This window comes from Microcebus murinus, chromosome 2 (assembly GCF_040939455.1).
Source record: "Microcebus murinus isolate Inina chromosome 2, M.murinus_Inina_mat1.0, whole genome shotgun sequence".
NCBI classification, from domain to species: domain Eukaryota; kingdom Metazoa; phylum Chordata; class Mammalia; order Primates; family Cheirogaleidae; genus Microcebus; species Microcebus murinus.
In genome coordinates this window covers 63,251,593-63,539,950 of record NC_134105.1, presented here as the reverse complement: position 1 = coordinate 63,539,950, position 288,358 = coordinate 63,251,593, and the positions used below count along the sequence as shown (strand labels likewise).

At 33.6% G+C, this 288,358-nt stretch overlaps 1 pseudogene; it reads right to left on the bottom strand.

Moving 5' to 3' along the window:
- Positions 1 to 134,202: 134,202 nt before the first annotated feature.
- On the bottom strand, positions 134,203 to 243,774 carry LOC105884001 (glycylpeptide N-tetradecanoyltransferase 2 pseudogene; annotated as a pseudogene).
- Between the last annotated feature and the right edge of the window lie 44,584 nt (positions 243,775 to 288,358).

Here is a 288,358-nt window from a genome sequence, read left to right as displayed (position 1 = left end):
TAGATCATATGCAGCTTTGGATGTGTAAAAAGCAGCATAGTGTTTTGCCACTGAGTGATAATAAAAGGTCATATTGACTATTTCTTTTCCTCTTTTAAAATACATAGTCATAACTGCTTGAATCTTGTGAGAGAAAGATTGTTTTCCCTAGGGTGCCAGGTAAAATAGAGAATGCTCAGTTTAATTTGAATTTCAGATAAACAGCCACTATTTTTTTTTAAATGTAAGTATCCAAATGGAACTGGGTAGTCTATATTTTATTTGCTAAATTAGACAGCAAGTTTTAGGGGCAGTTTCATGAGTAAGGGTGATCTCTTCTTGAGTTTCTATTTCTATTACACATGTAAATTCACTTTGGTAGAGTCCCATGCCAGTGAACCTAACAACAAAGTTCGCATTTCATAAAATATTGAGAGTGAAGTTCATATACAACCCTTTACCTGGCCTGTGAGTTCATTTATTTTTGAAAAAAAAAAAAATGTACTTCATGTCTTTGAATTCCAGTAGCGATGTTGAAAAGTGGCCAAAAGATATGCTTAATGGAGATAAGGGGCAAAGAAAAGAAGGAAAGGTAGAAAGAAAAGGAAAAGGAGATAAATGTACATTTTTGGTGTTTAAATGTATGAGTTTGAATACTAGTTTTGCCAAATTACCTATCCATGTAACTATTGGCTAATTATGTATTAAATTAAACACCATATGACAATTATTAAGGACAGTATTTGACACATAATAGGTATAAAAAATATTATTTTGTCTTCTCAATGATTTTACAGCAACTAATATTGGAAGCTTGAGACTTAAATCCAGATCTTGTTCGAAGACCAAAGCTCAAAATACTAATGTTTTCAACTAATATTACAAAAAAGATATTTGATAGTAATGCCAGAAAGGAATCAAGGTACAAAATATAATTTAAAAATTAAATAGACTGCTGATGTTCTCCTCTTTTAGAAAATGCTTAATCAAAAGGCAATTTTACCCAGTTGCTTGAGGATATTTGACTTCCAAGGATAATTGCCCAATGTAAACTCAGAGGACACATATTTATAGTCGGCAGCTTTGAAAAACACTACCACAGAGTAGTAGCATCTTCCTTGTGATATCCATCCTCTTCACGTTTAGTGTAGTGAGTATAAAAGACTACTTGGCTCAGAAGATTAAATCTATGAAGTTATTAATTACAATACTTGACCATAGCTATATGAAAAAGTATTTCCTGATATGATTATTATACATTTCTGGAAAAGATAGATCTTAAGTATCTGATTTTAGTTGGGTCTAAAAATATTTTTTAAGTAAATGTTTCTATTTTATACATTGCTTCCACTAGATTATGAACACATTAGGGTGAGGGTCTGTGTATATTTTATTTATATGTTATCGGGGCCTTTAAATGGTATATGATGAGAACACATTACAAAAGTATTAAATTGAGAAAAATAAAAATTAATAAAATCATTAAGGATGCAATAAAGAAAAGCTAATTTTTAACACTGAGTAGAGTAAAATACACATAGCTTATAAAAATTGTGTGAACTGGCTCAGCTAAGATTACTGAGGTGTCTCCTCTACTTGCCTTGAAAACTGTTAGTCACAATATTTCTGAAAAGTTCTGAAGAAGCTGATGATCTTTTTGTGATAACACTTGTCTGAAAAAATTCATAATACCAATAGGAGACTAAATATATTGAATAATTAAGTGAAGGAGAGAAATTGGACTTTTGATTCCTATCATCAATTTAGTAAGTATACCTTTTCTGAAATAATGAGCCAGTTTGTAACAGCTAAAATATATACTTTTAGGAGTCAGTGGCTTACAACATTTCTTACATAGTTGAAATATTTATCCTGAAATTGTAATGTTGTGGGTAAAAGAGTATATTATTTTCCAATATGTACAATAAGTATAATAATATTTACTCCTCAGCATGGAAGGAATTTATATACAAAGCACTTAGAAGAGGTCTGTTCCATCCAGGCATGCTAAGCACATTGTTATTGTTATAGTGGCTTTTATTATCATGTTAAACAAATCAATCCTCTTGACTGACTATACATGAAAAAGGATTAGTGTTGTAATCAGAAAAAAAATTCCAGAAAGGTTGATAGTAGCCATAAATTTCCATTGAGGTCCATAATAATTAAATTATTTCTGAAGTTTTTTTCATTTGCTTGTTTCAAACCAAATATTTCTTAGGACAGCCAAGAAAACAAAAATAGGAACAACAAAAAACAGAAAGTTGTCTTCAAGCCATATCCAAAGACAACACCATTAAAATTTGCCAAGCAACAATATGTATTCTTGTGACATGATGTATCTAGAAGTTCTCAGGCCTACATGTTTTATACTATCCTAAGCCTTTCTACCCTTAGTAATATTTACTGTGAGCTCAAAATAAGAAACTGGTTGGAAAGTCAGAAGGCAGTGTCCATTCCTTCAAATTCTATCATCTAAAAATAATGGGAACTAAAATTATGCGCTCCTTCCCCTGACTTCACTAGGTCAATCTCTGTATCTGTATTGTCATACTGTCTAATACAGTAACCACTAACTACATGTGGTTATTTAAATTGTAAAATGCTAAAATTAAATACAATTAAAAATGTATGTCCTTATTTATAATAACTATATGTCAAGTGCTAAATGTTCTCTTGGACAGCACATAGCCTTCAAAGAGGCTTGGGATCACATCCCTTCATATTCTTCTTCTAGTAAGTAAAAAGAAGGCTCCATGAATGTGGTCTGATTCTCCCTCATTCTATCTCTTCCTTTGTTGTTAAAGTGTGAATCCTAGGTTAAATTGACAGTACAAAATGTAACTTCTTCACATTGCCTGAAATCAAAGCTCAGTCAGAGAGCAAGTGATCCTGGATAGGTCAAAATGAATGTGCACAAAGAAAGAGTTGGTGGTAGGGTATATTGTCAGTTTATCTACTTAGGATGATTCATCTATTTAGATTATTTTCTGCCTAAATCACCAACAATGAAAAAGCATCTAATAGTGGAAGGAGAGTTGACATTGGTGGTGGTGAAGAAGAGAGGTGGGTTTATTATGAAAAGAGAAGGAACGGGAGGTAAAAGACACCAGGAAATATAATGGGAATTGAGAGAGAAAAGAGAAACAGAAACTACTATAAAATTTTGACAAAAGCAGACTGTTTGGTTAATAATAACAAGCAAGAGAAAAGCAGATTTTTAACAAAAGGGCTTTATGTGGACAAAATCTACTGAGCTAAGTGTACCTCAAATCTCCCCAGCACAAAAGCTCAAAGAGCAAACATTTAATTCTGACTCTTCAAGTGTATACAATACTTTCCTTCATGCAGAAGCCAAGCACATTTGTAATAATTTAGCTCTTGTCAATGTGCTTCACCCCTGTATCATTATGCCTTGATTAGCAAAGTGAGATCCAGGCAGATCAGGCTGGGAGCAGGGTGCCAGTTCTGTGAAAATGTACACTGAAATACAGACGCTTGGAGGATATTATCACGGGGTCAAACTGCAACAAAAAGTAGGTTTATGCCGGATTTTTTTTCCCTTTCTTGGAATTTAGAAACTGAGTGATAAGAGAAAGTGAGTGATTGGATGGCAATACTTACCAGGACATGGTCATTATAGTTATCAGCACCATATGACAATCAGAACTTCAGGAAATACAGAGTGGTTCAAAGTTTGTAAATGCGGAAATGACACAATGTTTTAGAAAGTTGAATTTAGTTTTCATAGTGCTGAACAAAACAAATTGTCATGGCATGGGGGAGACCCACGACATAAGATAAATGCATAATATATTTGAAGTACTGATAGTAAGTGCTATGTTGATAAGTTAAAGTGGAATGAGGGATAAAAACTAAATGATGGTGCCTGAGAATTTAGATAGGATAGAGAGGAAGGATCTTTTTCCTTGAGACATAGGAGAAAAGACCTGAATGGAATAAAATGGGGCAAGCCATAAGACTCCCTGGGAGCCCAGTATCCAAAAAGAGAAAAGATCAAACTCAAAAAGTTTGAAACAGCCAAATGATCTAGAAAGTTTGTGGAATAACAAGGTGTCCAGTATGGATGGTTCAAATCAGGCAAGGAAAAAAGTGTGCGAAAATGACATTAGGGTCACTGTCAGGGACCTAATGATAAAGGTAGGGTATTTTTTAAAGTATATAATTAGAAACTGGTCATTTCTCAACATCATTACTGACCCCAAACAGGATCATGACACCAACCTCACTTGACTGAAATTATTTCAACAACCATATAACTGCTTCTAACTTGCTGCTTTAAAATCCTTCTCCCAAAAATATGTATTTACTCATCAACCAGAGTGATAATTTTTTATGAAATAATCAGGACGCAACACTGCTTAAGACCTAAATTCAGAAGAAGTGAAGTTTTTATCCTAAGTATTCTCATTCTAGTCTGCAGACTGTGGCTACCATTTCTCTTTCCTCTGTTGAACCCTGCTGTATCTCCTTTGCTCCAAACCTACTAGCTTCTTTGCTGTCCCTCAAAAATGTTAATATATGTAACCCTAACAATATTTGTACCCCCAAAATATGATAAAAAATGCCAAGCATGGTCCCACACGAGGTCTTGGCACTTACCATTGAAACAAGCTCTCCTCAGATATCCCAAATAAAAGACTCCTCCTTTCCATTCAAGTCTCTGCTCTCATTTTACCTCCTTAGAGAGCATTTCTCCTGCAAACTACCACCTCTTCCTGTCAGTTTCTAGCTATTTATACCACTTAATTTTTCTCCTTTCATTAGAATTTATTCACACTTGACACACTTTCTTTTTTTCTTCCATTTTATTTTTCTTATCAGCATATTATGGGGGTACCAATGTTAAGGTTACATATATTGCCCTTCCCCACTCCCCCCTTGAGTCAGAGATTCAAGCATGTCTATCCCTCAGATGGTGCGCATTACACTCAGTATGTGTGTATATACCCATCCCCTTCCCCCCACCTGCCCGACACCGGATAAATGTTATTCCTATATGTCCACTTAGGTGTTGATCAGTAAAATCAATAGGTGTTGATCAGTAAAACCAATTTTCTGGTGAGTGCATGTGGTGCTTATTTTTCCATTCTTGGGATACTTCACTTAGTAGAATGGGTTCCAGCTCTATCCATGAAAATACGAGAGGTGGCAATATCACTGTTGTTTCTTATAGCTGAATAATATTCCATATATATATATATATATATATACACATACCATACATACATATATATACATACCACATTTTATTAACATACTTTTAATATCAGTGCTTGATTTGGTTATTGTTTCTTTTCTTTCTCCCTGTACCAGAATATAATTTTCCTGAGAGCAAGGATTTTATTTTGTTTACTGTTTATTCATAAAACCGAGAACTGTGTCTGGCATATAGAAGTTGGCCAGTAACTACCATTTTTAAATAAACAAGTGAGAAAAATGAAGATAGCAGTAACACAACGTGCTGATGAATTGAAAGTCAAATGTGAGAAAAACAGAGGCATCTGCAATGACACCAAGGTTTTTATCTTTGAAAATGGTTGAATGGTGCCTCCATAAACAGATAAAGACAGGGAGAGAGGAGGACGTTGGAGAAAAAATCAGATGCTCTGTCTGGACATGTTAACTTCCATTGTTTGAGTTTAGTTTAGTTTGGACTGCTAAGGGTAACTAAAGCAGAAGAGTCAATCGTAAGTATTGTTTCTTCTAATTTTTATTTTATTTTATTTTTTTATTTCAGCATGTCATAGGGGTTTAGGTTACATATATTGCCTTTGCCCCGTTCGAGTCAGAGCTTCAAGCGTGTCCATCCCCAGGCGGTGCTCACTGCACCCATTAGGTGTGTACATACCCATCCTCTCCTCCCCCTCCCACCTGTCCTATACCCGACGAATGTTACTACTATAAGTGCACATAAGGGTTGTTCAGTTAAGTATTTTTTACTTTACCTTGAAGATGGTTTAAAATAGGTTTTGTAATATAACATCTAAGTGTATAATGGTTCTGACCAAATATATTTGATAACAGAATACTGTACATAAAAAAACTTTAGAAATTAGGGGTTCCTTGGAGTTCCCTAAGGAGTACATAAGGTACCAAGCCTGTGAGGAGCGCCCCCTACCGCCACCCCACAAGTCTACTTTCACCAAAGTAATTCGCCTTTAACGAGATAAAAGGAATGTTTTAAATAAAAAAAGTTTTCCATGGTTACAAATTTTTGAAGCTAGGGACTTCAACTTTGTTATTTAACAGAAATTGGAGCCAGAGAGTGGACATAATTTGCTGTTGATCACAAAGTCGGCTGGTGGTGGGGCCAGGTTCATGTCAAGTGTGCTAGTCCCAGGGTCTTTTCTCCACATTATACACTAACACAAAACATCTATCTTGGAGACAACTATCACATAGCGAAAGGAGTCAGGGTCTGTAAACAGGCCTGTGCATAATGGTGGTCTGCAGCCAGTTTGTATCAGTTCCTGAGAGCAGATTCTTAAATTTTTAGGGGTTTTTAGTTGGTTGTTAAACACACTCATAATTAAAAATTAAACGATATAAATTTAAATTAAATATTAGAAACAAAGGTAACAAATGCTCCAAACTCATCACTTTTTAATTTTTTTTCCTTCCCTTTATTTCACCATATTATGGGGGGGGGGAATATTGTTAGGGTTACAAATATTGCCCCTGCCTCCCCACCCTCCCCCCGACGTGCCAGAGATTCAAGCGTGTCCAATCCCCGGGTGGTGCGCACCGCACACGTTATGTAAGTACACACCCCTCTCCTCCTCCCCCCTCCCGCCCGCCCACCACCAGATAAAAAGGTTTTTTTTTTCTTTTCTTTTCTCTTTTCTTTTTTTTTTTTTTTTTTTGACATTTTGGTTACATTGCATATCTTTGCCTCTCCCTAAGAAGGGTTAGAGTTATGCCCTTCCCTTCCAACTTTTTAATTTTTGCTACATTTTACTGCTTTCTATATTTTTGATGCCATTGATGTCTATTGTAGCTTTCTGCTATAAATACTGCGATACTGCACCATTCTTCTGAAGTCCGCATTCAATGACATCATATATACAGCTCCATACCTGACATGGTGGGAGTATTTATATGGTGAAAATTGTCAAATTCTGTAAATCAGCTCTCTTCTCTCAGCCCTCCCAGTGCCCATGGCCAGAGTTGGTTATTAATCTTATACCAATTGTACACCATTGCCTGAAACTAAATATTACACTATTGTCATCTTTTCTGGGATATTGGGTAAAGCATTTAACTCCTCTTGTAATTTGGTCTAAAAATTAGATATAGTAATAACACCCTCATTTTGTAATTGTATTGATTAAATGAGATAATATATATGAATCTTCACAAAGATAGCGCTATACACAGAACTACTAGCCCTTATGGCATATTTTTGCAAATAGAGAAAAAAGCTTAAATGTCCTCAAGACATTTATTTGTCATATTATTGTAATAAGTTGATTCTTACTAAAAGAAAATACAACTTACATCTATCAGAAAAGTATCAAAAATGTACTCACATGACACTTGCTTTGAAAAATTGATATAAAACTCTTTGTATGTCCAAGCAACCTCCAAAGTTATTTTTTTCCTTGACCTCGATATATAAAGCCTCTGCCTCAAGAGTTCAGTCACTTCCTGCCTTTTGTACAGCTCTCTTCAAAGTCCATTTCTTTGTTTTTGCTTGTTTGTTGTTTGTTTTGAGGTTTTGTTGGTGTCAAATACATAACAAATATCTGTGTGATTTTTTATTTTTCTGTATAGCAGTTTCAAGGAAAACTCTCAGGAATACCTTCCACCTGGTATCTAAAACTTCCCAGCAACACCCAGTCATGATTCTGCTTTACCTGGGAAATATTAATAGATGAAATTAATTGACTGTACCTATTGTTCTGACACTAAATGTGCTAAATGTCTAAGACTCTCCCAAAATATTGGATACACAGTGTTCAGATGAGCCTAGAAGAATATGTCACCCTGATAGCCCTCATGTTAAAAATCAGTTTTGCTTTATAAATCATACTTGCTAGCTATGGTGTGAGGTTTATAAGAAAATTCAAGGAATTACTTATTCATAACTGTGACAAATAAGGTAATAGGAGATTGAGTTTGAGTGCCATTAGTTGGCTTTAAAGTTGTGTCATAATATTTCCCTGTCTCTGACCAACCCCTGGTCATGTTGTAGGGTGTTCGCTGCATAGAGTGGGAAAATGCCCTGCTGCCTACTCCTGCTACCAAGAGAGTTCCACTTCCCCATGGATGATCAGATGACTAGACTCTGCACTACCATATTCATTTCAACATTATTTACAATAGCCAAGATTGGGAAACAACCTAAATTCCCTTTGATGGATGAATGAATAAAGAAAATGTGGTATGTATACATATAAATGTACACATAATGGAATATCATCCATCCTTATAAAAAAGGAAATCCTGACATTTGTGACAACACGGATAAACCTAGAGGACATTATTTAAGTAAAATAAGCCAGACACAGAAAGACAAATGTTGCATGGTCTCACTTATATGTGGAATCTAAAATAGTTAAACTCTTATAAACTAAGAGCAGAATGGTGGGTACCAGGGGCTGGGGGAAGAGAGAAACTGGGAGATGTTGGTTCAGGAGTTCAAAGCTTCAATTGCACAAGATGAATAAGTTCTGGAGTTCTAATATACAACAGTGTGAATGATAGTCAGCAATACTGTCTTGTATACTTGAAATTTGCTAAGATGTAGAACTCAAGTGTTCTCACCACAAAAAGAAAAAAAAGAAAATGGTATCTGCATAAGGTAATGCTTATGTTAATTGGCTTTATTGTGGTGAATATTTCATAATGCATAGGTATATCAAATCATCAAATTGCACACCTTAAATATATATCATTTTTAATGATAAATATATATCATTTTTAATTGATTTTGTAAATAAATAAAAACAATGATGGCTTTAAAAGAAAAATAAATCTAATTCTCAGTCTTCTCATGATCAGAATAGAGCAATGAGATAGAGAAAAAAAAAGCTCAGGAATGAAACTTTCCTAAAATAGTTTGTATCTATAAGTGGAAAGAACATAAAATATTCTAATTTCTTAGGAAAATCAAATACAGAATTATGATAACGGAAGTGAGGAGAGGGAAGAAGGGTCTAAATACTAATTTTGTCATCCTTTATACCAGAATAAAAATAAATATGGTATAAGAGTAAAATGCTTGCTTTAAAAACATGATCACCATATTCAGTATTTTAATAATTATTCTTTTTATCACATGGATCATATGATATCCTCTCTTGTCTTTAACAAATTTTGTCTAATGTTTAGCTATATCCGTAGGTTTATATCAATGCATTTTACTATGTTTACATGCCAAATGTAAACTTAATGTATTTTACTTAAATTAACTATATTTTAAGATATTAGTTTTGTTTACTTGTTAATCTACCATATATAGACAGAAAAATATATAAAATGATGTGTAGCAATTGTTAATAATTGCTGCTTGTGTGTAGTAGGTCTTATGTTTATTTCTCCTCTAATTATTTTCTTTCTGTTTAATTTTGGCAAAATTTTAAAAATGTGAAAGAATACAAAAGAAAAAGATATATGTTCATCTTTCACCAGAGGTTTAAAAATAGTATCAGTTATTTCAGATATTAAAAACAAAGGGAAATACAATCAGAGTGAATAATTTAATTCAATTAAGTTTTCTGTTTTAATTTTATTTTATTGTTCACAAAAGCAATGAGGAATTTCAAACACAAAATTCAGGATTAAGGCTAATTCTGAGATAGGAAAACTAAGATATTTGCAAAAATTTGGTAATGTTCTAATTGATCTGAGTGGTGGCTTTATCATAGTAATTTTATAGCATCTATTTACATTAAATATAATATTCTGCACATATAGAATACTATATTACAACAATAAAGAAGATTAAAAGAATCAAATTATAACCACAATTTTTACAGGCACTGGAGTTAGAAAACTTTCAAAGCCTATAGCTAACTTGAACCTTCATTGCACATATAATAGGGAGGTGTCATCTTTTGCTCTGGCTTCTCCAAAGAATTTAACACTTTGCTTATTGTGAATGCATTTCAAATGACAAGGATATTATAATAATTGTGAATAAGTAATCATGAAATTCATATCTTTTTCAGACAGTAAAATTAAGGGATTTAAAACATGCTTTATGTTAAATAAAAATGGCTTATTTGAAATAAGTATATTCAACTTAGGTAATACATGTTATTTCTTCCTTAATTGAGAAGTGTCCTTGGGCACTGAATACTCATAAACTGTTGCACATATGGGGTGAATTTTTAGAGAGAAAATCACTAGCACCTGGATTGCAGTAACATTCCAAATGTCTTCTGTGTGTTTCCAGCTTGCAATATTTCTGCTCATAGTGAATATAGGCTTATAAGTTAAAGTTCTACTATGATTTAAACTTTTAAAACACTTTCAGGAGACTAAAAGATTCTGAGCTCTCTTTATAAATTCTATGAACAAATAATTAATCCAATGAGCTTATTTTTTTATTCATTCAGGATTCATTTCCAGAAAAGTGAAATAAGTTGTTGGATTCTTAGGGCCTGGAATAGATGAAAGCTCAGTCTATTAATAATATTCCTAGAACATAATCGTATTTCTCTTGTTAGGTTTCCTGGTATTGATCACGTCTGCCGTACATTTTCTTCATTTGCTTTCTAAACTAATGGTATATTTTTTTCTTTTTTCTTTCTCTCTTTTAAAAAGGAAAAAGAATGATTATTTTTAGGCAGATTCCCTCTTAACTCTAATTCATATTTGCTTAACTATTTACCTTGCAATTTACCATTATCATTACTACTCGCTCCCTAAAAATGTGTTCCCATATCAATTTAATAAAGATATTAAGGACTTTTGTTTCTATAATCATTAAAATAATTTTCATGATGATACACTCGATAGACACAATTTCTCCAATAGCTTGTATAAATTAACAACCACAAAAGCCCCTTCTGGTGCTGCGTGGCATCTGTGTTAACATGGACCCTGTGGAGATAGAGGGAAAAACCAAAGGCTAAGGGCAGGGAATGAGCAATTCTCCTGTTCCTTCTCAAACCTTTACATTAATAATGATTTCTGTGTAGATTAAGAGCAAAATGATGCAGCAGAACCAGCAGTATTCACACTGTAATACACCATGATAATTCAAATGTGCGATTCTGAAAAAGGGCAGAAGGAAAAGTTCACAGCACATCCTCCAGAGTGTGATTTCTAAAAAATCTGCAGAAATCCTAGGGACATGCATGACCTTTATCTTATTACCTTGTCTCACAAACACTGCAATGTTTAAAGTCAATGAATGGTCAGGAAGAAACTTTTTCCTTTTCAAGCAACAGCACTAAGCATTCCCTCTCTTCTCCCTGCAGAACTCTTTGAAGGGCTTTTCCTCTCTTTGTTTGCCTTTGCCTGAATTTTCTAGTTGTCTGTTAGAAGACAATGTTTTACATCTTGGGAGAAACATAATGCCTCAGGTTCAGTCATACACACTCAAAACACATGCTATTAACTTTATGGCAAGTCATTTAATCATTTAACATTTAAATTATCCAGTAATTAGAAATTTAGTACAGAATTGTTTCAGCATAAGTCATCATATAATACTTGGAATTTATTGTAAAGAAACATCTTTAAACTCATTTTGTGAGGGAAAAAAATCTATCTGCCATTTGTTGAAAGTAGAAAACACACACACACACAAAACTTAATAGCATTTTTTCCATCTCTACATAAAAGAGAATTTTTTGCCCCAAAGCGGTTCCTGTCCATTAGAGATATTTGCCAGATGACATAAGATATTCTACACTGGCAGATTCAGTGGCTATTTGGAAAGCTTCACAGCCACCTGCAGCTGCACCTGCTGTGAGATTTTACTTGTAGATTCCTTGGTGAGTACAAAATCTATTGCCTAGATTAGTAAAATGAACCTAATCCTAGAAGCAATTTTCTAACGTAACTAAGAAGTTTCCCTGGGTAGGAATGGACTATACAGATATGTTCTCCCTTGAAATTTAATATAAACTAATGGAAGCATAAACAATGAATAAATAGTGTGTTGGAATGTAATTTTCTTCACTAACATTACTATACGGAAATTGCCTAGGTCGGAATTCACCATAGAGTTAGTCTTCAGATAACTAGTTAAAAAAAAAAAAAGAAAAAGAAAAAGAAGAAAAGGATTCTCTGGAATCCTCTACTTTTTCTATTTAGTAATTTCATCTGTTGCTTGCAGAAACTTTTAAAAAGTATTTATATCTTGCGTTTTCTATTTTCTTTTTCTCAAAATAGGTAAACTTTGACGTCTCAAAGTGGAAAAGAAGAATCCAAGTTTGGCACCATGTTCTTGAAGACACTGGTCCATATACCGTGTTTTCTTGAAAATAAGACCTAGTGATGGGCGTGGCTATGCAGCGTATCTGCACAACCCACGCATTTCATCGCAGATCGGTAAAGAAGACGAGCAGCCCTTCTCATCTGCCCCATGAGACTCTATTGCTCAACATGAGAGATTGAGGCCAATGGTTCTAAAGGAAATAGAGTCGCAAGAAATTCAGGGTGGAATTCAGGGTTTGGAGAGTTATGATGATGTTCCAGAAGAAGACCACTTAACTATATTTGAATAAATGTAGATTGTTGTACCATATTTAAAAAAAAAAATAACACATCCCCTGAAAATAAGCACTACAGTGTCTTCTTGAGGAAAAATAAATATAAGACCCTGTCTTATTTTCAGGAAACACGGTAGTATCAAGTTATAGCTCTGGTCTCAACTCCTACCACTTTCCCCAATTCATACTAGTCTCCAGTTAATTTTAGTCTAACCACTCTGGCATCTCTTGAGGATCTTCAAATATGCTATGAATACCCTTGCCTAGAGAATTTAACCATGCTCTTCCCTTGGTCTGAGACACTTGTTCTCCAGCTACCTGCATAGCTGGGCTCCTTCACTTCATTTAAGTGTCTACTATAATGTCACATGGGCAGGGAAGCCTACCCTAAACACTCTTAGATATAGCAGTGCCTTTTGGACATAACCATTCATTTTATGTTATTCTGGTTCATTATTCTTCTATATCCCACAGCCATAAGATATGTTTTAGACTTATTTGCATATCTTTTTATTATCTGTTACCTCCCAAACAGTATAATGTCCACAAGAACAAGGACTCTGCTTATTTTTTTTTTACATGGTAAGTCACCTTGTTTATGGTGGATATTCCACAGATATGTGTTCAATAAATTCATGAATGGGTGATACATTAGACTCTGGTGTAGTTTACAAGGCCATTTTTCTTAGTTTGTTTTAAAGAATAGTACAATTGTGATAGTTTTCACAAAATAAAGGACAAAAGTGGACTGTTTTCTTGTTATGAAATTGACATTTTCAGGAATTATCTAAGTAGTAAACTGAACTTTACTTGATAGTCTAATGGTTTTAAAAGTATGCTAGAGTGAGGGGACATATTTTGGTAAAGATTTAGTGTCACTTTTTTATTCATAGTCTTATTTATATACTAAGTTTAAGTCAGGACCTTGCATCTAGTGGTAGGAGCTCTGCTGAAGTATCAAATAAACCCCAGAAGATTTAAGTGAGATGGAAAAACTCTCAAAGTCTCCTAAACTCAACTAACATGTTTCCTTCTCTTTTTAAATGAGAATTGGATTACTTGAATTTAAGAATGTATTCCAATTAAGGTGCCAACAAATGGTTCCATCATTATTAATTGGAAAAGTCTGTTTCTACTCATGATGTCAGAAAACTTGTTTGATTGAAAAATAAATTGTTTTTCCTGCTAATAAAAACCTCATCATGTTTCTCAAAAATAAACAAATATGTAAGGATAATCCAAAGAAATTAAATGACAGTTTTCTTCATAGAGACTGAGTTTAAAAACAACTATGTTATTTTTGTTGAGATTTTCTGGGCATTGTTTTGAAATAAAATTTTTATTCATTCCACAATCTCAATGAAGACTTGGCAGAGTTTTCATTCACAATATTCTTTGCCAGAATAACCAAAACAATTTAGAGACCCCACACCATTTTCAATAGCCATGCTATCTTTTTGAAACAAAAGAATTATCATGTGAAAAAATTCTTTGTATTTTTAATTATATCCCTTCAAAAGATATCTATGAAGTCAGTAATGTAGCCAGATTTAATAAATTTAATATTTTAGATCTTATTATAAGAAAAAATAAATTGTCATGAATACTGAGAGATACAGAGTCAAAAGATGGATGGAATAATTGAAATGCACTAAAATGTCTTTGCGTTGCTTAATACACACACTTGCTCATGCATAATTTTCTAGTAGGTGTGTATACGGTTGATCAATTGTCCTCATTTCTGAATTTACAAAGTGCTAGATCAGTGCTATTTTAATGTTTATTTTCAGCATCATTATTGTGCTTTGGATCTCCTACAGCAAATGCAATCTACTTTATTTTAATAGTGTTGCATATCGGATACCTTTTTCTAGTTGAAAATAGTTTTATCCATAGTTTAGCTATACTATGCTAAATTTTTCAGATGCTATACATTATTAGTATAAACTCTGCCTCTATGTGTCATACTGTAAATTATTCTCAGGATTTTACTCTCTTTTCTGAAAAGTAAATAATTTATATAAATCAATAGATATCACTTAATTAACTCCAGTGAGAATGGCTTTTACCAAAAAGTCCCAAAACAATAAATGTTGGTATGGATGCAGAGAGATAGGAACACTCATACACAGCTGGTAGGACTGCAAACTAGTACAACCTCTGTGGAAATTAATATGGAGATACCTCAAAGAGCTAAAAGTAGAGCTTCCATTTGATCCAGTAAACCCATTACTAGGCATCTACCCAAAGGAAAAAAAAAAAAAAAGACATCTGCACTAGAATGTTTATAGCAGCACAATGCACAATTGCAAAGATGTAGAAACAATCCAAGTGTCCATTAATACATGAATGGATTAATAAAATGAGGTATATGTATACCATGGAGTACTACTCAGCCACAAAAAACAATGGTGAACTAGCATCTCTCGTATTATCCTGGATGGAGCTGGAGCCCATTCTACTAAGTGAAGTATTACAAGAATGGAAAAAGAAGCACCAAATATACACAACATCAAATCGCTACTCATTGATCCACACTTATGCACACTGCACATATAATAGCAACATTCATTAGGTGTTGGGAAGGTGGGGGGGGGAAGATTGGAGGGGTTTATTCACACCTAATGGGTGCCGTGCGCACCGTCTGTGGGATGGACATGCTTGAAGCTCTGACTCAGATGGGGCAAAGACAATATATGTAATCTAAACATTTGTACCCCCATAACATGCTGAAACAAAAATATTTAAAAAAAAATCATACTTTAAAAAATCAGTAGAAAGGTAACTGGTTATGATTTTTAAAATATTTGTTCAGTACATTGGCAAAAAAATATATAAATATATCCAATTTTGGAAGAAGCAAGTTACAGTTTATTCAAAATTACCTTATTGTTGTCATCAAAGAAAAATATTTTTGAGATTCTTAAAGATAAAATAATGTAATTCAACTTATTCAAATGAGCATTGTATATACTATAGACCAAGTATAAAAGTTTAATATTTGTTCATTTATTCCTTCAAACACATTAAGGGTTCGCTCAGTCCTAGTCACAGAAATGTTATCGCTTAAGAAGTTGCAGTCTAGGGACAAACAATAGGTTATATATGATTAAGGTATTGCATGGAATCCAAGAGAGCAATGAATGTTCAGCTATAAGCAACAGAAAATTGAGCTTACTGTAATAACAACAATCTTTTTTCTCATATAACAAGAATTCTGACTGAGGGTGAATGTTAGTGTAGGTTTAGTGATTCAATAATGTTAGGATCCCAAAGAATATTTGGCATATTTCTGGCCTTCCCTTCATTGTTGTAACAGTACTAAAGCTTTGGGCAACTACTGCTCTTCCAAGCAGGATGAATAAAGAATAGAAATTCGCAGTAAAGCAAAACTTCCCCAGCCACCCCAAGAAATCATCCACATATTTTATTCATGGGTGTCATATTTAGAACTCCTAGCCAGCTGGAAAAGTGGATATTTAACTTTTCCAGCTTCTTTAGTGATGGGAACAAAGAAAAAAGTGGCTGACCTCACCGTGCAACATGTAAATCAGAATGGGAGGCACAGGAATGGGTTCCCAGGGGAGTAATTTGTAAGCTTAGTTCTGAAGGAAAAGCAGGAATTAGCTAGTTGTATAAGGAGTAAAGAATATTCCAGACAAAAGCATTCCCTTGGCAGAGTCACAAATTCATCAATCACAGAGATCGGATTTATCAGAGGAACTACAAATAATTCAGTTTGGCTACAGAAAAGTGGATGTGAGAAGTAGCAGAACATGAAGCTATGGATAGCAATTGGCCAGCAGGGGAAAAGTCTTAACAGCTATAACAAGGACTTAGAACTCTAATCTAAAATGTGCAAGAATCTGTTAAAGATTTCAATAAGAGATGGAACTTTAATAATTTTAATAAGAGATGGAACTTGACCAAATTTGCATTTTAGAATCATCTTCATGGTGATGTTTTAGAGAATGGATTGAGAATTGAAAAGCAAATCAGAAAAAGGAAAATCAATTAGGAGCCAACTATCCAAGCAAGAAATAATTTGTGTGGAGAAAATGGTAGCAGGAATGGAGAGAAAAACAAAAAATCAGTCAAAATATTTTTTAAAAGAATAGAGAAATTCAGTCCTCATTATATTAAATTTAAAGAGAGATCAACACAATCACCTAGCCTTCAGTGTACCTAATGAATTACTTCTACCAAACTTGCTCTTCAACCTCATTAAATCACTCATATTTACCCATCTACTTTTTGTTTCTTACTGAAAGGCACCCTTTAGCTCCAAGTAAAATCACCCCAATTCAAACAATTGCTTTTAAATCCATTAGGTGAATGAATAGTGGCATTTTACATTTGTATAGTATGAAAAAACATGATTATTACTTTTATACTTTTAGTTGCAGTGAAAAAAAGGTTACTGTAAAATGGAAAGATTAGGCTGCCATCACTCTAAAACAATAGTCAATCTTAGCATCACTCATGGTGGGTCAACCAAATATTATAGAACCTCAGATGTGATATCACTTGGGGTTTGCATCATCTATCTTATATTCGAGCCAAAAAATGTTTAATTTCTATTCATCAGTCCTTTTAGATATAAATTACAGATATCTGCATATTTATCTATCATCTATCCTAAAGTAATAGGCAAATACCACCATGAAGAAGCAATAAGAAAGCAATCTATAATGAAAAATACTCTTCAAAACAGAGGGCATAGTTTCTTCAATGAGCTGATATTAAAGAAAAGGTATTCATGCTAAATGAAAAAGGACTTAAAAAACATAACAGTAAGTTATAACATATGAGTTTTAAAAATACTAATTTTTAAAACATCAGCTGTAAATAACATTTTTGAAATAGGGGAATTCAAATGTAATCTAGGTACTAGATGATAGAAAAATTTACTCAACTAAATTGGTGGTGATTATTTACTAAAAAAATTTGTGATAAGATGCATAGAATAAGATCTAATTTTGGTTATATGTATATACACACATTATTATGGTACATTCACACTTATTCATTAAAGATTCACATATTAAAAGATCCAGAAGCACATAATTAAGGATACAATTGTGGTAACCTCAAGAGGGTGGGAAATGATGTTCTTATTTCCTCACTTTCGCTTGTCTATATTTTCTAATATTTTCATATCCATTGCTCCTCATTAAAAGTAATGTGAAAGGATAGAAAGAGATAGAGAGATGGGAGGGAGAGAGAAAGAGGGAAAGAGAAGAAGAGAGGAAGAAAGAGAGAGGGAGATAGAAATGGAAAGGGACAAAGAGAGAAGGGGATGAGAGAGAGAGATGTATATTTTACTCTACAACTCTTGAAATAGGTCTTTTATAAATGTGATTTTATTACTGATTTTATATATCATCAGATTTTTCTGTTTCTCTTTGTTTTTTATTCATGGGATATATAAAACTTAAGGATATATATTATTAAAAATTAAAACTCTTTAGTAAGTTATAGGTAGAAAAGTCTACTCTTCATTACTGTCCCTGCGATATACATTTCTTTTCCTTCCCTTATTTTTATTATTATCTTTATGCATGTTTGCATATGAATATGTTGTCAGTTTAAACAAAGCAACAGATGTATTATTTTTTTCTCTTAACTTATTAAAAGTTAGTACATTAGGCACAATATTTTGTACTTTGCTTTTTTAAGTGAGCAATATAAACTGGGGTTCTCTTCATTTTAGTACATTATTTTTAAGGTTTCATAGTTGTAGCCCATTTTATATATATAGCTAGGTAAATCAACCAGTCTCCACTTCTGGCTATGTGGGCTGTTTCTAATGATTTGCTAGTATAAAAAAATCCATAATAAATAATCTCACATATAGACCATTTTATATTTCTTTGGGTATATGCATATATTCCAATTAGATTCCTCAAATTGGGATTGTTGTGTCAAAGGGTATGTGTGTTTGTAATTCTAATAGCTATTCCATATAGTTTTATAGCACCTTCCTTCTTGAAAAAACAAGAATGTATGGAAATGTGTTCTCACAGCTTTGCTAACAAATATGTGAATTTTAGTTAATTTGGTATGTGCAAGAAATGTTATCTCAGTTTAGTTTTAATTTGCATTTCTTTTATAAGAAAAATGTTGAGCATCTTTTCATACATTGAAAGATCCTTTAAATACCTTTATTTTCCATTTGTAAATTCAGAATTAATTTAATTATTTATTTATTTTTTATTTTGAAATATTAATTAAAGGAGTACAAGTGCTTTTATTACATGGATAGCTTATATGATGTTTAAGTTGGGGCTTTTGGTGCGCTCATGATCATATTACATTCATTGCACCCAAAAGGTAAGTTTTTATCCCATACTCACCCTCCTACCCACAGCCCTTCTTGGTTTCTCATGTCCTTTATGGTGCTTTGTGCCCATATGTGCCCATCTGTTAGCTTCCACTTATTAAAGAGAACATATAAGGTTTGGTTATCCATTCCAGAGATGCTTCACTTAGGATAATGGTCTACAGTTTCATCTATGCTGTTGCAAATGACGTTATTTCATTCTTATTTATAGCTGATTAGTACTCCATGGTGTGTGTGTGTGTGTGTGTGTGTGTGTGTGTGTGTATCACATTTTCCTTATCCACCCATGAATTGAAGGGCTCTTAGGTTGATTGCACATATCTGCAATTGTGAATTGTGGTGTGATAAACATTCAAGTACAAGTGTCTTTTTTATAAAATAACTTCATTACCTTTGGGAAGATAGCTAGTAGTGGGATTGCTGGGTTGAATGGTCTACAATTCTTTCTTTTAGGAATTTTCATACTGTTTTCCAAAGAGGTTATACTTCAACCTCACCAACAGTGTATAAATATTGCTTTCTCTCTGCATCCACATCAGAATCTATTGTTTTTGGACTTTTTAATAATGGCCATACTGATAGGGGTAAGGTGATATCTTATTTTGGTTTTAATTTTCATTTTCCTGATGATTAGTAACATTGAGCATTGTTCATATGTTGGCCATTTGTCTATCTTCTTTCAATAACCTTCTATTCATGTCTTTTGCCCATTTTAAAGGAGCTTTTGTTTTGTTTTGTTTTGTTTTTTTCTTGTTCATTTGTTTGAATTCTTTGTAGATTCTAGCTATCTGTCTTTTGGCAGATGTATAGTTTCTGATTATTTTCTCCCTTACTGTAGGTTGTCTATTCAGTCTTGATAATTTCCTTTGCTGTGCAGAAGCTTTTTTTAAATTTAAGTCCCATTTATTTATTTTTGTTGTTGCTATATTTATTTTAGTCATAAATTCTTTGCCTAGGCTAATGTTTAAAAATGTTTTCCTATATTATCTTCTAGAAGTTTTACAGTTTCATGCCTTACATTTAAGTCTTTAATCCGTCTTGAATTAATTGTTGTAAATGGTGAGGTATAGAGATACTGTTTCATTCTTATGCATCTGGCTAGCTAATTTTCCCACGACCATTTATTTAATAGGGAATCCCTTTCCCTGGTGTATATGTTGTCTGCTTTGTTGAAGATCAGTTGGTTGTCGGTAGTTTTATTTTTGGGTTCTCTATACTGTTCCATTGGTCTATGTCTCTACTTTATACTAGCCCCATGTTGTTTTGGTTATTATAGCCTTGTAGTATAATTTGAAGTGGGGTAATATGATGCCTCCAGAATTGTGTGTTTTACATAAGATTTCTTTTGCTATTTGGGCTTTTTTTTTGTTTATTTTAAAATGAAGCTTAGGATTAATTTTTCTAGATCTGCAAAATATGACACTGATATTTTGATGATTGTGCTGAATCTGTAAATCACTCTGGGCAGTATGGACATTTTAATGATGTTCACTCTAGCAATTCACAAGCATGGGATATTTTTCCATTTGTTTGTGTCATCTGCAATTTTGTTCATCACTGTTTTGTAGAGCTCCTTGTAGAGGTCTTTAACTTCCTTTATTAAGTATATTCCTAGTTATTTAATTTTCTTACTCACTATTAATATTGTGAATGGTAGTAAGCCCTTCATTTGACTCTGCTTGACTGTTATTCGTATATCAAAAGGCTACAGATTTGCGTACATTAATCTGGTAACCTGAGACTTTTCTGAATTTATTTATCAATTCCAGGAGTCTCTTGATGGAGTCCTTGAGGTTTTCCAAATACAACATCATATTGTTGGCAAAAAGCAATAGTTTGACCTTCTGTTTTCCAATTTGGATACCATTTATTTCTATCTCTTGCTTCATTGCACTAGTAAGAACTTCCGGCATTATGTTGAATGACAGTGGGCACCCTTGTCTTTTTCCAGTTCTTAGGGAGAATGCTTTCAACTTTTCCCCATTCAGTATAATGTTTGCTATGGGTTTGTCATATACAGCTTTTATAATTTTGAGTATATTCTTTTTATGCATATTTAGTTAAGGGTTTTTATCATGAAAGGGTGCTGGATTTTATCAAATGCTTTTTCTGCATCTATTGACATGACCATATGGTCTTTGTTTTTGTTTCTGTTTAGGTAGTGAATCACAATTATTGATTTGCATATGTTAAACCATCCTTCTATGCCCGGGATGAAACCCTTTTGATCATGGTAGATTATCTCTTTGAGGTGCTGCTGAATTCAGTTTATTAATTTATTGCTGAAGATTTTTAAATTTATGTTCATAAAGGATATTGGTATATAGCTTTATTTTTTTGTTTGTTTGTTTGTTTTGTCCTTTCCTGGCTTTGGTATCAGGGTAATATTGGCTTCCTAGGATGAGTTTGGGGAAAGTCCCTCATTCTCAACATTATGGAATAGTTTCTGTAGGATAGGTACCAGTTCTTCTTGCAGGTCTGGTAGAATTCGGTCTGTACTTCCAATAATGACTCCACTTCTTCTAGGGTTTTTTGTTGTTGTTGTTTGTATAGAGATGTTTGCAATATTCATGGATAATATTTTATATTTCTATGGTGTCAATTATAATGTCTACTTTTAGTTTCTTATTGAAGTTATTTGAGTAATTTCTATTTTTGGTCAATCTGGCTAGAGGTATAGCGATTTTGTTTATGTGTTCAAAGAAACAACTTTTTGCTTCATTGATCCTTTGTATTTTTTTTTTTTTTTTTGGTTTCTATTTCATTCAAATGTTCTCTGAGTTTTGTTAGTTCTTTTCTTCTGATGGCTTTGGATTGTTTTGTTCATCTTTTTCTAGTTCCTTGAGATATGACATTAAGTTGTTATTTTGTCATCTTTCTGTCTTTTTGATGTAGGCATTTAAGGCTATGAACTTCCCATTTAGGGCTGCTTTTGTTGTATGTCATAGATTTTTAAAATTTGTGTCGCCTTGTGTCATTCAGTTCAAGGAGTCTTTTGATTTCCATCTTAATTTTATCACTGGCCCAAGGATCACTCAGCAGCAGTATAATTTTCATGACTGTGTGTGTATTTGAGTGTTTCTCTTAGAATCTAATTCTACTTTTATTCCACTGTAGTCTGAGAAAAAACATGGTATGATTTCAATTTTTATGAATTTGATAAGTCTTGTTTTGTGGTCTAATACTGTGGTACCCAACCCCCAGGCCATGGACCAGTACCAGTCTCTGGCTTGTTAGAAACTGGGCCATAGGATTAACCTTCCCCACCCCTACCTCCAGTCCATGTAAAAATTATCTTCCATGAAACTTAGGATCTGGAGGCAGGGGAAGCACACAGCAGTAGGTGAGTGGTGGGCAAGCAAGCAAAGCTTCATCTCTATTTACAGTCATTCCCCATCACTTATTACTCACATCACTGTCTGAGCTCCAGTTCCCACCTCACTCCCATCCCTGGTCCATGTAAAAATTGCCTTCTATCAAACCAGTCACTGATGCATAAAAGACTGGTGACTGCTGGCCTAAGATATGATCAATCTTGGAAAATGTCCCATGTACTGATGAGAAAAATGTGTATTCAGTAGTTTTGGGGTAAAATGTTGTGTAAATATCTGTTAGGTCCATTTGTTCTGTAGTCCCATTTAAATCCAGTATTTCCTTATTCATTTTCTGCTTTGGTAATCCATCCAGTTCTGTCAGTGGAGTTTTTAAAGTCCTTGATTATTAAGATGCTACTATATTTCTTTGCTTAGTCCTATAATAATTTGCTTTATGAAATTGGGAGCTCCTATGTTAGGTGCATATATATTTAGGATTGTTATGTCTTCTTATTGAATTTTCTCTTTACCATTACATAGTGGTAATCTTCATCTTTTTTTACCACTGTTAATTTAAAGTCAATTTTATTCACATAAGAATGGCTGCATCCATTCACTTCTGGTTTCCATTTCCATGAAATAGTTTTTCCATCCAATTACCTTGAGTTTGTGTGAACCTTTGTGGTTTAGGTGTCTTTCATGGATACCACAAATACTTCGGTTGTGTTTTTTTAATTCATTCAGCCAGTCTATGTCTTTTAAGTGCTGTATTTATAATGTTCTCATTGACTGTTAGTACTGATATGTGGATGCTGTTCTGTTCACCTTGTTGGATGATACTCCATTGTTTTTTTTCCCCTTCTTGTGCTATCACTTTGGGGTGTATTTGCACTGGTTAGTATGTATTGTGTTCTTGAATCTGTAATGCACTTTTGAGCATTTCTTAAAGGGAGGCTCTAGTAGTGACAAATTTCCTTAGTGTTTTCATTGTATGGAAAATACTTTATTTCTCTATCATTTATGAAACTTAGTTTAGCAGGATACAAAATTCTTGGCTGAAAGTTATTCTTTTTAAGAAGATTAAAGGTAGTACCCCATTCCTTTCTGGCATCTAAGGCTTCTTTTGAGAAGTCTTCTGTTAGCCTGATGGATTTTCCTTTGTAAATTACTTCATTTTTTCTCCTCATAGCTTGTAGGAGTTCCTCCTTTAATTGATGTTAGCCATTCTGATGACTATATGTCTTGGTGATTCATTTTCTCCAATGCCTCTTCCAGATGTTTGTTGAAATTCTTGAATCTGGATGTTTAAATCTCTAGAAAGACCAGGAAAGTTTTAACTAATCCCTCAAATAGGTTTTCCAGGCATTGTGCTTTTTTCCCCCTTCACCCTCAGGTATGCCTATCATTCTTATATTTTTCCATTCTACATAATCCCATATTTCTTCTGGGCTTTGCTCATTCCTCTTAATTTGCTGTTCTTAATTTTTGACTGAGTTAATTCAAAAGAGTTGTCTTTAAGCTCTGAGATGCTTTCTTATTCTTGATCTAGTCTATTATTAAAACTTTCCACCATATTTCATATTTCCCTAAATAAAGTTTTCATTTCTTGAACCTCTATTTGTTTTTGTTTTTTATATCTATCTTTTTAGTAAATGTTTAATTTATTTTCTGAGTTTTTGTTTTTCTGGTTTCTTTCAGTTGGTTTTCTATTTTCTCTTATATTTCACTGACCTTTTTTACATTCCATATTTGGAATTCTTTATCTGTAATTTCAATAATTTCATTTTGGTTGGGAACCAGCTATTGTTAGACACCTGGTGCACTCCTTTGGGGGTGTCTTTTCACTCTGATTTTTCATACTTCCAGAGTACTTGTGCTGATTCTTCTCATCTAGAGAGTTCTTGCACTGATTATTTCTCATGTTTTGCTTCTTGTTTCTGGATTGTTTTTTTGCTTATATGGGGCTTTATTTCCACCCTCACTCTTGAGGGTATGTCTGGAGCATATGTTGGGTAAAGACCTTTGGCTTCACTTGTGGATACTTTGATTGGAGTCTAGGTTCTGGATGAATACTTTGGTCATAGACATCTTTAGTGTGGTTGTTTTCTCAGTGGCTGATTATTTGTAGGCTGTAGCCATGGTGTACTATGTGTGTGGGCAGATTCTCTATCTCTTGTTGACAAGGGAATATGGAGGTCCTTAAAATTCTTTCTCTTTTCCTAGCACTATGGTCTTCTTAACAGTGTGAATTATACTGGGATGCCTAGTTTAATCTCTGAGAGAGTAGGTGATGCTTGTGGGAGTCAGTCATGTCCTGCATGATTGAGTCAATAAAACAATTGACAATTATAGTCAATGCTGTAATGGGTTGTACTAGTTGTCCTACCTGCCAGTAGGTGGCACTTGCAGGAAAGAGCCATCTGCAATGGTTTTTAGGGGCCCTATGACCCACACTAGTATATCAAGAGAAGCACTCAGATGCCCCAGGCTGTAGCAGGACACTCGAGCTCCCAGGGAACTCCTTGTTCTCCACCACAGCAAAGGATGGCAGAGGAGTGAGGCTGGGCAGGGCTAAATTACAAAAGCCTGTGTTCATGTTCAACAAAGGACTATCATCAGGATAGAGGGTCCATTCCAAGGCTACTGGGGAAAGCCACCAGGGAGGGGCTGCAGTGCACAGCCCCCACCCAAAGCCAGAATATCTGCTCATGGGGGAAGTGCTGTCTGGGAGTCACAGAGTGACAGGAGTGGGTTTTGCACTTTTCTCCCCCCCCCCCGTCCTGTGGGTCTCCTTCCTGCATTCTGCCACAAGCAGCAGCCAAACTAGCTAAATGCACTAACAATGGCACCCCAGACTGGGAGCTTTCCTGCCCAGGATTCCACCCCAGTCTGAAAGCATAGCCTTTTGTGTGTGTGTGTGTGGGGGGGTACTACATGAGTGTGCTACAGCTCAGACTCATATTACACCCTGTTTCCTGTTCTGTGAGCTCCCTCACCTTCCAAGATTAGTTCACAAATCTCCCTTTTGTGCCCTTGGGCAACACAATCAAGTACGGGATCTGGCCCGCAAGGCTATCTTTTGGCTCCCTAGGTTCAATCCCTGACCCTGCCAAGGAGAAGCATGCTAGTCCTAAATTGCCCATGGAATGCTCAAGTAGACTTAATGTCCCTCCACTTCAGGGTATGCCCTGCTCTGCTGGAGCAGCCAGGCAAGCAGCACTAGGGAGGGCTGGAGGCAGGGAGGTCAGAATCTCAGTACCCCTTGATCTGTTGCAGATCTTTTAAAGGAAAGGTTTCAACCCACTCTCTGTGGAAGCTGAGGGGAAGCAGCTACTCCTAAGAGCCCTGACTCAATCATCCCTTGGAGCACTCATGCCATTTGTCAGCAGTGAGTGGGAAGGGGAGGGGGAAAAAAAGAGTGTGAATGGAGTAGAGCTATCTCTCTGGTCCTTTTTGTGCCTCTCCCCAGCAGGCAGCCCACTGAGAATGTCCAAGCTCTGGAATCACACAGTTCCCCCGAGACCTATGCCCCCATGGCCACTGCAGTCTAGGCAGGAGTTGGGAAATGTTTATATGGGGACCAATGACAGAAAAACCAAAGGGCTAAAGTTCCCTGGTGAGGCCAGAAGCACACAGTGGGTGGAGAAGCAGTATGGCACTGGCCATCTCAACTCAGGTCTGTGGTGACAGGGAGTGATACTGAGGGGACTGGCAGCCCAGTGATTGGTTTTCAAGAAGCTCCCAGTTCATTGGCAGCCGTAGCTTTGGGGCACATGAGAGTAGAGCAGCTCTCCAGCAGCTCAGGAACCTGCTAACTACCAGATGTGTGAGGGAAAGTGAAAAAAAAATCCCTCAGCTAACTTTTTCATAGGACTCCAAGTTTCTTGGGGGTTGATCTCTGCTGATGATATCTTGCTCCTTCTTGTTCTGCTCTGCAACTTTTTCCATGGAATCTCTGGCACCTTTCCTTCTGAATTACACCTGAGCTATGTGGGGTTGTTTTGTTTTGTTTTGTTTTGTTTTAATCTAAAACTTTTCCTTCTTTCTGAGACAATCTGGCAATTGATGTCACTAGTCAGCCATTTAGCCCCACCCTCTAATCAATTACTAGAAAGCTCTTTATTAAGGATATTAACCCTGTGTGATATAGGTGCCAAATATCTTTTCTTAATTGGATATTTTCATTTTAATTTTTACTTTCTTTATGATTTTGATTTTCCATGAAGCAATTTTTAATTTTTAATGTACTCACATCTGACAGTCTCTATTTTTTACCCCAAACAATCTGAATTAAAAATTCACTTTGGTGGATTTACATATGTGCCATAGCCAAAACATTAAAGTAACTAATGAAAATTGGTTAGAGAATGTAGGATGCCCTGCAGTCATGTCTCGGCCGTTGTCCCTGTGGCATCTCACCTCCTGCCAGAGATATTTATATGTTCTAACTCTCACTAACCTTTACCCACCACCACGGCAACAGTGCATGTTGATGTGATGTTTTCTTTCTATGAAATCTTACTCAAGCAGTTTTTCAAGTGGTAAACAACCATGATTTTAAAATTGCCTTTTTTGTTTATTTTGCTAAATGTTATTTGTAATTTTTAAGTGATTGTAACAAAATATTTAATGAGGTTATTTACATTACAGCTTATGTGCGATGCAGTGGAGAAATAAAGCACAATTTGTATTGAGTATTACAGAATATCATTCCATAATGAACACAAACATGCAAACTAAACTAATGAGTTCATTAAGTGGTAAATTATTAGATAATTGATGTTTAAATGTTTTTTGTTATGCAAAAGTCCTCGGTTATTGCTTTTTTAGAGTGTTTATTGACATTTGGGGAAATTGATTGAAGGTTTTGGATGGGTCAATTGTATTACTGTTTTAGATTCTGACTGGTTACTTGTATGGTTTCCTTTTTCTTTTTCTTTTTTTTTTCACATTTAGATTTTTGATATACTTGGAATTTGTTCTCGTGTTTGGAGTGATCTCCAGGTCCATTTTTTTTCTTCTGTCCATATAGCTACTCAGCTATTTCAATTCCATTTATTAATGGAGTCCATTTTTACTCATCTACTTTGAGATGGTATCTCATAAGCTATATTTATCCAAGTACTTGTATCTGCCCATCTCCTAAGTATCATCCTTCTTTAGGGCTCTGTGTAGGCTTTCTTAACCTTCTCATTCTCTATACTACCCTTAAGAAATCTTGATCATTCTTAGAACTTTATTTTCTACATGCTGGTGATTCTCAAATATAAATGTTCAGCCCAGTTCTCTCCCTCAAGCATTATGTCTATCTGATTGCTTTCTTGTCCTACAGGGATGTTAGCCTCAAAATGTCCATAACTTACCCAAGTTTATTCCCCATGCATGTCCAATATCTAAGGTCCTGTATCTTGGCTAACGACGCCTCTTGCATTCATTTTAGTTCATGGGTACTACAGTCTTTCAACCATCCAAAGGTTCTAACTCCCAAGCACTACCAATTGATCCCCAAGGGATTTTGAAAATTTCACCTTTTGCCACCCATATGCCTGTGACTCTGGGAAACCACACTTAAGCACCATTGAGAGGGCCATACTACTGTCAGTGCACCAAGGCTTCTGTTGTCTAATCTCTGCCTCCATTTCTTAACACTCCAGTAGCTAGCACAGGACCCAACAGAAAAGATAGAGTTCCCTGGACACAGCACTGGCATATTAGCAGGCAAATGGTCGATTCCTCTCTCCATATAAGGCTGTGCTTACTAGCTTGCAAATGCTCCCTCAGATTCACCCTCTTGTGGTTGCTAGTGAAAATTGTTGGATGAAAATGATCTCGTAGAGAAGGAACCAATAATGATGTAAGAACACCCCCACCCCCAAAGAAAAGAAAAAGTTGCTAGAGAGGTTCTTTGAATGGATTTCAGGGAATGTGACTTCACATACAAGTACAGGATCTGGCTTTTGATATAATAGTGGTTCATTCAAAGTAGCAAGAATGGGGCAGTGGGCATGTGTACAGATAATGGTAGAGAGTAGATGTGAATATAGAAGCCCTGATTTTTTTTTTCTATTTTCCAGTAAAATAAGGAGCATGTCATAAAGTGAGAGTGAGTATGGTGGACAGTAGAGACTCCCTACTTCATACTAAACACCCTTGCTACATATTCCCTTACCACCCTTTACTTCCTGTTTCCTAATCATCACCATATTTGTCATTTCTTATGAGACATATGTATAGACTGTAAGTTCTACTGCTTTTCTGGCACAGTGTATCCACACAATAAATATTGATTGAATTGAACTAAAATAAATTATAAGATAGGGATTAAAAGAAAAATAATGGCATGGGATAGAGTGGAACAGTATGAAATAATTTCCAGTTTGGATGACTCAGTGGCTATTAACAACAACAACAGTTCTAGTAAAAGAAGAATGTTGATGAGAAATGATAAATTTGGTTTTGAATATGTCGATTTTCATGATGCTGGAATCCATCCAAATAGAGAGCTCATATAGGAAGCAGGATACGCAAGTGGAGAGATTAGGAGTGAGATTCAGGCCACATACATAGGTTACATCAGCCTGTAAGAGTATAGGTACTAGTTCAAGCTGTGTGTGTTTGTGTGTTTTGTCATCTAAGAATGTGTTGCAATTAGAAGCCAAAAATTTAAAAATAAAGCCTGATATTACACCAACATTTGGGTGAAAATTCTAAAAGAGGTATATTTGTTGGAAAATTTAAGGATACTTGTGTGCTGTTTGAAAGATAACATACATACCTCCTCATTCTGGAAGACAAGGTTGTCATGGGTCTTGATCAATTTTTACTTCTTTGTCTTAATAATAGTTATCCACAGTTTAACTAAAATGTCTATATTCTAATACTCATTGTGCCATGTTTTTTGAGTTACCACGCCTCTTCTTTTTTATGATTTTCCACCAATAAATTTCTAATCTACCAAAGAAGAAGATAGCAAATCTCTCACTAGGGACTTGAGGAAGAACCAGATCTCCAGTGGCAACTGTAAACAGGAAATATTTTTGAAATCTGACTATTTATTTTAAAATGCATGTGAATGTTGTGTTATTCTTCATCTCCCTCCAAGCCCACCTCAAGTGTCAAATCCATATTTTTTTCCAATAACCCAGACCTTAGTAACCTGTTCCACTTTAATAAATTGCATTTTGCACTTACATTTCCTGTTTTGGTTAGATTTTAAGCTCCTGGAAGGCAACATTTGTGGCTTCCTTTTTCTTTTTTCTTTCCTTTCCTTTCCTTTTTTTCCCTTTTCCCTTTTCCTCTTTCTCCTTCCTTCCTTCCTTTCTTTTTCTTTTTCTTTTTTTTTCTTTTGACAGAGTCTTGCTCTGTTGCCCAGGCTGAAGTACAGTGGCACTATTATAGCTCACCACAGCATCAAACTCCAGGGCTCAAGTGATCCTGCCACCTCAGCCTCCCAAGTAGCTGGGACTATAGGTACAAGCCACCAAGCCCAGTGAATTATTTTTATAATACTACTTGCTGTAAAGACAGAGGTCTCACTATATTGCCCAGCCTGGTCTCAAACCCCTGGCCTTAAGTAGTCCATCTGCCTGGATCTCCCAAAATTGTGGGATTACCGGCATGAGTCACTATGCCTGGCCTTGTGGCTTTTGTTTCCTAAACCCAAATTATTGATCACACTTAGTTTGATAACCATTTACCACTTGCTTATCTAGCTATGCTGGTATTGGTAAAGGATATTAACCTAATGTCTAAATTTAGAAAATTCCTTTTTGAAGCTAACTCCAATAATATAACATAGTGGAAAACAAGGTAAGTAAATAAATAAATGACAAACAAGCATCGGCAGCTAAATAATTTTGCAACAATTTAGATTCTAAGGTAAGTTTACATTTCTTTCTCTTATCTACTATCATCTGTGATCCTTAATTATTCAAGGCCCCTTATGTAATAGCCCATTACATTTCCGCTTATAAAAACTACCATAATCCTATCTTTTATAAAATAAATAAAGCATGATTTGAGATATAGGGACTAGCACTGAGAGCATCATAGTTTCTTTTCCATTATGAGCATGAAAATGGGGATAAAAACTAATGTTGCTAACATGCAAAGATAATGAATCCTACTGAAGACCTTTTTCAACATACACAATCAAATGCACATGTGTGAAAAAGAAAAGCTGACACCACAGGGTCCAAAGGATCTTTGCATTCTCTGGTGGCAATTTATCATGGCAGTAAAGAGCTTTCAATAAAGCTAAGTTTTATTAATGAGGTAAGAATTCTTTTTTTCTCTATTCATCAAATGCTTGGAAACATCGTGAGTGTTGGGAAAGAGCCAGATGCTAGTGGACTCAGAAAACAGTTCTATTGCTGTGCTTTTTTTTATTTAAAATAATGTTATACTAAAATTAGAATCATAGAAATACTATGACCTATTTTTATAGCATCAAGAATTTTGGTGTAAAATATTATGAATTCATATTCTTTTATTCATATGTTAGCCCAAAGCTACTAGAAATCATGAGAAGAATCCAGATTGTTAGGATTCATTTACAAACTGATAGATTTTTTTGTGACTGTTGGCTTTTAAGCCTATCCCTAGATAGACTCTCTACTCAAATCTCTTTCCAGACATGCTCTTCTCACCATACCTTTGCTCCTGTGTTTCCCCTTATATCTAAGATCCACTGCTTATCATTGTCCCAGAAGAGCTGACTTAACTGATTCACTGTCTCTGTGTAGACACAGTTTGTTTACTTCACTGTGTATTGTACTGACTTACTGATGCCCGAGGGTTAGAGTAAGTAAGTATGACTACAAGGAGAGAAAACGGTATTCAAAAATATGAGAGAGAACATTACAATGCAAATTGATGATTTGAACAACAATGCTGTAAATAATGCACCCAGAAAGTGAAAAAAATAAATACAGTACTCTGAAATTGCTACAATCACTATGCCTGATCTTGCATGCTGTTCAGCAACTTTGAACATTTTGAGGGACAAAACGAAGAACAAAAGATTTGGAACACTCCAACAAGCAAATCCTTGCCTGGCTTGTCAAATTGTACATACTTACTTTACAATTTATCACAGCTGGTATTCCTGACCTGACTCCAGGCAAAGAAATTCAAGACCAGCATGTTCCTATACCTTAGCATACTCACCTATAGAGATATTTTGATAGCTTCCTTGGAAAAGTGTATTGTGCTCAAAGACAAAATATCTCGGAGGATTTGACATCATAAGTGATTAAACATAATTTATTTCTTTACTTTTTAAATTTTTGATAATTTGTTTTGTACCACATGTGGCTTTATTTTTGGCTCAGCCAGATTATAAACTCCTATAGGATATAGATTTAATTTACAGTGTCTAGCAAAGAACCATCTACCAAATGCTACCGTATGTAACCATGAAATGTTAAAGATGTGGGAAGGGGGACTCATTCATTTACGGATAAATTCAACAATCATGTATTATCCACTGATATTATGCTCTGGCCTAGAGAGGCAAATGTGATGAAAAAATCTCCAGTCCATGGGAATTTCTTCTTTTGTTTCTCTAAAGATTTTTAACATATGAAAGGAACTGAAAGTTGAGTGGAGAATAAGACAGACATTATTTCTATCCTTGTGAATCTTGTATTCTAGTTGGTATAAATTATAGGTTTTTAATTTTACTTACAATTGGACTGTGCTACAAAAAATATATAAGGCACAATGACTGTGTACTGGGGAAAAAGGACCTAGTCTAGAGGGTTAGATCATAAAGTTGTTTTTGAGGAAGTGACATTTGAGCTGAGCTTTAAAGAATGAAAGAATGAATAGGTTATAGAAAAAAAAAATGCCAAACACAAGTATAGTAAATGCAAAGATCCTAAAGAAGAAATGAGATGAAGAACAGAGGGACTGAAAAGAAAAATATCTCACACTGAGAGCTTCAAGAGATAGGTGGCGGAAAGTAATGTCATCACCATTACAAATGCTGACAAAGATTTTTTTTAAAACCTATCATTTAAATCAAATAAGTAATAATTTTGTTTTAATCATTCTGCCAACATGATTATGAGCCAGTGCTGTCATATATTCTTCCATGCTATTAGCTTTCTGCCATTGTTATGAAAATATTTAAATCACACAAGAATAGACATCATGCAAAATGGGTAAGAACTCTTCAGGTCCCCTCTATAAATTCTCACTTGTTGGACTAGCTCACCCTTACACAAACACATGTATGCCTCATGTACCCCAATGTCACATTCTGTTTCTGTCTCAGGCCCACTGAAGTATGTGTCATGCTGACTCCTGCTCAGCTTCCTTTGACTTCCATGACAGACACTGTCTTCTCAAATCCCTTCTGATCCCTCTCTAATTATTGATTCTCTGGGCCTCCTTTCCTCTCCATTTAGATAAAACTGGGTGTCTCTAGATTTCTACCTTGTCTCTCTTAACTTTTCTCTCTATACTTTCATCTTTAAAAATGTTCTAAAAACTTGGAACACGGTAGCAGTGATTGCATTCACAATAAAACTAAACTTTAGTTCAGACTACTAATAGACATTGTAGTAAGCGATCTTTTCTTTATTTTTTTTTAATTTTTAATAAGATGCATCATTGTAATTAACCCTTAAAGCAACCCACTTTTCTCTCTGCTGCCTCTTTCATCCTTGGAATACAGTGCAGGACACAGATGACTGCACAGGGGAATATTATTAATATTTATATTTTACAGACAAAAATTACATTCTTTAGGAGAGTGAAGCAATTTGACTAAGATCACATTCCAAACAGCAGCAGATCCGGGATTCAAACTAGACAAGCCGACTCAAGATCATAAGCCTTAATCAAAACATTGCCTCATTAAAGACTGATCACAGTAAGTAGAATCAACCCCACAACAGATGGTATGTGATAATTGCATAAGTGTAAGAATTATTAAGGCATATTTTTAAATCCTCACTTCATCAGTTATTAGCTCTATGACTCTGAGTAAATTAACGAACAACTCTGATCTTTGTTATTATTTATCTATAAATTAAAATTTGAGCTATTACAATGACAGTTTTGTTATAAATATAATATGAATACAAGCATTTAGTATTTTGTCCAGCACATAGTTAGCATTTAAAACTATTATGATTCTGTCTTCTTTAGAAAAGTTTCTGTTCATGTCCTTTGCCCACTTTTTGATAGGGTTGTTTGATTTTTTCTTGCTGATTTTCGTGACAAAACAATAGATGTTGGTGTGAATGCGGAGAGATAGGAACACTCCTACACTGCTGGTGGGACTGCAAACTAGTCCAACCTCTACGGAAAGCAATATAGAGATACCTTAAAGTGATACAAGTAGATCTACCATTTGATCCAGCAATCCCATTACTGGGCATCTACCCAAAAGATCCAATGACACTCTACAAAAAAGACACCTGCATTTAAATGTTTATAGCAGCACAATTCACAATTGTTAAGCTATGGAAACAACCCAAGTGCCCATCAATTCATGAGTGGATTGATAAAATGTGGTATATGTATACCATGGAGTACTAATCAGCTCTAAGAAACAATGGTGATATAGCACATCTTGTATTTTCTTGGATAGAGCTGGAACCCATACTACTAAGTGAAGTATCCCAAGAATGGAAAAACAAGCAGCAGCAAACTTGTATTAACTGAGCAGCACCTAAGTGGACACATAGGAACTACATTAATTGGGTATTGGGCAGGTGGGAGTGGGGAGGAGGGGGCAGGTATATACAAACACAATGAGTGAGATGTGCACCATCTGGGGGATGGTCACGCTTGAAGCTCAGACTTGTGGGGGGAGAGGGGACAAGGGCATTATTTGAAACCTTAAAATTTGCATCCTCATAATATGCTGAAATAAAAAAATAAAAGAAAATAAAACATGAGTTTTTGGTAGTCTCCAACATAAATATAATTCTTTAGTTTTTAGTAGATTCACTGTTCAATATCTGTTGTTATATTGAGTTAGTAAATAAAAGTTTATTAAAATTTTCTTTGAAGATATAGGTGAATGTTTTTCATAATTATTTCTGGCTATCAAGATAGAAAATATGAACTCCCTTGGAGTAAACCTGTTACAGGTGTGGTGCCTGCATACGACAATTATATCTATTGTGTTGTTATATCAACACCTATGGTCCATTTTAGAACACTTTTTTCCCAATTGATTGAACCATTAGTATAGTTGTTTGGATTTTAGTCATTAGGATAGATTTTAGAATGAATCCCCTTTTACTTAGTCTTATGTATTTAATTGTTTTCACTTTGTTTCACTTATATACATCTAAGTACTTATTTATTATACTTATCTCCTCTAAATTGAAATAACTTTAAAAATGTTTTCCTTTTAAAAATTTAATTAAAAATGTCCTTTATTGTTTACTTTTCTATACTAGATTTCTTTTAAAACATTTAGCTTCCTAATGTTCAAAACAATACTTTATTCTGCATATATTTATTATGAGTTGCATAAAAATATCATTCTTTTAAGGGCTTCAGCAAAGTCATAAAGGAGCTTGGCTTCATCCTCTGACTTAAAGATCTTACTATTCAAAGAATAGAATGAGCACCACCCCCCCAATCCAGTTCTCTTAATACACCAGCATCAGCTAGCTTAAAAAATATATACAGGTTGAATATACTTTATCTGAAATGCTTGTGCTGAGAAGTGTTTCAGATTTTGGATTTTTTCAGATTTTGAAATATCTGCATATACACAATGAGATATCTTTGGGATAAAACCTACGTCTACACATGAAATTTATTTATATTTTATATACACCTTGTACACATAGCCTGAAGGTAATTTTATACAATGTTTTTAATATTTTTTGCACAAAACAAAGTTTGCGTATATTGAACCATCAGACAGCAAAGGTGTCGCTATCTCAGCCACCACGTGGACAATCTGTAGTTGGCTGGCATGACCATCATTCCTGACTCTGAATTCATATGCTACCAATAAGCAATCATTTTTTTACATGTATGCAGAAATAAGTACTTACCAGTAAAAAGGTAGCAGGGTATTAATGCAGTTAAATATGAATGTGCTCCAGGTAACCATGCAGCACAATAGCAGCTACAGAATACCTGCATCAGTTAAAGCAACAGCAACAGCAAACAGTAGACTTTCAGAGTCTACCTATGATGTATTTTGATTAAAAGGTTACCATACACTGTATTTTATTTTTGAAAATGAAAGAAGAACATCAGAAACAGTTGAAGGACTAGGGAGGAGTTCTTGTAGGGATGGGATGAGGAGGCATTCCACTGGATGGCTTTTTTAAATGTTTCCTCCAGAGTCATCTGCCTTGTTAATAATAGTTCTTGTCTTAGAAGTCTCTCTTTGATTTTATAAACTGACATGATTTCTTGCTCTGTTAAGAATGTTTACTGCTTGAGTCCTTCAATAGGCCCATCACACATTTTCAGCATGGCATCTATAATCAATTTTTCTGCCTTTCAACAGCATCATCTTCACCCTCACTATTACCACAATCATCTTGATTTTAGAAGCATTTTGGCTATTTCACCATTGGTCAAGGAGTGAACTACTAGAGCCTCATTATCAATATTGAAAAATTCTTCAATATGCACTCCTTACAGCTCACCAGTGGACTCTAAAGGTATATTTTTTGCATATTCAAGAAGGTCAGATATCACTCTTTTCTCCTTTAACATGGAGTCTGTCAAAGTCACCATGTTGTTTATTATCATCACTGAACCTAGGCCAGAGGTTGTGCAAGCATGCACAACTTTATCTTTACTAAGTTACAAGTGTTGGCAACAACATATATAGCATCCTTCATGCTAAATTCTTTTTGACAACCTTCCACACCCATGCCTCTGTTCACTGCTGCCAACATGCTGTTCAAGAAAGTATATTAGTTGCGTTTTTTTCTTCATTGATTTAAGAATACTCTGGTCACATGACTGAATTAATGAAGTCATGTTTAGGGAAAAGCACATGACATGAACATATTTTGGATCAGAATTTCAGCTGGAAGATGAGCAGACCACTTGTCAAGGAATAACAAAACCCCGAAGTTGTCATCTAGTCCAGCTTCCCTGTGGTCAGCACGAGTCGATAGTATAAAATGTTTATGAAACTAATCAGAAAAGATGTTCCAGGTAACTCAGGCCTTTTTGTTCATGTAGTAATGGACTAGTAAGAAAGTCACTTTTTGAGAACAGTGAGGACACAAACCATTGACTATCACAGGAAATTTACACTTAGACATGCCTGCCGCATTAGCATATTCCAGCGTTGATATTCTGTTCTTGGGAGCCTCCATTCCTATAAAGGCCATCCCATCAGCTGTACTCAGTGTCTTCATGAGGCAGCGATGCCAAAACAGTGATGTTTTATCAGCATAACAGACTTATTCTGGCATCAGATTTTCCTTAGGAATGACCTTGGCAAACTTGTCAATTTTTTCCACTGCTTTGTGATCAACAGATGCTTTATCAGCAAAAATCTTTAAAAATGTAATGTGGTGTTTTTTCTCAAATTTCTGCAAGCCTGTTGACTATTTTCAGTTTCCTTCAATTTTCAATTCATTGTAATAGATTTTTGCTAGTTTCAAGATCAGGACACCGTTAAGTGGTATGTATTCACTGGAACGCTGATGGATCTACTCTTTCAAGACATAGTTGAAATCTCCATTTTTAGTTCCATGGAATTTTTTCTATTTTCATTAACTTCTGTCCATCATTTTCAGCATATAACTCCAACAGTTTATCCTTCTTTTTTCTCAATTCCTATATAGTGGTCATTCCAACATCATACTCTTCTGAAAGACTTCACACTATACTGCCATCTAATTTCTTCAACATCTTTACTTTCTGGGCCATATATATAAATGCTTCCTCTTTTCTCTTTGTATTATCACTGTTACCCACAGGGATATCTGCAAGCCTCTGTGACATCTTCAATAATGTCTTTACACCACAGGGCAGATAATAAGCAAAAAAAAACCCCACAAAAACCTAGTGAATGATGCAAGTAGGTCTTGGTCCCATGCAACACATTGTGAGGAACCTGTCTTGAGTATGTTAACCTACACACATGCCATTTCATTACCCTGTATGGGTATGCTTGTGTAGAGAATTTGGGCATGTGCAGGTATATAAGGTTTTTATATTTTCCAAGTGTTTTTGCAATTAGCATGATATTAAATTTTCACAAGAATAATTTGAAAAGTTCTCTCTTGAAGAGATTAGGAATTTTAACCTCTCTGGGCTTTGGTAATTTAACCAGATATTAGTGTTAGTATCCGAAAGAGGAAAATATCTCAACACATTTTCTTGGATTCATCTTTTTATTCCTGCAAAACAGGAAGGATTATAAACTGAACGATCATGATTAAAGACAGTAACTTAAATGGACACAAAAAATTAATTCCCTCGTTTATTTCTCTCACTTCTGAATAGCAAGGGCCATTACCTATGCCTACAAGGAATGATCATCTCTCACTCTCCCCTTGCCCCCACCCATATACACACAGCATGCACATTAAATTGTTCCATAACTCAGCCTTTTGAGGGGAAAATGCAGTTTTGCTCTCTCTTTCTTGTTCTTACCAGGGTCACCAGTATATCTGAAGTCAACATCACAGATCAGAAGAGACCCTTAGTGAAAAAATAATTTTCAGGTTTCAGAATTTTTGATACTTTAGGAACAATATATTGCATATACTGAGGTGTTTGAGTCACTACCCCTTACAAAGATAACAAGTACAAATAATGTAGAGATTGACCAGTGACCCTTAATTTGATACATTATCATTTCTTTACTAAGACTTATATTTATACTGTGTCAGTTTTTGACAGCGTATGAGTTTGCCATAAACATTGGAAAATGTTTGTGGTTACTAATAGTTTTCTTGGTGTAGGAACTATTGAGGTATTGTAGTCCTATAATACATTCAACCAGGGTTAAGATGGAGAGAGACTGACATAGACAGTGGGCAACTTTGATCTGAAGCTTAACCTGGTGGTCTACTCCAGCTTCCTGGATACAGCAAACCACATTCAGAAATGCCTTGTCACTTTCATTTCCATTACTTTAAATCTTTCATATGGAGAGAGATGCCAAGAGTTTGAGAAGGATTCCTGTTTTTCCAGTTTCATAGAACAAAATAGCATGAAATCGTTTTTCTCAAAAATTACTTTTCTTTGCCATTTAATTAGAGAGTTAGGAAGATAATTTAACTGACTCTTAGTGTAAACTTTCTTCTACTTTAATTTAGCCACCATCATATTAATAGATTATATAATTTCTCTCATACTTACATTTAGTAAACAGTTTCCATTCCATGCTTGGGTAAATAGATTTTTGATAACAACTTTTAATTAAACTTCCCTCCTTATTTATTTTTTTAAAACTTTACTCAGCAAAATTTGACCCTTTTGACTACCTCATCCATAATTAACTTTATATTTGGCTTCCCTGCTACTATACATTGTGAACTCTTTTATTAAAAATTTGTTTAGCAAACATTTATTTGTAGCTAGCATGAATTATATAAGTTCGCATTGTAACATCTCACAGCACCCTACACTTGATTCCTTTCTTTTTCATTCTCCTCCTCCTCTCTCTCCCCCTTTCTCTCCTCCTTCTCCTCCTCCTCTTCCTCCCTCTCATTCCTCTTCTTCCTCTTCATCTTTTTTTTTTTTTTGTAATTTGTGAATTCTACTTAGATACAAAGTGGCCTTCTTCATCAATGAAGCATAAAGACAGGGCTCTACTTGTTCACCTTGGTGTATCCAGTTTTTAAAACAGTTTCTAGAATATAATAGACACTCAATAAATATTTAATAAGTCAGGAGACTTACATTTACTGAGCACCTACTATATGCAAAACTCTGTAAGTGTTTTACAGATGGCATTTTATTTAACACATTTACTGATACCCACACACAAAATCCCTGAAACTTTTCCTTCAGGCCATAGTGTTTTATTACAAAATAGAATAAAAACTTCCAAGTGTAATTTAAAGGTAAACATAAATAGAAAAACAAAATTTATTGACTTGTATTCATTTAATCCACAGTTTTAGAATTAACTTGTTAATATTAATTGTAACAATAAAAAAATCAACAAGATTTTATATATGCTTCACATAGCCCTGTAGTAAAAACTAGACTGAGTTAAATACAAGTCTCATGGCAATTAATGTGTTAATTCTCAGAAGAATTTAGATCCCATCATGTGCTATCTATATTTGGCATTGTTTATAAAAAATCTAGTTTTGTTATTTATTGAAATATTGAAATATTTTGTGTGTGCTTATGTGTGTGTGTCCTCTCCTGGGTTTGGTGTCAAACTGATACTGGCTTTGTAGAATGAGTTGGAGAGGGTTACTGCTTTCTCGATGTTACAGAATTAATTTTTTCAGTATAGATACCAGATCTTCTTTTTACCAGGTCTGGTAAAATTTGGCTGTGCATCCATCTGGTCCAGGAAGGACCTGGAAGAATTTTTATTATTGCTTCAATCTCATTGCTTGGAAGAATTTCAGTCTCATTGTTGGAATCTCACTGTTGCTTCAATCTCATTGTTGGAAGAATTTTTATTATTGCTTCCATTTTTATTATTGCTAAGAATTTTATTATTGCTAAGAATTTTTATTATTGCTTCAATCTCATTGCTTGTTATTGGCCTGTTCTGGAGTTCTATTTATTCCTGATTCAGTCTTGATAAATTGTGTGTTTTCAAGATTTTGTCCATTTCCTCTACATATTCAAGTTTATGTGTATAGAGATTTTTGAAGTATTCACACATGATATTTTGTATTTCTGTGGTATCACTTGTAATATCTCCTTTTTCACTTTTGATTGAGCTTATTTGGGTCTTGTCTCTCCTATTCCTGGTTAATCTAGCAGGAGGCCTATAAATTTTATTTATCTTTTCAAAGAACAAACTTTTTGTTTCATTGATCCTTTGTATTTTTTTGTTTTTGCTTTCAATTTTGTTTAGTTCTGCTCTGACCTTAGGCATACTATTTTGTTTCTTCTATTGGCTATAGGTTTGGTTTGCTCTTCCTTTTTAAGTTCCTTGAGACATGTCATTAGATTGTTGATTTGTGATCTGTTTTTATGATGTAGGCATTTAAGGCTATAAATTTTCCCCTTAAGACTACTTTTTGTAGAATTCCATAGATTTTGGTAGCTTGTGTCTCCTTTGTCATTCAGTTCAAGGAATCTTTTGATTTCCATCTTAATTTCATTATTGATCCAATAATCATTCAGCAGCAGTTTGTTTAATTTCCATAACTTTGTGTAGAATTCAATGTTTCTCTTGAAGTTGATTTCTAGTTTTATTCCACTCTGGGCTGAGAAGATACATAGTATGATTTCCATGTTTTTAAATTTGTTGAAATATGTTTTGTGGCCTAAGATATGCTCAATCGTGGAGAATGTTCCATGTGCTGATGGGAAGAATGTATATTCAGTAGTTTTTTTGATAAAATGTTCTGTAAATGTCTGCTATGCCCATTTGTTCTACAGTCCCACTTAAGTCTCATGCTTATTTACTTTCTGCCTGGTTGGTCTGTTCAGCTCTGTCAGTGGGGTGTTGAAGTTCTTGGTAATTAGGATGTTGCTGTTTATCTCTCTGCTTAGATTTAGTAGGGTTAACTTTATGAATCTGGTCACTCCTGGGTAAGGTGCACAAATATTTAGGATTATTATATTTTCTTATTGCATGCTGTCTTTACTGTTATATAATGACTATCTTTGTCTTTCTTTACTATTATTGATTTAAAGTCAATTTTATCTGATATGAGGGTATACCTTGTTTATTTTTGTTTCCATTTGAATGGAATTTTTTTTCCATCCTTTCACCTTGAGTTTGTATGAGTGCTCGGATTATGTTTCCTGGAGACAGCAGATAGTTTGGTTATATATGAGATATATATATATATATATATATATATATATATATATATATATATCATTCAGCCAGCCTGTGTGTCTTGATTGTGGCATTCAGACCATTCACATTGATAGAATTGATATGTGGGATGGTGTTTTGTGCATCATTTTAGGTAGTACGTTATTGCTTGGTCTTATCTCTTGTGCTGTTATTCTAAGTCAGCCCTGAGCTTTAGCTTTTAGGTGGTTTTATTCTGTTGGATTTCTATTGTGCTGATCCATGTATGATGCAGTTCTGAGTACTTCTTGCAGGGCAGGTCTGGTGTTGACAAATTCCCTCACTGTTTGCTTGTCTGGAAAAGTCTTTCCTTTTTGTTCACATATGAAACTTAGTTTTGTAGGATACACAATTCTAGGCTGGGAGTTTTTCCCATTAAGAAGACCAAATATGGGGCCACAATCTCTCCTGGCTTGTAATGTCTCAGTTGAGAAGTCTTCAGTTAGACTGATGGGTTTTCCTTTGTAAGTTATTTGATGTTTTTGCCTCACAGTTTGCAGGAGTTCCTCCTTCATGTTCACTTTGGTCAGTCTGATGTCTATGTGTCTTGGTGATAGCCTCTGCAATGAATCTCCAAGGTGTTCATTGAGTTTCTTGTACTTGGATGACTAAATCTCTAGCAAGACCAAAGAAGTTTTCATTAATTATTCCCTCACATAGGTTTTCTAAGTCTTGTGCATTTTTCTCTTCACCCTTCGGGATACCTATTCTTATATTTACCAATTTTACATAATCCCATATTTTTTGTAGGCTTTGCTCATTTCTCTTACTTCTGTTTTTTTATTTTTGACTGAGTTAATTCAAAAGATTCTTTCTTCTGCCTGGTCTAGTCTATTCTTAAAATTTTCCACTGTGTCTTATATTTCCTTAAATAATTATTTCATTTCCAGAAGTTCTATTTCTTTTTTGTTGTTGTTGTTAATATGTCTATCTCCTTAGTGAATTTTTCATTCATTTCATAATTTTTTTTCTGGTTTCTCTGAGTTGGTTTCCCATTTTCTCCTGGATTTCATTGAGCTTCCTTACAATTCATATCTGGAATTCTTTATCTATCATTTCAATATTCTCATTTTGGTTAGTATCCATAGCTAGAGAGCTGTGTTCCCTTTTGGGGGAGTCCTTTCATTCTAATTTTTCATACTTCTGGAGTTCTTTTGCTCATTCCTTCTCACCTGGGACAGCTGTCTGTCACTTCTTATTTTTGGATTTTCTTTTGTTTAGATGGGGCTTTTTTTCCTTCCCCCCCTCTCTCAGAAGAGAGTGTCTGCAGCATAGATTCAGTAACAATTTTAGCTTTGTTTGTGGGTGCTTTGATGAATGTCTGGTTCTGGATGTATGCCTTGTTTATAGATATTCTTAGTGTGGCATTTTTTGCAGTTGCTAGGTGTTTGTAGGCTATAGCAGTGGTAAACTATGTGTGAGAATATGGAAATATTTTAAAACTAGTCTTTTCTCGATGGAAGGAAAATCTTGGGGATGGGAAGCTTGTTAATCTTTGTATCCCTAGGCCTTAGCCTTCAATAGATGTCTAAAATAATTTATGGATATTTACTGTTTCAACTCAATATTCATTGATTAATCAGTTTCTATATACCAGTTATTTAATAATTTCCTACTTTAGATTTCATCCTAGATCTCAGAGGTTGAATTTCTTGAAATTAAAAAAATAATCTGCAATTTAGGGAAGGTTTTTTTGACAGTAAAAGGCAGGGAACTACTTTTATAATTGTAGTATTTTATCTTAAGCAAAGAGTAACCTTAGCAGAATGAACTCTAAAGCAAAAGAACACACATTGGAAAGGGTGGACAATTGCTTAATGTCTTGTGTTGATTTTCTAGTGATGACTTCACTATTTAATGAGGAGAAGCCCCCTACCTACCGTGCATAAGGCACTTTGCACGCATTATAAATACATACAATAGCTGACACTCATTGAGTACTGCATTATGTGTCAGACTCAAAGATATTAAAATCTTGGTCTCTCAGTTTGTCAGTGGCAGTGCTAAACTATATCCAGAAACTGTGGTCTCAGAACCAGAAGATCTATTCACTGTATGATATTTCTTCTTCCACATAAGTGTAAAACATAAGACATTACAAATTATGATTTGTTTACTGCTGTATCTCATATAATTAGAATAGTTTTTATACTATATTAAACACACAATAAATAGTATTTTATTCATCCACTGAAAATCAATTGAGATTCTATGTATGTCATTACATTTTTGGCACATTAGGTGAAAATTACCACCCAATAGACTCTGGTTCTTCCCTTCTTGGACCTTAAAATCTAATAAATGATTCAATATTAAAAAAACGATAATCACACAGAATATTTAATTTTTCAAAATGTGATTGAGAGGAAAATTAGAAGAGGTTATACAGAAGTATAACAGAAACACCTGCTAGTGTCTTGGGATTCATCTAAAGTTTCTTTGAAAGAGTAGTATCAGCACAGAAAACCAAAGCACGAGTGGCTATTACATATGTAAAGAAGGGTTTTCAGAGCCCTCAGGGCAGAGGAAATGTGGAAATGCATCTCTAGTATGAAAAATAAAAATAAAGGTCAATGTAATTATGAGGAGAATGTGAGAAAATTATAAAGAAGATAGATAGAGCTTAAGAGGTAAACCAGGGCTTGGACATACAAGATTTCAGGTACTATTTGAATATTCTCCTCTTTATTCTAAAAGGCATGTACTTCCATTGAAAACATTTAAGCAGAGAGGTGACTATCAAGAACAACTTGCAATGTAATAAGTACCATGAGTGTTGGCAGAAAACAAAGATTCCTGGGTCAGAGACAAAAGACTTTATTACAGCAATAGCAGCAGCAGTGCTTGAGCATTTGTGCCAATTCTCTGAAATCCAGTTCTTACAGGATGATGCAAAGAGATCCAGGCGACACCTATTTTCATGGTGGTGTGTCTTCAGTTAGGGAATTTAGTCTCTTAAAATAGGCAGTAAGACCAACTGACCTTCACTCCAGAGGGAGACATAGTCTTTGTTACATTGGAAAGAAAACTAACCTGACATTTGTTCGGGATGTGTATATGCAGGAAGAGGAACCATCTCCACCCTTCAAGACCATTTGCTGTACTAACATCTTTGGTAAAAATGTGCAGAACAAGGTAGTCAATGTCCCTTCTCACAAGATGTGCAGAAATGTGAGAGGTTCACGGAGAATTATCTCCTAATAATGTCATCATAAGATCCCATTTTTACAAATCTAAATATGAAGACTTTATAAATCAATTGTGCCTTGTTCCAATAGCCTTCTTGTAAATTATCTATAAAAAAATCACTACCTGATTCATATATAATTGACTTAACTGTTTCAATGCTAGTTTCCAAACAGATAAACTTAGAAACAACTTTAAGCTACTTATGTACCTTCACGATTGTAAATGTAATTGTGTAAGCATCCTAAGTACTTTGGAAACAACTGTCTTAAGTAAAAAGTATTACTGATCACTCATTGGGAGTATATATTGTAAGTGGTATATCCAAAATTAAGGACTTGTTTTAATTTTAAATACTCTCTTCCCTTAAAAATATCCAGAACACTTCATAAGTTGGAAATTTTCTGAGAGGAGATAGAATGAAATTTTATGGGCTAGTTATTCAAAAAGTGTTAAGAACTGTTAATTCTTACATAATTTTACTCCAAGGCAGTTATAGGAAATTATTTGCTATGTGAAGCCAGATGTAGTAAGTTGTATTTTTTAAAATATATTTGCTTTTAAAACATTTGTAAATGTAGTAGCCTTTGTTTTTTTTAAAAAATATAACTGGTAATCCAATAACCACTTTTAGCCTTTAGACACTTTAAAGTCAGATCTCCTTGAGGATTTTTATTTCATTTAAAAGTGTAATGTATTTGAAAATATAACAGACTTCCCTTTCTTGAGCTGGTTTGTGTTAGAAAAGGAAATATATGTTAATAGGAACACAGAAGGAGGCAAAAATACTGGGGATATCAACTCCAATTATATTCATTGACAAGAATATATTATATATAACTTTTAGACTCTAAACTCACATAAGGTAAGGGGAAAAAAGAAGTTTGGAGGGGGAGCAGCAATGCAGTAAAACAATGGATTTATCTTAAAAAATTATAATGTGTATGTGTGTGTGTGTGAATGTTTTTATTTCCTGGGAGCTTTGTGGTGGCTAACATAAAACTTATTTTGAAAATAGCCTGTTGAAGTCGGTAAAATAAATATTAAATAACAATAAATAAATCGCTTCAATTTTTATCAGTTGTACCACATTTGCCTTTGAAAACAAAAGTATCTAAAGTAAATGTGAGTCATCAGTTATAATCAATTTGAATTCAAAAGAAAATACGAAGTTTGAGAAAAGAATAATTGTCATGAAGCAATGGAAATATTATGAACACGGTAGAACAGGGATTTTTAATGCAGGCAATACTGGCCCTATGGGGGAGAAAATTGCCCTGGGGGTGAGGGAGTAACAAAGCTACTTAGATATTACAGTGGCTTTGGCCCTACAGAGCTCAGAGCTACAGATAGACTCTAATTCCTTAGAGTTTAATATCTCTTATTAATGTCTCTAATTTATTATTATAGAAAATGATAAGAAAGTTTGAGAAACACTCCTGTAGAATATGTCAAAGATTTTTTAACTTGATAAAAAATTAATATTTAAAAGCAAAACATATGCATGTAAACATTTATATATAGGCATACATATATATGTATTTACTTATAAGTAGTTGCCATGATATATCTCAGATGCTTTCTTTAATAAACTAATTTCAAATGTAATCCCTGCCAAAGAACAATTTAGAAAATTGTGCTGTGAAATATTTTATATAGTTAGATAATTATTTAAAGACAATATTTCTCACTTGGTTTCAGGGTTTTCCAAAATATAAATTAAAATATCAGAACAAGAAATATTTTAAAATCATAATAATACTTTGAGCCTAAAATGGATTAAACTAAACTAATTTTATTAATTAAAAAGGAAAACTAAATAAAATAAACAGCCTAGATAAAAATTCTTTTAATGAGCCTTTATTTTATCTTTTCAATAAACACAAAATTCTAATATATTCTTTTTGTGTAAAGAATTTTGAACTCATCAATATTTTTTCAGATTTTTTTAAACAGTGGAGCAACACTGACATCCAGTAGTTAGTTAAGTGAATCTCAGCAATATGTTTCATATTACTAGAAATATACCCACCCTGTATATGCACACACACACATACACATACACATTCCACATCAATGTCACTGAACAGCAGTTCCAGAATATTCATTTGCATTTTTTCTTTTCCTGGGTTGAATAATTTTAGAATATAGTTTGATGCAAAAGTTAATGTTGTCACTTGTAATATGATTCTACCTCTCCATATGATACTCTGTATTCCAGCGAATAAGCCATCATCATTTCACTGCCAGTTTACTCCCCAAAGGTTTGTTTCCAAAGTTCAACATCATAGTGCAAACAAATCACTCTTTTGATTTTGCAGCCTTCTTCCCAGGAGAGGGCAGTGAGGCAATAGATTAGAAAATGAAATTATGAAATAAAGACTAATGACATCAGGGAAATGTAATATCATATTTGTCTCTGTAGCTTTTCTAAGTCTTGGTAATAATATTCCTCAAACTATTTCCTTGAGTTAGTTATACAGAAAAAAAAATGTACATCTTTTTCAGGCATTCAATAGCTTTAAAAGTCATTCATCATATGTCCTGAAGGTCAAGTGTGATGTAAAAACCGTCTAAAATTGTATGCTAATGCTAGGGTGTAAATGGCAATTAAAACTCATGTCCTGGAAAAAGAATAATCATCCATGTGCCTAAAACATCTGAAAGGTAAATATGAAATGAAAGTAACTAAATCACTCTGACCACAAGTAGTTATATTTTGAATAAATTGTATTCTTTATAGTCTGGTTTCTTATTGGTGACTACAATAAATAGCTCGAAAACCTATCAGAGGTCCTCAAACTCTTTAAACAGGGGAACAATTCACTGTCCCTCAGACCGTTGGAGGGCGGTTGGAGAGTGTGGCGCACATTCCACACATGCGCACTGTGGGCCTGGAACCAGTCGGCTGCTAAGCAGGACAGGCAGCAGGGGCAAAACACCAGGCAGGCCGGATAAATGTTCTTGGTGGGCCAAGTGTGGCCTGCAGGCTGTAGTTTAAGGATGCCTGATAAATTCTTGAGGGCAAATATGGTTTAGTTCGTAAGCAACTGTAATATTCCAGTCTTCTCTTATAATACTGTACACTGAAACAATTCATTCTCTTCATAACCTTCACCTTTTAAGTTTGCCTTTCTATCAGTGCATGGCTGACAGATGGCCATTTGGGGCCAGGATATGGGGCGAAAGAGAAAACGTAATGAATCAGTAAATATTTTTTAAGAAAACTGGAGAAAAGTTTTGTGTAAATAAATCATGCATGTTTTAAAAATAAATTTTGCCCTTAACTACAATTCAGAAACAAAGTTCTGGTTAAAGCTCTATCTCAAGCTAATATTCTGGCATACCAGAAAAATGCTTTAATTCTATCCGAAACTTGAGCCTTTATATGTAGCCTTCCCTTTGAATAAATGACTAGTATAATATTATATGTTCTAGATCAGGCCATATTGCCCTTCACAAAGAGCATAATAAGCAGCCAAACATGTTCCTTTGGGATCACTTTAGGGCTATAAACTCTTCAAAGTTATCCACTTGCTTTGGAAATCCTTTTTCTTCCCTACATGCATTCGCATGTCTTAGAATAAGCTCTTCACCAAACTGGCTGCATCCAGGAACTTGCTGTGCTTCTAATAATTACTCACCTTGCTGCTGTTCAGCTTCAGAAGAGAAAACTGCTGTGTAGAAACAGCTCTAGTAGTCTGGAATAGAGAATAAAATACATTTTTTTCTGACAGCAGTAACTTCTATGAAAATGACTATGAAAAAATAAAATGAAAACTCTATATACATGATGCATTTTCCTTCAAAATTGTTAATAAAGAGACCAATAAACTTCAAGTTTGGTGCATGAGCCACCCAGAGTATCACTGGTCTGAGTTGGCCTAAAAAGACTCCAGTTGGCACTGACACTGGATAGGACAGCTGTTCCCATTTCTTCCCCTGAAGGGGTCCCATGCCTTCCCTGGCAAAGAAAGAAAACTTGGCTGGCAAAAAAGACCTACACTTACACAATGCCAAAATAACCAGAGAATTATGTCAAAAACAGAATCGATTCACAAAATAAAATTGGCAACATAAAATGAAATAATATACCTTAAATGAAATTGATAGTTTATAATAAAAATCTGCAAATTGATCAATAGAAATAGATCAATATAAATAAATAACATTTTATATATCTTGACATGTTTCACACTTTACCACACCATTCTGCCAACTTTCAATTGTGAAGATGCTTGAAAATATGTTAGGTTTTCTCATGCCATTGTATTCTTGAATGCTTGATATGAAATTAACCAATTCTTACACTTATTCAATAACTATTGATCTGTTCTTACTATATGCCAGAACTTCGATAAGGGCAAAGAACTTATAAATGAAAAAGATTGACTCTTGATTTAAAGACTCTTATAATTAACTATCATAGGATGTTTTATGGATGCATCATGTCCTATGTATATTCCTTTCTATAAGAATAATTCAAATCGCTTATTAACCAACCTGATTTATTTACAGTGGCAGACAAGAAATCCAAAATGAAGGTCAAATTCATTTTGAGAGTATAGACTGACACTTGTCATCTTTTTAAAATTCATATTTATATGAAAAATATCTTTTTTACTGTAGAACCTCATCTGAACAAGATGGACAGGGTAAAGAAATAAATCTAATAGAAAACATATCCTGGTTTGTGATGGCTTAATATGATTTTATCCATAAGAATAGAAATTAAATATCAGTAGAGTTTTATATTAAAACATTATGTAATTCAGTTTAAAAAAGAATATAAGTGTTTAATGTTCTGTATCCTTTATAATGTCATTCTTATGATACCTAATATGCCAATAATATCTTTAATAAGAAAAATAGTTATATGTTCTATTTTTTATTTAAAATTTCTATAATTTTTAATTAGTAAGAAATTACAGCACATTGATGTGAGAAAAATGTGGCCATAAAGTGTTAATCTAACTTACATATACATTAAGATACCTAAAAATTTAAAAATCATATATAAAGTGACATCACAATGTTTTCAATTTTATTGATCTTTTAAAAATATTTTCTCTTTTAGAGACTTTGATAACTTGTCCATTTTCTATTTCATTGATTTCTGGTTTTATGTTTCTTATTTCTTTCTTCTTACTGACTTTGCATTTAATTTGTTCTTGCTTTTTTTAAGATTCTTAAGGCGGAAAGAAGTATAAAGTCCAAAAACAATAGATGTTGGCATGGATGCAGAGAAAAAGGAACACTTATACACTGTTGGTGGGACTGCAAATTAGTACAACCGTTATGGAAGACAGTATGGAGATTTGTCAAAGAACTAAAAGTAGATCTACCATTTGATCCATCAATCCCACTCTGGGTATCTACACAAAGGAAAAGAACTCATTTTATCAAAAAGACACCTGCACTTGAATGTCTATTGCAGCACAATTCACAATTGCAAAGATGTGGAATCAACCTAAGTGCCCATCAATTCATGAGTGGATTAACAAAATGTGATGTATGTATACTATGGAGTACTCAGCCATAAAGAAGCATGAATTAATGCCTTCTGTAGTAATCTGGGAGGAACTAGAGACCATTATCCTAAGTGAAGTATATCAAGAATGGAAAAACAAATAGCACATGTACTCTGTAATAAATTGAAACTAACTGATGGGGACACAAGTATACAGAGGAAAGTAAAACTCAGTGAAAATCAAGCAAGGGGGAAGAGGACGAGGGAAAGGTCAAAAACTCACCTGATAGATACAAAGAACACTATTCAGGTGATGGGCACACTTACAGCCCTGATTCAAGCCATGTATAAGAAACATCTGTACCCCCTTAATATTTTGAATAAAGAGCAGTGAAAAAAATAATAAAAAAAGAAAAAAATCTAAAATCAGTTATGTATTCTAGTATCAACCTCATTACTAAGTCGTAAGTAAAATTTTTCAAAAGCTCTAAATTTACAAATATAGCTTTGAGTATTCCCTATAACATTTCAATCCTTTTATTTTTTGACAAGTATTTGTACAGTGCTTGTTATATTCAAGACACTATTCTAGATTCTAGTGATACAACATTGAATAGAACAGACAATTCCAGAACTGGAACATATATTCTTCTATTTAAGAAAATGTACTTTTGGTAAACTTCCTTGGTGATGCCCTACATTTTCTATAATTCATCATTTTCATCTGTGAATACAATTGTATTAGTTTCTTTCACCATTTCTTGTAAGTGCAACTGGTTTGGCATTTCACTGGTATGAAGGTTAATACTACTTATTTGACTAATCAACTATTGGACGTTCTAAGCTGTATTCCTTAAACTGAGCTCAATTCATGAAGTGCACTGTTTCTTAGGCTCCCTTATTCTCTGGTTTCTGGGAAAGTTTAGCAACGAGAAGCTTGGGTAGAAGATTAGAGGTAGGAAGAAAGGAAGAGGGTATATTTCTCTTCCTCTATCTGCTTTTGGTGGCATCTTTGAAGAGACTATTTCTCACACATCTGTTTTCACTACCTTTTCTGCATCTGGTAAAAGAACATTCTCCAAACAACTCTACCTGTTGTTGCTAATTTCTAATTCCCTGACTATCCTCTGTTTGGCTTCTTAACCTTCCATTGTCCATTAAACAAATGCTTTAAATTAAATTATATCATGTGGAAAAAAACTATAGTGGTGTTAGTTTCCTGCCTGGACCTTGTCACAGACACCAGTGAACTTGAGAAAATTTAGAACCACATAATTCTGGATTTTCTCAGGCTTTGGAGTGTAGGAGCTGTCTCTAACTGTCTAATACCTCACCCTGGAGTAATCAGTGTAGGAGAATCCTGGCCTGGAGCCTGACAGAGGGATTGGGCAGAGGCTCCAGTGTGGTGGGTTTGCATGAGAAGGGCACACTCGCAGGCAAGTCATCTACTATCTCTGGGAATTGGTTAGCCCTGGAAGGCACAGTCTCTTCAGAGTCAGCAAAACCTTAGGTGTCAAAACATCAGAAAAACATTTTAATACAGCCTTAAAAACCAATATCCCCACAATCATGGGGCTCCCCCAAAGCACCGTTCCCAGAAAAGAGTCATTATTTGACCTGCTGGCTTTTCCTTCAAAATGACACTAGTCAGCCTTGTTTTATTGGTCCTGAGTCTGAGTTTGATCAGTTCAAATAGCCCTTTTCCAGAGGATCTTTGTCAAAAACAATCAGTAATAATTATTTATCATCACAACTGCCTGAGGTAGCACTCAGTTGGGCCAAAAAGAAGCTGATCAGTAAACTTTTTTTAAAAAAAGCTAGAGAAAGATGTTCAGAGAATATCTAGAAATATTCTAACATATTTCTTGGAATCTAGAAGACCACAGGCATGAATATCCAAGGCTACATGCATGCCTAGGAAAGATCTTGAAAGAACATAAGCTCTTACCTCAGGCTGATGGTGAGGATCTGTGCAAGTAGTTGAATCAGTAGAGTTGTAAACTGCCTGCCTGAACATTGAAGGCATGACACAATTCCTGGACTGTGCCTCTCAGCAAAAACTGGGAAACATATTGTTTGTAGGCCTTTAAGCAAAGTTCTGTCCAATCATTAGCTGTCCACTAAGTTAATTGGGAGAGAATTCAGTGGCTACATAGGACAAACAATACAGATATAGAATTATTTCAGAAAAATCACAAAACAAACAAGCAGCAACAACAGCAAACAAGAAACAATAAATCATGGGGGATAGATCTGACTTCCCCCAAATAACAATTTATATTCAGCTAAATGTTCAGTTAAAAAAATATAAAACATATAAAGACACAAGAAAGTATGGGAGAATAGTCAATAGAAACTGCACATGAGGAAGCCCAGAGGTTGAATTATTAAACAAAGACTTCAAAACAGCTATTTTAAGGACATGCAAATAATTAAAGTAGACTTAAAATAATGAAAAGTATGATGATAATGTCTGTCCATGTGAAGAATGGTACTGAAGAGATTAAAAATTACATTAAAGAATAAATAAATAGTAATACTAGATTGGAAAAATTAACTAAAACAAAAAATGCACAAAAGGGTATCAGCTGCAGATATGAAGAGGCAGCAAAAAGAAATGTGAACTCAAAATAGGTCAACTGATATTATGTATTCTGAGTAACAGAAAGAAAAAAGAATGAAGAGAAATTAACAGAGATTCAGAGACTTGTGAAACACCACCAAGTATATCAATACATGCATACTAGGAGTCTCAGAAGGGAGGCAGGGAGAAAAAGTAGTAGAAAGAATATTGAGAAAATACTATCCTATGATTTACCAAATTTGATGAAAAATATTAATATATGCATCTGAGGATCTCAGTGACCTCCATGTAAGACAAATTAACAAATTCAGAAAATCACATTAGGCACATGATAGTCAAACTGCTGAAAGACTAAGAAATAATCCAGAAAGTGTCAATGGAGAAGTGACTCATCACATGCAAGAAATCCTCAATAAGATTCATGGCTGCTTTTTCACAGAGAAAAGCCATGGAAGCAAAAGGCAGAAGTGATATATTGAAAGTGCTGGAGGAGAAAAGCTGTCAATCAAGAAAGCTGATATGGCTATATTAATTAGTTTGTGCAAATATCATGATATTTTTTCTAGAACTAAATAAAATCATGCTTATTAACTTTGTGCTGATCAATTTCTAGGCACTGGAGATATAGCAGAATATTGAAAGAAACAATTCCTATTCTTACATATCTTACATTCTAGATGGGAAAAAGACATTAATAGCCTAATTATTTAATTATAACTTAAATTTTATGTGTGTATATATAAACACACATACACACACACACACACATATATATATATGAAAAATAGAAAATCATTAGGTTTAACAGGAGGCACTGAGCTTCTCTGGTGTATCTTCTTTAAGAAGGTATCTGAACAGAATTGTTAAAGGTACATAGAAAACGCTAGTTCTTCTCACACATTCAACATTTATTTGCTTATCTCTAAGCTCTAAATGGCAGAGGATTGTGTATATCATGGATATTAATATAGTTACAGTGCCTGACAGATAGCTTGTGTGCAATTAGTATTTGTTAAATAAATGAATGAAACTTTAATTCAGCTGACTGTAATGCATGAACCAATTCTCATATAGCAGTACATAAGAACAGAGCTAGCTATAAAGGAACTATAAAGGGATGGTTCTGAGGTTTACATTTCACAGCTAATATGGCATATTTAGAGTCATGATAAATATACAAATATTTTTTGAAGTAGTCAGCAAGGAAAACAACTTCAATACTGACTTTGTTGGTAGAGGTTAAAGCCCATAAATTATTCTTTCATTATAAATGTCATTTTTATATGTCTTTGTATTATAGCCAAGGAAAGTTATTTCTAGTTATTTATCTATATATTTTATGTCTTGATGGGTAGAAAAATATATTAATTTTCTGCCATTTTAAGGAGATTTTTGAACATAAAATTTCCTTTTAATATTTCTTTAAAAAATCTTGACTGTATTGCTTATTTAGCTCTATATTTAGCCAAGTTTATCACTGGTAATTACAACTAGAAATGGCCAAGCTGTTGTGTTTATAGCAACATGTTCATTATTGCTAATATGATGTAACTTTGACTTTTAATGAGTCTGGCAAATTTTACAAACAAGTATGCCAGGCACATCCTTTCGTTATTGCCTAAGACTCATTAATATGATTATTTTGTCAAACATCTTGACTGACAAGTTAAATATTACTGCCACACTCATGTGGGTTGTAAGAACACAACAGTAAAGGGGAAAGCTCTTTTGTCGGCTATAATTAACCAGGATGTTATATTACTATTGTTTTCAAAGTACTACATACTTTTTAGGTTAAAGTAAATGTGCAATTGAAAATACATGTTCTCTTTTTAAGCTCTATGTACAAAGATAGTTATTTCTTTTGGACATGCAATATCTCTTCAGTAACAAACACATTTTATTCAATCATATGGTCCTAGGATCTAAAGATATATTCTTATAAATAAACAATCTCTGGTCGGCTATGGTACAGATGGCAGATAGCAACATAATTCCAATGAAAGGGAAATGAACATTAAACTTTGGTCTATGATTGAAAATTTCCCATTTAAAGACCACTATATTATATAGTATGTACCAAGGGTTTACTTATGAGGAATTAATTCTTTTTTAAACAATATAATAATTCATCTATAATGCATTGCTTTTTTATTTAGAACTCAAGAAAATCTGTGAGACAGTTCTGGTGCCAAAATGGCAGCATAGAAGCATGCTGGCTTCACTCCCACCTCACAGAACACCAAAAACAAATATATAGGGCTGAGATCATTCCCAGTAATATTCCAGAATTCAAATATGAAAATGATTCAGTTCCTGGGGCTACAGATAAGTGACAAAACTCTAAGCTTAAAGTATGAGAATAAGATTTTCACATCCATGACACCTTTCCCTCTATTCTGCCTGACACCAAGAACACAGAAAAGTCCCTCCAACTCACAGCTTCCACACTGAAGAAAAGTAAAATCAAGGGGGAAAACCAGTTTTCTCTTCACCCTGGGTTATCTGGCAGGATATTTGTCCCTGCCTTAAACCATGGGAAGTATTCTGAATGCTTGAAGGGAGAAATAACCCTGAGGACTGACAGAGACAAAAGGGTGAGGCAGGGCTACTATCTTCAATCCGGAAACCCTGTTCTGTAATTTGGCCAAAGGAGAATCCAAACCATAGCGGCTGTTTAGCAGTGCCATACTGTAAGAGGTTTGTTCCAAAGGTTCCCTGGGCACAAACCACTAGCCAGCCTTACCACACTGCTGAGATATGCCCTTTGGGACTCCTTCTCCCTTTTAGAAAGGGTGTGTTTTAATTGTTTAAAAGAGGTGAGGCAAATCTTATCTTAAGGAACCATTTAGAGCCAAAAAGGAGATAGCCACTTAGCAGTAAAGACAAAATATATCCAATAAAAATTAAAACAAGCCAGGCAGAGAAGCCTAGAAATAATAGTTAATGGCTCATACAAAGACATAGATGTATATCACAAGAAAGAGCAAATAAGGAACCTTGGTATTCTCAAATAGACAAAGCTAGGAACAAGAGAGTGACTTTAATGAGGAGGAGCCCTGTGTGAGTTATCTGATGAAGAATTTGAAACTACAGTTTTAAGGAAACTCAGTGATCTCCAAGATAACATACAAAAACAATTCCGAAGTTTATTAGAGAAATTTAACAAACTGAATGAAATAATTAAAAAATAAACCAGAAATTTTGAAACTGAGGATTACATTTGCTGAACTGAAAAATTTACTAAAGGATCTCAACATTAGAATGTATCAAACAGAGGAAACAATCGGTGAGCTCTATTTTAAAATACACGATTAGAGGTAAAAAAAGAAAAAAAGAATGAACAGGAATAAAGATCACCTATAAGATATAGAAAACTACCTGAAAAGGCTAAATATAAGAATTATTGATATTCAAGAGGGAGTTGAGCAAGGAAAAGGTATAGAAAATGTTTCCAAAAAAATAATAACAGAAATCATTCCAAAACTTGAAAAAGATACTAAAATCCAGGTACAGGAAGGTCAATGAACAGCAAACATATTTAACCTAAATAAGACTACCCCAAGGCATATAATAATCAAGCTCTCAAGGGCAAAGAAAAAGAGAGGATCCCAAAAACAGCAAGAGAAAAGAAGCAAATGACATACAATGGAGCTTCAATTTGTCTGACAACAGACTTCTCAATGGAAACCATACAGGCCTAAAGAGAATAAAATGATTTTTCAATGTCCTGGGTGGGGGTAGGGGGGAGTATGGGTGGGGTAGGGGAAATGGCGGGGTGGAAACCAACTGACAACAACATTAACCAAGAATACTGTATCTAGCAAAGTTATCCTTCAAACATGAAGAGGTAAAGTCTTTCTCAGACAAACCAAAGCTGAGAGACTTCACCACCACCAGATTGATATTACAATAAATACTAAAAAGTGTTTTTCAATTTGAAAGAAAAAAATTAATAAAGTGAAAAATAAAATAATAATTTAATAAAAACATTGGAAACTATGAAACCCACTGGAAAAAGTACACAGACAAACTCAGAATGTGCTAACATTATACTTGTGTGTTGTAATCCACTTGTAACTCTAGTATGAAGCCCAAAAGATAAATCTATTAAAAACAATAAGAGCTACACCAACCATTAAGAGGTAGGTAATATAAAAATATGTAAATTGAGACAATTGAAATTCAAACTCTGAGGGAGGGTGTGTTAAAGTGTAGATTTTTAGGATTTTTTCCCTTTTCTTTCTATTCTTTTCTTTATGATCTAAGATAGGTTGTCATCCTGTGAAAGTAACTTGTATCTATTAAATGTTTTGTAAGCCTCATGGTAACCACAATGCAAAAACCAATGATAGAGTTACTAAAAATAAAAACAACAAATTAAAACATACTTTCAGAGATAATCACTTAATTATAAAGGAAGACGAGCAGAAAGAAGAGTTACAAAACAACCAGAAATCAGCAACAAATAGTAAATCCTTATCAATGATAACAGTGAATATAAACAGACTCAACTGTCCAATTAAAAGGCATAGAGTGTCTTAATGGATGAGAAAACATGACTGAACTATATTCTACCTAAAAGAAACCCACCTCATCTATAAATAAACACAAAAACTAAAAGTGATGAGGTGAAGAAATATTCCATGCAACCGTAAACCAATGAAGAGCACGAGTAGCTACACTTATAGCAGATAAAAGAGACTACAAATAAAAAACTATAAAAAGAGACAAGGTTACTGTACAATGAAAAAGTAGTTAATTCAGCAAGAAGATAGAAAAATTATAAACATTTAGACACCAAATACCAAAGCTCTCAAGTAGCAGAGTAAACATTAATAGATCTATACATATATAGAGAGATTGCATAATAATAATAGCGGGGGATTTTAACACCCTACTCTCAATAATGGACCGATCTCCCAGACAGAAAATCAACAAAGACATGAGAGTTAAACTACTCACTACACCAAATAGGCTTAACTCATATTTATAGAACATGCACCTAACTGTTGCAGAATACATTCTTTCCATCAGCATAAAACATTCTTCAGAATAGACCAAATCTTAGGCCATGAAACCAGGCTGAATAAATTCAAAAGAGGAGAAATCTTATCAAGTATCTTTTATGATCATAATGGAATAAAATTAGAAATCAACAACAAAAGAAAATTCAAAAACTTCACAAACACATGGAAATGAAATAATATGCTCCTGAACTACCAATGAGTCCATGAAAAAATTAAGAAGAAAATTTAAAATTTATTGAAAAATGAAAATGTAAATACAACATACTAAAAAATCTATAGGATATAGTAAAAACAGTATTAAAATTGATGTTTGTAGCAAAAACACCTATATCAAAAAAGAGAAAAGACTTCAAATAAACAATGTAATGATGCACCTCAAGAAACTAGAAGAGCAAGAACAAACCAAACCCAAAATTAGTAGAAGTAAAAAAATAATAAAGATCAGGGCAAAAAAGAATAAAATTGAGACTGAAAAAAAGTGCAGAAGACCAACAAAATCAGGAGTTGGTTTTCTGAAGACATAAACAAAGTTGACAAATCTTTAGATAGACCAAGAATAAAAAAGAGAAGACCCAAATAAATAAAATCAGAAACAAAAAAAGTGACATAACAGCTAAAATCACAGAAATACAAAGAATCATTAGAGAATAGTATAAACAACTTTATGCTAACAAACTGGAAGACCTAAAAGAAATGGATAAATTCCTGCACACATACAACCTACCAAGAATGAACTATGAAGAATTAGAAAACCTCAATAAACCAATAATGAGTAATAGGATTGAAGTCATAATATAACAAAGAAAATTCCAGGACCTGATGGTTTTACTGCTGAAGTCTACCAAATATTTAACACCTTATGGCGACTCCTATCTTATTTAAGGTGATATATATCCCAAGTGTACTGATTTGATATTTATGAATTATATGAATATATTAAAGTATCACATGTACCCCCAAACTATGTATACCTATTATTCATCAATAAAAATTTTAAAAATAATAACAATCTGCTATATTTAATCAGCTTATTTGACAAATACAAAATTGTCCATTTATTAATAAAAACAGAACGGGTATCATAAATTGTATATATATACACATACACAAATATATACATTATATATACACACACACACACACACATAAGAATAGAGTAGAATGGGCCTTAGAGATTTGTTTGTACATTTATATCATTTTACAATGGAAAAATTGAGGTGAATAGGATTAAATGACTTATCAATATCACCTAAAAAATCATTGCAAGAATAATTGTGGCTGAACATCATTTCTCTACACCCTTTCTTGCCATTCTTTTCATTTTAGTAACAAATAGTTATAGATTATTACAAAATGTAAAATATTATTTCAAAGCTGAAGAATGAACAATATAATATAAACAAAGATTTATTTAGTTTTATACTATCAACGCCAAAGAATGTCTTTAAAGGGTTTTAACTTTCTATAAACATAGCTTGTACTTAACCTACATGAAAACCTATTTTGTGTTTCCTGTGAAAACAGAATACAAGACATGTCACTTAGGCTTTTCTCAGCCATACTACCCCTCCATTCCAAATATGTCCCTGGCATAAAAACTCTGGAAATATAACTACATTTTGTTTAACAAAAATAGGCTGATCAGACGTGACTCAGCAGGAAAGGGGCAATTGAATTTGGATGGACCTTAGAAATCAATTCAACATTTCCCATTTGCTGATGAAGAAATCCTTCCTCTTGAATTTTATCATGTCTTCATATATTTAACATATATAATACTCTTTTTGGTTGAAAATTAGAATTTGTCTTTGATGAATTCTGTTTAGTAAAACTAGTTAGATCACTTTTATGACCAAAAAAGAAATATCCTAAATATATATGCTTCCATCTCAGAATGTGGAGAGAATGATGCAGAGCTCTGAAATAACTCTAAAGCAAATACCATGATAGATTAGTTTTGCATGGGACACATTATTATAAGATTAATACCTGATGTTAATCACATTCAATTACTACAACAATAGCTTACATTTATTGCCAGGTATGAGTATAAACATTTCATGTATATAGTGATGTTTAGTTTTCACAAGACCTTATAAAATTGCTTCTTAATCACACTGTGAATCTGTGGAAGGTTGTTATTATTTAGTGATAATAACAGCTAACTCTTAATGCATTTATCAATAAGTTCTCTACATATATTAACTGTACATATACTAACTAATCATCAGAAAAACACTATGAGGTAAATCCTACCCCAATTTATATTTGAGAAATCTAAACCACAGAAAGGTTATGTGGTTTGTCCAAGATCATCTAGCAAGAACATAAAGTTCAAAACCAAGTTTCAAATTTCAATGTTATAGTTATTAAGGAACATTAAATTAGTAAAGTTTAATTTTACTAATTAAATCCCAGGGTCAACCATAATCTGAAGGCCAACCACAATATAGTGAAAGACCATATATCCTGCAATTACCAGGACTGGTAAACCTCTGTCTCTATTACAATGTAATTGGATCTTCTTGGATAACTCACTTTCCCCATATAAAACATGATAATTTTGATGAATGAATGATATTTTTTTATATAAATGAACCCCATGCAGTGTCAAACACATAGCAGTTGTTTCAATAATGATTATTTATGTTAATCAATAATGTGCATGTTTGTACAAAAAGAAATTATTTGGATGGGGCTACTTAACTATTTATAAGAGAAGATGTTGAAGAGAAGTTATATACAAAAGGAATGTAAACATTTAAAAGGCATGTTATAGTATAAAAAATTGAATATTGAAGCCATATCATATTCCTTTTATGTATGCACATGGAACGTATCTAGTGTATCAGGAGATGTTTTAAATGGTTGTTGAACTAAACTAAGATTTCACAATTAGGCATGTAAATTTTGCATGTGTAAAATCTAGTTATTTAAGAAACTAACAAAAAAGCTCATTACATTTATTTAGTACAAATTAGAACAGGTTGTTGTTCAAATAGGTGTAAACATATCAAAAAGTAACTAGTTTCTCTCTCCTTAGAGCAGTCAGCAAACATTCCTCAGTCCTCATAAATATCTGGATTTGAACATAGACAAGGAGAACATGGGGGTACTGGGGAAACAGGAGGCCAGAACTGGTCTTGGGTTCCCTGTTATTCTTCCTTGCATGATGATAGTGTTGTCACTTCATTGTCAGAATCAACTAATTCCCCACTTGTACTTAAAGCTCCTTAATTAACCTCTTTCTCCAAATGCCAGTCAGAAGTTAGATTTTTAGTCTGTTAGGGATAAGATAGAAGGAAGGAACTCCCTTTTTCAGTAACCTATTTTTTCTCCATCCATGTATCATTCCAAGTCATAGAACTAGAAAAGAATGGGCAAATGGATTTCAAATAGCTAGTTACATTTTTCTTACACTTAACCTTTACAAAGTTCCATGGAACCAGTTAATTAACCCAACTTGTGATTGAAATCACCATGCTGAGCTTCCATGTAAGTATTTTTAAATCCATGTTTCTCTCATTAGAGGACCAAGTTGTTCTTGTTCTACAACTTAGAAATTAAGCAATATATAAATATAGTCAAATTTACATTTTACCATATTTTAATTTTTCTTTAGTGTTTTGCTCGTTCATCTCATTTTTCTTTACATTTTAATTTAAAAATCAGCATTTTTCATAGTCAAATACATTTTCATTATATCTTGTTTTTTAGTATGTATTCCCAATAGTTGTTCTGATACGTTTTTGTTCTTATGATTACCAAAAATACCAACTTTTTCTAGTCTATCATTTTACATATGAGGATACTGATGTCATGGAGATTAAGCAATAATCTTATGCTCATCAAGTTAACTGGTTACTTAAACATTTAAGTAGATAATGCAAAGCCCTGATCAGAATTCATATAGCCTAACTGCCATTTTTTTGTGGGTAAAATTTGACTAAATGTATCAAAGTTATCACCAAATTTTTATAATTTAATTAAATCACAAAATATATTATATTTGTTTAAAATATAAATGTACCATTTCTTTATAAAATTTGTACCATATGGTACAATTGGGCATGTAGATAGTATTATATTTTATATTTTAACCCTCTTAAAATAGCAAATTATAATTATCAAGTATGGGAGTAAAATGTTCTCTAAAATTCACTCTAAATCATTATATGTAAATTTACTAAACACTTCTAAGAAAATATATCCCATGCTTACCTGAATAAAATTATGTTAAATTATATACACATAGTATGTGAATATATATAAATAAGTTAATATAATATTAACAAGATTATACAAGTGAGATGTGTGTGTGTGTGTACCTTCCAAAATTAAATAAGAATTTACAAAACTTTCTCTGTGGTTCTATCATAATGTATCCAATATTCACTTTGACCTGGCTCAGATTAAATTAAATTTTCAGAAAATTATTTGCAACTTTTCAAACAGTCTTATTCAACCTTTCTGGTGAAATAAACACTTTATAGGGAAATCTTGGGAGAACACAAATGAAACTGTAGAAGGAGACCAAGAAATTGTCAATTCTCAATTTTTATTGAAGAATATCAAGCTACTTTTTCCTTATCTGAGGAAGTTTTAGGTCTAATGGGATTAACATCTAAGGACATTTGCTGAGACAAATGGCAGGATAAAACTCAAGCCCCTTCGGTAGGATATGTATTATTTCAAAGAGGATAATCAGGTGGGATGATTTGCTAACATTTTGGTCAGAAAAGTGTAAGGAAAAATCTACAAGCAAATCACACAATTGGATATAATTTCACTACTTGAAAAGAACGTATCTGCTACTTGAACTGGAATAGGGAACCTGGGGGGATGTCTAAGTTGGCTTTTAAATAAACTGGAAATAGCTGCCACATACTCATTTGAAGAAGAGATGGTATAGAACACCTGTGATCAGTGCAGAAGTTTAGCCACAGGGGTACAAATGAAAATCATGCAAAATTTTTAAAATGCAATATGATTCAGTTAGTTTGGGGATTTCAGAAACCACATTCTATATTTGTCATCTTGTATTTTACTTAAACTGCACAAATGGAGAAAGGTCCACAATCATAAATGTACACCATGAAATGCTCCAGGTGATCACTACCTTTGTTATGGGAACAAAATTACTTTCCCTAGCACACTCTATTGTACACTGTAGTTATCAGTTAGAGAAAGTGAAAATAAAAGATTCAGCAAATAAGTAGCTAAAGCTCCCCAAAGCCATATGTATTTGCCTAATATTGTAACTTCAAATTTCATAAGCAAAAGTTGATGGAAGTAAAAAGAGTTAGATAGATGCACAGACATAGTTGGTATTTTAATATACCTAATATACCTTTCCAAATATCTTATAAAAAATTAGTAAAGTTATTGATAATTTGAAAAAAACATGATTAGCCAAATTCACTTGGATGACCTAAAACCAAATCAAAGTGTGAATCTTAATTTCACAGGCATAAAAATTGTCCTGCTTGTGTATTTGAATTCACAAGTTAGCATACTTAAACTGAAAATACTTAAACTGAAATACTTAAACTGAAAATATGTATATTCTTTTCAAGTACTCATGGATATTTACCAAAATAGACCATAGCTTAAGCAAAAATAAGAAAAAATAATCTGTGGTGATAAATGTCACAACAGTAGTTACATTTAGAAGGAGCTGAGAGGTGAGGAGCCCAGAAAGTCATATGCAGTACTATAAATATTCTATATTTCATATGAGTAGTGTATATAAAACAGCACACAAATGTAGAAATTCATGAATTTGTGAAAATAAGATTTGTGTGATTGTATTTGACTTGTGTTGCAAATAAATGAATAAATAATGTCTATTCAACAAGAATCTAGAGTTTTACCCACAGTAAAAGTTTTTTGCACTGAACACAGAAGTTTCTCAATCCCCATTCTTAGATATGTATTTAAGAAATCAAGAAATGATAAATGTATAAGGTATTTCATTAATGGTAAATAAAAATTTGATTATATTATTTTTTTTTAAAGTACACCTGTTGACCAACATTTAACTACATGTGGTATCCGTACATAGATCTCCCCGAATGAGCCATACTTCTTGGTATTTCATTTGAGTTGAGCTGGCCTTGTGACTCACTTTAACCAACAGAATGTGTAGGAAGGGGCATTGAGGCAGTAGAAGTTTCTGGCCTACGCCCTAAGTAGACCTGGTAGTTTCCAATTCTGCACATTTGAGAACCATGATAAACCCATGTGGCCAGCTGTTCTGTGGGGCAGACCACATGGAGTGAGCACATAAAGAGGCCAAATAAGGAAGGAAAGAATTGGGAAGACTTGGAGAGAGAGAGAGAGAAATACAGATGCCCCAGGGTCCTTGCTAATCCCAGACTCTAGCCAACCCACTACCTAAATATGTATACCCACTAGACCACCAGCAAGCTGGCCAGCAAAAAACTACTCAGCTGAATCTAGGAATCTAGTCCAATTTGCAGAATTGTTAGCAAATAAAATAAGTGGCCTTTTAAATCACTAAGTTTTGGGGTGGTTTGCTATGCAGCAGTAGATAACTGAAACACTGTATCATTAACTTAGCTTGGGGTTTGATATTAAGTATGGTAATTAGGCAGAATGAAATGGAATGGGCATTGGGGTTGCCACAGGAGTGACTTTTATGTTCACCTCAAGTAAGAGTGATGAAGCATATAATGGATTCGAGTCTTTTAAAATCTAGCCTGAATTTCTATCAAAAGAATTCTCTTTATCTTAATTGGAGTTGAGTTAGTATTATGTTTGTAAAATAGCCACAGGGAGGCCTACTGACCTAGCCTTTGTATAGAAAATCAAAGTGTGAATCTTAATTTCACAGGCATAAAAATTGTCCTGCTTGTGTATTTGAATTCACAAGTTAGCATACTCAAAAATCTTTTATATTGTCTTATTAGGATAATGTAAAAAGAAAGTAAAACAATGTGTATTCCACAAAAGGGGAATGCTTCTTTTAATTGGTTGGATAATTCAGGAGAAAAAAATTTCAAATCGAATAAATAGGAAAATATAAGGTTGCCAGATAAAATGTAGGGTATCCAGTTAAATTTGAATTTCAGATAAACAATGAATAACATTTTTAGTATAAGTATTTCCCGTGCAATATTTGGAACATACTTATACCAAAAAAAAAAAAAATCATTCCCGTTTACATAACATTTAAATTTAACTAAAATCTGGTATTTTTATTTGCTAATTCTAGAAACCCTAAAACAGTAGTAAAATTAACAAACTTTTATTGAGTCAGGCAGAAGAAGGAATGAAGTTGAGAGTGGAAAGAGATAAATGGTAGCAGCAGAAGTGGGCAGGGAAGGATAAGGTAAAGAAGTTTGAGAAGAGAGGTAGATAGTGTAAAGTAACCGCTTTGGAAGTGGGAAAATAAACGCGTTAAGCAAGGATAATGAGATTTCAGGCAAATGTAAAAAATATGATCATGTATGTATAAAAATATTGCTTCATTATTTTTTATGAATGATCTAAACTGCCTTTTGTATTCCCCAGGTAATGGGGAACAAAGACTGGGCAATTAATGGTCTCTCATTTCTTCCCCCTTGGTTAGCCTAGATGACTCAGTCTGTTCTTAGAACATGCTTAATCTTTCAGATTCTCACCCTTCCCACTTTTTAAAATGGTGCCTAGGGAAACATGAGAAGCTTCTGGGACCTGAGTACAGTGGGGGAGGGGAATACCCATCCATCAGCCTCCGGTTGAAACACCTGCTCCGACTTGAGTGTGCACCTGCATGCTGTAAATGTAAGGACCCTAACTGGACAAGTACCGGGCACCTGCTGCAGCTGAGAGGTGACTCTGTTGCTGTTTGTTGTTGCCCCCTATTTACACACTTGCACTGTGGGCTTCCCTAGATACCTAAAGCCCAAGAAGAAAGAGACTGGACCAGTATTTTTTATGCTCCCACATTTCAAAGGAAGATGTGTTGCTAAGGAATTCCTGAAAAATAATCTATAGTTAGGTTCACTTTTATAAATAGTCTAGACTTGGAGTGGAATTAGTTTGTATTCTTTATTTAAACAACATAATTCTATGAAGTTGGCAAAAATCAAATATTTATGAAAATGCAGGTAATTTTTAAATATCTACTGGCAGATGGCCTCTGTAGACCCTGTATTTACTATCTGAGTGTTGTTCTCACCAATCTTCTTCATTCATATAAACTTAGTGTTCACCTGGGGGTATATTAATAGTGTATGAGTTTGATTTTAAATAAGAATCTTCATATTGTAACACAGTGAGACTTATGTTTCTGCTTTTTAAAATGGTATCAGTACCCCACATCAATATCAATATTGTTTTTAAAGGCTAAGTTTTTATGTTCAGAGAAAGTTGATGCTTTATTAGTCCAGAAAAAAAAAAGTTGTTTCTTTTGAAACATTTAAAAACACAAACATCTTAAATATGCATTAGAAATCATTAATGCTGAAGGGAGATCTGACTGCTATAAATTTTCTATGGTACAAACTCTTCCATAGTTTTGATAAGGTTAATTTTTTAAATATAATAATTTAAATGAAAAAAAATAGCTGGATATTTATTTTGAATTTAGTAATGTTTTGTAAGTCTGCACAAAATACTGCAGAACTTTAACTTTGAGAGCTGAATGAATATTTTTGCAGAGTTTAAGTCATTAAAACGTGTTTTGTTATTTGGTAGGGAACTTGTATTCCAGCCAAACAGCTGGGGCCATAAGTTGCCAAAATTACTTTTGTCACACTTTCAGGTTACTTGATTAAATTACTATATACATAAAAATCCTTTTCAGAGAGTGATTAAAAAGTAGAGAGGTTATGTTAATTGTATTATTCCTAAAAGAAAAATTACATAGAAAGAACTTTTTGTTGAAATTTTAATATACTATTTGCTATTTTGTCAACATTTGGCTCAAGGATCAAAATGAAATCAATTATAACAAAACAATAGATCATTTAAGAATGGCATTAATATTTTCAAATTGATTTCAAAAGAACTTATATTAATTATATCTTTTGATCCTCACAGGAGCCCTAATATTAAAGGAAGGGCAACTTTTTCCCCCTTTTCCTCTGTGTGTGATTAAAACTCAGTGGCATCAACTTTATAAGCAAATGCCAATATATAGAAGGTACATATAAGAGGAAAAACAGATCCCAGTTTTATCCTGCTCTCTGCCCAGAATTCTATAGGCTACTTTTATTTTCCTAATTGTTGTGGGTTTAAAGTATATAAATTTATAGTCTTTATTTGCTCACAGTTCCACTTAGAGTATGAGTTGACTGAGATTAAGAACTGAACTTAATTCCTTACTTCTACTCTTCACAAACATGCGTTTGGTGGATCTGAGTTTCAACTGTGTGACTAGGATTGAAATGACTTCTTATAGATAATGAAAATGAAATTTAGAAATCTTCATCTGTTTCATCTTCAGCTAAGGCGTAAAAAATACCCCTCACTTCATAATTTTATTATTCTTCTTTTCATATATGATAACAATCTCACTGTGTATTACATAGAAAATATTAGCATGGGAAGAACTAACAGCCAGAAATCCTATCTGCCAACCTTGTCTTTCAAATCAAGACTAAACTCTGTAGGGAAAAAAATGTATTTTTGTGATAAACAGAGTCCTAAAGTATTATGCAATTGGCAAAATTTACTATGCATTATGGTATTATAAGTTTACTGTATTTGGATTTGTTCAAATAATTTCCCATATCTAGTAGAAATTGTATCTTATGGGATGATTTAATCTAACCACAGCTGCAGCAATATAAATTACACTTAAGACTATGCTGATTGATTATAATCAGTTGTAATCATGTCTTATAATTACATTGCATTATAGAGGCAGAGGCTGTTTAAGCCTACTCAGCACAGAGCTATATAAAGAAGATTATTTGTTACTTCTGACAGTCTCAGTCAACATTCAAAATTGCCTGCAAACAATAAGTTTTATTAAATTTATTGTCCAGGCATCAAATAAGTTTGTTGGTTCCTCCCCATAAGTTGAAATGAAATTTCCAGTCATTCTAAAGTTTATTAACTACTCTTTATACCAAAACGATCTTCTTAAGAACATTAATAATTCAGGGTCACATTGATGTATCAATTTTTCAAGTGCATTGTATTTCAATACATGTAAAATAATCAAGTGAAAGCATAGGAAGTACGAGAAAGTATAGATGAAACAAAACCAGCAGAATGTTGATTTATTAAGGGAAGGTAATGGATATATAGAGGTTTGTTATATTCTTATGTTCAACATAAATATGTTTAAAATTGTGCATAATCAAAAGTCAAATTTATGTGTGTGTAAACTTTTCCTGTAATAAAGAAAACTGAACCAACATTATATAGAAACCTGTATCTACATAACATAATGAAAACCAAAGACCAATTCTCTCCTTTTAGCCTCAACTTCCCATTTCCTTTTATGACAATTCCTACTTTTTAGCTGTACTCTGTCAGCCACAGTAAGTGGTCATGTAGCAAATATTGTGGGAGTCTGTCATCGACATTTCATTATTAAAAGATGATTATACTGGCCGGGAGCAGTGGCTCACGCCTGTAATCCTAGCACTCTGGGAGGCCGAGGCGGGCAGATTGCTCGAGGTCAGGAGTTCGAAACCAGCCTGAGCAAGAGTGAGACCCCGTCTCTAATATAAATAGAAAGAAATTAATTGGCCAACTAACATATATAGAAAAAATTAGCCGGGTATGGTGGCACATGCCTATAGTCTCAGCTACTCAGGAGGCTGAGGCAGAAGGATCACTTGAGCCCAGGAGTTTGAGGTTGCTGTGAGCTAGGCTGACACCACGGCACTCATTCTAGCCTGGGCAACAAAGTGAAACTCTGTCTCAAAAAAAAAAAAAAAAAAAAAAGATGATTATACTTTACACAATTAAATACAGCTCCCACAAGAAGCATATTAATATTCTGAATAAGTTGCAAGGCTCATTCTGATTAGAATTATACCTATATTGGAGTACAAGAAAAGTTAAAGTATGTGTTCATTTTTAGATTGCTTACTAAATAAATTTCTTTAGATGTGAGCAACATACTGAGACAATGTTTTTATTTCTCTGTGGATATATATAATGAATGTAAATCCATTTGGCAAAAGTTTTACCTATAGAACTTGGTTTACCTATAGAAATTTATTAAATATTTATTAATTATTACTTTCCTTCCACATATACTATCTAGTCTTATGAAGACTGGAGTATGTTTTGCCAATTGACATTGGAAACAAAAATAGTAGTGCTCATCTAAATCACTCTCAGTAGTATTAATACATGTCTACTCTTTTGGACTTCATTTCACTGCTTATGTGCCAAGATGCCAAACAAGTCCTTTTCTTAATTTGGCATTTTAGCTCAGGTCTTAAAACTGAAGACAATAATTTTAAATAACCAGTGTGATGATTGATTTTATATGTGAGCTAGACTGGGCTCAGGGATACCCACATAACTGGTAAGCCATTATTTCTGGGTGTGTCTGTGAGGGTGTTTCTGGAAAGGATTAGCATTTAAATTGATAGACTGAATAAAGATGGAACTCACCCATGTGGGTGGATATCTTCTCATCCCTTGAGGGTTTGTGTAGAATAAAAAGGCAAAAGAGTAACTTTGCCTTTTCTTCTTGAGATGGGACATTCTCCTTTTCCTCCTATCACACATCAGAGCTGGTTCTTGGGCCTTTGGACTCTGGGACTTAAACCAGAGGTCCCTCCTAGAATTCAGGCTTTTGGACTTGAATTGCATTACACCATATTGGCATCCATAATCAGGGGAGCCAATTTTTAATAAATTGATACACACATACACCCTATTGTTTCTGTAGCTCTGGAGAACCCTAACACACTCAGATAATCAAAAGAGAACAACTAGACTTTCAATGCCCAATCATTTTAGGATACAACTCAAATCTAATTTGTTGGGCAGGCACTGGGGGGCATGACTGAGCACCTGCCCACCCAGTCATGTGTCACCATGGTTTCTGCGCTGGTCTCTTCCCCAATCCCTTCCAGCCCCACACCTAGAATAAAAGGTTGAGGCCAGGGATAAGCTGAAGCACATCTCTGCATCCTCAGCCTCTATTGCAAGGCCCTTTGCACAGAGATACTCTGTCCTTTGCCTAGATCTTGAATGCATATGCTCATGGGGCCACCCAATTAAAGTGATTCTCTCGTTAGCACTGCCTAAAGGGATTTCTTTTCAATGTAGGCTTCCCACAATCAAGAAAAGTTGAAAAACTCCCAAGCCAAGCATGACCACAAATGTGTTTCCCCATGGTGAAAGGGAATCACTAAATTGGTACAATATTTCTGGAGGGCCGTTGGGCAATATGTGTCAGCATGTAAACTGTTCAGACTTTTGGCTTGTAATCTCACTTCTAGGAATTTACCCCAAGCAGATAATTGGTCAAGTTCAAAATGATGTACAACACATAAAGCAGATTATGTTATATGAACATTTAACAAATACAAATTCAACAATATATGATTGCAACAGAGAGAGGAAAAGAAATCATTTAAGTAGTGTGTGTGATTCTGAAAAACCTCCACCCAGTGAGTCTGAGTCCAGGGAAAGCTTGATGTGGGAGACATGAATCTCTTGATCTCTCAAACTGGTCTCAGTTTGCAACTGCCTCTCATACTCCCATAGAATAAGCATCTGGTCCTGCTGCATGGGAAGCTAATGTTTAAAGATACGTGACCCACAACATGATCCTGAGATGCAAGCCAATCAGGGAATCGGTGATATGTTCCAAGGCACAGGAAAGAGTGAGCTTCTGAGAAATGCTGTGCTGGTCTCCAATATGGCATATTCTAAGGAATACCACTGTATTTACAGAGAGGCTTATCACAGCACTGCTATCAAAACCTAGTGAAAATTTGGGAACCCCTAAGTGTCCAACAACAGTTCAATAGTTTTCATTCTTGTACAATACTTCCATTTAATGGAATATTATGCAGCCACTAAAAAAATTATAGCGTAGTTCTATATTTCTTTGTTAGATTATAAAGTTTAACACAACATATCATCAAGTTATAAAAAGCAAATTATATTAGAATGCACATATAGTATGATCCCATTTTTATAAAATCACAGCCATATAGCTCTATGTATACATAACCTATGTAAATATATCCTTAGAAAATGCCTAGATGGAGTTCACCAAAATGTTAGTGGTAGAAATCTAGGCATGATAGTATTTTGAGTGATTTGTGGGTTTTCTTCTTATTTTTATAAAATTAGCAATAAGCATTTTAAATAAGCAATAATGTTACTTTAAAAAAAACTAATCTGTTACCATAGTTTCTCATCCTTCTGCACCTTATATAAAGGAGAAGGCAAGCATTATCAGAAGAGAGACTAAGAGTGAACATTTCTTTGAAGAGAGTCATTAGAAAACTATATAATACTCTTATATTTTTCTTTGGTAATGAGAAGATGAACTCATTACACTTTAAGTCATTGGGAGGAGAACTTCAAGAGTTTATGGATCACAGAGATTGATGGCTGACACATGACTGAAAACATAAAGATGAGAGGCTGTGCTATTTTCTGGAACGACAGATGGATGGTAGTGCAAGGTATCTGCACAGGCACAGAAAGGGTACATGTTTCCTCTGTACTACTACAGAAATCACAGAAGATAGGTACCTGTGAGTAATCTTGGGAAAAAAAATACACAAAAAAAACTAAGAAGACTGTCCTAAGCAGAATTAGTTTGTGTGGGGTAGACAGAGAAAGAACTGATGGGGAAGTGATAGGTAGTAAGGGACTCTGTCAGTTAGCTGAGCATGCATTGAGGAGCCCTTTAAAGAGGATGTGTGGGACCAATCCTTGCAAAACTCATAAAAGTTTCCCTAGAGGACACCACCAACAGTTAGGCATCTGTCACCCCAAGAGTCTCATGAGCAGAATACAGGAGCACCTGCTACAAACGATTGCCCATGTTACACCTAAGAAAAGCCCAAACAGGAAAAGAGGTAGAAAAGGAACAGTGAAGAAAACAATTCCCTTCTCCACTATTGTTTTTTTTAGAATTCAGATATGGACTGGGCTGTAAAGAAAGTGACCTGGGTAAGGATGGAGCTAAGGAGGAAAGGAGAATCTAACCTAAAATGTGTTTTGTGACTCATGACAATTCTGTAATTGAAGGCTGACTTCTTGCAAAATATGAATCAACAGCCAGAACTATGAGCGTCAGACATCCCCATTGACTTCCAAAAACATAAAGAAAAACACCAATGTTTCCCTGCTTTTTTTCTCAAGAAATTTTGTTCTTTCCCCAGAGGAAAAGGATCATTCCCACATATCCCTTTAGAGGGCTTCCCAGTGCCTGCTCAGCTAACTGATAGAGTCCCTTGCTGTCTATTACTTCCCCATCAGCTCTTTCTCTGTGTGTGTCCACACAAACTAATTGGGCTGAGGACAGTCTTCTTGTTTGGATCTTTTTCAAGATTATTCATTCACATGTGCCTGTCTTCTGTGATTTCTGTAGTAGTGCAGAGGAAACAAGTACCCTTTCCATGCATTTGCAAGCTAGCTTTCATAGCCATCCATCTCCCATTATTTTCTAAGAATTTATGATTCCTTGAGAATTGTGAAAAAATAAATAATCATGTCAGAAAAGAGAAGTTTGGAAGAACAGTGGATGACAGTAGAAGAGAGACCCAAGTCAAAGGATTCCCATGACTGCAATGAGTTTGTTTCCTCATTTCTTTTCATAATTATTTAAACAATCTCACTAAGATGACCCGACATTTAAAGTAAATTAAAAGAAAAAGAAGGAAAAAAATCTCAAACTTACAAAACAACAACAATCAATGAGCTATTCTCATATCCATCTTCTCCAGAAAACTGGCTCTCAGAAATCCTTAAGAGAGAAAATAAGAATAAAAATAATAATTTAAAGTATGTGTCTAGTGTTCTTGAGGTTATAGAAATACGGAAGGTAGATGATGAATTTCTAAAGATAGTAAATGGCCTTGATCTGTATAATACATTTTTGAAAAAATTAAATCAAGATGAGCACATTATAGTTATATATTGGAAATACAATATGAAATCTCAGGTTATAGTCAAGATGTTTTAGTATTTTAACTAAATGATCAATCGCTAATTTGCCAGATGTCAGTCTTTAAGTGATTACCAAACCCCTTTTGTAACAGGTTTTTTGACTAACTCAACCATTAAATAAATTACCATCAAATCACTGGAAAAAAAAAGGATGAAAGATTCAAATTTTCATATTTAAGTAGATTGGACTACCTAAAGATTGAAAATAAAATTTTTGGCATCTTCTGTAGGTGTCAATTATGGTGGGGAAGGCCAAGCTCTAAGAGAGATAGACACTATTGACACCAATGTGCACAGTAATATTTATTAGATCTCAGCAAAGATCTTTATAGAAAATAAAGCCCTTTAAAACTAGTCAAGAAATATGTTAATGATTAGAGAAATACTTAATCAAAATTTTTAATAAAATAATAATATATATATATTGTATGTTAGAGACAGGATCTTGCTATATTGCCCAGGCTGGTCTTGAAATCCTGGCCTCAAGAATCCTTGCCTCAGAATCCCAAAGTGCTGGGATTACATGGGATTACATGCCTGAGTCACCATGCCTGGACCATTAAATAACAACTCACTGCAAATAATAATATGTAATGGAGGACAATTGTGAAGATTATGGCCTGTGCCTTCAAGACACTTGCAGTTAGCAATTTAAGATGAGCAAACAAAAAATTCTAATGCAAGGCAGATTAGAATTGGAAGAACAGTGCAGGACAGTAGAAGGGAGACCCAAGTCAAAGGATTACCATGACTGCAATGAGTTTGTTTCCTCATTTCTTTTCATAATTATTTCAACAACCAGTAAGAAGATGACCCCAAATTTAAAGTAAAGTACAAGTGTTTAAAACCATCCAATTTAATTACACAATCTTCCTGTCTAGAGGCAAACATATGGCTGAGTTCCTGTCAAAAACCTAGATTTACAGCTTTTCTGAAAATGAAATAGGAGGAGATTCGAAGCTTCGAGAATATACTCATTTGCTGGGGCTGTGATAGCGGACACCATTTCCTTGCCCACACCCTATTTCCTGAAAAGGGTTTCGAGTTTGCTTTTAGTTTTTTTGGCTTTAAACTTATTATTGTTGTTGCTATTATTATTATTTGGTTTAATATAGGGAAGACAAGTAGGGTCCAACTCACTTGCCAATTTTAACTGGTTGGTAGTAGCTTCCTAGAGACCTTGTGTCGTGCCCAGGCTCACCAGAAAGGCATGCTGCAGGCATCGGAAGCACCTAGGAGAGGGAGCAGCAATATACACCAAGAGCTCCCACCCTAATTGGCCTAATTGCGTGCTATGATAGTACTTCCCTGAGTCTCCTGAAATACAGACCACATTCAGATGTGGAGGCAGGTGACTACAAGCACAGCTTTTCCAAATTAACATCTTAAGCAGTTTAGGTTGCTAGAGTCTACATTTTGGGGGAAAAATAATTTTTTGTAAGTAATATAAATTATTAATATCTGAGATTTTTAAAATCATCTCGTTATATAACATCCTAGAAAATATTTTAAAACTTGTCGCAGATTTGCTATGCACTTGTATAAACTGTCTCACTGCTGCCAAACAAATATCTTTGTAAAAGATCTGGGGCCAGAGCACAAGTGGTGTATCGTGCACAGCCAATACAGGATAAAGCAGATCTGGCCATTTGTTCAAATTATCTTATGAACTGAAATTGATATGGTATATGAAAAAAATTATTTTTCCTTTTTATTTCATCATATTATGGGGCTACAAATATTGTTAAGGTTACATATATTGCCCCTGGCCCCCCACCCCCCACCCCTGTGTCAGAGCTTCAAGTGTGTCCATCCTCCAGGTGGGCAGGTGGGGTGCCAGAGCTGGTGCAGCAGTGAGAGCTGCTTTTAGTGCCTCAAAGGGTTGTTGTTTTTTTGTTGTTGTTTTTTTTTTGTCTATACTAAGGATGGGTTTTTGTCCCCAGTGCTGGAGTATAGGGGCTTGGCTAAGTCTGCGAACCCTGGAATTTATAGACAGCCATATTTTACTGCCCTTAACTCTCTGACTTGCCTTTTGGTGGTGGACATAGGTATTTGCAATATGGCTCGGATTTTGACCTGAGAGAGGGCTTGATGACTCTCAGTCAACTCATATCCCAGGTACATTGCTGTCGCACTCATTATGTAAGTGTACACCCATCCCCTCCTCCCACCTCCCACCTGCCTGACACTGATAAACCGTTTTTGTTTTGTTTTGTTTTATATTTTGGCTATGTTTTATATCTTTGCCTCTCCCTAAGAAGGGTTAGAGATATGTCCTCCCCCTCCACAATGCTCACCACATCCCTAAGAAGTGGGTAAAATTTTTAAATGTATTGAAATGTATAATTATGGCCAAATATTCAAAAGTTATTTTATTTTAGTAAATGATATAGTCTGGATTTCCTCATATTTTTCAGTAGTTAAAAAAATCATTTATAAGTAAAATTAAAATTCCTTTTGTCTTTTTATTCTCTTTAAAGTTCATTTGGAAAATAAAATTCCATAAGAAGGAGACTATGCAGATCAGAGTCAAAGGATGAACTTGTTTCTTTAACTACATTTTAACAGAACTGCATAAAACACTTAATCAATACATGTTGCAGACGGATTACCTCATTTCCAGCCCTAGTTCCGCCATTTCCTAGTGGTGGGACCTCAGGCACATTACTTACCTTCTCAAACTTCAGATGCCTTAGCTGTAAAATGTAGGTACTAATACTACTTAGAGTTGTATTGGGATTAAATAGTGATTACATTATAGTGTGTAGGCTCAGTTCCTGGCATAATAGGAGTTTTATTAAAGTTAGCTATTATTATTGGAAGAAAACCTATACTAGGAGTAAAACATACCCACACACATATGCACACACCTGTTAATGAACTGCAAAAATCACCTAAAATTTATAATGTATAAATAAACTATATATTCACATCTCAAATTATAAAATATTATTAGTCTTGTATAAAGGTTTTGAGGAAAGGAAAGAATCCTGAATTTAGTGTGTTACCACTTAAATACACACAGTTCTATTATACTCTGTAGGCGCCCAAACTATCTCATCCCCAAAGCATCTATTTGAGAGGTGCTGACAAGTAGAAACCATAGCAAGTGTGGCATGAGTGAAGATGGCTGTGGTTTTAGTCAGTCCATGTAGGATACAAATAAAAGAAAATGCAGTTATATTTTAAAGACATTTTCATATCATTGATTTTGTCTGATAATTTAATTATGGGCACTATTTATTGGAAGACTCTGCATCTTATTCTAGACATTTGTCCATGCTTGGCACTTCATTATGCTGCTGTGACATTTTGCACTAATCACTAGTAACTGATTATGACACTTTCAGGCTGATTCTGTTCCCAACAATGGTGCAGAAAACACTTTTCAATACTGTGTGCTGAGACAACACTCTACCTGGAAAGGGTGCTTTTGCTGCTGCCATGGTATTGGGCCAAGGGTAGCAAGTGCTCCAGGATCTGAAGCTACCTTTCCTTTCTCACTCCTTTAGTGCTGATACTAAGGCAGTGCAGGATGTGTATAAGAACATGGATCAGGGATCAGGGGCTTTCAGTTAGAATCCCAGCCTTGCAGATTTCCTAACAGGCTGAAGAATTGAACCTGTGTAAGACTCCTTCACCTTATCTGATGGACTGATAAGGAAAGGTTGAGTACAGAAATGTGCTAAAGACTAAGAAAGGACTTCCCTGTTTCTTCTTTTTACAACAGGTTTAGGACACGGTTGTTGCTGAGATAAATAATTCAACATGTTCAAATGGGCTCAGACTGCTTCACTTAAACTGAAGTGGAAAACTGAAGTAATTCTTTTAATTCAAGCAGAGAAAACATTTAGTCCCAACTATTTGAATATTTCAGGCAAAAGAGTTTCTTGGGCCTGAATTATGAGTGGGGCCCTCCGCTCCACTTCACCTCACATGGGTAAACATAGCCCAAGTGCTCAGCAGCTATTTTAATGTGCTCAGCCAGGCTACAGGCCTAATGAAATGGCTGCAAGATGAAAAACCAATAGAATTTCAACTCCAAGGCAATGCATTGAGGGAACTGAAAAATCACTTGAGAAAGATCAGGAGAACAATTACATGGACAGAGGAAAGCTGCTAATTGCTAATGATCAGCTAAAATACCTGTGGATGCCTGGGAAGTTACTGTACAGGTATGGGATTCCATTTGACATTTGCCTTAGATTTAATGTCTGACATTTGTGTAACTTCCAATTAAAACAGAATAATGTTAATTAGATAAGAAAGAATCTGTTGAGTAAGCTCTGAAATTTTACTACCTTCCTTACATACAATAAACTTCACTACTTTGACATTTAACTAAATTTTTTCTTCTGGCTCTGAAACATGTACCAACAGAAACTAATGAACTTTGTTATATTCCAATAAATTTTCAAGAATGATAGCTTAGGCAAAATATGAATGTGCATATTAATATTCTTGTGTTTGAAGTTGATATGCAGAGATGATGTTCAGCCAGTATGAACTAATGCTACTGTACTAAATTTTCTACACCAGCATCCATTCGGATTGGTCAGTACCATTGTCTCATTGGTTGGTGCCACAACAGTACAAATTGGTAAAATTTCAAATATCACTCTAACTCTTAAGTATCATAAAAATTCTCCTTTTGCTGGAATTTATGCCCTATATTAAGGTTTGGGTAATTGTTTAAAATATGATGGAATAGTTGTCAGAAAATGACAGATTAGAAGCAGCCCATGCATGTGTCACTCTCAAGGAAAGCATCAAAAGTTGCAAGCAGATGCCTACCTACAGATGGCTCTTCTCAGAAAGAACATTGTAAAACCCTGGAGAAGCAATGTGGGACAGTCAAAGTGAAAGAGAAGGTGATGAGGCCATTCATTTGGCAAAATTGAAGGGATCTGTGGAGAGGCATTCACACGTGGGGAAGAGGAGGAGGATAGAGACCTGAGGTGCCCCACTCACCCTGAAGGCACTGTGGCCTGAGCTGTGAGGGGGTTCCCTCCACCACTGCAGACCTCTGGGCTGATCAGAGAGCTGCTTAGAGGCTGTGAAGAGACACTGCATCAGCCAGCAGGTGCAACGGGGACTTGGTGACTGCCAATCGTGGGTTTCTGCAGCTGACACCATCTTGAGCCTCAGGAGCACAATGTCAGGTCTGCTCAGGACTCATCTTTGGAGAGTAGACTTTACATCACTTCTTCCAGACTCAGGAGGGAGTGGGAAGAGCATACATTCCCTCACACCATGCTCTGTGACTGTGAGCTGAGCATCCCTCCCCTGCAGTGCAGGATCTGATTAGAGAATGTGTCTCAGGTGTCACAGATACTATCTGGGAAGCCTTGGGCAACTGACTCCATGGGATCTAGGTGGGGTGATAACCCCAGCTTTCCAATGGCCCCAGCCTGTCTCCACAGTCCCTGAGACTTTGGAACTGACATCTGCACATACAAGTTGGCATCTACAATCCCCCTGTCAGTGGAATAATCCCCTACCTGCACAGCCCTACCCTCTGCTGTTCCCAGTTTTGGGTCTGAGGCTCCACCCATGTGGCTCCATAGCTCTTGCCAGGTCTATGACATTACCCCTGAGAGTCTAGCATTGCACCTGTATCCCAAGACCCCACCATTGACTCTCAACCACTGCCACTGGGCTAATGAAACCACCCTGAGGTCCAATGCTCCACCAGGGAACCCCCAGCCTTAAGCCATCTTTATACCCAGATCTAATTCAAGCAAACACCCACAGCCCAGTCACCCATGACTCCCGCCTAGATAGCCTTACCTAGCTGCCACTGTGACCTCTGTGGGGAGACCATAAGCAAAGCAATCCTCCACAGTGCCAGCCTCCATGGAGAGGGATGTACCCAGCCCCCAACTGAACTTCATACAGTGATCTGGGAACAACCCAGCAGCCCCCCAAAAGATGATCCAGCATTGACTTGAACTGTAAGAATCACAGGGGAATAGGACAAAACAGAAAAGCTGCACTATAGGCTCTCAGTGTACCTGCCCCTCCCTGCCAGGTAAACATTTCAGAGCAGGACACAAAAGCACCATCTAGGGACCTTTTCATTTTCTAACAAAGCAAGAGAGATCCCGGCAAAGGAGAACAGGTGCCCTGCAAACCTATTAGTCTTGAACTGAGAGATGAGGATTCAGATAAGAAGAAACCAGCAAAATAACCCTGGTAAGATGAAAAAACAAAATAGTTCAATACCCTTAAGGGATCACAATGGAGCTATAATAGCGGACTCCAACTATCAGGAAATTGTTGAAACGACAAAAATGGAATTAAGAATGTGAATGGCAAATAAATTGAATGGAATTGAAGAGAAAGTTGAAAACCAACAAAAAGAAGCCAAAAAACATTTCAGGAAGTCAATGGAAAAAATGAAAAAGTTGCTAAAAATCTAGACAGCATAAGATAAGATATAATATAACTGAAAGAAATTAGAGAGTCATTTAGGGAATTGCAAAACACAGCAGAAAGCTTCAACAAGAGACTAAACCAAGAAGAAGAAAGAATCTCAGAGCTTGAAGACAGGGCTCTTGAGTTACTCTGCCCATTGAAAGAAGTAGAAAAGAGAATTTAAAAGACTGAGCAATCACTTAGAGAAATATGGGACCATGTGAAGTGAACTAATATATGAATTATAGATATCCCTGAGGAAGAAGAAGAAAGAGCAAAAAACATAGAAAATCTATTGAAAGGGATTACTGAGGAAAACTTCCCTGATATTCCCAGAGATTCAGACATCAATATACAAGATGGTCATTGAACACTGGAAGATTCATAGCAAATAAGACATCTCCAAGATACAGTAATAAACCCAGCTATGGTCAAAATGAAGGAGAAAATTCTAGAAGCAACAAATGAAAACAACTAACCTACAAAGGAAAATCTATCAGGCTGACTGCAGACTTCTCAGCAGACACCTTATAAGCCAGAAGGGATTGGAGTCAACTTAAGTATTCTTAGACAAAACAACTGCCAGCCTAGAATTTTGTATCCTGAAAATGAAGAAGTGAAGACTTTTGCAACCATTGAGGGAATTTGTCACAACTAGACCTGCCCTGAAAGAAATACTCAAAACTCTATTATATATGGATCAGCACAATAGATACCCACCAGTGTAAAATCACTAAAGCTCATAGCTTGTATAAAATAATAGCAAAAGAAGGAATAAGGTACTACCCATCAATAGCATCACCAAATGTTAACTGTCTGAATGACCCGCTCAAAAGACACAGATTGGTTGGATGGATTAAAAACTACAATCCAAGTATCTGCTGTCCCCAGAAAACACATCTAACCACCAAGGATTCACACAGACGCAAGGTTAAGGGATGGGAAAATGCATTCCATTCAAACAGAAACCAAAGAGAACAGGTATACCCATTCTAATTTCAGTTAAAATTTACTTTAAATCAATAAAGGGTAAAGAAAGACAAAGGTGGTAAAGGGAATAATTCAATAAGAAGACAAAACAATCCTAAATATACATGCACACAACATAGGGGCTCCCAGATTCATAAAGCAAATTCTAGTAGATCTAAGTAAAGAAATAAATAGTAGCATCATAATTTCTGGGACTTCAACACTCCACTGATAGAGATGGGCAGATCACCGAAGCAGAAGATAAATAAAGAAACACTGCACTTAAACAGGACTCCAGATCAAATATAACTAACAGACATTTACAGAACATTCTACTCAAAAAGTACTGAATGTATATTCTTCTCATAAGCACATGGGACATTCTCCAAGAGTAATCATATCTTAGGCAACCAAACATGTCTCAAAAAATTTAAAAACTTGAAATCATATCATGTATCTGCTCAGACCACAGTGGAATAAAATTAGAAATCAATTCCAAAAGAAACACTAAAATCTTCCAAAGTCATGGAAATTAAACAATCTGCTGTTTGACGATTATTGGGTCAATAATGAAAGCAAAATGGAAATCAAAAGATTCTTCAAACTGAACAACAAAGGACACAAGCTCCCAATATTTATGGGATTCAGCAAAAGCAGTCCTAAGGGGAAAATTTATGACCTTAAATGCCTACATCAAAAAGGCAGAAAGACCACAAATATAACAACTTAATGTCAAATCTCAAGAAACTAGGAAAGGAAGAGCAAACCAAACCTAATGCCATCAGAAAAAAAGAAAAACAGATCATAGCAGAACTAAACAAAATGGAAAACAAACAAATAAAATACAGAGGATTCATGAAGCAAGAAGTTTATTCTTTGAAAAGATAAAATTTATAGACCTCTTGCTAGATTAACTTGGAATAGAAAAGGAAGGATCCAGATAAATTCAATCAGAATGAAAAGGAGATATTACAACTGATACCACAGAAATACAAAATATAATCCATGAATACTACAAAAATCTCTATGCATATTAAGTAGAAAATGTAGGGGAAATGGACAAATTCCTGAAAAAATACACAACCTCCTAAGACTCAGTCAGGAAGAAATAGAATTCCTGAACAGACCAATAATGAGCAATGAAACAGAAGCAATAATAAAAAATCTCTCAACAACAAAAAAAGCCTGGACCAGATGGAATCACAACTGAATTCTACCAGACGTACAAAGAAAAGGTGGTACCCACACTGCAGAAATTATTACATAATACAGAGAAGGAGAGAATCCTCTCTAACTCATTCTATGAAGCCAGTATCACATTGATACCAGACCCAGGAAAGGACACAACAAAAAGAGAAAACTACAGATCAATATTTCCTATGAATATAGATGTAAAAATCTATAAATAAAATACTATCAAACCAAATTCAAGAGCACATCAAAAACTGGTCAAAAGCATACTTGGTCATGTGCGCATGACCAAGTATGCTTTATTCCAGTAATGCAAAGATGACTCAACATGGGTAAATCAATCAATGTGATTCACCACATAAACAGAAGCAAAAACAAAGACCACATGATTATCTCAAAAATGCACAAAAAGTATTGGATAAAATCCAGCATTCTTTCATGATAAAAACCCTCACTCAACAAACGAGGTGTAGAAAGAACATATCTCAAAATTATAAAAGCCATATATGATAAACTCACAGCCAATATCATAATGAATGGGGGAAAATTGAAAGCATTCCCATTTAGAACCAGAACAAGAGAAGGGTGCCCATTTTTACCACTCCTATTCAACATAGTACTGGAAGTGCTAGCCAGAGAAAAGAGGCAACAGAAAATAATAAAATATATCCGAATCAGTAAGAAAAGTTCAAACTATTGCTTTTGCTGATGACATGGTCTTGTCTCAAGAAAACCCCAAAGATGCCACCAAAAGATCACAAGAATTGATAAATAAATTTAGCAAAGTCTCAGGTTACAAAATCAATGTACTAATAGCATTTCTATACATCAATAAGAGTCAAGCTGAGAGTCAAGTCAAAGACTCAATATCATTCACTATAGCTACAAAGAAAATAAATACCTAGGAATATACTTAACCAAGGAGATGAAAGATCTCTATACAAAGAACTATGAAACACTGATGAAAGAAATCACACAAACATGACACAAACAAATGCAAAAACATATCATGCTCATGGATCGGTAGAATCAACATTGTTAAAATGTCCATATTGGCTGAAGTGATTTATAGATTCAATAAAATCCCCATCAAAATGCCAACAACATATTTTACATATTCTACTCTTCATTTGGAACCAAAAAAGATCCCAAACAGCCAAAGCAATCTTGAGCAAAAAGAACAAATCTGGAGGGCATCACATTAACAGAGTTTAAGCTATACTACAAGACTATAGTAACCAAAACAGCATTGCATTGTTATAAAAATGGAGGCCTAAACAAATGGAAAAGAAGAGAACCCAGATATAAAGTCATCTTCCTACAACCAACACATTTTCGGCAAAGCAGATAACATACACTAGGGAAAAGAAGACCTATTCAATAAATCGTGCTGGGAAAATTGGATAGCCATATGTAGAAGAATGAAACAGGACCCCATCACTCATAATTTACAAAAATTAATTCAAGATGGATAAAAGACTTAAGTTTAAGTCATGGAATCATAAAAATTTTAGAAGTAAATGTAGGATAAAAAATTCTGCCTAGATATCAGCCTAGGCAAAGAATTTATGGCTAAGATCTCAAAGGCAATTATAGCAACAACAAATATAAGTAAATGTAATTTGATTAAAGTGAAAAGTTCTGCACAGAAAAGGAAATAATCAACAGAGATAACAGACAGCCTACAGAATAGGAGAAAATATTTCCAAACTATATATTCGATAAAGGTTTAAATCCCAGAATGTACAGAGAACTCAAATCAGCAAGGAAGAAACAAACAATCCCATTAAAAATGGGCAAAAGACATGAGCAGAAGCTTTTCAAAAGAAGATAGACAAATGGACAACAAACATATGAACAAATGCTGAATATCATTTGAAAAATGCAAATTAAAACCACAATGGGGTAAGATATCACCTTACTTCTGTGATACCTTACCCCTGTCAGAATGGCTTTCATTGCCAAAAAGCAATGGATGGTGGTATGTCTGCAGAGAGAAAGGAATGCTTATACACTGTTGGTGGGATTGCCACATTAGTACAATCTCTATGAGAAACTTTATGGAGATTCCTGAAAGAACTAAAAGTCAGCCTACCATTCTATCCAGCAATCTGACTACCAGCTATTTACCCTAAGGAACAGAAGTCATTTTACCAAAACAAACAAACAAACAAACAAACAAACAAACAAACAAAAAAACCACCTGCACTTGAATGCTTATTGCAGCACAATTCACAATCACAAAGCTGTGGAACCAACCTATTTACCCATCAATTCATGAGTGGGTTAACAAAATGTGATATATATGTATATATATACACACCATGGAGTACTACTTAGCCATAAAAAGAAATGAATTCATGTCTTTTGCAGCAATTTCAATGTAACTGGACACCATTATCCTAAGTATCTCAGGAATTGAAAACAAACACCACACGTACTCTAAAAATTTGGAACTAATCCATGGGCATACATGGGCACAAAGAGAAGTAAAACTCATTGGAAATCAAGAAGGGAGAGGGGGAGGAGAGGAGGAGTAAAACCTACCTAACAGGTACAATGAACACTTTTTGGTGATTGGCACACTAATAGCCCTGACTAAGCATTGTAAAAGCCATCCATGTAAAAAAACAAACAAATAAAAAAAAACATTTGTACCTCCTTAATATTTTGAAATAAAAACATAAAGAAATGGACACACACACACAAATCAATGAAATATGGTGATCAAAACCTCTCTATTGGAAAAAGTAATTTATATGAAAAAATACAATAAACTTTAATTCAGTGAAAATTTCTAGATATTAATTAATTACTGTTTGGACTTTTTTCTATGGATATTTAATTATTGATTTAAGCATTCTAGTTACAGAAGTTTTCACTTAAAATAGCCACATAATGTGGTTTAATAGTCAATTTTTGATATTAAAATAATAAAGATTTTTATAAAGCATTGTAAGTTACATTCAAGAGCCTTCAGATACACCACACGACAGTTCATTGAAAGTCAATCACACCCAAAATAGTCAATTATTTTTATTGGATTGCTTAATTGTGCAAATTAGTTTATATGAGTACAAAGAACTGCAATGAAAATTTAAGTATTACAGTTTCTCTGATTATTTTTGAAAAATATAATTAGTATCTTTTCTTCCTAATAAATTTCTTTTCTCTGATTTTTACTATATATGTCCACTAAGTGACATTCAAGAAATCTCACTGATTTCAACTGAAAAAAAAAATAGAAGGAAGAACAAATTTAATTTGTTAACTTTGAAACAAATTTCAGAAAGAAGCATTTGTTTTTTGTTTTCTTTTGTTTTTTTTTTTGTTTTGTTTTTTGTTTTTTGGAAAACTGGCTTAAAGAAAAAAGTTTTATCACATATCCCAATGAAATCATCATTCATTTTTCATTTTGTGATCACTTATTCTCAATCTGGGTTTATGGATAGCTATTCGCTAGCTAGGATGTTTCTAAAATGCATCAGAGAATTTTACAGATTAATATCAGATAAGTGGTCATGAAAGAGAAAATACAATTCAGTGATGTTCTGAAGTAGGAGTGTGTGTCACTTGAACAGGTAGGGAGCTGCTTGCAGTGCTTAGATACTGACCTGAGAAGAGGAAGCAGTCAAGACCTAAGTGGGTAGTGAAGGAGTATAAGGACACTTCACCTATCGTTTCCACTGTCAACTCTCAAGCTTGGTTACTACTACATTTATTTAAGCATGAGTAAACACACATATGAGTTGGTGGGGTTTGATGGCAGATGAATATACATATGTACATACACCAAAATTTAAATGACCACCTCTTGGGCGATTATATTCTAAACAATTTGTAATAGATTTTATATTCTTTCAGTGATCCTATGAGGTAGATATTATTAGTCCCATTTTATGGGTAAATAAATGAGATTTAGGGAGGTTAAACTGCTTCTTCAAAGTCAACCATCTGATAAATGGCAAGGGCGACATTTGCTTGGGCTCTAAAGTGCATGCTCTTCATCACTGCTCTAATGCATTGAAGACTTTGAGGCTATGTCTGGAATCATTTTTCTAAAAAAAGTAATACTAATTCCAAAACATTATCTATCTATCTATTTCTCTATATATTAAGTTTGAAACAGATAATGCATTTTTTTCTGTGAACAGGAATTCAAGAAAAGGAAGGAGATTAATATGGACATAGGTATGTACAGAATATAAAGAAACCCAAAATGTAATAAGGTAATTAAAATCTCCATTGGAGGTACAAAGTAACAGGATAAATACCACAGCAGCAAATGAAATCAATAATATGTTGATTATATTTTACCTTCTATCCAGGAATGCCCCTAGATATGACTTCATGGCTGATTTTAGCCTTTCTTCCCAGGCACAACTTATTTCCTGCCTCTACCCACTTTCAGCTTAAATTATGTTTGACAAGTTCAGAGTTCTCAACATTGATATTATTGACATTTTCTGTCAGTTAATTTTTCAAGTGTGGGGCCTCATCCCTACCCTCTACCCACTAGATGCCAGTGTCACTGCTCCCCTGCACCAGCAGTTGTGACAAACAAAAGTGTCCCCTCTGCAGTCAAATCACCACTGTTGAGAACCACTGGATTAGTTCAACAATGAGAAATGTATCATTCTTTCATTTTAATTCACTTTGTTTGAATAGCAAAAATTTATGAAATCAAACTTTGTAACCCTGTAATGAACATTCACTGTAAGGTACACTGAAAAAACAAAAGAAAATTTATGTTTTAATATAATCAAGAATTTCTCCACACTTTTCTTGGCTTGCATGGCTTTCCTATTCTAATTGATTTCTGTACATCTCTGGAAATTAAAATACTTGAAGAATAGAGAAACAGGAAAATTTCTAGTAAACTCATAATGTAGAATACAACCAGTAAACTAATATCATAAGATAACCAATAGTACTAAATGTCATTTCAACATATGCTTCTTATTCAAAAATGTTTCTTTGGGATCTAGTAAGTATATAAGTTTGTATGTAGGGACATTTATAAAAGTATAAACATAATTACTAATTCCTAACTTGGCATGACAAGTACCCACCTTTCTATGAAACTATAATGGTATTTTCCAAATTCCTTGTGAGTTAAAAAACAGATATACTTGGAATAATGTGACGTAGTTCGCGATAGCCTCTATGCTTAAATAGCTTTAAATTCTTCTTACATATTAGTTCCACTTTTGCTTCTGAAGTGAGTTGGTTCAGAATGCAGAGCACCTCTGGTATTAAACACATGACAAACCCCTTCTCCTGTCTGCTATTTTAAACATTTTTGTTAGTCTATGTCTCAATAGAGTCATCCTCTTGGTCTGATTCCTCTAGGAGCACCCATGAGTTTAACTAAAACTTTGTAAATGTCTTTGAGGACCTGAGTTTTTGTAGCCTTGTCAATGATTTCTCCTTATTCTACTTGGCATTTTTTTCCTGGGAGGGTAGATTATCATTTGTAGCCCCTAATTAAAGAAAATGAACCAGAAAGGTAAAAAACACTCATGGAGACACACTGAGTCTCATAAAGAAAACAAAGAGAGAAAAATATTAATGGAAATTAATTTTTGTATTCTTTTTTATGAATATTCAAAGCAATGATTTTAAATGAATATGTACCATGTAATATAATATCTGCATATAAACAGTCTACTCACTATATCTCCCCAGGTCTATTACTTAGTAAATGAAGAAAAAATACTTTTTAGAGTTAGTTATATTACAGGCTAATACTGAAGCGTACATTTCTTGTAATAAGACTTATTCTAAATATGAATGAAAGCAAATGTTGCTATTAGTTCTATTTGTTAAATATTCTATTTCCTATTAAAATATCCAAAGATTTACATAATTTTTCAAACATTCACACAAATAACTGTAAAGGAGCTATTTCTTCCTCTATTCCAATAGAGGTCATTCTCAATAGATCACTCATATGGTTTTGAATAAATTTCTTCTTCTTTAACTTAATATTTTATAGGGAAGAATCAAAAACAATCTCATATTTCTATAGAATCAGAATGAATAAAGCACAGCATACTAAAGTACGTGTTTGTGCTTGTGTGCAAATGAGGTAGGTTGAGGGAAGGAGAAAGAAACAGGGACAGAAAGGGAAACAGAGAGGAGGGATGCCACATGAAATAAGTTGACCTTTCTAGTTGTCACTCAATGCTTGCATTCAGAATCTATGATTATGAGACTCTATACAGACTAATGAGTTATCCCTGAGACTGTGATAAGCTCTAGTTTATATCATGGAAGAACAACGTAACTTTTGAATGAGAAAAATTGTTTCAAACCTGAACTTAAATTCTGAGCTGCTCCATTATGGTCCAAAGAATATGAACATTTAATTATGTCTTTCTAGACTTGGATACTTAATTGTTTATGAAATAGCACAATTTTATTAAACAGGAAGAAATCTTGAAGACATTTTGAGTTATCTTCCCCTAAGTACCCATAGAAATCTGAGTGTGATAATAATAGCTTCCATGTATTCAGAGTTTACTACACATCCTTAATGCTACGTGCACTCTTTATAACAACCCTGTGAATTTGAAATAAAAACTATCATTTTAAATACAAACGGACTGAGATTTAGAGAAGATAAGAACCTACCCAATCATTCATCTAGGAAGAAATACATGTGGGACACTAACCTGGTTCTTTTGACTCCACAATTTTTGCTACCATGAAAAATGCCATTCAAAAATATACTAGTAAAATTCATTTTTTTCTACTAGAAATTTGGGAGAAAATTAAGCCAAAGAAAAATAGAGACAGTGTCCACTCCAGTTCTGATGCTGTAGCTGGAGGGGACCCAGCAGTGTGAGTAGGCTTCTTTTGGTGGATAAAAGATGGAAAACGGAGTAGAGGTGAAGAAAACTAACAATAGACACACAGATAAATGGAACACAATAGCAAACTCAGAAATAAAGCTATATACCCACAACCAACTGATTTTTGACAAAGTCAACAAAAACATACACAGGGGAAAGGATGCCCAATTCAATAAATAGTGCTGGGAAAATTGGACAGCCATATGCAGAAGACTGAAACTAGACCACTATCTCTCACCATATACAAACATTAACTCAAATGGATTAAAGACTTAAAGTAAGAACTGAAACTATCAAAATTCTAGAAGAAAAAACAAGAATAACTCTTCTGTACACTGTCATATGTAAAGAATTCATGACTAAGACCTCAAAATTACATGCAACAAAGCAAAAATAGACAAATGGGACTCCATTAAACTATAAAGCTTCTACAGAGCAAAAGAAATAGTTAACAGAGTGAACAGACAAGCTACAAAATGGCAGAAAATATTTGCAAACTATTCATCTGACAAAAGACTAATATCCAGAATCTATTATACAAAAAACTCAGTAACAACAAAAATCCTACAAATAACCTCACTAGAAAGTGGTGAAAGGACATAGACGGACATTTTTCTCATGAGGCCATACAAATGGCCAACAAATATATGAAAAAATGATGATCACTAATCATCAGAGAAATGCAATCCAACCACAATGAGGTACCATTTTACACCAGTCAGAATGGCTATTATTAAAAAGTCAAAAAATAGCAAATGTTAGTGAGGAGGCAGATAAAATGAAATGCTCATAGACTGTTCGTGGGAATGTAAATTAGTAAAATATCTATAGAAAGAAGTATGGGGACTTCTCAAAGAACTAAAATTAAAGCTACCATTCTATTCAGCAATCTCACTACTGGCTATCTACCCACAGGAAAGAAAATCATTATATCAAAAAGAAAACTGCACTCATATGTTTATTGCAGTACTATTCACAATAGCAACAATATAGAATCAACCTAAATGTTTATCAAAAGATGACTGTATAAAGAAAATGTGATATATATATATATATGTTATATATATATATATATATATATGTGTATGTGTGTATACACACACACATACAAACACACACACATACAAACACACACACATACCATGGAATTCTACTCAGCCATAAAAGCAATGAAATCATGTCTTTTGCAGCAATATGGATGAAACTGGAGACAAATATTTTAAATGAAATAACTCTGAAGTAGAAAGTCAAATCGCATATGCTCTCACTTACAAATGGAGCTAACTAATGTGCACACGTGGACATAGAGAATGAGATAATAGACATTGGAGACTCAGAATAGTGAGAGGGTGGGAGTGGGTGAAAGGATGAGAAATTAATTAATGGGTACAATGTACACTATTCAGGTGATGGCTACACTAAAAGCCCAGACTTCCTTGCTACATGATATATCCATGTTACAAAACTGCATTTGTACCCCATAAATCTATGAAAATAATTTTAAAAAGGAAAATTACCTGGGCTCTATTTCTGTGGCTTTAGTTCCATTCAGTTTATTAGAATCATGTCCTGTGATTCAGATCTGCAAATCTGTTTCTTCCTCAAGTAGAAGTAAAGATCTGAGCAGCCCCAGCAGTCAATGACTTCAGGTCTACACACCTTTGAAAGGAATAACGCTATGACCATGAGGATCTTGATCCTAGTGCCAAACAAAGAAGTACAGCCAGAGCTGGGTAATTGAAGCCATTTCTTATCTTTAATTTTTCCCGGATAACAAAGGAATTAGTCTCTTTTCATATCTAACACACCTGTTGTTAAAAATCACTGAATTACTTCAATAATGTGAGTGGATTAGGCAGACACAAAATAAAAATCACATAAATTATCCTAGAAATCATTCTATAATAGGCTATAATATAATTGTATAATTTAGGATAGAACTAAAACTAGATGAAATGGCAGATAATGTTGAGCCCAATAATTTTGAAATGGTAGGTAAATATTGGTAGAGCCCAGAGACTAGTCGGAATTTTTTAAAATAAGAATCTAAGTGAGATTAATCATCTGTTAACAAAATAACTAGGTAAATTCTAATTCACAAGCCATTTCTTAGCACATGAAAAAAGAGTAAAGACAAAATAATAGGCCAGAAGCAAAAGATGGACAAGAACTAGAAGAACATGAATTCCAAAGACTATAGAACAAGGTAGAATGTCCCAAGTGAAGAAAAAAAAAAAAAAACCTGTCAGAAATATGAATCATTTCCAGCATCCTTGGTCTCAACCTCTCTTCCAGGAAGGGTTTGCCCAAAAGCTTCAGGGCCCCTTCTGGCCGCAATTAACCCTGGGGCCACCCGGAGGCAGTAGGTGTTATAAAACAGGTCAGAGATCAAACCTCTTTACAGGAGAATCAGAGCTCATCTACCTCATGCTTTCAGAAATGCCTTTTTTCCCCTCTGACTTCCTCAACTCTAAGTCTTGCTTCTTTATAAGCAACTGATTTCACAATTCAATCTGCCTAGGGCAATGGTGCCTGCTCTCTTTTGAGTCCTGCACCTACCTCCAGAGCTCCATGTTCACGCCTATCCTCCCTCCTGCCTTTCCTATCTATGTAATAAGATATGATTTCCATGAGGACTGGGACTACATCAAGATATTCTCTCTCTCTCTCTCTCTCTCTCTCTTACTCTCTCTATATAAACACACGCCCCCCCCACATATATATATATATGTTCATCATGGTTGAATGCATTTATTCATATATTCAGGAAATATTTTTTTTACACACTTAAGTTTTCTGAGCTTTATTTTTTCTCATCTGTGTAAAAGGGAATGTAATTGAGCCTACCTAGTATTGTGAGTATTAGTTAGGATAAAATAAACAAAGCGCTTAGCATAGGGTTAGCACTATGGAAGGTTTGCCATCATAATGATTATCATTGCAGTTAGCCAATCATATGGATATTTAAACCCTATTCTCAACATCATCATCTTAATGTAGTCCCATTTCTCACCTTCACTGATCTGTGGTGCAGGCTAAAAGACAGGACACTTGCAGGAAGAAAGGGAAAAGTATTAAATAAGGAGGGCAGATACGTAGTTTCTGTAACAAGAAAGCACCTTTATAACGGTGATAAAGTTCTGATTGTTTATTTGACTTTTTCTTTTTGGCCACAAGCTCCAAGGATTTAACATAGTGTCAGTGGATACAAGAAGAAATCCCAGCATGCCCCACCTGGATGAACTGGTAATTAAGAACACCTGGCTCAGGTGGAGAGCGGGTATATGTGCCGAGGAAAGCAGCTGATTCCAGCAGGCAGCCCCTGATGCGAGGAACCTGAAGTTGGGCATAGTTGAAGTATTCCTAAAGCTATTCCTGTAATATGCCTGATCTTTCTTCCCACTTCACGTTGCCCTGCACGCCTACTGTTATTTTCCTCTGAATTTTGGTTTCAACTGTGTGTAAGGCTGGTGCAAGAGAAAGGGAAGTCTCGCTTGGCAAACAGGACTAACAACAGAGACACACGGCATCATGTTTTTTTCTACTCTGGCTCAGAGATCCCTATAGGATTTTGGCATGAGAATCTACTTGTGAAACTGCTAGTATTTCTTTTGCTTGTCCTGATTATAGTTAACACACCTCTACTTTGCTTCCGGCCCCCAGTCTCTGCACTGGTTCACTCCTGTGATGCTGAGCTGCAGTAACTCACCTGCTCTATCACCAGCTCCTCAGACAAGACATTAAAAATGTTACCTTGTGGTAGTACCTGCAATATCATATGAAATAATTGAGGCTGAATAATTTAGTTAATGGACAAACCAAGAAAAGGTATGAATCACACAAAAAGACCTGGAAAAAGAAAGTAAATGTAACCAATACAAATGATTTAGACATTTACAGATAACGAAAAATTCATATTGTGGTTACTAAGGAATTTATAACTGCATAGTAGTATAATTACATAGGAACTCGATCTTTGCTTGGTGGAGATATTGTTACTTAGCTGTCACTAAGAAAAACCCAGAAATCTATTAAAGCAAGAAAACATGAGAGGAAGGAGATACATTTCTTACCATTTAAGCTATGTGAAATTCAAAGAGCGAAGCAAAAAAGTGACCTTCGACTAGCCTCTTTGTCTGACTGAGAGTTCTTAAGTGTGAAAAAAAAGAACGTCTGCATCTTCTTCTAAATGCTTTCATATTGAGAAGGAGGTGTCTCTGAGTGGAGAAAGAGTTTAAAGTCTCAGGTCTCTGATAGAAAAAGCTTTCCCTCATCTTGAGAGCTTAACCCTAGGAACAGGATGCTCTAACCCTGTGCCTCATAAAACATAAGCACTAAATGCATGGTGAGCTGGTTTGGACAGACTCAAATGCCTCCCCATCCAAGGATTTAGTTTAAAATGGAGTCCAAATTATATCTTTAGCAACTGTAGGAAATGGAAGCGAGAAAGGCTATTTGACCTGATCCTTTGAGTGAGATAGAAACAAATCTCTCCTTTGAAACCGCATTAACTCGAATCAAGTACTCAGAATCCTTTTAATAAATTGTTTCTTTCTAGTGACCCGAAAGAGTTAAGATACCTCTAAATAGCAAGCAGTTCTTGACTTTCTGGGCAGCAGGCAGTGAGATGAGTTATTAGAAGAAATATGAAGTACAACAATTGGGGTGGGGGTGTGATAATCCAATAAATTTCAGTGATGAACACCTCTTTATGAAATATATTAATACTTAGTAAGACAATGGACATAGCCATAAAATATGTTAACCATACAAAGGAACTTAGAAACATAAAGCAAGTGTGAGAGTAATTACTAAAAATAGATAGTGAAACTAGCTTTAACAAAATCGACAAGTGTATTTCTATTAAGACAAAATTAGAATGCACACTTTCTCATTTCTTTGACCTCTGCTGGGGATGCTGCTACCATTATGGACAAAACTGGACATTGCTTCTCCCTCTTGTTGGGAGAAGCAACATACCTGAAATGATTGGCTGTGATGACATCCAATTATACTTTATTAAACCTAGTCCTTTCTCCAAAACCATCTCTTCAGTATAAAATTAAAAATAAACTAAGCCTTTTTCAGAAGCAATCTATAGAGTAGTGATAGACAAACTATTTTATTAATATATTAATAACATATTTCTTCATTATATTCATTTTACGTCCCAATTAACCTAAGTAAATTTTATGTAATATGTAAACCTAACGAAAGAAGGTAACCATTACTGTGTTTAGAAGTTAGACTTTTATTGTTATTATCAATATCTTAAGACAGGAAAACTTACATGTAATTTAATATATTTTTATAAATGACATTCACCATTTCATGTTATTATTCACTGTAATATTATGGATTAATAAAAATATATTGAGCTATTTTATTTCAAACATTTCACAGTGTTGAATATATAAATTAGTCTTCAACTGTATTATTAATGTAGTTAACCAGAAAATATATTAGCCATTTTCAGCAGGTAAGAGTTAATGGGAGGATAATAAACACCCAGTATCTAGTTTCTGGCAAATAGTAGATGTTCACTAATCATATCTCTTTCATAGGACGTTTATTGGTAAGAATTAATCTGTCCTTTATTACCTCATAGTACCCAACACGGTCTTCTTACATTAGTCAATTTTTTACAAGTCTTCACTATTCTAAAAATTTGGATGATCTTTGAGGGCAAATTTTCATGGTGTAAATACTTGCATCATTCAAAACTAGCTTTGAAACTTCAGAAAAGTGCTCATGCACAGGGTAACTTTTTAATAAATGGCACTTGAATTGAGTAAAGCAGTGGTCCCCAACCTTTTTGGCACCAGGGAACAGTTTCATGTAAGGCAATTTTGCCACAGATGGGGGCAGGATGAGAGGCAGAGCTCAGATGATGATGCAAGGGACAGGGAACTGTGGCTTTAAATACAAATAAAGCTTCTCTGGCTCCCCTTTTTCTGGCTCCTCTGCCAGCTCACTTCCTGCTGTGTGGCCTGTTTCATGGAATTGTTTCATGGAAGACAATTTGTCCATGTTTGGACTGGGGGTGGGCTAGGAGTGGGTGTGGGTAGGCACAGCTCAAGCAGTGATACACAGCCCAGTTCCTAACAGGCCACAACCAGTACCAGGCCATGGCCCCGGGGTTGGGGACCCAGGTGAAGGACTCCTCAAATTCAAATGCCCATAGTTTCAGAATCTTTAGCAATCACATGCCAGGAAGAGATCTATTGGTCCAATATTAATTAATTGATTAAAGAATCCCCAAAGGCATGGGGGTAAAATGATGTGTGACATTGTTAATCATAATCCAAAAAATACAGTTTTATTTCTGGCTGCAATTTGCAAGCAAAAATACAACCAATTTTCCTTTGGAGTGATATTTCTCAAAAATGTCATTTATGGTAGCTTTTAAAATTTAAATATACATATTGCCCTAACCATGGGGCTGTATATCAGCTTTGATTTGAAGAACTGGGGGAATTATGATTATTATTGTTGTTACTGATAATATTACTATTCTTTTCCTAAACATGGACAAGATAATGTAATACATGCATACCCAAGTAGTTATTAAGTAGCTTTTAAAACTGAATAGTGTGAGAGAGCTATACAGTGGAGGGTGCTGCATTAGGTCTCTTGTTTTTATACTTTTATAAGATGATCAAAGTTGTTATTACTATGTTTGTACGTTAATTTATAGATCCATTACTTCCCTTTACTATGCCTTTAACAACTTTTTTGGGCCATTTTATTTTCTTACCTGATCCTCAGAATATTTGATTTGTTTATCAGTGACCCTGTAAACTGTCACCATGTTGTATGGGAGTGTTAGTGAAGTATTCCACTGTGGTGCTGTTCTGAGCTCTCCAGTAAATATTGTGGATTATTTAAGCAGTTTTTATATATTACACATATTTGTACATTTTATGTGGTTATACATATTTATAAGTTTTTAAAAGAATCATTTTGTTTACTTGTACAGTTCAAGTTTATTGGAAAATATATATCTATGAATGTTTTAAACCATGATATAGATTATATGAATACTCATTTAGTTACTTAGCCCCAAACCTTTGGAAATTTCTTTGCCAGCAATAATTGTACATTTTATTTATGATAAACACTTTGCAAAGTTCAACTTTGTAAATTATTTCCTCTTTACAAATAATAAAAATTGCTAGATGATCATATACATTTCATTTTTAAAAGTCATTTGGGAACTTTCTAAAGAAAAGTACATGAGATAGTGATAAAATAATTTCTAATTAGAAATAATTCAAGCTTCTGGAAGGCTGGAACTTTTAAAATGTTCTGTCTACTCTTTAAACCATAAAAAGAATGCTGAGCTTCATTCATTTATATGAATATTTATTGTTTTCCTACTTTGCTGCAGGTAACTGTGATGGGAAAAAATGGAAATACAAACATGAAAAAAGATATTCACCATTCTCCAGCTCTTTGTGTTTAAACATCCCTAAATTGTCTATTAATTCAATTCACATTATTATAATATATAATGCATGTTAAATTCTGATACCTATAAACACTATATTATTTAAAAATATTTCATTATTACCTGAGAAGGTCTAGAGGAATGTGTTAATTCAGTTGCCATTCTATTTTTTTCTCTTCTTCATAACCAACATTTTAAATGAGTTCTCATTACTCATTATTTTCGTTGCCTCACCTCCCATTTATAAGTTAACATACTCTTATCTGAATTACACTTAGCACTTCATCAAAACAACTTTAAAGTTCCCAGTTACTATACCCAATGGACACACTTACCATCTGAAATTTCCTTGGCCTGTCAACAGCTGTCGATACAACTCCTTCCTTCTTGAAGCATTACTGTCCCTTGGCTTCCATAATGCCAGTACCTATCCTAGCTTTCCTTCTATCTCTCTGGATGTTAATGCTGTCTCCTTTGCATTTTTATTCTATTCTACCAGCTACTAAAATATCTGGGTTCCTTCAGGCTTTGTCCTGAGCCTTTTTAGTTTTCCATCTACTGTTTTAGCTCTTGCATTTGAGTGACACAGAGGCAAATCAAATAGTATATAAAAAAGAATTAAGTATTACCCCTACCATTATCAACTCCACCCATCTTATCATCTTCTTGCATTTTTTCCTTAGAAAAATGGCACTGTTATTTATCCATTTGCTTCATCAGAAATCTATGAACTTTTCTTATCACCTAACTTCCACACCCTCATTCCTAATCGATCACCAAATCTTGATAATCTCTTAGATTTCCCCCATCTTCAGCATGAACATCTTAATAAACACAATCGTCGTCCCTCATCTCTACCATTCCAATACTCGACCACGTGATCTCCCTTACGCTCACTCTGTTCCACTCTCTCTGTTCTTAGACCAGGTAATCTTTCCAAAATCCATTCTTTACATATGTAAATCCCTTATACTCACACTTTTCCTCACTCTCCACAGGGAATTAAAACTTTTCAGATAGTTTCTGATGTTCTTTGGATAAAGACCAAAATCTTTAACCCAACACACAAAGCCCTGCATGGCTTGACCCCTATTTCCATCTTCAGTGCCCTCTTGAAATGCATGTCCCTTTACTCTTTCCAGCTTCACTGAGCATCTATTGGTCCCTTGAAAAGGCCATGTTTGTTCTCACAGCAGGGCCTGCATGAATACTACTCCCTCTGGTTTCAATGCCTTTAATTATTTTCCTTCCTTGGTTAAATCTTACCTATCTTTAAATGACTCTTCCTTAAGGCACACTCCAGAATAAGTTTCTCTGTTAAATGCTCTCAAAGAGCTGTGTTCCTTTTCATAAGGCTCTTATTTAAGTTTGCCTGATTGTGTTTTGGCTGCTGGCTCTGTCTCTGATTTGCTGTGTGATCATAAACAAGTTACTTAAACTCTGGGTTTTTGCACAAAAGAACCATCCAATAAAGATTCATTGAATGAAGGGTTTGAAGGAATGATTAATGTGATTAATAGAATGAATGAAAATGGAAAAACCAAACAAACATTACTATACTTAATGTGAGAATATACAAACTTTATATATGTGTGTGAATGTGTTACACATATATAAATATATTCACAAATAAAATATATACATACATATAGTATGTGTATATACATAGTATGTGTGATACGTGCATACACACAGACACATATATACATACCTATCCACGCGCGCACAAACATACAAAGAAATCACACCAAATCTAAGAGGACAACCTTAGAAATATTTTTACAAAATGCAAAAACAAAATAATACTACTTACTGTCAATTTGATTACTTACCATGTTTGCGAAATTTTTGATAATATACTTTGCAAAATAAATTGAAAAGAAAACTAAAAATACATAAATATTTGCTAATGATACACTCTTTTCTTAAAAGTACACATAAAATTCACATTGAAAATTTATATTACATAGAAATGTCCTCAATTCCAAGTTGCAAAAGTATTTATATATTTTTCAATATTAATTAATTAAATTAGAAACTTTATAAATAAATAACACCAAAATTCCAATGTACTTTAAAATCTATATGTAATTTTGATGCAGTGAGATTTCTTCTTTTGCTTTCTTCACTTTTAGATGTTTATCATGAAAAATAGTTATTAAATTAATATGTATCTTGAGAATATATAATGTCTTAAAGATATATGATTGTTTAGTTAGGTAACTGATTAAAAAACAAACTATATTCAATAGCTTTCATCTATATCAACAACTTGTTAATAAATATAGCAAAAATCTCCAAAATCCAATTTCTAATAATTAAATTATATGTAATGAATTAGAATAAAAGTAATTTGAACATGTATATGACATATATAATGAAAACTAAAAATCTTTACACAGGAGCAAAAAACATTTTAGTAAGTGGCAAGATGTCTTACAAATGTCAGAAAATAACTCAAATTTACTTAAACAAAAAAGGAGAATATAGTTTTAAATTTCAGTAGTGTCTTGTGTAAATCAGCTTAAAATATGACTTCAGGAAGAAAAGGAACAGTAACTTTCTTAATTTTATATCTCATTGTTTATTCTTTGATATAATCATCCTTTAGAATCATAGTTTGTACTTAGTTTCCCAATTTTTTTCCTCTAGGTTTCTTAAATAAAGAGTATGTATTTATTATTTGAGTGTTAAAAAATACATAGATAATTAATTAAGGAATAACGGGGAGATGACTCACTGAGTGTGATTCTTAAAGGTTACAGTGTGTGCGTGTGAATGGAAATTTCTGGATCCCATCATCTTATTTATCCTAATATTTATTAATACATTAACGTATTTTAATTATATTAAGGTCTGGTGAGCCAGCTTGTTGGTAAGCTGACAAAAAGTTGCAGAAAATGAGCCTAGATAGGTATATAGATTTGTTTTTACCTATTTTAAGTTAATATAATGTATCATCTGAGTCTAAAAAGATTTCTAGCAATGCCTGTAATTCTAGCACTCTTGGAGGTGGAGCCGGGCACATCATTTTTGCTCAGGAGTTCAAGAACAGTCTGAGCAAGAGCAAGACCCCGTTTTTACTAAAAAAATAGAAAGAAATAAGCTGGACAACTAAAATATATATATAAAAAATTAGCCAGCATGGTGGCACATGCCTATAGTCCCAGCTACTCGGGAAGCTCAGATAGTAGGATCGCTTGAGGCCAGGAGCTTGAGGTTGCTGTGAGCTAGGCTGATGCCACAGCAATTTAGCCTGGACAAGAGAGTGAGACTCTGTCTCAAAAAAAAATTTTTTTTTCTGGCAGATTCTAGACATACTGCTATTCTATAAACTTACAGATATTCATGTAAAATGTACTAACCAAAGTCATTTGATATTGATAAGATTGGCCATCTTCATAAAAAGGTTTACATAATCTGGAATCTCACTACTCATTTACAGTTAGCTATGATAATATCTTAAATATTGAAAATAAGGCATTTCATAGAAGGGCTAGGGAAAATTATTTCCAAAAATCTCAGGATCCTATTGCTTCTGGCTCATCTGTTGTTTAAAGTGGGTACTATACAGTTAATGAATTATAGGGTTTGATCTGATGCCTAGGAAAAAATACATAAACATTTATTTGAGATTTTTAGGAAAAATATTAATTGGACCTTTTCCCTTTTACTTGCTACTGTCTCCAGTTATTTATAAAATATTTTTATTGTAAAATAAAATGCAGATACAAAAATATATGAAATTAAACATATGACTTATTGAATTATTGTAAGATGAATACCTTTTTATCAACCACCAAGACCAGCAAACCCAGGATCTCCTTGAAAGTACACATTTTCAATTATAGCCTATCCTAATCCTCATCCCCCTTGTAACCATTATCCCAATGAATTCCTTGCATTCTTATATAGCAAGAATAAACATAAAATTATTATTATTCAAATTTTACTCAATTATTACTCAAATTTTCTTGAACACTATGGCTTAGTCTTGCTTATTTAAAAAACAATTAAATGTGTTTTAGTCTGTTTTAATCTATAAATTTCTTCTCCTGTCTTTACAATAGAAAGCTAACCATTTATCTATTTACCTAATGAAGGGCCCAAGTCTTAGACCTTCTGGATTTTTCTAATCAGATACTATTGATTCCTTCAACATGTTTCCGTGTCCATATTATTTCCTGTAAATGGCAGGTGAATCTAGAAACAGGTTAAGACTCAGGCTCTAGTCCGTTGATAGGACTAGATAGACAATACTGTGTTCTTTCAACAAGAAGCATATATTGATTTTCTCTCTTTTTAAGGTGTTTATAGCTGTTAATGGTTAATGCCTAGATCCATTATTTTATTGGAGATTACAAAATGGTGATATTTTAATTCTATAGTTTCTTTTTTATTTGTGAGCTGGAATCATTCATAAGCAGAAGCTTCCCTCATTTATTATGTGGCTATCCAGGACACAGTTGATATAGGAAAGCTAGAATAAAACCTGATTCTCTGCTGTAATTACTAATTTTCAGGGTAATGAATTGGCTCTCTGTCAGTCCTCAATTTTGACTAATTATTATGAACTCATAAATTTAAATATATTTTGATGAGTTCATTATTATCATCACTGAAGTTCAAATTTCCCTATCACTGGCCAGTGCAGCCTCTTCAAGTTTTATCCTGAGTTCTTTTGACATGACATTTGTAGCATTTGAAAACTTCCTAATATCTCATATTACTCTTTCCCTGGCTCAGCTTGTACATTTTCTGCCTCAGACCTAAAACCAACCATTTCTCCAAGAAGCTATAACTATTTTTTTTTTAATTTTAGGTATAATTTTTAGAATTTATTTTACTCACTTGATTTTGTTTTCTTTTACAGGGACTCCTTTTATCAGTATTTTGGATGTTCATTGCCTGTCCTTAGCATTTTCAGCTCACTTTCACACCTTTTGAAATTCTTCCTTTATTTCCTTTTTTTTTGTTTTCTTTTTTATTTGTACTTGATATATCTCAAGGCATAATCTGTGGTGTTTATTCTCTCCATGGTTTCTTCTAATTTAGTTTTTATTTCCAAAGTAACTGATTTTCCTTAATTTCTAATTCTTTCTGAATTATTTATGTTACCTTTTTTCTGGTTTTTGTAATTGTAATTAATATAATTATCCTCACATATTCATGTTTTATGTACGTGTTGTGGTTTGAATTGTCTTCCCTAATGGTATGTTAAAATCCTAACCTCTGTTACCTGTGAATGTGACCTTAATTGGGAATAGAATCTTTGAGATATAATTAAGTTAAAGTTACACTGGATTAGCTTGGGCTGTAATCCAATGACCGATGTCCTTACAAGGAAAGGTACTCTTGGACACAGACACACAGAAAGAACGCTATGTGAAGACAGAACATACAGAGACACACAGGAAAAAGGAGATGGAAAGATGGAGACAGAGGCTATAAGGACAAATGTATACAAGCCAAGAATAGCCAGCAACCACCAAATAAAGTATTTCTCCCTGGAGTCTTCAGAAAGATCATGGCCCTGATGCTACCTTGATTTTTGGACTTCTAGTCTTCAAAATCATAAGAAGAAAAATTTGTGTTGTTTCAAGACACCTGTTTGTGGTATTTAGTTATGGCAGTCCTAGAAAACAAACACAATACCTTTCTTTCTTTCTTTTGGATGAATAATAAATACTAGATTATAATTTTGATCTGTATTAGGGATATGCCTTTTTGGAGTATTTTCACTATTTATAGGGATATTATTCTGCTTTCTATCACCTTAGGTATTTTACCTCAACTTTTGTAGTGAGATGGCATTCAGGATTTTTTTTCTTTTCTCTTTGTTTTCTTTTCACAAACATTTTCTTCCTGAAAATGTCCTTATAAAATTAATTAAAACCAAGTTCCTGGGAGTTTAACAAGGGCAGGAGCCTTGAGTAAGCACAGCTAAGCATTAACCAGCTCTTGCCCTATTGTGCTCTTGCCCACTCCCTTACAGCTATTTACTGCTTAAGAGTCACACAGCCTTTTGTCACAAAGTCCCATAACTTCTCTTAATTGCTCCTGTAGATAACATCTTCAATGCTAAGAAACTTAGCAGCTAAGGCTGTTTTCTAAGATATTTTCTGACCATGCATAAGAATGGGACCACAAATAGTCAGCCATCCAGTGATTCCTGCTGAGAAGCTGACTCAGGGCAAGAATGCAGTTTCTATATCCTAATAATTTCACCCCACCTCCCCATACTGCCTCAACCTAGTCAATCAGTTATACCAATTCCCTAGGCCCTTTCCCACCAAAATTCCCTTAAAAAATCCAGCTCAGAACATTTTGGGGAGGCAGATTTGAGGAGTCCCTCCTATCTCCTTGTTTGGCCTATCAGTGATTATTATATTCTTTCTCTGCTCCAACTCCTGCCATTTCAGTGTATTGGTCTGTTGCTGCTCAGCAGGGAAATGACCCTATTGGTCTTATAACAAATTCCGGTGAGCCAACCAGGAGGAGTTTAAGCCCCTCATGGGCACTTGCCCAGTATTTAGCATCCCCGCACAGGTGCAGTGGGCCCAGAAATGAGCCCAAGTGGCTGCTTAGTCTTTTTGAATTAAGAGCTGTCCCCAGTGCCTTCTCTGCTGGTAAGACATTGCTGATCTATGAAACAAAGTCTGTCTGCTGTACAGTTTCTGTAATTAGAAAAAATTTATGGTGAATGTTCTCAGTGCAACCAACATCCCTTTCCTTTTTCCTGATTCGTTGGCCTCTTCAGAGGTCTTGTGGCCTCTTGGTAGAGCTCACTGAATCTCCCTAGCTCATAGGAATAGTCTTATTTAAGGAAGAGTTCTTCCCATCCTGGGAGAAGAATAAAGGGAACAGCTCCAGAGAAATACTCTTGCTTTTTGAGATCTGAAATTCTGATTTGACAGGGCTTTAAAATCTCTGTCTTATTGTGTCTAGATCTATGTGAGAAACTCCAGAAAAAGTGCTCGCTTCAGCTGGCTTTACTAGAGAAACTCATTCTGTCTGCTTTTTGTTTCTTTGTCACATGCATGTGCTATAATTTTTGTCTTGGCTGAAATAGGAAAGGGTGGTTACATTCCCTCGAGTAGCCCATTGGGCTGCATTTTGCAAAATTGGGAGGCTTTTGCCTATCATTCCATGAACCAAAAAAAAAAAAGTTTGTTTTTACAATATGGTCTGGCTCCAATGCTGTTGGATTTAGGAGAATGCGGCCAATGAGTTGTTCCCTTAATTATAACACTATCTTGCAGTTAGACCTATTCTGCAAGTCTGGCTCCAATGCTGTTGGATTTAGGAGAATGCGGCCAATGAGTTGTTCCCTTAATTATAACACTATCTTGCAGTTAGACCTATTCTGCAAGTGGGAAGAAAAATGGGATGAAATCCCCTCTGTACAGTGTTTTATGCTGCTTTGGCAGAACAGGCTGATGCAGAAAAAATATAAAATTATGGTTCAGCAGGTTAGTAATGAGAGAAAATCTGACTACATTGAGTCACAGGGAAAAAAATGGTGATCCTCTGATCATCCAGTTAAATGAGATGACAGCTCCCCCTCCCCCACCTTATGGGGAAGCCCAGGCAGCTCTACCAGAACCAGAGCCAACAGTCCTCACCTCCACAATTCAGGAACCAGGAGTAATAGAAATAATTTCCCCCTCCCATAACTGGCAGGGAACCCACTTCTGCCAGGGTGCCCCTGTATCTCCATGAGGGCAATTCCCTCTTCAGAAGATACCTGTAGGAGGCATGACACTGCCACAGGTCAACCTATGGAGAGCTACTCTACATTTTCTACCTCTAAATTGTTCAATTGGAAAAATAACATGCCCACATATCAGGATGATCCAAAACTAATGAAAAACTAGTTTTCTTCTATATTTGCAACCCACAATCCTACTTAGGCAGATGTTCAGCATGTGTTCAAGACTTCCTTAACTTCAGAGGAACTGCAAGTGGTTTTAGATAAGGCCAGACCAGAAGCTAACTACATGCATGCTGAACTCCCCTGGCAACCTGGTGAGAACAGACACTCAGGTTGAGATGCCTACTTCAGACCCACCCACGATGGGATATAAACAATGGAGATAGACCCAAGCTTGAGCATTACTGAGTTTGCGTCTTGGCTGGCCTCTGCAATGGACTGCCCAAACAGAGGAGTCTTCATAAAGTCCAGGAAGTCAGGTAGTGGCCTAATGAAAGCCCCTCAAAATTCTTGGAGTGAATCTTGAGGTGTTTAGGCAAAATACCAACAACAACCCAAAAGCCTTAGAAAATTGAAAAATGACAAATATGACCTTTATCAAAGTGTTTCTGACATTTGAAGGAAATTGCAAAAGATGAATGGGGCTTTGGGCATATCTGTGCTTCAGTCAGTGGAGGCTGCCTTCAAGGTGTTTACTGATTGAGATGAGGTAAGGAAGGAGAAAGAGCAATAGAAGGTATAACAGCAGGCTAGTTCTCTGGCTGCTGCCTTGATTCAGGGAATTCCAGGACCCTCCTCGGGCACCTATGCAAAAGCCCCAGACCTCCAACAAAAAGGGACATCTCACTGCAGGTCCCACCAATGTGCCTATTATCAACATGCCTCCAGTATTTCTTCCAAAAAAAAAAAAAAAAAAAAAACATAGATAGGTAGTATATTTTTATTTTCAACAGAATTTAAATGAAAATATACCCTTTTGATTATAGTCATTACTTTGAGCATATTAGGATCTTTACTATCATTGTTGCTTTATGCAAAAAGGTGGGATGTCTCTCCTCACATTTCTTTCCCTACTAAATGTGTAATCCATACATTTATTTTATTATTGCTTTAGTTATTACTGTTGTTGGAATTATTTTCATTTTAGACATCTTTTGCCACATCGAAATAGTTCCTTTGTCTCTCTTAATTTAGATACCCCTAAGGCTAAAAGTTCATATAAGATGTCTCTCCTTACTGCTATAGCTTTCTCTATTCTGCTGCCCTGTCTTCTTCCATGACAAGGCCTAGAATGTCATGACAATACCATAGTCAAACTATCTCATGGTGTTGCTACAAGAGGAAATCTGTCAGACTTTGGATTTGTCAAAGTCTCCCCAATTAATATGACATAAACATTTACCACTGGTAATATCTGTCACAGGTTTTCAAGATGTTCCCAATGCTACAACACATCCAGACTGACCCATTTCCCTGCAGATATTCCAGGTTAAATTAGTCATATATCAAGTTACCTAACTCTTGTTTCAACCTGTCTCATGTTAAAACTCAGTGGTCATATTGGACTACAGGACTTCCCGTGTCCCTGGCCTATTGGAATAAAAAATGTAACCTGGACCAAGTGCAGAATCAGGTTAAGAATGTCTCTTTATTGCACTACCAACTTTTGCAATTGAGATATTGTCTAGATGGATTTGGGGGAGCTTATAAGAAATATGATTCCCACCTTAACTCCATATTATCCATTTTTCCTATGAAATAATCTATTAATGAGCATAGCCTTGGGGATATCAACTGTGCACCCCAGGATATACTTTTATTTGCTGCATGAGGTCAGATCCTCCTTGATAAGCATGGGCCCACAACTATCTTGACATCCTACAAATAGAAAGCTCTTGTTTATTAGGGCATTTTGTCACTCCTTTTTCTATCCATGCTAACTGCGATGAAAGACTCCAACATTTTCCCCATAGATAAAGAGAGAGCTATCCAGAGGATACCATGACACTTGGTGGCAAAGCCTTCTAGGGATATTGGCTCCTAGCTATGGAGCTTATGCCAACTGAGACAGGATCAGAAACCTGCTACTGCAATGATGAATTCCAACAGCCAACCTTTCAAAAATAGTTGTGTGCTAACTCTGTGAGACTCACCGGTGTCCTGTGCTATGCAAGGACAGATAATTTATTTGGCATATTTCCTTCCCTCAGAGATGTTTCAATTTAGTGAGAAAGATAAGATGTGGTTATGAATAATTTAAGACAGTAAATAATAAGAATCATTTATTGCTACAAATAGTAAAAGCTTTAGAAGTTTAGAGGAAGGACAGGGCACATGTGACCAGGGTGTTAATGGGCACGTAAATTGGAGCTCAGAGGTTAAATGAGAACTTGAAAGAAAATGAGAACCAGAAGGAGAAGCATAAAAAGAATAGTGTGATAATGATGATAGCAATGAGTAGGTGCCTCTGGACAAAAAAAAAAAAAGAACATTCAGGACTTGCTAAGTATTTTAAATAGTTTATCCTTTTTTTCACAGATCAGAAAACAGAAAATTTTGAAAAAAAAGGAAAAATGAAGTCCATTGCTTTCACTTAGGAGTGGATGGAGAAGTCTTGGAAGAAAGGAAAAAATAAGATAAAGAAATTAGTAAGAAACCTTGAACAAAGTCTTCTGCAAGCCTGGGATGGTGGATGGTCATTGGGTGTGTAGAAGCTCACACCTCAGGGAGAGCACATACCTGATGGCTGGATAGATTGCACATTTACATATTTATAGGAATTGTTAAAAGAGATGGACCTAGGTTCCTAGACATTCATAGTACCCATATCAGTCCTTAAGCTTTGCCCATACCACAAGGTTTTCTGAGTGTCCTTTAGCAAACTATTCATTACTGATCATGTGCCACCAATGCTTTTAGAAGCCAAACTGCCCTAGGGGTTACTCTTGGAGGTATGTTAATCAGGGCTCATATCAGATAAGATGGCTTGACAGTTTGGAATCTCAGCAGCTGCCTTGGTAATGAAGACATAAAGCTTCATTTTAATGCTAATGAACACAATCCTTCTGTCACAAATCTCAGAAAAGTTATAAAAGAAAGAATTCCTGTTGCTGAAAGGACGAATATATCAGATCCAGGAAGGTAACCCTAGACACCATTTTAATATCATTTTGCACAGGAAACAATTCTATAAGATAGAAAAGCTGTAACTTTGCTTTCAAGTGAAACAGAAAAAGGAAAGAATGACCATTGTTCTGTTATTTCAACTGGAAGCTTAAGATATTTTAACTATAGATGCCAGCCATAGAAAATATGTCCTCAGTCTCTTCAATCTTAGGAATTGTTCAGTCTCTGGAAAGTTGAAATGCATTATATTTCGAAAAGGTATTTTAAAGTTCATTTTCTCATAAAATGCAGTCATGGCATTTTAAGGACATGAAATTATCTAGATTTCGGCACATTTATTTAGTTGTGCATTTATTGGAACACATAAATGGGTATATACTTTATTAATACATAGTCTTTAAATACAGTTAAAGCAAATGTAGAAAATGTTCCAAAGCTTAAAATTAATTTTAGATTCATTAACTGACCAAAAATGTAAAATGTCATTCATGTTTACTAGCTGTGTACTATAATTCCAATCAAAAGAAATTAGTGTTTCACAATTTGATTTTAGGAGAGTGCTAGATCAATGTTATTGACTTAAGAAATTCATTCATTATTTATTTTAAACTTTGTTTATTACCCAAGTTTCATATAGAGACTTATTTAGATGGAAAACTGCAACCGTCTAAATTAATATTAGGAAAATTGAGCATTTACCCTGAGGCAGCAAAATTAGACTTTGTCAGGAAGCCAATCTGAGGTTGCATGCTACCAACTGTCTAAAATTGGCCATTAAAGGGAAATAATCTACAGTTATTATTTCCTACTAGAGCGTAATTAAATACAAATAATAAAGGCTCCATTGTCTCTTAAATTTCACATTTTCCATTTGCAGAAAATGGATTCATGAATGGCAGCTGTCAGAGAGGCTTGGCTTCTTGACACCAACCAATTGAAAGTTTCTAATTGTGTAGTCCCTGCAGAAATAGCCCTTTCAACTGTGGTATCATCCTTGACTAAAGCAGAAGATTCTATGGCCACAGTCAGTGGCTAGTCAACAAAGATACAGCTTTAAAACAGAGCTAGATAAACAAAGGCTATAGACAAAAGAGGTCACTTTAAGAACAAGCTTTCTTTTCATTCATGAAAGCTACTCTCAGTATTGCAGAGAGTTGGTAAAGCAGAATCAACAGAGGTTAGCACCCATCCCTTTAAAATTAGCTCAGAGGGCTGATGGGTCACATGAGGATAATCACTCAAACATTTTTGACAGCAACTCTCATTATTAAAATCTTTTCTATTTGTATGCTGACATTTATAAATTTATCTAATGACTCCAAAAAAATCTTCCAGGTAATTTTTTTTAACTTCCTATTCAAAGCATGGGAAAAAAAAATGTGAGCCCTAGTGTTGGAGTAGCAATGTGGAAAGGATTTAATAGAGCTGGCTGATATATTTAATAATTTAAAATAATTTAAATCTATCTCTCTATTCCATGTAAAAATATATACTTTGAATGTATTCTGCATGTCAGATATTGTGTTAGGTATTGACATAGTATATAAATATAATACAGATTATGTCCCTTCTGATTTTCAGAAGAATCAAACAGATACACATTTCTTAGTGAATATCTGACAATATTTTTATGAATCCTATAGATAGTATATACGTAGGTCTCTCTTTAAAACTATACAAAGTCATGTAATTGAGAAAAAAAAGCGAGGGCAAAGAACTTAGTATTACATAACCTCAGGAACAGGAATAAACACTATCAAATGCCCAAGTAATTATTAATAAATGAGTAGTGACCTAGAGTTTAAATATTCTTATCATAGATCAAGAATACAACAAGTAGGACCAAAGTTGAAAAATCAGGTAGACTATTGTCATGAAAGGCTTTCTCCTTTTTTTTTTTCTTTTTCTACCCTCCTCCCTCTTTCTTTTTTCCTCTATCTCCTTCTTTTGGTAAGAATGCTTTCACCAAATTTTGCATCAGACTTAGTTTTAGTAACATCATATATTGTTTTGTAATTGTATCTTTTGGTTTAGAGAAATAAATTAGAAATAAGATTTTTTTATAAATGCAACATAAATATGTTAAGATATTGTAGAAATAGAGGTATACATATATTCATAAAGGTATTCTCATGTTATATCATGTAAATATTTTAAATAAGTTAATTTGAAGACAAAAATATCATTGAATCTCTTCTTATCCATGAGGATACACCTAATTGTACACCACATGTATAGATACACATGGATAATTGCGTAAGTAGATTGGAGACAGATGAGCTATGTATTTTCTATGTACACTTAAATTGTTTTCTCCCTCTCAGGAGGTTTGTAGTCCTTGCCAAATGATTGGATCAAAGAGCTGCCCCAGCATAATGCATATTCCAGCTGTTTCTCACACTTCGGTTTTCTTCCTCATTCAATCCCTGATTGCTCTTATTGCCCCAGTTGACCCTTAATCCCCTTTTCCGTGCACATAAAAATGACTATTATGGGAAAGAACAAATAGATGTTTTATAAAACCATCTAAAATGTTTCTCAAGTCAAGATTCTTAAAACCATGTAAAGCATATCATTATGTAATCCATTCTTACTCTAAACCACTCAACCCTATTAGAATTTGAACTATTCCTTTTTTAAAGGAACGTTTTCTTGAATATGTTTCTTACAATTTGAAAGAGGTTCATTCTATATTGGGCAAATTTCTTTTTCCTAATATGCATGCCATTTCTCTGGGGATGAACTATAAATTAAACAAGGGCATAAAAATTTTAGGGTCCTATTTCTTAGAAAATTCTGGTTCCACAGGTGCCAGGTGTAGAGGATCACCAATTCTAATGGATTAATGCTCACTGAGACCAATTCAGACCTAGACAAAAACATCTCTTGTTGGTCTTTCCTACGTGGTCTAGTAGCAGCTGAGAGGCTGTGGAAAACACAGAAATACTATTTCAGCCTGCAATGACTGTGACAGAGGAAGATCTTATATAATACAACAAGATTTTACAAGGTCTTGTCAACTTATTTTAATAATCTATCCCAAACATAAAGAATTAACATTTATTATAATAAATACTGTAAGAGCAGGAAAGTGACCCTCATTTTAAATAAAATATATTTTAAAGATATTCTATGTACAAAGAATGGTATTGGGTACTGACTCTGCATTAAAAAAAAATCTGAAACCTCAACCTTTATCTTTCCTTTCACAGATATATAAAAGCAAAAGCTTAAAAAATAAGACATATATGAAAATTTCCACGTTAATTACGAAGCAGTAGGAGCCATGAATTATGGCAGTCAGGAGGGATAAGCAGGTATCAGTTTTCTATTTCAATGATTCATAAAGAATAAAAAGTTGGATTCTTAGTGGGCTTATTGGTTGGTCTGTTTATTAATAATTTTTGCCATCATATATACTTTTAATAAATGTTTTAATAAATTGTTCTGTGTGTGATAGAAAAATAATACTAAAAAGTTCATGACAATTAAAGGATAATTAACAATATTTAACATGTCAAATAGTTAAAATGGGTTCCAAAGGACTTAAAACAGTTTTTCAGCTGTCTATATTATATTTTAATAAATAGGGAAAACTGAGAAAAACCATATTTAAAAGTCCTTTAAAATAGTTTTAAGGTCAATGAGATGTAGAATTCAACTAAGTACACTCTGTTTTTCCAATAGATTAGATAGATTCTTTATGGGTTGAATTTTAACAAATAGCATATCTAATTACTCTTTGCCTTCTTTTGAATTTTAATGAAGAATTCTAGTAAATGATTATAAGTCAAAGGGAATTTGAAAGGCAACCTGATCAATGTGATTGGCTAATGTATTTGACATTCATTATCTACAAATATTCTGCAGTAGCAATTAAAATGACATCAGCCATAAAAACAAATCCATAATTTTGAAATAAATCCAAAAGCATGCATTTTTCTGAGGAGCAGTAATGACTTCAGTGTAGGCTATTTCCTGAGGGTTACTGGCTGATATGAATTTATTGGGCTCAGCTTTTGCAAAACCCTCAGATTTTCCCAAGCAGTCATTATAACCCTGATGTTGCCCTTTATGTTAATTTCTTTTTACTTAATTAAGTTTCTATGTTGGGGGAAAATATCACAAACCGTAAAGATGTAATAATATAGACAATTAAATTTTTTGTTGATGTTATTTTTTTCCTTGAATTTGATAAATGATACACAATAGAAATTCCTTTCCTAGTAATACCAAAGCCCAGGAAAGAAAACTAGTGTCCCTCTGAAATGGACATGATGGTATTTAAGGAGAAAAAAATAATTATAACTATTGTTTATGAAAAATCACTAGAAACTTCAGCTTAGCATGTTATAGCAATGAAATCTTATTTAAAACATTTAGACTTCGTATACACTAGAAAAAAAGGCAGTCTCAGATCATATAATTTAAAATAGAGAGATTTTATGATATGTGTGTAAATGTCCAACACAAGTGCCAAGATAACTACTTGTTACTTTAAATACGTATATATAAAACAAATTATTTCAAAAATTCATACTTTGTTGCCTATTTTGGCACATGCTTTCAGCAAGTGCTTAGTCAGCTTACTCAGTAGTCTTTCAGTAAAGGAAGATAATATAGAATGACCAGCATGGTGAGACAAACACATGAAATATTTTTCCCATTAGGGAACCATTTCTCCATTGTCAACATAGTGGGTGTGATTTTCATACCATTAGCCAGTTTTCAGATATAGAGAGTCACTGAGGTGTAGTGGTTCAGTCTCTGTAGCTGGATGAAATGGGTTTAAAACATTTTTTCTCGATTTACTAGACGTGTGACCTTGAATAAATTGATTTACTCTCCCTATGCCTCATTTAGTTTCCTCATCTGAAGAATAGAAATAGCAATATCCCTACTTTATACTGTTGCCATATAGTTAAATGAGTAGTGCATGCAAAGGGCTTAGAAGAGGGCATGGCTCATAGAAAGCACTCAAAGAATGCTGAGTGCTATTATCATTACAACACCTAAACATATTCTATTTTGTAAATTCAGAAAGTTTGTCTGCATTGCCACTGCTAGGAACACTTTTGTGAATTCAAATGAAGGCCTGGATAATTGCAGTTACCACCCCAACTTAGGAGAAACTTGCACTATACCTACTGAGGGAGCCCCTAATTAGCAGCTCATGTCATTTCAGAAATGACGGGTACAGCAAACAGAGGTTGTTACAGCCACTGGATCATTGGTAAACATACATATTTGAGCCACAACACAGGTCTGGAACTGCTGCTGCTGCTGCCACCTTGTCTTCTATGGCTGTTGCTGCCTGGTCTTCCTAGGTGATTAATATGGAGAAAGCGGCTTTTGAGCCCAAGGCCAGACAGAGGCAAGCATCTCCCAAGGGTTTTGTTGCTCAGTCTGTAGCCCCAAGTGTTGCAGCTGCGCACATTATAGCTAACGCCTGGGCCTTCTAACCTGAGGGGCTGGCTGCAGCTGGGGTTGCTCCTGGTCTAGGCCAGCACAGACTTCCAGCCTTTAGGCTCAGTGATTAACTGGTCTTTTTGGCTCTTTGATTGAAAGAGCCTGGGAGGAAGTATAATGACTACTTTTTCAGGTCTTTTGCTGATGGAAGTCTTATTTCATCTTAAAACGGCTGTGCTTATATTCTCACTTTTATCATTCCAAATGTGGTGTGAGAGGAAAAAGTGAAAAGCCTTTGTTAATGTTCTTTTATTGAAATCTGTTTCCACCAAATTAACTTGATAAAATTTGTGAAGCCTTTGATTATACTCAGAATGTTCATTTTCATTCAATGTTTTACAGAAAATAAAGGCATGTTGATTCAAATGGACAAATATTATTCTCATTAATTTCTCTGCATACCTTAAGAATAATTATGGGCTTGTTTATTTAGAAACAAATGGTGGATGTTTGATGTATTTTTTTTCCTTGCTATTTTCTGCTGTGTTTTAAAAATAAAATTCATCATTCACATTCTCATTTAATTTACTATTCTTCCTTTATCTACACTTTGTTGTTTCTTCCCACAAATTGCACTGCTCTTTCAGCATGTATTACACTGATAACTAATAACTGTATACATTTAAATAAATCATACATTTTACAAAGTTTTCCCACATACATTTTCTTATTTGAGTTTTACAACCACTATAAGGTAGGCAGAATAATGAACATTATTACATTTTAAGGTTGAAGCTTCTATCTGAGGTAGATAGAACCTTAAGTGATTTGTCAAAGATAAATACAGCAAAAATGGATTACAGGGTCTGGAATTCAAAACATCTGCAATATCACTACTGGACTCAAGGCAGGGTGACCTAATGGAACAAAAACATAGGATTTCAAGTCAGAAATACCTGGGCTTGAAATCTGGTTCTGTCTTTTATTAGTTGTATTACTTAGGGTGGCCAATCATCTTAGTTCACCAAGAGGCTAGAGGCGGAAGATCCAGATTGTCAACCAGAGGTGGAGTTTAGTAAACTGGGAACAGCAAAACGAAACAACAGAGGGCTACAACTAGTCAGTAAGAATAACTAGCAATTATTTACTTGACTGTTTTCTCTCTTTATACCTAGGCCTACTGCTCAAATAAAGGTAAAGTTTTTAGTTGAACCACATGAAATTTCACAGTCTTCAAAAGAAAATGATCATTTATCAACAATTCCATATGGTTCAATCTTATATTTACATAGTCTTGAACTTATTGTGTTCTCTTAAAACTTCATGATTTATTTTTATTTTTATGCTTGTTTGTTTTGTTTTGGCTTTGATATCTTTTTAAAAACTATATTTTTTCTGAATAAGTTATATAAACATATCTTAGGTACATTTAAATGATTCAAAATATTATACAGAAAAAAATTAAGTACCTCAATCATCCTTGTTCTCTAACCACCCAGTTTTCTCTTCTTGACGTAAACGTTGTTAGAAGATACTCATGATTCTTTCCAAAGATGCTTTCTTTATTCATTTTTATGGCAACATGCACAATGTATCATTTCTATATTTTTTTACTAAATGGTAACCTAATGTATTCATTTTATCTCTTGTCCAAACTAGGCAACAATTCCTGACGGACATTCCTCACAGACTGCATGTAGTAGGTCAAGGGACTTACCCCAAAAGAAAATTGAGGCCAAGTGCCATGACTCATGCCTGTAGTTCTAGCACTTTGGGAGGCCGGCTGAGGTAGGAAGATTGCTTGAGGCTAGGAGTTTGAGGTTGAAGTGAGCTATTATGATGCAACTACACTCTAGCCTAGGGGACAGATTGAGACCCTGTCTCAAAAATAAATAAATTAATAAATAAAATATTTTTTAAAAATTGAGAATAGTACCCTTAAAGGAAAAGGAGAAGGGATGCTATTTAGGTAAAAACAACACATGTCAACTCATTAATTAAAGGCTGCAGGCTGAGCTAGTAGCCCCAAATCAGTGCTCACATATACATAAAATGCTACAGATATAAAATACTCTTACACTAGATTGTGAGCTCTGAGAGGGCAGGAAGTTAAATTTAAGCACATTTAATTTTTAACAAGTAAAGTAGAAGGCAAATATGATTTGAGGGCATAAATGATTATTTTGTTACTTACTGAAATGTTTCTCAAGAATTTCAGTAAGACCCCCTTAACATTGTCATAGCATTATCATTCAATTTTTGTTTTCAGAGCAGATGTTTTCTCATGTGTGACATATCTGTTTTGAAATTCTTCTTATTTCTCTAAATCTTGGTAAACAATCTAAGTTTCATGCACTTGAGGCAGAAGGCTACAATGTTTATTTCCTTTAAATAGATGCCACTATTAGTAAAGGTTTTATCCTGTAAAAAATCTTATTCTTTGTTAGACTAGCAGAAAAATAGAGTAGAACATGAAGGCCGAATGATTATTAGGCCAAGTCACTGAACAATAGATATTGTTATTCATTTGAAAGACATTAAAAAGTATATCATAAGTTATATTTTTAATGTAAAAAAATCACATATAAAAAGAACATATACTATCTGTAGCAAACACAGGCACTATGGCAGTTGTAGAGACTGGTATTAAATAACATTTATAGGGCATTGATTTGTACAGAGCTCCTACTCTGGGCCCCAACAGACCAAACCAAAATGGAGTCACTTGTGCTAAAGTTCCATGTCACTAAACTTTGCTTATCTGAACTTCTGAGAAATTAGGAGAAAAAGAGATAGTAGTCAAATAAGCCAGCTTTATTGGTGTGATAAAGAAGTACCCTCTGCTTCAACCTTTATAAGAAAAGTAACCAGAATGAACCCAGTGCTAACCCATCTGCTTTTTGCTCCCTATTTCTGCTGTCTTCATATCTTTTCTGCCTATAAAGCCAACCTCCTCTGTTCAGCTTATTTGAAAAACCACTTTATTTTACAGAAGGAGATGTTTCCCAATTCTAGAATTGCTAATAAAAACCAATTAGATCTTTAAATTAAAATTGTTATAATTTTGTCTTTTGTCACTGGCAACCAATTCTCTTACTGTGATCAGTCATTAGTATAAGACTGAGTCTCACTGAAGTGCTACAGAACACAAAGAAGAACTGAAAAAGTAGGGGGAGAAAGGATAAACCTGTTTTGTTTTGGTTTTTGTACGTTCAGTTTCTTTTTATGGAACTGGAAAAAGTTCCCATCTCAGGGCTATCCACTAGTATTGTACTATTTAAGTTCAATTAAGGAGGAGTACGCAGAGCATTAACCCAAGAAGTACTTGAATGCTAACATGGACTGATAGAAAAGTCCTCAAACATACCAAGCACACTCTCCTTCATTCCAGCAAGATCTTGCATATTGGGCCTCAGTTTAGGGGACTGCTATGATTTGAATGATCTCTGAAATTCTTATGATCTCCAAATTTCCTATGTTGAATCCTAATTACCAAAATGATGGCATCAGAAGGCAGGCCTTTGGAGAAGTAGTTAGGTCATGAGGGTGGAACCCTCATGAATGGAATTAGTGCCCTTATAAAAGAAGTCTCAGAGAGAACCCTGGCCCCTTCCATCATGTGAGAACACAGAGAAAAGCCATCCGTGAACCGGGAAATGGGCCTTCAGCCCTTGCCAGATCCTGATTGCGCTGGCATCTTGATCTTGGACTTCCCAGCTTCTAGAACTATGAAAAATCAAGATTTGTTGTTTATAAACCATTCAGTTTATGGCAAAGCAGCCTGAACGTACTAAGACAGTTACTGGCTGAAAGAAAGGAACTACTGAAAGAGGGAACTGAAAATGACCTGGACTGGAGGCTATCCTGGGGGTTAGGGGAAACCTCCCCTTCACCCTTGGAAAGTTTGCTGAAAGAGCAACTCATACTAAGGCAGATTAGTAAGAGAAAGAAATTTATTTACCATGTACATAGAGAAAAATCACAGAGTAATCTCCCAATATCCCAGTGGGATCCAGAAATTTATATTCCCTCATTTCAGAGTGGCAGGAGAGATGGGGAATATAGGTCATTCTGTTTAGGGGCAATACATGGTTACTAGGGGGGATGAATAGCTACCTGGGGGAATGAATGGATGGGGGAAGCAGATTGACTTGTAAATAATCCTCTTTGGAAATTAAATTAACCTGAGAGACAAATATATTTAAAATGATTTGGGCTAGGTCTGGTTGCATTCTTGATCTTCTTTCTTGGAATATATTGATATCACAGAGGGGAAGGGAAATTGATTGTTCTTTTTGATGGGTCTGCTTTCTATGCAGAAAGAGGAAAAGTCCCTTCCAAGATCTGCTGATCTCCAAGGGCCCTTAATTCAAAATACTCTTTATAATAAGGAATCCTATTTTGAGGCGAAATTTCCTGGGCTCATTCACTTGCCATAAAAAAGAAAGAAATAGAGAAAGAGAAAAAATAAAAGGAAAACAAGCTTTACCAAGTTCCTCTACATATGGCAATTATAGGTTTAATTCAAATTGTTATTAGGCTTAATATCTATAGCTATAAATTTTTCAAATTTTTACTAGAATTAAATGAGGCTTTGTAAACTAGGAATAGTTATTTTATTATTGTGTTCTCCACAATTTCTAACATATATATTTCATGTCATGTATTCATATCAAATTTAGATTCTAATTTTTTTAGCATTAGAAGTCTTCTGGCTCAAACTTTCTTACCTATAGTTTATAGGTTTAAACGAACATGAAATTTTAAAGTAATACGAATTTCATCAGGAGGTTTATTTTCCTTCCTTAAATTAGACATTATCAGATTAAAAATATAGAGCTCTCAGGATCCAGGATCAAATCTAATTCATTCAAAACTCAACCTCAGTGCCTGGTATAGTCTCTCTCAGGTAGTTAGGACAAGATAAACATTTGTTAAATGGTGATTGACTTAGTAACAGCAGGTTATACTTAAAAATAAGAAAATGTTAAATTATTATTAGTCAAAACTTTGAAAAGCAGACTGAGCCTAAGAAGCCTCCTGAAATCAAACTCTGAGTTAGTGTCTCTGGCTGTTTCAAAGCCAACCACTGTGAGCCAACAGTAATAGAAACCAGAATGACCTATTTCATGAAGAAGGAGAAAAATCTTAACAACAAATTAGGCTTTATGTTCAAATGGCAGCCCAGAGTTTGTGACTATATATATATATATATATATATATAGTTTTCGGTGTTTCTTTTTCCATTCTAATTTAATTTGTCCTGCATGGTACTGGGCACATAAAAAATAGATTACTATTTGTTGAATTAAAATGACAACTGCATAAGCCCAACTGTAACTATTGCTGCAAGCTGCAATTTGCCTACTCCATAATGTCAATGAGGCATCTGGTTCCTGCTCTGTCACTTTCTCCCTAGGGCTTCAAAATGAAAACTATAGAGGAAAAAGTGGGATCATTATATATACAGCTAGAACAAGAAGTATGCTGTGTAGATTCTGAAACATATTTCTGCAATTTCATAAATGGCCTGTAATTCAATAATAACCATCAAACCTTTATTAGTTTCATTTCAGCTTGGCTATAAATGATTTTGTTTCCTACTAAATCACCTATATTCATATTTGCCACTATTTTAGTGGTTATTATTAGCATAATGATGATGATCTTTCTCTACAACTATTATATTAGACAAGTTCAAACCACTCCTGTAATAATTGGTATTTTTAATGAGACAAATTATTTCTTTTCAACAACATTCCTTTTTTAAAAAAATAAAAAGGTGCTTTACACTGTTTTGTTTTTGTTTACTTCTAAGATTAATAAATCCCTTATTCACTGGTTCATTATTACAGAAGGATTATCAGCACCCAGCTCCTACATAATACATACCTGCCCCTCCTACACAAACGTTTTAATATATTTAACAATTGTATTTTAAAAGATAATACTGGGGGGAGAAGATAAAAATGTTAGCAATATAGCATGCTTAATTGACTGAAAAGACTATATAAAAATAAAGCTTAGTGTCAAAATTAGTACTGCATTTAAAGTTTATGTCCATTCTTTATATACATCAAGCTTGCTTGTTTACCTAAATAATATTTACCTTCAGGGCTGTGCATATTTGTGCTTTGTAGTACATAGATATTTATTTCCAATGGAAAATTGTTTTCTTTTTTATAGGCAAGATTACCACATTTCTTTACTATCATTATATAATAATATATAGCAATCTAGGAAGCCCTATTAAATTTTTAAATGACATCAAATACATATCATAAATTGAGCAAAATGTTCTTTTGTGTTTGCTTTCCTATCAACATATTAAAGGGACAAGAAAAAAAGCAAAAAAACCATATGCAAAAAGACCATAATCTTTTAAATGAACCTCTAAGCCCTTGAACAATAGGCAGGAACTTATTCTAATGTGTAATTTATCAAGCCATGAGACTTCTATTAAAAAACAAAACAAGACAAAAAATACAGAAAAAACAAAAATAAATGAATAATGAGACTGCAATCTTGGGGATATTTCTTTGAACAAAATGTAAATCTGGGTGTTTTTGTCATTGTTGTTGCTATGGTCTATAATGATGATAAACACATATTAGACTTTGGGGGAGGTTAAATAATTTAAAAGCAGTGATTGGAAATAGTTGCATTATTTTCACTAACTGTAGAGAAAGTCAGCTTTTGACTATATATTTATTCTGGTAAATCTTTTTAAAAAATGGTAATATTTTCCATAAAACTCCAAAATAAATCCTTAAATATCCAGGGTGCTGAAACTAGGGTGGCATTGGATTTGAAATGGAAGGAAATTTAACTAATGATTTTGAGAGGATTATTTTTCTACAATCTATATTAATGCTTACCACACCAAGTATTTTCTTGATGGCATACATGTCTTTCTGCTACATAGTCTGTCTTTTGGCTAGATAAACACAGATTTTTTTTTTTTAAATCTCATTTAAATGAGTTTGTCATACAAACCAACAACGGTACAAAGTTGGATCATGACACTGGAGTATGAGATAAGAGCAGAGTTTCAACCTTGGTTTTTGTCTCCTTTGTTTGGTAATTCTAGCTCTTGGTTTAGTATCAAAATGTTGCCCTTTCTTCATGATTTTTTGTTATTTCTCTAAATTATAGTCAAAATGAAAAGCTATTATTTATGATAAAGTACCAATTGGACATTATTAGCCCTGGGGAATTGGTTTCTCACGTCTCAAAAATTCAAATTTTTTCTCTCCTTCAAGAAAAGCACAAATGGAGTAGCATTTCATAAAAATATTTTAGATATTTGGAGACTTTTTACTAAATGTATTAATATTCTGGTTGAATTGCATTCTAATTATTGGGAAGCTCATGTAATGTTCAAAGGTCCCCTCATAGTCATTTAGAATGTTTTGGTGAACCTGAGAATTTTGAAATTGTAATGGTCCATGATATTTTCTTTGAATGCATTATGATCTATTTCACGAGTGTTTGGAAAGACTATTTTTTCACCTTCCATGCTTCAGAATCAGTCCAGCAAACACCTATGTGAGACAAACGTGAACACTATACAGCTCCTTTTAATTAGATAAAGTAACACTCTTGGTTGTGCAGATTTCACATTCAGATTTGATTTGTATTGATGGAGAAGAGGTGTTGGAACAGAAGTGCTTCAGGACTCTCTCTTGTTATGGCCTATTTGTATGCAGGCCTAGATATAAAGCACAACATAATTAGTGCAGCTGTTTGGAGAAGCTTAAAAATGGCCTGTCTGTGCTGTGCCCCAAGCAAATGTTAGCAACTTCTCTTTCTTAAGAGTTGCGATACTTACTCTTCATCAAACATATTAAATGGTAAAAAATAGAAGGAATGCACCACCAGAAACAATCCTCCACTCTCTAATTGTGTGTGGATATGCTTGCATGTGAATGTGTTGATATTTATGAAATCATATTTTGTTTAAATATCTGTTCAGTGGATATGTGCACCCTTATATGGATACATAAACATTTCTTATCGAAATGAACAGGATCAATCTAGCAAACACACATCCCTGAGTCTTATTTTTCAGAGAATTTCAGTTTTTGCAAATTATTGTAAATAAGCATCAGGCATTGTGGTATGGTGTCTGGCACTACGTAATTCCTTATTTAATGGAAGAACAAGAGAGCATTTATAGTAAAATATTCATAAATTGTCAGTACATTTGCTATTACTGCCCCTAGGGCCACATTCATTTAAGCCTCCTACTTTCCAGACATTTTTCTATTTTCAAATATATACTCTACTTTGATCTGGCACATAACCAATCAAGCTGCCTTTTATAACCTGGCTACACCTGTTTCTGCAGGTGTAGTAACTGAGAGAGAGCACTTTCAGGATGGAGGGAAAGAGCTACCTGGGATTCATTTTGAGCCAGTCGTTTCCTCACAGCAACTCAGCAGGCAGCTTTGGGAAATTTTTTATGAAGCACATCAGTAGGATTTTTCTCTTTCGTATCAGCATGGCTTCACTTAGAATGGGAATGGCTCACGTAATATGTTTTCAAATGAGATTTCTATAACTAAGATAACAGTTATTTTAAAAGAATTTTTAAAATTATTTTTTCATCTTTATAATATTTTGACTTCATTTTATGCTTTTTATTAACTTTATCATTTATGAATTTACATGTTTTTTTGTGTGTCAATGACTTATACTACCATGTTATTTTCTTTTATATTACTTCATCTATCTGTTTTGTTTTAATTTGATTTTTGCTGAAGGTGTGTCCTCAACAGTAAGAGAGATAATGCAGTAGAGCTTGTTTTACAGGATCTCCATTCACTAAATATCAGGCACACTTCCTTCCTCCTATAAAGCATACTTACAGAAACTTATAGCACATAATTTCTGTAGCCATCCCACTGCCTCTACTATGTTTGGGCACTTCGACTTCCATCAGTTGAGTTGCATCTTTCCCAGGAATCAGAAATATTGTTTCACAACCTTTTATACCACTGGAACTTTCTATAGAAATTAGGTAAACATATTAAGTATTGCATAAACTGAAAAGAAAACAAAAAGAGTGTAAAAATGGTTGGTATTTTACCCATGAAAAGTTCTAGTGTTTTGGAATAATTTAGTATAGTAAGTCATATAACTCTCCAAAGTACTTTGAATTTATATGTGAACAATGAAATGATAAGTTATTTGGGGGGTGTAGAGAAATTATTAACAGTTGGGAATATACAGATCGAGAGCTACAATATGATAGCCACTAGCCTCATGTGGATCTTTTCAAATTCAAATCAATTAGAATAAAATAAAAATAAAATTTCAGTTCCCTAAGTTGCTCTGTGATTGATAGCCACATAGCACTCCTGGCTACTAAATTGAACAGCACAGATATAGAACATTTCATCATCACAGAAAGTTCTATTGGACCAAGGGAAATTCTATACTTCCATAATTCTAAAATTGCCTAATTACTTGCTCCTTGATCCACGTTAAAGAAATCAAAACTGAAAATGGTAGATTAATGATATCTTTGTGTTTTAGTCAGGAAAATAATTCATAACTCGTAAAAGATTGGCAAAATATAGACATATATTTTACATTTAAAAATGTGGAATAGCTTTTATGATTCCCATTTTAACCCATTTCAATTAATTTACTATTTATGGCTTCTGCTGCTATTGTATAAAGCAGTTTTACTCTGATGTCTAGGATAATGATTAAGTACTGCTGCTCCAGAGAGAATTGTGATTTTTACCTTGGCTCTATTACCAATGTCCTAAGGAACTTTGAACAAATTACTTGAACTCTAAAATTTGTTTCTTTATCTATAATATGAGAATATTAATAGAACTAAGGATTAAATGAGGTAATAATGGTAAAATGCTTCTGTCCGTGCTTGGAACATAGGCAAAAATGAATAATTGCTAGATATTAATAATAATTGTTAGGATAGTAATCAAAGAATTGTGAAACAATTTGCAAAATGCCATCGTATATATTATTCCATTTAATTCTCAATTAATTGTTTTTCTTATTTTAGATAGAAAATGGATCTCTGAACGCTATAGTGAATTGCTAAACAGATGTGGTAGCCAATTCATTTCTCTAACTTCAAAACTTATATCATTATATCCTTCCTATGTAACCTTTTTTTGTGAACTACTCAAAAAAGTATGTATTCTACTAAATTATTTTTATTTGATTTATTTCTGGTTTATTGCTCATTTATAGATTTTATCAATAATAAAACCATAGCAGAATGTCATGCTTTGAGATATGTAAGCTTAGTGGAACTATTTCACTGATATTTCTAGTCAAAAGAGCATCTCATTTGTGTTTTGAAATAGAAAAAGAAACAAAGTCATTTTCTTCCAGCTGAGCATTCATCAATGACTTCATATAAACCTATTTCAGATCAGTCAGTAGAAAACAAGGAGAGTTTGAATCCGTACTTTTTATCCTTACTTTAAATCATATGCTAAATATGGTATAAGATTTCCCACACTAAATCACAGGCTAGTGACAGAAGAGATAAGATGTTACAAAACTACTATAATACAAAGAACATGTTAAATACAATAAGAGATATTCATGGCACTATAAGGAGTTTAAAAAACATTGAGTTTGCATCCTAATAGGGATATGACCTTTGACTTCATGAAAACAGTGGCCTTTAATATGGCTGTCAAGAAAAAATAAAGTATAAACTGGAGGAGATAAGAAAAAAGATATCCTTATCTTTGGATGAGCAAAGTTTTCTTTTGATGTTTTAGTATCATGTCTGACATTTTCTGTACTTCACTATACAGAATCTAGATGCTAGAAGCTGAAGAAACTAAGCTTCTAAGAAACTGGATTTCTCAGATTCCTTTGCAACCAGAGTTCTGGTTTAGGTTCGGTCAATGAAGAGATATTTACGTGAAATTAGAAGGCAGAAGGTATATATATTTTTTTCTCTCCAATACCAGTAGCAGTAGTAGGAAAGCCCAGTTCGGACTCTTAAAGTCACAAAGGCTTATGAATGTGGACTCTGTCTCTGCTAAATGCAGACTTTTGACATTGCAGCCACAGACAAGTGTAGACTTGGAAACACTCCTGATCTGAGTAACGCTACCCCATCTTTTTGCCTTCCAACAATTTTGTGTCCTAATTGTATCATCAAGCAGATATTTCTGCTTGAAATATCTAAGCAGATTCCTTTGATTGATTGAACCCATAATAATAAAGTTAGGGCAAAGCAAAAACAAACAAACAACAAAAACACATGCATGTAGAAAAATTGGGATGTGTATTGGAGAAATAAACCATTTTAGTTTCTGCGGCAATTGGACTAGAAATGAACTTCAGAACTGTCTTAAGTAGAGGTTGTAATGCTTAACTGTTAAGTTTGCAATTTGATAGGTTTTTGTGTGATATTTCTGGCCGTTACTCTTAGACCTCTTTTAGAATATGTGCTTCACATAATTATTTAAGTCTTGTATTTTTTAGATTTCAAAAAGTGAGAATTCATCCATTAAAAAAATAAGTGTTAAAAAAAAGTAGAGGAGATCATTAAATGAATGTCTGTGATTTAGCTTCATAAATTTAGACACTAAGCCATGGACACATTATGTCCGACAGAGCGTCATAAAGAAATTGAGGCCCAGAGATATTAAGTAAGTAGATATTGATTATAAACAAAAAAAAATCAACTAATATAAAATGAAATTCCCAGATAATACCTTCTGTGGATTGGGTAGGTGAAAACAACAAATAAAAGCATTCCATAAATTCTATCTTGTTAGGGGACAGCTATGAATACTCATTAACATTTGATGTTTGAAACATAAGCTTAAATAAGTTTTATGTATTTAGGAATATATAATGAGAGATTAGAATAAGATATATCATTCAAGCTACTAAAATAGAAAATCAGTACAAAAAACACTCAATCAACCTGACAAAAATAGGAAAGAAAACTGAAACAATAGCAATAAGACATGGTAAGTAAAAAACACAGAATAGGTATTAGCTAGAATAAAAATAACTATCAGTATTTACTAGAATTGCTCAGGTTAAATGAAAAGAGAACAAAACACAAAATCCAAAATCAAATTCAAGGCAAAATGTTATATGTACTATAAAGAGACATAATTCATATCTTTAGAAATAGCAATATACTAAAACAAGGCAATGGTCACAAACTTTCATGTACCTAAAACAAAACAAAACAAATCTTAAAAATTACTTTAAAATTCCCAAAGTAACTACTGACAAAATAGCAAATTTAACACCTGAGCAAGATATTTTGGCATACCTCTGTCAGAAATCGACAGATCAAATAGACTGAAAAAAGAATAAGGAGATCAAATATTGCAGTAACACAATTGAGATGTCTACACCAGTAGGTGGATATGTAGTATATCAAAACAGAGATTCCACACTTTTCAAAGCATCTATAGGACATTGATAGACTAATCACTTGTTGAATTATTCAATTAACTGCAATCCATCCCTTTGACAAATATGTGCTGAATATTTTCGGTATGCCTCGCACTGTTTTCTCCCTGGAGATCCTAATTGGGGAGCCCTCATGAATGGCATTAGTGTCCTTATAAAACAGGCCCAATGGATCTGATTTCCTCTTGCACCCTGTGAGAACACAGTAAGAAGGTATCATCATAACCCAGGAAATTGGCCCTTACCAGACACTGAATCTGCTAGTGCCTTGATCTTACACTTTACAGCCTCCAAAACTGTGAGAAAAAAAATTTCTCTTGTTTATGAGCTACCTAATCTAAGCTATTTTGTTATAGTGGCCTGAACAGATTAAGATATACTATTTCTGACAAAGTTTATTATAAGAAAGAAAAAAAATATTTAAAAAGTGCTTTCTTTGACTTCCTTTTAAGAATTAAATGATAGCCACCATATTTAAAATAAATTGATTAAGAAAAAGTTAGAAACATTGATAAAAATATCTGTAGTGTTGTATATGCAAATCAGATACATTTTTAGAGGTAATTATTTTCTATAACTCTTCCTTGATGATTTTAGAATCTCATCCATGAAAAATATTACTCCATTGAATTTTCTCATTAAAGAATTTGGGAAATATTATATACATATTTTTAATATTTATTGGTTTTGCTAACTACTATGAGAATTAAAAAGGACTTGTTTGGAGGGTAATTTAAAAATATATTTTCTTATTGAAAATTGCAAATGGTCTAGCAATTTCACTTCTTGTTCTTTATCTTAAGGATATATTTTTAAATATGGACAGGGAAATGTTTATAAGAATGTTCATTCTAGCATTGTTGATAATAATAAAATATTGGAAGTAGCCTAAAGGCATCTTAATAAATAAATTTTTAAACAAGTTATGGCATTTTCCTACTATAGAACATTATACAGCAGTTAAGAATGAGGAATAAAATGGAAAGATCTTCAAGACATATAGAGCAGCCGATTTCACACAGTTTACTATAATTTTAAGTTGATATAGGCACATATGGATATATGCAAATGTATGAAAAATGCAGTGGATAAACATGAAACTGTTATAATACCAATGGTTACATCTGGGAAATGACCAGGTGTAGTAGCATAAGCTAGGTTGAGAGAGGAGGGGAAGGAACATTTAGGCTTTAGATTTAGGCTGGTTTATAATATTTGAAGTTTTTAAAAAGAAAATTCATTCTTATATGAATGCACTCCAAAATTTGTAATTAGGGGCAGCTTAGCAGGAAATAGTGCACTGAATAATCAAACTGTAGTTTCAAAGGGCTAAAACTGACTCTCATACAAATATAGAAAGGATACATGTCAGATATTTTATTGAATGCATTAATGAATGAAAGAACCAGTAAAATGATAAAACTGGTTTCAAAAGACTTTGAGGACTGAATTTCATATAAATATGGATGTTAGAATAAGGTTGTACATACAAGACTAATTAATATTCTATAAATTATTAAAACCTTTTTGGGATTATATTTTTTGTTAATCTAAAAAGTAACATGTAACTTCACAATATCTAGCTTCTAATCTACTAGATAAATAGCAAAACCAAACACAGGTACATTCTCCTAAGAGAATTAAATAATCCTTTGGTGCGATCGAACAATATATCAGTATGACATTAAAAGTATATGCTGCTCTTTCCTTTTGCTTATTTCTCAGTATTGAAAAACAATAAGAGTGGACTCCTCACAGTTAAGAACAGTAGTTGAAACAGACATTATTTAATCATGTTTTAGGGAATTGTGATTCATTTCTGAAATAACTATAATAGAGCTATCCAAATACAGATGGTGGTGATGTAACAGTATGAAAAACATTATTAACTGCAGAAAAAGAGAATCAAAATTCTTTGCAGTTGGTACATAAGTCCCGATATAAGAAAATATCCATTCAAATGCTAAGACTGTAACATAGAAAAGATTAAAGTGTTTGGAAGAGACCATGAGAGAAATTGTCATTAGCTACATGTCAGCTGAGTATTCCTAATGAATGAAAATTGTTGTTAATCTTGAGTCTATTTTGCATATTATTTTTAGTTGATATATTTTCATACTGAAACTAATTATATAGAAAATATCTATAGGCCCACTGTATGCTTTGTATGTGTATGTGTATTTTTAACACATTTTTCTGTTATAATCAGAATGTGATGTCCCACTCACAGCTATAGATAGGTTGTAAACACTTCAATTAGCATTACAACTAACATTCAATTGCACATCCTGGGCACCTAGTATGATACTATTCTCAGTGTGCCGTATGTCATAAGAATATACAATGTTTGTTATTAAAAAGAGTTTTCCTATAATTTACATAAACCACTATTTTCAAGTATTAGACTCAACTCGGTTTTTGCCTAGTGAGGTACTTCCTTGTACATTTTTATTGAACTCATTTTTTCTTAATTACTTGAAGAGATTTTGTTTAATAGGTATAATACAAATAAAGATTGATCAACTTTATGAAAAGAAATAAAAAGAATCACAAACATTCTTGATAATAAGGAAATATGTGGTCCTTAACACGTAATTTTAGTTGAACTTTCTGATATCTTTATCCTGTCTAATGGAACCCTAGCAAAGAAGAGAATAAAAGCCAGTTAATAAAAACAGAGTATCAAATTCTAGCCTAAAATTGAGAAAATAAGAATGAAAGATGTCTAATATGAAAGTTATAAGGAATTAGAATTAATTGTTACAAGGTTACTTAAAAGTATTACAGGTGATATTTTTCCCTACTACTACTGAAAGAGCAAAGTGAAAAATTTCTTTAAAATAAAGAAACTTAAAACTGTATTCCTTTCAAGGAATCTAGGGCACGCATATTTATATTACTTTACATAAAAAAAGAACATGGATTTACATAAATTTGCATATACTGTTTAAGTATGTAAAACTAATTAATACAACTGAAAACGATGTATTCAGGATTCACATTTAAGGTCATTCAAAGAACGGAGGTCAACCAAAGTTTGCAAATTAGAAATCTGAGCCCTCTAAGGTATTTCTCCCAAAGCAAGGATCATTTTCTAAATGCTTTGCCTAGAAGGCTTCCAAATTGATGACTGTAAAAACAAATGTCTATTTTACTAATGTTAAAGCACAAACCCCATAAACATTTTTAGAGTACTTTGAGCTGCTATTCTCATTGACTCCCCTTGTCTTGAGATGGTATATTATATGCTTCTCTCTGGTAGCTGAGAAGGCTATCAAGAGGGCTGCCTTAGACTGATCAAGTTTGTGATAGGATGTATTCAGCTTCCTAAAAATGGCATACAACCTCAAAAAGGGTCTTTAAAAATTGTCAGCTCAGCTTTTAAACCTTAGTGCCTTAAGCTGTTTATAAAGAAGCCTAAAATAAGAAAGTTTTCTGTTTTAAATGAGATAACCTATGATGCTTTAAAGGGTGCAACATTTTGGGTATTATAGTTTCTTTCCCCAAGTTATGAGGGAACTTTAATAAAAAGTGTCAGTAATCTCAAATCCATTTAAACTTGCTTCCTGGGACATACTGATTTACAGACTCATGATCTGCCTGTGATGGATCATAGCTGATCAGGTCATTTGCTGATAAACATTTCAGAGGATTTTCCTTTCCATTTGCTGTCCAAATTCTTATACTGTAATGGAGAGTCTACTCTGACTCCCAACTTTTCTCTTTTTGAGAAAAGTCTATTTCCTGGAAATATAGCTGTAGCACTAACTTTGCTATTTAAAGACCTGGGCCACGTCAAATAAGGTGCTAATATTTAAAAGTACATTTAACCAAGCAGCTTTTTGAGCTCATGGATTTTTGAACTGTTTTTGAGTTGGATGTTTAGGGCCATAAACATACTTGGCAGGAAATTTCCCTTTGTTAGTGGATGAGATTTTTATTGGTGCTGTTGACCTGGGATTTTAAGCCTATGGTTTCTGATTTTCTTATGATGTTTCAATGGCATCTTTCTCAGTTCAGTGTTTGGCACTACTGCCAAAAACATTTCATTTATCTCTGTAACCCTAGTTCAAAAACTTTCAGAAGGGACTTACCATACATTACATCCAAAGTCAACAGTCTGGCATCAGAGGTCCTTTATCCTCTGGCACTTGCTGTCAGTCTTTCTTTGGGACTTTGCTTCAGTGCTTCCACTATCTAAAACATCTTCACTCCCCCTTATCTAATTCTTACCCATTTTGGGGGGGAATACATCTCACTTTCCACTTCTTCTATGAAAGATTTCCGCAACTGATTTATTTCATCTTAACTCCATTTCTCAAGGCCCAGATCACATTCTACCTCTAATAATAGACATGTCTGACTATACCTGTTTATCATCCTCTTAACCAACATTTATAATATTATTACCAATAATAACAAAGTCTCCCATTTGATGAGAAACTGGGACTTATGGAGATTAAGAAGATTGCCCCAAATCACAAAGGTGGGATTCATATTTGTTTTTTTCTTCTCACTACAAAACCCTTACTCATAATTTTAATAGATTTCCTGACTTCCTAAATGTTATTTATTCATTTCACCTTCACTAATATGCTATTTTAATCATCCAGTAAAATGCCTCATTTTGTTTTGTAACTTTTGTGCTTTTATTAAATGCTTAATATCTTTTATGTTTCTTTTTGTTTACTGACATTTAGGCAGGGAGTGACCCATAACCTTTTAATGAATTTTTTTATCTTAACTGCATTAAAATCATCTCAGACTAGTGATAAGTGCAATATGAAAAATAAGTCAGAGAATGTTTGAGCCATCTTATAAGTTAATGAAAATTCACTATATTTTCTAAATGATTTTTAGATACTACTGATTATAAAATTAACCAAAATTTAATATTTTCACAGAAAAACTCCTAATACATTATAAAAACACTTAGATATTAAAATATATCTTCAATTTGAAGAGTATTTGATACTTAAAAAAGTCTCTTAGAAAAATAAACAGTAATTAAGGGCAGAATTTTCCAATTTATTCCATTTCTTTGGTATTTGTAGAGGGTTTTTTTTAATGTTAAGCAAAAACATTTCCTCCAAAAATTCTGTGTATTATTTATAAATGACATATAAAAACCAAATTTCTCTGATTATTCCTAACCCTAGGCATTTAATATACCCTTAACTGTCATTAAGTGTTGCAAAAGAACATTAAAAAGGAACCAAATGAAGGAATGTATCTAACTCACTTAATTCTCTTTTCATTTCATGTAGATAATATGACTTGATCTTCCTTTGATCCTTATATAAATGTTAACTTCTGGACGATAGAGGTACAATCCTAGTATGCCAACAAGCTGCCAAAAAATAATATATTTCCCCTTCACTACATGTTATATTTTTGACATTATTTTTATATTTTTGACATTACTTTATATATATATATATACTTAAAATATACTTTATATTTTTGACATTATTTCTCTTTTTTATTGTTTCTCTTTATTCCTTTATCTTCTCTCTTTTAATTCCCTGTTACAGGCTACTTCTACTTTAAATTAAAATTAAATAATTTTATTTTGTTATAGGTGCAATTTTATAGAAACAGATAAAATATATTATATTCCTCTTAGTTAAAAATAATGCATTAGGAGAAAATATTTGCAAACTATATATCTGATAAAAGGAATAGTATCCAGAGTATATCAAGAACTCTCACCACTCAGTAAAAAACAAACAATTATAAAATGAGGGCCAGCAAGTGTTGTTCTTTTTCTTCCTTCTTATTTCTCATGCTGTCTGGGAATTATCATGAATGCAAGCTAGCTTGAAATCATGTAGATCATGTCTATGTGCAGAATAAAAAAAGAACTATACTATATTGGTCATTTAGTTTGCAGTTTACAGATACTATCACATTCCTTATTTAATCTGAATTCAGATCTGTCCATATACTTGTATCCCTGTCAAGTCTAGCAGTATCACAATGTAAATTTACAATTAAACGAAAATAAAATAAAATAAAAATGAGCAAAAGACACGAACAGACTCTTTGCTGAATAGTATATATAGGTGGCAAACAAGCACAGGAAAATACGTTCAACATTTTTAGTCATCAGGGAAGTGCAAATGAAAACCATAGTGAGATATCTTTACATGTCTCCAAGAATAATAATAATTAAAAAAATAATGACAATACCAAATGCTAGTTAAGATACAGAGAAACTGGATCGTTCATACATCACTAGTTGTTATGTAAAATATACAGCCACTTTGGAAAACAGTTTGACAGTTTCTTAAACAGCTAAACATTCAATTATAACATGTCTCAGCAATTGCACTCTCGTGCATTTATTCCAGAGAAATAAAACCTTACATTCATACAAAAACCCCTACACAAAGGCTCATAGCAAATAGCAAAAAATTTCAAATAATCCAAATATCCCTCAACGGAAGAATAGTTAAACTGTGGCACATAAACACCAGGGACTATTGCTCAGCAATAACAACAACAACAACAGCAACAAAATGAATATTGATACTTATAAGAGAGAATTATGCTGAGTGAAAACAGCTAATCCCCAAAAGACATATTGTAAGACTTCATTTATGTAACATTTTCAAATGACAAAATCTTGGAAACTAAGAACAGATTATTGATTGTCAGGGGTTAAGGAGGTGAATGGGGTGGTAGGGTGGAAGTTGTGTTTATGAAAGGGCAACATGAGGGATCCTGTAGTGATGGAACTGTTCAGTATCTTGATTGTATTAATAGTGGTGGATACATAGACTTACACATGTGATTAAATCCCTTAGAATTAAATACACACATTCACACCCCCCCACATATACATGAGTACATGTAAAATGGGGAAAATCTGAATTAGATTTGTAGGTTTTATTAATATCGATGTCAATATTTTGGTTGAGATACTGCACGATAGTTTTGAAAAATGTTACCACTGGGAGAAACAGAGTAAAGGGTTCATGAGCTCTTTAGCATTGTTTTTGTAATTGCATGTGAATACACAATTATCTCAATAAAAATTACAATTGAAAGTATTAAAATATAGTCTATGTATACACCAGTGAATAAATGAAAGTATAAATAATGATTATATGAAATGATCAAATTACTATAATACTGAGTCATTCTTCCTACATAAATACTGATATTTAATAATAGGAAGACATGTTGTTATTCACATTTCTGAGTGTAGAGCTGTTATCAAAGTGAAGGATGGATTTGCAAATATCGATATGCAAAATTATGTGGAATGCAAGAGTAGAAAGACATGATGCTTGGGATAAAGAGGCAAGAATATGTCAAGTGAATTGCCAAGAAATACATGGTGTCCCCCAAATCGCCATACATAGGGAAATGGGAAATTGTAGGCAAATGTACCTTTATTAACAAAATATTAATTACAAAATTTTAAAGAATTTTTCCTTAGTGACTCGGAAACTTGCTAAATATGAAGATAATAGGACACAACCCCCAGGCATCTGGACTCAGTGTATCTGGGATAGGGCTCTGAAATCATCCTAGTTACTCTTGATGGCATCTGTTCTCAGACCACAATTTGAAAAGCATTGGTTTAGAGGTATTCATTGTAGGAAAACACAGTGTGTACTAGCCAAGTATGTAGAAATATGTAGGTGAGTACTATCATCAATGAGTTCAATATCAATTAAAAACTGAAAGTTTAATTAAAAGGACTTGAGAACATATCTATATGTTGCATCAATAAATAACTAGAATATCCTATCTACTTATTGTATGAGAACTGAAGTAAAAGTCTATGTCTTTATATTTCTTATTTTTGCTTTAATGAATTTAAATAGTTTGCTCTGTCAGGGAAAGCAATTTAAAAGGCCATAAAAATACACAAAAATACAATAATATACCATAAAATACCATAATATACCATATATACCATAATATACCAATAGTATACCATAATATACCAATAATATACCATAAAAATACAATTGTTTTGATAAATATTCAGTAGATATTGGTCCTAAAAGTCTATATAACATAGTGTTGAAAGGTTTATGTATTTATTTGTTTCTTTTTTAGAGATGGAGTCACACTCTGTCACCCTGGCTGGTGTGCAGTGATGTGATCATAGCTCACTGCAACCTTGAATTCCTAGGCTTAAAAGATCCTTCTGCCTCAGACTTCAAGTAGCTGCGACCAAAGGCATACACCACTATCCTTAGCTGTTAATTTATTTCTTCTGACTACTTTCAAGATCAGATTCTTCAGCAGAGTTGTTATATAAATAAACACAGTGCACTGACAATGCCACAGAGTATGTAGATATTTGTCTCTGTTATTCAAAACCTTACATATTTTTCTCACTTAAGTTTATTGTCTGAATATGTATATGTGTCTATTAGACTTTGTATCTGTCAGTTACTTTCACAATAATACTGGATAAGAAACATCCTCAAACATAGTGACTTACATTTATTCTTATGTTTATGGCTTGCAAGTGATGTGGGATGATCTCAAACTGGGAAAATTTGCTTCAGCATGCTGGTATGTGGACAAACTATGAAAACTCTCCTCTATATACCTAATTTCTGAACTCAGTCTGGAAACAGCATATGCTGTTCTCGTGACAATAGCAGAAGCACAAAAGAGCAAGCTCAATCAAACAAGCAAATTCTAAGCCTTTGTTTACTTCATTTCTGCTAACACCCCATTGGCCAAAGCGAGTAACAAGGTCAAGCCAAAAATCACAGAGCAGGGAATTACATTTCAATCACAATGATGTCACGGCAGGATGAGGGTGTATATATTACAATACCCGGGGAGTGTAGAATCCACAACTAGAACTGTCATATGCTTGATAGCAATATTACCCTTTAGAAGTAGTTTATTAAGAAATATGAGACATATTTATTTCTATTCATAATAAATACGCCAGGTGATTTTTATAATTAGTTCTTTAAAAATCTTAATTTTAACTAAAATAAACTTTGAGCTTCTAACTCTACTGCATCTTTTACTTATGTAATACTCGCCTTCTATAATAAGATTTGTATGTTATCTTTTGCAATGTAGCAAGTCATCTCAAAATTAGTGGCTTAAAATAACAATTATTTATTTGCTTATATTTTATGGACCAACAATTTGGACTGTGTTCAGTTGGTACATTTTTCTCATCTAGATGGCAAGGTGTCTAGGAAAACTGAATTCCTTTCTCTGCATGTTTCTCACCCTCAAGAAGGCTGGAACAGGCTTGTGTTCTTGATAACAGTGTTCTAAAAAGGCACATGCAGAAAATGCAAGGTACCTTGGGGCCTAGGATCAGAACTCACACAATGACACTTATACTACATTTTATTGGCCAAGCAAGTTATAAGGCCATTTCAGATGCAAGAAATGGAAAATGGACAGTGAGTTCCCTTGTTTTTGTTTTTTTCAAAGTACAAATTTGTGTATTTATTGATTGGGCAATTTCGTTAGGAAGAAATAAATGTCCTAGTCACCAGTGCATTTTTATATTGTTCCACACTTCAACATCCACCACTTGTCATTGAGTTACAGAAGTGCTAATTACATTAATGTTCCCCATGATATCGTGTAAGATGATATAAGTAACAATTTTCCAAATGGATCCTTCATTCTGTTACATGGATAAATATACTTAATAAATAGAAATGTAGCAGTTTATCTCCATATAATAGCAAATATTTTCTTACACTATTTTGTGACTTCTGTTTTATCCACAGAAGAAAGTTCCTTTTCTAGAGAGTAGAAAAATACCTTTCTTCATCAAGGGACAGCCAAAAGTCTGAAAATTAGAAGAATTTTCTTTTTATATCCTTTCATCCCTCCTACAACTGCATAAACTATGAAGAAAGGGTAAATTTTAACATCCTAGCTAGAAATGTATACTATTGGTCACATATAGGTTTTTTTTTTCATCTTTTCTGATTGTTACTCACTACATCCGTTTCATTGAAGTTGTGCTTTTATTCTTCTTTGGAACACCAGCTCCAGAAATCATTAGAATGTTAACAAATGATGATGTCAGAGTTCTAGAAATAAAAATATCCATCTCCTGCAGTACAAGTCTAACCTTTTCAGAATCTGTTCCTGGACATGTCCAGTTGTACAGGTAATAGTACAAATCGCCATCTCCTATACCAAACTTGAGTTTTTCCAAGAGTATCTTATTTTCCATCAAATCAAGTTCATTGAATACACATCAAATCCTTTCAATTTAGCCAGGATGAGTGTGTCATTCATGAGGTCCAAGAGGGGCATCTTCGTGTGAATATTGTACAAAGAGTAGCCTAGCTTCGAGGCTTTTTGAGCCTGTTGGTGCATCATTGTGGAGGGGAGTGTGTAGAAGCTTAGGAAATAGGCCAGTTTCCCCCTGGAGCTCTCCACTACAAACATGTCAATGACGGGCTCCTGTGGGAGGAACCAGTGGGCTACCTCCTCTTCATCCCTCACTGGAGCTAGATGAAACTGCTTCAGGCAACCTGCTGATTAATTCTCAAACTGCATTAATATTTTTTGGTTCCATGGGTCTCAAACCTGAAGTCTTCATACCATCTGGCAGTCTGTATAGCTTCATTGTTCTCTGTGAAGTCATATTTCTACTCAAGTGAGAAAAATTTCATTTCTACCAATTTTATGGGGTTTAGTGATCGATGCCAGTATCTGCATGTGGCCACCGGCTTAGGAAGAATTACGTCAGTGGTATACACAGCCTGAAAGATTCCTTCTAGTTATCTCTCAGATTAACACTGGGGCTACATGCTTTTATCTCAATTTCTTATGAACACAAAAAAACATTGATTTCTACCATATTCTTTACACAGTCACAAATCCGAATGTTTACTGGGATGGTGCTTATGAACCCTACCAGTTTTTTATTTGAAGACACTTTGACCCCACAGTGCCGTTGGAGGAGCCAGGAGCCAGCTTGGTGGATGCAGAGCTCACAACAGGAACTCGGGCAAACAAATAGTCAAAGTGGAGCATATTGTTATCATCTTCTACGTAATTCCCATTCCCATTGGGAACACTGTGTTAGATTATTAGGTATCTTTACTAATACGCTAATTTTCATCTCAAATGGGTATAGATAACTCCTTGAGCACTTCGGCTCAAGTATTTATTTACATTACTCAAGTATAGTGTCCCATGTAAAACCCTATGGCAAAGAATACAGCTCTTGGCGTACATTGTCCTTATCCGAGTCCATTGCACCATGAGATGTTGCAACTTCATTTTAGTTTGGGTACCAGCTGTGTGTCCCAAAACTGGTGTCTGTATTTTGCAGCATCATCAATGTTCCTTGCCAGTCCCTGGCACGCGGATAACAGCCCCATTGCTCTCTGGATAGGCTGCAACTTCTGCACCGGCTTGGTGGGATTCTTTGAAGGCTGCTGATTTTCAATGTCCTGGAAATCAGATGAGGAGTCTGACTTGGTGCTCCTGGAATTTGGTTTCCCCTTTTTTCTCTTCTGTTTCTTCTTTTTCTTTTGGGCTCCCAAATCTCTTCCAGGACTTCCTTTGGCATGCTGCATCTCCTCCTCATTGTCCCCTTCTGTCCCGTTCCTGTCGTGGTCGTCCAGCTCCAGGCTCTTGCAGTCTGGCCACCTCCCACATCGCGGGCTGGGCAGGCGGCCGACGTATTAATAGCAATGTACCGATAGAAACATGCTGATTTTGATAAATAAAACCTATCAAATGTCCCTGTGCTTTATACTTTTTTTCAGGCTTCTTAAGCTGGCAGAATTTTGTTGAAATGCTCCATTCTCTAAATATTTGCAAGTAAAATTTTTTAAACATTAAACTTAGACTTGTATCTTTGATCAGAGTTTTCTAAAAACTTTGATCATGCCCCACTACTTATTAAATTTTCTGTTACTTCCATCTCCCCCCAAAATATGTAAATCAATTTAAGGATGATAGACTACTAGGAAGGCATATGTTAAATGGCAGTAAAAAATTCTTTTGTTTAAATTAATAAAAAAGGAAATAAACTTTTAAAAGATTTCATATACCATCAAGAGATTCTTCTGCTCATCCCTTGGGAACACTGTGTTAGATTATTAGGTATCTTTACTAATAAGCTAATTTTCATCTCAAATGGGTATATTATTCCAGCTAACCATCAAACTATGATTAACAGTGAATCTAAAAATATCAGAGACAACACAATAATTGTTCTAATTTACATAATAATACTGGTGATTAGTAGATGGTCTGTATGTAATTCCAAGGTCCAGGCCCTTTCTATCTTACTATTTCATCCTCTTCCAAGTCTTCTGAGTTCTCTCCATTCATTCACAGGATGAATTCAGAAAATAATAATAATAATCACAAACAAGGGAGATGGTGCAGGCCTGGAAGTAGCACACATTCCTTGTTCCCATAGTCCATGGGGAAGAATTAATTGACATGGTCTCATCTCAGTACAGGGGAGGCTGAGAAATGTGGTCCAGCTCTATATCAAAAGGAAAAGGCAATGGGCTTTTGTGAACACATGGTACTCTCTGCCATAGGAGAAAATTGTCCTCTACTTTTTTTGTGGTAACCAGTGATGTGTAAAGCTACTGCTATGTCCTTGATTGTTGTCTATCTGACTGTTCAACTCAATGAGGAGAACTTTTCAGAGACGAGGTTGGATATATGTCTAGCCACAAAGAATTCCCCTCCACGTATGTTTCCCGGGACTTGTTAAAACAGACCCCAGCTGCTATTCTTTAGACTATAAAGTAAGTTTCTCATTAATTCTGTCCCTTTAGCAGCTGACAGGCAATTTGACTGCTTGGAAAACACACTGGGTTTTTATGACCCACACGTAAGTAATCATAACCAGCCATATGTAAAACCACAAAGCATAAATTGATGGAACTAATGCAATTTTAACCAACAACATTAGAGGTTATATTTTAAAACTACAAAGTCCCTTTTCACATTTCAAAATCGCCCTGTATAGGTGTACTGGGGTTCACTTTTCTGCTGGAAATATACACAGTTTTACTAAAATTGTTCATTATTTTCTGTTTAACTTTTATCTTCTTTTTGCAAATGTTGCTTTATTTTGAGCTCATCTCACATTATATATTGGGAATCTGTGTTAATAATAAAATATGTAATTCACATATAAACATTTTAGGAGCTACTTCAGAAAGGAATATATTACTATATAAATTCACTTTCCTGTTTTCTGTCCAGTGATTGTATTTTTCACCTATTGTTGTTACGACAAATAGCTCAAATGTTTTATAGACATTCATTTTGTTATAAAATAAGTAGTTTTGAGTACATGGATTTGTTCATAATACAGCATTATGTCATGCTAATGGCAATATATATATGAGAAACAAAGTTTATTTTCTAAGACTGAAGCATTGTTAGATATTTTCAATATTATTAGCCAAAGGCCAATTTATTTTTACAATACCTTTTGAATGTTTAATATTTGCAAGTTATGTAAGTTCATCACTTAATGACTAAACTAAATAAAAAGTTCAATTTAGTTATATCTCAAATAAGAACTCAGGGAATTCAATGAGACATCAAAATTTATCATAGGCATATAAAACTAGAGAATTGCTGTTTTTTTTCCAGAATAAATTGTTGCTGATCAGCTACATGTTCAATATAACAAAAAATGAGAGAAAAACAAATCTGAATTTCATAGAATTTATGTTGCTAATTTAATTCTAAGACTTGAATAGTATATATAACTAACTCTTTCATATACATAACAGGAAATAATCCTATAATAGCAAACACATTGATGAGAAATGATAAGCCACTCTTTAAGACATCCATTCTTAATCCTATCTCAAGAGACTTGTAACCTTTATAATTAATCAACTTCATGGCTTCTCTGCTCCAGTGTTGCCTGCCCAGAGAGGCTTTGCCTGCCTATCCCATCAAAATTCCATACTTACTCTCTATTCCCTTATTGTGTTTATTTATTTCCACATAATTTACTTAAAAATATATTATATACTTTTTTGTTTAATATTTGTTTCCACAGTAAAGGAAGATAAAGATTTCGCAGTTAGTTTACTCCTAATCTCTAAAAAAATGTCTGGCACATGGTAAATTCTCAATACAATATTTACTGGAAGAATAAATTAATGATCAAATCAGTAGTTATTTATTGCTGGTAATGCTTATTGCATTCAGTATACTTAAATATTCTAAAGAGTTTCATAACTAAGCTCCACCTGAAACATGAAAATCACAGTATAGTTGTGAAGATGAGAGGTTGAATGAAACAGAGGAAATTTAGTTTGCAAAAGTTGAGCTATCCACAGCCACTGTGGAAAACAGTATGGAGTTCCCTCAAAAAATTAAAAATTTACTTACTATATGATCCTGCAATTCCATTTCTGTGTATATGTTTGAAAAATTGAAAGCAAGGTCTCAAAGAGATATTTGTACACTTGTGTTCAAAGCAGTGTTATTCACGAGAGCCAAAAAAGAGAAACAATCCAAATGTCAAATAGACGGATGAAATGATATGATATATAGACACAATGAAATATTATTCTGCCTTAAAAAGGAAGGAGATTTTTGACACATGCTGCAACAGGTGAACCTTGAAGATATTATGGTAAGTGAAAGTAGCAAGTCACAAAAAGACAAATATTTTATGGTTTCACTTATATGAGTTACCTTAGAGTAGTCAAACACAAAGAAACCAAAAGTAGAATGGTGGTTTTCATGGGTTGGGGAAAGAAGGAAATGGGGATTTGTTTAATGAGTATAGAGTTTCTGTTTTGTAAGATGAAAACGTTCTGTAGATTGGTTACACAACAATGTGAATATACTTAACACTACTCAAGTGTACACGTAAAATGGCTAACGTGGTAAATTTTATTTATACATATTTTACCACAATTTCTAAAAAAAAGTGTTCTATTGAAACATGAATGTACATATTTCTTAAAAGAGCTGGAATTCCTTTAGGAATAAGAGCACTTAAAGAAAAAAGTTGAAGTAACAATTCATAATACAGTCAATCCATTATGATGTTTAAATTAAACTCCAAGAATACCAAGAGTTTTTATATAATTTCTAGTGGATTATGCTTCCTGTTCAAAGGGAAGAATGTAATTGAATGAGTCAGAGATAAATACAGTTTGCATCTCCTTAAAATAACTATAATTTCATAAAATATTTAAGACTATTAAGTTCAGTTTTTTAAAAATTTCATTGGTGAGTAAAATAAGGCCAAGATTGGTAAAGTATCTTAAAGCAGATCTTGAAACCTAAGTCTCCAGACTCATAAATTATTTCTACTATACATTACTTCTTCTTAAGAATGAAGTAAAGGGAAAAGTAGAAGTTCACATCTATAATTTAATCAGTATTTGATATTTTGGATTTATAGTTTGCTTATTAATATTTCCACAATCACTATAATATTTTTGTTTTTAAAATTGACTACTAGCCAGCATATTAGCTTATTGGGATTTGGGACAAATTCTAAACTATTGCCAGATGTATTTTAGTCCTATCATGGAACCCTTGAAATTAAACAGGATTTTTAAGTAATTGCCTTATGAAATAATAATAATAATGAAAAAATAGATCTAGAATATAATGTTTGTCATTGTTAGAGTTCTAAGTAATGACATTTAATTCATAACCACACCCAATTATGTATGATTTTCCTCTTAGGCCAATAAAAATATTGAAAATTATCATCTCACAAAAATGTATATCTTATAGATTTTGCTATTCTATACTTTTTGAATGGACTATTTTTGTTCATTATTTAAAATCTCCAGAAAGACAAAAGCTACCTGGAAGTTCTTTGGAGTATAAATAAGTGTAAGTATTATATAAATATAGACTGTCATTGTGAATATATAATAACATCACTTCTGAAAGGGGGCCAGGTCATGGGCTCAGCGTTTGAGCCCCAGATCTGTCCTATGAGATAATAATATAAGTCTCTGACCTAAGATCATTTCTATGATCTCCTAATTGAAAGGTCTTTGCCTTTGAATTAGGAGACAGTGGAGTCAGCTTAAATTCAGAAACTCTCCATGGCTTTCTTTGCCTTTATCTTTATCCTTGAGATAATCCATAGAGGCACACTCTAAAGAAGGATGAACTCAGTGAAAATGTGTGTGTTCTCTGAGGAGAAGAACTTAGGTTTGAATGGATTCTGTTATCACAATCAAATATTGCAAAGATCATCAAGTGTAAAATTTTCATCATCGTTTGAAAACTGTTAGGTAAATTGCTAGGTAAAATTTACACTCAACAAGTTTCAAAGAAAGCAGGAGTATTTGGTAAGTGCAAATGTTTTTTTTTTAATAGATTCCTTGGTATTTTATTTCTTTTCTTTTTTTTCTTTTTTGAGGCAGAGTCTCACTCTGTTTCCTGGGCAAGAATGCCATGGGACCATGGTAGCTCATTGCAACCTCAAACCCCTGGGCTCTAGCGATCCTCCTACCTCAGCCTCTTGAGTAGTTGGGACTACAGATGCTCACCACCACACCTGGCTAATTTTTGCATTTTTAGTAGAGACAGGGTCTCACTCTTGCTCAGGCTGGTCTTGAACTCCTGAGCTCAAGAAATCTTCCAGCCTCAGCCTCCTTAGAGGCTGGGATTACAGGCATGAGCCACTGTGCTCGGTCTCATTTTGCACTCTTAAATCCTCAATAAAATTAATGTTTTCTCAATCAAGGCTTATGTTTTCTGCTGACTACAAAAGTTATATTAAATGATTCAAGTAAATTATTACAACAGGAGAGAAAAAAAAATCAGTCTAGGAACCAAGAATTTTGAAATCTATGCCTGCTCATTTATTTATCTAGTTTGGAAAGTACTAAGTATTTTTCCTCATGTTTTCTGTTTTATCCACCAATAACACGGATAAAACAACAAGGAAAACAACAACAGAAAACACTTAGAGAAGACAGAAGACAAGGAAAGAAAAATAGCTAAAGGCGGATCTTGAAACAGTGTGACTCAGTCAACAACCTCATCATATACTCAAATTAAACACCCGGAATGATGAATAGCAAAACTCCAAAATAATAGATAACATTAGCTCATAGTGCTGGAGCACAGCAATAAAAAGCTACAGAACAAAGATGATAAGATTTAAAACTGAGATGTTTTAGTGGAAGTGTTTTGTATTATCTAAATTATATGAAATATCTCTATAATCATTTACTATTTGCTTTTTTCTTGCCTCCAAAATTGAATTCACTAAACATCTGTTAAGTGCTTATGTGGAAATCATCATGTTAGTACCATAGGGAATCCAAAATTGAGTCGTACAATGTGCATTAAGTCCCAAGGGGCTTACAATCTAATGAAGAAAGCATATCTGTTAATTTATTAAAAGCTAGACCTTTAAGTGTTGCATGAAAGGCAAGCCCACAGTAATATTTATGAATGTAAGTGGTGTAGATAGAGGTCCCCAGCCTCTTTGGCACCAAGGACCAGTTTCATGGAAGACAATTATTCCATGGACCAGGGTGGCGTGGGGCATGGTTTGGGAGATTCAAGTGCATTACCTTTATTGTGCACGTTATTTGTATTATTATTACACTGTAATATATAACGAAATAATTATACAACTCTCCATCATGCAGAATCAGTGGGAGGCCTGAGCTTGTTTTCCTGCAACTAGACAGTCCTATCTGGGGGCGATGGGAGACAGTGACTGATGTGACAGGAGGCAGAGTTCAGGCGGTGATGCAAGAGATAGGGAGCAGCTGTAAATACAGATGAAGCTTTGCTTGCTCACCTACCACTTAACCTCCTGCTGTGCTGCCCAGTTCCTAACAGGCCATAGACATACTGGTTTGCAGTCTAAGGGTTGGGGACTGCAGATATAAAGTGCATTTATGACTGTGGATATAAGGAAGGGTGCATAATGGAAATGAATTTGAGTTAGGTAGAATGTAAAATGTGAAAATAATAACATAAATTATTTTGAACAACATTTTTAATATCAAGCAATTAATTTCTTATAAACTTATAATAAATTGAAAGTGATTTATAAGTGAGTTAGTAGGGTAAAACATTTGGTTCATGTAAATATACATGCATTATTGTTTTTAAATTACTGTGGTAATACATCATTGGACTGTGAAATCATTTAGTAGATTTCCATCAACAATAAGAAAAAAAAATCATTTAAAGAGAAAAGATCAGAGTTCATTGCATGTATGTATCATTTAAACATTCATGAAATGTTTGTTTCATTGGGGTGTGTGCATGTTTATGTTCCTACATAAGCAGTCACTATGTAAAGTGCTCCTCACCGTTATGTTCAAAGTGTTTAATCTACATGTGTACTGTGTACATCTATATGCTATATGTATATGCTATAACCTGTAGGCTGAAATTAATGTTTTTTTGCCCAACTGGACAGTAACTGACTTTTCAATAGCTTATTTCAATATTCTCTAAGGCCAGCTGCATCTGGGTAATAGAGTAATTTTTAATAACCATACATTGTATGGGGTTAGATGGTTGCTTCATTTATTTTGTTCTATGATTAGTTCCTTGAGTAGAAACAGATTTGTGTGTGTGTGTGTGTGTGTGTGTGTGTGTGTGTTTGTGTGTATGTAAAACTATAATGTTAATGGTGTCTATAGATATGGGTGGTAACAGGAGCTTTGCAGGAAAAAAACCCAAATTCACATCCAGAATAAGTTTTTCAGTAAGGATAAATTTCCCCTATAATGGAAGTGATCTTATTAAATTAATTTGCCTACCATGTAGCTGTTTAGTTCTAATGTTTAGTAAAAAGATAGCAAGATACCTTGCTAATTACTCATTGACTCTTAGTAGAGATGAATGAGCAAAATAATAATAAAATTTTATTCCAACTTGATTATTCAGTATTTATACTGGGTAATCAGAATTGTTGAGTTTATGTCCTTAGTGAATACTTATTAACTGGATGGACAGAAATGGGCTAGCTATTCATCAAATTTGTTTCATTGCCTTGCTGAACTTCTAGTTAGATTGCTATGGCAGATTGTGTTTTCTAAAGGTAGTTGCAACATTATCTCCTATTCTTCATGATTTCATTTCATGTGATATTGCCATTCTCCATCTAGGAGGCAGTATCTATTTCTCTACTCCTTTGAAATAGAGTCAGCTGTACAACCAACAGAGTATGGTAGAGGTGGCAATGTGCCAATTCCAGCATAATTCTGAGTTGAACAGGCAACTTCCTCTTCCTGTCTATTAGAATACTTGCTCTTAGGATGCTTCTTTTAGGTACTCAGCTTTTATGTTGTAAGAATCCCACATCACCCTAAAAGGCTACTTGTAGGTGTTCTGGACAACAGCTCCAGCTGAGATACAGTCAACAAGCAGTATAAATCTTCAGTTATGTGAGTGATCCCTCTTGCATTTGAAGGCCTTCAGTTAGCTGTTTTGTAATTACTGACTCTGCCAAACTCAAACTGTAACCATAACAGACCTTACATGAAAACCGTCCAGCTAAGTCCAGTCAACTGTTAGAACTGTGAGAGAAAACAATTAATTATTCTTTGAAAGATTAAGATTTGTGGTGGTTTATCATAAAGTAATAAATAATGAAAACAACTAGATAGTCAAACTCCTTTCTAATGCAATTATAAATCTGGCCATATGACTGTATTCTGGCCCATGGAATGTGCACTGAATATGTTAAGCACTATTTTTAGCATTGGCCCATAAAAAAATATATTCCATGTAATACAATACCCATTCACTGTCCTTTTTTGGAGGTTGATCCCTAGGGTGACTCTAGAAGTCACATGGTAAAGATAGCAGAGTTCCTATAAAGAATAAATTCCATCCTGGTTCTTAAGATGCTTCGTAAACTGAACAACAGAATAAAGTAACAAATATATTGATAATTATGGTCCCCATTTTTTAAACAAAGTATTTTAAAAAGGCCACAGAGAATGGATTTTGGAATCAGATGTATTTGCTCCATCGGTCATTATTATGTGACTCAGGAAAGTCATTTGGGCTTTTTGTAAGGCTATAATATTGTAATGTATGATTGGCCATACTTAGAGCATATTAATCACTCAATATACATTTATTTACTTAAAAACAATGTCAGTTTCTCCAAGAACTCATAGAAAGTAAGAAATAATCATCTCTATCTCTGAGACTCCAATGTGCCTAGCAATGTGCTTTGCATACCATAGCCCTAACTATATGTTTTTTGATTTGAATAAATAAATAAGTGAATAAATAAATGAATAAAATATGTTATTAAGCACTTGTGATCTTAATAGTAGAGATACTAGTTAACTATCAGTTTGAGAATTTACAACTAATCAGAAAAAAAAAAAACACTTGACTTCAGTTTTCCTTTTTTTTGGTTTAATTCATTTTTTATTGGTATTAATTAGAGAATGGGTAAGAGAGTTTGTTTCCTGTTTAACACTTCTGTTAACTGACAAATCAAGAAAGAAAAAGACTCAATATTTTACCCTTACCTTAGCAAAAATAGTATGATGTTCCTCTTCACCACCCTAACATGTAATTAAGTAATTACGTATAAACAGAACAGCCAGGTAGTTTAGAGAAAGTGATTTTCATGAGACTTGCGTGCCTGGAAAGATCAACATGGCTTTGTCAGAAAAAAATCCATAAGGAAGGAGAAAGTTCTAATTTAGGAAACACATGCTAGATACAACCTGAAAAGAGAGGTTATGTAGACTAAAGGCAGTTGACTCAGAGGATGTATACAGTTAAAGGAGAAGGTTTTGAGATAAACAAAGTATAATGTTTGGAATTTCAAAGAGAACAAATTATGAGTTATTTATGCTCATTCTAATGACCATAAATCCACATTTATACTGTCTTAATAAAAAATGGCAAATTTTTAGACTTATAAACATTTAACAATTTAAGTGATAATTTAGAAACTATAGCCAATTAAAAGTACTATAGACTGTATAATACAGACTTCAGCAAGGTTTTTTTTTTTTTCCAGTTTGAAGTGATAGTACATTGCCAAACAGTTTGTGACTCCACCTGAATAAAACATTTTAGCACTTTGTATCATTTTACATGTAATTATGGAAAAGAACACTTGCTTTTGATGTGTGGAACCCTGTAGAAACCATTTTATGTGGTGTGGTCTCCTAAAATATTTTTAATTGGAAAGATACTTTACAAATTTAATATGTCTTCATCTCTGTTTCATAATTAACTTGAAAATGGGAGTCCATATGGCAGATGAGCAACATTTAATAAAAATAGCTGACTAGCTTGCCAGAAATGGTGATGTTATAGTGGAGAGATTTGCACATTACATAATTCATGATTTTTATGGGAGATGTAGGGTTAGTCATAAGAATTGCTTTGAGTTTCGAGTCTAACCAAGATGTACCACTGTTTCAATAATGAATAATGCAGATAACATCTACCCTCCATGAACTAAAGAGATGAGACAGTAGCTATCTGAAACATCTCATTAGGAAAAAAAAAATTAAATTTGAGCAACATCCAGCATCTTGATGGGGAATCCTGAAAGATAGATTTTTTTTCTGTTCTTGACTAATTTGTAAAATCAAATCTATACATTTTCTATTTTCTAAAGTCTTTGGCGAACTAAAGCTAATTAGACAAAGTGATCTCTTTTTAAAACTGTTGTCAATTGAACTGATAAAATATTTCATCATGAAGTTTTGTATAGTGCAAGTGATGCAGACCATCAAAATGATAAGACTTTAAAAAATAAAGGAATAGAAAGGCCATGGCTGTGAGAGACATAAGGAACCCCCCTCGTTATAGCTCCTTCTTAGCTCAGTATGGTGTCAGTTTAGAGTTTGCATGGTGTCATTACTTCCGCCCCTTCAGCTTCTGTTAATCAACAGAATGGAATTAGAAAGATCCATTTCAAATTCCAATTTAGATTTAAACAAGGAAAGAGTATTTTTTAGGGCCAGCTTTTTGGGAAAATTGAAAATGTGAATTATGCTCTTCTTATAAATTTGAGAGAGTACAATCCCTCAGACCATAAAAGGAAAGGATTTTTCCACCCAGCTATGACCTCAGAAAATCAAAATTTAATACTTTCTCCTCTGGATTTTTCTTAATATTTTATTTATTTTGCAAAAAACATTTAGCATTTAAAATTAACTATATATGTATAAGACATTTAAAATGGTCCATTAACATTAATCTCTGTTGACATTGGACATAGTTTAAAAATTCAGACTATATTCATACTCTATTTTAAAAATTAGAGATTTAAAATAAAGAGAAAAGTGTCTTCTCATCCTCTTTCCAAAAAAATAATGCTGTTAACAAAATTTGTATGTTTATCTTTCATAAAATACACAAAAGGAATCACACTAGATGCACTATTCCACATCTCATTTTTTTAGTTAAGTGCATAATATTTCCATCTTTCTATATATGTCCACAAGATTCTTTCCAATGGCTATGTAATATTCTTTTAGGTAGATATGCTAACATTTAGAGTGTTAACAAATACTCTATTGATTCAAGGCCACCCTTTTACACATATTACACTAGCTTCTAACTAGAATGCGAACGCCTCAGTTACTTACATTTATTTTGTTCAAGGATCTTATCTTCGTTTTCTACCTCATTCTCATTAGCCCCAGGAATATTCCTGGTTCATAGATATAATTCAGTAAATATTATATGTTGGTGGTAAATATATTGATATAATTTGTGTGAATGCCAGTAGAGCAACTTTCTAGCAATGAGATCTATGCCTGTTGGTATAGATATCTTTAATTTTGAGAGACAGTGCCAAATTTTCCTTCAAATAGTTAACAGCAATAGTATTTGAATTGTATACTTTTCTAATCCTTCATAAATTATGAACATTATCAAACAATTGCAGGTTTCACAATCTGATAATTTTTTTAATCTTATTTATTTGCATTCTTTAAATTATAGAAGACAAGGAAATTTTTTCTAATGTTTGCTGAACATTTGTAATTTTTTTTTATTCAACTCATCTGTTTCTCTGGCAGGCTACTTTTCCTATCACTTTTTATAAACCATTGTAAATTAAAGAAATTATCTCCTTTTCAGTCTTTTATTAGTGAGTTGTTTTTGTTCTGTGTTTCTCATTCTAATACTTTATTCAAGTTTTCTTCTCCACATAGCAGTATGTTATATAAATTCCTTTTTGCTCCCTCAGATTTTAAGATTTCTTTTATTTAATGAAGAATATACTTATTGAGTACCTGTGCTAGACAGACGTAGAGGCACTTGGGTTATATCACTGAATAAAAAAGAGATGTCCATCCTTTTGGAAAAATATTTGTGTTTCAATACCAGGCATAACAGGAAATCCTGACTATTTTTCCCCCAGAATTTGCTATTCTGTCTTTCAAAAGAAATCTGCTGACTATTTCCATTATCAAAGAAATGCTCCCTTTATCCCAAACTAATTGCATTTTGATCTACTTATAACTCTCTATTCTGTATCTCAATTTGTTCTTTAGTGATATGATACCTAGTAGATTAAAATTAAATTTTATTACCTGGAGGTGTTAGTCTTCCCTAATTATGCATCTTATCTTTCAAAATAATCTTGTCTACATTTACTTTTATTTTCTAAAATGCTCTGAATGTAGTTTTTTCTTTTCCCTTCCAAACATACAAAAATCAATTTGCTATTTATCATGTTGAATTTATAAGACCAATTTAAACGGTTTTATGTAATGTTTCTAATTGAAACTTCCTGATCAAAACCAAGTTATAATTTTCTGACCAATCAACTATTGTGTATTTTCCTCGGTAGTGTTTTAAAGTTTATTAAAATATGCACTGGGTATATCTAAACAGGGTCAATTTGTAATTAAATTAATTATATTAAATTAAACTTTTATTGTATGTTAGTCTGAATGATATCCCCCCTTTTATTTTCTACTTCGTTATTATTTATCCATGTAGGGAAATCACTAATTTTCATATTTCACATTATAACCAGGTATATTATTTTCCTAGGGCTACGATAACAAATTACAAAAAACTGGTAACTTAAAACAACCAAAATTTATTGTGTCATAATTTGGGAGGCTGGATTTCAATATTAATCTGTCAGTGAGGTTGATTCTTTCTGGAGGTTCTAAGAGAAAATCTGTTCTTTCTTTTCCTATAAATTTCTGGTGGTTGTCTGCAATTCTTGGCATTGCTTGGCTTGTAGCTACATCACTTCAATCTCTGCCTCCATCATCACATGACCAGGGAAGATCCCTGTGAGTTTCTGTGTCCTCATATGGCCTTTTTATAAGGACATCAATTATTGGATTTAGGGCCCATCCTAATCCAGAATGGCTCATCTTAACTTAACAAATTACATCTGCAAATACCCTATTTCCAAATAAAGTCACATGCTCAGGTTCTGAGTAGTCATGAACTTTGAGGAGATGCTATTCAACCCAATATACCAAGCATTTCATTGAAGCTTCTCTTAGTTTCTTATAATTTATAGTTTTTCTGTTTCTTTTTTATTCTGGCCATACAATCATATAAGAAAAAATATTACAACTTTACTTCCTTATTTCCAATTTTTATTTGCATTACATGCATATGATAGAATTTCCAGAAGATTGTGAAACACAGATAGGTATAGTAACCATCTATATCTAGATCTTATTTTAATTTCAGATTAATGTGTATCTTTGGGGAAGTTTGGGGAAAAATAAAACTGGATTATCTATGTTATCCTTTATGTCAAGATGTATTCCAATGGTCAAATATTTTCCATAATGACAGGCCTCTCTGTTTTGTTCAGCGATTTCTTCTAAGTGTTGAGAAGAGTGCCTGGCACGTAGTAGGCACCTGGTAAGTATGTTTTCATAAAGTTTTAATTGAAGTTTTAAAGTATCTTTATTTGACTATTAAGTTTGATACTGGCTTCTAGTTTAACTGAGAACTATGTGTGTGTGAATAAATCTAGTCATAAATTTTATGTGTTTAAACACAGTGTGTATGTAAGTATATTGTTTATATAGCACATGTATATATGTGTGTATATATAATATATATGTGAATATATACTGGGTTTATATGACTATCTGTGCATCTGCACATGTATATATGTGTGTATATAAGTACATATACTGAGTTAGTCTAAAGTATATACACATGATAGTGTATGTGTATGTCTGAATGTCTGTGTATATATACACACATACATATATTGATTGTGTATCTATGTACCTGTATTTAAGTATACATAAACATTTTCCATTTTTTCCAAGCTCACTATGTTTTTTAATGAATGGTGGATATTTTTCCAATGTTACTATCAATTCAGCTAAATACTTGTGTTTTTCTCCTTTAACCTTTAATATAGTATATCATGTAAATAATTTCTTAGTGTTAGACGATCATTGAACTTCTAGGATGATCCCCATTTGATGGTAGTATGTTATTCTTGTAATATGTTACTGATTTATACTTGTTAATATTTTATTTAAGAATTTATAAGTGAGATTGCACCAGAGTATTACTGTGTCTATATGTTTGCAAATGTATGTAAATGTGTTGTGTGTGTGCATAATGCCTGTCAAGTATTACTAACTATGTTATGTCAGCATACATAATTTTTATATGCCTAGATAGTTTAAGTTTAGAAAATAAAATAGGGCTTTGATATATATTGCAAAAGCAATCAGAGAGAGATGGCTTAGGGTAGTTGTTAAACATTGATAGTTTAAGACATAAATTAGAAGCAGAAAGGGTAGAAAAAGGACATAATTAGGAAAGGCAAGGACAGGCATCCAGTTCCAGAAAACATAGCTAAAAGAAATTATGGAATACATTCAGATACAAACGAGGAACACAGTTTTTCTAAAGTATGATCTATTTATTGGGTCACAGTGGGAAATTATATGAAAAAGTTAGGTTGATGCCATAACATAACATCACTTAAGGCCAGGCTGCAATCTTAGCCTCAGTGGTAACAGAAGGTTATCAAAACTTGAGATTTAAACATACTTTTGTTCTTTTAATATACACAGGCAGCTCCACATTCAAAAAGAGAGAATACAAATATTGCATTATCTCATGGAATCCAAAAAAGTTGAACTCATAGAAGTAGAGAGCAGAAAGGTAGGTACCAGAAGCTGGGAGGTAGGCAAGGGGAATGGGGAGAGGTATTGATCAAAGGGTAAAAAGTTTTAGTTAGACTAGAGAAATAAGTTTTTGAAATTTATTGCACAGCATGGTGAGTGCAGTTAATAATAATGTAATGTACATTTCAAAATTTCTAAAGAAGTAGATTTTAAATATTTGCACAACAGATAATGTACATATGTGAGGTGATGGATCCATTAATTACCTTGATTTAATAATTCCTTAATGTATACATATACCAAAATATCATATTGTTCCTCATAAATATATGTAATTAGTATTTGTCAGCTAAAAATATAAATTTCAAAAGAGATAGAAAAGACAATAGGAGAATAAAAGTTTTTATAAGTCAGTTAATATCAATGAAGGTCAAATCTAGAAAAATATTAGAAATGAGCAAAGTTCAGCAATTTGGACTTTAATTTAGTTCATTAGAAAGGACACCACTCTCATTTGCAGTCACAGAGAATGTTAAAACTCATAACTCATCTGCCATAGAATGGTTGGGATTAAGATGAGGGTTATCGTGGATGCCACTAATGTACACATTTTGTATTTCCCTTCATATCAAAAATATAAGCAATGTTATAAAATTTCACAAATCACCACCTTAATATCACTATTATTAGCACAGTTCTTAGAATACTGTATGTTCTCAAAAAGATTTGTTACTGAATAAATACAGTGTGAGGATTCTTTTCTTTTTCCCATGAGCTTTATTTTTGGTCTATTTCTAACAAGAATCAAATTAGCAGTATCAGTCAAGAATTCTCAGGAGCATAAAGTGGGCATAGATTTTAGGTAGTACACAGGATACGCTTTTTATTACGTATCGATTTCTGTAAAAATGCAGCAAATAGTCTTCAAATGGCTGCACTATGTTTATAAATCTTAAAAAAAAACGACAAAAGAAACTATACACACCAATTACAGGACAGGAATCTGCAAGCCACTGAAGTTCTAAAGTTGATGTGCAACTCTCTGCAAAAATATATGGAAGATATTTAGTAGATACCTAGTCCTTCACAAGGAAGCCAGCCAGTAGAGAGCAGTGCCTTGACTATTCCACCCTTTCTAATCAACCTTTTCTTGCAGGTGCAGTAAAATCCTTAAGGTGGAATGCATGCCTGATGCAGCACTTGTCTGCTTCTCTAGACTTATCATACCGTATTCTCCCCGTCAATCTTTGATGGCAACTACAATTTTCTTTCAGATTTGGAAATGTTGTTTACTCCTCAGTGCCTTAAGGCCTGAGCATCCAGCAGTTCTTCACCTACAGCAGGCTCTCTCTCTTTGCCTCCTACCTCTACCGCTTTTGACAAGCTAATTGGCCAGATTTATTTTCCATTAATGACTTCCTCATCAGAAAGGGATCTCTAACTTTCCAAACTTATCTATCCCCTGTTGGTCATCTTCATGTATCATACACATTTGAAAATAGACTTTATTGAGATTTAATTTATATTCAATAAAATTTATCCATTTTAAGGGCACAGTTCTATGAGTTTTGACATGTTTACACACTTGCATAACATCACTGAATCAACGTTGTTCAGATATGGAACATTTTTATCACCTGAAGTCTCCTTCTGTCTCTTTTCAGTGGATGCCACTCCTCCTCTCCCCAACTCTGGTCTGCATTCTGGCAGTGTAGACTATATTTTTTCTCTTATAGAATTTAATGCGAATATGTCCTATTTTGTGTCTGGCTTCATTCACATTTTTTGCAATTCATCCACGTTTCTGTGCATATCAGCAATCTGTTCCTCACTAATGCTGAAAAGTATCCCATTTAATTGACATGCCACAACTTGTTCATTCATTCACTCATTGAGAAATATTTAAGTTTTTTTTTTCCAATTTTTGTATATTATGAATAAAGTTGCTGAGAATTTCATGCATATATCTTTTTGTATACATAGTTTTTCATTAATCTTGGGTAAATTAGGATTGAGGGGTCATATGTTATATGTATTTTTAATTTTATAATAGACTGCCAAACTGTTTTCCAAAGTTGTTACACTATTTTACATTCTGACAAGCAATATATGAGAACTCCCGTTGATAATATTTTTTAATCACAGGAATTAACATAATCTATAATTATATATTTCATGATTGCATATAAGTTTCATAAAGGAAGCGGACTGGTCTATTCTTTATTTAGTGTAGTGTAGTAACTGCCATATGGAGAAGCACAAGTATTTCTTAATATGGAATGAATTGAATATATATATTGACTTCCAGTTGATGTGAGGATATGTTTCCATATTTAAATGATAATAATAACCGAACCTTTTGGGTTTGATGTTTTGTATATCTGGTTACCAAAAAGCCAGGTCTTGCGTAGATGTCATTTCCAAGCCAAGCTGTGGTTTTAAATGTCAATATAAGGATACCTGGTTGGGTATTCAGTGTACAGAGTGTCCTTTGTGGAAGACCTCCTCCATTTTCTCTCAGTTGTATGCTTTCAAACACAAAAGTAACCAAAATCAACAAAGGTGTTGATTTCAAAATTATGAAGTGTCTATGAATATTTAGAAATAATGAATTCATTCTATAAGTCTGTCAACTAAAGTGCTTTGTAATACTTTTGACTATGTCATTTTGGAGGAAATTTCGTCAAGAACAACAGTAAATTCACTAATTCAACTGCATCTACCTTAAGCCAGAATATGAGATGGATATACAATAGCTAAAAGGTAATTTTGGAACCATCATTGCAGTGAAAGCCTCTTTAGTCTGTCTTTTTTCTACAAATCAGTTTTTCTTAGGGGAAAAAAAGAGCAAGTGTTTATTGAATAGAATTGTGTTTTACATGATGTTTTTTATACCCATGGCAACACCGAACAATTCAAGAAGTGACTGACTGAATAATAATAGCCATGATTATCTGCTTAGTCACAGGACAGAAACAGCATTAGACATTATAAAAAATGTGTTTGAAGAGATGAAGCACTCTAAGAATGCTTAAAACATTAATAATGCTATCAGGAGCTACTTTATTAAGTGTATGGCATGACATTGGTATTACTCACATTATTTCTTTAAGTACCATGAGATTTTTAACATCTGTCCAGAGAAAGCTATCATGAATTTACTGACATATATTAAGGCCAGTTCTTAATGCAAAACTTTTTTTTCATCCTTTACTTTGAAATTTGTACTAGACATTAATTCGTGGCTTAATATGAGCCCCAAACAAGGAAATTAAAACTCCAATAGAATGCCAACATTGTTTGTAATTTTTTTAATATGTTTATATGTGTAATATTTGTTGTTTTTCTAATTAGTGATTTTGAGATTTTTTAATTATTTTACATTGTTAGCACAAAGGATGTTCAGTAAGCTAAATAATTTTAGTGTACATGTTAAGGAGCTGATTATGATTGATAATATCATTTTACAGGTACATAAATTTCCTAAGTATTTAGGAATGAATAGTCAATTGATAACCTGTGAATTCTTTATATAATACAAAAAACATTATATATTCATTGATTAGATCTAGGGGTATACATCTGTGGAGTGAAAGGAGAGAATTTATGTATTTATTTTCTTTTAATTGCTTTTTCCCCCTCATAAAATTTATTTTGCATTGTCAGGAATAGGAAACCAGATGAAAATTGGATATTGGCTAAAATGTGAACAACTATTTTTCTAGTTATTTTAATTTATAGATAAACTTCCTAGGATATTGTAAATTCAAGACAAAAGTTGTTAAAGCAAAACAGATTTTTATTCTCCTATAACTTTATATGTTAATTTTTGAGTGTACCAAAAGGATATTTTTATTTGAAGATGGAATTTTTTAAGCCTTGCCACACAACTGTCATGAGCAATGGCAAAAGAAAAATACTTTGTAGCTGTTAATTACAGCTACAAAGGATTACAAGAGTGAAGGATTGATTACAGTTTATATGAGATGGAAAATGGGTGGGCTTGAATTAGCCTGAAAACAAGAATAGAGTATCTAATTTCAAGTAATGATAAGATGGTAATGTATAGTCTTCCAATGAAATTGCAATAAACTACAAATTTGGTGGAAGCCTACCAACTGTATGATGCATGTGTAGTAAGACACATTGTCATTGACAATTATGGTATATTTAGCTATTTTTGTGCCTCCCCCCAAGTTTGATGATAGATAAATAAAAAATTCTTTATCTTTAAAGTGAGCAACATGATGCTTTGATATATGTATACATTGTGAAATGATTACCACAATCAAATGCAACAGAATACAGGCCCAGAAGTAAATCCACACACACATGGTCAACTAATCCTTGACAAAGGTACTAATCCTTGACAAAGGTACCAAAAATACACAATGAAAAAAGGATAATTCCTTTAGTAAATGGTGCCAGGGGAACTTGAAATTCACATGCAAAAGAATGAAATTGGAGCCTTACTTAACATCATATGAAAAAAACAAATCAAAATGAATTAAAGATTTAAACATAAGACCTGAAAGCATAAATCTCCTAAAAGACATTGCAGAGAAAAAGCTCCTCCTCGACATTGGTCTTGGCAATAATTTTTTGGATATGACAATTAAATTGCAAGCAACATGAGCAAAAGAACAAGTGGGATGGCATCAAAGTAAACAATCAACACAATGTGAAGACAAAGTAGGGAATGAGAGAACATATTTTCAAACCATTTATCCAATAAGCGAGTGATGTCCAAAATATATAAAAACCTCTTACAATTCAATATTTGTAAAAAAATAAGATTAAAGAATGTGCAAATGATATGAATAGACATTTAATTGTATATTTTAATGGGTAATGAGTTAATTTTATCAAATATTTTCACTTCTAAAACATGGTTAAATTGTATTTTGTCTTGTTTTCTATTCAGATAATATTATTGAGGTTAGATTGAGTAGTTTTTCACACGTGAAAGGTCAACATTCTTTCTAAACATCTTAATGCTGTATTTGAGAGTTTTAACAGTGGAACTTCTACTTAAACAGCAATTCCTTTACTGGATAAGATGTTTTTCTGATCAAGTTTTAAGAGAGTATATTAGTTATGGTTCTACAGAGAAACAGAACGAAGTATGTATGCTTAAATATACAAATGTATTTATTATAAGGATTTGGCTCATGCTATTAAGGAGGTTGAAGAGTTCCAAGACGTGCAGTTGGCAAGGTAGAGACCTAGGAGAGCTGAAAGTGTAGATCAAGTTCAAAACTAGGTGGTAGATACAATTTGAGATCCAAGAGTAGCCAGTACTTTAGTTCTAATCAGAGGCAAGAAAAGACAAGCTCATGTCTCAGCTCAAGCAGTCAAATGGGAGGAGTTCCCCCCAGTTGAGGGAGGATCACCCTTTTTAATTGATTTAGGACTTCAACAGATTTAATGAGGGCCAGTCACATTAGGGAGTGCAATCTTCTTTGTTCAGTCTACCAATTCAAATGTTAATTGTGTCTGAAAACATCTTCACAGGCACATTTACGATAATGTTAACCCAAATGTCTGGGCACCTTCTGGCCCAGTCAAGTTGATACATAAAATTAACTGTAACAGAAGGATATCTTAGTAAACTGTAAAATATGATCTTATCTTAATTTTATATGTAGCACAATGGTTTATCAGCAAAAATGTAGCAGCATTTGGGTCAGAGTGCAAAAGAAAACATTTTTAAGCCAAGAGAACTGCTAAAGTCATATGAAGTGAGATTCTTGAAGTCAAGGATTTGTAGTGAATAAAAATAGTTGACAAATGAGGACACTAAATGCATGATCTTGGCTGAATGGTGATGAGGCTGATATATATGTATATAAGTAAATAGATTCACCTATCGGTTTATACTTTAAAAATCTCTTAGCCATTTTCTCTTTGCTTGTAATGTTTTTTTTAATATTATAGCATATTTCTCTCATTTCTTCATTTACTTAACTGAACTATTCAATTGCACTATAAATTATTCCCATTTGCAGTTTAGTGAATATATTCTTTGTGGTGCTTATTTTAAGCAATGGTAAATTCCTAAGTATGTGGCTATTACTATTTCTTATATTGCATTTCACAGATGCATGAACTATATACTTAAATAAGCACACATATAAGAAATATTAACATTTCTTGATTATAAACACCAGCATCTGGCTTTTAGAAAGAATAGGAAAATAACCCTTAATAACCCAAGTCCTCCTGTAAAATGGAAGTTAATCAATTTTAGATTTGGCGTCTCACCATTTTTTTTTCCCAAATAGCCTTTCTCCTTGAGCCTTGAAATTCTTTCAATTTAACAATAAGAACTTATTTAAATACTACTTGTCTCACAGTATATTGTGAGCACTGAAGATACATCAAAGAGACATGATGCCTGCTTTCAAAGAAATTATAGTCTATCTACAGGAAAAAGAGGTAATCTACATAAAAAAATATAGATCCCTCAAAGGTGTCCTTATCTCTGACCTCAGTTTCATCTGCGATTTCTTACACATCATTGCCAGATAAGATTTTCTGAAACAAAGCTCCAATCACATCAACTTCCTGCTCAAAGATTGTCAAGGTTTATATTGAGTATAAATCCAATTAAGAATAAGCATCTCCATTAGACATTAACACCTCAACAATATAACCTCAAATATTTTCCTTTGTAATTCTCCTCTCTTCCTCATATATATCCTATAAGATAAACTATGATATCCTTGTTTTTCCAAAATTTACAGTAAAATTACTTTTTTTATTTGGTTCTTATGTTTGTTTGTTTCTTACATTCATCCTGTGTCTATTACTTTGACCTTTCAAATCTCTTCAAATACCGTGTTTTTCTGCAGTCTCTTTTTTATTTCTTCAAATAAATATACTCTATCTTTAATCTGATCTCCAATATCATTTTTCACTTTTCTTGTAGCCATGTTTTTCTTTTTGTGAAATTATTTTATTACTCGTGCTACATTAAATTTTCTTTTCTTGTTCATGGGAGTTCAAAACATTTATTTTTGTACTTGAATTGAGCAAAAAATAAGACATAGAATAAATAAAGGTCTAGTTAGTAAGAGACATAATTACTAAAAGAAAAGCAAGAATCTTTCAAGATGAAATTGTCATATAAAACGTATCCTTTGACCTCTTTCTTCGATAATGTGCAGAATTTTACTTGTTGGAAAGTTGGAAAGAATACATTCTAGTCAGTCAAAACTACATGAATAAAATTGTGACAAAGAAAAACAAAAGACGTGTTTGAGGGACAATCACAACATCGATCCTATCTGAAAGGAGGGAAAGAAATGAGAAATTATCAAATATTTGCTGAGTAGTGTGTCAGATTTACTACATCATTGTGTTGAATTCAGTTGTCTTCTGGAGTAAAGGATTTGCAAAGGAAGGAACAAAGATTCAACAATGCCTGGTTCAAATGTAAACACCTGGTAAAAAAAAGTCTGGTGCAAAGGTGGGTGGATGCCATAATGTACTCATTTAAGAATATTTAGTTGATGGGCAAATGGTTTATTTTCAGGCTCACATAAAGGAAGTTTGGGGATGATGTCTCCAGGGTAGGATCTTTACATGAAATTGTGAAGGATTGAGGCCCTATGTATTAGGCTGCCTCACATTCTATAGCTTCTAAATCATGACCTAGTATGGGTTCCAGACCTCCAACTATGGCATGCACATTACAACTAACATCGAGGAAGATAGGATGAAACAGGCTATAACCTCTCCTTTGAAGAAAGTGTTTTGGATTCGAGAGAGGAGGGGGGACATGGGCAATATATGTAACCTTAACATTTGTACCCCCATAATTTGCTGAAATAAAAAAATAAAAAGAATAAAAAATAAATAAAAAATAGAAAGTGTTTTGAAAATATGTCAAGATGTTTCTTATTAAATCCCATTGACCAGAATGAGTGCGATATCCACTTCTAAATAAAAGGAGATTGGGACATGTCTTTATTCTAGGTTCCCGTGAGCACAGCTAAAACTAAGGGATTCTCTTATAATGACAACAAAAGAAAACATATATTGAGGAATATCTTGTAGGTTGAGTCTGAAAAAGCCACTGAATTTTATAAGAAGATACCTTTTGAGATCTATGAAAGTACATATTTGGAACAATGAAAATGACATTGCAGAGATGTTAGAGAAGGAATAGTCATGAAAATGAGATATCACATTTCCAATCAAGAGAGACATTGCCAGTGAAAGAAAAGCAACAAATACAAAGGTCTCTAGGAATGGCCTCAAGGTTCAGAGAAGGGAGAGGCTTCTACATTTTTGAAGAAAGAGTGGTTAGAGCTATGAGATACAGTTAGCAATTTGGCATGGGAGAAAATCTGAGAGATACCTCCTGTAGGTAAGTTTAAAAGGACATATGTTCAGACTAAACACATTGAAAGTTGGAGAATTATAGTTTGGAAGATTTTTATTGGGAAGCCAGTACCTTGCCAATTTGACAGCAGCACGAGTTATACACTATAAGTGAGGAAAAAAGAAAGTAAAATAACCCTGGTGGCAAATGGATAATACTTGCAATATAGTTACAGGGATTGGGTTAAGTAGCTTTCTCAATAAAATCACATGATGGGGCATGCCTCTGAGTGCTCCAGGGTTTGCTGGGTAAGAATTACTTCATCCAGTCTTTGAAGGAAACTCACATATCCATTAAGAAAGTATTTTATTGAAGATTTTACCTGATGTGGGTTGCTTGGATATTGCGCTACTATAAAGAAATACACTTTCTAAGTAGTCAGAGTAAAAATGTATATTTTACAAAACTGCAATTGGTTTCATACTGGCACTGTTATTGTTTAATTATGGATTTCTCAAAAAGATTTTTCTTTCTTTTAAAATCTTGCTGTCAGAGATAAATTCTTAGCTAGTTTTGTAATGTAATGTTGGCTTCCCAAGCAAAAAGCTAGTTACATGAAGTGCTGAAAATTCACTACTAGCTTTTTCAGTGAAACTATAAATAACAGCTATATTGTGCCTTGGGAAAAACAAGCATGGCTCAAAACTTTATTAAAAGTTATTTTTTCCCCCCTGAACTGCTGTGTAAGTCACCTATAGGCTAAACCTCATAACTTATTTTTTTATCTTTAGCAGACAAGGATGAAGGTAATTGGTTTATCTGACTGTGTATCTATCCCCAAAATATCAATGTATATATTTGGAAGTAGGGAGAAAAAAGTTTTAAAGAGTAGGTGACAACATACCTATTGGATTAATTGTTAAATGATGAAGTTAAAGGTCCAGTTTACAAATAACACTTTTCCAATTTTTATGTTTTATGATAACTTCCTAATTATTTTTAAAATGGGAATCTGATTTATTGTAATGTATGCTATTATTCTATAGGGATTAATAGAAGTATTATTCCTTTATATAATTTGTCTTAAACAGGATGAGTGTATTGCTTAAATAAAAAGACATTTCATTTTATAATTGGTGGTCAAAAACTCTTGAGAAATAGTTGTTCAGTTTTGACAGGTACCTGAGTAAATAAATTGCCTCCACCACTAAAAAAATCCAGTTATCACTGGAAAGCCTTATTTCTTTGATTCAAGGTTTGTCGTTAAAACTTTTTAAAAAAATCAACTTAGAAACAGAGTGTTTGTACAAAAGAAGACGGAAGAGAAATACAAAGGGGAATGCAATTATGGTCACAAAACCCCAAGCCATACGGCTTGTTTATACGGGTTATCTTTTCACTTATCTACTCCCACGTACATCCATTGAACCTATTGGAAAAAAGTCCCTTGATTCCTTTAGTATCTTTTTCTTGTTAATTTTATTAAATTCATTCTTTATATCTCTGCCCCAAATCCCAGCAAATCGAATCAAAAAGAATCCATTCACTAAAGGGGATGGGAGCAAATATCTGGCTTTCTTAGGGAGCACAATACATCATATGCTCACTGAAGGCTCATTTAGAATGAATTTGGAGGAACTGACCTAGAGGAAGAAGGCAGCTATGCATGGAGGAGCCTGGAATCTTAGCTCTTTTGAAACAGCAGGAGAAGGTGAAAGGAAATAACCCAGAGACTTTAGTTTGGAGTGTGCTCTATGGACTTTGAAGTACCATTACCTTGTTATAGAAATAGCTATTCCAATTTCTAATTTTTTTTGCTGCTGTAGAGATTTATGTTAGAATGTGGTAGAGAGATTCCTGGTCAGTTTTTAGGCAGCAAAGTTTTGGTGTAGCAATTACTAAGAAAAATAGAAGGAAATCAAGAGAATGATCTTTTTACATTATTTTGAAACTCAGAAGGGAACTGGATTTGGGTACATTGATGAATTAAAAATAAAGTAACAATTTCAGAATACATTATTCTTTTATGACAAATATCACATTGAATTGAAACTATTTGCTTATATTTCCATCTTTCTCATTTAGACACTAAGCTCTTGAGAAAAAATAATGTGCCTTATTCTTTTTTAAATCCCAAGCCTGAGATATAAATGCTTGATAAAAATGTTTGTGTAATAAACTAACTTAGCTGTGTTTATCATTTTGTTTCACCCTCCTTGTTTTGTTCTTTCTTTTTTTCCTTTTCTATATGGGCTTGTGCCCCTAATATAATTCACTATTCCTAATAGTTTTTTTTTTCTTTTTTAAATTCTGATGATTTTAACTATAGATACCATTTTATGAGAACATTTAATAAATACAGCAGGGATGAAAGTATAAGGATGGGTATAAAAACTTCATCTTATAAGAAAATAGTTGAGAAGTCTGGTGTTTTTCAGATATATACCATGGAGTATTATTCAGCTTTAACAAACAATGGTGATATAGCACCTCTTGTATTTTCCTGGATAGAGCTGGCACCCATTCTACTAAGTGAAGTATCCTGAGAATGGAAAAATAAGCACCACATGTACTCACCAGCAAATTGGTTTCACTGATCAACATCTAAGAGCACATATAGGAATGACATTTATAGAGAGTCGGGCAGATGGGAGGGAGGGGAGGGGATGAGTATATACATACATAATGAGTGCAATGCGCATCGTCTGGGGGATGGGCACACTTGAAGCTCTGACTTGGGGTGGGGGCAAGGCCAACTTATGTAACCTAAACATCCGTACCTCCATAATATACATAAATAAAAAAAATAAAGAAAGAAGGTTTGGGCATCTGGAAAAAAAAAAAAAAAAAGAAAGAAAATAGTATACAAATGAATCCAGGGCAATGCAGTGACAGAACTTGAGAGGTTTTCAAACCCTTAAAGAGCTGCATTATGTACAATTATGGGCCACATTATGTAGCAGAATGTGTTATCTATGGGTAAAAGATACAAAAACACAAAATTTACATCGAGGTAACCATTCCCCAAATACAGAACAGTCGCTTTTTAAGGTGTAAGATTCCCATCCTGGGAAGGATAAAATGGAGACTGTATTATCTTCTTAAAGGGATGTTCTCAAGAGCATTCCTTCCTGGAAGGAAGAAAGAGTTTGTTAATTTCTATACTCATTTCTCTTAGGTACAATAGTTGCCTCACTACTTGCCCAATTGTTAGTCACCACTTGATAATGTTTGTGAACACATCTTTGGTGTAGACAAAGAACAAGCTCTAGACATCTGTCCCGTATGTACTTTTAACAACTACAATGCTAGGTCTTGGGGAATACAGAGATTAATAAAAATGCTTTTTTTCCCTTCTGAATGTTCATAATTTGCAGACGGAGGAAAGCAAAACAGCACGCATTTATGATCCAATAAGTACAATATAAGGAATCTAGTCTTCATTTTTCATCTGAATATTAATGTCTGCTAAAAAATTGCAAATAAATGGGGGAAAAGGTGAAAAATCTACATATCCCTGTTTTTCAGACTTCTTGAGTTTTTCTGTTCTATTGCCAGGAAAGAAAACTCTTCTTAGAATTTTCTTGTAAAGAAGGAATTTGATGAATCAGACAAGTTATTTGCTTAGTAGAGGAATCAGGGTCCACTTCCACATAGATCCACTAGATTTCCTAGAACCTGACTCTGACATATAGTAACTAATCCAAAAGGAAGAGAGAGGTGGCAAAATTAAGATAATAAAATCGACACAGATTTATTTGATGAGTGATACCTTGTTTGCTTAGAAAGCCTATATATGTTATTTTCCCATTATATTAACACTCTCTTATGCAGTTCAATATTAGGATATTTTAATATAGTCTTCAATGTACAAAACTGTCTCACAACTTCCAGACTTTGCACCTGCAGTTCTTTGTTTAGAAGTTTTGCTTCTGCTATGCTTCCTCACTTCTTTGCTGATACAACTCATTGAGATCTCAGTTCTCCCTCTACCTCTCATAAATTAAGCCAGGTTATACAGTGTCATAGCTACAGATATTATTTTCTATTATGATTTGCACATATGTGCATATATTTTTATATATTTACAACTGATTCCATTCATTTATTATTAAATTAATGTTTTCTGTTCTATTATATCAATAGACTTTTATAGTTCAAAGTACCTAAACATTTTGTTTACGTTTGTGATCCAAATGCTCAGAAGGATACTTGGCACATAGATTTTTGAGAGACTGAAAGGAAGTTCTCAGTGAAGGACTGGTTTCATAAACATAGAATAAAATGTATAAGCTGACCAATTTTCCATCCAGCAATAGCTACATTTCCATTCATTTATTGTTGCCTAAAAGTGGAGTTATTTTCCTAATCTTAACTAATAAAATAATTCTACCCATTCCAAAATACTTTTTTTTTGAGACAGAGTCTCACTGTTGACAACAGTGTCATCCCCCCAACAGTGACGCTGTTGCCATGGTGTCAGCCTAACTCACAGCAACCTCAAACTCCTGGGCTCAATCAATTCTTCTGCCTCCGCCTCCCAAGTAGCTGGGACTATAGGCATGGGCCACCATAACCTGCTAATTTTTTCTATGTATTTTTAGTTGTCCAGCCAATTTCTTTCTATTTTCAGTAGTGACCAGGTCTTGTGCTTGCTTAGGCTGGTCAAAACACTCTTAAAAATAAGAATTTTGGGGAGTCTGAGGTGGGAGAGTGTCTTGAGCCCAAGAGTTTGAGTCCAGCCTGGACAACACAGTGAGAGCCCATCTCTAAAAATATTAGACAACAAAAGAAGAATTTCATAATAACAGTTTCATAAAGTAGTAAATGACCAGATTGTTTCCAATATTTTTCAGCACTTAGTTATGCTTATTAGACTTACTAATATGGCCAAGTGTCTTAGTGTTATTTGTTCAGAAGGAATTAATGTTTATATATTTTGTTTTAGGGGTATTGCAAACATATATTAGATTTAATTAGTTATTAATATATAATATATGCAAAGAAAAGAAGCTTCTGCCAATCATACTGACTTCTACTTTGAATGAAACAATTTTCAATCTAAGGTTTAACATATTAATAATATAATAAGAGAGAAAGATTTGGGTTTATTTCTAGTTTTATCTTAAAAACTCCATTATATTAGCAAGTAATTTATATTCCATTTGATAGCTAAATAAAAACAAATTCATTACAGGTAAACCAATTTACTCTCATAAGCATGTCAGTATTATTCATTTCATTTATGGAAGCTGTTATTTTCTCATCTGTAAAAAGAAGGTGCTTCAACTAATGAGCTTTAGTTTCTTGCCTGTTTTACCATTCTATGATACTACTAATTTCAGCAAGCCAATTTTATGTTTTGTCTGCATGCTAAGAAGACTGTCTCAGATAAATAACACCCTAGATCTTAGTATTATTTGGCTATTTAAGGTTCTTAGTTGAAGAGAAGGAAGATAAATGATGAAGAAATCAACTTTTAATCCCATTCTGAGTTAGTAATTAGAGAAAGAAAACCTAAATTTTCAATTAAATAATAAAACACTGACATTTCACTGGAAAACTTGAACTCTTTCAAACATAGGTACTCTGTACATCTCTTCAATAGATTTTACAAAAAGTTTGCCAATACATGATTGCAAGATCCATCCATCCCTTCTCACTGAGTATCACAAGTCTCCTCTCACTTCCCTGAGCATTACCTGAGTACCATATGGCCCCTCTATCTTACTGACCATAAAAAATTTCTAGGAGGGGGATCTAAATTATAATAAAGTATAATAACTCTTCTAACGTCTTTGTATTAAGTGTTCAGACTCTAGAGATTACCCACCATCCAGTTTTTGAACATTCTCTTTTTTTCTTCTTGAGCTGTAAATGATAATAAACAAAGGCCTGTTTCCAAAATCTAGGCTGTGGTCTTATTTGCCATCACAGACTCCAATGTCATGTATTTTACTTTCATATCTAAAGACAAATTGATTAATAAACTTTACTCAGTAAAGGTAATAACTCATTGATCACGAAGAGCATAGGTAATATAAAATCATGCTGCAAATTATTCTCTTATGTTTCATAACTTCTTGCTTCAAACTCTTTGTGTCTTGGCCGAGTAATTGAGCACTGTAGTAATTCTTTCTTACATATGTTATGAAATCATGAATGGTCTCCTTCAAAATTCTAGGCAAGATATACTATCTTTGTGTTTTTTAGGTCCCAAAACAATATTCTTCCTAACTAAATAGGTATTCTCAAAATTCCCATTAATTTCAAGAAGATAATTTAAATGTCTAGAAGGGGAATAATTTTGATCGCTTTGACATTTTAGTTGTAAAATATGTATGAATTAGGGGGCAAAAATATAAAATGCTAGAATATCTTCAATTTTGACAATTTTGAAAACTTACAAAGAAAATCTAACAATATAGGTTAGTTTTAATTTCTAAAAGTCTGCTCTGTTCTGTGTTTTCTAGGAGATTTTCTTTTGAAAAACTTCAAATCAATTCAAAAGCATTTGTATTGCTACTATTGCCTGACTCAATGAATCAAGAAAAATTAACTTCTGCCAATCAGACATGGACAGTTTTTATAGACTAATCACCTGGAAATTATGCTTCTTGACCTAAAGGGTTGTTAATGGCAAGGGAAGAAAATGTTGAAAATCTTATTTAATTTGGTTCCTTCTCAATGGCACAGTGCACTTTAATAATATTTATCCCAAATTATTTCTTACCCCAAGGTTCATTTCAGTTTATTATTTACATAAAGGCAATGTTATGATTATATTTTCATTATTTTATGGTATCATTAATGATGAGATATTTATAGAGTAATGACATAGTCCTCCAACTTAAAGCTTACATCAATTTTGGATATATCACAATATTTTATAAAATGTGTAGGTTAAAAACATCATATTTATTTAAGGTGTAAGTACAATATATAACAATCTAAAGAAATCATTGAAGTATATGTACTTGTGTGGTCTTACCCAGAGTATGATGAGGTCTGTAAAGTATACAGGATATTTGTTTATAATTGTGCTATACTTTTTTACACAGGTTATTGATTAAAGTGAAATCAAAAAGTGACAGTAATTTCATACATAATACACTTCCTGGAATAAGAAAGAAGATGAACAAATTAGTCTTCTTAACCCCCAGTAAAATTCAGGCAAGATTGATTTTATATAAAATTTTCAGAGGCAAGATTTTTCATACAAGTTCAATTATAATATTGTCATTTTCTTGTACTGCATATTGTATTTACAAAATGAATATTATGAATATTTCAAATAAAACATAAACAGTAATATAATTTATATGCAGCATTATATTTTACTTGCAAAACTGTCAGACATTTTCACTATGGCTATGAAATATATCTGATGAATCCCTTTGTATTATTTAAAATTTATGGTAAAAATGAATGATGTTTATTTTATTATATTTTAGTAAGATGAATGAATATTAAATCCAAATTTTTATGCATAAGAGAATCAGACCTAGAAAAACTTTAGTTCTTATGCTAGACTGCCTACAAAAGTGGACAATGAGTTCAGATCCAAACATGGGTTTTGAAGTAAAAAAAATTAAACATATATATATATATATATATATAGCATCTATTCATTTATTTTAACCTGAATAGCTCTAAAAGCTGTCAGAGTCCAGATTTAACATACTTTCCTTAATTGAACTCTACTTGTTTTATAGTGGGTATGAAGAGAATAAGAATGAAAAACAGGATGAAAGAACAATGACATTAATCTTAAAAGTTCCATAAAGCCTATAACTTTTTCAGAAAGGTCAAATGCAGAAGTATTTCTTCTTAAAAACAATTATATTTTCTTTTTCTTTTAGGTAAAATAATTCATATTCTGAGGTATGTGGTGATCATTGTGGAGGGGAAGGCCATACATCTAACCCTTGCTAGGGAGAGGCAAAGATATAAAATGCAACCAAAATGTTTGTACTCTCATATTTCCATTAAATTAAAAAAAAAAAAACCTTGAAATTACAGACGCCAAAAAAAAAAAAAAAAAGGTAAAAGAAAACCCTAAGCAAATAAATAAAGCCACAAACATGATCATTTAATTTAATTCAATAAGCATTCCTTAGGGTACCAGGGAATCATATGGCTTTTCAAACTTAGACTTGTTGGTGAGATGATGCTTATACTTACGAAGTGAATAATATAAAGAAAAATAAATATGCAATTAAGACTGTAATCAGGCTGGGTGCAGTAGCTCATGGCTGTAATCTTAGCACTTTGGGAGGCTGAGATGGGAGTAACGCTTGAACCCAGGAGTTTGAGACCAGCTTGGGCAATAGCAAGACCCCATCTCTACAAAAAAATAGAAAAATTAGCTAGGCATGGTGGCATGCACCTGTAGTCCCAGGTGGCTGGGAGGCTGAGGCAGGAGAATCAGTTGAGCCCAGGAGTTCAAGGCTGCAGTGAACAATGATCACACCACTGCACTCGCACTCTATCCTGGGGAACAGAGTGAAACTCTGTAGCCAAAATAAATAAATAAATGCCTTACCTCAGTAGACCCCAGTGGTGGGCTGTTTCCCAAAGACCTAGCCTCTATCACCCACAGAATCAAGCTTCAGGACAGCCCCCTTGGCTACACACTCTGGCAGACCCAGGGTCCAGGCCTGCCCCTGCAAACCAAGCCTCCAGCAGACCAAGACCCAAGCACCAGACTTGCCTCTGTGGTACCAAGCTATAGGGAAGCTGTGCAAGCCTAACTCTTCAACTACCACCAGAAGACTGTTTTTGAAAAGATAAACAAAGCTGATGAACTGTTTGCTAGTCTAAGAAAAAAAGAGATACAACTCAAATAAATAAAATTATAAATAAAAGAGGAAAAATTACAACTAATACCACAGAAATACAAGGTATCATAAGAAATATTTATGCACAACTATATGCCAAGAAATTGGATGACCCAAAAGAAATGAATAAATTCCTAGAAACATAAGATGTACCAAGACTGATTCATGAAGAAATGGAAAATATGAACAGACTAATAAAAAATAAGGAGATTGAACCAGTAATCAAAAAATTCCCAACAAAGAAAAGCCTGAGACCTCATGGCTTCACAGGTGAATTCTACCAAACATTTAAAGAAGAAATAACCCCATTTTGTTCTCAAACCCTTCCAAATAATTGAAGAAGAGGGAATACTTCCATACTTATTTTCAAGGCTGCATTACTTTGACACCAATGTCAGGTAAGGACACTACTAGAAAAGAAAATTACAGACCAATCCTTGACAAAATACTAGCACATTGAATTCAAAAGGACATTAAAAAGATTATACATACTCCATGATCAAGTGGGATTTATGCCTAGGATACAAAGATGGTTCAATATAAGCAAACCATTAAATATGATACATCACAGTAACAGAATGAAGACTAGAAATCATACAGAGAAATCATTGGACAAAATTCAACATCTTGTCATGATAAAGATGCTCAACAAATTTAATACAAAAGGAATGTACCTCAACATAATAAAGGCAATATATGGCAGGCTCATAGTTAATATCATACTCAATGATGAAAAGCTGAAAGCTTTTTTCCCGAATACCAGAAACAAAACTAGGGTGCCCAATTTCATCACTTCTAGTCAACATAGTAATGGTAGTCCTCTCTAGAGCAGGACTAAGAAATAAAAGGCATCCAAATTAGAAAGGAAGAAGTAAAATTGTCTCTTTGCAGATGACATGATGTTATATCTAAAAAACTCTTAAAGACATAATAAAAAACTGCTAAAACTAAAAAAAAACTCAGTAACATTGAAGGAGACAAAACTAACATACAAAAATCAGTACCATTTCTATACATTAAAGACAAACTATCTGAAAAAGAAATAAGAAAACAATCTCATTTACAATAACTTAAAAATACTTATGAATAAATTTAACCAAGGAGGGATGAAAGATACATATAGTGTAAATTATAAAACATTGAAGAGAAAAATTGAGAAGACACAAATAAATAGAAAGATATCAATATATCAAAATGTCCATACTACCTAAAGCAACTACAGATTCAATGTAATCTCAATCAAAATTCTAACAGAATTTCTCTAGGAAATAGAAAAATCAATACTAAAATTCATATGGAATTATAAAAGACCCCAAATAGCTAAAGTATTCTTCAGCAAAAAACCAAAGTGCAGGATATCACACTACCTGATTTCAAAGTACACTACAAAGTTATGGTATTTAAAACAGCATGGTACTGGCATAAAAATAGACACAGCAACCCAATGAAGCAAGATAGAAAGCCCAGAAATAAATTCATTTATTTAAAGTTAATTCATTTTCAAAAAGATGCCAAGAATATACAATGAGGAAAGGACAGTCTTTTCAATGGGTGATGTTGAGAAAACTGGATATCAGCATGAAGAAGAATGAAATTGAACATTTATCTTGCACTATATATAAAAATAAACTCAGAATGAAGTAAAGATTTAAATATAAGACTTGAAGCTATAAAGCCACTAGAAGAAAAACATAGGGAAGATATTCTTGACATTAGTGTGGGTAAAATGATTTTTTAGGTATGACCCCAGAAGCATAGGCAACAAAAGAGAAAATAAACAAATAGGATTGCATCAAACCAAAAAGCACTACACAGCAAAGGAAACAATCAACAGAGTGAAGAGATGATCTGTGGAATGGAATAATATATTTATAAATCATATATCTGATAAGGGGCTAATATCCAAAATATGTAAAGAAACACAAATAACTCAATAACAATAAAATAAATAACCCAATTAAAAATGGGCAAAAGATCTGAGCAGTGATTTAAAAAAAAATACAAATGGCCAATAGAAATTCTCAACATCACTGTTCATCAGAGAATGCAAATTAAAACAATTATGAAATATCACCTCATATCTGTTAGAGTGGCTATTATAAAAAAAAATAAGATACATGTTAGTGAATTTTGGGGGAAAAAAGAACCTTTGAACACTGTTGGTGGATACTTAAATTAATAGAGCCATCATGAAAAACAGCATGGAAACTTCTCAAAAATACTAAAAATATAATTGTATGATTCAACAATTCTACTTCTTGGTATATATTCACAAGAATTGAAAACAGGATCTGAAAGACGTATTTGTATATTGACATTCATTGCAGCATCATTCTACTATTCACAATAGCCAAGATATGGAATCAACCTAAGGGTCCATAGTTGGATAAAAAGAAAATGTGGACTATACATATACAATGAGATACTGTTCAGCTTTTAAGAAGAAGGAAATTCCACCATTTGGGACAACATGCATGAACCTAGAGGACTATATGCTAACTGAAGTAAGCCAGACACAGAAAGACAAATATCACATCATCTCATCATCTGATTTACATGCAGAATTAAAAAAAAAATTGAACTCACAGAAGCAAAGAGTAGAGTGGAGATTATTAGGGGATAAGGTAAAGGTGAATCAGGAGATATTGATCAAGGGTAGAAAGTTCTAGTTAGACAGGATCTATAAGTTCTATAGATCTATTATACAATATGATGACTATAGTTAGTGATAATTTATAATATACTTAAAAATGGCCAAGATGGTAGATCTTAAATATTCTCACCACATACAAAAGAAGTATGTGAGGTGATGGATATGCTAATTAGCTTGGTTTAATAATTTCACAATATATCCTTATATCAAAACATCATATTGCACCTCATAAATACATTTAATTTTTACTTGTCAATTACTTGTCAAGCTGGTGGGGGAAGAAAAAAGAACGTAATCAAATGTCAAAGGAAACTGATAGTCAAATGTATCAACCAGAAACATTTATTGAAATGCTGCTACATGCTATTTACAGTGCATGTGATTGGTGTGTCTAATACTAACATTGATACTCATCAGACTCTTTTATCCATTGATCTAGGAGTTCATTTATTCAATACATATTTATTGTCAGATATTGCATCATTATGTATATATTACCCTGAGCAAAAAAAGATCCTTTCTGCACTTGACTTGAATTTACAATCTAGTGAAGTGACATATATTTATCAACAAATCACACAAAGGTAAATTTATACTGTGAGAAAGAGATGAGAGGTAGAAGTACATTGTTTTATATGAGTACAAACTAGAAATACGAATGTGTTGAGAAGGCTAGGTGATATTTCTTTAAAAATATTATTGTTTTGGGTTTGGGAAAAAAAGAGTAAGAGTTAATGAGATGAACAGAGTTTAGGGGCCAAGAGAAGCAATGGAAACAGAGAAATATTTAAACACTCCAGCAGGAAGGATCCTGGAACTTCTTCCAAAATGGGTAACCAGAAGCCACCTTACCTAATTCCACAAGGAAAAAAAAATCACAACGTTGTTAGCTTAAGCTGGCAAACCCTTGAGTAGTGTTAGCATTTAAACATTCATTTTTGGCACCACCAAACTTATGGTGTTTTTATTATGGAAGAGCACCAAAGGAGATTCAGAATAAGGCTCAAACCAGGATCAACAGTGTTGGAAATCACATCTAATGCTAGCCAAACACAGCTGTCATTGTGGTCTTGGTTCTCACTATCCAGTCATGTCTAGAAATTGCTAATTAAGAATAACATTCTTAACCTACAGAAGGATTTATGATATAATTAAACCACTTATCAATATCTTCTTTGTTTATTCTTACCAATTAACCCTTTGCACTCGCTTGCTTTTTTCTCACCATCCACTCAACATTATCCACACTCAACATCTGAGTGCAAAGGGTTAAGCAGGCTTTTAAATAATTATCTTTATTTATGTGAACTTTCATAAAGCTATATAATGCCAATAAGTCAGGACTTCATAATTCATAAAGTTATCGGAAGAGTAGTAATTATCAATGTCTCACTTAAAGCATGTTGAAAATATCACAAGATTTTCTGCTTGCTGTTCCTTCTTCCTGAGGCTGGGAGTCCAAATGCAAACTCTGTGCAGACATTTAGGAGTTTTATAGAGGTGTACCCTATGCAGACCCCAGACATAGAACTCCCAGCCCAGGTTCTACTTCCTTCTCCATTCAACAGTGGCATAAATGATCCATTGTCACCAATTGAGCATTCCATTGCACAGAGTGATTCTGAGAGGAGCAATAGTAAGATGCTTCAAGTCAGGCTCCCTTCCACTGTGTGCAACCAAGTTTCATATGTACTTGTTACACCACAGGGTGGAAGTGCATGCTTCTGTATGCCACACTCCCCATCAGCTCTGTCAGTTCTTTGCTTTTATCTGAAATCCAGAGGAAGCAGATCACTTGCTGGAGAGAAGAAGTGTCCTTCTCTCCTTCATCACAGAAGGTAAAGGAGCATGATGGCCTTTCTTCAGGCACTCTGCACTCTTCTCAAAAGCCACCATCTTCTCTTTCCCCATCTTCTCCTCTTCTCTTTATGTAATTAAGTGAATGATTCTGCTGGAACAACTATATCATCAACCTTTGGCAGGCCTCCAAACCTGGAGGGCCTCTGATCTTGGAATATGGAGCAACAAGTTTTAGTCATATTTTTATATTGTTTTAACTTTAAACAAATGATTTTTAGGTCTTACATAACTACAGGCAATTAGACCATCATAATTTTCGTGAATCTCTGGGCTATTACCTATAGTGACCTTATATATGTGCCTTTCTATGACAAAAAGCACCCATTCCTGTCAGTTGAATCAGTAAAAGTTAATATGGCTCAGAGTGTTGGAAGCAGAAGAGTAGCTAGACTTCAGTCCCCAGTTTTCTCATTGTCTGGATGCCTTCTTCTACAGAAAACAACAACAACAAAAAAAGCCCAAACAAACTGGACAACTATTTATAGGTCCCTGAGGTTTCCTTGATAAGAATTTGTATATTATTTTCATGTTTAGCATTCAGGTTTATTTGATATCTTGTTTGTATCCTGTAAGCATCAAGATATTTCATCATTGCTCTTAAATTCAATCTGAGAGTACTTATCTTTCAGTAGGGTAATTTATTATTCCAAGTTATTAATGTAAATAAATAATATTCATTGAGCTCTTACTATGTTGTAGTTACTGATTTAAACACTTTACATACATAAGGTCATTTGATCTTTGCTATAACCCTTTGACAGTATTGTTATATTTCTCATATTAAGGGTGCAAAACTGAGGCTTAGATGTATTAAATAACCTTCGCAAGGTCACATGCTAGAAAGAGATAGAACCAGGATCCAAAACTATACAGTCTGCTTCAGAGCTGTCACATCAGTCTGACTCCAAAGCTCATATTAATGTGGACAGCCACGGATTAAACACAAAAATATATATCACAAATACACAAATAAATATATGAATTATAGAGTCATAAAATATAGTTATAACTGATTTTTTGTCATCTTGTTTATGTTTTATGGTTTTAGATCTTCTTTTATTTTCCTTTGCTTTAGGAATTTTATTATGTGGTTTTGTAGGAATCTTTAGTTTCCAGCAGAATCCTGGCTGGATCAGGTAGTAATTGAGTCATTCTAAAATGTTTCTGCTGCAAGTAGGAGAGAACTCAATTCAACCTGATTTACAAAGTGAAGGGGATTTGTCAGGTGGTATAATTACAGAGTCCACAGAAAGATCAAACTTCAGACATATAGCATCATAGCTCAGGCTTCTGTTTTCCAGTGTTCTTTCAGTTCTGTCTCTCTGTGTGTTTTGGTACTATCTTTTTAGTGTTTTATATTGAGACTATGGAAAAGCTTCATGTTTCCTCCTGGGCAGAGACTGATGGCATCTGTTTCTTCCAATATCACTGGAACAAAACTCACAAATTTACCAATAATTGGAGCATCATTTTCTGTGACCAAGGTAAACAAGTTGATTGGCTTAGGCAAGGAGGGTTAATATCAATTGAGGAACATTCTAAAGGAAAAAAGAAAAAGAAAAAAAAAACCAAAAAAACCCCTGACTAGCACTCCTCAAAACTGTCATCAAAAACAAAGTGTCACAGCCAAGAGGAGCCTAAGGAAACATGATGACTAAATGTAATGTATTCAGATGGGATCCTGGAACAGAAAAAAAGAACATTAGCTAAAAACTAAAGTGCGGACTTCGGTTACTAATAATGAATTGATAATGTTTTATTTATTGTAACAAATGTATCATACTAATGTAACATGTTAATAATAGTGGAACCTGGGAATCTGGTGTTGGGAAATATGGAATCTCTCTGTACTAGCTGCACAATTTTTCTATGTGTTTAGGACCTGCCTAAAATAAAAAGGTTATTTTAATGAGATTCTATATCAATACAATTTTATGTAGTTTTCCTCCTATAAAGTTCACTATAATAATGTGTCTGAATTACCACTGCAAATATTTGAGCACTAAAGTCAAGCCAGAAATCCTCAGGTTGTATTCCTTATGTATTTTCAAGCAACATTCTCGATTTAAAAAATAAAGCAACTTTCTACATTCGGATTCCTTGGTAAATCAGAGCATTAAAATTTCTCAGAGTGATGGCTTTAGAGATAGACAATCAGAGTGAACCCTAGAATTTATGTGAGAGCTGGAAGATACAGGTTTTTCTTTTCCACTAGATTTGAATCTAAGACGCTGTAGCTAGAGCTACTACACCTAGTTTTCTACCACCAGAGGACAGGCACAAATACAGATGAAAGGAAGGAGGCCCACAGACTGAGAAAGAGGAAAATGTTAGTGATATTGTTTATACTCCTGGAGTCAGATCATGATTGAAATCCATCCATGGGCTTGTCATTTATGTGAGCCAATAAATTCCTTTTATTTTGCAAAAATTAGCTTGGGCATATTCCTGTAAGATCGTAACTGATAAAAAGAAATTTATAGTTGGGCAAGAGAAATAAGTTAAATTCATTGTTCCAGGTTGATTTCATCAACATTCTGTTAGTCATTTCCGTACTCAATAAGATCTAGACCTATCTGTCACTTCTGTTCTCTCTCTTCTTCCTACTTTTTAAATTACTATTTATTTCTAATGTATATGTTTTATTGTTCCTTTGCTGTGTTTGTTTCTCATCTTTACTCCTAAGGTGCTTACTTAGGTGTTTTTCTGAACAAAAGCAGAGTTGAAATGAATTGTGTTGCCAGCTGTTAGGATACTGCATTTTTCACCTTGTTTTTTACTATGCATAGATTTAGTTATTTATATCCCCAGTAAACTGTAAAGTCCTTGAGAGCAAGACCCAGTCATATTTGAGTATTAACAGAACATACCACATTGCCTGACTGAGCAAACAATACTCATTTAGCAAAAGGATATTTAGACAGACTTGCTTTTGCTGTGCTATTACTGTCCTTTATTTCTCTAAAATAAGATTTTCATGCTTTTCTATTATGAAATAAAGAATTCAGGCTGAAAATGTCTACAACTGCAACAACTCTAAAATCTATGAATCTAACAGCCTTTCAGTCAGCTTGTTTTCCTTCAGCTGCAGTTTGGTGACTATAGTTTTAACCAAGCCAAAATAGTCCATTTCTTTCTATTCACTATTGTACTGACAATGCAAAATGGCTGGGCATTCCAGGAGTATTCTTAGAACAGCACACGAAGTACTATTTGCTTGTTAGCTCTAATACTTCCAGAGCCAACATGGAAAATGGAAACACAATCAATGTCCTGCTTCATAGCTTCCATAAGATAAAACTAAAAATGATTATTTAGGAAAGCTTAGTTCTTACTGATATTGAAATAGGAGTTAATTTTATTCAATGTATCCTTCTGTGAGGTGAATAAAGAGACAAGGGGTAATTTAATGAACATTTCTGTTAACGTTCCTAGACCATTTAAAAAATATAACACAGAACAGTCTGATAGCATTCAACTAAATAGCAAGCAGGTAAAATAAACCTAAGTATTTCATTTGATTTCACAAGCTTTGAATTCTGGCAACCTGGCTTCCCACCTGTTTACCTCTGGGAAAACTGATTAACATCTATATACCTCAGTTTCCTTACCTATAAAACTGGAGAAAGAATCATACCTTCTTTTTAGTTTTACTGGGAAAAGTAAATAAAAAGCAAATGAGATAACACAATAAAGTGGTTAGAGTAGGGTCTGATTGATAGTGTTCAACTTAGAATAAGCACTCAAATTTCTGATCATCTGCCTTACTACTGAAGTAGATTTTTAAATGCTTGGAACAATATTTATAATATCTAAAAAATAATTTCTTAATTTTGTTGGTTGCTAAGTTCTCAGCACCTTTAGTGTGCTAATGTACTTACAGATATTCCAGGAAAGCTGTGGTATATACACAGATTTCCTACATGTAATATCTGTGCAAAAGCCTTTTTATTCAGAGTATCTCAGAGAGCAGAGTTGCTTGGCATACATTTAGGACATTCTTACCTAAAGGAATGGATGATACCTTATCCTTCATAAAATCCTTCAGAGATCTTATTTCTCTCAGCCAATTTTTAAAAATTGAATTGCAGTGAATTTAAAATGACACTTCATTTAAGTAACATAGCCCATCTGGTGTTTAAACATAAAATGATGTACTTTATTAATCAGTAAAATCTTAGGTAGGATTACTATTCTCTTGTGGAAAAAAGAGGGGCCTAGGAAGCTCTCTCAACTTTGGTAAAAGGAGAACCAAGGGAGTATCTATAACCAGGATGAGAGTTTGTCTCTTGATATAATTTAAATTTTACTCCAACAACCGGAGCAAAGAGAAATACACATGGCAAAATGCCCAAATCAAGGAGAAGAAGAAAATTAGGGAGGCAGTGAGACTAACATATGAGGTAGCATTGGATGTGTGGGTGAAGAATGGGTAGGACAATGACCTTGAGTAAATTTTATGAATTCTAGGCCTGACCTTGATTATAAAACAGGCCAGATTTTTTTAGCACTTCTCTTCCCTAGTTTATATATAAATTTTGCCCCACATTTGAGCACCTTCCTAGCCAATTCCATGACCTATATTCGTCTCTTGCTGGTGGCATCCTTGCTCAAGTTTTACTCACAGGATCATCTATTTTCATTTCAGTTCCTCCTGATTGGCTAATAATATATAAATAAATTCAAGTTGAAGATAGAGAATGGCTTAAAGCTGTGGTTCTCAAACTCTTGTGTTTTGCTATTTAAAGTATAGCTACTTCCCAAGAACATCAGCCTCATCAGGAAGCCAATTAGAAATGAGAAATCTCTGTCTCCACCCCAGAAATATTGAGTCATAGTCTACCTTTAACAAGATATCTAGGAGATTTGTATGTACATTGAAGTCAGAGAAATAGAGCTTGTTAAAATTTAATTCCTGAACTGTTTGCCCACAGATTCTAATTCAATCAATCCCTAGTACTGTCCAGGAATTTGCAACCAAACAATCATCCTAATTGATTAGAATGTTGGTTGTCCTGAGACAACAGTTTCAGAAACATGAGCTTATTGGGAGGGTCATGTTAGCTGCATTAAAATAAACATAAAGAGGATTCTAGTAACAGCCTTTTAAGTTAAACTATCATGTCATTCACAGTACTACCAGAATAGCGTGCATATTTTTAGCCAAAATTGCTTTTCTGGCATGTTGTCCATTTCCTGCACTGGTGCAGAAAGCCAGCTCAAGGGTAGTGGTTATGATAGGCCCAGCGCTAGTCTAAGCAATTTGATGGAATTTCTCACGCACATATTGTTTAGCAAAAAAGAAAGGCTCATGGGAAAAATAGGAGAGAAGGTTGAAATAACATTCAGCAAAATGACAGTCCCATTGTTAGGTAAACTTATGTATCTAATCTGCCTTTTATTTCCTTCTTTCTCCTTATTCAATTTATAAGAGACTCAGAAAAGCTCTTCATTGTTTTGTATTAGAAGCATTGGATTCAATACTCACCTTATCATAAAAAACAACAACAACAACAACACACACACAAAACAAACAAACAACAACAACAAAAAAACCCCCAAAGCCTGCAGTCATGAGAGCAACACAGAGATGAGGGAGCAAAATTTCCCCCAAAGTGTTGTAAAAATATGATACTATTAATTCCCAGTCCCAACTCCACCCCAGAGCAAATTAAAACAGCAATGCTCATTCCCTGCTGGCAGGAAAATAAATTGGTACAGTCTTTCTTAAAAGAAATCTGACATTATGTGTCAAAAACCTTGAAAATGTTCATATTCTTTAGCCCAGCAATTCCCTCTAACATAATTTTTCCTAAGGTGATGTGAGCAAAGACCTTTATGACTATGCTATTTGTGGGAACAAAAAATGGGGCTTTACCTTATATGCAATAATAAAAGAGTGTTTAAATATTATGGTAGACATATGATGGGTATAGGAAAAATTACATAAATTGATTTAAGGTAGTCAATGACAGACATGGTAATTATCAAGCAAAAAGCTAGATCAGAGTCTACTCTAAATGGTAGAATAAAAACCTTGGATAGATATGGACAGGATAAGGCAGAATCCCATAGTGGAAAGGACTATATCTTATTATATTTTATATTTAAATAATATTTTATTTGTTTCAAGAACTATATTCTATTCCAGGCTCCAAGATGTATAAACCTGTAACACTAAATCTAGGTATTTATCAACTATGTGACTCAATTTTCTACCTGAATAATGGCAATAGAACTAACCTCAAATATTTTGTGTATCTGGGTGTTTGGGAACATCAAACTTTTATCTATGTAAGTTTATTTTAACCATGGTGTAATGTAAATGTGTTAGCTATGTGACAATGATGCTAAAGATTCAGAACCCAGAGAGAAAATGCTAGGTTGGAGACACAAAGTTCTGCAAGTCATATTGGAAAAAGATGAAAAGGCATAAAAATGTCATTTTATTACAATATTCCTAGACTTATCAAGGAGATGCATTACAGAACTGGTGTTATCAGGTTATATGTGGCAGTAGCAGATGAATCTTGGTAGGTAAGACAGAAGTGGAGAGTGATGGTGAAGGAGTAACATAATCCACCTGGGAACAGATACAGGGCTTCAAAGGATTTTCCTAGTTTTCTTCACTCTCATAGCATTTTGTTGCCAAGGACAGCGAAGAGTGAAGTAATACTAGTAGCTGCCCTAGAGTCATACCCAACACAGACTTCTTCGTGAGATTAAGTTTGTGTTGTTGGCCAATAAAGTAAGGCTTTCTCTATATGCTTGGTAGCACAGAACATCAGCGGGAGCCCTCCTATTGCAAAGCTCCAACTACATATTCCTATATAAAGTCTGGATTATTTTCTTAAGGTTAGAAAGTTTAAGGTTTGTGTGTGTACAAGAAAGAGAACAGTAAACACCAAAATGTTAAGTAAAGGATGCCTATTTATTAGTTTCCAAGAAAAAAATTAAAAGCAGTCATCAATATTTCTACTGGCTACATTGAGGGCAGTAGAAAAATATCATGAATACAAAAAGAAACTTTTAGTTAAATTATAATTTTAAAGGTAAATAGGATCCGAAGCTCTCTTCTATGAATGGGGAATAAATCAACTACTACATACATGTTAAATTTCTAAATTACATTCAGGAAGAAAAGGATTGAAGAAAGAAGGGAGGGAGGGGCAAGAGGAAGGGAACAAAGTAATAAGAAAAAAAGAAAATTCAATTGTATAATATCAAAGCTAATGGGAAAGAATAAAAGGAAATATGAAACAAACCTCAATCAATTTAGGGAGGATGGAAGGAAAGAAGAAAAGAAGGAAAAGTGTAGGTAGTTACCCTCCCACTCTCACCCTGTTTTAGCTGTTCTGGTCAATGAAGCTCAAGCTTCCTTCTTGAGCCATGGCTTCTCTCACCTGCCCATTTCTCAGAGCTCCAGATCTCAACCAGTTCTAATAACCTTATTTCCCAATAATCTTCAGGCCAATGGCTGTTAATGGCTTGTCCATAGTTCTAATTCCTGAGTGTCTCAACACCTCTTATTTGTTCCCTTAACTCTGCTCATACCTCTATAATTGTACCTTCACTGAGGAGCTATTCTAAATCTTAGCTGAGCACACTAACTCTTCGTAGAACTTGGCTGATATGACCACGAGGATGTGTATCTCCAGAAAGTATTATTCACATAGTTCTTGTGAGTGCCACACCTCCAGTTGTGCCATAACAACTCCAAAGCTTTTACATAGTCACTCAAAAATATAGCCCCAAAATGAAACAAACAAAAAAATAAGAGATATAAAAGAATGAATAAACAAAATTATATAAATTAATAAATAAATTGCTTTAAAGCAAAGTAAATGTAGGAACTGCAAATACATCCACATGTATGAATCTTAAACAAAAAGATAAAAGAACAAAGTCATGAAAAATAAATATAGTATGATTCTACTTATTTAAATTTCAAAATATATACCAGTAAACAATGAAATTTTAGCATGTAACAGAAAAAATTATAAAGTGAATTGTTAATACAATATTGAGAATAATAGTTACCCATAGAATTGTTGTGATTAGGTTGGGCCACTGAAAGATCTTTAAAGTATTGGTTACATTCTACTTCTTAGCTGCTGGGTATGTTTTGATTGATTTTATTATTATTATTTTATTTATTTATTTTTGAGACAGAGTTTCACTCTGTTGCCCTGTGTAGAATGCTGTGACATTAGCCTAGTTCAAAGCAACCTCAATCTCTTGGGCTCAAGCAATCCTCCTGCCTCAGCCTCCCAAGTAGCTGGGACTACAGACATGCACCATAACACCCGCCTAATTTTTCTATTTTTAATAGAGAAAACGGGATCTTGTTCTTGCTCAGGCTGGCCTGGAACTCCTGAGCTCAAGGGATCCTCTCGCCTTGGCTTCCCAGAATGCAGATGAGAGGCATGAGCCACCATGCCTGGCCAATTTTATTAATTTTAATAAATAAGTCTTATAGGTACTTTTCTGGTTTATAACAAGTGGAAATAAATTTTTCACAAATAAAAAAAAGCTTTTAAGTAGCATATTTTTCACAATTAAGGAAAACAAAAATGAACTTTTTATTAATTTTCTTCAAGTCATTTTTATCACACCAAATTTTCCTAAACATTTTAACTATTTTAGCTTTACTTGGATAGCTAGATGCATCATCATACCAATTTTTCTCTACTGTTTATTCATTCGATTGTCATATTCTTTATCAGAATTACAAACTATTTCCTTAAATAAACATGTAAGAAGCAAAAAGAATGTAAAGATTAAAAAGGTTTATCTTTCAAAATTCTTACCTAATTAACTAGAACCTTAAGGTATTTAAATTACCTAAAAATTCACCTTGCTTCTATATGACTGGCAAATTTGCTCAGAACATGCCTTGTTAACAACCATTGCATATACCTACTGATAACTTGTTTAAGCCACCTTTGGAAAAAAAAAAAAACACAATAAGAATGACTGTGAAAAGCTAAAACAGAAACTAAGAATGAAACTGCTAAATTATAATATTAACTTGGATTTATGTGTTTATGCATGAATTGTATCCGCATATATAGATTATATACACATGGAATTCTTAATTTATTCAACAAATATTAAGTAATACTCTTTTGTGTGCATTTTAGTGGATAAGAGTATGCAGTGTCCACTGATGATAGAAGGGGACCTCTCTCCAGAAATGGTATATATTTGTTTAAAGCAAACTAATACCCTGTTCCTTCACTGTTGGTTTGTGTTCTTCTAGTACAGTTGATTCTAACTGCACTACCCAGCATGAGGTGCAGAGTTATAATTGAGGCATGACTTAGATTACTTATCCCTAGGTCATAGAAAATGTCGAGAATTAGACACATGACCACCAGAGAAAATAGATTATAATGATTCTTTAGTTCAGGCTCAGGGAAGAGACATTCAGCTTTCTACCATGAGGCTTAAACCCGAAAGCACAGTCTTAGCCCTGCTCACAGACACTTTGCTATCATGTGGCACTTGGATATCAAACCAACATGGTGGAGAGCCAAACCAAAAGATGGAGGGAAATGGAGTCTAATGACTTCATTTGAGCCTCTGCGTTAAACCTTCCTTGCTATTTGAGTGAACCAACTACAATGTCTTTAATTTTAACCAGTTTGATTTTATTTTTCCTTCACTTCCAACCAGAAGAGTTCTAACTGATAATTTAATATAATAGCATATAATACTACATATGATATAGTAATTATTATTAAATACATTGTTTTGATTCCATATAAGTTTACGAGTACACTTATCTCAAACATATGATATCTATTAATATAGTGAATAATTTAAAAAAAACAACTTATGGGACATAGCAAATATAAATCCATCAGCAACCACTTTCTAGAAAGAAATATTCAGAAAAATCTAGTATAATGCCACATGGTAAATTATAAAATGATTAAGCGCACTAATTTTGTGTATGTATAAGTAACATATAAAATTTATCAAAAAGAGTTGAAAATAAGAGAAGGCATGGGATACATTTAATGACCATTATAATTGACTTTGGAGCCTGTCTGAGGGGTTTCAACTTTATGTTGGCTGTACTTGAATCTACTTCTCTGAACTTCAGTTTCCCTATTTGTAATTGTGCGATAATAAAGTTGTTCTCAGCACTTGAGTTTGTATACATAAAATATGCAGGACAATGCTATGCACATATGGCAGCAACTATTACAAAATATTGAATAAGTCTTCATTTCCTTTTCTCTCTCTCGGTCCTATGAGTACATACTATTCTTAACTTGATAAGAAATTTTATAATTCATTCATTCTTCTTTTAATTCTGCAACTTTTCCCAACACAACACTCATACAATATTCCCAAATGGTTAAACTTTTAAAATACATTTGTGGAAACAAATTTGAAATTTCCTAAAAATGTATTGATAACTCACATAAAACTGGTAGAATAGAAGGATATGCTTTCTTAAGGATAAATATGGATTACACTATTTGAAATGAAGAGTGCGTATTTATCCAGAGGAAGCAATTTCATCATAGCCGGGTGCTGAAGATGCTGCTAACAGGCTAAGGGCTGTTAAACTATACTGGTGATCTGGAGAATGCAGTAGATAGTGAGGTGTTAAATTTCTACTGATTACCAAAAATTGGTTAGGTTAGTGAAAAACATGTAGGATTATGAGGAAATCCAGAAAGATCTAATTAAACTGGATGATTGGGCAATATGAAGACAGATTAAATTCAGTGCAGATAAATGCATAGTGGAAAATATAATTTAAATTTTCCATGCACACTGATGGGTTCTGATTTAGCTTGAACCTCATAGGGAAAGCATTTAGAAGCCATTATGGCCAGTTCAATGAGAAAGCTGTTCAATGTGCAAGAGCATTTAAAGTAGCCAATAAAACACTTGTAGGTATTAAGTTGAGCATGTGGAATAATATGAAAACTATTAACATGAAATTACATAAATCAATGGTATTCTCATACTGGGTTATATTTATTTTAGGTACTTTATTGGAAATCACTAAGGAATAATTGGTGATGTGTTCAATTGTTGAATTAAAAGTAAGCAAATAGATTGTACATTTCTTTAGTAATACAATAGCAATAAGACACAGAATTAATAGGCACACAAATTAATAGGTGGTTTAGAAAAAATCTTTTTTGGCTATTTCTTTTTAATAAGTAGTAAAATATGAGGATAAGATGACATTGGGGGAACTAAAATCTACATTTTAATAGAAATACCTTTAAGATGACTCAAAATCAATCTGTAATTCACTAGTGAAGTAAATCATTGAGGCAAATAGCCCAGCAAGATTTGCAGGGATTAGATATTTATATGATTATGAATAACATTTGCAGCTATGCTAGCTGTACCAGATTCAGGTGTCACACTATATATTAATCCTTGATCCACAGTTTAGAGAAAGCATCTAGGAAGCCCAGGGCAAATTAGTTTTTCCTAGTTTAATAATGTAATTCATAAATAACTAGAAACAGAATACAACAACTTGGTCATTATTTTTAAAGAAAACCAGGTGTTGTTTGTGAATTTGTATTTTTAAAAATTACTCTACATAGTTATATATCTTATAAGGAATAAAATTGCTAAGCCAGGTACTGCCTAACTGGCCTTAGGGATCTTGGTGAAATTTTTAATTATAAAATAATTAAATAAAAATAATGTTAAAGCTTTATTAGCATTATTGTAACATGTTATTCATTCAGTAAATGAGTATTGAACATTTACTTTGTTCTAGAGAGTATAGAAAGAACTAAGGCCACAACAAAAATAAGATACCATTCCTTGCTTTTATAATCAGTCCTGTCATAAAGTAAAATGTAAGTGGGACATTTAAAATAGGTGCATACTTTTGTTATAATTACAGTTATAAAATATTTACAAAAATGGAGTATAGTGAACAGACTAGTCAAACTTACTTTGTAAGAGGGCATTAGAAGACTTCAGAGAAAAAATAATTCTTGAAATCAGAGCTGTAAGATAAAAGAGTTTTTTTGCTCAGAGCCAGAAAAAGTATTCAGATCAGAGAAATCAGAGGATAAAACCCAGAAATTAGGTGTGGCAGATGTTCAAGAATTACATACACAGGAAGACTGGCTCATGTACTTCAAAACTTCAATATTATGATTATTTTTTTATAAAATTTAATTTGGAAAGACTAAATTCATGTGAAACCACTACAAAATCAAACATATTAATTAAAACAATGTTAATGTCCATATTTTGGAAGTTCTTCTTTTTATTCCTCTCTCCAAAAAATGTCTGTATGAATAACCTTTTGCTGAGAAGAGTTGGTTGATTGTATTTATTTTTTAGGACCTTAGCCTGGTAATGGCCCAGAAGCAGTTTGTAGATAATCACTGAAGCTTTGCAAACTTGCCTAAAAATAGTATTCGTCTAAAGAACCATCTCCCCAAGATAGATTCAAGAATCAGTATCTCCAGGGTAAGAGATCAGTATTTATTATAGGGGTCACAAATTTCCCCTCATCCGATAACTCTGGAAAGTATTCCTTTGAATCTTACCAGGGTACAGTTTTGCATGGCTATACAGTCTCTTCTAGAAGCCTAGTAGAAGTTGACATTATACTCAATACATGTGCCACTTCCTTTGGCAATCCATTCCTGAAAATTGGATGTTCTATGAAAATATGCTAACAGGAAGCCACTTTCTGTTTTTCTTTTTGACATTTCCTATTACTGTAATATTTATGTTTATCACAATTCCCCAACAAAGTTCTAAAATATGAAAGTAATAGGCCATTAAATACTTACATATGTAAATAAATCATATTAGCAAGTAAAATACTTAAAACAAGCACTTACTGACAACCAAACAAATAATGTCATCAATTACAATATCAATTTTTATGCTGATATCTTTTCTTCCATTATAATGGCTCTCCTTATTCATTTTGCTTCATTCTCCACTATTTTCTCCAATAGTTTTCCAAATATTTAAAACACTTTGTGCAAAACCAGGAAAAATAAAAATCTAAACATTAAAGACACTATGGAAAGGTGTTTCAGAGAAGTGCACATTGACAGATACTAGCTCACCGTGAGCATGACATTGTGGAGACATAGCAATTTTCATAGCATGTCCTAGTGATATAACATTCTGCCCATTGCATTTGTAATGTAATTTGCGAGTTTCTGTATATCTTTTTGTTTAAAACGTTTGTAACAGTTTGGGGATGTCAATTTCTCCATTTGTTCATGGACCAAAAAATATCTATCCTGAAAAAATATGTATCTTTTATGAAATGCAGGTATTAAATGTTTGGGTAATGAATGGGAGAGAATAAATAAATTTTCCATGCAGAAGAATCCCTTAAGTATGGGCTATACATAGTGACTTCCTTCTAAAGGGTATACTAAGGAAAAGGGAAAAAACAGTAATTTTATAGTGGACAAACTTTGTTAATGCTACCTTATCCAGATGATCATGTTTAATATCAACAATTATAAGTCATTGATAGCATGACCCCTCGGTGTAATGTGACGAGAATGGCACTTTACCTTTGTGGTCTTCCTTCCCATAACCTAGTCTAAGAATGCAAAAATCATCAAGAAAACCCCGGTTGAGGAATATTCTATAAAACACTTGGCCAGTATTCCTCAAAGCTTTCCAGGTCATTGGAAATAAGGAAAGTCTGAGAAGTCTAGAGCAATGTGACATCAGTAGACAGGCTCATAAACTGCAAAACTAAATGTACTGTGGTCCCCTGGGTGGGATTCTGGAACAGAGAAAAAGACATGTGACAAAAACTGAAGAAATCTGAATAAAGCCCAGACTTTAGTTAATAATAATGTATCATTTTTGACTTGTTAGGTATGACAACTGCATCATATTAAAGAAAGATAATAGTAGAAAAAATGGAGTGTGGGATACATGGGAATTCTACTATCTTTGCAACTTTTCTGTAACTTTAAAACTATTATAAAATAAAAAAAGTTTATTTCAAAATATTCACAAAACAATTTTCAGGAATGTCTGTATTGGGTAAAATCCCTGTGCCTTTTTCATACATTTTCAACCTATAGCCAAGCAGAGCAAGAAAAAGTAGACAGGGCTGGGGAGAGGCAGGGGGTGTATGATGGGACAGAATAGGGACCAATGTTGTCAAGGAAAAGCCTTTTGCCAGAAATCAGTGCTAATCACCCATTTCACCTTTTGTTTACTTCCAATATTTTTGAAGTTAGTCAGAAGATGCAATCTAAAAGTCAGAGAAACATTATCAACTTCTAAATTGTGAAACAGTAGTAAAAGATGGTGACTTTCAGCTCCATGAATTAGCCTTTTATCTATAAAATACATACTACAAATTTAGAACAACTCTTTGGACAGAAGTGTGAAGGTAGTAAATGTAAGTCTAGGCCTTGATTGGTAAGAACTGAATTCATTTGACTCCATTCATTTATTAAGCTTTTTGACATCAGGCAACATGCTTAATCTTCCTAAACATCAGGTTTCTCATCTGTGAGGATGATATGTATTTCATAATGTGGTTATAAGGATAAATCATATAGTTTTTATAAAATTCTTAGTGTATTACTTTATCTTTAAGACATGTAAATTAAATAATGCTAACTTTATTAATTTTTCTTATCTGCCTTTTGATATTATTCTATAGAAAAGTGAATTTAACCTCTACTTCCAAATTTCTAATGCTTATTTGATAAACTCTAAGGGATAAAATCATGAAAAGAGATTTTTTCCTCCTCCTTAGTTTTACATATTAATTTGTAAAACTGTAAGGGGTATTTAGGATCCACATAAGTAGCCTAAATCCAGATATGCATATAGATAAGAGCATTGCATCTTGAAACACATCACAGAAGGTGAGAACATTCCTCATAACTTTATTTGTAATGGTTAAACAACTCTGAGTTTACTTTTGTCATGTCTTAAAATACATTTTTGAGTTTTGAGGAAGTTGCTGTTCTAATGGAATTATGTAACCACAGACCTTCATAATTAGGAGGGTTTATAAAATCAAATAATTAGACCAACTAATAATGGTAAAGTAACAAAACCATCTACTGATTTTTCAGAGCTAACTATGTGGAAGTCACTATAATTATTTAACATACAGTCTCTTATTAAATTTCACTTAATCCTCATAACATCCCCAAGGTCATTATCCTCATTTTACAGTTGAGGCTTAGAGATATCAAATATTTAGTTAAAGATCACATGACCACTAAGTGTCTTAACTTGGACTTAAATATAGTGCTCTCTCTCACTCTTTCTCTTTCTATCTCCCTCACCTATGGACTTAATCATGATGTTCTACTGCCCTTCCCCTGACAGGCAATTCTCCTCTACAATACATATGCCAAGTAGTCATCCTACTGATGTTTACCCATACTGAAGGGCTACAAAACTCACTGTCTTGAGTCAGTGAGCTGACTCAAGACAGTGAACTGACTGTCTTTGGGAAGTTTTGTTGTTATATTAAGCTGAAGCTTATTTCCTGTATTTTCTAATAATAGGTTCTAGTTCTATTCTGAAAGAGATTGTTCCCTGTCCCATATGTATTCAATAAACACTATCGTACTTGGTCAAGAACCACAGTTAAAAAAAAAGTTCTTAAAGTTCACAAATACTAGAAGAATATATCTCTGTTCCAAAGTTCTCTCAGCAAAGTTGCTTGAGCTAGGAGCAAATGCCTGCGGTATAGAAATTGGGGAATATTTTTCATCATTTCACTATTAATTGGAACAGAGGGGCAAAGTTCAGTTAGCTATAAATATGAAATAAAGATTAGTTGCTATAATACTGAGACAAATGTGGTCCAGATTAAAGGAAAAGTCATTGGATAAGGAAGATTATCAAGGTAGTTAAGTTTTATATGTTCAGAAAGAACTAACAATGAGTAGAACAAAATATAAGCTCTAACTTAGATGAGAAGGGAAACAAAAGTTTCCTTAAGGATGGGAACTCAACAAAGGGTAACAGTTTTATTAAAAATGCTAGGGGAAATATCAAATAAGGTTAGAACAATAGTGCTGAACTTTTGTTAAAGGTATTACCACTAAAGCATCATAATAATAGATAACATGAAAATTGCAGCTATAAAAGAAAGAAGTCTTAAAAATCATTGAGAAAATAAAAATGTTTGCAAGTTCTGATTTCTGTTTATTTGATAATCCATAGTAATGCAGAAATTGTAGCAAAAATGTTCTTCTGAACATTTGCTCCTTAAAATAGCTGTGCATTAATAGTATTATCTGTTGTAAGTCTAGAGGAAGCTGCTGTCTGCTCTAGTCAGCCTCTGCTTTCATCTCATACCAACAAAGAATCAGAATTCTGCAACTTATAATACAATATATTCTCTTTATCAGTCTGGGTAAGCACAGAAAAAGAAACCATTCTAAATACTTCAAACAAAAGGAATTTAATTCAATGAATTTGTTACACAGTTGATGAAAAAAATCTGAGAACCCAAAGAAAAGAGTAGGTGCTACTGCCCTTAAGCTGACATGGCACAGCTTTACAACATTGTTAGCAGATTCCAGGGCTCTAGTTGGGGACATGGTCAGAGCCAAAGCTATGGAGCAGATACAGCCACTGCTGAACACAGCCCAAGAAAGAGGGTGATGGGTCAGGAATTTCCTAGAATATGTTCTCTTTTTCTTTTCTGTCTTCATCAGTGCTTCCCATTGACCAAAGCCAAAGACCCAATCTCTTTACAGCCCGTCTGCCACACAACAGCCAGATTAATCTTCTAAAAATGTACTTAAGATCATATTAGTCCACTGTTTATGATTTCCTTCTGCATTTAGCATAAAATCCAAACTCCTTATTAAGACCTACAAAACCACAGCAAAGATAAGAGATAGTGTAAATCATTTAATCAGATTTTTCTGGACATACTTGCTGGAATCAACAAATCACTAAATATGTTTATCTATCAATCCTATGGCCTCTATTTTCTTCTTAATTCAGTAAAGTTAAAAAAGGTAAATTTTCAAAACTCAAAGTGCTCTAAGGCAAGCTTTAGAGACCTATACCTTCACTTCCTTGAGGTAGAGCCTAGCAGAGGAACCTGAGCCAGTTCTCCACTAACAGAGATGTGCCTTCATGAAACGCAAAAAGCATTAAGTTTGTTGGCTCCATAACTATCCTTTTCAGCATCTGGATAAATGATGCAATTCCAAGTACTTAAAGTCTAAGCCCCAATCCCCACATTAAAAGACGAAGAAATATCAAATGATGATGAGAGTTACATGAAAAATTACCTATAGCTGTGGCCTGCTGCCACGTGGTAGGAAAATCAACATGCATGGGGGATTAAGCTATCTAAACTCACTTGAATTGAATCAGTTGTCTTAATGGGCCAGAAAATCAACCAGTCTGAGTGAAAAATTCACTTCAAATGGTTGACTGGTACCAGTCAGAGAGGGAACTGAAATTTGTGGAATCCTTAAAATGCCCCAATCTAGGATGCAAAAAAAACCCCAATACTATCTCTTTTTCAATTTCCATCTGAGTGCTTGACATAGTCTAGACATAGCCCCAGGCATCTAAGTTCAAAAAACCAATTGTACCTCTCTTGGTCTCTAAAAATATCTTTTAAATTCTCAATGATAGCTATTGCCATGTAACCAATGACACATGAACCATTACTCTGAACTCCTTATGTCTTTACTTAATGAATAATTTATTCAATTATCTTAAATATTTCTAATAACTTCTCTTATTATGGTAATTCATATGAGAATAAACATTCTGCTTTTTATGTAGAGTTTTTGCATCCATTATCTAAGGACCCTTTGAATTAAGCCTTGTTATCCTATGTATTTAAATGAGAAAACTGAAGCTCAGACATGACAAACAATTTATCCAACATCAGGCACATGTGGAATGACAAGGCTGGGATTCAAACCAACGCCTTCATCTTCTATAAAGTATATGGAACTTCTTAGTCTTCAGCAAGCCTATCAAGTCATAATGCTTTTCTAAAATTCCCACCCTTTATAACTGGAAACTCTACAATAGTTTCTCATCTCCAGTAAACCCAGGAGAACTAAATAAAGCCATGTCATAATACCCATCTATTAAGCAGACTTCACTATAAGAATATATTAATTTATAAAGTAACTTATAGAATTGATTATGATTTGATAGTCCAAATAATTCTAAGTCAAGCCCATATTTATTATAGCTTAATACCAAAAAAGAAAGTAAAGCCCTTGTATAGGTAGGTGATTTCCTCCTAAATTATGCATTTTTATGTGAATAAAATTCTAACAGCTGCCACAGTCTTTCATTCTGAAGAAGCCTCAAAATGCTTTGCGATAAATCATGTTCTTTCTTGAATAGAGTAAGTAAATAGTTCATTTTAGTAGAAACTATATTGTCACTACATCAGCAATTCTCATTTAAAAAATGTGCATTACTTATTCAGCTATTTGAAAGATGGTATTAGAGAGGAGCTATTTTGTCAATTTACTTTTTTTTATCTACAAGCCTTCATTTTTAAACCTACAACATTGTGTGTTTTTAAGACATCAATTATCATTATAAAATGTACCACTCTATCTTGAGTTTCTCAGCAAGTTTCTATGCCAAAGAAAACACTAATCCTTTCAATTTATTGGGAATCAATGTTTAATCCTCTTTTTTGTTCTCACATTTATTACAAATCATAAAGAATTCTGAGTGTCAGTTTAAGAAGTGAAAGCCTGATGTAATGCTCCTACTACTTATTGATCATTTTAAATTAAAAATTTTAGTGCTTTCTATTTGAAAAGAAAACCAAAAATTTATATTTTGCATAGAAATGCTTTCAATACATAATAAGAAAATTATATGTTTTGAGTGATACTTTATGCAATTTCTTAAATATCTATAAAAATGGAGTTTCATTTATTAGGTAGACTCATGATAATTCGAGCCATAAGAGAGGGGAAAACAACTTTGGTTACCTCTACCGCATTTGTAGAATATAAGGAATGTACTCCTAGATATTTTAAGGCAAACCTTAAAATAGATAAAATATTTTAAAGTTTTTTTGTGCATTGTCATTTTAAAACTTTAAAACTTCATAGCCCTTTTAAAACTTCGGATAACAATAAATTCTTCATATGGTTCAAAATCTCTTAAAAGTTTCCAAATTAATCTCTTCTCATATTCCTAAAAATTGCTAAACTATTACAATATATCTTAGATCAACAGATTTTATTTTTAGTATATTCAAATCATATAAGATTTTATGTAGACATTCATTTTTGTTTTATTTTTAACATTTCTTTGCATACATGCTTATATATTAATACATATATTTTATGAAAATGCATAAATGAGATCATATTACTTATTCATTTATTCATTACACAAATACTTATCAAGTACCAAGTATTTGTCAAGTACAGTTTAACTGCAGTGGACAAAACATACCCCAAATGCCTGCTCTCATTAAACTCACATTCATTGTGGAAGATGTACAATACAGAAAACTAAAAAAAACCCCAAAAAACACAAGTTATATTGATGGTAATAAAAATTCTAGGAAGAAAATAAAGCAGAGAAGAGAGATAGAGAGGAGATACAGGAGTTTAATTTTAGGCAGGTAAGTCAATGGTAGAGGCCTCACTCTGAATGGGAAATTTGAGAAAAGACCTCAAGGATCCTGGGAAGTTGGCCAGGAGGATACTTAAAAAAATAAATAAATAAAAAGGATGAAAGACAGAGTGTACTTCAACTGAACTAGAGGGAGTAGACAGAGAGGGTGAAAAGAGATAATAGAATACCAAATTCTAAGCCAATGCCGGGAGTTTGGCTGTTGCACTTATTCACTTGGGAAGCCTATTGGAAGGAATTGAGCAGAGAATAACACAGATATACACATGTATATATATATATAAACATAAATTTGACATATATATATATATATAAATTTGACAAAAATTTATATACATGTTTATGGAGCTTATTTTTCTTCCTAAGAAACATCTCATGAAACTACCATAGCTTTAGTGAAATTAGAATATTCTATGAAGTTGTACCAAAATTTGTTCAACATTTCTCTGATAATAAGCATACTCCTTATTTTGAATGTTTTAGTCTCTCAAACAATGCTTAAATTTAAAAAAACACTTTATGTGTATTTTTAATCATTTGTGCTCATACCTATATCTAGAGATCAGATATCTTCCAATATGTGTAATGTCATTATGATATACAAAATAACTTTTATTTTAATGTTAATTGTTGTTTACATACTGTTATCTACCGCAAACTTGCAAAGTTCACATTGCATCAGAAGTTGAGTTTTTATTTCTTAAATCATCCTGATAAGCATAAAATAATACATCATTTGCAGTTGGCTCTTTATATCTATGGGTTCTGCATTCATAAATTCAACTAACTGCTGATTGAAAATACTTGGAAAAAAATTGATGGTTGCATGTGTACTGCATATGCACAGATTTTTATTCTGAAGATTATGCCCAAAATGATACAGTTTGACAACTATTTACATAGCATTTACATTGTATTAGGTATTAGAAATAATCTAAAGATATGAAGTATATGGGAGGATATGCATAGGCTAAATGCAAATACTATGACATTTTATATCAGCGACTTGAACAGACATGGACTTTGTTATCCATGGCAGATCCTGGAATCACTATGGATACTGAAAGACAGAGGAATGACTGCGCTTTATTTTTTTATTTCCTTCAATATTAAATTTAAGCATCTTATTTAAGTTTTATGCCCATTTGGGTTTGCTTTACAAAAATTATCTTAAATTCATTGAATAAACATTTTCACTGTATAAGTTTTTTTCTTATTGGGTAATATGTAAGAAAATTCCCTGCATTAACACTCTGATATTAACAGATATTAACACTGTCTGCCATTTGTGTTAAATAATTTTTCTAGAAGAATCATTTATATCTTGACATTAAAATTTTTGCCACACAGTTAAAATATTTTTATATATTCTCATAAGTCTCTGTTATAGTTAAAATGGTCATTCCAAAACTTACGTTGACATTTAATTGTCATTGTAACAATGTTCAATGCTGAGAGGAAGGGCATTTAAGAGGTAATATTAGATATAAAATATATTAGAAAAAATAAAACAATATTAGATATAAAACTATCCTGATATTGCCATCTAATCTTTGACAAAGCAGACAAAAACATGCACTGGGGAAAATAATTCTTATTCAATAAATTTTGCTGGGAAAATTGGATAGCCACATGTAGAAGACTGAAACAGGATCCATATCTCTCACCACTCACAAAACTCAACTCACAGTGGATAACAGATTTAAACCTACAGCATGAAAACATAAGAATTCTAGAAGAAAATGTTGGAAAAACTCTTATAGACATCAGCGTCAGCAAAAAATTATGAAGAAGATACCAAAAGCAATCACAGCAACCACAAAAGTAAATAAATGGGACATGATCAAATTAATAAGCTTCTGTACAGCCACGGAAACAATGATTAGAACAAGTGGACAATCTACAGATTGGGTGAAAATATTTGCATACTATATATCTGATAAATGGATGATAACTAGAATCTCTAAAGAACTCTAGTAAATCACCAAGAAAAAAATCAAACAACCCCATTAAAAAGTGGGCAAAGGACATGAACAGAAACTTTTCAAAAAGACAGACCAATGGCCAAGAAACATGAAAAAATGCTCAACATCTCTAATCATCAGGGAAATGCAAATCAAAACCACAATGAGATATCATTTAACTCCAGGGAGAATGGCTTTTATGAAAAAGCCCCAAAACACCAAATGTTGGCATGCATTAGTTCAAAAAAAACCATTTTTATGGCTAAGTAGTACTCCATGGTATACATATGCCACATTTTATTAATCCACTCATGTATTGATGGACACTTGGATTGTTTCAACATCTTAACAATTGTGAATTATCCTGCTATATACATTTGAATGTAGATTTTTTTTATAGAATATTTGTGTTCCTTTAGGTACATACACAGTAATAGGATTGCTGGATCAAAGGATAGTTCTACTTTCAGTTCTTTGATGTATCTCCATATTGCTTTCCACAAAGGTTGTACTAATTGGCAGTCCTACCATCAGTGTATGAGTGTTTCTATCTCTCTGCATGCATGGTTAATTTTAGTGGTAAATTTGTCTGAATTAAGGAATACCTAAGAGACAGGTAAAACATTATTTCTGAGTATGTCTTGGAGGATGTTTCCAGAAGAGATTGGCTTTTGAGTCAGTGGATGGAGTGGAAAAGATCTGCCCTCAGATCTTGGATGGTAAAGTGCCATTCAATCATGTATGGTCATGGACAGAAAAAAAAAAGGCAGAGAAAAGAGGATTTCTTCTCTCTCCTGGAGCTAGGACACTCTTATTCTCCTGTCCTTGGACACCAGAACTCTAGGATCTCTTGTCTTCCGACTTCAGGACTTACAAAAATAGCCCCAGGGTTCTCAGGACTTTGCCTTCCCACTAAGAATTATACCATCAGTTTCCCTGATTCTGAGGGGTTCAGACTTAGACTGAGACATGCTACCAGTATCCTAGGGTCCCCAGATTGCAGAAAGCCTGTCATGGAATTCTCAACCTTCTTAACTGGATGAACCAATTCTTCTACTAAATCTCCTCTCATCTATCTATCTATCTATCTATCTATCTATCTATCTATCTATCTATCTATCTATCTATCTATCTCTGTCTATCTATATCTATCTTTCCTATTGGTTTTGTCTCTATGGAAAATCCTGACTAATACAGTGGCTATGATTTCAAATGCCAGTTTCAGTTAGTCAGAATATAAAATTTAGGTTAAAAATATGTTTCCAGAGTAATAAAATGTTTCTACTTACTCTCTATTTTCTTTACTATGGGCATTACTTCTATGGTCTGAATGTTTGTTCCCTGAAAAATTCTCATGGTAAAACCTAATCACCAATGTGATATTATTAGTGCCTTTATTAAACCCTGATGCATGGTATTAGTGCCCTTATAGAATAGGCCCAAGGCAGCTTGTTCATTCCTTTCACCATGTGAGGATACAGTGAAAAGCTGCCATCAATAAACCAGAAAGTGAGTCCTCACCAGACAGTGAATCTGCTGGCACCTTGATCTTGACCTTTCTAGCCTCCAGAACCATGAGAAATAAATTTCTTTTGTTTATAAGCTTTAACCACTTTATGGTGTTTAGTTAAAGCAACCCAAACAGACGAAGACAATTGTTTTCTGTTTTATAAATATTACACCTACTTTTCTAAGATTTCTGAGCTTAAGCTAAAATATTTCATTTATTTATTTAACAAATATTTATTGATCTTATATCATATAAGTATTATCCTTAGTACTAGCAACACCTCTGTACTAAGTACTTAAATTTAAAGAAACAATAAAAGAAACTTCCTTTGTGGAATTTACAGTCTAATAGGAAAAGAAACACTTAAAATATCATACCTTGTTCATGAGACAGTGATAAATTCAATGGAGAGATCTATTTCAAGGTAATAAGACAGGAAAGTTCATGTTGGTAGAAATTTGCAGTTTTAAAGAGAGTGGTCACAGAGCTTTTCATTGAGAAGGTGGGCTTTGGACAAAGACTTAAAGAAGGTGAGCAAGTATTGCCATGTGGATATTTGAGGCAGAAGTGTTACATACAGAAAAAAAATTCCAAGTGCAGTGGCCTTGAAGCTAGAGCTTACCTGATAAGCTAATGGAACATCAAGAAGATCACCATGTGCATCTAACGACAAAGGCAACACATAAGGAAAGAGAAACAAAAGAGCAGAGAAAACATGGTGGTGGTGGTTGTGATGGTGGAGGTGGTGGTGGTGATGATGACATTGCAAGTTCTAGGGGCCTTAGCACCCACTGCAGTATCATATTCTGAGTGGGACAGAAGGTCATCAGAGGACTTTAAGAAGAGAAACAGAACGGTATGACTTCATTTCCAAAAGGTCACTCTGGTTTCTGCATTAATAGAAGACTGTAAAGGAACAAGAGTGGCAATAAGGACACCAGCTAGTGTCTGATACAACAAAGCAGGTGAGAGAAGATCACAGCTTGAGTTAGGGTTGTGGCAGTGGTAGGGGAATGAGAAGTGATTGGATTTTGAATGTATTTTTAAAGTAGATGCAATAAGAATTTCTCATAACTTAGATGAAGAGTGTGGAAGAGATAAGTCAAGTGTGAAATGGAGGCTTTGTTGGCCTCTGCTACTGGAAAGATAAAATTGATTTTTCCTGAGATGGGACTAAAGATAGAGGGGCTAAGTTTAGAGGAATGATCAATATTTTAACCTTGAAATGTCATTGAGACATGCAAATGGATGTTTCAAGTATATGACTAGATATCTTGAAATCTGAGGAAGAAGTTTGAATAAAAAATTTGATATGTGGAATATTGCCAATTGGAGTTAGTTTTTTAAAACCACAACACTGCGAGATCATAAGAGAGTGAATGCAGATGAGAAAAGATCCAGAAACTGAACCCTAGATGCTCCAACAGCTAAAGATAAAGGAAACAGCAAACAACAAAACAACAAAACACTAGGGGGATTAAGAAAAGTGGGAGAAATATAAGGAATCCACACACTAGAAGCCAAGAGAGGAAAGTATTTTAAGAAGGAAGGAGTAATCTTATGTGTCAAATACTGCTGATGGATTAAGAAAAATGAGAAGTGAGAATTACCAACTTGATTTTTCAACATATGACCACTGGTGAAGTTGACAAAAGCATTTTCATTCGGAGTTGCATAGATGAAAGTCTAGTTAAAGAAGATTCAAGAGGAGATAGAAGAACAGCTCTTAGATAACAGTGAGTACAGACACTGTCATCAGTTCTAACACATGCGCTATTTCATATTTTAAATCTCTGAAATTGGGATGTATATTAAAATTACTGCATTTATGCTTATTACTACCTAGGCAGCTATTCCAATGCAGCTGTCACTGCCTGCTTTTTCATGAACTTTGTTATAGTTGTTTAAATTTTCATCACTGCTACATAAAAATCAAACTACAAAGCTCTTTAAATATGCATAAAATAAAAATTCTATGTGATATGAAAGCTTGGGTCATAGTTTAATTGGCATTTATCCTGTCTTGTGGTACATACATTAACTGCATGTTATAATCAATGTGACTGAAACACAATAAATACGATTGTCATAAAGTTTAGCTATAGGGGCACAACAGAAATGAAGTGATAACTGGAGGGGATTCAGAGGTCAAGAAGGGGTTTGCCTGTGGAATTTTGTTTATAAGATGTGCAAACTAGGATATACTTATGTGCTAATGAAAATGATCTCATAAAAGTAAAACTGACACTGCACAATATACTTAAAATGTGTCTTTTCTACATTTCTGAACTGAGAATATTATTTGCAATAGTGTTCACATGTCTGCTGATGGTGTTCTGCTGAAATCACATAAGATCTTTCTTTTGTGTTTGTAAGACAGAAGTTGTTCTAAAATCCATCTGTAGATTAGGAAAATAAAGATTCCAGCTCAATGCAAACTATATTCTCATATATTCAAGAGACATCAAACATTGACTTATAAACTTTACTCACAATGTTTCCTCCACACAACTCCTCACTTCTGCGCCCATTCAGTATCTTATATAATTGTTATAAATGTATAGTTTAAAATATAAAGGGACACCAAAAGAGAATGCTTCTATTTATTTTTTACTGAGGTAAGAATTATCTTTAATTCGTATGCTGGTTTTATAAACCATGCATTTATTTTAACTAGAAATCTCTATATATTATTATTCCCAATGCACAAATAATAAGGCATTCCCATCTTACAAATGGGGTTACATAAATAAACAATAAAAATAATTTAAAAACTGCTTCTAGAGAACTTATTATGTACTTGACACTGTGATGAATGATATATATGACCAACTATAACATTGCAAACCTGCAAAATAAGTATTATAAAATAACTCATTTTGCAGATAATGAGCTTGAAATGAATGTGTATAAGTGGTATACAGTCTTATGGTAAACAAGTGGTGGCTAGGTCGTAAATAGCTCAAAAGTCTATGTAGCCTTGATTTAAATAAATTATTATTTATTTAATATTATTATTAATTATTATTGATTTAAATAAATAATTATTAAATAATTTAAGTCCCCTTTATGTTGATCTATCTAATGCAGTTACTTTTCCAATCTTTACTACAGAATAGTAAAGTATTTCTGAAAATTTTAATAGGTTCTAATAAAAAATTAGCCCAAAGTTTAAATACATACATATATGAGAAAAATACACTTGATTGTGAAAAGAATAGTAATTGTGAAGACCATTATGGCATAATGTATAATTCTTAATTCATGAATATAAAAAATTCAAAATATTTGTACAAATTCATATTCATTTTTAATAACCACCATTTTAAAGCATATGGATTTTTGATGATAACCCGATTTTGTTTGGTTATATTTTGATATTCCATTATATTATTAAAATAACCATTATTTAATTTATTTAAAATTTTATTTTTCATCATTATAAAAGGGTAAAAGATAAAAATCATATTTTGACTATTTCTTGGCAGCAATTAATCTGTATCTATTTTTACTGTCCTACCTAAATATACACAATAGGCATTTTATGAGTGCATATTGATATACTATCAGCATAAATCATTAAATGTTCTGTACAAAATAAATTCAAGAAATTTTCCTGTTACTGACTCATGGTTGCTTAGAATCCTTCTGTTCATCAAGATACATACTTGTTCATGTTATATGGTTCATCTAGGGGCTTCATCATCTATAATGGTATTGATTCCATGGGAAAGTATGTTCTTAATTGTGGATATTGAGTGAACCACACACAATCTCCCTTCTCCCTAGGTATGCATGGTGGATGTTGCGGAACTAGCAGCAGAGAGGGGATATAGGATAATATTTAGGAATATGGGTTCTAGAATGACCTTCAGGGGAACCAATCATAACTAGCTGTATGACTGTAGGTTAATCAGTTGACCTCTATCAGCTACACTTGCGTGCCTTTAAAGTGAAAATTATAATAGCATCTATGTCATAAGATCTTTAGAGTTAAATGATATAGTAATATACATATTTAATGTACTGTTTGGTATATAGCTAATTATGACAAAACAAATGGGGAGATAATATGGTCATCTGGGGTATATAACTTTGTTTCAAACATGTCTATATGATCAAAAATTCTTAGGTTATTAATTTCAAGTATACCTTGAACACACAGGCATGTATATATATATATACGTGTGTGTATGTGTGTGTGTATATGGACAGAGTTTTAATCTTTATGTTTCTGAATATAAGTAAGAATTTTATTGTAGCTATGTGAACGCTAACCATGTTACTTCTAAAAGTTATCACTAAATTAGCTATATTAAATTATAGTAAAATGACATATTTTAAACAGAATTATTGAGATATATTATGATCAGTGTAGTAATCTATTTTCTGCATTTTTAGTGTGAGATGAGGCATATAATTTTCCTTTAATGACTCTACTTAGTAGAAAAAAGTTGGGTTATAGATTCCCAAATAATTAAAGGTCTTAAATAGTCTGCCTATGAAGTGATCTTATTTGAATTTGAGCAGTCACACTGTATAACTATGCTAAACTGCGCAGTTTTATTTGATAAATTTATACAAGCAGGTTTGTAATATACTAATGAAATTGAATGTTAATGTTCTGTAATATGAAAACATGTGCATACTAGAATAAACATTCTGAAAGAGAGACACTATTTGTGTAAATCATCTTGAAACTCAATGTTCTGCATTACAACTCATGCAGCAACAAAATCATATACAATAAGCAGTTTCACTCATTTCCATGACCTTGATATTGCTTCTGGTTGGTGTTTGCATATTTGTTTGTTTTTGGCTTTGTGGGTAGGCAGACATAGGGATCTAGAGTTGGTGTTAGCAACACCTTTGATTGTGTGAATTCCAGCAGGTACCCAGATGGGCCATTGCAGTGAGACTTAAGCAAGCTTGACTTGGGTATCTTTGTGATGGGTTTGACTGTGCTAAAACTAAAATCTGCATAGTTTGTTTTCTGTGTCCTGACTGCCTCAGTCAGTCTCCTTCTCCTCAGAAGGAGGACTTTTATAAGTAACCCCCTTTCTTCCACCCAGGTCCATTCTATTATTTTTTCCCCAAATCTTTATATGTTCAGGACTATCTGGAGTTCTGGCAAACAGGCAAAATTATAAGTGAATATTTAATTAGAGTGCCATTTTGTGAGCATAGAGCATATTAGTTTATATATATTTATCTCAAATCCTAAAAATAATCCTGGAGGCTGGGCACAATTTTCTCCCTTGTTATAGATGCTCAGATTAAGACACCTTGGTCAAGCATCCATCTAAAGTCACAAAGCTGGTATTTGCCACATGTGGGCTATGAATCGACTTCCACTAGGCTCTGAAAACTATCCAAGACTCAAAGTTGCCTCGATGGGTAACTTGAGAAGTTAATTCTTACAAAAAGAATTAATAACCAATAATGACTTTACAGAATGACTCTTCTAGATCATATTTTCACTTCTGAAGAGAAACCAATTATCTTAAGCACAGAGCATGACCAAAGCTTATAGTACAATGTGGAATAGAGAAGAGTGCTTAAATTGTGTGAACTGAAAATCTGACACTCCTTTATGAGTAGGGATTTAACATATTGACTGCCAGGCTGGAAAAAAAATTTCCCTGGGGCCATGGTGCTTTATTCAAAAAAACCAATCCTTTCTAATTTGTTATTTTTTCAATGGTTTATTTTTGTTTACTGCAACACAATCCTCTTTTTTTAGAATTAAATTGTCAATATAAATTGTAACAATAAGAACATTAACAAGTAATATTTTCAAGAACCAACTGCAAGATTTTGCTTCACGTGCCCTGGCCTTAAAACTAGCCTGAGTTAAATACAACTCACACGGCAGTCAATGTGTTAAAAAAAATAGGGCATATTCTATTTTCATATATGCAGCAACCACCAGAAAGTGTGTATAAGAGAGCCAAATACAATAAATAAAACTTCCCAGAAGTTTTTGTTTGGTTTGTCATTGACTTTTTTTTTCTTATTTTTTACTTTTTTTAAATGTCTGTAAAGAATGAAAAGGATTACTTTTAATGGAAACCTAAATTATGTGACCCAAACGAAATCCTAATGAGATAAGACAATCACTGACCTTGAAATCAAATCTCTGGTTATGTACTGGCATATCTGTCTTTTGATAAATTGGTGCTTCAATATCTTTTCAGAAATATGGATATTTTGTTTTTAAAGGCTTTTGGAATCACATTTAAGAAATTAGGAAGAATTGCCATGATCTTAAAATAGATTTCTAATACTACTATGCACTGAAGCATTCATAAAAATTATTTTTGGTACTTTTGAACAATCAGTTGACTTGGTTCTATGCTTCAAGGCCAACATAGCCATCATTCCTTTGGAATGAGATAAATTGATCAAGAAATTTTTGGCTGTTACTGAATTAAAATAAATTTCAAGTCAGGAGGTGCTAAACTTTAGCCTATATATAAATGAGTAGCCTGCATTCTACCACGTATTTGATTATGCAAACTGAGTCAATATGGCTAGTGTAATGAATTTACTAAATGTAGAGATCTGGGAATATAAAGTACTTGACTGTCTTAAGGTAAATTATTTCACTGACTCTTCCTTATTCAGTAATGCAAACAGAAACTACAATCACACATTCAAATCATTAAAATACACAGTGCAATAAAAGAAAACACAGTGTTTACTCTGTTTTCCGCTTAATACACTCATACCATTTCAGATAATTTGAAGACACACACAGTTGAATGTGTTGAGACAGTTTGATTCAGGTAAGTGGAGTTCCCCAGAGACAAACAGAGACTTGTAACTTTGGTGCAAATTTCTACCTTCTGAAAAAATCCACCACTTCTAAACTTAGTCAATTCTCATGTAAAACTAAAATATATTCCTATGCAACAAGCTCAAGCATTTTATTTTTATTGTTACAAGTTTAAGACACTGAAATCTCTTGGCTAGGATTTCTTTAGTGACATTTTTAATGTTGAGGAAATCAAATCTTTAGTCTCCAGAGCATTATATGTCTTGTGTTCTCAAGTTATGCCATATAAACAAATTGTTTTTCTAATCTCTTTGTATTTTTTTAAAGTATATGAAAAGTTCAATCTAATATGTCCAACATCATCAAATTTTTATTCCCTGACCTTGATTTTATTTGCAAGCAAAACTCAATTTTCAAAGATATGGATTGTTACCTATATAACTGGATTATGAACTACATATCAATACATCTGATATTATTATACTTAATGTTTCAGAAAATTGTGTCACAAATAGCACTATACATTAGTCTTGTTTTATTCTTTTTAATAACCCAGTTTTAGTATCAATATTTTGTTTTTATTTTAGAATAATTTTTCAAAGTAGAATAAAATGGCATGATAAATTATAACTGAACAAATCATGCTAAAATTTTATCTACCTGGCTAAGTTATTTTTCTTGTTGAATATTAGCTTTTATAATGCTAGCGTTCACATCCCCTTCAAAAACATTTGTGGAAATTACTGTTTTATTTTATTTTCATACACTGAGTCTCAGAACTGATCTTTAAAAGACTGAGAAGAATCAGTCACGAAACCTGATTATAAAATTGAGATTTCTTATTAAGCATTTCCACATATATTATCTCCTTAAAGCAACCCCTAGGATGTAGAAATTAATGTTGCCCCTAAATGGATTATGAAAGAAAGTTTCACCGACTTGCCAGATTTGCCAAAGTCAAACACTTTGCAAGTAATTGAGCTAAGGCTCAAACATATCCATCTGACTAGAGGAATATTTCTTTCACCAGATCAATCAGTTAAGATCTAATATTTACTGGGCACCTGTGTTTGATAATCAGTCATAGATGCTTAGAGGTATTGGATCAAATCCCATTCTTTCTCCCCCATCCCCCACACAGCATTTTACAGATGGAAAAATGAAGCCATAGAGAGATTACGTAACTTTCTGCAGGTAAATTCTGAAACTGAAATCAAAGTATGGAGCACTGTATTTCTTGTTTCTCTCCCTTTTATTCACATACAGACACTGCTTTTAGAAACATTGTATTTAAAATGCAGGCTGTGTAGGAAAAATGCCTGGATGCTATCCCAGCTTTACCACATTATTCCTATCCAGGATTCTAGGGATAAGGGAAAGTATTCCAGAATTGCTTGTCTTGAGGTTTAGTCAATTGTCTCTATATCTGTTATTATATGTTCTTCCTTTTTATTATATTGACTGTCATTTATTATATTAGTTCTCTCTTATAGTTTTAAATTGTTAATTTCATCAAGTTCTGATTTCTTTTCACTAGTTTGTTACTAGTTTGCTATGATTATCTTTGGTTTTAATCAGGTGATTATTTTCTAACTACTTAAATTGACAGGTAGCAGGCTCATATTTAGGCTTTCTTATGTTTCTTTACATTAAAAGTGGTTTCTTAATGACTACCTTAAATGGACCTCACAAATTTTGACAAGTGCTTTCATTTCCATTCAGCTCTGAATATTTTCACATTTCCTTAAGATTTCTTGTGTAAACCAAGGTTTATTTGGTAGTGTGCTTTTTTTTTTTAGTTTCTTGAAATAAAAGATTTTTAAAGCTACCACTTAATTATGTGTATATTATGTGTGCGTGTGTGTGCGCGCGTATATTTGAGAACTCAGTCAATTTGTGAACTCTTTGAAATTTTCTGAAACTTTCTTTTGTGGCCTAATGCATAATAAATGTTTACTAGTATTCCATATGTTTTTAAAAGTAATATGTATTCTGGAGTGACATCAGTAAAAAGACCCAGACCATTTTCCTTCTCAAAGACACTGACTTACCAGGAGCGTAAAGTCCAAAATTACTTTATGAGAACTCTAGAGCCAAGTAAGAGGTTGCAACACTCTAGGGAAATACAAAGCCAAAAACAGCTGCATCGAAATGCACCCATGATAGCCCTTCCTCCAAGCCAGCATAGCTTGATGTGATTGAGAAAAAACATTGAACTTGCAGCTTCTCTCTCAAGAAGAAGAGAGAAGAATGGAATACACATTCATGGTTTTGACTTTGTTGAGGGAGGTCCCTACCAGAGGTATAAGTTTCTGTCATATCTGATTTGGAATGCTGACAAAGAACTGCACTTCTTAAATGTTGGGGACCACAGAAAACAAAGGAGAGCTGAGTAACTTGTTGTAGCAAAAGGGAATATACAGTATCATGGATACCAAAGACCAGGAGAGATTACCAGCTCCTGAGAAAGAAAATAGTAAACTTTCCTAATTGGGAAATTATATGCACAAGATTAGATAAGATGTATATGCAGAAATAGTTTGAGAAGCCCCCACAATCCCTAGCTACACTAATGAGTGAAGATCTCCCCCGTGTGAAGGTAGTTTGAAAAGATTGAGAGAGGTAGCTTTTTATTACCCCTAAATGCCAAAATATCCCCTCCTCCTTCATACATTAATGGCAAGGCATACCAGAAAAAAAGAAAAGGAAACCTGTCTCAATCAAAAGAACAAAATAAATCTCCTGTAACCAACCCTAGGGAAATGGAGATCCATAAAATACCTGATAAATGATTCAAAAAAATCAGTCTTAAAAAATCTTAATGAGCCATAGGAGAACACAAACAGCTAAATGAATCAGAAAATTGATGTATGGACAAAATGAGAATATCAATAGATAGCAACCAAAAAATAAGAACCAAATAGAAGTTCTAAAGCTAAAAACAATATAAGAATTGAATTAAAAAATTCATGAGAAGGGTTTCAAAGCAAATTTAACTAAGCAGAAAATTCTGTAAACTTAAAAATAGGTAATTTAAAATTGTGACTAAGAGGAACAAAAAAAATTGAAAAGTGAAAAAAGGAAATATTACAACCTTTGCCACAGAATTAAAAGAATCATAGGAGACTATAAACATTTATGCATCAACAAATTGGATAGCAGAGAAGAAAGTGGATAATTTTTTAGAAACATGTGACCTATCAAGACTGAATCATGAAGAAATAAAACAGTCTGAACAGATCTATAAGTAGTAAGAGATTGAATCAGTAATCAAAAGCTTCCAACAAAGAAAGGCCCAAGACTAGATTGCTTCACTGGAGAATCCTACTAAATATTTAAAGAATTACCAACGATTCTTCTCAAACTCTTCCAAAAAAATTTAAGAGGGAAAAAATTTCCTACTCATTTTATGAGCCAGTGTTACCTTGATACTAAAATAAGACAAAGATACTGCATGAAAACTACATACCAAGATCCATAATGAATATTGATGCAAAAATCCATAAAAAAAGATACTAGCAAACCCAATTTCACAGGACAATAAAATAATTATACACTATGACCAAGTGGGATTTATTCCTAGAATCCAAGGAGAGCTCAAAATACAAAGAATTAACAAATGTGATACATCATATTAACAGAACAAAAAACAAAAACGACATGATCATCTCAATTAATGCAGAAAAAATTTAATGAAATTCAATACACTTCCATTACAAAAGCACTCAACAAATTAGGAAAGAAAGAAAACTACCTCAACATAATAAAATTCATATATGAAAAGCCCACAGCTAACCTAAAACTCATTTGTGAAAACTAAAAGCTTTTCCCTTAAAATCAGAAACAAGGCAAGTCTGCCTGCTCACATTTCTATTCAACATAGTACCTGACATGCTAGCCTGAGAAATTAGGCAACAAAAATAAATAAGTCATCCATATTGTGAAGAATCAATAAAATTGTATCTGTTGCAGATGACTTGATATAGAAAACCCTTACAGATTCTACAAAAATACTTTAGAATTAATAAACAATTTCAGCAAAGTTTTAAGATACAGAACAACACAAAGAAATCAATTGTGTTTTTATGGATTAACTAAAAACATTTAAAAAAGCAAATTAATAAAACAATTCAATTTATAATAGCATCAAAAAGAAAAAAATAATTAGGAATAAACATAACCAAGGATATGAAAAGCTTGTACAGAGAAAACTACAAAAGATTGCTGAAAGAAATTAAAGGAGAGACCAATGGAAAGGCATTTCCATCCTGTGATCATGAACTGGAAGACTTAATATTATTCAAATATCCATGCAACCCAAAGCAATCTACAAATTCAAAGTAATACCTATCAATGGCATTTTTTGCAAAAATGAAAAAAAATCTTACAATTTATATGGAATCTCCAAGCCTCCCAAATACCCAATAATATTGAGAAAGGAAACAAAGCTAGAGGCATTGACTTCCTGATTTTAAGGCATATTTCAAAGCTACAGTCATCAAAAGAGTGTGGTACTGGCATACAGACAGACATATCGACCAATGGAAAAGAACAGAGAGCCCAGAAATAAACCTTCACACATAGGGTTATATAATCTTTGACACTGATTTCAAATCTATACCAGAGAGAAAGAATTGTCTCTTCAATAAATGGTTTTGGGGAAACTTGATATCCATGTACAAATGAATGAAGTTGGGCCCTTATCTACCTTAATCCAAAGTGTAATAAAGGCCTAAACAGAAGACCTGAGACTATGAAACTCCTAGAAGAAAACATTGTGGAAAAGCTTCATGATATCTGATTTGGCAGTGATTACTTGGATATGACACAGGCAACACAAGTAACACAAGCACAGCCAATATGAGTGAAAATAGAGAAATAAGACGATCTCAAATTTAAAAACTTCTGGACAGCAAAGAGTAAAAAGGCAACCTGTGCAATGGGAGAAGATATTTATGAATATATTTGAAATGAGATATATGTATACAGAATAAATATCTAGAATAAATACCCAGAATATATGAAGAACTCCTAAAAAACTCAACATCAGAAAAACAAGTAATCCAACTAGAAAATGGGCAAAGGACATGAATGAACATTTATCCAAAGAGGATGTGACATGACCAATAAGCATATGAAAAGATGCTCAATGTCATTAATTATCAGGGAAATGCAAATAAAAACATAATGAGATATTACCTTACATCCAATAGGTGGGCCACTATTAAATAAATAAATAGAAATTGGTAAGTGTTGATGAGAATGTCAATAAATTGGAACTCTTGTGCACTATAGGTTGGAATGCAAAATGGTGTAGACACCATTTTTTTTTTTTACAAATTGAAGGTTTGTGGGAAACCTGCATCAAGCAACTCTATTAGTACCATTTTCTCCAACGCATATGCTCAGTTTGTGTCTTTGTGTTACATTTTGATAATTGTCATAATATTTTAAACTTTGTCTTTATCATTTTATCTGTTATGGTGGTCCCAGTCATTGCCCATCTCTCTCCCTCTCATTGGCCATCCTTGTTCCCTGAGACACAACAATATTGAAAATAGGCCAATTAATAACCCTACAGTGGTCTCTAAGTGTTTAAGTGAAATGAAGAGTTACATGTCTCTCACTTTAAATCAAAAACTAGAACTAATTCAGCTTAGTGTGGAAGGGATATCAAAAGCTAAGAGAGGGCAAAAGCTAGGCCTCTTGTACCAAACAGTAGCAAAATTGTAAATGTAGGAAAAGTTCTTGAAGGAAATTAAAAATGATAAAAAAGCAAAACAGCCATATTGCAGATATAGAGAAAGTTTTAGTGATCTGGATATAAGATCAAATTGGCCATAACATTCCCTTAAGCCAAAGCCTAATCCAGAGAAAGGTCCTAACTCTCTTCAATTCCATGAAGGGTGAGAGAGGTGAGGATGCTGCAGAAGAAGAGTTCGAAGCTAGCAGAGGTTAGTTCATGAGGTTTCAGAAAAGAATCTGTCTCCATATGATAAAAGTACAAGTTGAAGCACTAAGTGCTAATGTAGAAGCTGTAGCAAGTTATCCAGATTGAGCTAAGATAATTGAAGAAGGTAGCTATACTAAACACCAGATTTTCAATGCAGACAAACAGTCTTCTATTGGAAGATGCCAACAAGGGCTTGCCTAGCTAGAGAGAGTTAATGTGTGGCTTTAAAGCTTCAAAGGACAGGCTGACTTTCTTGTTAGGGACTAATGCTGCTGGTGACTTTAAGTTGAAGCAAAGGCTCATTTACCATTCTAACCTAGGTTCTTTAAGAATTTTATTAAATCTACTCTTCCTGTGCTCCAGAAATGGAATGACAAAGCCTGGATGACAGTATATCTTTTTGAAGCATGGTTTACTGACTATTTTAAGCTCATGGTTGAGAAAAAGCCCACTGCTCAGCAAAAAAGATTCCCTTCAAAATATTGCTGCTCATAGACATGCACCTAGTCACCCAAGAACTCTGATGGAGAAATACAAGAAGATTAATTTCATGCCTGCTAAAACAATGTTCATTCTGCATGCCATGGATCAAGAAGTAATTTTGACTTTCAAGCCTTATTTAAGACATGTATTTCATAAGGCTACAGCTGCCATAGATAGTGATTCCTTGGATAGAATTGGGCAAACTAAATTGAAAATCTTCTGGAAAGAATTCGCCGTTGTAGATGTCATTCAGAACATTTTTGATTAAAGGGAGGTTGTCCAAATATCAACATTAACAAGAGTTTGGAAGAAGTTGATTCCAAGGGATGACTTTGAGGGCTTCAAAACTTTAGTGGAGGAAGTAGCTGCAGGTGTGGTCGAAATAACAAGAGAACTAGAATTATAAGTGGAGCCTGAAAAAGTGACTGAATTGCTGCAATTTCTTGGAAAACATTTAACAAATTAGGACTTGCTCCTTATGAATAAGCAAAGAAAATGTTTTCTTGAGACTGAATCTGCTCCTGGTGAAGATGCTGTGAACATTGTTGAAATGACAACAAAGGATTTAGAATATTACCTAAATTTAGTTGATAAAACAGCAACAGAGTTTGAGAGGATTGATTACAATTTTGACAGAAGATACCGAGAATAAAATGCTATGAAACAGCATTCTATGCTACAGAGAAACCTTTGGCTAAAAGACTAGTCAACCAATGGGGCAAACTGCATTGTTGTCTTATTTTAAGAAATTACCACAGCCACCCCAGCCTTCAGCAACTACCACCCTGATCAGTCAGTAGCCATGAACATCAAGGTAAGACCCTCCACCAGCAAAGTGATTATGACTTGCTGAAAGCTCAGATGGTCATCAGCAATGTTTATCAATAAAGTATTTTTAACTAAGGCATAATTTTTAATTTTTTAAACATAATTCTATTGTACATCTATTAGACAACAGTGTAAATATAACTTTTATATGTACTGAGAACCAAACTTTTGTGTCTTGCTTTATTGCCGTATTCACTTTATTATGGCGGTCTGGAACCAAACCTGCAGTATCTGTGAGGTATGCCCAGTTAAAACTGTAATGCACACTTAAAAATGGTTAAGATGATAAATTTTAAGTTATGTGTTATTTGCCAAAGTAAAACAAGCAAATAAATTTTAAAATGCATATTTTGAAATGTATTTGTTAAATGCAGAAACTACAGGTTTGGGAATTTTAAATTTTTTCTTTTTTTTTTTAATTTCAGCATATTATGGGATTACAAACGTTAAGGTTACATACATTGCCCTTGCCTCCCCTCCCCCCTCGAGTCAGAGCTTCAAGCGTGTCCATCCCCCAGACAGTGTGCATCGCACTCACTATGTATGTAAATACCCATTCCTTCCTCCCACCTCCCATCCGCCCAACACCCCATAAATGTTGTTGTTTTGTTTTTTTTAACATTTTGGTTACATTTTATATCTTTGCCTCTCCCTAACAAGGGTTAGAGGTATGCCCTTCCCCCGCCACAATGTTCACCACATCCCTAAAATGTGGGACTACCCCTCCAACTCCCAAATCCCTGGTGACCACCATTCTTTGAGCACCATAGTGTTAATCAGTCAGTACCAATTTGATGGCGAGTAGATGAGGAACCCTTTATTCTGATCTTGTGTCACCTCACTTTGGATAATGGGTTTAAGCTCAATCCAGGATAATATAAACTGTGCTAGCTCGCTGTCATTTCTTAGAATTGAGTAATAAACTCTGCTGGTGATGGGTAGAAAAGGGAGAGTGTTTGCTCCTTGGCGGAGCCTCCCAGTGGACTCATACCTTAATTTTTTCTATATTTCTAAGAGTAGTTTTGTATAGCTTAAATCCAAATTATTAAGCACATGCAAATAAATGTATGTTAATTATATTATTTATCTCTTGTTCTGTTTTCAAAGTTGCACTCTTTCTCTTTACCCTTTATCATGCTTTATCATTTTAATTTTGTTGATGATTTTCTTGATTATTTATCTCAAATATTTTTTACTTCTGTATTTTCCAACTCTCTGTATTATTTTATTTTAAAGTTAGACAATGTATTGCATATTTGTACAAATAACATTTCTGTGCTTTGAATTATAATTTAATTCATTTTTATTGTAATTGGTGTTATATTAACACTTTTTATATTATTGAATGTTTCCACAACTCTTTTGTTTTTCCTTTTCTATTTCTATCTTTTGCTTTCTAGATTAAGTTTTCTTATTCTATGTATTATGTGTTTAATATAAATACATATAAAATTATATATAAAATATATGTGCTGTATTTGTTATTTTTATAATAATGTTTTTCTTATACTATTTCCCCTATGTTATAAAGGTATAAAATTTATAGTTTTTAAATTGTAGATTTTATTTTTATTATTTGGCAAATATCCCTGTTTACATGCAAAGTTATATTGAAATCATCTGAAATCGAGTTTCAAAACTCTTCTCTTAATATTTCCACCTTTTGTGCTTTCCTGATGAATTCCAGAAAAGGTTCTAGCTAGACTTTATCTTCAAGCTCACTAATTTTTTTTAGTAATGTGGTAGATTGGTTTGCTTTTCTTAATTATTCATTTCCTCCTTTTATTAAGTGAATAATATTCATCCATGTCCTTTGTCATGTGGCTTTCAGCTGCCTCCCACTATAATAGGCAGAATATGTATCACAGTCATATTGACTTTCAGCTTAGCATACAGATGTTCTGTAGTCATGGCAGTATTAGTGGAGGTGAAATAAAAAAAGGATTGAAATTTGCCTACTTGTTTTCAGTTTTTCTTCTGTAAGTCCACAAACCACTGAAAGAACAATCTAGAATGAGCAGACACATACATGACAAATATAAAATATTAGTTTTCTTTAGTCTTTGAAATTTTGAAATTTTAAAAATATACAATGCCCAACAATAATAGAGGCTGTTTCTATAGAGGCACATCTATGGAGTTATTTTATAATTTTTTTCTAACACAAAATAATACATGCAGAGACAATTAAATTATAAAATATAATGAGATATTTTATCTTGTTAAAATATCCACTATTGCTAAAGTTCATTGCCAAAGCTAATAAAGATTGCTGTGTTCTTCTTCCATATAACCCTGTTTTTCTCATGTCCTGGATTTTGTGTTTATCATTCTATTGCTTAACTTTAGAATTTTATTATACATGTAAATATTCTAAACAATTTTTATATTTACTGTACTATTTTGAACACATTTCTTAGATTTTATTCACAATTACATTGATTAATTTATTTGCCAATAGTTGTATTAGTTGCTGAGCGAAGCTCTAAAGGCCATCAACTTTCTATCTTTTCTTTGGTATCCCAGTATTGACATTTGGAGAGAAAGCTAACTCATCAACCTCATCATGCCTGGAATAAGTAGTCAAAAATATACTTATTTTTTGTATAAGTTAAAGATACTCTTTAACAGGTTGTTCTTTTGATATCAGAATTTATATTCTAATGGCCTGATTATAATTACAGACTAAAATTATAATTTTTTTACATTATACCTCATGAATGATGAATGATGCAAAAGACAGCCTATTGAATTCAGATTTTCCTAATCTATTTTTAAATTAGAGAACTCTGAGATAGTAATTTCAAGTAACAAAGCCAAGATTATTTTATGGTCCCAGACTCCTTCTTTGTTTATTTAAAGTAGTTTTAAAAATAATATTTGGGAATAAGCTGCTCTGTTTAACAGAAAATTAAAGCATAAGTACTTCATTGAGTATTCTTTTTAAAAGTTATGTGATTTTATACAAAATTATAAGGACAAGTTTTCATGTAGGATGCACATTTATAAATATAATTTATATGATTTTACATAATTTATATTTATATGATAATATATAGTTCAAGGGTTTTTATAAGTGGAACATATTAACTTGAAATCTTGAAATCAAAAGTTGTCTTAGGAGATGCAGTTTTTTTCTTTTTTTTAATCTAAAACATAATCATATTTCGCTATATTAATTTTGTCACCATTCTTCATACTATCATTTCATTTTTGTCACTGTAGTTTATGTACTCCACAGCCTAACTTCAGTCAATAGAAGGTGGTGATGAACACTATTTAAAACATGAAACTTGGCAATATCCTTTGAGAGAGAATGAGGATCTATCATTTGTTTACTATTTTATTTGGACCTTCTTTGGGTTTTAATATAAGGTAGTATTATAAGATATAGGAATATTTCTTCAAAAATATTTATTACCTTATTAAGGTAAACTGTCTTCTCTATAGGTGGATGATATTTCATAGAAAAAAATACAGAATCCTATAAACTTCACGGTTGGAGTCCAGGCACTTTTTAGCTGACAACACTATAACCATTACTTTCATTCTAATTTTAAGGACAGTAGTGGAACACTTCAATTAACCAATTAATCAAAATAATATTCAAGTGTCTGCACATCTAGTTCGTAAAGGCTCTTCCTATAGCACATTATTTCAAATGAATGCCACCTCCTGCTATGGTGGGTGTTCAGCTGGCCTAGAAAAGCATAGGAGTTAGCTCTTTTCATTGCAATGAAAAAAGTTAACAACACTGACACTTAAGTGACCATAAATAGTCCATTGAGATTAATTTGTGGACTTTGTACCTCTCTTAGTGCCATTGTCACACACTTATAGCACCCTCTAAATTGCAATAGTTCATTGGTTCATTTTCCAAATGGTGTTCTCATTAGAATGCCTAGAAGCTCAATTTTTTAGAAATGAAGATCTTGAGTACTGCAGAAAGCAGCTTCAATCAACGAAAATCTAGAGGGAGATCTTATGCCTTTAGATTGCGGTGCGTTTTCTCAGTATTTGTATGAGGAAGACACATCAAATGACCATCTATAAAAACAAATTCTTGTGATTGATAACATTAAATATTTAGCAGAGAAAATGTAAAAGTTCTGAAGTTAATCTTCCATGAATATAAGTTAAAAAACATGAAAGAATAATAAGATAATTTCTGCCCAATTCAAAACATTTATCCTAAGGTTTGACATGCTTTATGAAAAAAACCTTACAATAATAAAAAGACATAAAAATGTATTTTCAGATAACACATCACACAGCAACTATTATGTCCAATTTTATTTTAATGCCTTTGTATGGTACTAGGAAAAATATAATGGTGTGCAACTGTTTTTTTTTTTTAAGAGTACTGCTTGTATCTTAATAATTTATTTTTTAGAATGCAAATAATGTTTTTAAAAATTTGTTTAATTAATTTCCCTTAAAAACTGAGAAACTCAAAGTCAATTATCTGCAAATGTGCCCTAAAGTTCTTGTGAGTATAGAGGAAAGGAAGAAACAGAGTAACAAAGGAGACAAAGAATTTTAGCATAGTAAGAATTATGAAATAAATGTCCACTAACAAATTCAAATTTCTTCAACATTTGACTTTCCTTTCTGCCAACATAGAAAACATGATCTCTGTGAGAAATCAGAAGACTTACTTATAAACTGAGAAGCTGTAGGCAAATGCTCTCATTCTTTGAAGCAGAGATCTATTATTCCTAAGGACCCCAGCTACTACAGCACCCACACAGTTTGGGATAGGTTCAAGAACAGGATATTAGACACTTACCTTCAGAATCTGTTGCTTCACATCACTGGGAAACTTAAATATGTAGCTGATTTAAGAGATAACTGGGACACAAATAATGTCATCAGAGATCTGTTTCTCTCTCTCTCAGCTCTGCTTATCTCTGGATATAATCCTATGGTTACAGTCAATATCCTCCTTCTGAAATGGACAACTACCACCATTACTCTTACCTTAATGACCCAGTAGAAAAGCATGTGCTCTCACCTAAGTAACCTCAAAAGAAAGAGGTAAAAGTTTCATCAGAAAAGTTTTAGAATTTACCCAGCTTTGTTAGTATATCCATCCTTGAGCCACTCACTCTGGCCAGAGTCACAAGACTATTCTTGGAATAATCCTGCCCCAAACACATGGTATAGATTCAATCACACACATACACACAAAAACCAAGATTCTGTTACCAGAAAAATAATGAAAGGGCTACTGAAGAAATGAAAACAGAAATAAACTATTCATCCCAGAGAATGGGAAAGATTTTTTTACACTAACCACACATGAAGTTATTATTGATCTTATGCAAGATTTCTATACAGATTAGCTCACAGATGTTTTGTGGACATTAAAAAATGTCAGAGATAATTAAGAGAAGCCATTGGATGTTTACTGAAATTCAAATGAGACATATCAAACTACCCTCATTTACATTTTTGATAGAATTTCCACACTGGTATCAACAGGAGTTTATAGATATAATACACTTAAAATCTTTCATAATAAGTTAGTGCATAACATGATGAAATTTGGATTAAGTAACCATTTTATTAATGGTAGCTACTTAAACCACCCTTCCAGAAAATGTTGATTAACATAGCAATACTAACCTCAAGGGAGTGTTTAGGGTTTTGTTCTAGATCCTTATTTAATTATTTTTTTTAGTGTCTTGGATGAGGACAATAGATTAGTGATATGTGTCAGTTATAGAAAACTTGTAGGAATGATGATAGATTGGATGCCATATCTAAGATCAAAATAAATCCCAGCATAGTAGATTAATAAAGTAAAACTGATGATATAAAAGTTAATTTAAAGCTTAATATTTAGGTAGAAAAATCACAACTTTTACAGAGACTGTGAATAAAGCCTAAAAATAAAAATTGTGAATTAACTGGAGGCTTTATCAAAACACTGAAGGTTGTTAGCTTAACATACCCTCAACCAACACACATTAATGATGTCATACTTCTCCCAAAATGAATTAAAACTATAATAGAAAATATTAATAGAATTTTATTTTCTAATAAATGTTGGTGGTATTTTGGTGTGGGTATTGTCATAATTAGAGACAAGCACCAATAAATTTCAGTATGTCCAAAGAAGACTGGAAAAAAGTTCAGAAAAAATATCTGAACACATTGAGATTAGAGGGGAAAATATCTAGGGAAAATATACAAGTACTTAAAAGACTCTCACATAATTTTGAGTGAGACTTACTCCATTTACTTTCAAAATTTATACTCAGAACTTGTATTTTGAGTTTAGAAGTCTGGGAAATCTCTCATTAGGCTCCACCATCAACATTGTCAGGTTTCAACATGAATTTGGATCGGGACAAACACTATATGACTGGGTCATAGTTCATAAATCTTAAAGCTTACCACATAATAATAGATGATTAACAGTTGGCATTGTCTGATATTTTATAGTTTCCTAACAGTTATTTTTAAACATATATGGATAATTGATTTTATTGAATGCTTTTTGTTGCATCTGCTACTATAATAATATTTTTAACTTTTAGTATATGATTGTAATAAATCAACTATATAGATTGTCTATCCTTATTTTAGCACTACCTTCATTATTATAAATAGCAACATTTGTATGTTGATAGATTCCATGTCATAATATGGTTTATTTTTTGCATCTATATTCATAAATTACAATAACCTATCAATTTTCCATTCTCCTGAGCATTTTGCCTTGTTTGACTGTTAGAATGAACTAGGACTGATGGTTTTTGATTTGTTTGTTAGGATTTTTATGTTTGTTTGCGGGGTATATTTATAATTACCAATTTAATTCCTACAATGGTTTTGAACCAACTTTTTAATTTATTTTTAATAAATTTGATAATTTATACTTTACTGAGAATTTTTCCATTTCATATACAATTTTAAATTCATTAGCAAATATTGCTTATTGTTTTCTCCTATTATTGGGAAAAATATATTTTGCAAATGTGTAGTTATGTCCCCTTTGTCATTATAAATAATATTTGTGTTCTTCTCTCTGCTTATTTCACTAATCTACATGTTACTTTTCATTTAGTTGTTTTAAAGCACTTAAAATTTATGCTCAATGGTCACAGAAAAGAAGGCAATGTATTTCAAATTCAAATACAGCAGACATTTGTTTTATGTTGCAAGGAAAGTATGAATACAGGATGTTCTCTGTTTGGAGGATAAAGTTATATATACTATTAATTATGATTCAAGATTGATGAGAGTAGGATTATTAATATTACCAATGTATCCTTAAGTTTTAGATTAGTGTCTATAATCATGTCTACCTATATTTACTTTGGTAAATATATTTTTTTAAAGAAGGAGTTGATTTATTGAAGACTATGTACTTTTTAAAGTCAAAGACTGCCTCCTCCCCCATTAACACACATACTTTGGAAAGAAAGTAGTATATTTCCAATAGTTTTTCTAACTAAAAAATAAATTGATTCTGTACATACTATATAATGCCTTAGTAGGGTACTACCAAAAAGATTTCTTGTGTGTTTTAATGGAAATAATGTCAAATAGCTTTGTACTTACCTAATGAGCACATTATTTACTCAGAGATTCTACTGTCTCTAGTTCTAAAAGTGTTATCATTCGTACTAACAAATGTGGATGCCCTAGCGTGGTCAATGAAAGCAATGTATCTGACTCTGTCTGGGTATTGGATGAGCTTCAAATATGCCAGATTTAGTGAAAAAAAAAATCTCACTGATTTGGGCCTAGGCCCAGAAGATTCAAACATGCATCAGGGGTTTAAAATTATTGGCATTTGTTATATATTTGTGACACCCTAGGCCTTAAATTCAGTTTTGTCATTGACCTACATTGGCCTTTATTAGAGGAACAGCCTATTGAAGTAAAAAACCACTGCAGCTAACAGCAGAGTGCTCTTCCCAGACTAATTTGACTATTATAAGACACTTCAGAAACAATTTCCTAACTGTATTTTTACACTGTTGAAAATGCTTAAAAAGTATGCCCTTTTGTCATTTTCTCATGTTTCTTATTTTATGCTTAAGAATATATTCATCTTACTTTCAGCTCTTTCCTGACATTAGTGAATGCTAATCTATTTTTAATAAAATCAGTCTCGGTTGGTTAAGGCAGGTAGTCAACAACAACAGCAAAGCCTGGATAATATTTTGAGGGGGGCAGAATAGGCCACCCCATGTATACCACTTTGGCATAAGTATTATTTTGAGCCAAAGATAATTAAAAAACAGGAAGTATAAAAAGGATGTTCTGACTTTCTGTTTTTTCTAAAGGAGGGAGATAAAGCTATTATATGGAAGATGTTCTCCTTATACCAGGAAGAAAGTAACGTTCTCATGACCAGAGATGGGGAGTTTAGGCTGAGAGAAATCTGTGCAAATGAACCTTGTAAACTGACCTTCATCTTCCTTGTTATCTTTCTACTATGAACTACCCTATCCCAAGCCCCTTTGTCTTGTCACATTTCTATATTTTACTCTTCTTTATCCAATTCAGTATAAAAACTCACCTCTGCTTTTTGGAGCTTCATTCTCTTGTGAGGACTGCCATGTCCATGTAAAATTTAATGAAATGCGTATGCTTTTATCCCATTAATCTGTCCTATGTGAGTGTAATGCTTAGGCTGAGCTGGAGACTCTAAGAGTATAATGGAGAAATTTTTTCTTTCCTACACTTGAAATCAACATTAAAAGCCTTTGTAACATGGTGTCCTCAGATTGGAGTGAGTGAGGTGGAAGAAGGAATAGGAGATTATATTTAAGAATTATAACTGGGTTTAATCCACAAAGAAGTTTACTTTTGTGAAAGAACACAAGAAATGTTAATTTAGTTATTTCTATTCTAATTTAACTGGCATATATGTAGCCATTTTTTTTTCTTAGCCGACAATAGATCTGTTGAATCAGGCAATTTCATTTCATTTTTCAGTAAGCACAAGACAATGTTATCATTGACCTAATTACTTTCATGAACTAACGAGAGCCTGCCTATATTTTTTTGTGTGACAATTTGTAGTGTAATTTTCTTCTTATATGGGAAAAAATGTATTGTAGACTATGGTAGACAGCTATCTATCTTTCTTATTTACTTTTTGGGGACCCTTCCTGGTTTTAGTACAAGGACCATAAATGGGCACCACATCCAGGCCTGGCCGTGCAGTATATTCCATCTATAGCGTGTGGAGGGATGTAGTGAGGGGCCCATGACCCATGACAGGTAAAGGAGATTCAGCTCTTATGAGTTAGGCTATCAGGACAACAAAGGCAGCCATCTTTACCACTAATGAGAAAACTTGGTTGTTAATGAGACCAGTGCAGAAGAAGCCAAAGCTGAGAATTAAAATGTGAAACATGCCCAATGATGTAATTGGAATCTTTGGAAACAAATGGTTTCCATATGCTTTTTAGTATGTGGGCAAATACATCCCCCTATCAAGCTAATACTTAGGTGGTTTTGTCAATTGCAAGACAGTTTTGATAGCTAAAATACTATGAATTTTTAAATGCCATCATTTGTAATGAATAATATTCCAATATTTTATCTGCCAACTAGCAAAAGAAAAATTAAAAGTTGTCAATTAAACATAGAATGCACAATGAATCTGTGTCTGATCTATTAAAATTTTAAAAATTGCTCAAATAGAAACAATGACATATGGTAACTTAAAAATTGAGCAAAAGGGATTTTGCAAATGACATATCCTCAAGTGTGGAATTATAGGGGCTAAGGTGGTAGATGATATGCCTCAGGTTAAAAGGGGTCAATCTTTCCCACATGGTAAATTCTTGGTTGTTGGACACTGGGACTTAGGCCATGTCTTTATATAGGCTTGGACTTTAGGAGAATTGATGTAAAAACAAAAGAATACTTTTAAAAAGTTGGTTACTTACGATCTTAAGTAAATTCTTACAAATAAGTGAGAATCTGATCTAAGCAGAAAATTAAATGAAAAAAAAAAAAAACCAGCTTGACTTGGAGAATATTTTTTCCCAGTGTTTTCCAATCAAGGATACCTAGTAATAAGATAGTCATGTACATCTTGGTGCTGAAAAATCAACATTTCAAGCTTACATAACACAGAAGGTAAAATAGGCTACAAAAGGGAGCAAAATCATAGCCATGTATACCTCCCAAGTAACTTTGGACTTACACAGACTGCTTAAAAATAATAAAAATCAAGTCCACACCAAAAATGAAAATTAACAGAGCAGTTTACTAAGAGTCACTCTGAGGCAGGGGTACACTAACCTTATTGTTTTAAAAGTGAAGACGCAGGCCAAAGCTATTATTCTAAATGTCAGAGATGTGAGCAAAACATTTTCAAGGGCTTATTGCCAAGAGACAAACAAACACCTAGGATGGGGTACAGATTAAAAGCCTCTAGATCCTCAGTTTTGGTAATTATTTCAAGGAGTAGAGTGAATACAAATTGATGAGAAGTCAACAGATGTTTAAATGGAATTAGCTTTGTTGCTTGATAAACTCCCAAGTTTGGGAAACAAAATTGTATGATCGTTTAACAACTAAAGCAATCCCCAGGCACCACAATCCAAACTTGTATCAATTGGAAGGGATGTCAAGCCACAGCAACCCCAACAAAGAAATTTTTCTAAATCTCCTTCTCAAATGTGATGCTATGGGAAAATATGAAAGCAAAATCCTCCAAAATTGCGGAGTTAGTAACAGCCAGATAGCCTGACCAGGGGGGCTTTCCTCACTTCAGAGAAGAGGGTCCTTTTTATATCTACATAAAAGACATTACTCTTGGTGTGGACAGATGAATACTATATATTCTTTCCCCATCCTCACTGTCCAAATGAAGTTATTATTGAAAAGTTAGTAATACTTACTGGCCACTGTACACTGAGTATGATGGGGGGAAGTTCCAAATCACAAGAAGTCACTTCCGATCTTGAGAAAAGAAAGGTTTATGAACCAGATGGCTTGGACTAGGAGCTTTCTGTAGTAATTGCATGAAGCATTAGGTCTCATACTAGGAAACAATTGAAATGTTTCTATGTAGGTTTATGATATAATTGTACCATGTTTGGAAAAATTGTTTTAAAATTGTCTATATGGAGTAAAAGATGTGAATTCTAGGCAGTAAGAGATTGGTGAATATCTGCAGTTTGTTCTGTCTGACCTGAATCTCTACATGCACAGCCCCCAATCGGTATATGTTGTTCCAGTGATAAATGAAATCTAGGCTGGGCACATGACCAAAACCTAATTGGAGAACTTCAAACACTAGCCACAATATTCCCTAAGAATGTAGACTATGGCTTCACCTAAGCCAATGACAGTTACCCCTGACATTTGTTTAAGATATCAGCAAGAGATGCTTTCTTCCCTCTAAAACTTCTAGGTATACAAACAATTTAGGTTAAATATTATTTAGATCGATAATAAAGTCAAAGAGGAAAGCAAGCCTGATGAAGGGGAGAGGAAATTAGAGCCGTAACAAAAGTATTTGAGTCCCTGCATTCTTTTGTGCCTTAAGAACGCTTCATCCCTGGACTTTTTAGTTATGTGATCCAATAAACTCCATTTGTTTTGCTTGCACTTGTTTGATTTGATTCTTTTCTGTTGTCATCAAGTTAAGTAGGAATGTAAAATAGTAGTCACATACTCAAAAGCTATGGGGACTAGGAACATCACATGAATAAAAGGGGTGAAAAACTAAGAAGGTATAAAGCCACAGGGACTAGTTGGGACTGTTTTGAACAACAAAGCATGTGAGTGACTGACTACAGTGGACACGGATGCTCTGCAATACAGATTGTGGGAATTCAGACAATTTCACTCATTTTTCTGATCTTTAGAGAAAGACATGCATTTCAATACGAAGTCTTCTAAATTTGAATTCCTAACAGTGCATATTATTTGATATTTTATAAAATGCATCATCTGCCTTGGCCAACTCGTAGTAGTCCATGATTTTGTAAAAAATTACTTAAAATGTACAAATAATTATTTATATATATTCACATTAGGAAAACTGGAAGACATAACTAAAAATTAGTAAATTAGTTTTCACCTCAAACTGCTTATCCTCAATCATCCACCCTGATGTTTTTGAGACCCTAGTAATAGGGAAAAAATTGCTGTGCTATAAATATTCCTATACTATATACTTTTTGTCCTTTAAATCAGAGAATGCACACCTCACATGTCACTGTAGGCTAGGCAGATGATGTGATAGAGCCAGCAGAAAGTAGTGGTTACTATGGTGAATTGCAAAGTTTATCCTTGCCTCAAAGTATTCTATGTTATTAGAAACAAACACAAAACAAAACAAAAATGATAAAACAAGAAACAAAACAAATTTGTGTGTGAAGTTGATTGCTGAACTACCCATTTGAGATATCTGTCATATATTTTCAAGAAAAAAAACATGTAATATATTTTTTTATCTATTTGAAATGCATCCTATAATTCAGAATATATTTTAGTATCCAACAGTTTCAACACTTTGTCAAAAGGTAAGATTATCTGTGTATGTAAATACTCACACCAATCTCTAAGAGACTGACAGGCTTTCTGAGTACTATAGTAAGTGAAAAAAGAAAAAATTATTACCTCAATATTGAAATGGTGTCATAAGGAAAATTCAATGAATCCCCTGGACATTTTGGTATTCCTTTAAAATTAATTATGCTCTGGAATTGTATTGCACCACACTGAAGAAGAAAAATAAAAATCATTTTTGAATAATTGAAATGAAGCCAAATAAAGTTAGAGATATACATACAGAAATTAAAAAGGAAAAGTTATATTAGTAGGAGGAATATGAATATATTAGTCATATAATAAGAGTCAAGAGTTCTCTGAAATTCTAATACTAGAGGTGTAAAATATACAAGATTATATGTATTTTAGGAAAATCCCAACTGCCAAAACTAAAGGGTTATGGATTAAATTGTGCCATTGTGTGCCACTCTCCACCCCCAGTTCATATGTTGAAGTCCTAACTTCCAATGTGGCTACATTTGGAGATAAAACCCTTAAAGAGATAACTAGGGTTAAATGAGGCCATAAAGCGGGGCCTTAATCCAATAGGGCTGGTATACCTGTAAGAAGAGGAGAAACCAGGGGTGACTGTACACAGAGAAAAGGCCATATGAGGACATAATGAGAAGGCAGTGATCTGGAAGTTAATGAAAGAGGCCTTAGGAAAAAAAAACAAACCTTCTGAGACACCCTAATCTTGGACTTCTAGCCTCTAGAACGATGAGAAATAAATTTAATTTCTGTTGTTTAAGCCACTCAGTCTTGTTATGGCAGCCCTACCAGACTAGTTCAAGAAGAAAACTGCACTAACCTCCCCCCCCACCATTGTCCTTCCTGCCCAGTCCCAATCGGTGAAAGATCTTCCTTCCCTTGTAACCAATAGATCCACATGCTTTAAACCAGGGCTCACACCTTGCCTTTGCAGAGCTACCAGGAAAAATAAAAATAATAAAATTGCTATTTCAACCCAGGGAAATACTGGGAGTTGGTTGTTCTTATGGAGAAGAATGGTAAATCCTAGAAAAAGTAGAGAAGGTAGGGAACGGAGCTGTGGGAACTGAGGAGCGATGAAAGCATTCCAGATGAGAGCTGGTGTATTATATCTGAGATTCCTTGAAAGCACAGGGAGGAGGGCTGTAGGTACCAGCCCTACAACTCTAGAGTTTGAGATGCTATTCAAGCCTGAATGGGGAATGATTTAACTAGGCTTGAAACCAGTATCACAACCAGCACCACAGCCATGTACACGATCACCATGAAATGATGATCTATTTTCAGTAAAGAATGCACTGAAATTTCATTTGGTTTCCTTGTCTATGTGGTCTGATGAAAGCTGATAAAGCACCATTCAGAGAGAATAAGGGGTGGTTTCCTCCTATGTGTTCATCTTATCAAAGCCTTGTAGATAAAGTTAATCCTCATAATTATACAGTAACTATGCAAGATAAGACATATTCTTATTACTCATATGTATTACATTGAAAGGAAATTATAATGTCTTTATTCCTTTATATTTACCCAAATGCTTTTAAAAAGTAAGCAAAGAAATAATTATTTTAATATTGCATTAAAATAATTGGGGAGGAAAAACTAAACTCCAGATGGAAACAATAGCTATAAGGGACAAAAAAGAAAAAATAGCAGCAGCACAGGTCCTTGGATTAGAAGAAGAAAAAATCAAAATTTAAAACATTATTAAAATTGCAAAGGAATGGCAATATGCTTTGTATATTATGAAAGTGCTCTGCATACGCTAAAAAGTAAATAAATAAAATAATAAGAACAAAAATGGGAAAATATTTTCCCCAAATACTACCTACCAATTTTGATGTGCTTTATTTTAAGGCTCATGAAAATAAATTAACACTAAAACTAAAATAAAGAAAGGAAATATTACTATGTGTGGAAAATGCACAAGAGAAAACAAATATGACTTTCTGCAAATAATTTTTGAGTATAATAAATTATCTTAAAGAGTTACATTATGGAATCTTCCTATGACAGGGCCTTGTCCTAATCTAATTTTATTCTCTGTGTGGATTTTTAGTCCTTAATTTGGATTTCTCATAAAAAAACAGGGAAATAAACATTTTCTTGGGACTATGGTACTGTTAAATAGATATTATTCTATTATATTCAATGACAAAGAAGTTAGTCTTTATACAATCAATATAACTTTATGTCAAATACTATAAAAGATAAACATCCTAAATAACACAAAGATGAGTTAATGTTTTAAACACTCACTCACCTCCCTATCCCCCACCCAACCTCTCACTGACATCAAACACTGATCTCTTTGAAAATCTTAAACATTTATCATCCAGGACAAATTCCATAACCTTTCTATTAATCTTAATTATTTTTACACACACACACACACACACACACACACACACACACACACACACACACATATATATATATTATGTACTCTTTCAAATGCCTCTTATCAGTACTCATGAAATAACTTAAGAATACAAGGTTTTCTTTCCTTCTCTCTGGTGAACATCAGATCTACCCTTCCCTGCCTCAATGTTCTCAGACAGCTCTTCCTCCTCTTACATCAAAGAAGATCTCAGAGGGATCCTGGTTTAACAAAAAAATAAAAATGACCTGACATTTTGATGTGTGAAGTTATGGTCTGATCATCTCCTCTTTTCTCTTTGCAGCATACCTCTTATAAACAGCAGTTGTGTTTTTACATTCTGAGTCTGCAGGGGTTATTTATTACTATAAATGTTAGCCAGGGCTAATCTCAATTAATGCAAAAAAACACACAAAGGAAACTTGTCATCTTGGAAAACGAAATTCACAGAGCAAATAATAGACTGTAACATTCTTTAATCCCATAATTTCCATTAAGATATAAGCTTTTCTCAGTTATACTCATTTTATTGATGAGGTTTTATTATGCTTTGAAAACTTAAGTAATTCCAAGATACCAGAAGTAACTAACTGGTCTTAGACTAAGTGTTGTAAAAAGAAACATATCCCAAATCTACTCCCCTGCATTTCTCAGTAGAGATTCTGACCACACATTATGAAATATCAATAGTCATTTGTATATACCAGATGTTCTTATTGCAAGCTGACCTAGATTAACAAGAAGCACAAAAGAAAGAACTCTAATAAGCTCCATCGGAAATGAAAAAGAAAAAAATTACAACTGATGCCATGGAAATACAAAATATCATCTATGACTACTATATAAACCTTTATGCACATAACCTGGAAAATGTGGAGGAAATGGACACATTCTCAGAAACATACAGCCTCCCTAGGCTCAATCAGGAAAAAATAGAATTCCCAAACAGACCAATAGAAGTACTGAAATTGCAACAGCAATAAAAAATCTTCCTAAAAAGAAAGATCCTGGACCAGATGGTTTCACAGCCAAATTTTACCAGATCTACAAAGAAGAACCAGTGTCTATCCTGCAGAAATTATTCCACAATGTTGAGAAGGAAGGGATTCTCCCCAACACATTTTATGAAGCCAACATCACCCTGATACCAAAACGAGGAAAGGACACAACAAAAAAAGAAAACTACAGACCAATGTCCCTTGTGAATATGGATGCAAAAATTCTCAACAAAATCCTAGAAAACTGAATTCAGGTGCTTATCAAAAAAATAATCCATCACAACCAAGTGGGCTTCATTCCAGAGATGCAGGGATCGTTCTACCTATGCCTCAACTGGTTTGAAGTGGACACAAGCTGGCCCCAAGTTCCTGAAAAATAACTTAAGCAACTTTTCAAAAGAAGATAGACTGATAGCTTACAAACATATGAAAAATGCTCAAAATTTCTAATCATCAGGGAAATGCAAATCAAAACCACAATGAGATATCACTTATCTCCAGTGAGAATGGCCTTTATCAAAAAGTCCCAAAACAATAAATGTTGGCATGTTTTCAGAGAGATAGGAACACTCACACACTGTTGGTGGAACTGCAAGCTACATGGAGCAATATGGAGATACCTCAAAGAGATACAAGTAGAATGACTATTTGATCCACCAATCCCATCACTGGACAACTACCCAAAAGAACAAAAGACATTCTATAAAAAGACATTTGCATTCTAATGTTTATAGCAGCATAATTCACAATTGTAAAGATGTGGAAACAACCCAAGTGCCCATCAATACATGAGTGGATTAATAAAATGTTGTATATGTATATCATGGAGTTCCTTTGGGAGAAGGGTTGCCCCTCAGTAGGCTCATTCACAAATATCCCTTCTGGGCTCAGGGGCAATGTGATCAAGACCTGGATATACGAGCTCTGGTCTTCAGGCTTGTCCCCTGGGCCCTGGAGATCAATCCCTAAGTATGCCAGGGAGAGGAGTGTTGGTCTCAAGTCACCCATGGGGTGCCTAAGCTGGATGATATCTCTCTGCCTGAGTATTTGCCACACTCTCCTAGAATCACCCGGCAAGCAGCACCTGGGAGGGCTGGTGGGTAGAGAGCTCACAGTCTGAGTACCCCTCGGTCTGCTGTAGAGCCCCAAAAGGAAAGATCCCATTTCCCTGCAAATGTCTCTCGGTGACAGCTAAATTGTCTCCCTTGGCAGCCATGGGTAGGGAAGGAGAAGGGGAGAATGAAGCAGTATGGTGCCTGTAGATCAGCTCGGGTCTGAGGGCCAGGGGCTGTCCTGAGGGAGATGGAAGCCTGGTGCCCCATCCACAAAGGGCTCACCGCTCGCTGGTGGGGGCTGTCTCTGGGCTGATGTTGGCAGGTCTCTCCAAACACCTGGAACCCCACCAGCAGTCCTATGTAAGGGAAGGGAAAATTAACCGCTCTACCTACCCTTGTCACTGGTTTCCAAGCCTCTCAGGGGCCTTTCTCCTTCCAGTTCTCCTCTGCAACTTCTTCCTTGGGATCTTCTATAGTTTCAGGCAGCCTTCCTTCTGACCCTCATCCAATCTATGTTTGTCTGCTTATTTTTTTTTCTTCACTTTCTTGTAAAATCTGTCTTTCTTACAGAACTCTGGCTTGTGATTTTTCTCATCCGCCATGTTCCTCCTCCCTCTGATATTTAGTTTTGAAGGGATATAAAAAAGGGAATGGACAATTCTATCTCATGGAAGTGATCGAAATGAACTTCAAATGGAAAATGACTTTAAAACTAAGACTTGATAAGGCAGAAGTATTGAGCAAATGGATCAGGAAAAAGAGGGCATTTTAGGAAGACAGTGAAATTAAAAAAATACACACACACACATAGGTGGAAAGGCATAATATGTTTAAAAATAGCCGGTCCATGAATACAGCTAGAGGATTTGAAGTGGTAAATAATTTCTAGATGAGGATAGAGAGAAAATGCAGAGGACCCTTGGTTTGTTTATTCCTGCCTGTTTTTATCAGACAACTCAGCTCTCAGGGGTTCACCAGAAGAGAGGGAGATAATAGGAAATTCTAAGGCAGAGGGTGGGTGCAAAGCTCTTTTTTTGAGTAGCATATTTGGTAGTTGAAATCCTCAATTTGATGCAGTTTGACAAATCAAATCCTTATGTCAGAAGCCTGATGAACAGAGCCAGCTAGTGAACATCATGGTGGGGTTGCTCTTCCCATCTTTCTGGGGAAGCTTCCTCCCTATCTTCTCTTAACTTCAGAAATTCCACCTTTCAGGTGATTGTCCCTTAGTATTGTATTGCACATTCTGTGTCCCTACACTGCCTCAGCCCCCACATCATGCTTTGAATTTTAGATAACAGTAAATGCTAACACTGTTTTCTCCCTCTCCTTCTCTGGGATTTTCCAGTCAAGGATACCTCCAATGGAGCTATCTTTGGAAACATTCTTTAACTTAAAGAAAGTAATCTAAAGATAAAAATTCTAGATTCACCAGAAAGCAATAGAAATTATGATTTGTGTCTTTAGTTCACTTCTAGTCACATCACATTTGGAAGTGACCTGACCACTCACTCATTTATGAATTTCATCAGCGTCACTCATGGAGAACTGTTAATAATCTAACATTACATGTGGAACAGTGAAAATAATCAATATGAGTATCCGTCATTCATTTAACAAACACTTATCAAGATTCAAGGATGGACCAACCATTATGTTAGATGCTGGGAATGCAGAGGTGAACAGGATACAGTGAAGTGCTATAATCAATAAAGAGTTACATTATAGTGAACAGCCAAATAAGCCAAAAATATCACTGTTACCATTAACTTATATAATGAAAGAAAGTCTAGAATGTGCTAGAGGAGCATGTAGGAGGGATGTTCAAGCCTCAGAGGTCAGAGAAAGTGCATCACTTTTGGAGAAATATAAAGAATCTGAGTTTGAATCCTGATCTCTGATATTTGTTATAAATGTAAATTGGGACAAATTACTTTACCTCTCTGTCAATTTATTCATCTATAAAGTAGGAACAATAAAAATGCATATCTTGAAATATGCCTTAAGATTTAAATGAGTTAGTATGTATAATACTTAGAAGGGTTCTTGGCATCTATAGTCAGTATTCAGTAAGTGTTACTTCTTTTTATTATATTATTATGTATGTACCTTAGAGTGAGAGAAGAGAGGTGTCCCTAAGCAAGATCCAGATTGTGAATCATTTATGTGTCTTGCTACAGAATTTGGAATTTACTATAAGACTATTAATGGGGAATCTAAAGAAGGTTTTTTGTTTTTTTTTTTTTTTTTCTTTTTCCCAGCAGGGAAGTAACATGGCCCTCTTTGTAATGCATTACTTCTTGCCTAGCTTCAAATAGGATCTTTTGCTCTAGTATTTGGGAGCTTTAGTGTGTATGTGTGTGTGTGCATTTGTATAAAATCAAGTAAAGAAGTATGATGATTCTTGGGACCAAATGTACATTTAACAGAACTAAAAATATGACCCGGATTCTCAATTCAGATTATCATAATGTGAGAAACAAAACTTGATTCCATCATAAGATATAATTTTGGAAAGTGATACATGTCTGTCTCTTATTCTGTGTCACTGAAGGAAGAATTTATAGAGGGACTCAATTTTGAGGTCCTGGCAAGCACGACCACAACACATGGTTCTTTTGTGCCCTGCAGTATAATTCAGACTCTTCCTTTTTCATAATTTGTATGTGGTGAATTTTAAGGACAAATGTGGGATAGAAGCCTGAAAATCTGTTTCTCACCTCTCACATATCCATCCTGGTAGGAACTTTGCATGTTCTCCTCATTTTACAAACCCACAAACAGCTAACTGAACATAACCTAAGCACCAAATACAGCATCCGAGATGGCCTGCTAGTGCCAAAGTCACACTGTTCCTTCCTTCCATGCTCATTTTGTTCTGCTCTCTTTTGCCAGCTTGTGACTTTCCTGTCTTTGGTCCAGCACCACCCATCCTCCTTCCACATTTCTTCCTATCAGCCCTCCTGCTATAATCTTTTCTTGACTTTTGGAATGTATTATTTCTTTTGTGTTCATTTATTTAAAGTCAGTTAAAGGAACGTGAATGCCTCTTTTAAGAGCCAGGCTCTAAATGTCTTTAATTTTTCTTTATTCCATTTTGTTATCAGCATCAGTGCATTATGTTACCGTTACACTAAGATACAATTTTCCATCTCTGAAAAAGAGGCTTATTTTATTTTTTTTTTCAAGATAACTGGTGGCTTTTTAAAAATGAAAAAGACGGATTAAATGGAGGCAATCATACAGCTGGGTTTACAAGCATGAGTTACTCACAAAGACTGCAAATCACCACAGAACTTCTTTCTTTCCATCTGATATTTTCCTTGACTCAATTCCAAATACATATTAAATAATGGATTAACTGTTTCCAGGGTAAATGCTGATAATAATTATGTCACATAAAGCAGTCATTTATGGGAGATAGGAATGCTAAATGCCACTAGACTGCGCCCTGGTTGGTTTTCAATTCACTTTCTAAGGTAAACCCCTGACACCTCTGTAAGTTTTTGATATTTATGCATTTTCATCCATTGTCACTTCGATGAACTAATAATATGATATTAATTAGAAATGCACTGATGAAATCATATTTACATTTCAAAAAAAGGGTTCAGGAAACATTTACTGCTAACTCATGTGCTAGGCATAGTTTTACAATTCCAAGCCTTTTATAGTTTAGCAGTAGATTTTCATGTATAAAAGAACAAATGTTATGTGAGATATAGGAATAGCAGCTTTCAGTAAACAAACTTCTTGTTTCTCATTATGCATAATTTATTTACTTGTATGTAGTTTTCATTTTATGTTTATATTATGAATAAAGGGAGTTTATAGTTTTTACTTAACTGTTCCATCTAAACAAACAAGCACTCAAAGCCACATTCAAAAGCAATTAATTGTGATGCTGCAATTTCCAAAGTTAGATATGCTTCTACTTTCAAATTTTTTAGTAACTATAAATCACAGTGTAATATCTTATGCCATTTTTTATACATTTGTCCATTTCGAATTTCATTTTTGCAGGTTCACTAATGGCACATTATCTCAGATTTGCCTTGTCTGAAACGACATGTCTTTGCTTTCATCTTTATAGGATATTTTCAGTATGCATAGAAGTCAAGCTTTCACCACTCTATATATGGCCTTCCATTTTCTTCTTGATTTCATGTTTCTGTTGATCAGTCATCCATAAGTCTCACTGTTTTGTTTAAGAAGGTTGTTTTTTTTAATTTTCTTTATTCAACAATTTGACTATAATGTGCTTTCTTTGTATGATTTTTATTGTAAACTATGTACTTACAGTTTTATATATAAAATATACAGATATATACTTATATATGTGTATATGTATACTTTATATATAAAAGATAAATCTTATACGTACATATTTACATGTAAATTTTTATATCTCATATTTATATACAAAATTTAGCTGGGAATTTAATAGCTATTGTATTAAACCTGTGTATCAATTTTGGAATAATTTATAATCTTTTATATGTTGAATTTTTAAAATTTTTTAATTTTTCTTGATAATTTCTGTTTGAAAAATGTGTTTTTTATAAATATGTTGTCTAATTCTCAGGTATTTGGGTATTTTCTTGTTATCTTTGTAGTTTTGATTTCCAGTTTAATTTCATTTTATCAGAGAATAATATGTATGATTTTAATTAATCCATTGCAATTTTTATGGTTATCATGGTGTACATTTCATGGATACATGGAAAGAATGTGTATTTCACTGTTGTTGGATGTAGTGTTCTATTAATGTCAACTAGATCCTATTTTTATTGATAGTTTATGGTATTATTGAGATTCTGTATATTTTCATTGATTTTTTTTTGTTCAACAAATTTATTAATTGTTGAGAAAGGCATACTGGTATCCCCTTAATTGTGGACTTGTCAATTTCTATTTTTACTTTTATCAGTTTTGGTTTCACGTATTTTGTAGTTCTGTTGTTTGATCCATAAACATTTAGGAATTGCTATGCATTTTTGGTATATAGACCCTGTTTGTCACTATATGCTATTCTTCTGTTATGGTTATTTTCTTTATTATGAAGTTTACTCTCTAATATAACTATATCAACTCCTGAATTTTCAAATTATTGTTTGCATTATATATCTTTTTTTCCAGTGATACCTCCCTGGCTGCAAAAAATGTTATTTCATGTAAACATAGTGGAAAGTAAGCGATATAAAAATGTTGAATGACAACTGTTTCATTGGCCATTCTACATTTCCTCTGGTAATACCTAGGCTCTCAAATGTTAAATTGCACATGAATAGATTTATATTAATAAGATCTAACTCAGGAGTAAGAGGAATGTTAGCTATTGGGAATTAGCAAAAAAGAAATTCTCACTTTAAAAATGATCAGAGCTATAAGTCATTAATGTTTTATTTTACTTTAATAAGAAAGCCATATACCAACTTTATTGATATTTGAATTAATAGGATGACTCAACTTGCATTGTCATTCAAATGAAGAGAATATAATAAGAAAATGTTTCTCTTATTTATTCTTTCACTACTCTACGAAAAACCTAAATAAGAATTATTAATTTGGCTTATCACACAGTGATGTTATTTCAAAACACATAGGCAAACAAAAAGTCAAATGAAAAACTTTAAAATGCCTCCTTATATTGTATAGTAAAGCATTTTTTCAAAATCATAACAAGTGATTAAGATATTCTTATTACATGATAACACCCAAATTTTACATATTCACTTTCTATTAATAGTAATAGCTAGTAGTATTATTGTTCAACTATCATTTGAATCACATTTTTTCCTGAGAAATTTTGATCTATTTGGAGATGAGAGTAAGTATAATAATTCCCACTCAAATTAATATTTTCATTATATTTTTGTTTCTCTAGACTTACTACCACTATTCATATTATGAGCAATATCTAGTATACTAATGAATGAATGCATAATAACTGGTCAAAATATACTTTTAAATACATAAATGAAAATATAAAGAAATTTGAATGAATGAATCAATATTTTTCTTAAAGAAAAGAAGTCTCCCCAGGACATTAATTCACTGGAAACTTTTTTCTTGTCATAACCAAGAAAATATATAAAATGAAGTAACTGCCTTCATTTGATAAAAATTAAGGTTTTACTCTTTACTGATACTTTGTGCATTATTCGATTGATAGCATGATTATGGAATTATCCTGTTATACTGATTATTTAGAATTTATACTTAGCGCCTTATTGTTTTGTTTTGTTATTTTTTTAAATAATTTGAATCAGTGTCAATACAGTGTAAAGCAACTCTGTTAAACATTCCTTCCAGGGCCTGCCAAGAAAAAAAGCACTTTAAGGGAACAGAAGAATTGCTGTTATCAGGCACCTGTGATGAGTCAATCACTGAAGATAAACACTGAATTTATGTTTGTTCATCTTGGCAGCCAAGGCAAAAAGGAAAAATGTTTTTCTCCCAAGATTGCCTGCATACACATTTTCTTGGCTCAAAACTTAATGGAGGTTTTAACATGTGGTTTCCTATGTTAGGGTCATTGAAGAACATAATGGGTAAGGTCTTCACACATTCTTATAAAACATGGACATTGTTCAGCTATAAAAGGTGCAGTTCTAACATTAAAAGTAATCCAATGGAGACCTTTCTATAGGGTGCTGAGATCATGAAATACAAATATGTTTCTTCCTAAAAACCTAACTTGAAACAGGTAGAGCTTAGAGAATCTGGAGGAAGAGATAATTAACCTGTCCAAATGACAGCCTTTCTCAAATATTGGATGTCTCAAATTATGAGCCTTTGGCAAGAACTGCATTGCTGTCGATTTAGAGGTCCTGAGTTTCTAATATTTGTTTTGTTAATTAAAGATGGGCTCCTCCTCTTTGGTTAGTTGATTTATGGCCAAAAACAAAATAAAAGATACCACCTCGTTCATACACACATACAAAAGGTTCATATAAAACATGTAGATTTCAATACAATGCATTTGACAAAATGTCTCTTACAAAATCAATTCCAAATGGTAGCTGGGTAAAGTGACAATACCTGAGTTTTCTTTAATATTTTAGTTGTTTGTGTTATTTTCTTGTTCGTATCCTGCTTCTATGTATCCTTCAACTATATTCTTGAAGGAAGGAGATTTTTTACTCATCTTTGCCCTTTTTAGCAATAAGTAGACACACTGTATCATTATGTAATATGTACTATTTAATCTGACTCAATTGTCCATTCCATTGCTAGATAACATCTACCAGCATACAATTATTGTAGTGGTCATATAATTGATCCTATTTTATTTTTTAAAACAATGATTATCCCAAAGTCATGCTAGATTAACTTCACTTCTTCTTTTTGAGAGATGAAAGGAATGTAATAATAAATTTAAGCAGAGTATTTGAAAATATTTTTAAAATATTCTTATGTAATATACAGTTAAATAAATTTGAAATAGGTTAAAATTTTAGAGAATATTAATAGGGAAATAGTAAATAAGATAAATATATTTCATAATTTTATGGCAAAAAAATATAGTGAGGGAAATGTATGCTCAATAATTTACCAAGTGTGCTACACATTAAGAACTAAGAAATTTAAAGATACAGTAGGAACACGTAACAATATGCTTTGAGCTATATTAGGAATTCAAAAAAGACTCTTAGAAAGTGTTGCTTGATGTGAGATTTGAAAAACTGAGTATGAGTTAGCCAGAAAATGGGAGAGTGAATAAGAGAAAATATTCCAGGAAGAAAACAATATGTGAAAAATCTATATTTGAAGGAGAACATTGTATGTTTCAGTTAAAAAACCCCAAATAGCTGAGGTTTAGCAAATGAGAAGCAGAATGAGGACACTGAAAATAAGTCTAAGATTTCAGAATGTGTTGGTAGCTGAAACAAAAACTTTTCACAGCTTTGTACTGTTACCCTCTACTATTCTATTTCAGAGGTTGGATATCCGAGTGTTATATTCCCCAGAATCTCTGCGTCAAAGATCTGTATCATATCCATCACTGTGTAGCAATTGTGTAAACTTTGAAAGGTGGAAGTGAAACAAAAGCCATTATTATTTTTCCTTCCAGCAGACATGTGGATTTTGTCAGAGGTAAGATTTCACAGTAGCCTTGTGGGCTTTAATTCCACCCACCCATTTTGATATTGGAGTAACTATGATCATTGCTGGCAGTTTCCTGTGCTTTATGCAACTTCCTGATTCCCTAAAATGTAGTAGACTCTTGATTTATGTACAATCTTCCTTGTCCTTAATTTCATAGAGAGTTGGTTAATTATATAATTTACTGAATTAAATCCCATTCTGCTTTCCTAATTAAATTCTGATTGATATAGTATTTGATACAAGAAATGGTATGGGGGAGTGGTGGAGTACATGGTATAAAAAATAAAATAAAATGTAATACACATAGCATTGGCTTATCATTTGGGGTAAGACAATGAAAAATTAAATATAACAAGCTAGAGGGATGGAGAATTCTGATAGTCTATGAAAAAAATGGTAAAAGAATCAACTTCAATAACTGATTATGGAATAACGTTCTTATTAATTCTGCAACTCTATGGAAAGCAGTTAGAAGGAATCCAGATTATAGTGTTTATAGAATGACATTTGCTGCATTAACGAAAGTGCTATAACCAGTCAAGAACTGGAAGATTTCAGGCATAAATGAAAAATAATGGATAAATTCTAGAAATGGCATGCCTTAGAGTATTAGAAAAGCTAATTTTAAAATCTCAGTAGTAAAGAAAACCCTAGAAAAGTCTTCAGTGATAAAACTTCCAATAAGATCACAAAATGGCCAAACCTAACACCAAATATGATAGTGAGGGTTTTACCTTCACAACAAAATGAACTGTCTCAGGCATCTTCAAGATAGCCAGCATTTGATTTGAAAAAAGGTATCAAGTGAGAATGGAAGCAAAGAAGTGAATCAGGCTTGGGAATTATGCATAACAAAGTCCTTAGACAAAGTAACTGGTATGTGAAAGAAATAGATTAATGTCAACCAAGTTTTTTTTTTTCTTTTTTACCTTATTATCTTTTTTAGAGAAAGTTTTAGGTGTACAGTAAAATGGAAAGGGGGATAAGAGAGATCCACCCTACTCACACACATACATATTGTCCCCAATATCAACATCTCCCACCAGAGGGGTAAATTTGTGACGATTGACAAATGTACATTGACACATCACTATTACCCAGAGTTCACAGTTTATATTAGGGTTCAGTCTTGGTGTTTTATATTCTATGGGGTTGGACAAATAAATAATGACATGGATCCACCATTGCATACTATCATAAAGAATATTTTGACTGCCTAAAAATCTTCTGTGCTTCACCTATTCCTCCCTCATCCTAACCCCTGACAATCATTGATTTTTTTCACTCTCTCTATACTTTTGCCTTTTCCAAAATGTCATATAGTTGTAATCATAAAGTATGTAGCCCTTTCAGATTGGCTTCTCTCAGTTGATAACATGCATTTAATTTTTCTCCACATTCAGCTAAGTTTTTAAGAGAAATATATTGCCAATGAAAGTATGAGTCTGTTCTTAAAAACGTTGTTCAAGTCTTAAGCTATCACTAGAAACTCTAAATTTTTTACCATTTGAAAGCAATGTGCAAAGTCTCTTCAGCCTCAATGAATATGTTTTCCCAACACCCACTGGTGATGCACCTATAAAGAATAATGGACAAGAAAAAGCCTTCAAAAAAACACATCTGGTACCAAAAAGACATGTTCTTCCCAGACATGAGGATCATTATCTAGTTAAATTATTTTCCCACATTCAGGGTAAACTATCGTAACAAGGGTAAACATCCCTCAGGATGTTTCCCATTCTTCCCATTTTATGTGGAAGTTACTACTGGTGTTTCCATGTCCTGGCTTCAGTATACAATAAAGAGTATGTGTATTAGGGATGGGGCTAACTTTTCTTTTTTGTGTGTATGTTCCTGTACCTGGAAAGCCTTTACTGAATCTCATGGAGAGAGTTGTTCATCATCTGAATGACTGATCATCCAAATTTTGAGTTAAATATTATGCCTGGTAGTACTGCTTGGGAAGTATTTAAGTGCTTTAAGTGTGTGAGAATGAGTAAAATGAATATTTGATGAAGAGTCAAGTGGAATGTAGTAGAGACACCTGTAAGTGTCAAAATCTTTATCTCAATATATATATCTTCTTCCTCTGGCCTACAAAATTAGATTTTGCTTTCAAGGCTTTTTGTATCAACTTTTGGGAATGCCACTGTATTCATGGATTCTGGTCAAAGGAATGTGAGAGAATATGTGCATAACTTCTAGGTCAGGTCCATGAAAATCTCCAATACATGATCTCACATTCTTACTCTTTATCCTGTCCCTATCAATGCATTTTTTTATGTGGTTGTATAGAATGGTGGAGTCATAGGATGTCAGGAATTTGCGTCTCTGAATCACCATTTTAAAGATAGCCATACAGGAGTTTCATGTGACCAGAATTACTGGAATTGGACTGCTAAATGAGCATTAAAGGGTATGCTGCATGGCTCTAGAAGATCTATTCCCTTTCTTTCTCTTAGCATCTGCTGTTAGCCTCAATCCTTGGTGCTTTTTAATTTATAGATGCATCACTCCAAGCTCTGTTTTATCATGAAAGAGTGCTATTTCTGTCTGTCTGTTTGTGTGAGTCTTTTCTCCACTTCTTAAAAGAATGCCAGACATATGGGATTAGGGCCCACCCTAATTCAGTATGGCCTCATTTTACTTTATTACATCTTCAAAGATCCTATTTCCAAATAAGAACACATTCATAGGTACCAATGTTGGGATTTCAACATATCTGGATGAGGGAGGGACACAGTTCAACCCATAACAGGAGTCGAACTAGAAAACATTGAATTAGTTCTATTGGTTTTAGTAACTTGAAAATTATTGGTGATGTTTACAAAAACAATTTATAAATGCTATGTTATACAAGAGTCAACAATGTTACATGACTACCAAGATATCTAATATACTTGCAGATGCATCATTACAATTTTATAATCTAAGGAAAATACTGATATAATCATACACTATTCTTTCCTGGTCAGTGTGTACCTACACCACCATTTTATTCTGGCATCAAAATTTTAGAGGGTCTAGAGGAACAACTATGATAGTTATGTCTGGAAATAGTGAAATGTGTTAAAATTATGTATTTAGATTGGAAAAGATGCAATTTAAGAGATTTTGATAGCTGCCTCTGATATCTGATAAACTAGCATTTAGTTGACAGATTAGGCTTATCCTGAATAACTTCAGAAGACTGAGTTAAATTGAATGTAGGAAAAAAATACTTCATCCCAATATAAGAAAGAATTTAATCATTATAGGTGCCTATAAATCAAATGTGTTTATTTAAATGATAGCAACCTTAATATGAGTGGAGAACTTCCAACTGGGGCTAAATGATTGAAAACTGGAGTTATTACAAAGTGAATCATATGGCAAGTAAAAAAGTCAATTATATTATTAATGCCTTCAGTTTCTTCCAAAATACATCCAGATGCTCCTCAACTTATGATGGTTGATTTCCTGATAAACCTACATATTAAAAATATTTTAAATACAAAATACATTTAATAAATCTAAGCTAATGAACATCATAGTTTAGCTTAGACTATGTTAAACATACTCTGAATATTCACATTAGCTTATAGTTTGGCAAAATCATCTAATACAAAACCTATTTTATAATAAAGTGTTGAATATTTCATGTATTTTATTGATGTTCTACTAAATGTGTGCTTCTTTCACATCATCATAAAGTTGAAAAATCTTAAGTCAGGTCATTTTAAGTAGGAGAGTGTCTGTATTGTCTTATTCTTTTCTAAAATGTATATGGCTTTTAAGTCTATTTTACCTGTAAAAAGTGTATAATAAATATGAAAATACATAGATTTCCTTCTATTGGCTACAACTTGACAATGAATAACTAACTCAGTAAAGCAAAGATGATTCAATATTAGAAAAAAATCTATTAATATAATTTCCCAAATATATATTTATACATATGTTCCCATTTATTTATTTAAATAATATTACTTATTAAAATAATAATATAACAAGAGATTCATATATAATTCTGTGCAAAAGTTAATAATAATTCAAGGCAAGTGTTTCTCAAACTAGAAAGAGAAGATGTCTTTAACCTGTGAGCTAGGTAGATTCTAATGCTGATCCTGATATAGTACCAGACAGAATGAGAATTTGATCTCATCTATGGAAATGTTCATTTTATTTTACTCTCACTTTTACCAATAAGTAATGTAAAGAATACACGTGAAGTTAAAAATACATAATACAAGTGGATGCAACCCAAGGTTCCCACTCCCCTATATTTGTCATGTGGGCACACTATGTTAGATGGCCTCTATTGCCTGGCCTATCTATTGAGGAGACTCAGAAAATAGACTTTTTTTTTTTTTGACACTCTTTTAGTCTATGGCTGAGAGCTGTCTGTCATATGTTTTCACTAATTTGAAGTCTTGATACAGCAGCTGGGGATGATCCACCACAACATGAGAAAGGAAATCTACCAAAACTTACTAGGTTCTTAATTCTAAAATTAAGAGGTTTCCCAGTAAAGTCAAGAAAATGACGAGAATGTTTGTCGCTGCTGCTAGTATTCAACATTCTACTTAAGTTTAAATTAGTGTGAAAATTAAGTGTAAAATTAAGTTTAAATTAATGTAAATTAGAAAAGAAAAATAAGAGATACAAAGAATGGAAAGGGGAGAAATCCTACTAGTTGTGGACATCTATTTACTTATTTACATATAAAATAATTTACAAAAAGTCCAGGAAGAAACACTATCTCTTTGAAATAAAAAGATAATTTAACAAGATAACATGACACAAGAACTAATATAAAAGTAGCATTTCCAGGTACCAGCAATAGCCAATTGGTAAAGTCCATTCATGATCACCAAGTCTAACATTCTTATGTAAACAAAGAAGCTAAAGATTTTGAAAGAGCATGTTATCTGGTTATATATTCCTGAATAGCAAACTACCTGGAAACTTAGTGTCTTAAAACAACAATCTCTCCTCTTTCCTTTAAGGAATTTTGAGGAGGCTGATGCAAAATGAGCAAGTGGGAGAATTGTACCCAGTGTGATTAAAGAAGAGTATCAATGTGTCAGATCATGCAGGGCCTTTTAATATATTAAAAAAAAAAAAAAAAAAACAAAATCCCAAACTACCCATTTACAGTGACATGGATAAATAAAACATGGAATATTCATAGCCTGTAATCTCAGCAGTAATCAAATATTGACCTAGATATATAGTTAAATATTCACATCACAAAATAATTTCAAAATAATTAAAAAATGATACATTTGGTATGCTAGTATCTGAGTAAAATGCTTAAAACAAAAACACTGAAGATTACATGCATGCCAAATTCATGTTAGTAATTTAGTTGCCTCTGACAAGATCTAGAAAGAAATGGTACTGCATGGAGGGTTTTGCTACATCTGTACAATGTTTATAATTTAAAATTAATATCTGAGGCAAATATCAAATTGTTTGCATTCATTAACTCTAGGCATATTTTTCTCTGTTCTTGTGTGTGTCTGTGTACATTTGCATGTATTTGTACATTAGTGGATAAGTATGAATTTAATACATATATATATATTTTCATTTAAAAGGCAAATTTTAAAACCCTGTGATAGGTTATTCACCTGAGACTTAGCTATGTGGGGGCATTGGAAGGTGATGGTAGGGCCTAGATCCAGAGTCAGTCCAGTTCTCTGCCCTACCAATACGAGAAATATCTCCAACCCCATGTGCAGATCTTAGTTTTGCAGCTATCCTGTCCCCAAATAAACTCTGCATCACATATGTATATGTACATATGTGTGTAAGCACACACACACACACACACACACACACACACACAGTCTTTGGCCTTCCCATGGTGATTTTGGGTGAACATCTATATTTCAGCAGCAAGGTGTCCACAAGATATGTCTCCTCAGAGACTCTCAACCACTCTCACTTCCACTCCCATCCCTTACAGTTGCCTGTATAAATGAATCTGCTAGAAATTCTATCGCCTCATGCATGAATGTACCACTTTTTCACAAAATAAGGCTAGATAGTTGCAAAACATTTTAGAACTTATTCTTTTTGTTTAGTTTTGCATATTCCCTCAAAACTTTCATTAAGAATTCTGGAGGTGGAGAGGAGTCAGCTTCGGAACATGTCACCATCTTTCCCAGAAGTACTTTTAAATTGTTCTTGAGTGGTTTTCCAGAGTAATAAAATATAATAACTAGCACTTCCCAAATCTAGTTTGCTTGTAAGGTACACTATCAAATTAAGAATCCTAGCTTTTTATATTTTTTAAATATAGCTGAAAAGTTTGGACTATATAGGTAAGTCAATAATTTAGAGAGAATTAATAGCTACTAAGTGAGAATAAATATTAGGTCACTTTATGAAAGATCAATAAGTCAACTAAACCATAAGACTATCTCAAAGTGTAGAATAGAAAATGAGATGAAAGAGAGTTTTGAAAAGGCTGATAAAAGATCATGTAACTCTCTTGGTGATCAAAAATACATCTTTGTAACATCAATCTTTGTAATATCTTTCTGACGCTATAGTTGCATCAGAAAAAAATATGTAACCAAACATTATATGTATTTAGTTCAGATTATTTGATTCCATTTGGCTCAAATTTTATATGGTACCTACTTTCTTGTTTGTTTTGGTCAGGTAATGTCCAAGGTATTGAATATACAAAAATAAACAAGATACTGGCCAAGCTCTTGAGAAGTCCAGAGTTTATATTTATTTACTTTTTCAAAGAAATGTTGAGACACTCTTATCATTGAGAAATAGGTTATCTTTCTGCCCTTAGTAATAAGTACTGACTAAGCAAAGTTTTGTTTAATGAATGAAATGATAGGCTTTAAATGATGTCCTTTCAGTGATTCCCAACTATATTTTTAATCCTTATTTCTACTTTACACTCTAAACCATATACACTTCTTTATGCTCTTCTAGATGTCTAATCAAGTTCACAAATTTCCAAATAAAACATTTTTTACAAATTTATTTCAGAGTATTACAGGGGTACGAACATTTTGGTTATATAAATTGCTTTTGTACAGTTTAAGTCAAAGTTATAAGTGTGCCCATCACCCAGATAGTGTGCGTTTTACCCACTAGGTGTGAATTTACTCATTCCCTCCTCCTCCCCACCACCTGCTAGATTTCTGATGAGTTTTATTTTCATATGTGCACATAAGTGTTGTTCAATTAGTTATAATTTAATAGTGAGTAGCGACAACAAAAATAAATAAATGGTACTTGATAAATTAAAAAGTTTCTGCATAACCAAGAAAATGATCAAGGAGTGAATAGACAACCTACAGAAGGGGTGAAAAGTTTTGAATGCTATACATCTGATAAAGGCTGATCACCAAAATCTACAAAGAATTCAACCAAAATCAGTAAGAAAAAAATCAAATAACCTCCTTAAAAAGTGGACAAAAGACATGAACAGAGACTTTGCAAAGAATATTGACTAATAGATAACAAACACATGAAAAAATGCTCACGGTCTCTAATCATCAGGGAAATGCAAATCAAAACCACAATGAAATATCACCGAACTCCAGGGAGAATGGCCTTTAGCAAAAAGTCCCCAAACAACAGATGCTGGCAGGGATGTGGAGAGATAAGAACACTTTTTACTGTTGGTGGGACTGAAAACTAGTATAATCTCTATGGAAAGTAGTATGAAGATACTTCAAAGAACTGAAAGTAGACCTACCATTTAATCCAGCATTCCCCACTATTGAGTATTTACCCAAAGGAAAAAAGGACATTTTATAATAAAAGACATCTGCGTCAAAATGTTTATATCAAATAAAATTTTTAATTTTTTATTAAGCCTACTTTGGCCCCTGTTTTCAGTATTTTATTCCTCTATTTTCTTTGTCTATTTCATTTTCATGGTAGCTGAGCCTTTCAAGCATTAATTCAGGAGAAAGAGGCAGGGAAAATAAAGAAATTGCTATTTTATCTCTCCAGGAACATTATAAACAATAAACTTACTAAAATATTCTCCATTGTTTTCTTTATTTTCATTATTTAATGTCTCTAGTTTGAATATCACATTTTAATATTCATATTCTCTACCCTTATATACTCTTATAACCTGTGTTTCTTAACATTTTTCAATAGTTGGGAAAATTTGAATTATTTTTTTCATATATTTGCTCATGATGGATTTTCAGAATTCTATTTGTGTTCTTTCTTAACCAGTCTTACTACTATAGGACAGAATCACTACTGCATGGATATTCTTATACTTTCCCCTTCTGCTTCCCAACTAAAGAGAAATCTGGCTTTCCCTAAATGTCTTCTCCCTCCTTACATTGAAAGTAAAGTTCTGTCATTGTTTTATCTATTCTCTCGGTTTTTGTAATGTAAAGATTAAAGGAAAATCATGAGCTCCTTACCTTTAAAAAGTGGCCTGAATAAGAGACACCTCCATTTAGATTTCCTACCTCTATGTCTGGATTGTCTCATTGGAAAGTAAATATTCATCTGGATGCAGATTAATAATTTTCTTCTCCTAAAATACTTTTTAGATAGTGTTTGGGCTGACCAGAGGAAATAATACAGTCTTGCAGGAAATTATCAATGGTTCCTGCCTCATAAAGAGAGCCTGAGGGAGCATAGCCAAAGTGTGAAGAGTGGAGAGCATCATCTATAAAAATAGCCTTCCTCCTTGTTCTTTCTTTTCCTTTCTTGTGGTAGGGCTATGTGAGTAGATATACCTTCTTTTTTGTCTAATGTTCCTGTTTTCTCTTTGAACACATTATTCAAGAATGAATTGAGTTTTTTTTCTTTGTCAAGTTATCCTTTCAAGCAGCAGTTTAACATTTTCTTTATTTCAGGAGAATTTTCTTCTTTTATGTGTTGAGTATTGTTTGTTTTTCACTTGTTCTAAAGTCTCCCTGTATGTTAGCTCTCCAGTCCCTGTTCTCCTTATCTAGATCTCCATATTCATCTCCTGCAAGATTCAGTTGTCCTATTCTTTCTGTTATGTAGACACCGAGGGGCCTCTGTCCCCTCTTGGAGACAAAGGTGGACTCCCTGAGTGACTGCCACACCTGGAAAAGGAGGGAATGCCCTACCAATCTGCCAATCAGAACTTAGCCCCATGTGAGCTGTGAAAAAAGGTAGAGGATTCCCTAGCCTGCAAGCCAAGCAGCACAGGTACAATAGGGTGTGGAAGGTGACCTAGAACAACCTAAGGCTAATTATCATGTCATTAGCTTAAATCTACATTGCGATTCACCCCAAATGGGCTTTCAGAGAGGCTCATGGGAAATCTGCATGGGTGGTAAGACTCAGATTCTATCATCCCCAACTGCTCATCAAAGTTGTTGGATGGTGACATTTGAACCCTGAGGCGTGCTCAACCTAGACACTATAAAACATAAAACAAGACCCTAGACCATAACCGAGGCCCTTTTTGTTATAACGGGGGTCTGTTTGTTGTCTGTGGTGAATGTATCTTGCTCTTGCTCTGTGAACCTATATCTTGCTCTTGGCCTGTCCTTTCTCAATAAACTTAGTTTCATACTTGCCTTGCTTTTTGGTGTTTCTGGTCAATAGACGACCACTCGACATTTTGATGCTGTGACTTGTATCTCTCTGTCTAGGTAAGCCAGCTTGCCTTTTTTCCCCCATGAATATGCCCTTGCTTCAGATCTTCCCTACTTGCAGCCAGCGCTTGAGGGGGACCTGGTGCTTGCTTTCACTTCTCCACCCCAGCCATTTCTCAGACTGCCCAATGGAGTTCTCAGCTAAACCCAGGTGTGTGATAAAAAGGTTGGGAATGTGTCCCTCGCTGTAGGGGGGAAATTTCTTTAATTTTGTTTTACTTTAGGGAAGAGGGCTCTGGGCTGTAACTCTTGTGCTTCCAGGTGTCACATTGGTTTTGATAATGTACTTTTCTTTCCAATCTGATGAAGTCCTTATGCCCCTTTCCCATGTTAAGGCTAAACAATGTTTCCTCCCCCTGGTTTAATTGGGCCTTTCTCCTTCACTGTCAAGCCGCTTCTTTCACTCTATTCCAGGAAGTGCATTCCCAGGAGGTGCCTTCTTTATTGTGGCTGGCAACCCAATCACTGGTGCAAGTACTTTTACAAATGGCTGTATACCAACAGGCATCGTTGTCCTGGTGCTTTAAAAAAACAAGAGGCTCTTAGGTTTGAAGCCTTGTGCATAGGCCCTCTTCCTACAAATCAGAAAGTAGACATCGGACTGGTACTTTGGCCAAATGGCCTGGGTTGTTACAGGGAATGTCCAGCTCTAACAGGCCCCGGTGGGTATAGCTTCTCCCCTTTCCCTACTTTCCTCAGCTGGATGACCCTGGTTGTTACCTGGGGACACCCAGCTCTAACAGACCCCAGCTGTCAGTCTCTCCTTTTTTCTCCCCTTTTTTCCCTCCTTACTTTTTAGATGGGTGAACGGAGATCAAAAATCCTTTCTAATACACTTTTGGGGTGCATTCTCTCAAACTGGGACAAATTTGAGCCAGACATTCTGAAGAAGAAATGTTTAATCTTTTTTGCACAACTGTCTGGCCACAGTACAAGCTGGACAGTGCAGAACAGTGGCTGCCACATGGGACTCTTAATCATCCCACATCTAACAATTGGACCTCTTTTGCAAAAGGGATGGAAAATGGGCCAAAATACCATATGTACAGGTTTTCCTTTATTTATGGAAAAATCCTTGGTTGTGCAAGGAGTGTTTGGAGCCCAGTAAAACTATGGTGTTAAGAGATCCTCCTCAGGTTCCCATCTGTTCTGAGCTGACCCCATACCTAGGGAGGCCTAAAAGGGGCCTACAAAGGGGGAGGTGGTACCCTCTCTACCTCCACCAGGGGGTAAAGCAGCTCAGCTCCTACACTTGGTGGAAGCAGTGGGAGAATTTGGATCAACCTTGTTCCATAAGCCTTTTAGTTTAGTAGAAGTAAAACAAATAAAACAGGATCTAGGGAGCTACACTGATCACTCTGACAGGTATATGGAGACATTCCACCATTTGTGTCTAGCCTATGACTTGACTTGGAAGGATGTACATGTTATTCTAAGCCAGACTTTAAATGATTTTGAGGAATGCAGAGTGTTAATGGAGGCACAAAATTTTGCCACTGGATTACATCTCTCAGATCCTAGATTTCCAGTGGGTGAAACAGTAGTGCCTATGACTGACACAGGGTGGAATAATAATTCTTCAGAGGAGAGGTGTGAGAGAGACCATTTTCTACTATGTGTCCAAGCTGGCCTCAAAGCCACTAGGTTGTCAATTTTTCCCAGGTCTCTACCATGATCCAAGGGCCTGAGGAAAACCCCACAGCCTTCTGGATTGGCTCTGGGAGGCAATAGAGAGACACATCACTCTCGATCTTAACTCCTATTAGGGATGAGTGATACTAAAAGACAAATTCTTGACCGGAGCAGCACCAGATATTAGGAAAAAGCTCTAGAAACTTGTCAAGGACCCTACCACCTCCCTGGATGACATGGTGGCTTATGTTAATTCTGTTTTCTATAACAGAACCTCTGAGCTCAAATCTCAGGCTCAGGAGAAGGAACAGAGGCAGCATTGGGCCACTCACATTTGGACCAATGGCCAAAGCCCCCACCAAAGGAAGGGAACTCTGGTGCCACATGTGCTGATGGGAAAAGCAATGGGCCAAGGACTGTCCCAAGAAAGACAGGCCACCCAAGGGCCCTTGTCATCAGTGCCGTCAAACAGGTCACTGGACTGCACTCTGTCCTATGGGATCAACACAGGAAGGGAATCAGTCCCCAGACTGTATCATGGTACAACAATGAAGGAGCCCACTTCTGTCAGCCCTCTGGCAGATAACAATGACTGGACTGGAGCCAAGGGTAACACTCCTGGTGGCAGATTGGCCAGTAAACTTTCTTCTTGATACTGGGGCTGCCTATTCTGTCCTCCTCACCTACTCTGGAAAATCACACTCAATCCTGTATGGTCATCAAGGTCTCTGCGGGCCCTATAAAACAATTCTTTACTCTCTATTTGCTTTGTTCGTGGGAGGATGTGATCATTGAACATTCATCTGTGGTCATTGCTACTTTTGCCATCAACCTGCTAGGATGCAGGTTATCTAAACTGCAAGCATGGGTTTCTTTCTCTGCTCAGGAGGAACCCAGACTCATAGGCCTCTTAACAGATGCAGAGACCTTGGGCCAATATCAACAGGACTGGGAGGCAAATACCCCTGTGGTAGTTTGGGACATTGGTTCCCCCAGCCATCCTGGATCGACCCAGCCAGTTCTGGTCCATCTCAAACCACATCAGATATATCTTGGTGTTAAACAATATCCCTTGGGGCTCAAAGTCCCAGCAGATCTTGAACCCCTTATAAGAAAATTCCTAGTTTTGACTCTACTTATCCCAACTTGCACTCCTTGTAACACCCTTATTTCACCTGTCTGGGAAAAGCACAGTACTTACTGACTGCTGCAAGACTTAAGGACAGTCAGTGAGGCAGTGGTGCCTTTGTACCTTGTGGAGCCCAAACCTTATATATTACTGGGCAACATTCCTCCAGAAACCACTTATTACAGCATACTAGACTTAAAGGATGCTTTCTTTTGCGTCCCTCTCCACCAATTTATCACACATTTCTGCTGATATTAGGGGAGAAATTCTCAAGTTTGTCTTTTGAATTACTGATGCCATGACTGGCAATGCCAGGGGTGCTCTTTCTGAAATCTAATGCTTTTCAAAATTCTGTTATTAATCTATTTTTTGAGTTTTTTTTCCTTTTTTTTTCTCAAAATTCTCTATAAAGTCTAGTTATCTAACTTTCAGTCAGCTATGTTTTTAGAAGTCTCAATCTATGTCTTATTATCTCATATTTCTAAAGACCATGTGCATATGAATTGTATTGAGCTGTCAACAATCTGTTAGTAAATTTTCAGTATATTTTCAATATAAATTATGTTCATTAATTAGTTCTTCTATACTGTGAATGTTAAATGTTATTTTTCATATTGCAGAATTGCTTATAGACTCCTTCAAGGTATAGCTTCCTTTTATATATAAAGGCAATTAAACATATTCAAGTGTGGTATTTGTCATTATCAATATGGTTATGTTATCTATTTCACCTATCACTGTCTTAAATATTAAGCTTGAAAGCCTAGAACTTAGGCAAATGGCTCTAGACTTCAGATAAATTTCTATGTGGAACATTTATTTATAAAACTTATCTCTGAAGGAATAATGAATTAGTTTTGCAAGAGGAAATATTACATTGAATTATCTGAAGTAGTCTATTATATCTTACTTTCCAACGTATGAAAATTCAGAACCAGAGCATGCCACTTTTATTGCTTTCCCAACATGACTTTTTCCCCCTAATGCTACCAATAAAGGCCAGAAAATAAAAGATCTATCTCACCTATTCCCAGGAATAGGTCATGTCTCTTAAAGTGAAATCCTGAAAGGAATCTGGAAAGAATTAGTAGCAAACTGGTTTGTTATAATACTTTATTACAAAATTAGTATGTAGCTTAAGGGAAGAGAGATAAGCTGAGGTATACCTTATCTGTGACAGTGGGGAATGGAATGTTATACACAGAATATTCCTGAGTGTCTCTTATTTTTTTTTTAGGAGTTTATTCATGCTTCTAGTAGTGGAAATTTCAAGTTTTCTTACTTTTTATTTTTATAACAATGTCAATAGCTTGATAGATAGAAAAATGGATGTCACCAGCTCTCCATTAACAAAACTAGGAAGCATAAAATAATATAATTATAATAATACTATAACCCCTTTTAATTAGTAATATAAAAGAATGCTATTCTTTGAAGACTAGATGTAAGCAGACACCCAACATTACAAACACTGTTATTGTCAGACATAATAATACCTGACATTTGTACAAATTGGATGGTGTGTATGTATGTATCTGTATACACACATTTTTTTAATCTATATTTTGGTTCTTATATTTATTTATTTATTTATTTATTTTTTTTAATTTTTTTTTTTTTTTGAGACAGAGTCTCCCTTTGTTGCCCAGGCTAGAGTGAGTGCCGTGGCGTCAGCCTAGCTCACAGCAACCTCAAACTCCTGGGCTCGAGTGATCCTTCTGCCTCAGCCTCCCGGGTAGCTGGGACTACAGGCATGCGCCACCATGCCCGGCTAATTTTTTATATATATATATCAGTTGGCCAATTAATTTCTTTCTATTTATAGTAGAGACGGGGTCTCGCTCTTGCTCAGGCTGGTTTTGAACTCCTGACCTTGAGCAATCCGCCCGCCTCGGCCTCCCAAGAGCTAGGATTACAGGCGTGAGCCACAGCGCCCGGCCCTGGTTCTTATATTTAGATAGGCATGTAAGGTAATATATCAGTTTTAAACAGAGGAAACTATGATTTACAAGGATTGATTTATTTAGCCAAACTTATGCTGGTAGAAAATGAGCAAGCAAAAACTTAATACTTAGACTTTTAAACTCCGTGATGGATTATTTCCCCCATATAGCATGCCACCTATAAAATCCCTTGACTACATCTGTTAAATGTTCAGAAAATGCAACTTAAATAGCTCTATTGGAGAAGTACCATGTAAGAGAATTAAATTAGTTCATTGAAAAAGTTTCCAGTGATCCATGAAATGTCTACACTTTTAATAGGAAGTTACTTATGGATCAATACAATTTGTTTTGCCAAAGAAATGAGACATAATGATACCGATTCTGTGTGGTTTATCTACCAATGTCTAAATAAGTAAATCTCTCTCTCTCTCTCTCTCTCACTCACTCTCCCTCTCTCACTAACTCTCTCTCTCTCTCTCTCTCTCTCTCTCTCTCTCTTTAGTCACCTGGAGGTGACTTAAATTTCTCCAGAACATAAATGTTTTATGCATCTACTGTGACACAAATTACTAAATACCTTTTTTTTTTTTTTTTTTTACTATGGAGATTTACTTTATTTGCTCTGTAGTTCAATGAAGGTAGCTGTGGTTAAAATGAAGAACTTGATATGTTGTAACTTCTTAACATTAATTACTCCTTTCATAGACAGAAATTATTATAGGCTAATGAATATGCAGTTTTAAGTATTTGAGCATGGTTTCCTATTAAGCTATCATCCAAAGAGCAGCTGTTTTATACTATTTTCTGGGTGATAGTTTTTTTCTGAGCCTTTTAATTCTTATTAATTTAGTTTTAGACTATGGATCATACTATACATATAGATAATTGAAGTTAGGTATACAAATCAGTGAAGGCTTTTCGTCCTATAGAAGAAATAAATATCCCATTTCCTTTTATTTTATTTTTCATAATAAGTTATTATTTCACATTCCATGTAGAATTGCATCCCAGCATTTAAATGCTTCTATTTATGTACTCATTCATTTGTTATCCATGTAGTCAGTAAACATTTAATGAAAATTTACTGTGTTTTAAGCAATGTTTTGGGCATTGAGTTACATATAGTGACAGTCAAAAATTGACATGTATCCTTTTCTCTGAAACTTAGAGTTTATTGCCAGAAGCCAAGTTTATTCAAATAAACTTAAAAATGAATGTAAAATTACAAGTGTGACAAAGGCAAGCAGTACTAAAAAGGAAATGTATATGGTGATATGAAAATATATATAGGAGAACCTAACCTAACCTATGGGGATAAGGATGTATAAAGAAAGATTTGATCCAGATTTAAAAAATTAAAAGAAGTTAACTAGAGAAAATGGCATTATGGCCAGGAAGGCTGTTCCAGGCCAAGGGCATAGCTTGTGTTTAGGTTCATATATACAGCTTTGTTTTCCCATCAATAAAGAGAATGTATTAGTAAAAAAGATGACACAAATGCAATGCTCCTATCTCAGGAAAATTATATTTGCTGTTCCCTGCAACACAGTTCTCTTTCCTTCAAATATATTAGTCATATGGTCACATATCTTGTTTCCATAAAATTTTTCTTAACTACCTCTTCTAAAAATAAAAATAAGAGAGTGATATTAGCAAGATGGCAGAGTAGGAGATACCAGCTTTTATTTCCCTACCAAGAAAAGAAAAAAAAGAAAAACATGACTTAGTACTTTGCAAATAAGATAGCCTGGGAAGGGCTCAAGAGTTCAAGTAAGAAGTCCCAGCAACACATTAGAGCAGAAAACAGAATAAGCAAGCAGAAAGAATTTCTGGGGATACTAGCATACCTGACTTATCTAGAGATAGCTATGAACAAAGAAGGATGTGGGCTATCAGTATCAGACAAATAACTGTGCCACTGCAATCTCCAGTAGCTTTTTCTGTGGAGAACATGGCAACCTTTGCCACTGAGAACTTCAACATCCCCTGCAACTGTGGATTCCCCATAGAGATTTTTGTTACTTATCAGCATGATCCCCAGAAGCCTACCCCACAGAGGATATCTGTAACTTTCTTCATTAGAGTAACCAACAGCCACTGCTTCCTCAGATTCCCCAGAGAAGAGAATTCTGCTGTGCTTCTTCCTATCCTAGAAGATGCTGTTGTGCTGCCCCAGGACCAGGGTTGTAATCCCCACAACCCCTTACTCACTCCAAATGCCAGAGCTGCAGCTACTTTGTGTATACACAAGCACCAAACCTTGGTTCTGCAGCCACACAGCAAACACTGTAGCACTGCTCATCAGACACTAGTGCCAATGCCACTGCAAACATGCCTACAAGCCAGACCCAGCACCAAGATGGATATTATTGACCAAGTCTTCCACAATGGAAGAGAGAGATAGAGGAAAAAAGAGAGAGAGTAAATAAGGACCCCAGCAGGCTTTGGCACCAAATACCTTAACAGCCCTCAGTTCTGCTGCAGGCAGTCACAAGCTTGGCTGCTGAAGACTCTTGTACTTTTCACTGACACTGACCTCAACTGATGGAATTATACAGAGTCCATGCCCCTGCATCCTCACTGGAGCCAGAACAGTTGAACCCCACACAGTTACCACCCTCACAAAAACCTGTTGGTAAAACTCTTTCTTCACTAAAAATAATTTGTAATGTCTAGAAGAGGTGACTGTTCCTTCGAAAGCATAGGTATAAATGCAAGGCAACAAGAAGCATGAAAAAAATCAAGAAAAGATGATACCATCAAAGGAATACTACTTTTGCAGTAACTGTCACCAAAGAAATGGATATCTGTGGATGGTATGACAAAGAATTCAAAATAAGTATTTTTAAGGAAACTCAGGTACAAGAGAACACATATATCGGAGAAAAATACACAAAACAAGAAGTTCAGTAAAGAGATATAAATCATAAAAAGGAACCAAAAAAATCCTGGAGTTAAAAAATACAATTAATTAAATAAAAAATGAAACAGAATCTCAACAACAGACTTTATCAAGCAAGAGAAATAATCTGTAAAACAGAAGATACGTTATTTGAAAAAAATTTAAAAAATAAAAAGAAATGATGAAGTCTATGGTATTTACAGGGCACCATCCAGAGAACATATTTTGTTACTATTTAATATAATAGTCCAGGAAACATAATAGAGAGAGAAAGAGGAAGAAAGCTTATTTAAAGAAATAATGGCTGGAAACTTCTCAAATCTGAGCAGAGATATGGACATGCAGGTACATAAAGATGGAAGGTCTCCAATTCAGTTCAAACCAAAAGAAATTTTACTAAGGTTTTAGTAAGACATGTTATAATCAAATTGTCGAAAAATAAATGACAAAAAGAATTTTGAAAGTGGCAAGAAAAAGGAAGTTTTTCACATACAAAGGAACCTCTATAAGGCTATGATATAATTTCTCAGCAGAAACCTTGCAAACCAAGAGAAAAGAGTGGGGTGCTAACCATATTTCTTCAATGTGAAATAAAAGGATGAAAATTGCCATATAAAAACTTACCAAATAATAAAACTTATTGGTAAAGGTAAGTATATAATCAAATTCAGAATGGTCCAATGCTGTTATGGTGAAATGAAAATCACATATAACTTTAAAAGTGTAAAGATTAGAAGATAAAATTATTAAAAGCTATAGCTACAGTAATTTGTTAATGCATATACAATATAAAAAGTTAGAAATTGTGACATCAAAAACATAAAATGTAGGTGGGAAAAGTAAAAGTATAGAATGTTTGTCTTTAATTAGGTTAAGTTTTTATCAGCTTTAAATAGATTGTTAAAGCTATAAGATGTTTTATGTAAGCTTCATGTCGCCCAAAAAGCAAAGACCCAAAGTAGACAAATAAAAGTCAGAGGAAAAGGAATCAAAGCATACCATTATAGAAAATCATCAAATTACAAAGGAAGACTACAAAAGAGTAAGAAAAGAGCAAAAGATTATTTGCAAAACAGCAAGTAAGCAATTAAAAAATGGCAATAGAAAGTTTTTACCTATCAAGAATTACTTTGAATATAAATGGGTTAAATTAGCTAATCAAAAACATAGAGTGGCTGAATAAATATAAAAAGCCAACTTTTTACTGCCTGTTATAGACACACTTCAGCTCTAAGCACACATAGACTAAAGGTGAAGGAAAAAGTAAAGTCACTGTATAAAAATAGTAACCAAAGGACAGCAAGTATGTCTATTTCCATATCAAATAAAATATACTTTCAGTCAAAAATTGCCATAAGAGTCAAGGCAGGACATTATATAATGCTAAAGGAGTCAATTCATGAGTAGGATATAACCACTATAAATATATATGCACCCAACACTGAAGCACCTAAATATATTAATCAAATAATAATAGATCTGAAGGGAGAAATAACCTGAAATACAATAATAATAGGGGATTTCAAAACCCTACATTCAAAAATGAATAGAACATCCAGAAAGAAAATCAATAAGAAAACAATGAACTTGAACAGCATTTTAGACCAAATCGACCTAACAGACATAAACAGAACATTCTCCCCAACGAAACCAAAATATAAATTTTTCTAATGTGAACACAGAACATTCTCCAGAATGACTGTTAGGACACAAAACAAGGCTTAACAAATTTAAGAAAATTAATGTCACATCAAGTATCTGTGTACAATGGTACAAAATTTTAAAAATAATCACAAGAGGAATACTGGAAAATTCACAAATAAGTGTAACTTAAACAATGCAGTCCTGAACAACAAATGGTCAAAGAAGAAATCAAAAGGAAAATAAACAAGTATATTGAAACAAATGGAAATGGAAACACAACATGCTAAATCTTATGATCAGCAAAAACAGTTCAAAGAGGGAAGTTTATAGTGATCGTGGCCTTCACGAATAAAAAAGAAAGATCTCAGGTAAGCAACCTAACTTTATACTTTAGAGTACCAGAAAAATAAAAACAAACTAAGCCCAAAGTCAGTAGAAGAAAGGAAATAACAAAGATGAAGGCAGAAATAAATGATATAAAGACTAGAAAAACAATAGAAAAAATTAGTGAAACAGAGTTCTTTTAAAGATAAACAAAATTTTCAAACCTTTTACCAGATTAAGAAAAAAAGAGAAGAATCAAATAAATTATATCAGAAATGCATAAGGAGACATTACAACTGATACTACAGAAACTCAAAAGATTATAAGACTACTGTGAACAATTATATGAAAAAAATGAGATAAATTAGAAAAACACAGATAAATTTCTAGAAATACTACAACCTGCCAAAACTGAAAAATAAATGAATAAAATCTGAACAGACCAATGACAAATAACAAGATTGAATCAGTAATAAAAAATGTCTCAGCAAAGAGAAACCCAGGACCAGATATCTTCATTGGTGTATTCTACCAAATATTTAAAGAATAAATGCCACCAATCCTTCTTAAACTCTAACAAAAAATTTAAAATAATGTAACACCCCTAAACTCATTTTACAACACCAGCATTATACTCATACCAAAGCCAGACAGGAACACTATAGGCCAACAGCCCTTATGAACATAGATGTAAAAGTTCTCAACAAAGTACTAGCAAATTGAATTTGATAGCACATTAAATAGATCATTCACCACAATCAAGTTGGGTTTATCCCTGGGATGCAAGGATGGTTCCACATAGGCAAATCAATAAATGTGATACATCATATTAACAGATTGAAAAATAAAAATCATATGATTATCTTAATAGAGGTAGAAAAAACATTTAACAAAATTCAAAATCCTTTCCTGATAAAAATGCACATCAAATTAGATATAGAAGAAATGTACCTCAATACAATAAAGGCCATATATCACAAGCCTACAACTATTAATAACATTATACTCAATGGTGAAAAGTTAAAAATTTTTTCTTTAAGGTCAAAACCAAGAAAAGAATGCCCATCTCTTTTCAACATAGTATTTGAAGTCCTTACCAGAGAAATTAGACAAGAAAAAGAAATAATAAATAAATAAATAACAAATCAGAAAGGAAGAAGTAAAATTACCCTTGTTTGCAGATGACATGATATCATATATGGAAATTCCAAAGACTTCATCAAACACAATTAGAACTAAGAAACAACTTAAGTAAAGTTTTAGGATACAAAAACGATATACAAAAATCAGTTGTGTTTCTATACACTTACAAGGAGCTAACAAAAGAAAAAAAGAAATTAAGGGAACAATCCTATTTACACTAGCATTAAAAAGAATAATACATAAAAATAAATTTAACCAAGAAGGTGAAAGATCACACTGAAAAATACAAAACATTGATGAAACCAATTGAAGAAGATAGATATAAATGAAAACATATACCATATTTATGGATCAGAAAAATCAATATTATCAAATGTCCATACTTCTCAAAGGAATATACATATTCAGTACAATCCCTATCAAAATTCCAATGGTATTTTTCATAGAAATAGAAAAAAAAAACAAAACCCTAAAGTTCATATAGAACCACAAAAGACTATGAATAGCTGAAGTAATCTGTAGTAAGTAAAGAAAAACTGGAAGCATCACATTTTCATATTTCAAATTATACTACAAAGCCATAGAAATCAAAATAATATGGTACTGGCAAACAAGAGACACATAGTCCAGTAGAACAAAATGGAAAACCCAGAAATAAACACATCCATACACGGTCAACTGATCTTCAACAAAGGTGCCAAGAATACACAATGGGGAAAAGATAGTCCCTTAAATAAATGATGTTGGGAAAACTGTATATCCACCTGTAATAAAATGAGCATGGATTATTATCTTGCGCCATATACAAAAATCAACTTAAAGTGTATTAATGATCTAAATGTAAGACCTGAAATCATAAAAATCCTATAATAAATCAAAGGGGAAAAGCTCCTTAACAAGGGTTTTTTCTTAGTAATGATTTTTCCATATTTTTCCAAACACAAAGGCAAAAATAGACAAAACAAAGGAACAAACAACAATATGTGGGACTACATCAAAGTAAAAAGTCTTTGCACAACCAAAAAGCAACAACAAAATGTAAAGGTGACCTATGGAATGTGACAAAATATTTGCTGAGCATATATCCAATAAGGGTTGCTTTGATTTGAATATTTGTCCCTTCCAAAACTTATGTTGAAATTTAATCCCCAAGTGTCAGCATTGAGAGGTGAAGACTTTGGAAGATGATTGGGGTCCATGCATGGATTAACAGATTGATGAGTTAATGGATTAATGGGTTTTCATGGGAGTGAGACTGCTGGTTTTTTTAGAAGAGGAAGAGAGACATGAACTAGCATGCTCAACCCTCTCTCCATGTGATGCCCTGTGCCACTTTGGTACTCCACGCAGAAGAGTCCTTACCAGTAAGAAGGCCCTCACCAGATGCGGGCCCTCCACCTTGGACCTTTTAGCCTCCATAACTGTAATAAATACACTATTCTTCTTTATAAATTATCCAGTTTCAGGTATTCTGTTACAAACAAAAGAAAACAGACTAAGATAAGGAGTTAATATCCAAACCATATAATGAACTCAGATAACTCAATAGCAAATAATAGTAGTAATAATAATAACCCAATTTTAAAAGAGGCAAAGGACCCAAATCGACTTTTTTTTAAAGATGACATATAATGATCAATAGGCACATGAAAATGTGCTCAACATCACTAATTATTAGCAAATCAAAACCCAGTGAGTTATTGCCTCACACCTGGTAGGATGGCTATTCTAAAAAACATCAAAATGTTTGTAAAGATGTTGGTAAAGATGTAGAGAAAACAAAGCCCTAATATGTTGTTGGTGGTAATGTAAATTGGTATAGCCAGTACGGAAAACAGTATGGAGTTTCCTCAAAAGAATTAAAAATAGAACTACCATGTCATTCAGCAATTCCATTTCTGGGTATATATCCAACAGAAATAAAATACTTATTATGAAGATAAACCTGCCCTCCTGTATTTATTTTAGCATTATTTATACTAGCCAAGACATGGAAACAACTTCAATGTCTATCAAATCAATGGACTAATGGGTAAATAAATTTTGATGTGTGTGTGTGTGTGTGTGTGTGTGTGTGTGTACAAAGGAATGTTTCAGCCTTTTAATAGAAAGAAGGAAATGATGCCACTGTGACAACATGTATGAACCTGGAGAACGTTAGGCTGACTGACATAAGCCAGGCATAGAAAAGTACTGCATGATCTCATTTACATGTGGAATCTAAAAAAGCAGAACTCATAGAAACAGAGAGAAATGTGATTTCCAGGGGTTAGGGGTAGGCGAAATGGGGAGATGTTAGAGGGGACAAATTTACAGTTGTAAGATGAATAAGCTCTGGAGACCCACTCTACATCATGGTTACTATGGTTAATAGCAACATATTGAATACTTGAAATTTGCCAAGAAAGTAGATCTTAAGTATTATTACCATAAAAAGGTAACTTTTGAGGTGGTGGATAGGTTAATTAGCTTGCTTGTGGTAAGCATTTTCAATGTATATGTATATCAAAATATCATGCTGTATACTTTGAATGCCAGTTTATAAAATTTTTAGTTTTCAACTATACTACAGTAAAGCTGAAAAACAATAAAAGAAGAAAATTCATACAACTGTGACAACATGAATGAAGCTCAAAATCATTATACTAAATGAAATTAGCTAGTTATAAAAAGAATACTTTGAACAGTAAATAAATAAATAAAAGTTAAAAATAAAAATCATGCCCTCAGCCCATCAATTGCTACCATTTACCATTTTATATTTTTCATCACATACCACATTAATATGACATATATTTATTGGTTTATGTGTTTATTGTGTTTTCTTTCATCAGGCTTCGTCAAACCAAAGACTGTTACATCCCTGGAACCACCGTCTAGCATACCATAAGTGTTCAATAAATATTTTTAAATACTTAGGTGGATAAAATAACCTTTCAGAATCTGACTAAATGTGAGTTCCTTTGTTACTTTTTAACATATATTCCATCATTTTATCCTCTTAAAATTATAAAGTCTGTATTATTCCTAGTATAATAATGACAATTTGATGATTAATTAGTTTAATAGCTTCCCCAAGTTCATCCAATGGCAAAGAAAGAATTCATACTTAGCTCTATTTGATACAAAAGCCCATACTCTTAAAAACTACACTGTATTGCATTTTAATTTTATACTTGGTTATAAATTCTGTTTCAGAAATAGAAATAATATAGAATGAACAAAAAAAATAATTCCAGGGTATGGATTTCTTTTCACTGTGCCTCCTTTCCCTCTACATGAAAGAAATAGGTTTTCTAGCACAGCTACAAATTTGGGGAGGATTCCTTGTCAAGTGACTTTAACCTACATATTTGTGAACTAGACATTACTCAGCTAATTCCAAGTCAGTGACATATCAACCCCAACGGATTATGTTGTGTAGCTGAATCAAATTTTAACTAGGTTTCATATAACTGAAATTAAAAATAAAAGGAATAATTTTCTCTCCATGTGCCTCTGCATTTGATTCAGTAACGTAGTTAGAAACTGGTCTCCATCCCCCTCCACAGCCAGGTAGACATTTTACTAAAGGATATTGTTTCAAAGAATCTGCAAATCATTCCATCGCTGTATTGCAATATTTTGATGTTCTTCTTGGAATAATTTCCCAGTCCTTTCCTAAGCAGTCTAAATTATCATACAAACATTTCAGCATTTTCTGCTGATTTATTTTTGGCTTTCATATTTGTGAAGGTGCCAATCCATCTCTTTCAGCATATGAGCCAGGCCTGAACAATTTCCACAAACATGAGAGGCCTCTCCTTGATAGTAATACCAAGACTGATTTGGCAGAAAGATGGGATCATTGCTTTCCCTCAAGCATGGGAAAGTACAAAAAGTGCATGCCAACCTACAGGCTGTTTGTGTGTTTGGCCCCTTTTATATCATGTAAATTATAGAACAGTAGGTTCTGTGATTTTTTACAATCCATATTCTTATTTTCTTGAATCAATTCACATTCTGACTTTCACAACCCCTAAACAGAGCAGAGTTGATTTTATACATTTGTTTCTTTGCCATCTTTAATTTTCATTGTAGGTATTGCATTGTATGCAACTATTGCTTTTTTCTATGGGAAGTAATTTTTTTCCTTCTTGGAGCAAGATTATAGACATTATAATAATATTCATAATTGACAATGGTAAACTAATAAAATAAATTTTATATAAAATTGAACTAAGCAGAATCTGTCTTCAATTTTCCTCAAGTGATTCATGTTGTTGTATCTTTTGGACCATTCATCATCTTAAATTAGAACTACATTAGTGTCAGAAACATGGGAAGGGAAAGGAGACAGTGAGAGGAAGGATGAGCGCAAATCAAGAAAAAAAAGTTTCTTATTGTACAATGTTATTGAAAACCAACCCCTCCAGGGTCCTACCTAAAATGTCCTCTCCATCCAGATGTTCCTTATTTGAAAGGTTAGGATTTTACTAGTATATAAAATGATCATCTGTTTTCTTAAGCAACCCTATAACTGAAAAACAGAAAAGTTTATTGCAGCCAGCTTGCAGACCCATCATCAGAAAATTTTCATTTAGGAAAAAACAAACAAAATAAACATTCAACATGACATTCGAACATTTCAAATCTACTGAAACATTTTATTATAAGCAAGGATTCTTAATAACCTTGGGTAAAGGAAATGGATGAGAAGAACAGCCTGAATAACCCAATGACAGGATGAAGATGAAGTTTTCCTACAGGAGTGTGATAATGCAGGCAGGCTAAACAATTGATGTTACTAGGCTAGAGAGGTTCCAACATTGGAATTTCATGGTACTATACATGATGAGACTCATATAACTTTATCTGTAGGTAAAGGTGACAGGCCCTAAAAGAGATGGTCATATCTTCTATTGTCTCTACTATGTTTCATAATTTTCTAGCTGTATTGGCAATATCTACCTCACTAGATCTAACCAAATTTTAACTTTTTCTCATTGGTATAATATACTTTTGTTTTAATTTTTATGAGATGTTAAGAATATTTTATTTATTTTTGATAATTGGCAAAGTGTCCATATATATATGTATATCTTTACCATTTCATTGAAATGTTCTTTTTAAGATTAGAAGTAACATAGTTCTGAAAATCAAAGCCCAATATCTACCACCAGATTAAAAAAAAATGTAGTCAAGGTGTTTCCCAATGTTTCTTACAAATAATTCAATATTATCAGCTTGCTTCAAAAGGGAGAAAAAATATGAAAATATGTGACCTGTGAAATTAAGCACAGAATACCTTCAAGGGTAAAAAGATGATTAGGAAGCTAGCTATGACCCCACCTACAAAGCCCCATCCATAGAATAAGAAATGCATGAAGAGCTGTAGAAGGTCAAATTATTATTGTGTATTTGGTATTTTAAAACATAAAATGTAATAATATTTAAAACCTGGAAGTTAATATACAGAAATATTAATCTACACATAGTATCTCCACCTCATTTTCCAAAGTAGTATATTAACTCTTGTCAGTGCAGAAATTTTTCTGCTCCCGGCCTCCTATGTTCATTCAACTAATCAAGTTCATTTCCCAAGCATCTAATGTCTCCAGGAAGTGCTATTATAGTAGAACCAGTGAATAATATCGGGATGATATAAGACAATGTAAGAGTCAGTGAAAATAAAGAGTCTCTGGACTGGACAAGTAGAGGGAAATTATAGTCAGTAAGAAAGAACCCTAGATGAAAGGGCACTCAGCAGGACCCTCACGCCTGCCCCCTATCTCTAGGTGGAGTCTTGGGGCAAGGTCAAAATGACAGCATAACAAAAATGGGTTTCTAAGGATCTGAAATCCTAGGGAACTTGTGGGATTCTTTTTCAGGTAATGCCAAACCTCATAATTGCCCCTCACCCAACCTTGTAACGTTCTCTGCATGGTGTGTCAGGAACAATAAAAAATGACTAGGACACTAGACAGTAAGGACTTTGACAGCCTTTCATAATTTCTCCATGCTCGCTGCTACTTGGAGTATAGCCAAATATTTTCTGTGCTCTCAAGAAGGGAAAAAAAAAAGTAGCTGGGGTAGTTGGATTTATAATATCATTGCAATTGAAAAAAAGACCACAGAATACCTGTATGGATCGGCATGCAACATTTAACCTACCTAAACGTTAGAGAGATTGTAATTCATTTAGAGATCTAAGTGGTTTGGCATGGATTGAATTTACAAGGAAAAAAAGAAAACAAAACAAAGAAGCAGACAAAAAACTAGAGAAAACTGTGTTCCAGAAGCCATGAGAAGAATTTCAAGAGAAGAGGGAGTGTATTAATAGAAGTCAGGACAGCTACATATTGGAAAGCTGCCTATGGATTAGCATCACAACAGTTCCTGGTAACTGAGTGACAGCAGGAACGGTGCTGATGGGGGCACAGGGCAAATTGCAAGTTTCTGAAAATGAGAAAACTATTTTAACTGAAAATAGCAAATTAATGTGCCAAAGATATCTCCACAAATATCGACTGTGAGGAAAAACACAGGAAGAATAATTGAGGGGGATGTCCAGATGCAGGTAGGTGGTATTGTTGTTTAGAAGAGTTGAAGTGGGATGAATACGGTCAAATAACTATTGAAAGAAGTTGGTAGAGTGGGAGTGTTTTAAAGGCACTAATGAGATGGGGCATAGCTGATGAAGCAAGTTAGGGGTGAGTGTACTTCAAGAGAAGAGTTGTGTCTTGGACAGAAAATGTAGCTGGTGAACATTTATTTTTTTAATTAGATTCCTCCTGGGAACTCAGGCATTCAGATGTCAGTATAAATAATCACAGAGAATGGAAGGAAGTATAAAAGAACATTTACATCAAAAACTATTTTTAGTACATTTTTATTTAGTTCACTGTTTTTATTCTCTTTTTGATTAAGCATGCACCATTTCCATTTTTTGATAGCCTAGCTTTACTAAACTATTCTGGATTTCTGTTCCCCTTCTCTGATTCTCGTTTTCATTTGCCTGATCCGAGATTTCCCCATACCTTCTGCTCACACCTGATGGTATTTCATAGTTCTGAAAAATGCCACATTATGCTCAAGGTGCATGTGCATCTGAAAATAGTTAGAATGTAACTTCACACATTTGAGAAACAAAAATCACTGCAGCAAAATGCCCTAGTTTGCTGGAATTCTGAGCATTTATTTGGAAGGCAGACCATCAATTACATCACTTAAGTTATAAAACTCAGAACACTGGAGCTTAGGCTTGTTAATAAGAATCTCTACAGTCAACTCTGTTTCTATCACATTGTCAAAACTATTACAAAAATACTACAGCTTGCAGACTTTGGTCTTCTTTTACTTTTCTCCATAATGAGCATGTATCCCAGAGTGACTTTGATGCTCAAAAACTCAAAATTTATAAACTTCATCTAACATTGTTACATCCCATAATTGCTCATTAATTAGTTCCAGAAAACTGGTTAAGGTGAATAATGTATGGTTATTCAGCATTTTGATTGTGACAAGGTCAAAAGATTAAATACTATGATGACAAAATGTATTTTTACCAAGATAAATAGGGACAACACCAAAGTATTATTCCCATCACTAGGAGTAAGCTGAAGAGATATAAGTTTTAACAAAGGAATTTTGTAAATATTAGTCAATCAAAGTTATACAATGTTTAAAAATACAGTGAACCTATATTAAATCAAACCTAAGTCAGAAAACTCAAGGAAGTATAACACTGAGCATAGGCCACAAGTTCACACTAAGGAAAAATCATTCCATTTATATTCTGAATATTCAAAATAGACCAATGTAATAGGTAAGTGTTCTTGATCTATATCCTTCCTATTAGAAACTGTTTTATGGATAGGGAATAGTTTATAAGTCTAGAAGTTCAAAGAAAAACAAAACTAAAACAAAAAACAGAACAATATTAATTGACTGCCCTTTCATTTTACTCATTTTTGTTTTAGCTAAAACTATCAGGTCAAAGACGGTGGGATAATCTGAAATTGTCTATTAAATAGTGATCAGAGATCTAGTTAAGCAAATTATATTTGCTTAAACAAATGTCACTCTTTATGGAGACATTTAAAGAACGAAGTCAAACTTGGATCAGGACAACTGGTCATTTTTCTACAAAAGGTATGGTAAAAACCAGATTTTGGCAAATCAAGTAATATCCTAACTATATTCAGAAATGTTTCGCCTTTGAAAGATATTTCAATGGCAATATATTTTAAAGTAAATAACATACTTAATTACTACAATAGTCCCCCCTAAATCAAAGTTTTGCTTTCTAGGGTTTCAGTTACCTGCAGTCAACTGGAGTCAGAAAATATTAAATGAAAAACTTCAGAAATAAACAATTTTTAAGTTTCAAATTGTGCCATTTTGTGTAACGTGATGAAATCTTGCGCCACTCCAATCCATCCTGCCCAAAACATGAGTCGCTCCTCCTTGGTCCAATGTATCCGCACTGTATACACTACCTGCACATTAGTCATAGGCATTGTCTGCTCCTGACGTCCAACCTCAGACATCCTCATGGCTCTCTGATCAAGGATCACCCAAAGAAAGATAAGCCTCTGGATGTATCATCAGAAGGTCAAGAGTAGCCTAATGCTATATCACAATGCCTAGGTCATTCACCACCACTCACTTCACTTCATCTCATCATGCAGACATTTTACCATCTGACATCATCACAAGAACAAAAGTGAGTACAGTACAATAAGATACAATAAGATATTTTGGAAGAGTGAGACAGAGAGATCAGATTCCCATAATTTTCATTATGGTTCATTTTTATAATTGTTCTATTTTTTGTTAGTTGTTATTAATCTCTTACTGTGCCTTATTTATAAATTAAACTTGATCATAGGTATGTATGTATAGGAAAAAACACAGTATATATGGGGTTCAGTGCCTACCATGGTTTCAAGCATTCACTAGGGGTCTTGGAACATATTGCTTGTGGATAAGGGGGATTACTATAAAGTGAAAGTTCTTAATAATGTATATTTCAGTGCTGAACTACCCTCTAATTTTTGTACCTAAGAAGCAAAGATTATTAAATGTGAGCAATTCAAGCATGAATTAACAGCTATATGTAATACAGGTTATGCTCTTGAAAATCCCCATTTTAGAATGTGCAATTGAGTCATTTATTACTGTCAGAATATGGTTAAGACAAGTTCTAAAAGCCCATGTAAATATGATGTTGTACTTGCTAAAATAACTCAATACAGCTGATATAACAAGACTATCAATAGTATTTATTTTTCATAAAATAGTAAAAGTATGTATCATAAAATTAGTGTCCATTAATAACTCCATGCTAACTCCCAAACTCTAAGTTTTAAACTGATAATTTATAAATTTGTTTTGCTTAGTTTATTAGTTTATATATAGTGCCAAAAAAAGAAGTTTAGTCTCATTCATAAATATAATGTTTTTATCCTTTCACTCATTTTCTATGTATCACAGTTACACATGGGCTTCCTTAGTTATTTTTTAGCATACGATCAATTTTTACTATTCACTATAGTTATACTCTCTAAAGTCTCTGTGAACACTAAATTAGTATTTAATGTTCCCCACTATTTAATGTTTTTAGCTATTGTCTCTAGGTTATATACAGGGTTAGATTCTTGTGAGCCTCTGGTCACAATATTTTTATCAACTAATCAATACATAACTTTGCTTATATGTGTTTTTTGTTTAAAGACAACTTATGTAATACATATAGTTGATTCATTAACAGTAAACTCATAGTCAACAGCACTATAACCGATGCCTGAATAAAGTTTATCTAACACGCATTTTCTCAGTAAGTCATATCACAGCCTTCTTGCAGTTAGGAACACTAGATAGCGTTTAGACATTGTGCTTGGAGGCCATTTTAAACAGTTAAATCAGCAACAAAAAGCACATGCAAAGAAAGAAGTGGTGCTAAATAGACCAATAAAAGGACACCTTATTTACAGTAAGAGAGGCAAAACAAGGTTAAGCAGAGTGTTTCCTTGTTTGATCTCAGCTACGAATATGCACGTTAAAATGACTCAACTTTTTCCCTGCTCTGTGCATGTACACAAATAACTGAAAAAATGCTTTGAGTGATGACCTGGAGGTTATAAATAAACTTTAGCTAGGAGACAAATTTGCAAATATGGAATCCACTAATAATAAGGATCAATTGCTTTCAGCTTCCTCTCCACTAAGAGCAGCAGCAGAACAATTCCCAGCAAAAGGATTCCACATTTTTTTTTAAAAAATGTAGTGAAGGATGAAGAAGTGTTAAGTATACGCAACTGACTGCCTGTGGGCTTAGACCAACATTTCTACTAATGTAAGTTTAATTTTCCCAGCCTTATGATTTATGTGAAAATTGTCCAAACTCTTCTATGGATTCTGAAATAGATGAGTAGTAAAGAAAAAAAGGGATGGAACTGATAAGGAATAAAAATAGAGGCTGATGGAGAAGACAAGTTATTGAGATTACAGAGGTTTAAAGAGATATGATTTTATTCATTTAATAATAATTTATTATAAATTAAATATTTAATATATAAATTTAACAATATTTTATTAATATTAAATAACTAAATTTATCTTAAGAAAACAACATCCAATAACTACAAGATAGGAATATTAAAGAATATTAAGAATTATCTGCCAAACTACATGAAATTGTGCAATTATCTACCTGAACAAACATTTGTGACAATGGTTACATTGAATAAGAGCTAAGTAGCATGATCATTATCCAAATACTATAATCAGCTGAATAATAGTCATTTTTTATCTTTATTTTTATTGTCAGAAAGAACATACTTTTTGTACCTTGACAGAACAAAAACAATTATGACTTGAATTTTACAGTTCATTTTACAGTTCCATAAACACAATTCTAGTTGTTGATAACTTTCTCTCCTCTTTGAAATTATGAAGAGGATAGGACTATTTTTCCTTTTTTCTCTTTTTTTCCCTTTGCCTCCCTCCCTCCCTTTCTTGTTCACATCCTTCTTTCCCTCTTTCCTTCCACACCCTTTCCTTCTTTCTTTTTTTGAAAATATCATTGGTACATTAATAATTCTAAAACTTAAGTTTATTATCTCTCTACCATATTTGCTTTGGGAAAAAAAAAGTGACATTCTGCTATTTATATGAACACTGATCTATCTTACCAAGGTCCTATGATTCTGCTTTGAAATTTTATTTTACATATTTTATTATTATTTAATTTTAATATAAAAATATCTTAAACACAAAAGATTATCTGAGACATAATCCACATAAAGTTTAAAGCACAAGAACAGGTATTACTATTTATATTATTATCCAGAAGATATCTCTCTCCAATCACATTTCCTTCCTTCCTCTGCAGAGAACCACTAAATTTTGAGGTAATCATTTTATTTCTTTTTTTATAGTTTCTAACACCCATGCATTTGTCCTATGGTTTTGAAAATTGTATAAATGGAATCATTCTGTACATATTCTGTTGTCTTGCCTCCTCAATATTATATTTTTGAGATTCATTCAAGTTAATACATGTTACTTTAGTTCACTTATTCTCACTATTGCATTATGATTGACCATGAAATATTTACCTATCCTATATTGACATACAATTTTGCGTGTTTTCTATATTTTGCTATTATTAACAGTACTGGTTATGAGAGTGCTAAACAAAGCAGGAAACTGGAACCAAGTGCTAGTGCAGTGGTATGGGCCACTGCTAATGTGATGCTGAAAAGAACAGCAAGTGCACAGAAAGGAGCAAAGTCTTTATTCCTGCTGCCTCCCTTCCAGTCTTCCCTAGCGCCCCCATTTGTTAAAACCTAACAAGAAGCCAGGTGACAGATGACAATATAGTTTTCAGCATTCCAACACCAAAATCACCAAGCTAATTACAGAAAAATGAGTTTGGAGCTGAGAGATAATAGCTTAACAAACAACAAAATAGTTGAAATAATTAATGCAAAAACTTAGAAGTCTGAAGTCAATGCCAATAAAAGACACAAGAATGAATGATAGAGACTAGAACTCACAAAAAGGAATTAAACAAATACAAGATAGAAGACAGCTAGTGCAATAAAATATATACTGGTAAAGAAAATGCTCCATGTTTCAGAGGGATTTGAATTTGGGCTTATTTGAGTCTATAGCCCATGCCTTTTCATTCCTGCTCATGTCGAAAAGACTTCTATTCTTTAGTAAGTTTTCCCTACTTAATTAGGCAGGCACACTACATATTTTTGAAATAATGGAAAGACTAAACTTGCATCAAAAATAACAAAAAATCTTGCTTCTCAGAAATCTTCACACAGAATTATGTTTAAAATAGCATGGTTCTCTATTAGAAAATGAAAGTCACAGAAGTTAAAGATGTTATTATTAATATTAGTAAAGAGGTGATAAAATTGTAGCTCATATAAATGATAAGTGCAAGCGAGAAGGTTGATGTTAAAGATATGCCACAGATGTTGAACTAGATGGCAGCCCCACCTGCAGTGTAGGAGTGTTCCTATCTCTCCGCATCCATCCCAACATTTATTGTTTGGGGACTTTTTGATAAAGGCCATTCTCACTGGAGTTAAGTGATATCTCATTGTGGTTTTGATTTGCATTTCCCTGATGATCAGAGATGTTGAGCATTTTTTCATATGTTTGTTGGCCATTATTCTGTCTTCTTTTGAGAAGTTTCTGTTCATGTCCTTTGCCCATTTTTTGATAGGGTTGTTTTATTTTTTCTTATTGATTTTCCTGAGTTCTAAATAGATTCTAGTTATCAGCCTTTCATTGGATGTGTAGCTTACGAAAATTTTCTTCCATTCTATGGCTTGTCTGTTTGCTCTCTTGACAGTTTCTTTGTCTGTGCAGAAGCTTTTTAATTTGATCATGTCCCATTTATTTATTTTTGTTGCTGCTGTGATTGCCTTTGGGCTTTTCTTCATAAATTCTTTGCCTAGGCCAATGTCTAGAAGAGTATTTCTAATGTTTTTTTCTGGAATTCTAATAGTTTCACACCTAATGTTCAAGTCTGTTACCCAGCGTGAGTTGATTTTTGTGAGAGGTGAAAGGTGTGGGTCCTGTTTTAATCTTCTTCATGTGGCTATCGAGTTTTCCCAGCATCATTTATTGAATAAGGATTCTTTTCCCCAGTGTATATTTTTGTCTACTTTGTTGAAGATTAGTTGGCTATATGAGGATGTTTTTATATCTCCGTTCTCTGTTCTGTTCCACTGGTCAATGTCCTTGTTCTTGTGCCATTCCAAAGCTGTTTTAATTACTATAGCCTTGTAGTATAGTTTGAAATCTGGTAAATTGATACCTCCTATTTTGTTTTTATTGTCTAGGATTGATTTTGCTATACAGGGTCTTCTCTGGTTCCATATGAAGCATAAAACTATTTTTTCTATCTCTATGAAAAGTGATGATGATATTTTAATAGAGATTGCATTGACTCTGTAGGTCACTTTGGGTAGTATAGACATTTTAACAATGTTGATTCTGCTGACCCATGAGCATGGTATATTCTTCCACCTGTTTACATCCTCTGCTATTTCTTTCTTCAGTGTTTCATAGTTCTCCCTGTATAGGTCTTTTACCTCCTTAGTTAAATATATTCCTAGGTACTTTATTTTCTTTGTTTCTATTTTGAAGGGAATTGAGTCTTTGATTTGGTTCTCACTTGTACTTTTTGTTGGCATATATGAATACCTCTGATTTATTTGTATTGATTTTGTATCCTGAGACTTTACCAAATTTATTTATCAGTTCAAGGAGTCTCTTGGTTGAATCCTAGGGGTTTTCTAGGTATAGTATCATGTCATCAGCAAAGAGTGAGAGTTTGATCTCTTCTGCTCCCATTTGGATGCCCTTAATTTCACACTCTTGTCTGATTGCTGTAGCAAGGACTTCCAGCACTTCTATGTTGAATAGAAGTGAATATAGTAGGCAACATTGTCTTGTTCCAGTTCTAAGTGGGAAAGCTTTCAATTTTTCCCCATTCAGTATGTTATTGGCTGTGGGTTTGTCATATATAGCTTGTATCATCAGTCTATGCCTATTTTGTTGAGTGTTCTTATCATAAAAGGGTGTTGAATTTTGTCAAATGCTTTTTCTGGGTCTATTGAGAGGATCATATGGTCTTTGTTTTTGCTTTTGTTTATATGGTGAATGGCATTTATAGATTTGCATACGTTGAACCATCCCTGCGTCCCTGGGATGAAGCCCACTTAGTTGTGATGGATTATTTTCTTGGCAAGCACCTGGATTCAATTGTCTAGAATTTTGTTAAGAATTTTTGCATCTATATTCATAAGGGATATCGGTCTGTAGTTTTCTTTTTTTTGTTGTTGTGTTCAACCTCTGTGGAAAGCAATATGGAGATACCTTAAAGCGATACAACTAGATCTACCATTTGATACAGCAATTCCACTACTGGGCATCTACCCAAAAGATCAAAAGTCACTTTATGAAAAAGACACCTGCACTCAAATGTTTATAGCAGCACAATTCACAATTGCAGAGCTGTGGAAACAACCCAAGTGCCCATCAATTCATGAGTGGATTAATAGAATGTGGTATATGTATACCATGGAGTAGCACTATTCAGCTTTAAGAAACAATGGCGATATAGCACCTCTTGTATTTTTCTGGAGAGAGCTGGAATCCATTCTACTAAGTGAAGTATCTCAAGAATGGAAAAACAAGCACCACATGTACTCACCAGCAAATTGGTATTAAAGGATCAACACCTAAGTGGACATATAGGAAAAGCATGTATCAGGTGTCAGGAGGGTGGGAGTAGGGAGGAGGGGATGGGTATATACAAACATGATGAGTGAGATGTGCAACGTTTGGGGGATGGTCACACTTGAAGCTCTGACTCAAGGGGGGGCGCGGCATGGGCAATATACATAACCTTAACATTTGTACCCCCATAATATTCTGAAATCTAAAAAAAATTTTAAAAAAGATATGCCAAAGAAAAAATGAATTGACATTTATTTTCAACATGTGAGAAAAGAGGGCAAATGATAAATATATACCTAATAACTGGTAAAGCCTTAATTATTATAATTGGACTCATTAATAAATTAAATAATTAATGTGTCACTAATATAGAGTGTGATGCTATGCTTTGGTCTTTGTCTTATTTTTTTTTTCCTTTTAACAATGAGACATATTTTTTTCTCCATTTTTTAATGGAGACCATTATTGTATACATTATGCCTACTTAATTCTTTTCACACCATTCCTAACAGATTTCTTTGTCCTTTCTTGAGGTTCAATTTCATTCTTCCTAAACTGCATCCTGTAAAATTATAAGTGAAAAATCTGTCATTAGTAAACTCAACTTTTATTTGTTTTGAAATGCATTTCACCTACTGATTTGCACTTCTTTCACTAGGAATACAATTCTAATTTTAACTTGTTTTCTCTCAGACTTGGCACATAATTATTTATCAATCAGGTTCTATTGTTGCTATTGAGATATCTAGCTTTTATCAAATTATAATCTCATTTTAAGTAATCTTTCATCTTTCTCTCCCTTTCTCATGATATTTTACAGAATTACCACAATATTGCCCAGGGTGGACTTCTTATAATTTATGTTGTTTGGAGTTTGTTGTTTTTACTGAGATTATAAAATCATTATTTTAATAGATTTAGGATATTCTCAGTACAAATTTATAAAGCATGTTTTTCTCTATACTCTATATGCTTTTCTTCTGGGACTCCATTTATATACATGCTAGACTTTCTTTCTATCATAGCTCTTTAGCACTCTACATTTGTCTATCTTTGCCTCAGGTTTCATTATAGGAAATTTTCAGATGTTCAATTTATTTGCTCTTTTTTCACCTGCATCTAGCTTATTGTTTATCTGATCACTTGGGTTATAGTAATAATAATAATTTTTCTATTAGATTATTTATTATTAATAGCACTTAGTACAAGTAATTTACTAATAAATTATTGATAGCATTTATTTTTCTATTTATATCCTTCACTAATCTAGCTATTCTAAAAGATATTAACTTGTTCTTTATTTTCTTGCATAATTTTTTCCTTTAATATTACAAATATACAATCTTTTTTGCAATTCTAATATCTTAATTGGTTTGGGTTCCAAATCTCTTTGTTTTTCTTATTCTTCTTTATGGAGACTTGTTTTCTTGTGTGTTTTGTAACTTTGGATTTTAATATTTTAATTGCTAGAGCTTTATCTATACGAATTCTATAGAGACCTAGCTTTTGGGAGACCAGTTTTTGCTAATGCTAGTGTTAAATCCCAATTCCATGTGAGAGCAGGAGGAAAGGGCTATATTTATGAAGTCTCATGGTAAATATTTTTCTTTTCATCTAGAGGCAGTCCCAGGCAGAAAAGTACCCTTGTCTGTATTTCTCTCCTTTAATGGATACACATAGGGTACATTAATTTGGGCAATTTGGCAAAAGAGACTTACAGATAAATCAACATTTGTATGATAAATGGAAATAATTAAATTAATACAATTAAGTGATAAACAAGTTTAGACCAAGACAAAAAAGAAATTTTCATATTTATTCAGATTTTTCCCTTTTATTAGTATTCATTTAGATTTTTTTTACGTTTGCTGTTCTTAACATACTAGTAAAACTGAATGCCTTGAGATTTAGACCTGAAACTTTATAGTATTACTATGGTCCTTAAAGTAGTCAGGTACAACAGGTACTTTATACCCTACATACTCAGACCATTTGAACCAGCTAACTTACAGAAATGTGATATTTATGTAAGAATATTTGAGAAAGTCTGTTGTTTCAGTCATGAAGTTTAACTATGATGTAAAACAGAGACTCCTGGCAACACAATGACACATAGCTTTATACATTGAGAGATCTGCCTCCCTAAAGCACAGCAATTTCATTCAATTTCAAAAATGTTTTTCACAAGATCAAAAATGTTGTGTTACAATAATTTGCTTTGGTTTTCACAAGACTAGAAATGTTTTTTCACACTTATTCTTTGTGCTCCAGAGAAATCTGACTTAGATGCCATGGCAACTTTCTACTTCCTTGAATAGTCTGTGAACATAACTTCTCAAGTTAATAGACTTTACATCATTCCAGAGAAATAAAATTGCTAAAACAAGAGAAATGTGCTTATATTGTACCAATGACTAACAACAGCTCTATATGAAGTGTATTATTTTCAGAAAAGTAAAAATTATACACAGATAGTATTTGGAAGACTCTGTGTTTTTTTTGTTTTTTTTTTTTACTTTTTTTCCCAGGCTGTATAAGCTGTTTCCTTTGGGTTACAAGTCCTAATTTGCTTTACTTGAGATCCTGCAGTAATTTCTGTCAATCACAATGCCTTAAAAAACAAACATATACCCCTGAAAAAAATGCTTGTCTAAATAACATATATGAAACAGTGAGAGAAGGTAATAAAATTACTACATTCTTACAGTCATAGTACCATTTGGCAGCTCTAATTACTTTATTTTGATATCACTTTTAAATGTCAAAACTACCTTCAGAGACCTTATCAGAGCAAAACATCTCCTAACTTCAAGTTTCTCAAACCCATTCCCGCCTTTCGAAGTAGAATAACCTACTTTATTTTGAAAGAAATATATGTTTACAAAGTCGAATGAATGAGGAGAGTAGTATCTTTTTCAAAATAAGGGTATCCTGCAACACTTTTTTTTTTCTTTCTGATGATAAAATGTATTATTTTCCTTGGTTAAGCTGATGGGCTATGAAACCAAAAGGAAATGATTTCAAATTCATGCCTTGCCATTTTTTTAGCTGTGTTACCTTGAACATGCCATTATATCTTTGTGTTTGAATATTTGTGTAAATGTGACATTGCTTCTCTTTGAAGGTACTAATAATTATGTAATATAATACTTGTAAAGTACTTGTCATATTATTGGTACTAAATTAATATTAGAAGTTATTAAACTATTGTTATTCAAATGTAGTGCTATTGACAGCAAGAGATAATTTTCTCTTTAAGTTACCCTGCAGGTCTTTTCATTGGGAAGTGAACCACTCCAATGATTCCCAAGTGGGAGCAACCTCCTCTACCCTGGAAGAGCTAAAATAAAGGTAGACTTAGTAAAAAGTGACAATTACTAATTTAGCCTTGCATTCTAAGTATTCTCAATTATTGTCATCCTGACTTACATAAAATAAGGTTTTCCCAATAATACCACAGTGATTATTCAATTACTGTTCCCCCTTCTTCTGGGGTGCCCTTTATGCTTCACTGCCTATGAGCAATGCCCCGACTGGCTCTGATTTGTACCTTCATTCCACCTCAAATAAAACAACTCTACTATTGAATTTGCCTCCTTAATGAATGTCTATTATATTTAACTTATTTGAACATGCTACTTTTAGGCTCATCCACTTTGAATTATATATATGCAAGAAATCCCCACTTGAAATATTTTCTAATAAAAAAGTTAATTGTAGTTATTTTCATATGTTTGCAATCTCACTCAACAGATATTGATAAAAATTCTAACAAAATTTGATTAGATTCTCAAGATCAGATGATAAAATTACAGATATACAGGATAATTTCAACAAAAGGTTGTGAAACATAAAGAAATTGAAAAGGAAATGCTGGTGGAAATATTTATGGAATCTGATTTATCATTTTTCCAAATATAGACAGTATAGTTTTTGATTTTATAAATCTGAATAGCTTATTCAATTGAAGTAATATATATAATCTGAGAATAGTTGGAGATGTTTTCTTTTTCAAATGCATATCTATTTAACAGAAGTACATGATTTGACTGGTAACATACTGGCATGCACAGCTTCAACATATAGTTAGCAAATATTCAATGAATATCTACAGTACATTGGCCACTGTACTACATATTGGGAATATGATTAACAGCATAGCCCGTGATTAAGCAGTTTTCAGTCCGGTGGAGAAAACAGATGCGAGGACAGATAGAAAAAAGTACAAAGATGCAATAATGAGATCTGCACAGAGTGACTATTGTGACACCTATCAGGCTTTCAAATGCTTTCGGGTATAGGAAAACCTTAACAAAAGTCTGGATAAGAATGTTCGATATTGAAGGAGCAACATGCACAAAGGACAGTAAGGTGGAGGATTAAGGAACTGAGATCTGACATCGAAAAGTGGAAGCAAATCATTACAAGTGCGTATAGGCTGGATCAGGGGAGCGTGGAGATGTGAGCAAAGTCCAGATCATGAAGGACTTCATAGGCCAAGATAATTTTATTATGAGAGACATAGGAAAATATTAGAGGATTTTAAGAAGAGGTGGTAGATGACCAGATTACTTTTCAGAAAGACAAATCTGGCAGAGATTTAGAGAACAGATTTGCAGCAGCCACACTGCAGAGAAAGGGACCCAGTGGTTGCAGGCAGGCACAGGGAAGTAGTGAGTACCAACGATGTATGAACCAGGGTGGTCATGACTATGGAGGACAGCAAATGGTATAAGAGACTCATAGATAGACTCTAAAAGTTGAAGTCAATCTCTTCATGTCTCTTTTAGATCTCTTCCGCCTTTCTATTTAAAGTTGAGGTTATGCCCATTTTGGTGGGTTAAGAAGAACTTTCAGTGAAAGGACATCCTGCTTTGCTATCAATGTGTCACTTGACTAGAGGGGGGAGGGGGATATGGTCAATATATGTAACCTTAGCATTTGTACCCCCATAATATGCTGAAATAAAAACATTAAAAATAAATAAATAAATAAACAAACACAATATAGGCCACAGGTGAACTAGCATGTCCCTGCTGAACTGTACATGGAGCCAAGAATAATTTGTTAGAAAATGATAGTGTCATCTAAACAGAACTTATTAAAGAGGGAAGAAAAAAGGAGAAATATTTCAAAGCCAAATATTTCACTCACAGATGAAATCATAGTTCAGTGCTGTCAGGGTTACTATGCCCAAATTGTCATTAAACTGATGCATTAAATTGAGAATTATCATGTAATAACTCTAATAATCTTTACTAACATTTATAAGAATTTGACCATTTACAGAGTATTTCCTAATCCATTGTCTTATCATGAGAAACTTTTCTTATGATATGATATATTCTATGTGATATTAAAAATACATTTTATAAAGTTGAGATCATGCAGACTTTCTACTTACGGAAGAGTTGAGCCATGCTTTTACCAAAACACATTCTCTGATGAACATAGCCAGCCATGTCCTCATGAGTAGTCATCTATTTGAACATATTACCCTTTATTTGAAAATCTCTTCATTGACTTTCCATAAAATTCTTTATTGATTTTAAAATTTTGTTACTCACTTATAAGAAACTTAACGGCCATACACCAATATGCATGCCAGATCTATTGTCACTAGATGTCCCTTGTTGGTCATTGAGGCCACAATGAATAGACTATTTGAACTTTCCAAAGCATAAACTCAAATCCCTTGATGCTCAGGCTTTTAGAAAATATGTTCCTGATTGTGGAATATAGTTGCAATTTTGATTCATTATATTCCATCTGTCTGCATGCAAAAAGAAACAGTTGTGTTTGGTCACATCTAAAAATATTTTTAGCTGTCATCTCTCTATTTCTTAGTAGTTATGTATCTTAAATAAAGAATACTGATATGCTTTATTCAACTTATTAAGACTAAAACTGATCATTTTCTAGGTCCACCACGGGACATGAAACTTCTTCCTACCATGATTTTCTACTGAAGAAATAGAAGGGTTGTTCTGATATTTGATTCTATTAGACCACATATGAAACAAATTTTAAAAACAATATAAACTATTTCCTTTATTCCTAAATATTCACTCTGGGTCCTCAAAGAAAGCATTATGGATGAGCCAGTTAGGTTTAAAACTAAAAAATAAGAATCATGAAGTGAAATTTAAATTACATACAAAAGCATCATTGTTGCATCTCAGTTTACAAAATAAAATGGTGACAAATCTTCCTTACAGAAAAATTCCAAATAATCTACATAGACACTCCTCCCTCCAGGAGATGGATTTTGACTCTCCTCTCTTTGAGTGTGAGATAGAAGAGTAACTCACTTTCAAAGAATAAAGTTTGGAAACAGAAAGTTACTTTACAGTGGAGATACTTGGCAGACATTAATTTCATCAAGGTTAACATCACCAGGGATATGTGATGTTTATGTCATGTTATCTCTGATATGATGCAATGAGAAGGCCACTTCACCTCTGTGGTGTTCTCCAAAACCCATAGCTCCACTCTAAGCATAAGAAAAATATCAGACAAATAAAAATTCAGGGGTACTCTACCTCCCAACTGACTACTTCCCTTCAAAGCAGTTACAGTTATTTGAAAGCAACACAGAGGAATTGTCACAGACCCAGAGAAGACTAAGGAGCCATGACAACCAAATACGATGCACTATCCTGAATGGGATCCTTTATCATAAAAATGACATTCTTATAAAAACTGGTAAAATTCACTGTTAATAGTAATCTACTAATGTTAAGTTCTTTGTTTTGACAAATGTACCATGGTTATATGAGATATTAATGATAGGGGAAAACTGAGTGATAGATATATGGAAATAATCTTTTTTCCCCCCATCACACCCTAGAAACTATCTATACTATCTTTGCAACTATTCTACAAATATAAAATTATTCCAAAATATAAAGTTTATTTAAAAAATAAAACCAGAATTAAAAGTAATTATCTGAAAAGGCAGCAAAGAAGCCACATTTTTGTGGAAACAGGTATTTTTCATATTTGTCTAATTTTTTCACTATACTATATTTTGTTGTTGGAGATATAGTCAAAATATTGAATGACACCAAAGTTTCTAGATGCTAGAATATATCTGATATTCCACAAAATATGTTTGTTCCAAAAACATTTATAAAGCATCTGTTATTCTTAAAAGATTCATAAATATAACTGTATCTAGCATATACTTAACATAATTCTCAACATTTGCTTTAATTTATAATTTACATTAATGTTTTGAACCTAAATTTAAAGAAATTAAAAGGTCAGATTGGAATTGTTTCTTAGCCAAATAACCCTTTGTTTCATGGATATTTCAAGAAATATTTTATAGTACCCATCTCTGTGATGAGTAATTTCAACCACAGAAATTGAAATAGTGTTATTGAAAGTTAAATTTGAAGATTATGTTTACTTTATTTATTGTTTTATTTTTTATGCTTTCCATTGAACCTATGATATTTTGAAATTTTTATATATGAAATATGGAAATCCAATATGATATAACATTCATGATAAAATATAACATTCTGATGGAACAGAATATAGAAGGCACTAACCTGATATGATTCAACATTTCCTCTTTGGGAAACTTTTGCCACTCTGAGTTCTATTTTGTTGTCTAAGAAACATAATCTTTAAGAGCACCATTAGAATTCTACATTTATAAAATTATACAATTTCTTTCTACAATTATAAATTCTTGGTAATATCATGATGTGGAGCAAAATTCTTTGCAAAGAATGGTCTGAAAGAATAATGTATACTCTTTTCAATGTCTTATTTTTATGTAATGTTTTTAACCAGATAATATACCATTAAAATCACAGCCATATATTAAAACAAGCATAACATCTGTGAATTTCTATTGTGTATCTTCTTTTTACTGTTTACATTAATATGCTCAACTGATAAAGGTTCGTTTGAAGTATATGGACAGATGGCAATTGACTAAGAAATGACCAGTCTACTATATATACTAGACATTTCAGTTTCACACTTACATAGCAAAATTTCTGTCTTTTTTTTTTTTTTGGCAACATCCTCTTCTAAAGCACTTTCTATGTTAATCTACGTCTTCAAGTTGTCAAAGTGAGCGACAGTGGAAAAGAGTCACTCTCCAAGTATTTCTCCCCTAAAGGTGAAATTCTGATACACTGGTAGTGCGTTTGGAAATGTGATAAGGGAACTTTCTTGCACAATCCTCAGTACCTGTGTTTTATGTGTATTATAAATATCACATAAGATAAAATTTTTCTTGTTTTATAATGCTGTTAATTTGACATCAAGAACTAATGAAATTAAGGAAACATAGATATAAGTACAGAAAAAAAAAGTGTAAAAAACAAGAGGTTCATGTAGGAAGAGATCATCCTTACAAAAAACAGGGCAACATGAAATGAGATGCTCCTTGCTCAAAGCTAAGTAGTTTCAACCAATCAAGATATAAGATGTGAAATGAATACAACGAATCACCGACACATGGACTAGTGGTCTGTGAAGACCTTGGACCATATAGGTATAGCAAGTCACTAAGTTCCTTTTCTTTTTTAGAAAATCTTTCTCAGCAAGAGGCAGCTAGTTTTTTTCACTCAGCAAGCAAGACTCAGCATGTGTAGCTTTGAACAATCCTGCACTGCAGGGAATGTTTTGCAGAAACTGCATGACAAGATTGCCAAAAGGATTACCTCTTGATTTCCTTTGTCCTTGGGTTTATTTCATCTAATAATGGGGCAAAGACGGTACCTTCTACAATGAAGAGAGGATTTATTCATGAGTCATATGCAGCAAAATTGTTTTAAAATTCTTGTTGCTCATAATTCTCTGAGAAAACAATACTCCTTGTTGAATATAAGATGTATTTTTCTTTTAAAAATGTTTATCATTATACTATAAATTGTAAGCATAGAATAATTTGTTCTTGCAACAGCTTGAAGCCAGAATCCTAAAATAGAAGTATTTTTCCCTCTCTTTAATAAAAGATACAAACTATCATCAAGAACACAATGTAGGGTCAAGTTACGTAAAAATCAGGCCACTAAACTGCAACCAAAAATTCTGTAAACAGCATAATACTATAAATTCAAAAACATGTTACTTTCATATGTTATTAACAGGACTGACCAAAAAAACCATATGCATAGATATATGTTATGATTACACCGACAAACATGACTGGCCTGACTTAAGAAATACCATAAGGTTAGGTGTCAGAACACCTGGCTTCAAGTACACTTCTGTTACTTAACATTTAAACATTTAACAACCTGAGTCTCAGTTTCTTCAACTGTGTAGCATGAACGATGATGTCTAGACTGCCTAACTTACATAGTAGTTTTGAGAGTAGGATAAAATAAAGTTTATGTTCATGGAATTTTAAGGACAATTATAACGATACATGGGAAATAAATCAAAAATCAGTGCATAGGAAAATTATCATTTTAGTCTTTCAGTTTCAGTCTACCATAATCATTCTTATTCACTCAGAAATTCATACAGACAGGGAGCTATGTGAGTATACAGGGATATTACTTACATTCTTTATAAAGAGTATACTTTTTGTTCTTCATAAAGTAACATCTGATCTTGAAGTCTGAAAGTGTATAAGATGTAACAATTACATAGATCAGCAATAAAGATGGCCTCCCAGTGGATGCACCAGTAGGGGCAACGAATGGAGGTGTACAGGGAAGCTACTGGGGCTGAGGTAGGGAAAGTGAGAGTCAGGAAGGAAAAGAATGTAGGAGACTACCATGATACAATTCTGGAGAGACAGGTAGGTTTCATTGCATATTAGTCTGTTAAATACAGTTTTTTACCTAAGGAATAATAAGAAATCATTGAAGGGATATTTAAAGCAGTGGAGGGATATAATCAGATACCAGTTTTTAAAAGATGACTAGCAATAATCTAGAAAATAGACTAGAGGAGAACAGTTGTAGACCATAAGTGTGGGTCATTTGGTTATTTCAGAATTCCAGGCCAGAAATAATAGGACAAGAGGCACTGCAGTGAAGATGAAGAAAGTGAAAGGTTTTGCAATTTATTTTGGAGGTATTGTTGTCAAGACATGGTGAAAGCTTGAATACGATAAGAAAGAGAGAAGAAGGGCACTAATAACATCTCATTGATGAAATGCTCAGTGTCTGATGGTCTTTTTATTGCTATAGGGAATTCTGCAGGAGGACTATGTTTGGTGCGGGGATGTTAGGTAAGCAGTAGGAATGAAGGTCAAAGGAGACATCTATGCTATAGATAGAAAATTAAAATTCCTTTTTGTACATTGACAATAAGCCATTATTATGGATAAATCAATAGGCAAAGGATGGTGGAGAAAGAAAAACAGTAGGATGACACCTTGAGGAACTACAAAATCAAGAAGGTTCATGAGAAATGTGCCAATAAGATGGTTACTATGAGTCACTATTGGGTTAGATATGGCAGAGAAGAATAATACCATTCATATATTTCCCCACAAGCTCACAGTCCAGGAAGGAGTGAAGGAAACAGACATTTAAGCAGAAATAGGTGCTAGGTGCTATAGGTTGCTAGGAGAAGACAATGGATAGACACCTTCCTTTTTTTTTTTTTTTTTTTTTTAGAATTGTAAGAGAAAAATTCAAGAAGAGATGATAGCTTTGCTGAGTTGGAAAGGACAATTTTATTATTTCTTTTCTTCATTTATTTGTCCATTTGATAAAAATTTTTAGAGCCCTACAGCCAGTAATCCAGTTACTTAGGAAAAAGTAACTAAAACACACGATGCTCACATTAAAATGTGATTAATTTACTTCTGAGGAGAGACAGACACTATAAAAGTAAATCAACAGACAAGATAATTTCATAAAGTCATCATACTATAAGGACAATCAAATGGATAATGAAGGCTTCAGTAGAGGGAAGAGATGTGTTATATAGTCCAAGAAGGCCTTACTAAGGAAGGCCTTACATATGCTCTTTGACCATAAACCTGAATGACAGGAAGAAACCAACCATGAGACAATTTGTAGGAGGCAAGAAAACAATAAGTATAAAATATTTACGTTTGGAACTAATTTTTGAGGAAAAAAGAGGACAGTCAACAAGACCGTGGGAACAAATGTAGGTAGGAGATAAATTTTGCAGTAATATGATGAAATAATATTATTTGATTTCCTGAAGTGAAATATTAGGTAATATCATCAAGTGTAATTAAGGGTAAAAGAGAGAATGTTGATGTTTGAGGAAACATATGGTAAGAACTGGTCATTTTGAAGAGTAGGGGCATGAATAGTAAGAAAATATAATAATATTTTTTGACAGCATAGAGCAATACATGATCTTAGATTTAAAATGAGACAGATCAGCACTTCTACAGAGATAGAATACATCAATCTGTGTTTTGCTTTGTTTTTCCTTCCAGGCCGTTTAATTAGTCCTTTTCTTATATGAAATTTTCAAGAAATTAGGTTAGGGGTTGTAGTTTTCGCAGTTAAGTATAATATAAGAAAAATGGGGCAAGAGAGTGATTATAGTAATAGATGAAGAAATGCAAACTAGTTAAGGAGAGAAATAAGGCTATAAAGCAAATGAGGGTAAAGGGCTAAAATGCTTGTTGAGCCTTAACAAATATCTAAGTAAAAATATTAGATTATGGGAGCTTGACATGATGGGCCAAGAGTAGAATGATTTACATTGTGATCTTGCGTCATGTGCAATTAATAGTGATGGTGAGTTTCAAAGCTACACTATCTAATATAATAGGCATTAGCCACTGTGGCTATTATAATTTAAATATTGATTAATTAAAATTAAATAAAATTACAAATGTAGTCCCTCAGTTGCACTAGCCACAACTCAAGTGCAAAATAACCACATGTGGTCAATGCTGTTTCAATGGACAGCACAGAGATAGAATAACTACATCAATGCAGAAAGTTCTATGGACAATGCTGGTCCACATTGCCATGTTGGGGACGGATGGTGAGACATAGGGAAAGAAATAGCATTGGAAATGAGGAGAACAAAATCCCAAGAAGCTATGATGTTGATTTAGTCTTTAAAAGAGGGCAAACACTTCTAAAAAGTGGTAACAGGAGGAGAGAGAGAGAAGATGATATTGAGAGGAAAATTTTAGTGTAAGTGATAGCAACTAGAATGTGTAAGGAAAAGTGTCATATAATTGTGAAAACTTGAAAAGATCTGGGAGGTGTAAAGAGAAAGGTAAGCAGGAGCTATGCAAGGGAGTAGAGGAAGGGAGGCAAAGACATTCCAGGCAGAGAAGGTATTAGATGCAAGGTCACAGAGGCCTAAGAGAAAGCATGATGCTTTTGAAAAACTGAAAGTAGTTTCAAATGTCTGGGGCAATGAGGAATGGAGTGCTCAAATAAACACACACATAATTTCAAGTTCTTTCACACAGCCTGATCTACCCATGGCGTCCCTGAAGAGATTTGTTAGGAACCTTGCTAGTATCATAATATTTAGTTTCCTCAAACAAGAGCCATGCATATAAATTGCCTTGTCATCAGCTTCTCACCAAACTGTTTGCATACATTATATTATCACTCCTCCAACAAATGAATGATTGCTCAGAGTGAACAGAGCAGTACATTTAGTGATGATTATATGACTAGCTAATAATATGCTAAATGGGGACATCATTGAGATTGTCAGATCCAATAGAAATTAAATTCTTCCAATTGGCAAGAATTTATACATATATGTGTATATATGAGTCTAAATACATATATAGATGTCATATGATATATATGTATGTGTATGCAATATATACGCATTTATATATATATATACACACACACACAAATGAGATAAATAAATAGATGACAGATAATCTCCCTACAACATCAATTATCAAAGCATGCTTTGGAAGAAAAAAGGTAACTGATTATCATTCATTTAATTTCAGATAGGATATAGAAAAGACATTTTGAACAAAAATTGTAATAGGAGAAATACTTCTCAGACTATAATGGATTTTTCTAGTCTATTTTTCCCCCACATAAAATCAAGTGAAGAAGAAGCAATTATCTAGATAATTCAAAGGTAAAAAGAAAAAAAATGCCTAAATTATCTGAATAGTTAATGAACAACTTGAGCTTGAGACCCAAATTATCCAAGTAAATGAATCTATTTCCAGTATATTTCACATGTAAATTTAATGAATAAATTGATCCCGAAGACTTGATAACTAATTTGCCTAAGGTGCTCAAGAAGATTTTTATCCCCACTCAAAGTACAATTTTGTCTCTGTTACACTAGGTTCGATGTTATTCAATATAGAGTATATACTGTTGTTATTCATAGGAAAGGTATATTAAACCCTGATCAAAATAAAGATGCAGGCTATGCCTACATATAGCCAAAACACCCATATGAAAAGGTATAAATTGGTTCACCTCTCAGCTTGCTTTGCCTAAATAAATGCCATAGCAGTGTTATTTATTTGGCAATCAATGAATCTTGTTAGTGTAAACTTTTCTTTTTAATATACTTTTTTTATTTCAGCATATTATGGGGGTACAAATGTTTAGGTTATGTGTGTTGCCTTTCTGCCCCTTCGTCCCCGGAGTCAGAGCCTCAAGCGGGTCCATGCCCCAGTTGGTGCACATTGCACTCATTATGTATGTATATACCCATCCCCTCCTGCCCCCTCCCATCTGCCCGACGCCTGACAAATGTTATTCCTATATGTCCACTTAGGTGTTGATCCTTTAATACCAATTTGCTGGTGAGTACATGTGGTGCTTAGTTTTCCATTCTTGGGATACTATGTGTTTTTAAATATTAAAGTTATAACCATAGGCAATATTTCATTAACATGACCAAAGATGAGACAGCCTATTCAATTTGAGCTTTTTAAGATGTTTTTCACAACCATGCAATTTATATAAAAATATTATTTTTTTCCAGATGTTTGAAGTGAGCCTCGATTAAACTTTCAGATTTCTCAATTGGTGAAATGCAATCATAGCAGCTAAAAGTATACCTTCAATCCGTTCAAATAATACATTCCTAAACTCGTAACCTTGATAAATACATTCAATTTAATTGGTTTAAATGAATTATGTAAAGAGAATGGTTAGACCCAAATTTCCAAAGAGAGTGGTTTGGTACATTTTAGAAAAATCATTATCATCCATGGTCTGTTGCCATCTAAAAACAGTAAGGCCGAAGGGTATGTCTGCAGGGATATTGGCAAGGAGAGCAGATGTTCTGGGCTAAGTCCATTGTGATTCTGACTTTTTCATACAGCATATTGCACATTCCAAATTTACATTTATGCTTTAAAATTTAGAGAACAGAGCTGAAGTGACTTCCCAAATATATCAATAAGAAACAGCTTGTTTAGTAAATGAAGTATCAAAATGCTGTGATCATAGTCTCCTCTCTTTGATAAATTGAGTACTGTATAGTGAATCTCCCTCTGACACCCTTTTTTCTTACACATGCCTAAAATTTGAAATTAGATATGCCTGCAATTGCCAAGAATGCAGCAGTACTGAACTCCCCTTAGGTTTCCTTCTAGATAGGTTTCCGCTGCCTTGCATCTGACAGCAATTGAGGACAAACTTGAACATGAACTGAAACAGATTCAGGCTGAATGTTCCATAAGTGATAGAGAGAGCAAATAATAGATTTTTGAAAGTGGTAACCATATTAGGTCAACCCTAAACTCAGCAAGTTAAATTTGTACTACCAATGAGGATGGTGACAAGAATTGAGAGACTGACACAAAATTGAATGTTTTGTATGTATGTTGTGCCACTATGCAGACCGAACAAGACTGATCATAGCCGGCTACATTTTAATATCTTTATTTACCTAGCACTGTGCATGATTTCAAACAACTCTACAAATATTTGTTTACTTAATATTCATAACAACTCTGTGAAATAGTCAATTGAGGATTATCCATATTTTCCAGATAAGAAAAGTGACCTTTCAATTCTGATATTTAACTTTCATTAGTAAATAAGGAGTCCATTCACTTTGAGTTCTAGTCTTCTTCTATTCTTATCAAACTATAATATTTTGCCAAGCCCTGATGAAACATCTATAGTCACTCAGGTTCATTATAAATTCTATAAATAAGCTAAAAGAGCTAAGCAGTATTATTTCTTTGATGCCTTTCCTAAAACTAATTTCTAATAGTATTAAGCACGTATTCATTAAAAAATATTTTCTGAATCAAATGAATTTGGATGGAAAAAATTCATTGTATTTGGATGGAGAAAAGTAATCCCATAATAGAAATACATGTGAATATGATTAGTTATTTTTAAAAATACCTACAATTTTGAATGAATTAGTGAGCCCCATTGAATTGTACCCATAAATGACTACTTATTTAAAATGCATGCTTTGTCAAGTGCACAAATGAAAAATACACAAGCATGACATATTGTACAAAAAGAAAGCTTGTCTTACTCATGACAGATTGAATATAAAATATACCTAATTCCTGATTTTAAAAATACATGATTACTTGATTTCCAATGGGGTTTTTCAATAATAAGATTTTGCACCTTTTTGACATTTGTACTTATTAAACAGGATTTTATTGCACATGCTTTTAGAGTAGATTTATGAATTAAAGTGATACTAATATTAATTTGAATAAAATTATACATTATTTCTCAATATTCTGAAAATTTTTTCGAAAGAAACTTATAGAGCCTGACTTTAATACGAGCACAGAAGGATAAGGGATAGAAGTCCTGAAACCAGTTTTATTTTGGAGAATTTTAAATTTGGAAGGTGTTGTAAAAAATCCTCATGAAAAATAAGAATTAACTGGAATGGTTGTTAAGATTCTTAACAAACTAAAATTCATTTAGTATCAAATTTATTTTGAGGCTATATTCCAAATTCTCAACAGGTTTACTACATAATGCCACATTCCATATTTATAATAATCTTGAAATAATAGCATGGCTACTGCCCTCATGTTTCTTGGACCTAACCATGTATCTTAGAATGTAATTCCTTGGCATTTTTAAAGTATTATCCAATATACCAATCAAACAGTTAGCTTGTCATTATTGAAATATTTTCATAATAGCAGGGAAATTCAACATAGCCTATGGGGAAAATAAGATTTTTATACAACAATAATTATTCTTTTGTAATTTGATTTCAAGTGTACTTTATATATCTTTCATAATATTTGAGACATGAGTTAAATATCAGCTTCAGTCTGTTTCCTCCTCCCATTTAGAACAAATTAGGTTAATGTTTAATTATATTATTTTAAGTTTATCTACCTATTTTTAGATTGGAGCAGCATTTTACTACTGAAATCAATGAGATTGAGCAGACAAAATAATACAATAAAGCTATACTTTCTTCAAGTTCTAACTATTTAGAAGAGAAAATAGGAAATTGAATTCTAGTATAACAAAGACTACTACCAAAAACTGAAACTTCCTTCCTTCCCCCATGACTAAAAATACCAGCTAATGCTTGGAGTATTTTCTGTGTATCAAATACATCTCTATGAATGAAGTTCATGCTATCATAATGGCCATTGAATAGATGGGGAACTGAAGTCCAATGAGGTTAAGTAAAATGTCCAGGTTCATTCAGTTGGCCAGTGAACTTAACTATCTAGTCCAAAGCCTGTGCTCATATTCACTAAATTTATGTTGAACTACTTCTAAAAGTTTTTTGATTTTTTTTTCTGTTAGCATTATGTGACTATTTTTTTTTTTTTAATCCTAGAGTCCAATAGCTTTCTTACTGTACTGGCCAATGTGGAAATCAAATGCCTTATATTTGATTATATTATTTTAAACCTGTTTACCATGCAGAAATAATGATTACATTCTTTTAACTCTGTTACCAAAATTGAAGAAAGTTTCCAATTCATAGTTACACAACTGTGCCTATAGCAGAGTTTAGCTATTATATTCAAAATGATTTTTTGGATCATAAGTTTGTTTTATTATGTCAAACAAAATGGAGATGTTTTCTGAGATCTAATATTGATCATATCTCATTCAACCTATATCAGATACAGGTGCCAAGATATTTTCCTTTGATTTGTTCACCCTCATTCCTCAAAGCAAAACTGTGAAATGAAAGAAAAATCCAGTATATTGTCTATAGCCAACACTAACATATGCTTTTTTCTTTATTACTTTACTGTATGCAACATGTTCCTAATATCTGTATTATATGTCACTTTTTCCTTGATGTCTCCCCTGTGAGTAAAAAATACTGTAAACCCTGTCAAGTGGTGATCAATATTAGTCTTCAAGAAATATCCCACTATAATAGAACTTCAGGACTTTTTAATAGAATACACTATTCATCAATTGTTTTAATATACATTCTGTCAAAAATGTAATTGTATAATTGCATGTAAGATACTTCATATACTATTTATAGCATTTCCAATAGCAGACAAAAATTCCTATATGACAGTTCTCTCATAAAAGTTCATATCAATATTTTAAATAACAAACAATAAAATTACATCTATTCAAACTGTATTAATACATACAATACAAATCATGTGGAGCTGGCCGTGGTCTTATTTGTTTATAAACTACTAGATATTTAATGCAAAATATTAAGAAAACAATTTTGAATTAAAGTCAGTTATATCATTTTTCAATATAAGGAGACAAAGATTTGGATAAAAACTAGTAGCCTGATACTATTTTCTTCTCTATTTAATGCACATTTTTAATTAGAATAACATTAATTATATTCAGGACAGGCACAAAGGAAGAGTTTTTATAGAAACAAATAAAAACCCCAAAGCTCTGATTATATTTAAGTTTTGTAACTTAGCCAAGTCCATTATTCATATTTATAATTTAAAAAGTACTCTCAAAATATTTAGACCCCTTCTGATGTATTAATACTTGATATTTGATTAGGTTAAAATGCAAATGTGAACCCTCCATATGCTGTAGAATAACACAGGAACAATAAGTTCCACGTGGCCAGGCCACCTTGGATCTTTCAATAATAAATATTCACAAGCTCCATTAATACCACATCATCACTACTTAAATTTTAACCTGCCAGGTTTTGGGTCAGTGGTAAAATTTGTCACTATTTCCACAACAGCAGAAATTAATCCTAGTAGAAAGTGTGGGGCACAGAAGTGGTCAATTTTGCTGGAATAAGTAAAATAAAATCCTGAAATAATATTTTCTCAAATATAAAAAAATGGGGAGAAAGGAAAATAACTTTAATTCCAGATGGTGAAAAGAAAATATCTTATAAGACTAAAGAGAATCAGAAAAATAAAATAAAATAAAAGGTTTACCAAATTGAAAGTACTGCCTCTCCTAGTTGACTCTCTCTTTTTAAAATTCTTATATGAATCTTCACTTCTAAAAACATCTTAAAAATGTTCCTAAAATTTGCTTACACCATAACAAATTGATGAAAGAAAATCAGAAGGTAATAGGACATTCAAATAGGGAAGATAATGATTCTTATAGGAACATATTATTATTTCAGATTTTGACAGCCAGATAGTGAATTGCTTTGCAAAGGATACATATTTTAATAATTTTCTTCAAGAGTGAAAGATTTATGAAATGCGTTGAAGGTAGGTTAGCTCATTGCTTAGTGCATGGAGAAAAAGAAAACCAAAGCAGTGGGATAGGTCCTTGGTTTGACCAGTTAATTTTGATGTTCCACACTGAAAACAAAGCCATGCATAGGGTGAAAATTTTTTTAAGAATGATGAACAGTTTATAAAAACAAATAAAATGAATAGGGCATTTTTAGTTTCCTCCTCAGCATCCATCTTCCACCTTTGAATGTCTCCCATTTTTACTTGCAAAGCCATGAAAAGGAGTCCAAGTCCACCCAAAGATCAGAATTGAGGGTTGTGAACTAAACTAAAAGAACTAGTTCATTCCATTCCAAGGGTCACATTAAGGGGTGGGCAAGAGACTAATAAGGTCCAAACAGAGTGCACCGGAGCATTTAGCCAGTTTGCCTGGGCAGGCGAGCTCTTTTCCTCTCCAGTGTGTTGATTTGGAAAGTGAAATGCTGCAGTCTTTTATATCATAATGAAACCAGCTTATGAATGAAACTGATACACTGA